This window comes from Aristolochia californica, unplaced genomic scaffold (assembly GCF_029961685.1).
Source record: "Aristolochia californica isolate CCGP_79_NKW_82.1479 unplaced genomic scaffold, dmAriCali1.0.hap1 SCAF_10, whole genome shotgun sequence".
NCBI lineage: Eukaryota > Viridiplantae > Streptophyta > Magnoliopsida > Piperales > Aristolochiaceae > Aristolochia > Aristolochia californica.
In genome coordinates, this window is record NW_027181771.1 from 32,781,204 (window position 1) to 33,054,893 (window position 273,690).

General features: G+C 37.7%; 36 protein-coding genes, 2 long non-coding RNA genes, 1 other non-coding gene and 4 pseudogenes across 55 annotated transcripts in view; 21 read left to right on the forward strand and 22 right to left on the reverse strand.

The window, feature by feature from the left end:
* The first annotated feature begins 6,899 nt into the window (after positions 1-6,899).
* LOC137942511 (glutathione S-transferase L3-like) lies at positions 6,900-9,347 on the forward strand. The gene is made up of 8 exons (XM_068788197.1): positions 6,900-7,014; positions 7,147-7,221; positions 7,395-7,455; positions 7,608-7,793; positions 7,899-8,007; positions 8,079-8,155; positions 8,829-8,936; positions 9,032-9,347. Exons 1-8 carry the CDS (start codon positions 7,004-7,006, stop codon positions 9,083-9,085), a joined length of 681 nt encoding a protein of 226 aa, XP_068644298.1. The 5' UTR covers positions 6,900-7,003; the 3' UTR covers positions 9,086-9,347.
* A 912-nt stretch (positions 9,348-10,259) lies between these two features.
* On the reverse strand, positions 10,260-10,662 carry LOC137938807 (uncharacterized). Its single transcript, XR_011109907.1, has 3 exons — positions 10,622-10,662; positions 10,447-10,554; positions 10,260-10,320 (listed from the first exon to the last, which is right to left on the reverse strand). It is a non-coding gene; the product is annotated as an uncharacterized lncRNA (long non-coding RNA).
* A 4,547-nt stretch (positions 10,663-15,209) lies between these two features.
* TRNAF-AAA (transfer RNA phenylalanine (anticodon AAA)) lies at positions 15,210-15,282 on the reverse strand. The gene has a single exon. It is a non-coding gene; the product is annotated as a tRNA-Phe (tRNA).
* A 114-nt stretch (positions 15,283-15,396) lies between these two features.
* Positions 15,397-19,445, forward strand: LOC137942513 (protein IN2-1 homolog B-like). Of its 2 annotated transcripts, XM_068788200.1 has the most exons (12): positions 15,397-15,453; positions 15,682-15,793; positions 15,949-16,069; positions 16,220-16,294; positions 16,696-16,756; positions 16,910-16,996; positions 17,404-17,502; positions 17,586-17,694; positions 17,816-17,892; positions 18,392-18,499; positions 18,947-19,027; positions 19,123-19,445. In XM_068788200.1, exons 3-12 carry the CDS (start codon positions 15,960-15,962, stop codon positions 19,129-19,131), a joined length of 816 nt encoding a protein of 271 aa, XP_068644301.1. In that variant the 5' UTR covers positions 15,397-15,453; positions 15,682-15,793; positions 15,949-15,959; the 3' UTR covers positions 19,132-19,445. The 2 variants fall into 2 exon arrangements, with proteins under 2 accessions (XP_068644301.1, XP_068644302.1); XM_068788201.1 differs by lacking the exons at positions 15,397-15,453; positions 15,682-15,793 and having other exon boundaries at positions 15,899-16,069.
* A 554-nt stretch (positions 19,446-19,999) lies between these two features.
* Positions 20,000-21,804, forward strand: LOC137942650 (uncharacterized). Its single transcript, XM_068788378.1, has 3 exons — positions 20,000-20,904; positions 21,019-21,561; positions 21,642-21,804. Exons 1-3 carry the CDS (start codon positions 20,074-20,076, stop codon positions 21,741-21,743), a joined length of 1,476 nt encoding a protein of 491 aa, XP_068644479.1. The 5' UTR covers positions 20,000-20,073; the 3' UTR covers positions 21,744-21,804.
* Positions 21,805-21,877: 73 nt separating this feature from the next.
* Positions 21,878-27,060, reverse strand: LOC137942514 (thylakoid membrane protein TERC, chloroplastic-like). Its single transcript, XM_068788202.1, has 14 exons — positions 26,899-27,060; positions 26,718-26,798; positions 25,759-25,877; positions 25,421-25,497; positions 25,194-25,281; positions 24,996-25,076; positions 24,874-24,930; positions 24,642-24,723; positions 24,486-24,535; positions 24,095-24,151; positions 23,931-24,009; positions 23,313-23,371; positions 22,339-22,396; positions 21,878-22,208 (listed from the first exon to the last, which is right to left on the reverse strand). The coding sequence occupies exons 1-14, from the start codon at positions 27,017-27,019 to the stop codon at positions 22,117-22,119; spliced, it is 1,101 nt and encodes a 366-aa protein (XP_068644303.1). The 5' UTR covers positions 27,020-27,060; the 3' UTR covers positions 21,878-22,116.
* A 1,662-nt stretch (positions 27,061-28,722) lies between these two features.
* On the forward strand, positions 28,723-30,360 carry LOC137943117 (uncharacterized; annotated as a pseudogene).
* A 501-nt stretch (positions 30,361-30,861) lies between these two features.
* On the reverse strand, positions 30,862-39,088 carry LOC137936857 (probable serine/threonine-protein kinase PBL7). 3 transcript variants are annotated; one of them, XM_068781795.1, is made up of 7 exons: positions 39,013-39,088; positions 38,102-38,468; positions 35,790-35,890; positions 34,559-34,749; positions 33,795-33,984; positions 33,319-33,710; positions 31,967-32,699 (listed from the first exon to the last, which is right to left on the reverse strand). In XM_068781795.1, exons 3-7 carry the CDS (start codon positions 35,872-35,874, stop codon positions 32,376-32,378), a joined length of 1,182 nt encoding a protein of 393 aa, XP_068637896.1. In that variant the 5' UTR covers positions 35,875-35,890; positions 38,102-38,468; positions 39,013-39,088; the 3' UTR covers positions 31,967-32,375. The 3 variants fall into 3 exon arrangements, 2 of the variants coding, with proteins under 2 accessions (XP_068637896.1, XP_068637887.1); XR_011109585.1 differs by lacking the exons at positions 38,102-38,468; positions 39,013-39,088 and adding an exon at positions 30,862-31,120 and having other exon boundaries at positions 32,169-32,699; positions 35,790-35,984; XM_068781786.1 differs by lacking the exons at positions 38,102-38,468; positions 39,013-39,088 and having other exon boundaries at positions 35,790-35,984.
* A 277-nt stretch (positions 39,089-39,365) lies between these two features.
* Positions 39,366-44,263, reverse strand: LOC137942515 (WRKY transcription factor 44-like). Of its 2 annotated transcripts, none has more exons than XM_068788203.1 (6): positions 43,920-44,263; positions 42,173-42,409; positions 41,935-42,060; positions 41,106-41,842; positions 40,127-40,276; positions 39,366-39,923 (listed from the first exon to the last, which is right to left on the reverse strand). In XM_068788203.1, exons 2-6 carry the CDS (start codon positions 42,383-42,385, stop codon positions 39,737-39,739), a joined length of 1,413 nt encoding a protein of 470 aa, XP_068644304.1. In that variant the 5' UTR covers positions 42,386-42,409; positions 43,920-44,263; the 3' UTR covers positions 39,366-39,736. The 2 variants fall into 2 exon arrangements, with proteins under 2 accessions (XP_068644304.1, XP_068644305.1); XM_068788204.1 differs by having other exon boundaries at positions 43,897-44,263.
* Positions 44,264-45,252: 989 nt separating this feature from the next.
* Positions 45,253-49,661, reverse strand: LOC137942517 (elongator complex protein 6). Of its 2 annotated transcripts, XM_068788205.1 has the most exons (8): positions 49,636-49,661; positions 49,270-49,495; positions 49,024-49,099; positions 48,700-48,917; positions 47,552-47,624; positions 46,578-46,783; positions 46,161-46,307; positions 45,253-45,696 (listed from the first exon to the last, which is right to left on the reverse strand). In XM_068788205.1, exons 4-8 carry the CDS (start codon positions 48,913-48,915, stop codon positions 45,577-45,579), a joined length of 762 nt encoding a protein of 253 aa, XP_068644306.1. In that variant the 5' UTR covers positions 48,916-48,917; positions 49,024-49,099; positions 49,270-49,495; positions 49,636-49,661; the 3' UTR covers positions 45,253-45,576. The 2 variants fall into 2 exon arrangements, with proteins under 2 accessions (XP_068644306.1, XP_068644307.1); XM_068788206.1 differs by lacking the exon at positions 49,636-49,661 and having other exon boundaries at positions 49,270-49,505.
* Positions 49,662-50,275: 614 nt separating this feature from the next.
* On the reverse strand, positions 50,276-67,684 carry LOC137936870 (two-component response regulator-like PRR73). The gene is given in 11 exon segments (XM_068781812.1): positions 50,276-50,428; positions 50,430-50,506; positions 50,953-51,452; positions 51,528-51,751; positions 51,831-52,269; positions 52,431-52,533; positions 60,617-60,778; positions 61,018-61,151; positions 61,274-61,435; positions 66,445-66,967; positions 67,536-67,684. Coding segments are annotated over 10 exon segments (2,187 nt in total). The 5' UTR covers positions 66,803-66,967; positions 67,536-67,684; the 3' UTR covers positions 50,276-50,400.
* Positions 67,685-71,294: 3,610 nt separating this feature from the next.
* On the reverse strand, positions 71,295-79,764 carry LOC137942519 (protein TONNEAU 1a-like). Its single transcript, XM_068788209.1, has 8 exons — positions 79,491-79,764; positions 78,652-78,784; positions 77,603-77,691; positions 77,365-77,487; positions 72,274-72,407; positions 72,164-72,189; positions 71,921-72,077; positions 71,295-71,460 (listed from the first exon to the last, which is right to left on the reverse strand). Exons 1-8 carry the CDS (start codon positions 79,575-79,577, stop codon positions 71,403-71,405), a joined length of 807 nt encoding a protein of 268 aa, XP_068644310.1. The 5' UTR covers positions 79,578-79,764; the 3' UTR covers positions 71,295-71,402.
* A 2,681-nt stretch (positions 79,765-82,445) lies between these two features.
* Positions 82,446-88,464, forward strand: LOC137942520 (CDP-diacylglycerol--glycerol-3-phosphate 3-phosphatidyltransferase 2-like). The gene is made up of 7 exons (XM_068788210.1): positions 82,446-83,131; positions 86,508-86,605; positions 86,691-86,741; positions 86,913-87,026; positions 87,632-87,688; positions 87,814-87,899; positions 88,010-88,464. The coding sequence occupies exons 1-7, from the start codon at positions 82,756-82,758 to the stop codon at positions 88,128-88,130; spliced, it is 903 nt and encodes a 300-aa protein (XP_068644311.1). The 5' UTR covers positions 82,446-82,755; the 3' UTR covers positions 88,131-88,464.
* Positions 88,465-88,905: 441 nt separating this feature from the next.
* On the reverse strand, positions 88,906-89,751 carry LOC137943118 (E3 ubiquitin-protein ligase SGR9, amyloplastic-like). The gene has a single exon (XM_068788814.1). It carries the CDS (start codon positions 89,749-89,751, stop codon positions 88,906-88,908), a length of 846 nt encoding a protein of 281 aa, XP_068644915.1.
* A 1,044-nt stretch (positions 89,752-90,795) lies between these two features.
* On the forward strand, positions 90,796-101,189 carry LOC137936894 (protein MODIFIER OF SNC1 11-like). Its single transcript, XM_068781850.1, has 7 exons — positions 90,796-90,831; positions 91,468-91,946; positions 95,025-95,105; positions 95,248-95,373; positions 100,557-100,617; positions 100,705-100,776; positions 100,911-101,189. The coding sequence occupies exons 1-6, from the start codon at positions 90,811-90,813 to the stop codon at positions 100,738-100,740; spliced, it is 804 nt and encodes a 267-aa protein (XP_068637951.1). The 5' UTR covers positions 90,796-90,810; the 3' UTR covers positions 100,741-100,776; positions 100,911-101,189.
* A 468-nt stretch (positions 101,190-101,657) lies between these two features.
* Positions 101,658-105,961, reverse strand: LOC137936877 (probable protein phosphatase 2C 38). Of its 3 annotated transcripts, none has more exons than XM_068781828.1 (5): positions 105,437-105,961; positions 104,230-105,326; positions 103,571-103,938; positions 102,801-103,037; positions 101,658-102,333 (listed from the first exon to the last, which is right to left on the reverse strand). In XM_068781828.1, exons 2-5 carry the CDS (start codon positions 104,549-104,551, stop codon positions 102,100-102,102), a joined length of 1,161 nt encoding a protein of 386 aa, XP_068637929.1. In that variant the 5' UTR covers positions 104,552-105,326; positions 105,437-105,961; the 3' UTR covers positions 101,658-102,099. The 3 variants fall into 3 exon arrangements, with proteins under 3 accessions (XP_068637929.1, XP_068637938.1, XP_068637920.1); XM_068781837.1 differs by having other exon boundaries at positions 104,230-105,336; XM_068781819.1 differs by having other exon boundaries at positions 104,230-105,961.
* A 410-nt stretch (positions 105,962-106,371) lies between these two features.
* On the reverse strand, positions 106,372-117,519 carry LOC137936900 (uncharacterized). The gene is made up of 18 exons (XM_068781863.1): positions 117,265-117,519; positions 116,433-116,502; positions 115,772-116,326; positions 115,480-115,665; positions 114,938-115,051; positions 113,599-113,657; positions 113,373-113,439; positions 113,160-113,211; positions 112,759-112,851; positions 112,554-112,637; positions 111,527-111,948; positions 111,352-111,413; positions 110,660-110,729; positions 109,131-109,211; positions 108,608-108,709; positions 108,234-108,370; positions 108,010-108,112; positions 106,372-106,835 (listed from the first exon to the last, which is right to left on the reverse strand). The coding sequence occupies exons 1-18, from the start codon at positions 117,309-117,311 to the stop codon at positions 106,701-106,703; spliced, it is 2,439 nt and encodes an 812-aa protein (XP_068637964.1). The 5' UTR covers positions 117,312-117,519; the 3' UTR covers positions 106,372-106,700.
* A 2,820-nt stretch (positions 117,520-120,339) lies between these two features.
* On the forward strand, positions 120,340-120,807 carry LOC137943119 (uncharacterized). Its single transcript, XM_068788815.1, has one exon. It carries the CDS (start codon positions 120,340-120,342, stop codon positions 120,805-120,807), a length of 468 nt encoding a protein of 155 aa, XP_068644916.1.
* A 918-nt stretch (positions 120,808-121,725) lies between these two features.
* LOC137943120 (large ribosomal subunit protein uL10c-like) lies at positions 121,726-123,048 on the forward strand (the record flags this gene model as incomplete). The annotated part of the gene is made up of 2 exons (XM_068788816.1): positions 121,726-122,391; positions 122,795-123,048. A coding segment is annotated over one exon (657 nt), but the record flags the coding sequence as incomplete, so codon positions are not given.
* A 1,867-nt stretch (positions 123,049-124,915) lies between these two features.
* On the forward strand, positions 124,916-127,325 carry LOC137943121 (cation/H(+) antiporter 28-like). Its single transcript, XM_068788817.1, has 3 exons — positions 124,916-125,905; positions 125,993-126,586; positions 126,696-127,325. Exons 1-3 carry the CDS (start codon positions 124,916-124,918, stop codon positions 127,323-127,325), a joined length of 2,214 nt encoding a protein of 737 aa, XP_068644918.1.
* Positions 127,326-129,817: 2,492 nt separating this feature from the next.
* On the forward strand, positions 129,818-131,801 carry LOC137936907 (uncharacterized). Its single transcript, XM_068781876.1, has 5 exons — positions 129,818-129,869; positions 129,953-130,051; positions 130,130-130,229; positions 130,361-130,734; positions 131,301-131,801. Coding segments are annotated over exons 1-5 (876 nt in total). The 5' UTR covers positions 129,818-129,867; the 3' UTR covers positions 131,602-131,801.
* A 1,470-nt stretch (positions 131,802-133,271) lies between these two features.
* LOC137936916 (deaminated glutathione amidase, chloroplastic/cytosolic-like) lies at positions 133,272-134,804 on the reverse strand. The gene is made up of 4 exons (XM_068781887.1): positions 134,642-134,804; positions 134,282-134,367; positions 134,019-134,152; positions 133,272-133,519 (listed from the first exon to the last, which is right to left on the reverse strand). Exons 1-4 carry the CDS (start codon positions 134,696-134,698, stop codon positions 133,401-133,403), a joined length of 396 nt encoding a protein of 131 aa, XP_068637988.1. The 5' UTR covers positions 134,699-134,804; the 3' UTR covers positions 133,272-133,400.
* Positions 134,805-136,147: 1,343 nt separating this feature from the next.
* Positions 136,148-140,179, forward strand: LOC137943122 (enoyl-[acyl-carrier-protein] reductase, mitochondrial-like; annotated as a pseudogene).
* Positions 140,180-141,177: 998 nt separating this feature from the next.
* On the forward strand, positions 141,178-145,237 carry LOC137942722 (thioredoxin-like protein AAED1, chloroplastic). Of its 3 annotated transcripts, none has more exons than XM_068788459.1 (10): positions 141,178-141,512; positions 141,944-142,085; positions 142,200-142,245; positions 142,779-142,838; positions 143,200-143,236; positions 143,727-143,806; positions 143,984-144,075; positions 144,762-144,822; positions 144,973-145,046; positions 145,123-145,237. In XM_068788459.1, the coding sequence occupies exons 1-9, from the start codon at positions 141,326-141,328 to the stop codon at positions 145,036-145,038; spliced, it is 771 nt and encodes a 256-aa protein (XP_068644560.1). In that variant the 5' UTR covers positions 141,178-141,325; the 3' UTR covers positions 145,039-145,046; positions 145,123-145,237. The 3 variants fall into 3 exon arrangements, with proteins under 3 accessions (XP_068644560.1, XP_068644559.1, XP_068644558.1); XM_068788458.1 differs by having other exon boundaries at positions 145,127-145,237; XM_068788457.1 differs by having other exon boundaries at positions 144,973-145,237.
* Positions 145,238-145,368: 131 nt separating this feature from the next.
* Positions 145,369-147,681, reverse strand: LOC137942521 (ataxin-3 homolog). Its single transcript, XM_068788211.1, has 2 exons — positions 147,288-147,681; positions 145,369-146,312 (listed from the first exon to the last, which is right to left on the reverse strand). The coding sequence occupies exons 1-2, from the start codon at positions 147,675-147,677 to the stop codon at positions 145,674-145,676; spliced, it is 1,029 nt and encodes a 342-aa protein (XP_068644312.1). The 5' UTR covers positions 147,678-147,681; the 3' UTR covers positions 145,369-145,673.
* A 308-nt stretch (positions 147,682-147,989) lies between these two features.
* LOC137942522 (protein GRAVITROPIC IN THE LIGHT 1-like) lies at positions 147,990-150,892 on the reverse strand. The gene is made up of 4 exons (XM_068788212.1): positions 150,517-150,892; positions 150,211-150,342; positions 149,141-149,787; positions 147,990-148,861 (listed from the first exon to the last, which is right to left on the reverse strand). Exons 1-4 carry the CDS (start codon positions 150,576-150,578, stop codon positions 148,089-148,091), a joined length of 1,614 nt encoding a protein of 537 aa, XP_068644313.1. The 5' UTR covers positions 150,579-150,892; the 3' UTR covers positions 147,990-148,088.
* Positions 150,893-165,297: 14,405 nt separating this feature from the next.
* LOC137936925 (acetyl-coenzyme A carboxylase carboxyl transferase subunit alpha, chloroplastic-like) lies at positions 165,298-172,681 on the forward strand. Of its 2 annotated transcripts, XM_068781901.1 has the most exons (12): positions 165,298-165,559; positions 165,899-166,277; positions 166,761-166,835; positions 167,262-167,369; positions 167,477-167,637; positions 168,741-168,855; positions 168,961-169,115; positions 169,922-169,973; positions 170,062-170,130; positions 170,704-170,781; positions 170,866-172,067; positions 172,295-172,681. In XM_068781901.1, the coding sequence occupies exons 2-11, from the start codon at positions 165,951-165,953 to the stop codon at positions 172,063-172,065; spliced, it is 2,340 nt and encodes a 779-aa protein (XP_068638002.1). In that variant the 5' UTR covers positions 165,298-165,559; positions 165,899-165,950; the 3' UTR covers positions 172,066-172,067; positions 172,295-172,681. The 2 variants fall into 2 exon arrangements, with proteins under 2 accessions (XP_068638002.1, XP_068638010.1); XM_068781909.1 differs by having other exon boundaries at positions 165,298-166,277.
* An 863-nt stretch (positions 172,682-173,544) lies between these two features.
* On the forward strand, positions 173,545-174,865 carry LOC137942671 (uncharacterized). The gene is made up of 4 exons (XM_068788400.1): positions 173,545-173,891; positions 174,152-174,244; positions 174,329-174,466; positions 174,562-174,865. Exons 1-4 carry the CDS (start codon positions 173,679-173,681, stop codon positions 174,601-174,603), a joined length of 486 nt encoding a protein of 161 aa, XP_068644501.1. The 5' UTR covers positions 173,545-173,678; the 3' UTR covers positions 174,604-174,865.
* Positions 174,866-176,227: 1,362 nt separating this feature from the next.
* Positions 176,228-184,184, forward strand: LOC137943124 (uncharacterized; annotated as a pseudogene).
* On the forward strand, positions 181,104-181,220 carry LOC137943274 (U2 spliceosomal RNA; annotated as a pseudogene).
* A 594-nt stretch (positions 184,185-184,778) lies between the features above and the next one.
* Positions 184,779-192,709, reverse strand: LOC137936940 (eukaryotic translation initiation factor 3 subunit A-like). Of its 4 annotated transcripts, none has more exons than XM_068781944.1 (15): positions 192,540-192,709; positions 191,898-191,944; positions 191,728-191,796; positions 190,453-190,934; positions 190,045-190,260; positions 189,591-189,959; positions 189,466-189,495; positions 188,558-188,785; positions 188,320-188,481; positions 187,523-187,744; positions 187,212-187,418; positions 186,276-186,482; positions 186,099-186,179; positions 185,721-185,922; positions 184,779-185,426 (listed from the first exon to the last, which is right to left on the reverse strand). In XM_068781944.1, exons 3-15 carry the CDS (start codon positions 191,771-191,773, stop codon positions 185,005-185,007), a joined length of 2,874 nt encoding a protein of 957 aa, XP_068638045.1. In that variant the 5' UTR covers positions 191,774-191,796; positions 191,898-191,944; positions 192,540-192,709; the 3' UTR covers positions 184,779-185,004. The 4 variants fall into 4 exon arrangements, with proteins under 4 accessions (XP_068638045.1, XP_068638021.1, XP_068638029.1 ...); XM_068781920.1 differs by having other exon boundaries at positions 191,728-191,802; XM_068781928.1 differs by having other exon boundaries at positions 191,728-191,831.
* Positions 192,710-193,162: 453 nt separating this feature from the next.
* On the reverse strand, positions 193,163-197,075 carry LOC137936965 (uncharacterized protein At2g39920-like). Of its 2 annotated transcripts, none has more exons than XM_068781963.1 (5): positions 196,904-197,075; positions 195,820-195,947; positions 194,981-195,431; positions 193,991-194,191; positions 193,163-193,678 (listed from the first exon to the last, which is right to left on the reverse strand). In XM_068781963.1, the coding sequence occupies exons 2-5, from the start codon at positions 195,887-195,889 to the stop codon at positions 193,435-193,437; spliced, it is 966 nt and encodes a 321-aa protein (XP_068638064.1). In that variant the 5' UTR covers positions 195,890-195,947; positions 196,904-197,075; the 3' UTR covers positions 193,163-193,434. The 2 variants fall into 2 exon arrangements, with proteins under 2 accessions (XP_068638064.1, XP_068638056.1); XM_068781955.1 differs by having other exon boundaries at positions 195,820-195,906; positions 196,904-197,074.
* A 291-nt stretch (positions 197,076-197,366) lies between these two features.
* Positions 197,367-213,228, reverse strand: LOC137936980 (DExH-box ATP-dependent RNA helicase DExH11). Its single transcript, XM_068781973.1, has 23 exons — positions 212,980-213,228; positions 212,490-212,747; positions 211,313-211,573; positions 211,135-211,203; positions 210,801-210,879; positions 210,165-210,346; positions 209,624-209,731; positions 209,039-209,140; positions 208,732-208,932; positions 208,470-208,580; positions 207,870-207,937; positions 206,914-207,274; positions 205,826-205,981; positions 205,634-205,744; positions 201,904-201,957; positions 201,243-201,500; positions 200,840-200,949; positions 200,144-200,297; positions 199,390-199,858; positions 198,857-199,071; positions 198,058-198,296; positions 197,714-197,840; positions 197,367-197,617 (listed from the first exon to the last, which is right to left on the reverse strand). The coding sequence occupies exons 1-23, from the start codon at positions 213,112-213,114 to the stop codon at positions 197,405-197,407; spliced, it is 4,041 nt and encodes a 1,346-aa protein (XP_068638074.1). The 5' UTR covers positions 213,115-213,228; the 3' UTR covers positions 197,367-197,404.
* A 1,052-nt stretch (positions 213,229-214,280) lies between these two features.
* LOC137942523 (probable LRR receptor-like serine/threonine-protein kinase At3g47570) lies at positions 214,281-217,681 on the reverse strand. The gene is made up of 2 exons (XM_068788213.1): positions 214,971-217,681; positions 214,281-214,837 (listed from the first exon to the last, which is right to left on the reverse strand). Exons 1-2 carry the CDS (start codon positions 217,675-217,677, stop codon positions 214,437-214,439), a joined length of 3,108 nt encoding a protein of 1,035 aa, XP_068644314.1. The 5' UTR covers positions 217,678-217,681; the 3' UTR covers positions 214,281-214,436.
* Positions 217,682-228,451: 10,770 nt separating this feature from the next.
* On the reverse strand, positions 228,452-231,833 carry LOC137942704 (uncharacterized). Its single transcript, XR_011110581.1, has 4 exons — positions 231,616-231,833; positions 231,226-231,303; positions 230,415-230,999; positions 228,452-228,560 (listed from the first exon to the last, which is right to left on the reverse strand). It is a non-coding gene; the product is annotated as an uncharacterized lncRNA (long non-coding RNA).
* A 257-nt stretch (positions 231,834-232,090) lies between these two features.
* Positions 232,091-238,961, forward strand: LOC137936987 (protein DEFECTIVE IN EXINE FORMATION 1). The gene is made up of 13 exons (XM_068781985.1): positions 232,091-232,409; positions 233,913-234,023; positions 234,548-234,630; positions 234,848-234,965; positions 235,089-235,252; positions 235,421-235,926; positions 236,015-236,085; positions 236,513-236,769; positions 236,969-237,150; positions 237,311-237,594; positions 237,719-237,836; positions 237,920-238,102; positions 238,193-238,961. Exons 1-13 carry the CDS (start codon positions 232,264-232,266, stop codon positions 238,508-238,510), a joined length of 2,541 nt encoding a protein of 846 aa, XP_068638086.1. The 5' UTR covers positions 232,091-232,263; the 3' UTR covers positions 238,511-238,961.
* Positions 238,962-239,584: 623 nt separating this feature from the next.
* Positions 239,585-240,874, reverse strand: LOC137942659 (uncharacterized). Its single transcript, XM_068788388.1, has one exon. It carries the CDS (start codon positions 240,129-240,131, stop codon positions 239,793-239,795), a length of 339 nt encoding a protein of 112 aa, XP_068644489.1. The 5' UTR covers positions 240,132-240,874; the 3' UTR covers positions 239,585-239,792.
* A 343-nt stretch (positions 240,875-241,217) lies between these two features.
* Positions 241,218-249,865, reverse strand: LOC137936994 (alpha-glucan phosphorylase, H isozyme). Its single transcript, XM_068781999.1, has 16 exons — positions 249,408-249,865; positions 247,825-248,055; positions 247,481-247,660; positions 246,833-247,009; positions 246,660-246,745; positions 246,339-246,528; positions 246,063-246,156; positions 245,328-245,511; positions 245,123-245,240; positions 244,911-245,042; positions 243,506-243,724; positions 243,077-243,280; positions 242,746-242,904; positions 242,084-242,347; positions 241,722-241,912; positions 241,218-241,578 (listed from the first exon to the last, which is right to left on the reverse strand). Exons 2-16 carry the CDS (start codon positions 248,032-248,034, stop codon positions 241,452-241,454), a joined length of 2,535 nt encoding a protein of 844 aa, XP_068638100.1. The 5' UTR covers positions 248,035-248,055; positions 249,408-249,865; the 3' UTR covers positions 241,218-241,451.
* A 661-nt stretch (positions 249,866-250,526) lies between these two features.
* Positions 250,527-254,411, reverse strand: LOC137942525 (probable anion transporter 4, chloroplastic). Of its 2 annotated transcripts, none has more exons than XM_068788215.1 (8): positions 253,931-254,411; positions 253,119-253,345; positions 252,652-253,024; positions 252,524-252,568; positions 252,274-252,420; positions 250,970-251,107; positions 250,843-250,876; positions 250,527-250,724 (listed from the first exon to the last, which is right to left on the reverse strand). In XM_068788215.1, the coding sequence occupies exons 1-8, from the start codon at positions 254,369-254,371 to the stop codon at positions 250,528-250,530; spliced, it is 1,602 nt and encodes a 533-aa protein (XP_068644316.1). In that variant the 5' UTR covers positions 254,372-254,411; the 3' UTR covers position 250,527. The 2 variants fall into 2 exon arrangements, with proteins under 2 accessions (XP_068644316.1, XP_068644317.1); XM_068788216.1 differs by having other exon boundaries at positions 253,119-253,308; positions 253,931-254,019.
* A 594-nt stretch (positions 254,412-255,005) lies between these two features.
* Positions 255,006-265,739, forward strand: LOC137943125 (uncharacterized). The gene is given in 20 exon segments (XM_068788818.1): positions 255,006-255,069; positions 255,265-255,486; positions 256,178-256,286; positions 257,130-257,152; positions 257,155-257,506; positions 257,579-257,634; positions 259,036-259,246; positions 259,336-259,391; positions 259,782-260,058; positions 260,431-260,594; positions 260,962-261,104; positions 261,206-261,307; positions 262,117-262,258; positions 262,337-262,585; positions 262,791-263,069; positions 263,288-263,442; positions 263,537-263,646; positions 263,914-264,044; positions 264,625-264,837; positions 265,101-265,739. Coding segments are annotated over 20 exon segments (3,504 nt in total). The 5' UTR covers positions 255,006-255,030; the 3' UTR covers positions 265,572-265,739.
* Positions 265,740-266,530: 791 nt separating this feature from the next.
* LOC137942644 (uncharacterized) lies at positions 266,531-269,153 on the forward strand. Its single transcript, XM_068788368.1, has 3 exons — positions 266,531-266,831; positions 268,469-268,609; positions 268,736-269,153. The coding sequence occupies exons 1-3, from the start codon at positions 266,619-266,621 to the stop codon at positions 268,877-268,879; spliced, it is 498 nt and encodes a 165-aa protein (XP_068644469.1). The 5' UTR covers positions 266,531-266,618; the 3' UTR covers positions 268,880-269,153.
* A 406-nt stretch (positions 269,154-269,559) lies between these two features.
* LOC137942527 (sedoheptulose-1,7-bisphosphatase, chloroplastic-like) lies at positions 269,560-272,396 on the forward strand. The gene is made up of 8 exons (XM_068788217.1): positions 269,560-269,847; positions 270,103-270,225; positions 270,459-270,644; positions 270,757-270,838; positions 270,950-271,171; positions 271,659-271,759; positions 271,834-271,905; positions 272,005-272,396. Exons 1-8 carry the CDS (start codon positions 269,734-269,736, stop codon positions 272,284-272,286), a joined length of 1,182 nt encoding a protein of 393 aa, XP_068644318.1. The 5' UTR covers positions 269,560-269,733; the 3' UTR covers positions 272,287-272,396.
* Positions 272,397-273,302: 906 nt separating this feature from the next.
* Positions 273,303-273,690, forward strand: part of LOC137942929 (uncharacterized) — a 1,207-nt gene continuing 819 nt past the window's right edge. For both annotated transcript variants that reach the window (XM_068788648.1, XM_068788649.1), the window contains exon 1: positions 273,303-273,581. In XM_068788648.1, coding sequence (XP_068644749.1) covers positions 273,378-273,581 — 204 coding nt within the window. In that variant the 5' untranslated portion in view covers positions 273,303-273,377. The remainder of the gene's footprint in view (positions 273,582-273,690) is intronic.

Below are 273,690 nucleotides of genomic sequence, written 5' to 3' on the forward strand. Positions count from 1 at the left end.
ACAGATGACAAGCAAGTTGGTCATGGACCAATTCCGCCCAATATTATATATTTTTTCTATATGGCTTAATCTGTTCCTCACTGCCACTTCAACCTTCCTGCATGAAGTGGATCCAAAGAACTTTTAGTGAAAAAGGAAAGTAGAAGCCAAACATATGAAATCCCTATCCACACACCCACAACTTAGTTCCAAGAATCCAACTCGCAATGATTTACACTTGTCGTCCATGTGCAGCCATGAAAGAGGCCCAGCTCAAGAGAAAGTGTTACATTCATGAAAATATGTTAATCTATGGACGAGATGGAGATGACATCTCACCCTATGGCAGCCATGTCGTTCTGATAGCGGTTAAACTGCTAAATACAGAGGTTAAATTATTACGGGTCAGATTAGCGTTAATCTTTTAGATTACTTTTTGAGTATAATATTAGGTGATAACAAGACAAACTTAAGGAACTCGAAGATCCTGACAAATCTCCGTTCTCCTCTTCTCGTTTGCCATTTTGATATAGGAGATCAAAATCTGAAATCCGCGACCTTGTTCTTCTCACAGCCACATAATTCCACCAAACTTTATGAAATTTGAGGCCGCGAGCAACTGATTCGTGTAGACAGCTAACTTTGGATTTTAACTGAAAAGAAAAAAATGCAGAGCCTCCGAAGTCCCAACCATATAACGATTCCCCTAACTAAACTAAAAAGGAAGACGGACAGAAAGTAGATCAAAAGTAGTCCTGAAGTAGAAAACGAGCCAAAAGTGTAGTTGAACAAAATTTTCGTTGTGAGCAGAGTTCACTGGAGCAATGTGATTATAAACGAGAAGAGACGAACTCTGACTGACATGCAGACGCAGAGAAAGAAGAATCAAAAGTTGAGTTCTCAACAAAATTGATATGAGAAAAAGGACTCAAAATTTGGTCTCGAGCAGAATCGAGTGGAGCGGCGACTTGATTCTAAACAAGTAAGATCAGCTCTGGAACTGAGACACTGAAGCTAAAACTGAAGGCTTACGGAAAAGATGTGGTAAGAAATAACAAGCAGAGGAAAAAGAATTCAAGATTTCTGAAGTCTACTTAATTCATAGGAGTAAAACTGCATCTATCTCCGATTCTGCAAATCTGAACTGCGAAAAAAGCAACGACAGAGGAAGAGTGCTTTACTGTACCTGTGAATTGAGTTGAAACTGGTTGCGCAAGCTGTGAAGAAAGATCGTCAGCACAGGATGAGATTCCGAGTTTCTTAGCTCTGATTTGTAGAGCAAAGGCAGAATATCCTGGAATTTATAAGGAATGATTGGAGATGGGAGGAGAAGAAGCAGCACATGGCTCTGCACGTACAACGAAAAAGGGTCATGAGGATCTGCGCAGGATTTCTGTCACTTGCGTCAATTTTCTTAGTTTCTGACGATCGAAGATTTTGGGTCTCCCACTGACACTTCTCACTCCCTCTGTTTCAGTTTCCTCGCTCACGCTTGTATATTTGAGACTAGGGAGGGAGTGGGACAGAGACGGCCGGGCTGAGTTTGGACCAGAAAAATTCACGACCGGGTTCGATCGATACGGACGACAAGGAACAAGATGCCTTCCTGTCCGTGGGCCCCGTTTGATCTATGCTTTCTCAAAGTTGCATGGGACTTCGGAGAATAGAATTCTTAGAGGAAAGAGGATGACAGGACACATTGTCGTGACATAAAAGTTCTGCCTCTCTTCATTTCTCAATGCATACCATACTATGCAAAAGCCTTACCATGAGAAGCTAGATAAATTCATTTTATTAAATAAAATTACGCTAAACAAATATGATATGGAGACTTTGTTAGCAGTTCATGCTTCTCAGGAATAATCCGAGTTAGTAGTTCTTGACGCATAGACCCATGCACCTTGTTGTTTCCGCATGAAACTGATTTTTTTTTCAATTTTTTAATTATGAACATCCAATAAAAAAGGGTCCACAAAGATATTGCCAGGTGTAAGGATTTCAACCCCATATTGCTCAGTGCCCAAGCGTGGCATACACATGTTCTCATGTGTCACAAGCCAAATATATGAGACACAGCAAAGTCAGGTCCAGCAAGAGGCCCCCCAAAGGCGAAAAGAAGTGGGTCTGGAGGCCACGTGAAGGCCTTGTGGGTACGGTCGGCACTCGCCACTCATGCTGGGTATTTTTTCTTTGTTTGATGTCCGCCAAAAGTGTCAAATAATACGTACATTATTTGAATCATTAAAAAAATACGGCCCTGGTTGGGGGCGACGACAATCTGCTGCATCTTGAAGTGCGAAAGGCAGATGAGCAGTCCAGACATTTAAGTCTTAGTGCATGGATAAAGAAGGTGTCTGGGTAACCTGATTCCTTTCAAATTGTGAACAATAATGCACCCATATCAGAACTGGTGAAGGGTTTTCACCCAATTCTGTCAAATCTAGACACAGGCAACTTATCTTTGCGTCGGATCCTTCTTTGTCTCATTAAAAGGGTTGATGTCACAGTTCAGTGGGGAGTGTACCTACATGAGAAGTCCTATTCCTTTGAAGACGACACCAAATGTTGAGTGGTTAAGGAGCTCGTTTTCATAAGTCCAAACTGATAAGAAAACTATTTGAATAATTTTATCTTATTACCCATTTATTGTTTATTAAGGGTATATCTTAGGGTTTTTTTAACTCGATTTTTATAGTATTTTTTCAACTTATACGTGAAAATTGATCTTTAAATCTAAAATCATTATTGATCGAAATAAATTATCCGAATTTGAACCCAATCGCCCAACCAAGCTTGGGTTTGAACGCACCATTGGGTGTTTCTAAGGGTTTGTTTGGAACCCCTGAAAAGAAAAGAAATTTTTTTTTTGTTTTCTTGTTTGGATGTCCATGGAAAATAAGGGATAAACGTGGTTTCTCATGTTTGGATGCACAAGGAAAATAGAAAAAAAAATTAAGTTTTTGTGATAATTAAAAATATATACAAGCCTAAGAACTAAAATATATGTAATTATTAAGATATTATTGAAAACATTATATTTATCAATTAAGATCAATATTATCTGTCAAATGTTATTTATAATTTTATTATAATAGTAATAATAATTATTATTCTAAAATAATATTTAGAGGTTCTAATTATAAAATACATCAAAGTAACCTAAGAAAATAGTTGTTGAACATAAAAATGTTGCAAGTTGAAAGCTCGAGTCTACTTGGCATGGGTCAAGTTTCTCAAAACCTGAACACGACCTCGATCCTTGATTCAAAAATCCAAACTCAAAATGTCAAACCCGATCACCATCCAAGATCCCAAATCATCCCCGATAAAATTTTATTTACCAGATGCAACCCGTTTTTCTCCGATATTTATTATAGAAAAATTAAATATAAACTTGTGCATATAAGTGCACCCTTTTTCATAAGTTTATAGACTTGAGTCCATAAAATTAACCATGCTATAGTGAGCTATGAGACCCCTCCATCATATAGGCCAAGTGTTGTGAATATTTTAAGATTTTGATGATTGAGATTTTCTCTTAAGTTCCTATTGTTGAAGATCAACCCCAGCCCATTACAAAGCCCAACCTATTTGAGCCCAAGGTAAATAAAAGCCCAATCCAAACCCAACACAATGGAAGCTTCTCAACAAATGTGGAAGGAAGATTTTGATGTTTTTTTTTGAAAATCATAGAAGTGTGTAGAAAGTGGAGGGGCGAGTCTATCAGATCTCAAGAGAGAGGAGCAAAGAAATAAAAGGGAGAAGAGAAGAACGACAAGTGGCACTATGTGGAGAGGAGCAATGGCAAGTTCCTGAGGCGATTCCGACCGCTAAAGAATGCGAAAGTGGATCAAGTGAAGGCGGCCATAGAGAACGGTGTGTTGACGGTCACCGTCCCCAAGCAGGAAGTCAAGAAACATCTTCGGCTAAAGGAGGTCCTTTCTCTTCCAAGTTCTAATTCAAGTATTTTGTTTTGTGAGGGTGTGCGTTTGCTCATTGTGATGGTGTGTCTTCAATGTTTGGATTTAATAGATAAGTAAGTTTATAGTTGTGTACTTTAAATTTTATTCAACACCTATTTCTTTTCTTTCCTCCCCAAATCACTTTAATTTGTGAAAAGAAAATATTAACTAAGAGAGAAAGTGATTTTCTCTTTTATTTTCTGTTATCTCAATGATTCTCTGCTCCCTAACAATAAAAAATAATATTCTTTTTCCTTTACTTTTTTTTTTCTCCCAAAATTCCATTATTTTGTGAGAGAAAAATTATTAACTAAGAGAGAAAGTGATTTTCTCTTGTATCTTCTTTTATCTCAATAATTCCCTGCTGCCAAACAATACAAAATAATTTTTTCTCCCTTTTTTTTTTCTTTGGGTTCCGAACATGCCCTAAGACTACGTTTGGAATCCAATCACCGCCACAAATCAATGATTGAACTATATTCGGTGCAAGGAAGAACGATATGAGTTTATTACTTTACCACCAACACTAAAGATAGACTCTAAGACTACCTGTTATCTTAGATAATATCCAATATTTCAAATTATTCACTTTCCACCATTTTAAAACATCAAAATTATATTGTGAAGTTTTTTCACAAATATACATACCTTCTTCAAGATAATTTTCCAATTTTGACTTTAGTGAATTCTCTACTTCCACTTGTTTCACATAAGTCATTATTTTGATTTTTTGTATTTTTGTTATATCTATCCATTTTTACTGATACATAGACATCATGACATTATTTTAAATATGATGAAGTAATAACATTGTAACAAATAGTATAAAAATTTTAAATAAAAAACTTGGAAGCAATCCAAGTTGGCTGAATTCAACTCAAAATTAAATAAAAAGACACAAATATAGAATTTTTAGAGTATATAATCGAAATAATTATAAGTTTATGCATCTTTGCTGCTAGTGAAGGAATTTTTTTTTTACGAAGCACCAAGAGAAATTTTTATAAATGTTAATATCTTAAAAAGTTTTAAATGCCTTATTTTGTTATTATTTTCTGCAAATATCATTCTAAGGATGTGTTTGATGCCCATGGAAAATGACAGAGAAAATGGAAGAGAAATCTAGTTTCTCTTGTTTGGATACACATGGAAAAACAAAAAACAAAATAAAGTTAGTAATATTTTAAAATTTTGATGATTGAGATTTTCTCTTAAGTTCCTATTTTTTTCTTTGCTCCCCAAATCACTTCATTTTGTGAAAAAAAAAAAAAACTAAGAGAGAAAGTGATTTTCTCTCGTATTTTCTTTTCTCTCAATGATTCTCTGCTGCCAAACAATAGAAAATAACTTTGTCTCCCTTTTTCTTTTCTTTTATTTTCTTTTCTATGGGTTCCAAATAGGCTCTAAGACTATGTTTGGAATCCAATCACCGTCACAAATCAATTATTGAATTGTATTTGGTGTCAAAGAAGAACGATATGGGTCTATTACTTTAACACTAGCACCAAAGGTAAACTCTGAGGCTACAGTAGATATGAAAATTGGAAGGATGTCTCCTACCATCTTAGATAATATCCAATATTTCAAATTAATCACTTTCCACCATTCTAAAACATCAAAATCATATTGTAATGTTTTCTCACAAATATACACACCTCTTCAAGATAATTTTCCAATTTTGACTTTGGTGAATTTTCTACTTCCACTTGTTTCACATAAGTCATTAACTTTGACCAACTAAACTTTATGAAAAATGTGACTTACAACTTATGGAAACACCCATAGAGCTAATACTTGAAACAAACTTTTTTTTACTAATTTCCACATTACACATGGCTATATAATCATCATAGAGATCAAATAAGGTTTGTCGAACTAATTTTATATTCATTTTAGTTTCCACCTCAGAATATATATATATGGAAAACACATTTCAAACAATCTTAATTTTGACCCTTGGATCCAAATTTGAAGCAACAAGCCATCAACAAATTGCATTTACCCCAGTACTTCTCAAATCTCTATATCATTTTACCAACCGTCATCCTAATGAAAATATTTGTATTTGTAGAATAAAAATTCAAAACTTCTTTTACCCTATATACCTCACTAAGGTATAAATTAGAAGTATGATAGTCATTCCCAGAAAGGATATTAGTGACTGCATTAAATACTTCTAAAATCTTACACACCATTTCAACTTTTTTCCCATTTATCAAGACTCGTAAAACAATTATAAGTTGTTTACTATCTTGAAATCTATGAAATTCATATTTGAATTTTAATGCAGAAGACAAACATATCATAAGTAGAGTTCCAACGAGTTGGCAATCAATAACTGACCTTTTTGCCTCTAGTTGTAGTTGTTGCACAATTTAAAAAAAATGTGAAGTCTAGCCTTAGTCTGATTAATGAATTTGACACTCCCACGCACATTTTCAATGATATCCTTCATTTCAACATGACCATCTTGGACTAATAAGTTTAGAATATGAGCACAACAACACACATAAAATAACTTCAAACCACAAAATGATTTCCTATTTCTTGAAAATTCATCTTTCAAAACTCTCAGACAAACACCATTATATGCAGCATTATCGAATGAGATACGAAACACTTTACTTTTTATTTCTCAATTTTTGTATCGTTCATAAATAACATATGCTATGTCAGCACTACAACGAAGAGTAGAATATTCACTCCAATTACTATCAATAAAATGCCCTGTAATAATCATGTATTGGATTTTTTATTTTGAGACTTCAAATATAACATTTTGTGTGTGGATGGGACAAAGATTTTCGGAGAGAACAAGTTTGCTCGGAGAATGAACCAAAGTTTATCCCAAAAAAATATTAGAGTGAGACCCAGATATGTCTTTTGAATCACTATTCTTTATCCACGTTTCTCTATTTTATTTCCAGTGATTTCGTCTTCACAAATGAAGCTATCTTTTCTTGCTTTATAAAGGAGCACTCACAGTCACCGACAGATCGTCACTCTCTCCATTGAAGGCCATCTCCCGTCCCTCAGCATCAGGTTTTCGGTTTGTTTCAACAATGGCGGAAGCGTAATTCTCCAGACTTGTCTCTGCAGTGAACTTCCCTGTTTTTTTCTTTTCAGCTGCAATGACTGCTCCTCTTTTAATAATTCACGACTTAACGCTTATTCCTACCTCTGTTTGTTCTTCCATTTCCATCAGAAAAACCGCGGTCATCTACCCTCCGATTTATGGTCCTGATTCTGATCCTCCGGCTATTTTCGACGGAACGACGAGGTCAGGCTACGATTGCTTCTGTTTATATCTATCACTTTTACACTTACCAATTTATACGAGTACCTTTTGCGAGTTTAGCAGTCAATTTTATTTTATTTTATTTTATGATAGAGGATCATCTTCAGTTTCTTTTCTGAAATTTCCTGTTGAAATATTTATTTTGCATTTCGAAGGTTGTATCTGTCCTATGTATGCCCCTATGCACGACGCGCTTGGATCACTGTAAACTACAAGGTTCTCTTCCATTCACTTCATTCTTCACCATATTTTTCTGAAATTGATGTTCTGTTTTCATGTAAAGCGAATCAAATTCAACTTTTAAACCGCCCTTGCTCTTCTTTGTTCTCTGTGTCTCTAATTCATGTTTATTGTTTGTCTGGAAGCAGGGTTTGCACGGTCAAGTTCAATTTGTGCCATTTGATCTGAAAAACAGACCTGCCTGGTACAAGGAGAAGGTGTACCCTCTCAACAAGGTGCCTTCACTCGAGCATGACAACAAAATTATCGGAGAAAGTTTGGAAGTTGTTAAGTATATTGATACACAGTTTGAGGGGCCGAAACTTATCCCTCAAGTAAGAGTCTGAAGATCGGTGTCCTCTGGTTCCAAATTCGAATCAAATTCTTTCTCTGTTTTCTTGATTTTAACAGTATTTCTGAAGAATAAATAAAAACTGCAGGATCCTGCTCGGAAAGAGTTTGCGGAAGAGATGGCTGCATACAGTGACACATTCGTCAAAAATATGTGGACTACGTTTAGATCCGAGGGAGATGCTGCAACAGAAATGGGTGAGCAGTAAAGCATAGATTGATCCTGCTTCTTGATACGTTCATAACTTAATTTCTTGTACCTTCTGCAGGTTCCACGTTGGATCATCTTGAGAACTGCCTCTACAAATTCGAGGACGGGCCTTTCTTTGTTGGCCATTTCAGCTTTGTGAGCAACTCCATTGTGAAGACAGTATTATTTTTGTCAATATATTGCTTTCTCTTTGTTAGTTGGAACAATCTCGTTAAGAGACACCCATGTGTGTAGAGGTGGCCTGACTAGTAAATAATTTTGAAATATATAGCACTAAGGGCATTGTAGTTATTGTAAACACCTTCCATACAGCTATAAATACAGCCCAAGTCATGAGGTAGAGAATTCAAACCTATTCCTCTTGGCTCAAATTCGTTCATACACCCCTCTTTTTTCCTATTCCTTCTCTCCCTTGGTTTCTTCTCTCTTCTCTCCCGAGAGTTAGAATTCCTCTCTTCTCTCCTTTTCCTTAGATCTATTGTGTTTATGTCTTAACCGTAGAAATCAATAAATCTCAGTTAATGAAAGAAAAAATATGTGAGTATATGTTTAGAACAAAGTATTTTAGTATGAAACTGTCCCAAATTTAGCGTATTATCAGAGTTCAAATTTTGATATGTTCGGCTTAGTTTTTGCCCAATTTAGTTTCTAGGACTTCTGTTTATTTGTTTAGGCCTTACATTTTATGCACAATGGAAGGAAATAATTTCATATAGGCTAATGTAAGAAAATCCTGATTATTAGTTCTTTTAATTTTTTTTCTTGCTTAACCATTTACCGATCTTATGATCGAATATGTAACATTCAGGCAGATATTGCATTTGTGACATTTATTGAAGAGGCTCATGATGTCCTTATGAAGAAGAAGAACTATGACATAACAACTGGAAGGCCTAAACTTGGGACATGGATTGAGGTATTGACTGTATCAATCAATTTCCATTTCATTTGCTTGTTTTCCATTTCCAATGGCTGATACATTGAAACTGTACTGGGGACATTCAACTGCAGGAGATGCACAAGATTGACTCCTATACTGTGACCAAAGTTCCTCCTCATGTCTAACGGGAAGGGATGAAGCAGAATTCAAAACCTTCCTCCATGGTGGGAATCAGATGGAGTGCCAGAACTGTTTGATGTCGGATGTTTTAAATAAGTCTCTTGGACTAAATAGATGTATCTAAAACTGAATCATGCTTTGACTCTTCGTTAAAATTGTCCGTTTTGCATAATGTTGTTACCAGAGGTTGTTATGGCAAAAGAAAAAATAACAAAAAGTAGTCGGAAGGGAACTCTAGGAGTTGTAACCCTTCCTCTCATCTCACTATGCCAGAGTTGTTGTAGGGAAGATTCCTCGTTTAGGGTTTGTTTGGAAGCCTTAGAAAAGAAAACGAGAATTTGACATTTATTATTCCCAAAAAATAGTTATTGAAAATAAGATCATGATCAAGTTCTCCGTTTCACTAACTATTTTTTGGAATAATAATGGTCAAATTATTATTTTCTTCTCTTTTATTTTCCATAGGCTCCAAACAGACCCTTAGAGACTGATAATGATGATCGAGAATTGTGATAAAGACTTGAAACTAGACCCAATAGAGAGTACATTTATTTTGGTCAAAAGCCTTATTTAAAACAAGTTATTGCAGGGAAGATTCCTCATTTAGGGTATGTTTGGAACCCCTATAAAAGAAAATAAAAGAAAAGAAAACGAGAATTTGACATTTATTATTCCCAAGAAATAGTTAGTGAAAATAAGATCACGATCAAATTCTCCGTTTCACTAACTATTTTTGGGAATAATAATGGTCAAATTATTATTTTCTTCTCTTTTATTTTTCATGGGGTTGCAAACAGACCCTTAGACACTGATAATGATGATCGAGAATTCTAACAAAGACTTGAAACTAGACCCAATAGAGAGTACAATTATTTTGGTCAAAAGCCTTATTTAAAACATGAAACACCAAGATCTTAACTTTATGATCACACCCTTTATGATTCTAATTAAAACGATAGAAGCTTCAATATAGTTCTTCAGTTCATCTGCAAAACAAAATTCAACAACAATTACAGGAGGTCAATGATGACGTTGCTAGTTGATTGAGTATTTTGACGAATAAATTTAAAAGATGGGTATTTAAAAAAAATAAAATTCCCGAAACTCTACTTCATCTATCTGTGCTTCTTCTTTTTCACTTTTATACCTCAAAGATTCATCAATGGAGAAGAGCATCATCACCTTACACCACACAAGGGGGGACTTTGGTCTCGGTGTACGCATCAACATGGTTCATCGCCTGCAATCGAATTTCCGAAGACATCCCCAAGTTATTAACCAATCAAATACCAAAACAAGAGATCAAGAAATCGGAAACTGATTGATGTTGCAGTGATTTGAGAATGGTTTCGTTTATGATCAATACCTCAATCCATATCTTCAGGTGACGCCTTCCAGCTGTTATGTCGTACTTCTTCTTCTCCAGAAGGACTGCCTGAGCTATTTCAACGAACGTCACATACGCAACATCGGCCTGGAAGTCGCATATTTAGTTAGGAAATTGGATAAAGCTCGAAAGGCACAACCAGCGAGTAACTTACGATGCTGAAGTGACCGACGAAGAAAGGGCCGTCTTGGAATTTGGCGAGGCATTTGTCAAGGTGATCGAAAGTAGGACCTATTTCAGGTACGAAGATTCAACTAGTTATGATATTTTTCTTCCCCAGATTTTGAGAAACCAGAATGGGATGAAGATCGTTCCCAAGCTTCGAGGCTTACCGACTTCAGTTGCAGCATCTCCCTGGGAAGAAAACGAATCCCAGGTAACTTTGATGAAGGTGTCGCTGTAAGCAACCATCTCATCTGCAAACTTTTCCCTGGCTGGGTCCTGTATTTTTACATGAGAAACACTGTTGACACAGTCATGGAGGACAGAGTAAAGGAAGAGAATGGATTTTCAGGGATCTTACTGTAGGGATAAGTTTGTGGCCTTTGAAGTGAGTATCGATATATTTAACCACTTCCAAACTTTCTCCAATGATTTTTTTATCGTGCTCGAACGATGGAACCTGTGTCGATACCAAAGAAACAGCGGGGAAACCGTCAATTGGGTTTTCGCTTAAACAAATTCGTATACAAGTGGAGGAGCATCACCTTGTCGGGAGGATAAACCATCTCCTTGTACCAAGCAGGTCTGTTTTTCAGATCAAACGGAATGAATTGCACCTGGTCGTGCAATCTCTGCTTCAAGACAAACAATCAATGAGAAAAATGAACTTGGAAAATTTAGACAAAAAATAATCGATTCAATTACATCTGTGAAGAGTTGAAGTGAATGAAGAGAACCTTGTAATTCACAGTGATCCATGCACGTCGAGCATAGGGACATACGTATGATAAGTACAACCTTCGCAATGAAAGAACTTGTCAGGTAATGGGAGACAAGGTTAAAGGCTGAAACTGCTTCTGATCATCTGTCTGCAATCTCGACTCACCATGCCCAGATCCTGAAAGGTGATCAAATGAAACAAAATGAAAGCAACCATGGCAGTACCTTGTAGTTCCGTCAAAGACTGCGGGAGGTTCAGAGTCCGGGCCGTAGTTAGGAGGGTAGACAACCGAGCACCGACTGAAACACAGAAGAAGGAAGATCAGAGTTCGCATTAACCCATAAAAAAGAGAGAATGAAATAAAATCTGGAGACGAGATTGTACCCTTGCTCCATGGGTGATAGAAACTCAAAAACCGAGTCTGAGGGAAGAGAGAAGATCGAGTTAGTTTGGATGCTCTTCAGCACTGATGAGTTCTCCGTTTATAGCAGAACCGAAAAAGTAAAAGTTGGGATGCTCCGGTAGGAATGGAATATACGAATCCATTGAACAAGAAGATAAGGTTGTATTCGAAAAGGATATCTTTGTTACTAACCATTGGGCCAAAAGATCAACATCTAGGCAACTAACATATTAAAGACAGGCCCATTCTAACACACGGGGACGGCCAAAGACAAAATCCCACCTATGCGGGGACAGAACAAACAGGGGGAGCGGGACACGAACTCGAGACCAACCTGCTTTGATACCATATTACTAATCATTGCGCCAAAAGATTGACCTCTTAGCGAAGGCGCCACTAGCATATTAAAGACATGCCCATTCCAATAATTTCATCAAAGAAAGGGATAATCCATCAAACATCGAGTATATATACACCTCAACAAAATGGAGTTACTAAAAAGAAAAATAAATACCTTTATGAAGTTGTTGGGACCCTACTATATTCTATGAATGGTTCACAGTTTTATTGGTCTTATGCTGTTTTGACCGTTTGTTATCTTGTATGTATTCTAGTGTCCTTGTAAAAAAAAACAAAATGATTTCATCACTTTGTTTAGTTTCTTATATTTTTGTTTCTTCAATACTCTCCCTCGGGCTAGAGTTACTAACTTTAGCTTGCGCAAAACAAATCAATAATCTTCATATGACATTGCCACTTTAAAAATTCAACTTGGAATAAAAGACAACTTACAACAAAAAAAATAATTCAGATTTTGGTAACTTCAAAATTTTCTTTGAACTTTTGTGTCGATTGAGTTTGGTTTTGTTTGCAATGGGACAACTTTACATCTTCACTTGCCCCCTTCGAGCATTAATTATTTTGATCAACACCACCACCTTTGGTTCATAAGAAGATTCAACCAACACCACTGCATTCTTCTATTTTTCAACTTCAAGTAAGGGATAAAAACACACAAAGACCCATCATGGATTAAAGAAGTACAAAACATGCATATACCATTCAAACAATAGACTATCCCAAGTGAGACAAGTGAAGAAAATAACTTAAAGATATTCACTTAAAGGGTACAAACAAATATGGGCGACAAATAACAATAAAGTAAGGACAAAGACTTTGAACATAAAATAACTTAAAAGAGATTCACTTAAAAGGGTACAAACAAATATGGGCGACAAATAACAATAAAGTAAGCACAAAGACTTCGAACATAAAATAACTTGAATAGGCTAGGGTACCACTTGCAGTCTCATAAATACCCTTCAAGTAAGAAAATATTGCATATGTCGAAGAGTACAAACAAATTATAATAGATAAACATATCAAGTAAAAAGTCAATCACCCTCGTACATACTATGACCAATTAATACGACATATGAAAGTAATATTTGTGTTGTCAAAGAAGAGCACCACTCCAATAAGATAAAGCTAATAATTGACAATAAATAACAAGAAGGCTTAGATAAAAAAAAAAAGCCTCAAATAGACAATCTAATATATGTAGGAAACTACTAGAATTGTATGGACTAGTGTTCATAACAACAAAATAGACTTTTGCCAACGATTTGTTTGCTAGCAGAACTCAATTTTCAGTTGGCAGAACCTTTAGCCATTGAAAATTTTGTTGGCTAATTTCCGTTGATAGAGGATTTTGTTGACCATACTCCTTTCTTAATTTTGATGATAACAAAACTTAATAGAGCTGAAAATCGTAAATCTAGTATTTAAGATATTTTTCCCTCAAGAAACATTTATTTCAAGGTCTAAAGCATCAAAATTAATCAAGTTTCTCAAAGACCTCAAGCATCGGAAGTAAAAAAATCTTGAAGAAGCACCCTTGAATGATGAAGCTAATTGAAGATTAGAGTTTTAGGAATTACTCAGAAACGTCAAAACTCAGTCCATGTAAAATAGAGTTGTCCAACTCCAAATTTGAGGTACAATGAAAACTTCAGGTTTTAGGACATAACATGCACATTTCAAACATTTTAAAAGCACTAAAGATAATCTATTCTCATGCTTTAATATTAGTAAAATTGATGATTGATTAACATCTACTAATAATCGATCATCTAGAGTGCCCAAGGCAAAAATATAAAGCATGATCGATCATCTAGAACATGCCAAATTGTGTTATAAAGCACGATCGATCATCCCATTTGGACTGATCAATCAATGCTATCCAGGCAAGGGAATTTCATCCTGGTTGATCGATCAACCTATAAGACTGATTGATCATACAACACTTTGCCAGTCAGGGACATAAAGCATTACCGATCATGGGAAGTTCATTAATCAATTATATTTGTAATGCACGACCAGAGGAAATTCCGATTGACCGATTATACCTTGGTATTGATCAATCAACTTAAAATGTCAAAAACCAATGAGAAGATATTGATTGATCAATAAGACACATTGACAAAAAAATAATTGTTATACTCAATTGATGGATCAATCATTTACAATAATCGATTAATGTAAACACTAACTTTTGTAAATGGGAACTTATAAATACCCTACCAAACCTCTCATTGAGAAGTTAATGAGTATTTATTAGTAAATTCATAAGACTTAACTCTCAATTCTTTGAAAATCCTCCCAAAGTATTTATGTGAGAAAGTGTGAGTCTACACTCTAAAAAATTTCATATTTTTTCCTCAAATCCTCTCCATTGCATCTACATTAGACAAACTCCTTTTTCATTGTGCTACATAGCCGGAGGCTTGGATTTCTCAAGGAGAAGATTCTCTCCAAGTAATAAATGGTGTAAGTTTTTTTTCTTTTCTTTTGTATTCTTCTTTTGAGAAAAGGTCATCTAAAACCTATTGAAATCTAAATAAAAGAGGTCTTGTTTGAGCTAGAATCTAGCCAATCTCTTGGGGAGATTGTTTGTAAAAACGTGTATTTGAGTTACACGTGACTTAAAGAGTATCGAAATATCTTTTATGTAAATTCCAACTAATAGAGCTAAATTAGTAGAATCCCAAGTACGACTTCTTCGGTGGTGAATACCAATAAGGGAATATCGATAACAAAATACTTTGTATCATCTTTGTGATGTATGAATGTTTTATATTTGAATTTGCATGTTTTTTATCTCCACGCCTTAAGAAGAAGACCCTATCTCCGTGGGTCACTTTCTTCACCAATGTAAGTGATTTGAGGTATTTTCCTCTTTGCCATTTATTTGATCAGTTGTTCAAGCGGCAAAAGATTAGCCGTCTTGAACAAGCGTTTCGGCCTAAAACGGATTATGTAGGCAGAAAAATTGAATTCAGTTTCAAGTCTTTGGAAAGGATTCTCTTACTATCAACAATTGGTTATTCTCTTATTTGCAAGAAGACTGAAACTAATGAAACATTAGTTACCAAAAAAATATAAATAATTAAATAATGCGGTGAACGTGGATCGAACACGTGACCTTCAGATCTTTAGTCTGACGCTCTCCCAACTGAGCTATCCCCGCTTGTGCCATGAATGACTTAAATATAAAATATTAATCAACATACTGTTTAAAGTAACGGAGACTACCCATGAAGCATGAAGGATCTTCGACCAGCCGGCGTCTGTCTTTGCGGGTTCGGCGCCGGTTATAGAAAATTCAATTCCGCGGCTGCGCTCCGTATTTTTCGTCCCTGTATGAACTGATTCCTTATCCGATGAACTGATTATTTGATTATATATATAAGAGTAATTCGATAATTTTTTATTCGAGCGAATGTGTCTGTTTTACTGAGGATTCTGTAATAATCTTTCCAGAGTTTTTTTATAATATTAGAATGCTATTATTTTTAGGTTTTATTATATAAAAATATATTTTTTATACTTGATATAATTTTGTAATATTTACTATGTTTTTCGTCAGCTTTTCATCCTTGGAAGTCTGCACAGCGGTTGGATTCGTGGAAAAAAATTACACAAACAGTCATGGGTGTCTGGCGCGGCCGCGAGAGTAATGAATCTGGTTGTCTTACGGGGTGGGTACCTGATTTCTCTGCCCACTTTAGTTTTACCGTGAATCTATATTTGAATCCTATCTCTGTATTGTCCACCTTTTTCAAGTTCTTATAAATAATTTTATTTTAAATAATTTTAGTATGTCTGCCATTCGTCATCCCTGACATCTCCCTAGGTCTTCGCTGAATGCAATATAATTACCCCCTTGGTGGGAGCTGGGAACCCATAAAATCTCTTCTTCGGATTTCCGTGTCGCAGAAACCCCAGAAATCGATTGTGTTGGCCATGGCTACTGGGTACTCTTCCGTCTCAAATCAACTTCCCTAATTCCCTTTATCCATATCGTTTCCCTTCATGGGTTTCGTCTGTTTTAAAGAGATTTTATTTTCTTCTTTCGACTATTAAATCAACTTGTGCTGATGTTGCTTTTCTTCCTGAATGTGTAGAAAATTTCAAGAGGTTCTTCCCCCTGTTCTGGATGCTACTTCCGAACCACCACCTCTTTTTGATGGAACAACGAGGTCCTTTACGCCGTTGCTTTTACTTTTTTATTATGGGATCTTTCTGTTTTTGCTTGCTGGAGTTGTCTAACAGTAGAATTGCTCATTTTATGGGTAGACTTGGAGTTACTCTATCATCTTTATCGGGACCTGGAAGCATGAGAGATAAAATTTGTCTTCCATGTATCCGGTTTTAACTTGTACTTGTTCTGATGATCATACTACTGCTGTTTATTTTACCTTTTTTGTTTTTTAGAACTCCAGATATCGGTCCGACTGTAAAGCTTTTTAGATCTAGATATGGTTATAGTAGTTATGCTTTTGTTCTCTCTACTTACTGTTTAAGACCTGGAAAGAACAACGATGGCTGTTTTACTCGTCTTCTCTTGCATTATCTCATTTTCTTCCCTCACCTTTTGAAGGTTGTATATCAATTATTCTTGCCCCTTTGCCCAGCGTCCATGGGTCACAAGGAATTATAAGGTGTTTGTTCACTTCTCTTCCTCAACTTAATTGTACGGTTTTATGCTTTCTTTGGAACTTCTTCTGTAGTCCAGCTCTAGATCTTGTTTGATTTTAGGGTGTAGTAATTCTCTAAGCAGTAATAACTGGTTGTCCCTGTTATATGATGATCAGGGTTTGCAGGATACGATAAAGTTGGTACCCATTGATTTGCAGAATAGGCCTTCTTGGTATAAGGAGAAAGTCTATCCTGAAAATAAGGTATTTTCTAAAATAACTTGTTGCTTGCACCGATTTATTGACTTCTTCTGTCTTATTTTTCTTTCTGAAAAATGAAAATCTACATACTGACATATTGTTTTTGCTATTTATCAGAGAGTTTGATTGTTTGAAGTTTGTTTATTTTTCCTGTTCTCTTCTTTAATTCTTGTCAATCACTTTTGTTTTGGATAGTCAAGACAACCACTGAGACTATCAATCACTTTCATAAAATTTAGTATCCAGAGGTTGATGAACTTTAGGTTTTAAAATCTGTAAAAGTTGAAAATTTACATTGCATGATTTTATTGCTAGAAAAGATGAGGGACATGTCTTTTAGAGGCCTCAAAGACATTTTTTGTTTATAAAGGGAATGACATATGCTTTGTAATGCAATTGGCCTTGTTTAGGTGCCTGCCTTAGAGCACAATAATGAAGTCAGAGGAGAGAGCTTGGATTTGGTTAAATATATCAATGAGAACTTTGAAGGCCCACGGCTGCTACCAGATGTAAGACGTGGATTCCAACTTTGACCTTCTTTTTTAGTGATTTGTCTTCGAATTTCTCATAATACTGAATTTAGCTACTGCAGGACCCGGCTAAAGTGGAGTTTGCGGAAGAGTTGATTTCATATTCTGATAAGTTTAATGCAGCTTTCCGGAATGCATTCATTTCAAAGAAAGACATAGAAAATCACATTCGTGAGTGACACTGAAATTTGTGTTCTTAATGCACTCCTTAGAGAGGGACAGGGGAAAGGGGGGATAAAAAAAAGGAGAAATATTCTATAATTAGCTGACAATCATATTAATTTGCCCTCAGGTGATACTCTTGATCATTTAGAGCATGCTCTTTCAAAATTTGATGATGGGCCCTTTTTCCTCGGTCAGTTTAGTGTGGTATGTGTTCATATCTCTACCGCTAGATGCAAATGATAATCAAGATTATGGTTCTAAATTCATTCATTTGTGTGGATCACTTTAATTTGCTCTTTAAATTTCATTTGCTACAATGCACTTCTCAGTCTCCTGTGCTCTGCTACTTCAACCCCTCCTGGTGGGGGTTCTCATGTTAGATCACAAATCCAAAAAACCAGAGATCCTCAGCATTATGACTTGTTTAATTAGAAACAGTTCTGGTACCACAAACCCTTTGATTACTGTTTTTGACTAGTTTGGAACTCCAGTTCTTCCCTAGCTAATTGGCAAATTTAGATTACTAGTGTTATACTTTTGAAAGACACTATTGAAATGTAGTTGCAGTATCTTATTGTCAATTTAACTTTCCCATCCCTTTTATTTCTTTGATCCTCAATATTGTTATTATTTTTCTTTCAAATGTATGTAAGTTCCTGTTCCTTCATATTTATATCTGATGCTTTCTGCTACTCACTGTCAGGTTGACGTTGTATATGCTCCTTTTATTGAAAGATATGGACCATTGATCTTGGAAGTATGGAAGTATGACATTTTTGCAGGCAGGCCTAAGCTAGCATCTTGGTCTGAGGTGTGTGTATGGCAGAAAATGTTGTATCTATTTCTTGATCTTTATCTGTTGATTTTTCCTTAATGTGAGTGATTTGAGAGAGCTCATTTCTGATTTCTAAAGGTGCTTGGAAGCCTTACCCTCCTATTAAGCATGTAAATATACTTTGCAAAAAAGAAAAAGAAAATCTCTGGATATTGACCAGTCAGTGAGGCAAACTGATGCTGCCGCTGTGTGAGATATTAGCTGGATCTCTGTTCATATATGACTATGGAGAACAAAAGCTCCAGTTGCAGGCCCTTTTGCCTTCAACTCAAGAAAGTCCTCAATACCAACAAAAAGGGAAACGAGTATCACTAAAACATATTCTTCGAGCATGCTTGCTGCTGTCGAAGTTTTCTTCCTGTACTTGTTTGTCAATATCTAGATTTGGGTTCTCATTAACGTGTATCCATTCATGGGGTGCAGGAGTTGAACAAGATTGAAGCCTACACACAGACCAAGTACGATTCCAAGGCGCTGGTTGAGATTTACAAGAAGATGTTTGGGGTAATACCTCTTTACCTTTACTGGCTTTTGCAGGAAACAGTAAAATGAAAAGTAAGAAAGAAGGCTGTCAATTGATTATCTCTTTCTCATTGCAGCTCAACTGAAGACGTCTCTTCCTTGAGCCACTTTCAAATCGGATTAAACTACCGCAGTTTGTCACTTGAATAAGGAGTCTTCAAAATCTCACTTTTGAGTTGTTACTAGCTAGTATGGTCGTAAGAAGGTATAATCAGACGATAAGCTGAATGGATTTGTATTATTTATGTTCAGTGGTTCTCATTCTGTGCGTTTCCCTGATACATAGTAGGAAACCAGAGGGAAGAAGACGTTGTCCATGTATGTAAAATAAAAATAAAAATTGTGTACAGCTTATACATGACTCAGGTTTGATAAATGGAGATGATGAGATTACTAGTTAGATTGATAAATGTCTTAGAAATTCATCTGGTGAGATAAAATGTCTTCCAATTTTAGATGATAGGAGGCTGATCCAATACCAATAACCATTTGATGCAAAACATGTGAAATGGTTTTCTCAGTTATCCGATTAATGGATTAATGGCGATCTCAACCGTGGTTTAACATATCAGATTTTAATCATATTTTAGAGGTTATACTAATAATTAATTATATGATAATAAATCTTAAAATATTTGAACAAGTTTCTTTGTGATGGCAATTTCGTTGCTGATTTCCAGAATTAAACGTTAAACAAATGCCCAATTTTTAATCTATAATGGTTTTAGCAAATGAGTTCAAGTTTGCCTGAATAATAAGGGATTACACCTTTTTAATATTATGATTCACCTGGACTAAGCACAGCAGTCACTGAGAATTTAAGAACCCATGTTACCACCACCTGTTTCTTCCCGGCAAGAATGGAGCAAAAATCGCTTTCAACTTAGACCCGTTCATAACAGATGTGTTTTGCCATTCTCTCAGATCGCATTCGTCTGAACTTTGACAAACGAAGTCATCGACAGGCATTCTTTCCTCAAAATTTTCGTTTGTACAAGAAGAAAATCATTCAGGATAGATAACATGTGATGGAAATGCAGAAGCACAGTTTGGGTTTATGTCATGGGAACTTCATGAATTTCTCTTTTCTGATCGTCTCTCTTATTTTCATTTTCCTCTCGTCCAGTCTCCTTCTAACCAACGATGTCTTCTTCTGTTCCTCCACTCTCTCCACCGATCCCCACACCGTCCCAGACGCTGAGATCAACCACAAATCCGTGGAACAAAACCCATCAATCCCTCAACCAAGAACGCGTCGTTTCGACACCCAACTGAAGCACGTTGTGTTCGGCATCGCCGCTTCTTCTAGCCTATGGCCGCAGAGGAAGCACTACATCAAACAATGGTGGAGACCCAGAGTTGCCAGAGCGGTGGTGTGGTTGGACAAACCGGTGAGGACATCCAGAAACGAGCGGCTGCCTCCGATTCGGATCTCCCGTGACACATCGAGGCTTCATTACTCAAACCCATCTGGAGAGAGATCAGCATTGAGGCTGTCCAGGATCGTTGCGGAGACAGTAAAACTGAAATGGAGGGATGTCCGGTGGTTTGTGATGGGAGACGATGACACGATTTTTATACTGGAGAATCTGGTGAATGTTTTGGCTAAATATGATCATACCCAATTCTATTACATCGGGAGCTCTTCAGAGAGCCACGTGAGGAATATCAGATTCTCATACCAGATGGCCTACGGCGGGGGAGGATTTGCCATAAGCTACCCCTTGGCCGTCGAGCTGGAGAAGATGCAGGATCGATGTCTGCAACGATATTCGGCACTGTATGGCAGTGATGATAGGGTACAAGCTTGCTTGGCTGAAATAGGTGTGCCTCTCACTAGAGAACCTGGGTTTCATCAGGTAAAGCTCTCCCTCTCTTCCAGTATATGACTCTGCAACGCTTTTCCTCTGAGCATTTGAAGCAGACACTTCCACGTCTTGATTAAGCATCATTCTGTCCTCAATTCTATGCAGTATGATGTATACGGAAACCTTCTGGGATTGCTGGCAGCTCACCCGGTCACTCCTCTGATCTCTCTGCATCATCTCGACTATGTGGAACCCATATTCCCAGGCATGTCAAGGTTTCAGGCGATCCAGCGCCTCTTCCAATCCGTCACAGTGGACGCTTCCAGTGTCCTGCAGCAATCCATCTGCTACGACAAGGAACGCCATTGGACCATCTCCATCTCCTGGGGCTATGTTGTGCAAATTATAAGAGGCATGATCTCGCCACGAGAACTCGAAATGCCGTCGAGAACCTTCCTTAATTGGTATAAAAAAGCGGATTACAAGAGTTACGCCTTCAATACCAGACCTGTAGCTAAGCATCCATGCCAGACTCCTTTCATCTTCTACCTTAGAACCGCTCGATACGATAAATCAAAGAAGCGTACAGTCAGTGTTTACTTGCGCCAGCGAGTAAGACACCCGGCTTGCGCATGGAAAATGAACTCTCCTCTCAGCATTGACACCATAGTCGTCTTCAAGAAGCAGGATCCACTTCGGTGGCGAAAAGTAAGGTTGAAACTCGCCTCCGGCGTGAAGCGTAGTGTTTCTTTCTTCTTTGATACTAATTATCTGTTTGCTTGTTGCAGTCGCCAAGGAGAGATTGCTGCACAGTTTTGCCTTCGAAGAGGAAAACGGTTATTTACATGTCCGTGGACAAATGTCAGGATGATCTGGTACTCGTTGTATAAAAACCCAGAAAGAGTTTCATTTCTAATTATTGTTTTGGATCTTATTTCTCTGCTTTGCATCCATTAGCTGTTCAAATGAAGTTTTCTACTCGCTTATCTTGGCCCTGTCAGCTGCAATTTGAATGAAGCTTCATTAATCCTGACGATGGATTTCAATCGTTGATCAAATTCAGACAAGTATCTACTTATCTGAAAGTAGAAATATGCAGAACAAAGAATCTAAATCACTCAATATGTTACATTCTGATTCTACAGTTCAGTTAAAAAAGAAAAAAGAAAAGAGAAGCCCTTTACAGTTCGCACGAAAGAATTGAAGGGAAAACTGCAGTTTAAAGCTCTGCCTCCTGCAATGAGGACATTATCCTTTCTCCTTTCAGTCGGACTTCCTCATGAGACTCAGCAGCACTCCAGCACCGAGAGTGGTGGCCACAAAGCCTAAAGAAGCCTCCGTAGATACATGGTAGCCTGCATGCGACTTTTCAGTGAAGGAAAAAAGAAGAAATAGAAAAAGGAGTATGCCATTCTTGACTCTTCACAGAGCAGCAGAAGAGCAACCAGGAAATAACAGAAATAGTTATGGGATTATAATACTCACCAGCAAAATCCGAGATCATTTTACACCCAATGAAACCCAGAACGACACCTATTGCTGGCTGCAATAGAAACGGCACAGCAAAGTAACAAGAAAAGTAAGCACCGGTACTTAAATTGATCTCTACAAAGCTAACAATTGGGCTATAAAGCACCGTACTGTATTGAAAAAATACACTTATGGCAGCTGACTGCCTTCTCTACTAGCAGAATTAGATTAGGTGAACCGATCTGGAACACCAACTACTAGATATGACATGAGTTGCAATTGACTGTTTTTTCCTTTTTAATAATGGCAACAGGAGAGATTTTATTGAGAGAGAGCTCCCAGAGGAGAAATCATACAAACAAAAAACCAAAACCAATCTGCAAAATGTCACAATAGGCCCTCATGAAGAGAAGAAAGAAGAAGATAGAGAAGAGCACAATCGTTATAAAAAAAGAAAGATGTAAAATCACTGCAAAAAAGAAAGTTGTTTGACTGCTCAACAATCAATACGAATGATGCATGATTCCCATCGATGAAAATGGTCCACCTCCTGTTAAGCACTAAATCCTTATCTTCATTAAGCCGCTTATAAAACGAAAAAGATATGTTCAGGCTACATTGTACAAAAACATGATAAACTCTGGTAATTAGTGCTTTAGAAAATATAATTTGACAGAGTTTTAGTCAAGCATACGTGGAAAAATCAAAAGACAATTATCAGAAGATTTACTTTCTCCATGAGACAGATTTACTTTTTCTTGCCCTTGTTGTTTTTCCTGAAATGAAAGCATCTAAAGCTACAGAATACCACTTTATTTTCCACACCAGCCTTGTTTAAAAGCTGAAGCCCCACAAAATTATGATGTAGTAACAATCGTAAAAAAATCCACTTCTCAATAGCTCCTTCACAAAATAACATCCACTAGACAGAGAAATTTAAAAATACCACAAAATAAAAAAAATTTAAAAATAATAATTCAGCAGATCACCTGTAAGTACTCCAGTTCTGACAGGCTTCCATTGATCAGTGTATACAGAGATCTTAGACCTGCAACAGGGAGTGCAACTCATAGTTCAAGAAGCAACCAAAAACTGAAACTCAAGAGGCGACGTAAAGGTAATTTTTTTTCCCTTATCAGGTAGAAAAAACTAAAATAATTAAATAAATGTGAAGATAGATAATTATATTGATGGATCAAACAGGTATAGTCAGCACAAAATTAAGAGAACAGATAAACTTTACAAGTAACATTACTAACATAGAAAAAGAAGCATGGAAAATCTGTAAAGGGGCACAAGTGAGCAAAACATTACACTTTTGAGAACAATCTCTCTAGCAAGGATACTTATAATCTCCTTAGCTTCAGAGAGATAATAACTGTGACAACATACACCTACATATTTGGACTAAAACAAAACTATTTTCAATTTTAATACTTCTAAACAGAAACTTGGGGCTTTACCAAGATGATTGAACTATAAGAGCATGTTGGACTTCAAACCACAATCTCAATTTTTGCAGAATTATAAAGCATCCAACTTATGTAGTTATTTATCTAAAGTGGCAATTCAAACTCCCTAAATCAGAAAATGGAACAGAGATTTACTTAAGATAGCAAAAATGTTTGATGAAAATACAACAAATGGGTCCCGTGTAACTCCAAAAACTGCAGGTATAGAATCCACCTACAAAAATCAAATATTCTAGTCAAACAAAACAATGTACAGAAAGTTTTTCAGATTAGACCCAAGGAAAAGTAGAAGAACCTACAGCAAATGCAATATCACTGAGCTCCACAACAGCCAACGTGAGAAGCAGAGGAGTAGCCTGAACACAATATAACAGAACACAGAAGATATCAATGTAGTATTTCTCTTTTTTATTTTTGGGAGAAGAGAAATTGATTAAAAGGCCAAAAGGCCAGTAGCAAGCAACCGAGTAAGGAGAGTGTTGGTAATGAAGAAATATAATATACACTAAAAAAATGAGCTCACTTGTCAAAGAAGCTTGTAACAAGACGATGAATCCAATTTTCAGTGTTATTTATACTAAATTCAGTACAAATGTACAAGGATAAAAATAGATAAACAGAGATTGTTTCTCAAAAAACACAAAAGGTAACATAAGGAAGGGAAACAACAGATTTCAAGAAGACACATACTTTCCTTGCACCGTCACGCAATGTTATGAATTTATCACCATCATACTCCGCTGTTGGATTAAGAAGATGCGAGCATAAAAACTCGGGACAAAGCGAGAGAGAAGATGAAGAAGAAGAAGAAGAAGAAGAAGAAGAATACCATAAAGAAAATATTACCTGTGATAGGTATGTATTTCTGACAAGTCTTTACGACAAAGTTATTAGATAGGTCAGACTCTTCTTCATCTCGAGCAAAAAGCTGATAGAAATGTGAACAGAGAAGTCAATTGGCTTAAAAGGAAACGCTTGATATAAATGAAATTCTAGAAGCAGCATAATTCATTGATCAGGACCATGCACCAGATGGTGATTCTGTAAAAGAAAGAGCATATAGGAAAAGAAAGGGCACCTTATATGATGAATAGAGAAGAATTGAAGCCAGAAGTAGGTTCACTGCTTCAAACCTCTAAGAACAAGATAAAATATCAGCAAACAATAAGAATATAAGAAAAGATAAGTGGATAAACCAACCTGAAGTGTTGCTGTCCCAAGCAATATCATAAATGCACGAAAGAATATTGCACCAGCAATACCATATGTAAGCACCCGACTCTACAGAATTTTGCCAAAATTTTCATCACCGTGACAAAATTGAAAATAACTATTTTGAAAAAGAAACCCGATGTCCTTTGACTTAATTTATAGGCAATAAAGGTGAAAGAACAGTACCTGATAACCAACTGGCACTTTGAAATACTTAAAAATCAAAACAAAGACAAACAGATTATCCACTGATAAACTTTGTTCTAGCAAATACCTGAAAAAATTGCACAACAGTCAACCAAAGGTTTATGCTATACGAAAGCTTTACAATATCTCTTAAGCATTCAGAAAGAAAATAATCAGTCCTGTACGTTCATTACTTTTATAGGAGATGCACACTGAAAAAGGCATACCCTGCAAAGAATTCAGAGGCCTTGCTCACTCCTTCCTTCATGCCCACACCTATACCAAAGATAGCAGCAGCACTCACCTGCAAAAAGAAATGGTCACAAGAGCAGCCACTCAGTGATCTACAAGGAATAATGCATAAAAAAACTTAAATCTTTGCAACAATATAATTCGATTGAGTCATCAATCACCATCTTGAGTCAAGATTATTCATTGACCTAGATAAGCTGTCACTGGTTACTTGTGATGTTAGAACTTTTGATTAGACCATACTTGTAAACAGAGAAGCAGTGTATGGCAATATTTCATGGAATCATTAACACCATTACGGAAGACGACTTACCCAAAATGTAACAGTCTTAACAGATGAAAGATAATCACTCCCTTCCTCTTCAGTAGTTTCATTGTCAACACTTTTTTTGTCATCAGATGATTGAGGAGTGGCCCATCCCTTTGAATCTTCTGCAGATCCATTTCACCATATTATTTTCAAACACATTACAGAGGAATCTGCAGGATTCTGAAATGTTTCGAGGATCTGACAAATATGGAGTAACTAAAATTAGACAAGAGAAATGTAGGCAACAAGCGGCAATATATAGGGGTATGTCTTCATTTAGAAAAGCAAAAACTTACATGAGGGGATAAATAAAGAGAGTATATACATTAACCCTGCAAGAAAAGTCTAGAAGGCATTATACATACAGTAATCTGCATAATATTTTTGGGTGCATAAAAAAGGTTGTTTAAATATAAAATTGTACAAAAAAGGTTGTTAAAAAATAAAAATAAAAATTGACACATGCTGCCACAAATTGAGAGAAACGAAACACATATGAAGAAAGTTTAGAAATGAGATTTTTTAACTCTTAATTCATCAGCCAGTAACAAAATCAACACATCCATTCTTTTTCCTGTGTTTTGCTCTGGACAATTAGCTCAAATTATGCCGCCAGGATATTCAATCACATGCAAGATAGCTTACTCTGATGCTACCGAGTTGTCACTAGATAAACTTGTTGAGCTTATTCTTTTAAAATATAATTCATTTACAACGGGTTTTTATTGGGTAAAACTTGCAAAGGTCATTCTACTACAACATACTTTATCTATTTCTTTAAATTAAAGAGTCTGATAATGCCAAATGGGATTTACTTACCAACAACATGATAACAAAAATAGAGCAAAAATCACCTCGCTTGCCAAAAATATACTCCAAAAGCATTCCAGTGGAGAAGAAGGCACAGGAAAAAAAAAGTACCAAAAGGCAGCAGGAACTGAGAACAGCATTTGCATGTTTACCTGAAGCAGAAAACTCTTCCTTTTCCGTCGACCGAGCATGGAAAACTGGCAGCGAAAGACGCCGCATGCAGTAGTGTTTAACTAAAACAAGAAGATTTAAACATTTTAAGACCAAAACGAAGAGTAACACTGCAGACAAACAACAGAAGATAGAAGCAATAATTCAAGGAACAAAGAGTACCTGGACAAGAGCCATGACGTTGAGTAAATCGAAGTGGAGGGAGAGAAGAAATCCCAAGAAGCCCTTGATCGAACTTTATTGGGATTTGCACTCCATGGTGAAGGATTGAAGAGATTCCCATGCTTAAATGCAAAGCGAAAGAGAGGTGGGCAAAGTGCAAAAGAAAACACGAAATGTAAAGTAGCAGGACTTTCCAGCGCTGGGTCTCTTATCCTTTCAATCGGATGGTCGAATCCCTGCAGAGCTAGCTCTTGGATCAATCGAACGTGGTGCAGCTGACTGGAGTCGCTGGCCCATCTGCCTCGTGGCCACCATTACGATCTCGAAAGGGACCAATTAATTTGTATCTTTTGTGAGAGAAAGCCAACTAGTCAAGAGCAATAGAACCACGAAGATTTTAATGCATCAAGGACTATTTTCTCTCAAAGAGCATAATTTGCTCGTAGAAATTGAACAACTGATGTCAATATATTACAATTGCTCACATAAACTAGATGAGTTTAGATTGGTTTTTTGTACCGAGTAGGCAACTTTGATTTACTTAAATGATAGGATCTTGCAAACAATATTGTTGGCCCAAGTGGCGTATCAAGAGAGGGTGAATTGAAAACAAAATTAAGATTTCAAGTGCTCAAAGTACAATTAAAAACAAGTAAGCAAAAATCTAAGCACATGCACACAATCTTTCTCAAAGAAATTTCCTTACAATTATATTTCGGCTTTAATAGGAACTTTCACTCTAGAATTAAGGCTCTAGAAAAAAAAGTGAAAAATACAAAAAAGAAAAAGAAAAGAAGTAAAACACACATATTCTTTTGGTGAGAAAGCTACTCCTAGAGAGATTTCAAGCTTTTAATCACTTAGGCACGATCAAAGAAGTATGTGGAACTTTGGAAGAACTAAGTTGGCAAGAAATGCAAAGATATTCAACAAAATTGGGCAAAAATAGACTTTTTCTTGGTTGGCCGAAAAAGGTATGCGAGAATAAAAAAAAGAAGGTAGGAGAAAGGTAACCGATAAAAAGGGGTATGTGGGGAATGCAACGTAGGAAAAATAACCACCTCGATAATAAGAAGGAGACTGTAATGATAAAAAAAAAAAAAATTGAACAAGTATCACCTAAAGATAATTTCATGAGGGTGAGAAATTTTTTTGGAGTTGACATAGTTTAGAAAAAAAATGGTTTGTTGATAAAGAAACTAAACTCGAATAGATTTAATTTGATACCTAATTTGTCACAAAAATATTCATTCTTGAATCTTTTATGACCTTTTGATTCTCTTTATTATGTAGGTTGACCCTAGCCGACATCAATGCGAATATCTCCTTAAATATAGATCAGATTGACATAAATTTTTCTCCTTATGAAACTAGACTTCAGTAAATTTCATAAAATTATAATTTCTCTTCATAAAATATAATCATTTTTAGATAAAGAATCTAATAGATTTTAGACTATGTAATCTAGTCGAACTTAGTACACTTTCTTCTTTGGCCAGCATGATCATTGACTCTTCCAAGATCTATATATCCTTCTAGAAAACTCAAATTGAGAAGTAGTTAAATAGGTAATAAAATAGTCTTACAAATATTTATTTTGATATATAATTCTCCATATAAAGTCTCGTTATTGATGGCAGAAAATAGTTCAAAAGTTGAAGCTTTTTACTGTTGTTGGAACCTCTCTTGTAGTATAACCTTTAGTGCTTCAAATATCAATTGCTATTTTTTTAAAAACTTCGATTTCCAAAATTATTTTTTCGTTGGAAAATAGACTCGATGATCTTTCCATCAATATATAATTTGTAATATGAAAAACTCAGTATGCGGGTACGAACACTAAGAAAACAATAGGTACTAGGACTGGAAAGAGAAAAAAAAGATAGAATACAAACTTAAAATACTAGAGATGGTAAATAAAAAAATGATCACATTATATATGTGGGTTGACGAAGTCAACTGACATAACCTGCTCTAATACCATGTTGAATTTCTTGAAAAGTGAAAAACTTCACTAACAAGAGCCCCTATTTATAATAGAAGTAACAAGTAGAATCCATTTACAATTAAACTACCCTTATCCCAATTACACCCAAAGTTAAACACTGAAAGATAAGTCCGAGAACAATTGAACGCAAATAGAAGACTAACATAAACAAAACAACATTAAACTAAAACTCTTCTGTGAGACCTTCTCTTGTGAGACTCATGTAAGGCTCCACCATAAGAATTATGGTTCTATAAGATTTCTTGTTGTGAGATAAGAAGGGAGAGTGTTATGAGGTGCACTGTCAACACTTTTTTTGTCATCAGATGATTGAGGTGTGGTCCATCCCTTTCAATCTTCTGCAGATCCATTTCACCATATTATTTTCAAACACATTACAAAGGAATCTGCAGGATTCTAAAATGTTTCATGGATTTGACAAATTTGGAGTAACTAAAATTAGACAAGCAACAAGCGGCAATATAGAAGGGTATGTCTTCATTTAGAAAAGCAAAAATTTACAGGAGGGGATAAATAAAGAGAGGATATACATTAACCCTGCAAGAAAAGTCTAAAAGGCATTAGACATACAGTATTCTGCATAATAGTTTTGGGCGCATAAAAAACGTTGTTGAAATATAAAATTGTACCAGATTCTTACTTCAGACAACCTTCACAGAAGAGGCTTCACTGACTCCGATCTTTCTTGTCCCCTTTGCGGTGAGTGTGAAGATTTCTTCCCCTTTGCGATGAGTGTATTTATCTTGTTCATGTTTGTGATACATTTGGATTGACCTTGAAGGGGGATATAAAAGAGTTCTCTCAAATCATAATCTCAGCATAAAAGATGTTCAAAGTTAGGGATACAATGGAGCTAATTATATGTGTGGTGAATGGATTGACCTTTAGGATTTATTTTTACAAGATTGTCCATATGCATACTTTATGCATTGTTTAGCTCATTGCCTCCAACTAGCACTTGTTGCAGCATCAAGAGAAGTTATCCTCATCCATCCATTTTTTTCAAATTTAACTTTTATTATTAATGTAGTTGGAGCATCTAGCAAAAGACATGATGAATTACAGGCTTTATCATGCTACATAAATTGCACTATTAGTTGAATATCAACAAATTGAGTCTAGTAGAGGACTTGATCAAATGACTACTCTAAAGAAAGCTGGGGATACTTCTTGGGTTCCCACTTAAATTATATCTCCAGCTTGATAAGGATGTTCAATTTTGCACTTTAGTTCTTGATAACATTATTATTGAAGGGTCAACATATGCTCAACAAGCAGATGCAGATGCTACACATAACATGGTTATTTCATTTGATTTTATTTTTAATTTACATCTCTTAAAAAAAAAATTAGATGCCACTGACCATCTATGTCAAGCATTGTAGCGCAAATCACATGATATTTTAAATTGAATGAGTTTGGTTTCAACAACAAAAAGACTTCTTCGAAAATGAGAAAAGATTGGTGGAATTCTTCTTTTTGAGAAAGTTTCAGATTTTTGCATAAACCATGACATATTTATTCCTAATATGATGTTTCATATTTTGAAAATCAAGGTTGATCTCACCAGAAAAGGGAGCCTATTACAATAGAACACCAATATTGAATCGATGCATTTATTACTTGTCTACATTCTCAATTACAAGAGCTAAATACTTGGTTCATTTAGCTTAAAATGGATCTACTTATTCTCATGTTGCTTTGGATCTTCAAGATGGATAAAAATCATTTAACATTGATAATATTTGTAAACTGGTTGATAAATTTTATCCTAAAGAGTTCATAGAGGAAGAGAAGATGAGATTGCACCTCACCACCCTTTTTTCTTTGTAGAGGTAGTAGAGGGAGTATCAATGGATGGAGTCTCCCCATCCACTCTCCTTTTAACAGCAAGAAAGGATAGGTGGAAGAGGGACGAAGTGGTCCATGGTTGAAGTAATCAATGGTGTCCCATATAAAAAATAAAAATAAATCAAATCCGAAAAGCCAAGGACCCTCCACAGAAGATATCATGAGCACGTCTCTTCAGACTTGTTTTTTGCAGATATATATACTAAAGAGAAAGGAATCAACACGCAGAGCACTTAGTAGTATAAAGAAAGTGCCGCATTCTCTGGTAATCCCAATAGAACATTCTCCATTTCACCTTATCTTTTTCTTTCTCTTTCTCCCCAGAAAACAAGAAAAAGAAGATCCGTCTTCCATCTGCAGTGTCTGACCAGAGACCCAAAAAGAAAAAGCAATTAGGCACCAAACATGTGGATATCTCCATTAACTGCATGTGGGTAAGGTTCATCTCATTCACTTTTTTATATACAGAAACTCATCTCTTCAAATAAATCCACCAAGAATTCTATAACGTTATGTAGCAGCAGTTACCAGTCACCAACTCAGGGAATAAAATAGACAAAGAGGGGAGAGCTCAACCTAAGCAGAGGTTTGATTAGGTGAGCAACTGTGGCCAGACGGCTTGGGTTATGCCCGGTCAATGGGGCTTCCTGAAGCTTTCATGCAAATAATGCTGTCCCAATCAATATCTGCTGCGAACAACCAGACATTCTACACATGTACATTATTGAACATAATTTGATTGTGACACATATATTATTATAGCCTGCTATTCTCATAGAAGCCAACAAGACTCCATTTTACCCACTAAGTTATGAATATAACAATTATAACGAAAAAGTGGAGGAGGAAGGGGCTGATTTGAATAGCTCAGTTCTGATTCCCTCTGCAGCAGGTAATAGCCCATGACACATGATGTGTTTTTTGAAAGAAAAAAAAAAAAAAAACTTTACTAAACAGAATAAAGATGTAGAAACGATTTATGCCTTCTCTCAGTGAGAGGTCGAGAAGGAGCTATAGGTGCTTGTAATTCTTTTGATGACTTCATGTCCTGCTTTTCTTTTCAGTGAAGTTAACCTAAGGTAGGCACTTAAAACAATGATGAATTGAATTTAGTGAGAAAGGGAAATTCAGGTGCTTGAAGTCCCTGTAAAGATTGCAGAACTGATATTTGAACACAATGATGCTGCAATGCATATATAATTGCTCACTTAGTAATAAAACCATGAAGGAAACAATAATGACAATAAAATATTGATTGTATCTAAAAACAAGGAACTGGAATTTATAACAGTAACATATGGTGGTCTGATGAATTGGGAATTTTAGATACAAGGACCCGATCTTACATGTACACGAGAAGTAAAGGAAAAAAAAGAGCAAATTTCAGGAAGAGAGGAAGGGCAAGCCGCACCTGTCATCATCTGGGGGTATTACAAAATTTGATAACCAGGCGCAATAAAAAAAAGAGGTCCTGCCGAGCTCTGGCCCATGTAAACACGTACAGAACACTCTCCTGATGAAACCATCTACATGAAGCCCACTTTCGAAGCAAGGGAATTCTACATAAGGATCAAAGAAGTGGGTGGACTGATGAAACCTCAACCAAAAAACAGAGTGTTCAGTTTTGTCCTCTGGCTTGATCCCGTTCAAACCCACTGTTTTGTTTCCTATCATTGTCATCCCTTCTTGAGCGAGGAGGAGTACCTGGAGCCAAACGTGAACTTTGCACTGGTGGCTGCATATCAGGGTCGTATGTTTGTGAAGCAAGGTATGTGAGAGCTGTGACAACATCGGCTATGAGAGGTCTCATAGTGGGTTGCTCTTGAACGCACATGGCGGCAACAGCAAGTGCCTGATAAAGGCCTCTCATCGGATATTGACCTTGAAGCATTGGATCAGCCATTTGTGGAAACTTTCTCCTATCTTTGAACAGAGGGCGTGCCTGCAAGCATCCCAGGGGAAGGAACATTGACAAGGATCCATGGAAATAATATCATAAAATTATTCATTTGCATTTGACCATTTATATTTTTAAAGCGATTATTTATAAATAATTCAAATTCATTCTCAAGGAACAGAAAACATAGTCATCGAAGATTCGGGAAATATTGAGCTTTGATGAACATATTCCATTCTTTCTTTTTCTTCCCTACTTCATGAAAAGAGTAGTTTAATTAGAAGAAGGAAGCTCAGTAGAAGAGAAAGAATTTTATAGCACAAGCAACACGAAATGAAACTAAAGAAAACCTCAATAACTTGTTAGAAGGTTCCACATTATTATTTGGATAAAATTTCTTAAACTTGCAACTGGGACAAAGAACAAATAAGAGCCCTTCAAAAGACACTAGAATAGATTCAACCATAAAGACTTCATGCCTGCCCTCTATCCCCTACAAGAGAGATGAGCATTCCTCTCATAAAATATGAGAAGCAACAAATGAACACATGATCAAGCATAGCAGGAGAAATTTTATAAAAATGTAAAGAAAAACTAAAATTTTTGGTAAAGAATCATCAAAGAACAAGAATGAAAGAACAATAGCATAAACTGCACAACTTACCCATGCAACTAGATTGTGCTCCCCAGCACCTTTAGAATTGTCTATTGCTTTTCTGCCAGTAATGATCTCCAAAAGGACAACCCCGAAACTATAGACATCTGATTTCAAAGTTAGTTGTCCTGTCATTGCATACTCAGGTGCACAATACCCGTAAGTACCCATCACTCTTGTTGACACATGTGTCTTATCCCCAACGGGTCCCAGTTTTGCAAGACCAAAATCAGAGAGTTTAGGATGATAACCCTCTCCAAGTAAAATGTTTGAGCACTTAAGATCACGATATATGACAGGGGGGTTTGCTTTATCATGTAAATATTCCAGACCCTTTGCAGCACCAGCTGCTATTTTCATCCTTGTGTTCCAATCAAGAAGCTTTTTGTCAGATGGAAGGTCTGCACACTCAAATGGAGAAGAAAATAAATGATGAGAGAATGCCACACATAAAACGATGCTACTTTTATAGGTTGCCTATATACCATGCAGATGATCTTCTAAAGAGCCCAAAGGCATGTACTCATAAACCAGAAGCCTCTGATCACCATCAGCACAATATCCGATGAGATTAACAAGATTTGGGTGATGCAGAAGGCTAAGCATCAGCACTTCAACAAGAAACTCCCGGTTTCCTTGTAACCCATTCCGATCAAGTTGCTTGATAGCCACAACCTGTTCTGACACGATGTAACACTTAGGCAAAATATGACTTCGATTCACATTGATCAACTATAGGAAAGGCACAATGAAAGTATCACAACTTGGTCCAAGAGATATATATTCCTTCACTAGTTGCAATTAAGATTGAAATGGAAAATACAGGAAGTTTTCTGAAATCTAAGATCTAAGGATGTCAAATGAAATATTTCTCCATGTAGAAAGAGAGGATCATATATTATCATCTCAATAAAAGCTTAATAGGGGATTGGAATGGAAAAAAACTCAAATATATGGTAGATGTGAATCTTGCATAGAGGTTTGGAAACAATGAAAGAGTAAGGAAACAAGACAAATTGCTCTCTGGGTGTTTAAGTGTCAAACAAAATGGGCACTTCATCAGTTTAGAAAAATCGTGCCAGAAAGGTAATCCATCACAAATAGTGGAAATGTTTTTGTCTACCATCATGTTATCTTATTTTCCCCACAGAAGAAATGCTTTCAATATCAATTCTTTTGCTTGAGTGACATTATTAAAGTGAAATCTTAATGAAAAAGAAGAAACCAGGAAAAATTGCTCTGAATTTACCTGATTTGTGCTCTCCAATCTCCCTTTGTAAACTCGACCAAATCCTCCCTCTCCGAGAAGACAATCGGCCTTGAAATTCCTGGTTGCAGCAGCCAACTCACGAAATGTAAAAGTCTGAGCAGCAATATGCTCCGATTCATTCTTGGATATGTCCTTCTTCGAATCCAATGAGGGACTAACCTTTAATTTTTCTGAAAAATCAAAGTGAATTAATGCAATTCACATAGCAAACAAAATCATCACGTTAAACACATGCACCAGCCGCAGCTTGACTTCCATTTGGGAGAAAGTGATTTCCACCTGATAAAGAACAGACAAAGTAACATACACAAAAATCCAAGGAACCACTAAATTCACATAGGCAAAACAAAACACAGAATGATGCAAAACAACAAAACCTCTACGCGAATAGCTCAATACCCCCGCATCGACATCATCATATATTGTCTGGAATGGCGACTACCTGTCCTCCACAGAGGACAACAGTGACAGAAGGGTGCTAAGCTTGGAAAACAGAACATGGCTTTGCACCAGCTAGCATCCTTATGGGAGGAAATTAAAAAAAATGATAAAAAAACACTGAAAAGGCAGCTTTATTCGCTCGAAACATCTACGAATAAGACTATTAAACAAAGATACAAACAAGTCTAATGAACCTCTCCAAAACTAGCTTCCATCAAAAAGAGGATTTTTCCTCTAATTACAGACTGAGTTCAATGAACATGTAACTAATAGGGAACACTAATTCGTCACAAAGAATCAAATTTCACCATACGGAAATGAACAAAAAAGAAACCTATTTCAAGCCGATTAAAAAAAACCCAGTTGCAATTTAAAAAAAAAAAATCAAAGAAAGACTGAAGAAGTGAGCTTCTCATACTGATTCTATGTACCCCCATTATAGAATTCAACTGATTAGCCAAAACTAAACGAAACCTAGGTGAAAAACCGCACCCCACAATCGAAACAACAAAACTCATCACCAAAAAAGCCTCCAATTGTCCACTCGAAGCTTATTAGATTCACATTGAAAAACGCCAACAAGCCAACAGCGAAAACGATCTAAACCCGCCCGTCCCCAATCCACCCCAACAAACCCCGATGATCAAATGGTAGACCCACAAAAGCGCTCCCCCCGAAAGGCACTTGTTGAACCAACAAAGAAGAAGCCCTGCAAGAGCAAATGCAGAAAAACAACAGATTTCCAGTTTAGAACAAGGCTCGAACCTACCGGAAGCCGCAGCGATTTGAGGATCTGACTTATTCTTCTTCTTCGCCTTCCTGTTCGATTTTCCGGAGCATGGAAACCACCCCATGTCGAAATTCCCCGACCTGTGACCGAGAGAAGAGCGAGTCGATGTAGGGAGAGGAGAGTAGTAAAGGAAGAATAAAGGGAGAAAGACAGAGAGAGCAGAGGAAAGATGCAATGTTGTAAACTTTGCAATAATAATGTATGCGAGTAACGTGTATTATGTTTTGGCCATGCCTCTGCCGTTTCCAAAACATCCTTCAGAGGTCTTGTCAAAGACAACATCTCCTAAAAAATAAAAATAAAAATTCTATGGATATTTTATTTCTCAAAATAATGTGTTTATATTTTTATTTATTAAAATCATATTTTATTTCTCACCCCTTTTGTCTCTGTCCCCTTGATCTCAACCCTCTTTTAAATTAATCCATTAATTTAATATTTTATTTTTCTCCTTGATTATACAAAGGATTTAGCTATTTGAAATTTGGAATATTTATTTATTAAACCTTATTTAATGGCTCAGAATTCAATTTTTTTTTTAAATGGATTGCATGGGACATTATTTTTTAAAAATAAATAGTTTTTTTTTTCCATTTCAGGGCTGGGTTGCCAACAAATCAAACCAGGAAATGTGAAGTAGGAATTAGTAAATTAATCATATTCTGAACCTTTTATTGTTCTAAAATTTTGGTTTGGGCTACTTGTGAGAATTGAAACATAAGATGTGACAACATGAAATATGACAAAATACATATTTGCATATTGTACATGACACATGGTTATCTTTCTAGGATTAGAACATCAAAATATCCCCTATATTTTGACTTGTAATTTTGTGAAATACTCAATTTATTCAAGATCTACATAAGTGATTTGGAGACCAGTTGTAACTAATACATATTTTTAGATAAGCTTCGTTTGTGCCGCCATAAGAAAACAAAAACAAATCGATGGAAACTTGTTTTCTCATTGAAATTTTTTCTTTGACTAGTTTTCTTACTTTTGTATAGGCATAGGAAACAATGAAAAAATAATTTAGAGATTTCGTATTTATACTAGGAATAAATTTCTTTGTCATATATAATACAAAATTCAAAGTTCAAAGGAACATGATGTAAGTGGTGAAGAACCACTTTCGTCTTTCTTGGTTTATTTTTTTCCTATAATTTCCTATTAGAGCAATAGAAAACTCACTTTTCTATCATTTTTAACAGTAAGATAAATAAAACCAAAAATGACACGTCTTTTTTTCTTACATTTTTCCATTAGCACAAACACACCCTTAAATAGAACCCTAAATAAATAATACCTAAAATTAATAGTATATAGACGACAAGGATTTGTGAGCATTTTTTTATAGAGATAGAGATAAACATAGTGATAGACATAAAGATAATGATAGAGATAAAGATAACTAGTGTTTGAATTAGAGATACACTCAGATTGTAAAATCCTGATCACCTACAATCTCTCTGTGTAATTCTATAAATAGTTTACACCTAATCAATAATAATCATAACAATATTATTCATCATTCCTATATTTTATATTTTTATCATTTCATTAAGGCATAAAGATTTCAATTTGAAACTTAAGGGCACATTGATATTGTTGTAATATTTTTTTGTCACATATATTAAATTATAATAAACTTAATTAAATTAGAAGCAAAACACAAGCAAGATATGTCAAAAACTGTGTAACACTCCACAAACACTACATCCTAATCATAATGTCTGATGCTATATTGCATTGTATAAAAGCTTATAATATGTATTGGCCGATATGGACAATATGTGTGTTAATCAACTAGATATCATATCTGCCTTCAGATCCTTGACTTGTGACAATGAAATTAATGATTTAAATTGCACAATCATATCCTTGAATGATCAGCATCAGGCCATGGGATATTTTGTACCATTTGGGGTTGAATTTTCAAACCTGTCCCTTTGGCCACCTCCGGTTCTCACCCCATTTAAGTTTTCAGAGAGAAACCTATCCTCCATCCCACCTCAACAAAGTTGGGACAAATTCTCGGTTTAACCAACCTCATTTCCTAATTTATTAGCGCATTTTGATATACTAAGGCTTATAATCTGGAAACGAATTCCTCAAGATCTGACACATACCAGGCAATACCGATATCACGGATTGACATGCACCCGCATGAAACAAAATTCAAATCTAAACAAAAACGTTTCTCAATTTGATAAGAAACCACGTATCACGCTTTGATTAAATAAATGACCCAGTGGGAGCAAACAGAGAGTATTAGTTGGGAATTTAACCTGGATCAGATGGCCACGGTCGCTGATTAATTACTTGTTGGAAGAAACTTTGGCTGTCTGATGGTTGTAGCTTGTCTTGATCAAATTCAAACCAGGGATAGCGTCAGCATTTGTGTCCTCGTTCAAAATTGAAGATATTAAAATTCAGACGCCGAAGCAGCAGATTCCAGTTCACTGAGAAGCTCTTATCCTGCACGTAGAAAAAGAGAGAAGGGGGTAATCTAACTTTGATAATTTTCCAGTTTTTGCTTATCGCCAGAACACAAGTCACTCATTTCAATTTCCCAAGTGACAGAAAATTCTCCTTGCTTATCTCTTGTTGCATTTCCTTTTTCTTCTGTAACAGGGAGAGCAGAGTGAAGATAACCTGTGGAAGAATGTGGAGTACATAAACAAAATTCTGTTAGTATAATTTAAATGTTTTACAATTATAACAGAAGAATTACTATTTTAATTTAGTATTTAGAAATATGATAGTAAAAAAGGTAGATGAGGCCAAAGGATTAAAGCCAAGAGATTAAAAAAAAATCTTTTAAATATGTTTACCAAACAATACAGAAATTTAAAATATTAAATAAAAATTATGAAGTGGGTTGCTGCTTAATTCAGGATCAAATTTCATTTCTCTATGCATGCATTTTATCTACCACTGGTTTCAACAATAGGCTACTTAATGGAGATTCAGGTTTCTGTCATAACAAAATATTGAAACTCCAATTTCATTAAACATATTCGGAAAGTAAAACGAAATATTTATATTGTCATTTAACAATAATATACGAGGACCGCATAGAAATATAATACTAAAAAGCATCAACATGATTCAAAGGGTATCGCATCATGTAGAACAGTATATAACATGAATGATACTCTCCATTGGGTTGAACAAGTGTCCCTGCTACTCGTAATACCTTATTGAATCAGTGATGAATTACTGGAGCAGGAAATAAGAGTCCTACTTCAGGTTGCCGTTATCTGCAATAGTCCTGCAAAACGTTAATTAGAAGCTTAAAGCTTGGAAAGTGGATCATTCCTCCAGTACTTTGGATCAAAAAATTAAAAATTAAAAATTAAAAATAAAATCCTCCAAAATGGGACGGTGCATGTACCTCACGGTCTCTCCTGCCAGCACCCATGTTTGCCATCTACCAGAACAAAGATTTAGAGGTAGAGTAGACGAGCTATAGAAGTCATTCATATGCAAACATGCATTATAGTTCTGGAAAAATAATCTACAGAGCAATGCCAAGGAAGAGAACAAGACTCCCACTAAACATGGGTCGTCCAATTAAATGAGCCAATGGAAGAGAACTCGCACATAAGGTAGCCTTACAGCAGCAGTTTCATTCACACGGTAGTGAAAGGGGAACTACAAATACTTAAAAGTGAACAAATAAAGCAAATTACAGACAGCAGCAGTATGTTGCGTAACAAGTAAAAGTGATACATGAAATGTCTATGTTTAATGTCTGCAGGCATGAAACCAGAGGAAGAATACCATGGTTTTGGAAACATGGAATTTTTTAACATTCAGATGCCTTCTCCACGAATTTGATAACCAAAATTCTTCCATAAACCAGCTTAGCATTTGCATTGATCTGGGAATAATAACTTCTTCTGTAGTAAAGTATAAAATCATGGCTTCGATTTACTGGGAGTTCGTGAATCAGGGTCTGAAGCTGCTGGATTTAACCTTTTGGAACGGGGCATTTCATGATTGTGCTTTCCCTCATAGGTCGTGATGAGATCTTTTGGGTCATCAGATGCCCTCTCTACATGCTTCCGCACATTGCACTTGAGACTGGTACACCTGTAATAGCTTCTGCAAATAGCCGTGTGACAGAAAGATGGAGCTTCATTTACAGTAAAATAGAAAATCTTAATGGTGTCAATGAACGGAAAACTGACAAAGATTCAAATTGAAGCAAAGGTAGCACAGCTGAAAGAATCACTCTTCTCTTTGCTTCTCATAACAAAATGACAGAGAAAGAAGTACCCTTTTCAGCACTTGAAACATTTACCAACCTGGGATATGGATTTCCCTTCACAATCTTTTGCCCATATTTTCGCCAGCGGAAGCCATCACCAATAATCTCAGGTTCCAATGAGGTTTGCAACACAACTTGAGTTTGCTGAACACCTTGCACTGCTTCAGTGACTAGATCTTCACTTTTCCTGAGAGAGGAGACAGAAGTGAATAAGCATGGAAAGCAATGTTTTTTATCAATACGTTTTTTTTTTTAAATTTAAACAGCAGTAACACCAACTTACTAGCCATCCATAGAGTAGAATAATCATGTTATTGTCATAAATATCTTTTCTTCTAGTGAGAAGATTGTGAACGAATAGTATCATGCTTTAAAAAATGAAAGAAATTTCCTAGGAATAAATCAGCCTCCTTTCCAAATAAGTAGCAAAAGACACTTCTAGTTTTCATGCTAATATCTTCCTATCACAATCCAATCAAGGCACAAAACCCACAATAAAAAACCACCATACTCTCTGAATGAACAGCCACAGATATTAAAGAATGCAATGCACCCACAGTTTTTTTAGCAAAAGTAACTTCTTTGTACTGGAAAGAATTTTTGCAGCCATACAGGGTGCTTGTCTGAATTACTTTTCACTTCATAAATGGGGAAAAGCACTTCCTCAAAAGAGCCAAAAGAGAGCTCTTTAAAGGGAGTTAATTCCTACAATTGCAAGAGGAATATTTCTTTTTGGCTTTTGAAAGGTTTTATTTCCTTTTTTTTTATTGGACGATATATGCTCTATAAGTAAAAATGTTTCCACGAAGTGAAAATATAATGAATTTTTTAACGAATTTAACTATACAAGGAAGGCCTTCTCAGGGCATCTCTGAAGAAAGGAGTAGAAAGCACCTGCATCAACTTAACTGAAATTGACCAAAGAAGTACCTATTAATAAAGGTTACCTCCTAAGACAACAAAAAATTACAAAATCCTGCGGCAATGATGCTGTAATATTCAGATTAAGTTACTACCTTTTCTTGCAATTGGGTTCATCTTCATTTTCATCTACTCTGCTTACTTCCTCACAATCAGCATTAATCTCACAAGAATTATCTGGAGTTGCCCCACCACTACCACTGACCCCTGCATTGACAATTGAATCATGCAGAAAAAGTGTTTTCCCTGAGTAATTGGCATTTGTCGAGAAGCCCGGATCACTTTGACTATCGATTCTACTATCAGATCCTTCATTCATCCCCGGAAATGAATTACTCCATAATAGAGTCCCATTATCTTTCTCCCTTTTATCAGATGGAAAAGCTTGACTCTGAGCTCCAGAAGAGAATCTTTTAGGAGGGTTTGGCTTTGGATGGTTGTGCTCACCCTTGTATACAATCTCTGCAATCTGCCCATCATGAGATCTCTCAACCTTTTTCTTAACAGGGCAGTTTGGGTTTGTACATTTGTAGTAACTTCTTGGGTACTCACTACCTTTAACTTGCTTTTGCCCATACTTTCTCCAGTTGTACCCATCATAAGATGATCTATCTCCACTTGTTGATGGTAGCAGAAGTCTCTGATTAGATTCTATGTTGTGTGATGAAGATTTTGAGTGAGTAACTATTTGGTGAATATCTTCTTGGGATGTGATCCTTTGGTTAGGATTTGAACAAGCATGTACTTGGATATGGTTGACTAATTTCTCTGAAGTTTGAAATTGAGACTGCACATGTGCTACTTCTTGGTGATGACTACCATCGAAATCTCCCTGCATTCAAATAAATAGCATTAAGAAGAAAATGCAACATATGTCCATTGTAACTATAGTAAGAGAAGAAGAGTGAAAGAGAAAATCCTGACCAAGTTTGATAAAAGGGATACAGTGGTCTTAGAAACAAGTTTTGCCGAAGGTTTGTATACCAAAGTGGAATTCCTGTCTGGTTGTGGATTCTTTTCAGACGAAGAAGAGACTGAAGTTCCAGATACCTGCAATGAAGATTTCCACAGACCAGTAGAAGGAAGAGTAGTCAAATTCTGATGTACTAAACAAGCAGTGACTAACACACAAAAGGCTCAAAGACACAACATCAGAATTCACCTGTGGTGAAGCCAATGTTGCAGTAGTTTGTGCTAAGTTGGGGTTGAACCGTACAGTCTTGGGTCTAATTGGTAGTGTTGTTTCGGTAAAACTAGGAGGAGAGGTATTAATGGCTCCTGCAAGAAGCTCTGTAAAGGACTTGAAACTGGAACTAGAAGGTCTTGATGCCACAGGTTTGGCAATAACCGGCCTCTCTGCTTCGCTAACTTCCATTTGTAGTTAACCATCAACGCTCATCTGTTTGTGAAACTAGATCAAAATTTCATAAATTTGGGAAATACTGAAGGTAGATCACTGTAGCAAATGTTAAATGTAGGTTATGCTGGGACAAATATGACTGCAATGTTCAAATCCTGGACTCCCTCCTTCAGACCCATGACCATCTGCTTTTAATATTCATGTTTCCTTTGAAAGGCATAAACAACAGCTAATATCACAAGCCTGAGCCAATATGAATGATTAAGAATAATCACACCCTGACAAGGTTAAAATTTCCAAATTCTGAACAGTAAAGATAACCCCATACACTCACAAAATAAGGTATGTGCATTAAATTGCTTGTCATTACACAAAAAAAAAAAAAAAAAAAAAAAAGAATGACCATCCCCACAAGTATTGCTTGCTGATTTCACTGTTTTTTTACTATAATGAGAAGACCGTACATGGACAACAGTTGCAGCAGATACCTATTGTTTAATCTGAAAGTCCAGATGAAACTAAATTTGCACATCCAAGCTACATAGAGCAGAAATGTGCTTGCCTTCATCAAATCTTAAAAACAGAGAAAAATGCATAAAGACCACTTGTTCTGTACGGTAGTGTCTGAAAAATTATAACGGACATTAAGATGGGAGGAATTCAGTAAAGATCAAACTAATACTTGCAAGAACAAGCTGAAGAATAATCAGGCTTAAAGGCTGTGCCGACTGAGACTCAGTAGACGGGAACAGTTATTCAAGAAGAAATAGTCCCTAACCATCAAACCTGTGACGTTTTAAGATAAATAAATATCAACAGGAAAGCCAGATTTTTCCAGTTGGTTGACTTTTGAAGCATTTGGTTTTCCATGGTTGGGCCTCTCCGTTGGCTGGTGCAGTTATCCCACGTAAAATGCTGCATTTGTGGAGACAAATGCGTTGATTGTCCCCCTCTTAGGTTTTCAGAGGAGGGAGTCCACAACAGTGTGTCAGCCACAGAAAAAAAAACTAGGTTCATAAAAGATTATGTTTGAAATGGTTTGCATTAAGACCGGATCCCCATCCTTTTGACACATGCTAACTAATGAAAAAAGTTACAAAACGGACAAAGAAAACCAAGATTACACACAAGTACTCAGCTCGCACCATGTCAAGCATTAAGATTAGGTTTGAAATGGTTTGCATTAAGACCGGATCCCCATCCTTTTGACACATGCTAACTGATGAAAAAAATTACAGAACGGACAAAGAAAACCAAGATTACACACAAGTAGTCAGCTCGCACCATGTCAAGCATTAATTTTGGAGCAAATTAAGTCCATATATACCAAGCAAGACCTTAAGCGTCATAAGAACAATAAAAGGAGATGCAGAAACTACACTTAAAATATGAAGCAGCTTCAGATATACCGCACAAAAATAAAATAAGAAGCCACATTAAACAAGAAACTTCAACCATGATCTATGAAAAACAGATAAGAGAGAGAGAGAGAGAGAGATTAGATGAAGCAAGAGAGATGAACTAACCAGAAATTACTTGATAAGCTTACCGTTCAAAATAATGTCTGCACTTTGACAAGAGGTACTGTAGCAAAAAGCCTGCCAGAACGGAGAGAAAACAAGACCAAAGAAAATGCTCAACTACGGTAAAGTACTCCGAACGTGGCGGAGGTTGCCAGTTGAGAGTAACCTTCTGCGACGAGGAAGAAGAAGCAGAAACGAAAGAGTCGATTATACAAGTCAGTAGCGGTTGAATGGAGGATCAAAAAGGGCGAAGAACAAAAGTAAAGTCGGATGAGATCAGTTGGAAGAACAAATGCGGTCTCTTTCTCGAGAAAGAGTGAAATCGAAGATAAAGCAGCTGAAAAAGCTGCTTTTCTTCTGCAGTTCTCCGTACAGCAAGCTCGAACAGACTAGTACAAGAAACATTCCAGGTTCCGTTTTCCTCGCTTTTCTTATTTCTCGTATTTATGAATTAACTATTTTATACCTGAAACTATATATTGTTTTCTCGTGCTTTATCTAACTGAATTTACGAAGCTGCCCCCTAATCAACAAAGAGTATATAACTGTATAATTTTAAAAGATTAATTAGCTGGATTTTTTTATAAAAATATTTAATTAAACTAACTCTATGTTTTAAATTAAATTTTAAATATAAATTAATTATCTAAGTACTTTTTTACCAAATTTGTTATCCAAATAAGAGGGGGTAAAATGGGAAAATAAAGAAATTGGAATTAGGTGGGGGTGGGGCAAAGAAAGTTTGGTAGGAGACGTTAGCACGTGGGATGTTACGTACCACTTTCTCCCTCAGCTATTTCATCTTCTTCCGCCGCACCCCGCTCAGGTGCAAACTGACTTTCAACGGTTGGACTGGTAGTTGATGCTCCCCCTCTTCTGCCACTTTTCCAGGTAACGGACCGAACACTGTCAGCCGTTCGATTGGGATCGGTTAGGATAAGGAGACAGCCCGGTGCTCGATAGCGATCGGCATCAAATAATACAGACGAAGAGAAGAGGCCGCCGTTGCGCCGCAAACTGGCTTGAAAGACCTGTGAGGTGATTCTCTCGTTCTCTGCGTCCATTTCGCGGGGCCCATCCTGTCCCACCAACTTCGTTACCTTCATTGAGCCTGTAGATAATCGAATCCAAAATGTTAAGATTGAATACACTGGGAGTTGGGGATGATCGATGGAGATCACCTTATAATTACAGTACTTTGGAATTTAATATGAATTAAATCTCCAAATTTTGCTGGGTTGAGATTGCCATTTTTCGAACTGTTAATACTGATTCATTCTTACATATCTATTAATTGATTTCCTTAGTAATATTGACATGGGAAAACGCAACTAAAGAAAAACACATAAATCTGGTTGCTAAGGAGAGAAGAGGAAGCAAATTAGGCTTGAAATTATGTATGAGAAGCGTTCAGCTGGAAATATTTCTTCAGAAAGTTATCCAGACACACAAGACAATCTCTCCGTCATTCCCCAGTCAACTAATGCTGTGAAGTCCTCAGTTGGCAAATAATAGTGGCAATAAAGACAAGGTACAACGGCCACAGTAATCTGAAAGGTTCCCTGCACCAAGAACACTGTAACAAGTACCATGTTCCTTGAAGGCCCAAAATTTTTTGAGGAACGACCAAACTGGGCGATAAACTGCAACTGCATTTTCAGCTATATCTCAATCTTCAAGCTGTCATATGAGAGTCCCAGGAAAGAAGTATTCAACGCTATTTTCCTTCACTCTGAAGTGGAACGAGCGTATCTTGTTAACTGCATGATCCTGTTCGGTGTTCCCCTTGTTTACAACTGTCAACTGCAGTGATTGAAAATTTTGAGAGAAATATCTCCAGATGAGGAAAATAACAAAGTGATAAAAGAAAGAAAGATTCCTACAAGAAAAGGCAAAAGTGACGCTATGCATTAGGTAATGTTCTTAATCACTAAAGAATTTTTTTGGTGTTGATCAAACCCACAACCTCATTTCAATAACCAATCATTGTAGCCATTTGGACAACAGCTGAACCTATGAAGTGAATGCATATAGTACCCAATCTGCCAAGAATGATGTCTGGTTAAGGTTTCACTCGGATGACCTAAAGACCACGAGAAAGTTTGTTTCTTAAAGGAGGATTTGGCTCACTCATTGACTGCACCGTGTTGACAAAAGTTATGAACCAACAAAAAGCACTGGTTGGGACATGACAACCACCCAAGGTGCAGCAAGATTTTGCTAAAATTCTCTCTCTGAATACAAGACACTAACTGGAATTATAATACCTGTCCATGTACATCAGCAGCCACACCGGTTGATAAAGGTTCAGCCTTTATGAGAACATCTGCAAGGTGTTCCAACTGTAAATTGAATCTTGTGTCTGCCATGCTTGAATATATATCTTCATGATTCAGCATAACCACCGAGCAGTTCTGAAAGGAAACTCCATGAACAGGCCCTTTGGGAGCTAACGAGACAATAAAAGATACAAGAACAGAAAAACATGAAAGATATCAAAGGGTACAATCGATTGACGGGAGGGTTCTCTCCTAGTCAAATAATCAACAAGTAAGAAATATCTTTCTCATTATGATAAAAAAATTAAAAACCGATGAGAAAGCCATGCAAATCTATCTATAAGAACACAATTGTTTAAGTTGTTGGCCAGATAAAAGAAAATATAAAGTGTAGGATTATCCCACCAGTTCTGATGTTAAGGTGCGACAATAATGCAGAAAGTCCAAGACATGAGCTGTCGAGCCATGACAAGCTACATCCAGAAGAGAAACATCATCAATTATGACACTGATGCACCCCTTGCTGGATTCAGCAGTGGCGGTCTCAATGGCTCTTTCAATTTTCCTATACAAGTCAACCAGTCCACTTTTTTTCATTCCTCCGTCATCACCTAATATCCAAGACGATCAATGAATTTCCATATCATGTTCAAATCAACTGAGCATGATGTAGCTTAAGCTGTGTTTCAAGTATGATTTATGTTCAGATGGCATGCAAAACATAAGTAAACCAAACAAAAATAGAACAAAGAAAAATCAAATAGGAAAAAAAAAATTTTGGATGTTGATTACACACACTTGCTACACCCTTTAATCCCAGTGAGACTCCCCCCTCCCCCATCTCTTTGAGGCCATTGAGCCAAAGGCCCAGTGCACTTGGAAACTATACATAACAGTAAAAAGTTATTCTGATCACCAGTTCTACATCTGAGATGTTCAGATAGCTAGGTACAGAGCATATAAACTTTCTAAAATAAAACCTATAAACAACACCAGCTGATGCATTGCCCCATGGATGAGATGGTCTAGAATTTCATAATTACTCAAAAACCTAATTATACAAGTAGAAGATCTCAACTTCAGGATAGAAACAAAAATGAAGAAGTATGATCGTTTTCAAGGAAAAAAACTCAACTATCTTAATCATTCATTGAAAGACCTCTCAATAGAAAGCATTGCACTCAGCATTATTCTTGGACCATAGCCTATCCCCACTCTCTTTTAATGACCAATTGGTGAACACAGGATTGCTCCAAAAAGAGTTTCTTGAAGACCGAGAATTTTTTCTTCTGAATTATATGTTTTTTGAAAGACTATACCAATTCCATATACATCCATTTGTAAAATGAGAAAGAAGCTTCTTTACCTGATCTGCTCACCTGGACAATCCAATTTAAGCATATCAAAGAAAACAAAGCTCTTGTTCTCCATCTGGGTCATTAAATTGCATCCCTGTTTTATATAATGTACATCACAACAGTTTTTATGGAACAAAGGATGTACCAGAAATATGATCTCAACAACAGACAAATAGCAACAATGAGGATGTACCCAAACTTAATGTATGAAAAATCCTAAGATGAACATAGAACTGGGATCCAAGAACAAAACTCCATGGAAAGTAAGAATGCCTTTTTTAAACAACAAATTGATGAAACTCTTGCATAAGAATTTAAATTATCATTCTTCCGAATGGAAAAAAAAAAGTATCTTTTCTGACACATTTTCTTAAGAGTAGGAAATCAGTAATTGTACAAGACTACAAAATCTCTCAAATATCTCCAAGCATAATAATGAAGCCAAAACCAAAACGCAGAAATATTAAGAAAAAATAATTTTGAATCATCTAAAAGTTGCAAATAGCAAAAAAAGCAGATAAGCCTCAAACTTATAAAAAAAAAAACTACCAAATACCACATATTTGGGCTCTCATTTTCTAGCACTTTTGACAGAACCTAGGTATTACATTACCCTAAGCTAGAAGACCTCTAATAGAATCTAGAAACATCAATTGAAGTAGATTAAGTAGGTCTGGAAGTAAAAAGTAGGTTTTGTGGATGTCTGAATGAAATTCGACTTGGTGGCCAAGACATGAAATAAGGGATAGCCCCAGGATAAAAGTGTTTTTCACTCTTCTGTCAATTTATACACAACAGAACTTAAATATAGCTGACATCAATTTATGCAGCTTCACTTTAGTAAAATTTCAACTTTATCAAAATGACAGTTACAGTTCCCCTACTTTTGGTGTCTTAATTTCTTATCACAAAGAAGCAAATAATAATAAATAACAACTGCTATCTTGTAGCATATAAGAGCTTCTTTGTTAGGATGCCAGCTCTACACATACTCTTTAATCATTATTTAGTTTAAATGATTATGAAGACTGCAGACACTTGACAATTATGTTCAAATCCCTAAAGTGTCAATTCAAATCATAGGGTTGTAGACAGTAACAGGAAAACATAAAAAGCACTCAAGAAAGAAAATCGATAAGTAAAACGCAAAGAAAAGGAGAGAAGATTACAAGTTTTCTTAAGATGCGCTCATAATGGGAGAAAGGCTGAGCAAGGGCAACAAACAGGACCATCCCAGGTGCACCATTACTGATGGCAAATGCACGTTTCACAATGTGGTGCAGTATAAATGCACCATTTGCCTCCACGCAATCTTCGACGAGAATGATTCGGCCATTTGAAGGCCCCAAGGCTTCCTCGAGAAGATTAACCGCAGCGTTGTTCATCACTGTTTGAAGAATTATATTAAAAAAAAAAGCTAGAGATTCAACTGCTGAAACAAGGAGAAAGTGGAACAAGATATAAACTTCTGTTAGTGTCCAAGGAAAAAGAACCTAGTTATAAGCTTGGAGCTGTGGATTCCGTAAACAGCCGCAGGGACCCGTTGTTTGAGATTTCTGATGTTGATTGCTGAATAAAACATAGTTGATTAATTTAAGCGGAACTACCCGATTCCAAAACAAATATATCAGTAACGAATAACAGCAATAAAAATGATAATCATGACAATAATATCACCATCGTGTATGGAATCATATTCGAGCTTTTATTTATTAAGAAATGGCACCGAGAATCCATACCTTCGACGCTTCGACAGTTTTTGTGGTATGAAAGTCTGTCCAGATGGAATTCGTTACTCTGAACCCCTCGCACAAAGAAGCGGCTTCTGAAATACGAATCGAGGGCTTTATGATATGAAGCTGCCTACAGACTGTTGAGAGTTAATGGAACTCACGATACAGCAGAAGCGAGAGGAGGGCACCGTATAGGGTTTTACGGGGAACCCGACCCGACGACGATGTTTTTCTATCCTCAAACATAAGATGATAAAAGTTTTAAATTCAAAATCTGTTTGAATTTGAATATATCAATAAGGCCCGTAACAGGCTTGAGCAGTGGACAAGGCTTGTGCATAATGAAAACGTTTTTTCCATTCGGAACTTTACCTTCTTTATGCAAAATCTCCGATTTCTTTGACATTTGAATCTCTAACGAGTTTGTTTTTTGGAAGAACAACGTTCTTCATGAAGTGTTTTTATTTTTTTCTTGAAACGATGATTGTCATTCCAGGGGTAGAAAGTTGCAGACGAATATGCAGAATACTTGAAGATATGAAATTGATCTTCCGAATCCTACATTCTGTCGCACAGCCGACACTGTCTTCCTTCTTTCCATTGAGCAGGAGACTGAATTGCTAACAAGGTTGCGCTTTCTCCTCGTTTACAAAATGCATGTAGATAGATAACAGCGGCTTCATTGAACTAGGCCGATTTCAGGATATGAAGGTTGTAGAACCTGAAACAATCAGTCGCACTGAAGAGTCTTTTTCAAGTTTCACTGATAATTATTTTTATCTTTTTGAAGTGGAATCCGAATTGCTGAGAATCACCCTAATAGAGTCCAGCTTTGCTGCAGACATATTTCAGGTACACGCGTTTTCTCTATTTTTTTCTAGACTAATTCCAAGGATAGAATCCGACAAGCTCAGACCTCACCTAAAGCTTTATCATGAGGGAGCTTAGGCTACCCTTTTGAAAGGTTGAACACCATGTCATGTAGTAGCCTTCTGGTCCCAACACACAACAGTGCCTCAACAAATTTGTCCTCAAATTACCTGCCCAACACAATTAATTTCCTTAAATAACAATTTCTATCTCCCTATAGCTAATACCCCCATGTACATGAACTCACGAGAACGTAAACCCATAATGTCAGCTATCGGAATCTCGGCTTGTGTTCATTTGCAATTTGTCGAACAAATTGCCCGCGCACTCGTGGCCGCTGCTCTGCTAACCTCTTACGGCTCTGGTACCTGACCTGCAAAAGCAGAAAAAAAAAAACAGAAAAAGCACAATTCTATCCATCCAACATTCCATTAAATGGAATAGAACAAGAAAAATACATTATGGGAACCACAAAAACCTAGTTTTCTCCCTGAAGTGGTTGAAAAGAAAGTTATAGCAGCATAGCCTGTCAAGCTAACTAGATCTCCTACCATGCTAAATATCTTAAGCATCTCACTAAACAGAAGGAAATTTTCCTGTGATTCATGAGGGCTGTACTATTCTCCATGAATCCTGTGAACTTTGCATGTATATGATGCTTGAACTGTTATCATTTTCTTACGGTTAATTCATTTCCCTTCAGAGATACCACCTCTGTTGATACTAGCACAAGGTTTGACATGCAAGTCTTTTCCTGGATTATAATGCATATAGAACTGATATTCAAAATTATCTTTGCCTTCTGAAGTCAAAACTAACCTTTTTATCAAAGCATCTCTCTTTCCTCTTTTGCCGGAATTTTGTCAAAGCAGCCTCCCTTTGGGCAAACCTATCTTGATCCGCCCCACTCCCACTCCCACTCCCACTCCCACCAACCCCACTTTTTCCAGCTGCTCCATTGTCACTCTCCATGTTCATTCCACCATAGTTCACACCTGTGCTACTACCATTCTGTGCATTACTCCCATGATTGCTATCTGAGGCACTCCCGTTAACACTATAGTTACCATTAGCTTCCAAGGTCACGCCAAATATGTTAGATGAACCACATTGTGGGGAAATGGCTGCCATGTTTTTTAGTGCCAAGTCATCATCTGGTGGTGATTCAAGTGGTTGCTGCATGTTGTGAACATGATGGCGGTGGTGATGATAATGATAATGATGATGTTGTACTTGAACCTGATGAGAAGCCCCTATTGGCTGGCCCACTGCTCCAGCCTGCGCAATGTCATCAACCTTCTCCTCCATGACTTGCTGAGCTGAACAAGTGTGACAATGCTTTACTGGATGAAGAGTTGAGTGGTGCAAAGTACATGTAGTTGTTGAAGTGGAACCTGAGTCCTTGTGAGCCACAGGCTTGGTGAAAACATTCTTGGTAATGAATCCATTAATGGTACTGCCACTAGAACCCTGATTGGGAGGAGTTGCATTTGGATTAGATGCGACAGTGTAGATAAACTCCCTCTTCACAGAGTCGGACCTCACACGGTCAGGTGGTACAGAACAGCTTTCTCCACATCCTGTGGAAACCGGAGTTGCAGAAGGAGCAGTGCTGTACCTGAAATCAAAATAGTTTTATAAACAATGCAGCAGAAATAGTTATCTAAATGGCTAAACACGTGCTGTTTTCAACAAACCTTGAGAAAGCTGATTGATCTGAAGGTCTCAAAACATTCCGCTCATCATGAGGAGCATTACCTCCATCTGGGGTTCTCAGCCTCTTTAAACTAAGATCGAGGGAAGGAATTTCTTTGGCAGTGGCCACTACCTTATACTTGACTTCAGATACCTTGGAGGAGCCAACTGGAGCTACTGCTGGATTCATTTCCATCTGAGGGATATTGCCGCTATTGGCTATTGAACCAATCAAATCAGCAGCCTCCGGCTGCGATTCACTGTAGAAGTTGTTGAGTTCAGTAGGCTTCTTCTTGCCTTTGTTGAGCCCCTGTTTAGGAACTTTATCTTGTTCTGAGCCCACTAGCTTTGCAGTGACTTTTTCTGTTAGAGAGGACTCAAACTGCACATGTGAGTTTCTAGGCAATCCAATCGCCAGGTCTTTTCCCATTTCAGCATCATCTGCAGAAGAATTATGAGCCACAAATTGGAGCAAACTGCACTGGTAATCTAACAATAGAATAATGCTTAGAGACCAAAATTTTCTTTTGCTGCTTTGCATTCCCGTGATACAGTAACTGCAATCTGCTCATTCCCATGGATTTCTGGCTTAGGATGAATACCTTGAACGACTTGGGCACATTTACTATCATGAGGGTCAGCCTGATCCCATACAGACATTGGTTGGGGGCTATCAACTTCAAGTGCTTTTTTTGTCCAGGAGTTCTTCAGAAAAAAAAGTACAGAAAATTCAAATATGTAAAGAATCAAACTACATGTTCTTCTCAAGTTTCAGAAGACAAAAAATACCAGATCAATTATGGGCAAAATTGAAATATTAAGTACCCTGCTACAGTATTTTGATTGGGATAAAAAATTATGTCAGAATGTGATCAAAGGAAAAGCCTAAAATAATTATATGTCAAACTGGTTTATTGTTCAGATATTCATGGATCTGCAAAAATAATGGTACAGAAAATGGTAAGTTATCTAATTAAGCCGTCAGTGCAAGTTGCCAATTTCCCTTACAACTATAGTAGATGTCCCAAGTTTAAATAATGTTGGTGCTTAAATTTATGAAAGGAAAAAAATAGACTCTCATCATCATAGCCTGTCCAACTGTGTTGGGGTTGGTTACAGACCCTCCTCCATTTTGCTCCATTTTCTATTTGTATTTTTTGAAAACTCTCTTAGTTGTTTCTCACCTCTTTCATCCAATTAAGCCTAGAGGTGTGCTCAACTTCTTGCAGGTCCCTAACCTAGTTTTTTCGTAATAGTGGGAAATTTTGTCAAAAGGAACTGTTGGAGCAAAAACACCTCTTCAGCAAAGCTAATCAGATAAACCGTTGGCTGGTCTAGAAACTTTTTGTTTTTAAAGAAAGAAAAATAGCTTTATTGCTTAGAGAGAGAACAATACAAGATTAAAGCTTAAGGCTTAAAAATAAAATTACAGTGCACAGCCCAAAGATTAAAGTTGAGAAGAGTTCCTGGTCACTAAAATGGGGACAACAGAAACCCTCTTTTGCCAAAAGGTCAACATATGAGTTTGCTGATCTTAATGCATGCTGCCAAATAATCTCTCTAACAGAACAAAGAAAGTTTCATCATATATGTGTCTCAACTTCCCTGGAGGGCGGCTTTTTCTAAGCAAACCAAGGGATCACCACAAATGAATCCCCTCCAATAATTATCGGAGTTGAAATCTTGAGTGAGGAGAATTCCCTCCCTGAGGCCTAGAAGTTCTGCATCTATCAAGGTAGAGAAACCTATTGGACCAGAATACTTAAGGAGGACAGTCCTTGTGTAAAGATGGCAGCAGGGTGAGTTTCACAATGAACCTGCCCCACCCCAACGCGCTAAATGTGGGGCAGGGACAAGGATAATCCTAAATCCCCAAGCAAGCTCAGGGCTGGAATAGGTTTTTTCATCCCTGCGTAAATATGTATTACATTTTACACTTTTTTAACTAATACATTTTTTAACCTTTTTAGTGCTCAAAATGGTAACAGGATAAAGAATTAGACACCTTTTTTTAACAAGCAACGAAGGGGTCATCAAGATGAAAAATCAACTCCGTCATAGGGCGGTGCTGATCATCCCCTCCTGCTTGAAACTGAACGTTGATGTTAGTTCAAAAGGTAATCCGGGGTCTGCCAGCATTAGAAGTATATCTGTCTTATGGCCTATTCTGGTCCTATTGGGCAGTGTAATCAGCAAAAGCAGAAATAAAAGGAACTGTTAGCGGGAGTCGAACTATATTCTCATCATTTCAGCAATCCAATGATAATAGAAAGAAATTCAGTGCTCATAATAAAGTGGTTCCAAGAAGATTCCCTCCCTTTCCCCCGTGGCCTGCCCACCCGTCCTAGACACATATTTTCAGCATTCTTTGTGTGCTGTAAATACCTCTGTCAATGTGTTTGCTAAGAGAGATGTCTCCCAGCCTGAACTTTTATTTGGTGTTCCCATGCCCCCGAGGACTGATATCTTATCCCTCTTTCTACTCTATTTTTTTTTTTTTTATAAAGATGTATTTATATATATATATATAAACAAGAAAAATTACAAAGGAAGAGGGAGCAGATCCCTTCTTTCTACTTTATTATTATCTACATTAATAAAAACTTCATGAGTTAAAAATAATAATTGAGTAGATATCTCTTGTTTATCTCATACCAATGTAGTAAAACTGAACTGTTGACTAACCTGGAAAGGTGACCAGCTTTGGTTGACCTGGGTCAACTGGGTTTGAGGGCCAGTTGACCCATTGTTGATGTCATCATGCATCATTTTAAATGATTTAAAAAAAAACAAAAAAAGGACGGGAGAGGCCAAGCTTCTCCTCTCCCCAACCTCTCTGCTACAAGGAAACTAGAGAGGGGGGTTCTGTGCCCTCCCCTTTTTCAGAGACAAGGGAATGCTAGGGCTCCTTGCCAATAGAGACAATAACAGTATGGACCCGTTTCTTGAGCTAACCCAACCAGGTCATCCAGGTAACCAGAAAAAACCCATAGGTCAATTGGGTCTTCATCAGGCTCAACTGACTCGTCCTGTCCAATTGAACCTGGCCCGATCGTCTGGTCGGGTCTGGTACTGATAACAATGTTTTATACAGAAATCCTGACATGATATTATGGTTAGAAACATGTTCTGAATTCTGGGGATCTCACACCTATCTCCAAATTCAGAAACAGTTTAAAAATAGACAAGATTTATCAAACAAATTTAGACTTCACATTGCTCCAAAAATTCTCATCAGCAATAAGATTCCATGTCGGAAATGGCCGATGGCTTAAATTTTGGGATGATTTATGGATAGGGCAAGAGCCTTTGCGGAGCTCCTTCAAGAATATATTGCTCCTCTCTACATAGAGGGAGATGTCAGTTGCTGATGCGTTTGAGGGGGGAAGGGGGAGTCTGAATCTACACCCTCGAAGGGGCCTGTCAGACTCAGAAGCTTTGGAAGCAATTCGTTTATTGGACTCTTTGAAATCTCTCAGAATGAGACCTTCTGATGAGGACAAGCTTATATGGTGGCCTGACAAAAGTGGCAAAAATTCAGTGTCATCTGCATACAGTTTTATTAATGGCTGGGATTCGATGCTAAGGGAGCATGATATTCACTATGTATGGCGTCTCTGTGTACCTCCAAAGATAAAATTCTTCATGTGGAGCGCTTGCCAAAGTAAGATCCTCACGAGTGATGCACTTAGTAGAAGGGGCTACCAAGCTATTTACCCACTCTGTCCTCTATACAGCATTGAAGCGAAAATTGTCAGTCAGATTCTCGTATATTGCCCCTTTGCATGGTATGTGTGGACCTCTGTTCTAGGCAAAATGGGGCTGCAATTCTGCATATCAACTGATCTGATCTCTTTCAGCAAGTCGATAGTTGGCCTACCCCTCCCGGGTCTTGGAAAAATGATGTTATCTGTCTGTGCCAGTTTCATACCATGGGGGCTATGGAATGAACGCAACCGAAGGAGGTTCGAGGCTAAAAGTGAATCGGAGGTAAGAGTAGCAGATAGGGTATCGGGGCAAATATCTTCTTGGCTCATAACTAAGAAGGTTTTTTCTTCCTTCAAAGGAACCTCTATTCGGGAAAATTGGAATATCTTGGCTAGGATACACTTTGGGATCAAGGCTCCAGTAATGCAGGAATGGACCCCCCCCCCCCGGAAGTTGGATACCTCAAGCTGAACTTTGATGGCTCTTCTCTCTGCAACCCGGGGATTGCTGGTTTCGGGGGAATTATTTCGGATCCATTTGGCAATCAATCAATGTTTTTCTTATGCTGGTCCGTTAGGCATTTCTGATTCTACAACGGGTGAGTTTTATGGCCTACTCAATGGGCTCCGCATTTTCAGAGACAACTGCAGTGGTCCCATTCACATTGAAGGAAACTCAAAGGTGGTCATTGGATGGTGGGAACGTGTTTCCCCTCCTTCGTGGCACCATTGGGATATTTTTCGGGAAATTTTAGACTTTACCTCACTCCACACTTGTATTTGGTCTCACATTCCGAGATCTGCAAATTCGGCTGCAAATGTGTTAGCCAAGCAGGGAGCGTCCCTGCAATCTCTGGTTGTGAGGGAGTTGCTCCCTCTTCCTTTGTAAATTTTATTGTTTATATATAAATATATCTTTATAAAAAAAATCAGACAAATTTAGACTGATTTAACTGTCTTGTTCATCTGTTGAACCTATCAGACTAGGTAATCAGTGTCAAGGCTCAACTACTAGTTTATTTAGGTGGTTGTTGAAAATAGGGTTAGTGGAAAAGGTTGATGATGGAATCATAAACATTTGATGGCAATTCAAGGTGTTATGCACCAAATGGAGGTGATCTTGACAGTTTTTTTCTTGTTTGTTGGGCTTGGGAGCTCATCTTCCGCAAATTCTCTCAAAATGTCAATTATATGCCATGAGGTTTTTCTATTCTTATTTGCAAATGACTAGTTATAACTGAATTAGACAAAAAATTTGGGAAACCTTAAACTGGCCACAGGATATTTGAACTCAAGTTAATTTTTGTTAAGCTTCCTTGGGTTAATTTGGCCTTTACTAGAGTTAAGATGCAATTAACTAAGATATGAGTAACCATAGTTTCCCCTCTCGCAAAATCATAAGTTTCAAAAAACCTTAAATAATCTACACTTTCTTCAAGTCAGACCAACTTGACTTAGACAACATGGACCAAGTCATTAAAAACCATGGAAGAGGCTCGTGAACTGTGTAAAATCTGATCCAATTGAACCTCACTCAGATTTTCCATATATCATTTGTATTGGTGAAGAATTTTCCCTATCTGGAACCTAGGTAGCCCAATCTTGAACTCACTACCCCATTAAAAAGTTATCATTCAGTGTTTTTGCTGTTGTTTCCACTAACTTTGATCCGACCCACCAACTATGAATAGAGTTAGACAATTCAAGTTATCTTGGATCATTGTACTCTACCCAAAGACAGGCTTTAATTGAATTCTTTCAATTGAAACACATGCACAGGCATGGTTTAGTGACAAAACCTTGATGGCAATTGAATTAAAATGATGGAGCAGGATGGAGAAGGTAATGCTGGCCCCAAATAGTTGCAAGGAGCATATGATCTAGGACATGTCTTAGCCATCATTCTCATTGCTACCAAACTCATGTCCGCAGCTGCGGGATGTTCACTATCTAGCGTTCTGCTCAACTTATAATTGGTCTAAAAACTATCTTGTAGACTTATGGCTTCATCCTTGTTGACAGTGTCCATGGCATTGCACCACAAACTCTAGGCTCCACATTTGTCAATGAACTAATATCTGGCTAAACCTCCCCACTTTGTGCAAGATAGAGCCTAATGAAGAAAACGTTTTTTTAGTGCATCACCTGCCCTTCAATTTGCTTGAGGCTCTAAATTCTCTTGAAGATCCACTGAAGTTACAACATATATTTGATCTTAGATCAAATTCTGACCTTTGTTTTCTAGTTTTTAGTTCATGTAATATATGTAGACTTGTCAAATAACTCCATAACAAAGGCAAAGAAAACGCATCAAGGGACTCTCATGTATATGTTGAACTTTGGTCTCATCATTAAAGGTTATGCTTTAATATGTTGTACCCTTGAGAGCAAGTAAGTACAACCAAAATGATATAAAAGTAAGGTGGATGGATCAAAGTCTGGCCTTTCTTCTCAAGAAGACAGCTCAACCTTCTGACCTTTGATCCACTTTCACTGTTTCTCTCCTTCTTTCCCTTCTTAATACTTTTTTATCTTGGAGATTGTGCATGGCAGAGCAAAGTAGAATTGGTTCTAGCGTCTCGCTGTCATGCACTTCTTTCTGTTATCTATTTTATTCATAATTTTATAATCAAACTTCAACCTGTATTGGTCTATGGCAGCTCTTACCTCGTTTTTTTTCTTCTTTTCCTTTGTACACACCCAATGTTCCAGGTTATGGTTTATTGGCTGGGATTAATATTTCCGTGAATCAGAAAACCTGGGAATAGTTAACTTGCACCATGTGATCAGCCCCTAATTCCTCATACAATTCCTGACATCCTGAAACAAATTCAGCATAAAAATAGAAAATTGCTTCATATGCCAGCACCTGGCAATGAGGTAACCTTTGTTTCATGATGTGAAGGAAACACCCAGGAGATAGGACCTTCAACAATGAGGGGATCCTAGAAGCAACTGGTGTCGGCCCTCAACCACTCAAGGAGGGTCCTCAGTTCCACCTCTGTGGAGCACAGTACAAGAGCAAAGAAGGCAAGATGAGCACAGCAAGAGATCACCAATCTCTAATTGTCACAGATAATGGACCCGGAAGGTGCGCAAGGTCCGAGATCCTACTATCCCAAAAGATTAAGTGGTGACTATTTTTTCTATGGTCCCACAAATGAATCCAGAATGATTCTCGAACATTGTTATGTTTATCTTTCTAAACCTTCAACAAACAGGGCCACATATAGTAACAGAAAAAGAGTGAACTTTAGGGTTTTGGACAAGGAGAGGAAAAAAAAAAAAAAGAGAGAAATCAGAGTTCTAGAATGTCTCTGTGTTAAGGTCGAGTCAGGGCTTTTATAGAGTCCTAAAAATAATTACAAAAATGCCCCTAGTCACTTAAAAGCACTTAAACCCTTATATCTTCTTACATATTTATTCAAATTACTTGAAATTTGAACTAGAGGTAAAACTAAACACATAGAATAGGATATTTTAGCAGCTGGACTTTTTGGGAAGTGTAAAATGACGGAATTACCCTTCAGTACATTTTCTAAGAGTAACCATATTTTTTTTCTCAAAAATAAAACCATATTTTTTAATGACTAAACCCGTTAAAAAAAAAAAGCTGTCCTAGGAATTGGGAAAGAGCTGGAAGGATTTGAACCCCAAACTTGCATAGATGTAGCTCCCAATGCAAGAGTATGAGATGATGATCGTTTATTATTTGTACCTTTCATGGTGCACCAAAGCATCAGGGTTACTATGGTGGAACCAAATTTTCCAGGTGAGAAAGGCCAAGTGCAGAGCAAGGTGGTTAAGGCCAATAAGCTGATTATATAAATGATACAATGGGTTATAAATGTTATGATTAGGTCCTGCATAAATTATTTCAGTGGTGAAGTCATCTTTTATAAGATAATTGTTATTGTTCTCCTTAGTTTACCTTTTGACATGATGCCTTCTCAAATTCCTCTTAGTAGACATCAAACGGTCAGTGAATCTTTGAAAAAAATTATTACAAGAGTTTTTTTCTCTTAATCCTTCGTTTTGATCAAGAACAGTGCATTTTTAGAAATAAATAATCCAAATGGAAAGATAAATATTGTAGTACTGATGACAATTGCATCTCTACTCCATTCTAGGTTCCAAGATTCTCAAAACTGAATGAAGGGTCCAATCTTAGAAGAACCATCAGTCAAAGGCAGTAGAATGATAGGAGAAAGAACAATGAAAAAATAAGAATAGAAAAGGTTGGCATTCTCGAACATGTCTCTTTCTCTCTCACTCTCTTTTTCGATCCACATCTGCAGCACTTTGACTGACGGCAGGAATCTCCTGATAGCCGGCTGGATGGAAGGAGGGAAGCACCTCCACACTCTTCTGCCTCCCTCCTCCGCTTTGCAATAATTGTAAAAAATCCAAAATTTTAGGTACTTACAATTTATTTGTTGATGAATAGATAGAAATTGGTTGATGCAGAAGGTTTTGACCTTTTGGGAGGGACGAGAAAGAATTACGAACAAAAAAAGAGGATAAGACTAAAAACAAGAAAAGGCAAGAAAGTAGGTTTTACACAAAACATTACTGATTCAATATAGTGAAGGGACTTACACATATGCTACCACATCACACGTAAAAAAAATTACCAGTGACATAGCAAGTGTAGTTAGTAGAGCTCAACGAATAATTAGGGAACATTTCTATGAACGCCTTGGCTTGAATAACGAAGTGTGTTTTTGAAATACATGCACCTACTTGTAGGGGAACATCCAATTTTACTTATAATTTGTTACATTGTAGATGTTGTCTTGTAACTCATGGTTATGTTTGGTATGTTTGTTTTGTTGCAGCCTTGAGGATGAGTCGATAATTCTTGTAACTATAAATGAAATGATAGTAAAGAACAGGTGAAGATCAACCAAACCTATTACACATTCAGAATATGGTCTGAGTTGAGTAAAGCTATTCTGGTGAAGCTTCAAATTATCCCCATGGTTGATCGACATTAAATACTAAACTATTATTGCATAATCTCTACTTTGTGTTTGGAACTAACCAAAAAACCCCCAAAAACAACAAATAACAAAGCATACCTGTGTGCCACTTCCATTATCGCTTCCATCCCTAAGGTTTAATTCAGTACTTGCATTATCATCCTCATTATTGGTGCCAATATTATTGTCAGAGTCATCTACACTTTTTGACTTAAGAGACTTCAGAGCTTGTACACCACTTTCACTCCCACTGCTGCTAGACTGAGAAAAAATTGAGAATCAATTAGAGAGCGCAGGAAGCATAGGAGATGGCTTTCAAATGAAAGTCATAAGTTATGTCCCAATAGGTAAACACATTTGTACAATAAAGAATGTAGAACTGCATCTCTGGCTCTAATAATGTCCAAGTAGATCTGGACCACCAAATTTGTCCAATATTTAAAATAATAACAAAAGGTGAAAATGGAAATGAAGTGTGATAAAAATGTTATCCAACTTACGCTGTGGCATCTCTTCCAAACATGTTGCCAGAGATTTTTAAGCTCATTCTTTCGAATGGGCTTTACTAAGAAATCCACTGCACCCTTTGATAAACATGTGAAGACTAGACCCATAGAATCATGAGTTGACATCACTGGATTCAAAATTCATTAGGTGTAGTAACTAAAAAATCAACTTTAATGGCATCAAGTAAACCAAGTAATGAAAAAGATTAGAAATTAACTTTTAAAAAAAGACATAAATATATATACTCACTGATCACTGGAATGTTCTTGCAAGTTCTATGGCTCATAATCTTGCATAAAAGACCAATGCCATTTAAACACGGCATAACGACCTCGGTCAAAACAATGTCGATGTGATTTCTCAAATCTTCCAAGATTCTCCAAGCTTGTAGACCATTTGTAGCTGTGGTAACTGCTAAGAAAACCAAAATGTCAAAGAGAGAAGGCAAAGATGCCTAACGGAGTATTGCAGTATTTGTTAAGGATTAAAAAAATGATTGAGTGCAAGAATGCCTTGCAATTATATTAATATTTTCCTGATGTCCACAATCATCTATCAATATTATAATATTTTAATGTGTAGCACAAAAGCATCCAACATGAATACTAAAAAGAATGTTTGGGGGCACATGGTTACCAAAACATGTTTTGCACCATCCTATAGTAAAGGCCAACATGGGCATCAGGCGCTTACCTTCTTTGCAAGATAGCCTGACATTACGTAGAGTTAAAATTGAGTTCATAGACATTTAAGGCATTGAGGAAACAAAAGAGCTACTAATAGTTATTTGTCAAGCAGTTAACAAATTTACCTACATAATAGGAAAAGGTACTGAATATGGCCTTAGGTTCAGTCAACTAGTGGCTGCACCAAATTCTTGACTGCTCTGAGGAGACTCAAATACACATAATTGTCATAATTTCCATTGTGAAAATATCAGTACAGGGGTATTTTGGTCATTTCATTCACCCTAATTATTCTCTACTTAGCTCTACTAGATAGATATCTTAATTAAGATCTTATATTTCAAATTTCAGCTCATTCTGAATTTTATTTTATGTTTTATAGACTTTTTTGTAACTAGGGGCTTTTTTGTCTTTTTGTAAATTTTCACTTAAGTCATTAATTAAAGAGGGGAACTTGTGCTTTTTTAGCACAGAACTCCAATGCAGTAAAGCTTTTTTTCCCCTTCTCTTCTTTCTCTATTTTTTTCTCTTATGTCTCTCTCAAATCTTTTCTATTCTCTTAATCTTCATGGTATCAGAGCATTAGATGATCATCTAGGGGATCTGTTCCATTGATCTGACTTCTCTTTTCAATCCCTTTGGAGACTGATCAAGAAATTTCTGGACTGGTAGGTTCAAAGTCAAATTTTTTCTTCTTTTTCTTCCTGCCATAACCTCCTTGGTTGATGGTTTGTTCTACTATTAAGTAGTGCTGATGCTCCAATCCCCAAAAAAGGATCCTACCTGCTGCCCTAATAGGGTTTCTACCTGCGCAACCCTTCCAAGGATTGCCACATCCAACCTTTTGGTGCATCATCATTGATTTTGAATTGGAATTGACTTCTCTTAAAGTGATTTGTTGATTTGGATGTCAATTACAAAGAAGTGATTGTTGTGTGTGCTGGAAGAGAAGTTGATGGCCTAATTTCAGATTTGTGGGCCCACTTGACCTGCGTAGGGTAAATTAGGTTGGGGGAAGTGTTATTTAGGCTAATTACAGCCTTATTTGCAATGATGTGTTAGTATTGGAAATTTTTCATGGCAGAGTCTAGCAAACAAGTTGCTACCCTCAAATTTATTGAGGATTCAGATATGAAAAATTCTAAGCCTGTTCAAATTACAACTATTAGACTCAATGGATCCAATTATGTGAATTAGTCAAGGTCAATACTAAGTATTTCAGAGATGATCCCCCAGTTCCGTGGATGATGATTAGAAGGCTGAAGAAAACCAAATCAAGTCTTGGTTGGCAAACGGTATGGAGTCATGATTCAGTGACCAGATTTTGAGTTGTGGGAAAGCCAAACAGCTATGGAGCACATTGACATCTATTTTATCTCAGGAGAGTAACCCATCTTGTATCTATGAATAATATGTACGGTATTTTGATACGGAGAGAGGTGATAGATCGATCATGGATTATTTTACAGATTTGAGAGGTGTGCTTTAGAAGATTAGTACTTTTCACCCTTTCACTACCAATGCAAATGAGACAAGAAAGAAAGAAAAAATCAGATTCAGGTAGCAAGGTTTCTAGACATACTAGGGCCTGAGTATTATGCTATTAGGGGCCAATTATTAACCAATGATGACGTGGCTACATTGGAACAAGCTTTTAATAGAGTTGTTCAAGCAAAGGGAACAGTGGCTGGGAAGTCTGGGAAGTCTGGGAAGGATATCAAAATGTCTGATGCTATTGCCCTTAATCTTCAATCATCAATTGGTAAGACCTGAGATGAGAAGCAGAGATTCCAATGGTAGAGGTTAAGGGAGAGGTTCCTCCACTCTAGCCGTGATCAAGGAGAGCGGAGATAGGAAGAGCATTCATTGTGGTTGCACAAACCACTTTTCTGACAAGTGTTAGAAAAAATTCGGTAAGCCTACATGGGCAAACTCTATAGTGACCGACCGGGAGTCCACCCCCTCTTTTGGTCCACATGATGAACTCTTGTAGCATTTACTTCAAAGACTTGGTCAACTGGCCACTACATCTGCCACCTCTCCTACTGTCAATTGGCAACTACATTTGCCACCACTCCTACTATCAATTGGCCACTACATCTGCCACCCTCTCCTAAATGTGACTGTTATAGATGCACCAGTCACAAGTCCCTTGCCACCATTTCAGATGTACCGCCAGCGTTCTCGTCGTTTGTTGTCTGCACCGATGTCTAATGATGTTCCAGCTCATGAGCCACTACTCATGACCAGCAGTCTTCCTCTTTGCCTTACAGGTCCAGTTTCTTCTAATTTGGATTTACCCATTAGTCTTCGGAAAGGTAAAAGATCATGAATTTCTCATCCCATATCATAATATGTTTCTTTTGATCTTTTTGTCCCCATCCTACAAATCCTTTCCTATATAATTATCTATGTCCACTATACCTCATTCAGTGCAGGATGCTATGGCTTTACCTAAGTGACAATGAGTTGTGGATGAAAGAGATGGATGTCTTGGTTGTAGGGGGACATGGAGCCTCTGTGACCTACCTTCAAGGGCAACTGTTGTGAGATGTCGTTGGGTGTACACAATAAAGTACAAATCCAATGGGGCTATTGATATAAGGCCAGATTAGTTACCAAGGATTATATACAGACATTCGGCATTAGTGTGTTTGAAACTTTTTCACTAGTTGCTAGACTAACTTCAATTATTATTTTGATTTATGTGGTCATTAACAAAGGAAGGCCACTATTTCAAGTGGATGTCAAAACTACGTTCATAAATGGTGACTTAAAAGAAGAGGTATATATGAAGCTACCTCTTGGGTATGTTGCTCAGGGGGGAGACAGGGAAATGCGCCAATTAAAGAAAACTATCTATGGACTTAAACAAAACTCTAGAGCGCAATTTGAAAAATTCAGTATTGTGGTGATGAAGTTTGGTTTTTATAGAATTCACTCTGCTCATTCTATGTTTTTCCTTAAAAGAAAGATCATTCTTGTTATTTTGGTGGTATATGTTGAATATATTGCCTTATCTCGGAGTGACCAGGTAAAAACATATTTGGCTACACACTTTCAAACAAATGATTTGGAACAGTTGAAATATTTTTTTGACATAGAAGTGATTCAAAGTAAAAAAGGGTTCTTCTCAAAGACAGCACATTGTAGATATATTGGAAGAATGTGGTTTCTTAGATGCAAAACCAATAGACACTCCCATGGAAGTTAACGCTAGTCTTCATAACTCTCATAGTCTTGTACTCAAGGACAAGACACAATATAGACGCCTAGTAGGAAAATTAATTTATGCTACGGCCACTAGGCTTGATATATCATTTGCAGTGGGAGTAGTGAGCCAATTCAAGGAAAACCCACAAATGATACACTAAAAAGCTACTCAAAAGATTTTGAAGTATTTGAAAGGTGCTCCTGGAAGAGGTCTGCTATACATTTGAAATGAAAAAAAAATTGATGTGTTGGGTTATTCTGCTGCAGACTATGTTGGATGTAAAATGGATAGGAGGTCCACCACTTATTATTGTTGTTTTATTGGGGGTAACTTGGTGAGTTGGAAGAGTAAGAAACAAGTTGTAGTGGCTAAATCAAACGCCAAGGTAGAGTATAGGGAGATGACTCAAATAGTTAGTGAGCTTATATGAGTAAAATTAGTCCTTGCTGAATTTGGATTTCCTATTCTAAAAAGCCCAAGGTTATGAAGTGTAACAATCAAGTTGTCATATTTATAGCAACCTAGTGTTTCATAAAAGGACAAAACACAAACGTCAACTGCCATTTCATTAGATGTGGTTACCCCCTATGTGAAGTCCTCTGTAGATGTTCTCTTGTAAACTTCATCTTCATAGTGGATTACTGCAGCGGCGAAAATAAGACATAGTCTCACCTTGAGGCGAACTTGTATAAATCTTATTGTTTTCCGTATTTGATTTTCCTTCTTTCACGCTTATTATTATTGCTCTTGATAGTTTGGAATTTTTTTATTTTTTTATTTTTTATAAAAAGTGTAAATATATTAATAAGAAGTCTGAATTAAGACGTCTAATTCCTAACATGAACAACGTGGAGATGCGTTTAAAAAATCTCTTGGACGGTATGAACATCTGATGTTTTGTGACAACTTGGGACTATTTGACATTTACTCTCAAGCTTGAGGCAAAGTATTAAAATACTAGTTCAGGGGCATTTTGGTCATTTTATCATAATTTAATGTTTCCAGTTACACAATTCTGATATGTATTCATTGAGTTATGAGCATTTTTGTACTAAGGGGCATAATTTTCCTTTAATGTAAAAACCCACTTGAGTGAATTATTAAAGGGCAGAGCTCCATCTCTTTGTAGATGTAACCAAAGCAGCACTTCAATGCTGCTTTCTCAACTCTTCTCGTCTCTAATTTTCTCCCTTCTCCTGTTCTATTCTTCCCAATTTTACAACTTTACAAACATAATGCAGGAGATTATGCCAAATATTTAATCCAAGAAAAAACATCAAGCTGAAGGTGAGTCAAAGACAGTAGAGAATGTTCTAATGATTGGAAGAATCAAGAACCTTGGAAATAAAGTTTCATCCAAAGAATAGGAATAAGAAAGACTGTAAGGAAGACGATGTAGCAGTACTTTATAATCAAAATAGTTCATACAGGCTAAAAGGCTATTGAACAGAACATGAGAACTGATTAACATCAGCAATCATCCAGTATGAAAGTCCTTAGCTGAAGATATAAGCACTCACCTTCATAACTGCAATTACGGAGTAAAGCACTGACAACCTGACGGGTTGAGTCATCATTCTCCACTAGCAGAACTCTCAAAGAACCAAGGGGAAGAAACCTTTCCCATCGAACTACTGGCCCAGGGGGCAGCTCCTGGAGCTTGTGCGCACCAGCTTGTTCCTGGGCCAGCACAGCCTTTCGTCGTTTATTATTTACATCTCCTACTATAAGTTTTGACTCGTCTTCTTCGGACAGTTCCTGCCTCTCACCCACTGCACCGTTTTCTCTAACATCCCTGGTTTCGTCCTGCTTGAATCGGTTAGCATCCACCAAATCTTCCTTCAAAGCACCTTCGGTGCCACCTTGAGCACTACCCATCAGCCAGATTCAAAAATATTATAAGAAAATGCCCCTGCAACAAAAATCTTCACACATCCTTCTTCCTCACGGAAAGTCCTCTCTAGTTACTAAAGCTCCTCAACAGAGTAACCCTCATATGAGATTATTTTCCAGTCAGACCCATGTCGTGGAACATTCAAAGCCCTGATACCAACTCTTACTTGTTAGAGGTAGTGATGAAAGCACAAATTAAGAAATTGATAGAAGACAGGAAATAGTCCAGGAATTAAATCCATGAGCAACGATCTACCCAAAAAAAAAAAAAGAAAAAAAGATAATAGAACGGGAAGTTTACATAGAACAGAAAAGTATTAAATTATGAGGAAAAGAAGAACGTAGAAACAACAGAACGAACAACTACTTTTCAAAATTACAGCAAGCGTACTTTGAGAACACTAGTAAAAAGGTGAAAACTTTGAGAATTCAACAAAGGAAATGAACAAGAACGAGAAATAACCACCGAAGTTATCACCATAATCCCGAAAGCAGGCCAAATAATACAAAAACTTAAACAACAGAAACAGAGAACCCGCAGCACCAATACCAAATAAACTTTCTAGCTTATCGTGGATTCAAAACGCATTAAAAATCGAAAGAAAAAAAAAAAAAAAACGCTTGCATAAAACTAAAGATTCTAAGCTTGCTACATACTCCCAAAGTAAATATTTCAAAAATAATAATAAAGTAGAACCAGTAATCCATATTAAAATACCTGAGACCAAAATAAAAAAAATAACGGCAAAATCTCCCGGATCGAGCACAAACCCGACTGAAATCGAACTCTCCGTCTTCCTCCAAACAGGCGAACTCGACTGGTTGACCAAACCGGGGGCCTGAGAGAGTAGCCAGATAAGTTAACCACGACTTCGCGGGGAGCAGATATAGGGAGACGTACCCGTCCAACGGATCGGCTGTCGTGGCCGAAGGGGCGGTCAACCAGCCATCAGATCACAATACCAACCACGTCATCTTCCACATGGACAGAATCGTTGGTGACGTGGACGCAATCAAAAGCAGGTATGGGATGAGATGGGAGCGCATCCAAAACGATCTGCCCGTAACGCGGCGATGCCACGTTGGCCGCCGCGGTTTCCTGGAAACAATTTGATCAATCGCCACGTGGGCAGCCGCGGTTTTCTGGAAACAATTTGATCCGCGCGGGACGCGTGTCCGAATCCTACTTAACGGACCTTACGAATATCATAATGAGTCATTTCGCCGTCGCCGTCTGTGAGAGATATTTTCATTAAATTACGAGATTTTAATGCCCCACTCGTGGGTGAGGTGACTCGTGACTCGAGTGAGTAGTGGGTATCGAGCCGAGCCGAGCCCGAGTATATTTTTGAGCTGATTTAAATATTTTGAGCCGAGCCGAGTATATCTTCGAGCCGAGTTTGATTTAAATATTTTGAGCCGAGCTTAGAGCCAAGTCTTATCTCGAGCCCAAAATTGTTATTGAGCTCGAGCCCACCGAGTTCGAGTCGAGCTTCGAGCCGAACTCGAGCCTCAACATACATTTAAAACTTTTCAAAAAATATATACCAAATAAAATATATATAAAATTATGCATACATTTTACATAAAATTGGACATAACCTATATATATAATACATGTATAAGATTGGACATACTTAAAATTAAACATAATCTATATATATAATACCTATATAAAATTCGACATGATCTCTATATAAAATTGGGCATAATCAACATACATAATACCTGCATAAATACTCCATAAAATTGTTTATACATTCCATAAACACTCGAATAAATATATATAAAATTATGCATATATTTTACATAAAATTGGACATAACCTATATATATAATACATGTATAAGATTGGACATACTTAAAATTAAGCATAATCTATATATATAATACCTATATAAAATTCGACATGATCTCTATATAAAATTGGGCATAATCAACATACATAATACCTGCATAAATACTCCATAAAATTGTTTATACATTTCATAAACACTCCAATAAATTATTTATACATTCCATAAACTAGTCTAAACACTTCATACATTACATAATATTATAAATAAATTCCATACAATAATCAAACACAACAAAATTAAATGAAATATCACTATCAATTTACAATCACCCAAATAAAAATTATAAATCCATTTATAAATTTACAAATTATAGTTATTTCTCTTTATGCTAGAAAATAATATACGTCCTTGCTTGAGCAAAATCTCCACCTATGACAAAAAAAAAAATTAGTTATTGTCAGATAAAAAAATACTCTTCCACTAGTAGTTACTTAATGTCATTAAAAATATTAAAATTAACATGATGAGAAAAACATAAAAAATCATGTAGCTGGTAGCATTATCTCTACACTCTTCTTCTCAAACTGTAATCATAAAACAAAATTTTAATAAATAAAACTAAAAAATATCATAATAAATAATTAATCAAAGAAATTCACCTTTTGACTTTTCTTTATACCGTGAAGAGTCCGAACCCAACCAGTGCCACAAATCAAAGTTTGAAATGTATTTGGTACCAAGGAAGAACTATACGAGTCTATTACTCTACCACTAGCACTAAATAATTACTCTGAAGCTACTGTATATATGAGAATTATAAGGGGGGTTAGTCAACAAACTTAAAATTTGAAGTTCATCTTCATCTCCTGCTTCAAATTCATTTAATTCTTTTACATGAAATTCAATTTCAGACTTGGTGTTAGTGTGGACAAGTTCATATACAATATAATAGTATACTTAATTAAAATATAATATTTAAACCCCAAATTAGGTAAAACAAACATGATTACAATACAAATAAGTAATTTAATGTATAATTAATATATTAATTAATTATACAAGATATTATATTATTTATTGATTACTGTTTATTATACATTAATACAATAATTAGGTGAGCCAATTAATTGTGTACATGATTAATTATAAAAAATAAAAAAAAACAAAAAAATTTGATCAAATGCTAATTTTAACACATTATATTTTACATATTATTACATCGTCTATAAGAAAAACAGGCTAAGAATAGGATTTGCAAGTTTTTTTTTTTTTTATAAAAACCACAAGTGCGAAACTCGCATGTGCGAGTTCGCACGCTGTGCGGGACGAAGCATCGAGGGGGGAAAATAATCTTCCCCCCTTTCTTCGAACTTTAGGTATCCGAGGGTTCCGTTCCGACGAGAGCGGTGGCCGACTGATTTGACGGCGGCAGCAGGCGATGGTAGGGGTGTGACAACGACGGGAGAGGTCCAGAGCAGCCGCTCTAGTTGGGGTACGACGAGGTGAGAGCGATGTTACGGGAGTCGACGGCAACGACGATGAGAGGCAGAGAAGGCGATGAACAAGGGGAAAGATTAGGTGCGGCGGCGGCGGAAGGGGCACTGGCGGCGAGAGGGAGAAGGGAGATGGAGGCCGAGAGAGGGAATTTCGGAGGAAAAAGAGAGAAAGGAAGGAGGAGACAAAGAGGGCGAGAGCAGTAGAGAGACCGAAAAAATTTCGAGAGAGGAGAGCGAGGGCGAGAGAAAGATCGAAAAAAAAATTCAAGAGATGAGAGCGAGGACGAGAGAGAGACCAAAAAAAAATTTCGGGAGAGAAGAGAGCGAGGGCGAGAGAGAGACCCTCGATCCCACCGCTCGTTAAATTAACGAGTCGGCTCGCGAGCCGACAAGCCGAACCTAACTCTGTTCGAGCTCGGCTTGTTAACCTAAACGAGCCCATTTCTGAGTTCGAGTTCGGCTCAAGCTCAAAATATAATAAGTCGGATCAAATTGAAACCATACTGAATATGAGCCACTCGCAAACCGGCTCAGTTCCAAGCCACCCCTACTAGTAGGGATGTTTTTAAAATTTTGAGGCTCAACTGCTGCCTTGTGGTAGATGCCAACTAGTGAAAAAGGGAGAAACCTCGGAGTTGGAGTTATGTACTTGAAGGACATTTAAAATATTAAAGAGTGACCGACAGATATGAAGGCAACTTTCTGCTTTGGGAGTGGACAGCGCCACGTTAGGGTTTATCCAATATAAAAAACTATTTAAATTATTTAATACAAAACATACAATATTATATAAAAAATAAAACTTGGAGCTAAAACCTGACTTGATCTCAAACTCATACTCGGTTAAAATATTAGGGCTCATATTCGATTCCCATTTTAGGCTCGAAGTTAAACTCAAACTTAAGTTCAAATTCAAAGTAATCAGATCAAACCAAGCTCAAACAAACATATAAAAGTTTGAACTTGGCTCAGCTCGATACGACCCCCAAGGAGAGAGGTGGCTGTTATCGATTCTTTAGTTTTCAAGGATTTAACCCGTTTGAAATACTTGCATCAACATTCATGATAATGGTTAGCTAAAGATACTTCAGTGAATGATCAACATCTGTTAATTCAAATGGTAAGCTTTCTGATAGTCGGTAGAATGAAAGCCAAAGCGAATCAAACGAACACGGCACGATATCGCAAAACCAGGTTTCACATTTTGATGATCATGCACCATTTGAAGTGGACAAACGAAAAAAAAAAAAAACACTGAAAACAATTACAAGTACAGGAAAACAAATGCCACTACCTATGCGAATCTGCTTTGCCATCATCATCATTGACTCCTCCATCTCCAGAATGCCTGATCTCAGAAAGAAAAAAAAAATTCAATTATTCTTCTAAAAGCGTAGCAATGTAGGACCAAAAAATGATATTCACAGAAAACTCGACCAGTTAAAGAAAATGAGATGAGCAAAGTTTACACAAGAAACACTCGGATTCTTTAAAAAACACATTCTGATCCACTTGAGCAAAAGATGCCCTCACTAGCTCCAAGATAATAACATGATCCCTGTATTTTTTGTTTTTGTTTTTTCTCTTCCTCTCATTGCTTATGGATAATTAAATGTGGTATCCGATTATATCAGGAATGCTAAGATCGAGCTCATTTTCATTCAATGAACATGGAGATCACACTACATGAACAGTATGTCTGAAACTTCCAAAATGGTCAGACACTTAACCCTAAACACTATTGAATTCATTGCCTAACATGATAACTTGCTTAAATGAGACCAAAAGAAATGAAACCACAAAATTACCGCCATGATGTGGTTAGACTTCGTGCTTTTCTGTCCAAGTGGATGTTTTCTAAAGCATTTGAAGCTCTTAGTACATCTTCTGAAAGCTCGTCCGAATCACCTCTCCAACTATATTCATCCTTCCTATAGCCTGGTATAGATGAACCAGCCCTCCTATCTGAAACAAATGAAAGCTTTAGTACGAGAGAGAGAAAGAGAGATAGAGAAAGAGAAAAAGAGAGAGAGAGAGAGAGTATAACTTACCTGATGATTGAGAAACGGGGACTGGCCTGACATAAGAGAAGAAAAGATGTATGAATAACATGACACTAACATGGCAAGAATGTTCATTGGGTCACGATGACACCACTAACCTTCCTAATGGAGGTAAGCCTCCAGCAACTGATGATGATGAGGGCCTTCGAATGTTTCTAGACTCTGTACTTGATAAAGTTTCAGTTTCTGGGTTGGTCACTCTCCTTCCACCGCCCCTTCCTTGAGATAAGTTCTGCAACATAAAGGTTCCGAAAGGAATCATCTAACAAGATTCCTGATGAACGAAGCTGCCTCCAACAAGATGAAAGCTTCATTCTTATTTAGGGACATAACTATAGTATTGAAGAGGCATGAACCTAGTTGATAACAAAAGAATTACAACTGATTCTTCAGTTAGGCTTTTGTGCATATTGTATGTCTTTTGCAGTCAATCTGGTTTTAATTCATGGGACCAGGGCGTGGTCATGCAATCCAGCCCAGTTTTATCATTTTTGAAATAAATGGTTCAACCATGACCAATTTCACGAGGATTCACTGCAATTTTTGGCAAGAAACTATAAAATTATCACAAACTTTACTTTTATACTTTTTCCCCTCTTTGTTTTAGTCCTTTTAAAAGTGGATATAAACTGTTTTCCCTGCCCCAAGAAACAAGTAATTTGAAATAAATACCACAAATGCTGATTGTTGTATGAGCAACGGGAGATTACTCACATATTTTCATTAACTGCACATGCTCATGGTTACCAGTAAATACTCCACTAAAGATGTTGAGAGGGAGACAAAAGAAGAAAGGAGAGTGGGCAAACAGAATTCACCGAGAAGACGAAGGTAGTGGGTGAGAGAGTCAACAAGAAGGAGCAGCATTTGTGTTTCGAGGGCAATAGGAGGCTCAGCTCAATATCGTATCAGAGAGAGGAGGACGATTGGACCATCATGACAAGGAGGAAGAAAACAGTGCTGCTAGTGTGCATCAGCCAGATCAAAACATTTCCTATACGAGAACCCAATGTTGAAGATCAACAAATTTCAGGATAACTCCATCAAGATTACTGTCACCAAAGGCGAAAAGTCCTTTTTTTGTCAAGATGCCTGCTTCTATCAGAAGAATCTTCCAGTCTCAGCTACAATCTGTTCTCAACCCTAATGACAATTGTATTCGATCCAAGGAGATATGGGAAGGGAACTGGCAATATATCTTTTTTCCACTACAAGAGGACAAGGTTCTTGCCGAATCTAGATCACAAAATTCACAACGGATGGCTTTGATTGGCACACCATCATCAGCACCTTAGAATCACTCATGGGAGTCAACTCTGCCCCCCCTACCAGGCAGATTCACACATCACTGCCTCCATGTCCTGCTCCAATGACTTAGAACACACTTATTCTGACCACCTTTGAGCGAATGAAACCAAAGTCAATCATTCCTCTTCCCCCCATCGAGATGGTTGCGCCACTCTTGTGAACAGTGTCATTGTCTCCATCAGCAGGAGTCTACATAAACACAAGGACCTTTGGGACAGGATTGAGGCTTTCTGAGCCTTGACCTGTAAACCAGAGATCACCATCGGCAATGGTCACTGGCTGACTCGCCAGGAAAAGCCGGAAGATCACGCACTGCTCATTGACTCATAGTAGATTGGCTACCCTATTCCATGCGGTCATGGCGCTTGGGAAACTTCCCCAACTAATGGACCCTTCAGACAATGGCTGTGAATCTTCGATCTCCCACTTGTACTCTGGTTTATTGAGACCCTCATAGAAATCGGTGCTTGCTTTGGCAAGGTACTAGAGATTCACGAGATTACACGTGATAAACACCATATGGTTTTCACAAGAATTCTCATCGGCTCATGCCATCATCTTATTGATGATGCTTGAGTGAACCTTAAGGTGGGTTTTGACATCTTCGCCATCTACATACATCCGAAGAATCTCATCGGACCAGGCAAGAAGAATAGAAGGAAGAAGTGAGTTCAGCTCGCCACCAACTCAGTTTGGTGAGAGACAATTCCCATCTTTGGCGCACCTTGCCCATCATCACAAGTCCCCCACCCACAACTCATTCAAACTTTGAATTTCAAAAAGTAATTACTACCAATACACCTGCAAATGTTGCAGCTTCCAACCAATTTGTCAATAGCCTGACCAACAACTCACTGAATTATGGCACAGGAACTCATCACCTAAAGATCACCTCAGTTAACACGAGTTACAATCTGGCCAACATCACTCGTGCTGATTGTCCCCCCAAATTCCAACCAAACCACCAAAACCAAGCATCCGACAAACATAAACCACACCCCCACACCTAAACCAACCATAATCACACCCATAGACCAACCATAGCCCAAAGTCCCAACCCAGAGACAAGCTTCATTAACCCTACCAAACATGATTGTGCAATCAAACTGGAGCCCATTTCACCAACAATCACAACCTTCGCTAAGGTTGGAGAGAACAACACTCCTCAAACAAATAAACCTCCCCACCACATCCCTTCCATAGTCTTTACGTCTTCTAACACACCATTGAAAGAAAACAAACCATCCCACACCTAGAACCCTATTCTCGACAGCCAATCACAGGCTGTCCACTTCATTGGCCAAATTAGAGCAACCAGCCCATCTAGAAGACACAAATCCTGATCCCAACCTAACCCTACTCTAAAGGGAAGCACCAGCCAAAAGGCCCGACTCAAAACTTTATCCTTCAAAAGCCAGATGAATGGTGAATTTCGTGAAACCAAAGCTGACAGCTTTAAGACAGCTCAGTGATTCAAGCATTCATAGAGAAAAAGGATTTTTTTTTACCGCGGAGGCAAGGCCAAGGGAAAAAGCACCGTATTTGTATCCATCCGAAGCCAAAAAAACAAGTATGACAAGGAAATATTGAGCAAGATGATGGACCTAGCTGACCACTCCAAAAGAAAATGAGCCAAGATGAAGGAAACCAAGGAATCAAAAAGAGCAAGAAATCTAAAAAATGATTACTCTATCCAGGGACACTAGGGGAGTGGCAAACCAAAGAAGCAATCAACAATCCATGCTCTACTTGAAGCAAAAAATGCCAACTAATCATTCTCCAAGAGACCAAAATTCAATAAATGTCTAATTCCATATTCCAAGACATTCGCACCATTCCCCATCCCATGTAGCTAGCTCTTTCCTCCCGTGGATCCATTGAGAGCATTCTCATCATTTGGGACAAAAATTTCTTAATCTACATCAAATTCAGGGATCGAGAAGCTAAGGTATTCTAGTGTCTTAGCGGGATCTCTGTCCCTTCCACCTTTAGGAGGGAACCTGAACTTTAGGACAAACTCTCCTTCTCAATTGACAATTGGACTAATCCATGGTTTCTAGCCAACGACTTCATCACAATCAGATTCTGTAGTGCGAAGCCTCCCCCTTCCTAAAGATTTCCTCCTCCATGCCAAGCTTTTGCGACTTTATTGGAGCTTTGAAGTTGGAGGAAATCCCAACCTCTGAGAAACGATATACTTGGAGCAATGGTCAATGCAGCCCAGTTCTCTGACACCTGGATTGATTCCTCTTCACCAACAGCTAGCTACAAATCTATAACAATGTCAAAATATTAATTCTAGGGAAGGTAGTCTTTGACCATTGGCTAATCCAGCTTGATACCAAAACCAGTATTTAGGGGCAAAAACTTATGACTTTAAAAATTACTGGCCCGAGGATAAGAACGTTTTTGCCTGATGGAATCTTGGTGGAATGAGGCCAAAATCAATGGGCTTGTTGGGGGTATTCTGGCCATGAAACTCAAGTGCCTAAAGAGCAAACTTCAAGATTGGTCTAAAATCAATCGCACCTGCTCATCCACCCAAAAAGATGCCTTGTGGCTGCAAATTGAGGCTCTCAACCTGCTGGAAGAAGGTAGAAATCTCACCCCATCTGACTTCTCAGATAAAATTGCAACCTCATCCATGCTGCAGAATTTAAGTACCCGAGAAAAAATATTTTATAAGCAGCATGCCTGATACAAGTGGCTAAGAGAAGGGGATGCCAACACCTTATTCTTTCAGTCAATTGCCTCATCCCGCCGGCAGTCTAACAAAATCAGCTCCCTCCTCGTCTATTTCACAGAAAACAAAGAATTCCAAGCAGTATGCATGGCGAGAGTTTCACAGAGGAGCAAAGACTCGAGAACAAAGCAGCTGCTCTAAAAAGAAGAAAGACATGCCTAGTTCCTCAAAAGTGCAGATTCAAGAATGTAATGAAGCAAGATAGAGGACAACGTAAAGCATGCAGGTCTCAATTTCCATAAGTTCTGCCAGTACATAACAGGGCCATACTCTAGGACGCAAGGAAATAAAAAAAAAAGACTTAACATTAAAAAATAAAAAGGAAAAGAAACTAGAGACGCCAGAATAAAGAAAACATTGTCTCTATGGGTTGACCACGTCAACTCATATAACCTGCTCCAATACCATGTTGAGATTTTAGGAGAGGAAAATAATTCGTTGATGGTGTGCAAATTGAGTAGATTGGTTCTCTATATATAATAAAGAGAATACATAAAATCAAAATTAAAATAGAATTAAAAGAACTAAAACGCCTTTGAACTTAAACACCTCTGTAAAACTTCGACATTCCTGTAAAACTCAACTATATTGATTCTTCTTTTGTAAGACTTCTCTCTATGAAAGTTATGTAAGACTCTTCCATAATTATTCTTCAACATGCATATTCAATATGATACCAATATTATAAAAGCCGACCCGATCACTGACCCAATGAAGTGATCGAGTCCAATTCAACCAAGTTTAACGCTGATTGAACTTGTGTGACATCATAATGATGTTATTTAAACAATATACGTTAATCAGAGGAAAATTTCCCCAATCATCAATTTGTAGAGGGGGAGGAAGTGATGGATTCTTCAGTAGGCGGGAGAAGGGACCTCGCCTTATAGAAACCGACCCCATCCCCTTTTGTTTAGTGATAGGGGCATTGGGAATATAAATATAAATAAAATTAACCAGCCACTTCTTCCATTTCTCATGGCATTGGAATATCAATAAAAAGTAAAATTAACCAACCATTTTTTCATTTTTTTTTTGTGAGACATAATTAACTGATTTTTACTAGGAAAGTCTAGTGCGTGTCATCAAACCTATCACTTGCAATGGGCAATTCAAATGACAAAAGAGAGTTCCAAACCTCAAACTTCAGATATCCTTCAAGAACATCCAGAAGCAAGGGTCCACTATCAGCATTTCTATTCAAGTCATGCCTATTCTTGCTACTAAAATCTCTCAATTCAGTTTTCCAAAAATCCTTTTGCTGCAGGGGACAAACAAAATCAAAAACCAAGAATAAGAAAGAAGGTCAAAGATAACATCCATTCAGGATTCTTAAAAACAGTCCAAGGTCCGAAGAGAATAAATTTAACAGTTACCAAATTACACTCAGGCAAATAAACTTTTAGGGTGTGACTAAGCTGTGCCCAATCAAGATATTCGCCTATTAATGCCGTCAGTAGCCTTCCTGCAGAAGTACCAGCAAAACCAACAAAGGCAATGTCACGGAAGAAAGCTACCATTACTTAAAGCAACATAGACTTCCAGAACAAATAATAAAATGAACATATAAACATGCTTAAAATGATACATGACTCCAAAGGAAAGCTAACAGACAAAAACTAATTAAAAATAATGAAAATTTAAAAGTCCATGAAGCTAATCAACTCTATGATAGACTGTATTGTTAGTAATGTTGTAGAAATACCAAACTTCTTTCATTTTTTCCTTTTATTTCCGGTCAGTCTGTTGAATTGCAGAACATGCAGCTTTTAAATGAATCATAGACTTCTTGAAGGTTAAAATCACATTGCTAAAAAGTTTATGGCCAGATGGTACTGGCATCTGTATGCAACTTAGAGAAATAGGGAACATCAATGATAGCTTAAGAAGATCCAGCTTTAATCAAAAGCAGAATCATCTTCTTTCCTTAAACAAGGAGTAGGCTGAAACAACATGGCAATAATCAGCTCTACTAAAAATTCACTGATCTATTGAAAACCTATTTCTTACTGGCTTACCAGTTCCCTAGAGTCCAGAAATCTTGCCTGCAGGAAACAAGAAATAAGCCATTTTTTTTTAGAAACAAACTTCCACAAATGAAAAATACATTGATTTATTGTGGTCGAATTGCTTAAATGGGTTCAGGAAGGATGGTAACACCATCTAGAAAATTATGACAACCATAAGACCAACAATGTGTTAAGCTAGCAGTTTCTAGTATTTCAAACAACATGCAATTTAAACTAGCTCCATCTAGCTATTTCAGCAATTCCATTTCAAAGAGTTATTTGGATGTTATCTTCATTCAGTTCCTAATTAAACCTTCTGATAAAGACAAATAAAAAGGCAGAAGAGCAAAAATTGAGATATGTCAAAACTTTTCTAATTAAAGTGATCAATCTTTAAGGGAGACATCAAGAGGAACCTGATGGAGAAGCATGAAGTTGCCTAGCACGGTCATTGCAGCTGCCAAGTAATGCAGGTGGAACACCATCCTCATTTTCAACTGCTCGGTCCTCCTCCTCAATAGCCTCAAACACACTGGCCCTCAGCTCGGCCTACAAAAACCACAGAGATATAAACCTTGAATTCAGATCCATTTATTGTTAAACCTAATGAGCCCCTAGACCCCACCCCCACCCCAAAAAAAAAGAAAGAAAGAAAAGAATAATGAAAAGCATCAGCCAACAAGGTTCTCATTTGCTATCATTTCTGCAGAGTACCAATGGTTTAACAAAATCATCTACCAAATGAATGACTCCCACCAATATCTTGTTTGGGAAGATTCCATTACTTTACAAATTTTTTATTGCATCATGTTAATGCTCTTTGTATTTTCTTCCTTTCATCAGAAAAATTCTCTTAATTCAACAAAAAATTTAAGCACCCTTGTCGTCCTTTTTGGGGCTAGAAAAGTCCCAACCATCCCTGAAGTGAGCTATAATTCAGGACAACTGGAAGATGGTTGCCAGTTTCTCTGATATGTGGATTTGGGAGCACAGCAGCCTAGCCAAGTTAAGCTCCTCCACAACAAAAGAAAAAAAAGGAAGAGAGACAGACAAAGGGGGCTTAAAGAGCTATTCTAACATGTTGAGAAGAATTAAAGCTTAATATACTATTTCAACATGGTGAAAAATACGAAACGGAAGCAGGTAACGAATCAACCCTTACGCTTCAAAAGTGAACCACGTTTTAAACATTCGTATAAAAAACGAAATAGCAATCTACGGAGCTGACAGAAAAGAGCAGATCGAACGAACTTACTCTGATTTTGGCGAGGACGCCCTTCTTTTCGAGGGTACGAGTAACTAGGGTTTTAAGGTCCATCATTTCTCTGGTATAGTCGTCCATCTCGACCGGATCTACTCCTTGTCGCCCTGAGAGGTTTTACTCGACCAAAACCTCAGAAGACTGCTACTGCCACTCCAACCAAAAGACCTGTTTCACTTTCTTTCCCTCGCCAACCGAAATGTGCCTTCGTTCTCACCGATCCAGTCGTGTGCCTTTTGGATAACAAACAAAACTTTACCGAGATTGATTTGATATTCTTATTCCATACTTTACCCCTGGTTGTTTAGGCCCCCGTTAGTGACATTGAGTTGTGCCAAAACCCGTTAGTGTCCCGGGTACAATAAATTACAAATGTAATATATTTTTCCCGTTTTAAGCTTAACGGAGGGAAAGTGAATTTAAAGGAGAGGAGCTCTGAATTCATCTTTCCTCTATCAATTACATCAGACTATTAGGAGGCCTGTCAAACGAAAGGTTTTTGTGAGAAAAAATTTATGCTCCTCTCTCGCTTGCAACCTTCTGCAATTTCAATCGCCCCTCTATAACCTCTCCCCAGTGCTCGCTGACTCTCTCCCTCTCGCCATCCCTAGCACCGACGACCTTTGGCGACTTCTTTTCCCCTTTTGCAACCTCTCTGGCTCGATTCGAAAGAAAATAGGGTAAACCCTTCTTCCTGAAAATCGAATGTTAGTCTTCTTTTTGTTTTATAATTGTTCATTTGACTCTCAGTGTTTTGCTATTTGAAATTCCATGATTTTTTTATTTGGGAATTTTTTCCCAAATACATTTCCTAAAAATCTTTCCTTTTTTCTCCTTTCCATGCTATTTAGTTCATGTTTTCCATGCTATTCAATTTGTGTTTTCCATGCTTTTTCTTTTGTTGTTTATGCGTTTGAGGCTTTAGAGTGGACTAATGTTGGTTTGGTTTTGTTTTCGATTTTTTTGGGTGAAAAATAAAGTTATTGAAGTGGTATACTTTGTAAATTATGTTTTTTTTTCTCCACCAAATTCTTTGATGCTTTCTAGTTTTTTTCTTCCAGTTTTCATCATATTCTCTTTCGATCCAATAAAATTAACGATACTGCAATAAGCTCTATCAAATTATTAAATTTTACAACTTCCTTGGGAAGATCAACCTTGTATATTGTACCCCACTTGGTTCAATTGATTCTACTGAGGTGGAAATCCATGTCCTCTGTCATAGCTTAAGGCTTTGTCGTGGTTCCTTCTCTGCCTCCCCATTGTTGAGGGTGACTTAGTGGCTATTATCAACTTGGTTGTTGATCATGCTGCCTCTCTGTGGATTTGCAAATTGGATCATGTGCAATTTGTAAATTAACATCTAAGTGGGGACTAAGCCTATTAAGTAGGAACTTGACTAGATTTGTCTTCTGTTTAATTGCACTGTCCTTTTATGGTCCACGATACTTCCATATTCAGTTGGCAAGACCAATAAGGTCCAACCATGAGATGTTGTAGATACAGTCAAGATCACAACCTCATCTGTATCAAAGGTGATCAATGGAGAAACAAAAGAATGCTAAATTATTAAGTGCATTTCAGCATCTCCAAATGACTATGTCCCACCACATACCAAAAACCATGTTGCATTATTTCGATTACAAACCACAAACCAAAAACCTTTCCTTCCTCTCCTTTTATTTTCCGGCACTTACAAATTATTATTGATTTATTGTTTACTTGTTATGAGTTTTAGACGGTTGAAGAAGGAAAGGTAAAGACAATGATAGTGGTGATGATGTTGAGGATAGTGTAGACACTCAAATGAGTACTCAGAAGGAGTTTGTAGTACAATCTACAAGAGCATCATATTTTTTATATGTATTAGCAATTCATATGTGGTAAAATTATTGACTATTATGTTTTAATGATATTAATATATTTGTTGTATTTTGTATGTACATTTATAGTTTTTTTTATATTAAATAGGTGATTGAGTTATATTTGTATTATTTTTATTTATATTATTACAATATTTGTGTAGTATGTTGGGTAATGAATTTAAACAAATATAACTACATATATACGTTAGTTTAAGAGTGAAAATTTAAACAATTTGAATATAACAATTGCATTAAATTTTTGGATATTATAAAAGTAAGTGTTTGTGTAAATATTTCACTTTTTATAAATTAAGTTAATAAATTAATATTATTTTGATATTACTAATATGTATTGAGTTAATAATTATTTTATAATATCCATTTTTATATAATTATTTCATATTTAGATATTAAAAAATTATAATTTGATTACAGTTTTAATAATATAAAAATAAGCATTTGTTTAGTTGTTATACTTAATATATTTTATTTATTAACTAATATTAATTTATTTTTTTGAAATATAGATATATCAAAAAAAATATTTAATAAATAATTTATCTGCATTTTATACCGCATTTCCGTTGTACACACTAACATAAATAAGTATTTTACACTACACTTTACATTGGGTACACTAACATAAACAAGTACTTTACACTGCACTTTCCATTATACGCACTAACACAGACAAGTACTTCACTTTCTCTCTCACTTTCCCCCGCACTTACAAAGTACACTAACCCCCCCTTAAATCGAATAAAAGAGTTGAATAATTTAATTTAATTTTTATTCTAACTCTTTTTATTTTTTTCATATTCCATCATGTATTCTAAAACGGCCATCATGTATTCTAAAACGGAGATGGTCATAGACACTCTGGTGGGCTGGGTTTCTGCGTGCCTAGGAAAGGGGCAACTGCAAAGAGAAGCGGGGCTGAATTTAGTTTTCGAAGGCCTGTGCCCTGGGCCGAGGATCGAGCCGGCTTCTACGCGTCAGCCAGAGACGGTCTTCAGGTGTTCCGTTCCTCTTTTCAGGAAATCGATAATTGGGTCCTGTTTTTACTCCGGATAGCCTGCTGAGAAGAAAAGCGATCACTGGTCGGAAGTTGAACTTGGACTTTGGAAATTGGAAAACGGCCAAAAATGTTGCTGCTGTCGACAACGGGCTGATTTGGGAGCAGTCGTGAAAGAAAAGGCTGGGAAACTGTAATGATTGGAAGCTCTCAAGTAGACGGGCTTGGAAGCCCTTTATCGTTATCCCAACACTTAAAGCGGGTGTTGGAATTGTAATTTCATCGTCGTCCATCTATGGTAATAAATTGGTGCGTAGGATCAGCGGTTTCAGTCCTACTTCAAGTAGGACTCAAAAGTCCCAATTTTGGTTGAGGGGGAATGGCGAAGGCGAGGCCATTGATATCGAGTTCGGCTTTCTGGGGTATAAGGAAGGCCACAAAGGAGAGAATTTTGGAGGGTTGGAGGTTGATTTCGTTTGCGGGAATTTCTGCGCCTGCCACCGCCGAAGGGAGAGCCAGCAGGAGAAGGATCGCCACTTTCGGGACAGTTTCCGGGGGCGGTGAAGTGGGGTCCTCGCACCACGGAAGAGGAGTTCTGATGGGGTCTGAGAAGATCAAGGACGACCAGGAAGAAGAGAAGCGGCATCGTTCTCATAATCCTCCACAACATGCGATTCCTTCCTCTACGCGAGTTCTCACTTTGCCAACAATCCTCACCTTTGGTCGCGTTGCAGCCATTCCCCTTCTCATTATCAGTATGTTTCTCTTAACTTCACAATGCTCACTCGAGAGATCTGTCCTGCTTATATTTGTTGCAGTTGGGTTGTTTTTTCTTCTCCGTTCTTGGTCATGGGCCGAGTCGGATTCTTGGGATTGAATTTGGGAAAGGGGATTGTTCTGGTCTTGGCGAACTTGGTCTCAAGTTTTGCTTTTTCTTTTGTTGGCCCGTGTATATTGCATCGCATGGTGTCCGAGGGTGCTGATGAGGCTGGGATTGTATACATGCATTGGACCTTTTGCGAAATTGCTGCATGGATATTAGGGCATTTTTATTCTCTGTCCTTAAGGTGATGTTGATATTTGTTAGTTGGATTGTGGTGGTTTAGGTTTGACAGTTTTGAGTTCTTCTTTATCTTTGTGGATAGGATATTTTATTTTTTGGTTGCACCTTTATTATTTTATTTCAATAATCAATTTGGAGATAATGTTGAAAGAATGGAGTTGATCATTCGAGTTTTTAGCCAAATTGTCAATGGCGTATCTTCTGAAATGTTGGGATTTAATTTGGTTGATTTGCTTGTCAATACGAAGAGCCGGTGAGAGTGGAATTTTCATGTCCTATTCACTTTTTTTTCCCTTCCACACATTGACCACTTAGCTATTTACAAAACAAGGTATCTTATGTGGTTTGCTAGTTGGCACAGTTGGTATTACTGGGTCGTAAATCTTGTGATTTATCAATAGTTTCCTGTCAAATTCAGATTGAACCAAAGTGTCTGTGCAATTTTCTTGCTCTATATTCAGAGAAGAATCTTGCCTCATTGCTATCTTTCTTGCTGTAAGTGTCATGGTTTTGATCTTTATACTTTTCATCTTGTGTGACCAGATAAAAGCTTTATACATTTATTTGAATAATTTTATTAAAAAACAGACAAGCACCAAGCGGACAAAAGTTATAGTAAATTTGTATTGGATTGTTTTTATTTATTCTTCTCTTCTCATTTCATAAATATATTTTTTCTCACTGTTTGTGGAGAAGGAAGGAGTTCCAAGCTAAAATGGAAAGACACATATTTTCTATTGAGTGATGAAATTTAGGACTTCTGAGAATGTATTCATCAAGTTGAAACTGATAGACATTCAGAAATAACTAGTGGAACTTGATCATAGAATAGAGAAAGGTAGGTTGGAGGAGATGCGTGTTATCATGTTGAAAGATGATGGATGGATCAGGCCCTTTTCCTCTTTTCAAGCATCGTCTCTTCTCTTACTCATTTTCTAGTTTATCTGATCATGACTGCTTTTTTGCTCTTCTTTACATTTTTTTTTTTATTTCAATTTTTCTTAATAGCAAGGGAAGCTGATTTCTGAACAGAAAATGAAATTATTTGGCAAACATGCAAATTTTATTCTGTAGGTTTGTCATCAATCTTCCTTCTTTTCCTATCCAGTAGAGAACGTTGCCATTCCACTGTGTTGCTTAATCAAATTCGTCTTCTATGTCCTAAAGTTTTGCCCAAGGCTATTTTTGTAGTTAGCATATCCTATTTCACGTAATTTTTCTACTTTTTCTATGTTTTTGCATTTCTGGCAGGTAACTTTCATGGTTATTTAAGATTAATTTACCGATTTCTGGTGTATTTCTTATCACATACCCAGAGTCAGAGTTGCTAAGCCGTGTTTACATGCAAGACAAAAAACACAGCGCAGAACTTGGTTAAACCCAAGAAGGGGTTTATCTATTCCTCATTTGTCAGCTTAGCTGCCATTTTTGGGAAATTATGAGTCTCTTGTGTGCTTCCCTAAACAGATACTATGCCTCATGGTGAACTTGACCAAGTAGTGGAGATTTGTGATCCTGCAAGTCTGGCTCCAAATACAAGTCTTGACTCTGTGGGTTACTGGCCTTCAATATCAACTGTATATCCACTTATAGATTCGGTGTTTGTCATGTATGGAAAGCATTGGCCTGTCATGCAGGACTAGATTTAGTCCTCAAATTTTATAGTGAGAGATGAGCAAACAGATAGCAAAAGCATGCTCCTTTCTTTGTATCTTTACAGTTTTTTTCTCTTGGCATTAAGCATATTAGGTAAGACTAGAGTTTACCTTCAGCTTGGCCTGATAAGGCGCTTTCATAGTGTATAGAACTAGATGTGCTCAGAAAAACAGTCTGCAATTCCATAGTAACAAAAAAATTTCTTTGCCATGTGTAAATTTTAACACCGAGTTAAAACGATTTTAGGGATGGTATTGTGATGGTTAAGAGATCCTGCCTTGATCCACTATGCTAAAGTGGGGTTAGTGATGCTATCCCACCTTATGGGCTACGGACAGGGTTGGTCGGAAAACCCCACTGGTTTTTGGGGTGGGGATGAGGTTGTGGGTTGGCTCCCTGTGTCAAAATGGGCGAAGGGCATTGGCCAACTCACCCTGCTGGATGGCTCACTGTGTCAAAGTGGATTTAGGGCTTTCCCTCCCTTTTCCTACAACATAGAGAGACGAGCAAGGACCCCTCCCCCGCTGCCCCCCCCTCTCATTTTTGTCTCATCTCTGTGGGAGAGGTGAGACAGTCTCATTTGAGGCAGGGTCAGGGCTCTGAGGGTGCAACGTGGGGCAAGGACAGCCCCATCATGTGGGGGACCAGGACGAGGAACAGGGTGGAGAGGTGGGGTGGGGTCCCAAGAAAGTGGAATCCCAACCCTGACCTGACCTGCTGCACATCCCTTCTCTCCACAAGTATTGATTCTTTCTGAAGAGCCATTCATGAGGGCTGGGTCTTTAGTTTGAGAAGACCACAAAACAAACAATATATGCAGAAAATTTTTCAGGGTTTTCAACTGATTTTATCTTGACTGCTAAAAAACGATTATATTTTGAACATGATCATAGATCCAAGTAATAAATCTCTCAGACCGATGCATAAAGTATAAATTTGTGGCAAAGGCAGAGAAAATGAAATATAAGGTGCACAGTGAAGATTTTGTTCCTGTCTGTGATTTATGAAAGGTACAGAGTAAGGTGATATTAGGGTAGATTCTAGGGGGTTTTGCCAAAAATGAACTAAAAATTTGGTTCGATGGCCGCCTAGGAGGGCTTTTGGTGTTAGGTAGTGGGTTTGAGTTTGACTGAGAGTAAAAGATCTAGCATGTATAGTGCAATTAACAGTAAAAAAAAAAAAACTGAAAGTACCCTTTTTGGTCCAGCTAGTGCACAGTAAAGACAAATATAAAGGCATCACAGATCACCTCGTGCATGTCTTTGTTATTCTCGGCTAGGCTTTTTAGTCTTCTCATGGTCAACTTTCTTTTTCACAGTTGCTTACCTGAAATGAATATGCTACGTGCCTGAAATAAGCTCTTAATTTGCAATGTGTTAATGGATGAAACTAATGTCTAAGATTCACTGTAGCTTTTTACCTAGAGGGTTGGTGGGCAACAACAGCAACAACAAGTATCTTTATTGCAGCAGCAGTTACAGATTGGCTTGATGGTTATCTTGCACGAAAGGTAGGAGTGCTCAAGGGGCATATTTCCATGTATTTTTTTATTTCAATTGTATGTATGTTTCGCCTAATTAGCTCCATTATGTCAGATGCGGTTAGGCACACAGTTTGGTGCTTTTCTGGATCCTGTAGCTGACAAGGTTTGATTTATGTCTTGTACATAGTTAATTTTTTTGAGTTAATTTATGGTAGAGACCTCCAGTTTTTAGGACCACTCTGCAAAGAAGTGAGTGGGGCAATGATTTGTTAGTATGTAAATTCTTGGGGTCTGAAAGTTTCTTGTGCTTGTTTTCTATGATTACTGAAATCAGCTTATGGTTGCTGCTACATTGGTGTTATTGTGCACAAAACCTCCAGAAGTCCCAACACTCGGACAAGTGCCATGGCTATTGACTGTACCTGCCATTACTATTATTGCCAGAGAGGTGATTTTACAAACTTGTAGCATTTGTTTCATATAGTCGTTGTAATTTGCTCATTTAGATGCAGAGTATTTGGCATGATTCTTGACATAATAAGTTCACTTTGTAGATAGAGAACTTTGATTCTATAAGTTGTGACCAAAATGAATATAAGCTCGACATGTTGTGTGAATGATCAAATTGCGTGTGTCATTAAAAATAAATAAAATAATTTTTTCGTTTTAATTAGAAATTTCCCCACAAGGGGAATGGACTGAAGTTACAGCAAAAAAATTGGGCTATGAGTAAAAGCACTGAAAAGAACTACCTCCTTGTGAGATCTGCTATTAGATATGAATCAGATGATCGATGAGAGACAAAACTGCTTGTGTCAGATACACCTTCTATATGCCTTCTTGAGATTGTCAACGTTGGCAAGTTTCTTAAGAAGCCTTATGTTCTCTTATAAGGCAGTTTTTCTTTTGAAGATCAATAGTTATCTGGAAGAAGTGTCATCGATCTTGTTTGGCTCTTGTTTGTTTTTGTTTTTCTTGAGTTCGCCTTTATCTTATGTTTATCTATTGGTTTATTTATTGGTTGCTTTTTTTTGGGTGCATGGCTATCTGCAGATAACAATGTCGGCAGTTAGGGAGTGGGCAGCATCCCAGAATGGCAAACTTCTTGAGGTTTTTTCTCTCTCCCCCCCCCTCCTCACACACACTTCCCATGTTCCAAAATCTCTTCTTTGTTGGTTTCGTGTTCATCTTGTTTGATTTCCTTGAAAATGTAACCCAGTGAGAATTCTTGGCAGGCTGTTGCTGTGAACAGTTTGGGCAAGTGGAAAACAGCAATGCAAATGACTTCTCTTACCATCCTTCTAGCAACTAGAGACAATAGGTATTTTATCCTATTCTGAATAGCTCAAATATTTAATCTGCTACAGTCATTTAGTTCATTAATTGTAACCATTTTGCTCAGTAGTTTTCCTTCTTGGTTGAAAAATACAGTTTAGCAGGTTCCAGTGTTCTAGTTACTTCCGGTGTGGTTTTGCTCTATATTTCTGCTGGACTAGCTGTTTGTTCTCTGGCTGTATACATAAAGAAGATATGGAGAGTTCTGCTGAAATAGTTCAAATTCGACCTTGAGTAGGTCCTGCTAATTTTAGATAGGTCTGGACATTTTAGGGATCAAGTCCGTCTTGACCAGAGATTTAATTGTCTAATAGGAGGGAAGTTTTCACTTTTTTGGCCTGTGCATCAGATTAGTTGCCGGGAGAAAATCCAACAACTGGGGGGGGGTTCTTGTATTATTTTAGCTGGGGGGAGAGTTGGTAATTCTTTGTTGTTGTTTTAGTTAAAAGGTTGGGTTCAGTGTGAACTTCCCATCAGTGATGGCCTTAACAAGTGGAAAATCCTCCATTTCAGACTTGACAAGAGTTCAATGCTACAAAGTTATTTTTCTATACTTCAGGAACAGCTAATGTTTGGCTTCCCCGTGCAGTAGGGGTTGCATTGCAGGGTTCAACAAATTTGAGAGGAAATCCTAATATCTTGTGATTCTTCTGCTCTGATTGATTACTTGTATATGGGAATTTATGTTTGTCGGAAATTCCTCCTTTAATCAGGTCCATTGCAAACGTTGAGAGCTCAACATATTTTAGTAGAAATACGTTTTCAGAATTATTAATGTCTCATACATGGCCTTTTCTGAGAACACTGCATGGAAAGAGATTCAAGCCTTCTCTATCTGATATGGATTTGACTCTGATGTATTCGTTTCGAATGCTTTGATCACATTTTATGCTCGGGTTAGTGAGCTCTGTTTAAAATCTCTTTAGGATTTTTCAAAAGAATGCAGATCTTTTCATTGCAAAGAAGGAAATCCTTAAAGGGCCTTCGTCGAATTAAATCCTCTTAGAAATGCAATCTCCGCGTAGATCTAATCTACTCCGGGCAACAATGAGCTTCCACAGCCGTTGGATCTCGCAGAAAACATCATCCGTAGGCAGTTCAAGCCTACAATAAGGACACGTGTTATTCTTCGTCAGCCAACGCGCGATACAGACCCTGTGAAACACGTGCGAGCACGGCAGCTCGCACGCTTCTCTCAGCTCCTCCTTGCATATCACACACTCCCGCCAGCCAGTGCTGCCGCCACTCACCACCGCTGCACCAATCGACACCACAACCGACGCCGCAGCTCTCCCCTCCCCCTTCTCCCTCCAACATCCTGCCGCCTCGATAAACCGCCGGCATTTCATGGCCGCATCGACGTGCGGGCTCAGCACCGCCCAACCAACGGACCCGAGGCCTGAAAATCTCAGCGCCTCCCTGGCTACGTGGTCCGCTACCGTGGCCCACCAGTCTGAGGATTCTGCGAGTCTCAGTCGTTCGGAGTCGGATAACTGGCAGAGAGTGTAAAGCAGCAGTCCGGCGTCGTAGTCCTGGAAACCGCCGAGAGTTCCCCCCAGGAGAGCGTCACTAGTGTGATCATCGGATAAGTGGTGGGTGATTCTTTGGAGGGATCTCAAGAGGAGGCGAGCAATGAGGTGGGTTTTTTGGGGGAGGGAGAGGGAGTCAATATAACGGAGAGTACGAAGAAAGCGAAGAGGAGACAGGAGGAGAGCGCGGAGGCGTTGGAGTTGGAAGAGGGAATCGGAGGCGAGAGTGCGTAAGAGGTTAGAGAACCGGGTGGAATTCAGCGACAGGAGAGCTGCGAGTATGGCTTCGCTGCAGTTTTCTTCTTCCATGGCGGGGGGAGTAGCAGACGACGTGCTGGTATGAGTGAGACGGATGAAATTATTCACTACTTGCTTTATAAAATGCTATGATGGGATGAAAATTATTCTGCCATTGATTTGCTCACACGCAAAGACAACACTACCCCTACCCCTCCCATCGGTGTTATCTGATTGTTTATTTTAATTAACCTAGTTATAATTTTCGTTGGAATAATATCTCTTTTGTTAATGTAGGATGTATGGTATTAGTTTCTGGTTATTTTCATTATCATATTAAATACATGTAAATACAATAATATTCATAATTATCATTCCTTGGATACACTGCTGATTTAATACGAAACAACTATCATAATTAGACAATTGAAATAGTGTTTCCCATGTTGATCGGACAATTATGATAAACGTTGATCGGACGGTTGTGAGATGGTTAAGATAGTCGTTGATCATTATCGGATGGTTGAGATAGTGTTTCCCATGTTTCGCACCAAATAACTTTTCGTATTGGATTAACGCTCTCATCATATATCCTCAGAAAACTTCTAATATTCTTAATTATCATTTTTGGTATACATGATTGATCTAATATGAAAAATCATAACCGTTGATCGAATGGTTAAGATAGCCGTTAATCATGATAAGATGGTTGAGATAGAGTTTCGAGTAAATGACTTTTTCGTATTAGATTAATGGGAAAAATCTAAGAAATGTGATTGTCGTTTATTAAAAAGCGAAGGAGAAAAATAGAATATTGTTTTCATAAAAGAAAAACGCGGTGGACGGGATGGGAAAGGAACCAGGCGGCGTGGATACAAACGGTGTGGTTTTGGCCGCATGCACGTGTTTGCTTCCTGCACAATCCTCCGTTGCTTGGGCTTGGGCACTAGGATGGACTCATTTGTCGTCTTCGCTTTTTTTCCCTTTTCTCCGCAATAATACAGACCCTCTGCCTCTGCTTCCTCGTGGTCTTCTCAGCCCGAATCCCAGCACAGAGTTAGACACCCTATTTTAACCGAGTTTCACTGAGAGAATCGACGTGAGCGTCGAGGACGTGACTGTAATGTGGAAATGCATGCAGCAGCAGAGTCAGTGGTGTTCCCTGTTCCCTTTTTCTCGGTTTGGTGGAGTTGCAGGGTTGCAAGTCCCGGCCACTGGTTAGATTTGTGGAGTAATGTGGTGAAATGATTAGAGGCTCGGGATGACGAAGAATATTGTGGAAAATTAGTCTTGGGATCTGATGTATTGAGATTGGAAGAGCTGCTTTTTATCTCCGGATGTCCGCCTGGTTTTTCCGAAGCGTGCTCGGGATTAGGGTTCAGAAGGCCACCTGAACCCTAATTATTTCCACCAATCCTGCGAAACTTTTTTTTTCTTGTGGAATTTTTTTTTGTCAATAATTATTTTCTCCACAGATTTTTATTTTTAAATCACATTTTTCATCAGAATCTTTTATTCCAATAAATAATCATTAGTTTTTTATTCTATTTATTATTTTGTTTAAATAATAATTATTTTGAAGATAAATTTTATTTTAAAAATTACAATGGCTGAGATTGTTATTTCATATATTTCATACCAAATAGTTTTTTATATTGGATGTGTATGATCGGATGGCTAAGATTGTTAGAAAAAATATAGTTTAGATTAAAGTGAAATATTTTAAATTAGAGAAAACTGAATGAACAAAAAATTCGTTAATCGGTTTTACGAATTTACCTCTCTTAGGTGCTTCTTACTCTCTTATCGTCTCATGGAAGTCGTAGCGGCGTTCTTTTGCAGACGCCTGTGAACCGTGACTGCTTTTACCGCCTCCCAAAAGATTACACACTCTTCTTGCTTCAGAATACTCTACAGAACAGAGTTTTCGACTCTCGCGTTTTGCACATGGCCATGGAATTGCAGAAACCAAAAGTGACCGAACTCCCGAAGAAAACCCTAGAGACATCCCCGCAAAGTCCTTCTCTAGCACAACGTCTCGACAGCTCTGCGGCTTCCACGCTGCGTCTCTCGTCTGAGAATGCTTCGGCGGTTGAAGAACCTCGGAAAGATGGCGTGGAAGGCAAGGAAAATAAAGAAATCGCTTTGAGCTCTCCTACCTCCTCCATACCTATTTCGGATCTTCAGAAGAAGTTCCGCCGCGCTGAGCGTTTTGGAGTGCCCGTGCAGCTTTCCGAAGCAGAAAAGAGAAATTCTCGAGCGGAAAGGTGCGACGAATCTTAACTTTGGTTTTATACAAAAGTTCTCTGCTTCAGTTTTTTCTCCGTTATGGTTGTTGTAAAGGTTAGAATGTGGTAAATGGAGAGAAGGGACTTTAGGGTTGAGTTAGTCGTTGGTGTGACGTACCTTGGTCCAAATTTATCTTGAAAGGTCCATGAAGCTTATTTGTTATTTCGTTCGCCTCTGGGACAAGGGATTTAAAAATCCCTCCATACGTATAAGTTGATTTACTTGCTGGATGGAATAGGAAGATCGACTGTATAGGACAACGCAGCTTAGTTTTTTTTTTTTTTTTTTTAATTTTTTGGTAATGGGTCGTATGAAAAGACTTTAAGAGCTGATGTATCTTGGACATTTATGTTTCCTCCATCAAGTTTTAGAGAGAAGCTTTTTCATGGCATGGAGCTAATTTTGGGGATTGATGCTGCATCTTACTTTGGTGACGTTTTTCATGGAATTCTAGTATGGAATTATAGTCTATACTAAGGAACAAGTTGATTGAAAGCAGATGTACGGAAATATATGACAGCCAAAGAACAAGTTGGTATAGGACCATCATACCTTTGATAATAAAGATAAGTGATTCTGTTAAATAGATGAAGAAACATTTGTTGAACGTGGAGGAGGGCTGTATAAACTTCTTGCCTGTAGCTTGCAGCTCTACTTGGCAAAGTCTGCTCAAATTTTATTTGGCTTAACGAAAATTTCCAGGTTCCACCTTCCTCACTTTGTACTTTAACACACACCCAATACATTTCCTGCTCCACCATGGATTCATCATCCATGGCATGTTTGTCATCAATTATCTTATTAATGCAGCATCTCTCATTTTTTCTGGTCTTTGTATCTCTGTATGCCAAAAGTAGTCTTTGCTTCTCCTTTGCAACATGGTGGAAGCTCAACCTAAACTGATGAATTTGAAGCTGGAACCAGGACACCTTGCTGGTAGACATAAGTAAATACATAAGCGGAGTAAAAAAAAAAGTTTCTAAAAACCAACAATCAGAAGTCCTAAATTTTTTCTGTCTGCAGTTGAGGAAATGATGTTGATTTGATTGTTTATGAGAGATCACAAAAAGGAAGGAAACTAAAGAAATGTGGGTCCTATAACTTTAACACAATCTACAAATAGTTCAGAGTAGTTATAAAAGAGGAAAATGAAATTCTAAACAGTTTGTTGTGACCCATTCTATCACTGTCTTTCCACATACCACTTTCATATCAGACAATCTTCGTTCTTATTTGTGTAATGTTAAAAAGTTTCCCTTTTTCTTCTCAATTTTTATTTTCTTTTCTTATCTGCTAACTTATGGTTTTAGCCGCTCTATTGATTGGAAGAGCATCTTAGAGTTGATTATTTAGCAAAAGGTGGAGCATTTTGTATAGTTATTTTGAAATCATATAACGTGTTTTTTTCTTTTGTTTGCTTGTGCTTTTATTAATCAACTGAAATGGTTGCAAGATAGAGGGAGAGGGAATTCTCAGGCCTTGGAAGCTCCTTGATACAACCTCCCCCCTCCTCCCCCCCCCCCTCCCCCTTCTAATCCACAAGTAGTCCGAGATATTGTTGGCAAATTTCATTGAAAACATGGGAGAGCCTCCATGGTAGTGAGGAGGACTTCTTTTCATCCATCCAATTACACACACACACTAATCCACAAGTAATCCGAGATATTGTTGGCAAATTTCATTGAAAACATGGGAGAGCCTCCATGGTAGTGAGGAGGACTTCTTTTCATCCATCCAATAACATTGGCTGAGCCCCCCCTCTAATATAACATTAGAGCTGAATTGTTGAGCGGAAAGTTTGATTCCCTGCAATTGAGCACAGCAGTCGGCTTCAGCGGAGCTGGAGAGGGCATAAACAGACCAGTAATATTCTGCTAGAGTGATCACTGTTAACCCTCCCATTCCCTATGGGTCTGGGTTGCTCAAAGAATTTCCATCGAAGTTGAGCTTCAACATCCAATCTCGGGAAGTGACCATGATGAAATTCTGGTGGGAGAATGGGGGCTGAAAAAGTAGAGATAATTACATAGATACTAATGTTCTTGCACATTTATATTTATGAATAACTACCATTATTGATGTGGGAAGTTCTAATTAAGAAGAAGAAGAAGAAGACGAAGATGAAGAAGAAGAAGAAGAAGAAGAAGGGGGAGTAAAACCTGAGAATGTGTTTGCCTGCAGATAACATTCAAAATATAGTGTCGTCTCCAGAATAAAATTATTAAATGAGAAGTAAATCCCACCTTTCCCCCCAAAGAAAACAATTAAAGGGGTTTTACTGTCATATGAATTAAGATCTCAAGGTGTGCCCTTTTGTCTGATTGAACATGAAAACTAGCATAATCTTGAATTAACTTACACTGTTGGCTTTGCCTCTATCATTTATGAACCTGACCTACCATATGACGTAAATGAATGTTGTGCAATTTGAGAAAGAAAAAAATGTTCCATGTATTTAAGATTCTGATTATCTTCAATTGGAATGGATTTTTTAAAGACATCTTCAAATTTTTAGCTTAATCTTTTTCCTCCCTGTGTTTTCATGAGTATCGTTGTGGTTGTAATAGGCAACAAGTTGGTAAGTAACTGTATTATCCCTTTATTTCTGTTTGTCTTTTTCTGCTTCCATCTCTTCACTTAAAGGTTATGCCATTAATACTTATTTACCATATTATATGTCTGCTATCAGGTCTTTTCCAGCTAATTGTTAGCTAAAAGCTTTATTGTAAAAATATATCAATAATTTTTTTTTTATGAAACAATTGAACCAAAGGAAACTCTACAACTTTGAAAAAAAATCCAAAAAGAGGATTACCAGGTAATAATCAGGAATTATTGTCTGAAATTTAAAATAAAACTTAAAATAATGCATAAAGCATGAAAGTTTTATAGAATAATGTAAAGAAGAAGACGTAAAAACATAGACAACTTAAAAAGAGGAATAATTCCCTCCAGGTTTCCAAAAAAAAATTCTTGCTAGATGTCTCACCATTTTGTAGTGGTTGAAAGCAACCATTTGTACTTGTCTGATATGTGGCATTCAATCTTATGGGCAGGTTTGGCACTGCAACCACAATATGCGGCTCGATGGAATTGAAAAAATTAGAAGAGCAAAAAAGGAAGGCTAGAGCTGAAAGGTTTCTCTTTTTTCCTCACTTATATAACTATTAGCCAGTTTTGACAAGCAACAACTGCGACAATAACATAGAACACAATAGATTGTTAATGTATGGCTAATATTTCATTCTTTTGATTGTGTTTTTATTATTTTATTGTCAGATTTGGGTTCACATCACAACCCACAGTTGATGAAGAGGCAAAAAAGAAAGCTCGCTTTGAAAGATTTGCACAAGGGCCTAAGCTTGATCCTCTAGAAGACGACAAACGGAAGGCAAGGGCAGCCAGGTTAGGGAAGCATTTTTGTTTCATTGGGTTATGTGAAATTGTAAGTAAAAGAGAGTTGAGAGGGTGGAGAAGAGCAAAAAGAGAGACTTTGAGAGAAGAGCATAACTAATTTGGATTTGGGAGGCTGGCGATCCCCTTCAGTGTTTTATCCACTTTAGTGATTACAGATGAAATTCCATCTCTACCCCTCGTACACATAAACCCCAATATCTTCACAATTACATGTCCAAATTTAATGAGAATTTGACCATAGTCTAATATAGACATACTAACTCTATGGGTGTCCTCATTGATACATACACAATGTGGAAAATGACCAAAATACCTCTTACTTCATATTAAGCACTCCCCCTCAGTGCAAACTAAAAGATACAATGTTAATATAATACCAGCCTTACTTCTGGCAATCTCTATCCCAAGGAAGTACTTTAAAGTCCCCAAGTCTTTAGTCTAAAAGTGTTTAGCTAGATGATGCTTAGCATCTTCAATACCTGGTATATCACTGCTTGATAGAATAATATCATTAACATACACAAGAAAAATCACCATTTTAGAGGACCTATTTATGACAAATAAAGAATAATTACAGTGGCTCCATGAGAAACTAAAGGACCTCACCACTTGGCTGAACTTCTCAAACCATGTCCTAGGACTCTGTTTAAGCCTATAACTTACCTTCTTTAGTTTACATACCTTTCCCATCTCCCCTTGAGCAATGATCCAGGAGGTTGTTCTATATAAACCTCCTCTACTAAATCACCATAAAGGAAAACATTTTTAATATCTAGCTAGAATAGTGGCGATCTTTGGTTAATTGCAATAGAGACTAGTATACGAACAGATGTGAATTGTGCTACTGGGGAAAAAGTCTCAAACACATCAATGTTGTACATTTGAGCATTCCTTTTAGCAATTAATCAAGCTTTATAGCGTTCAATAGATCCATCTGGTTTGTATTTAACTATGTATACCCAATGACAACCGATAATAGTAGCATCGGGAGCATCACACAGGGTCCACGTACCTCAATAGTCAATGCTTCCATTTCAACATCTATAACTTGTTTCCACCGAAATGACTTAAGAACATCCTGTATAGAAGAAGGAATTGTACATGAGGACATTGACAATGCAAATTGCTTATACATGGTAGATAAAGAGTCAAAGGAGACCATAATGGGATAATGGATGACAAGTAAACACACGAACTCCTTTATGAAAAGTGATAGGAAGATGTAAATCAGTTACTTCAGGATTTGATAGCGAAGGGATGCTGGAACCTGCGAGAGAGAGGAATTGTGTTGTCTTGCTGACCATGTTTACATTGTTGATACACCTGTAAGGGTTTCTCTGCAACAATGGATTGTGGTGGACAAGGCATATCCTCTACTTACCTGGAATTGGGATTGTTGGAGGATACATTGAAGTGGAGTTATACAAGAAAGGAACATCCTCGAAACGTCACATCTGTAGATGCAAATGTTTTCCTTAGAGAAGTAGTAACATTTGTATCCCTTTTATGTCCGAAAATATTCCCAAAAAACACATTTAACTACATGTGGGGACAATTTATCTGAAGATGTTCCAAAAACATAGGCAAAACAGACACACCCAAAAGTACGAGGAGACTGGAAACAATGTATCTAACGGATTCAACAACTGAAGAGGAATATTACCCCCAAGTATTGACATTGTTATCCTATTGATGAGAAGATAGGCAGTAAGAGCTGCATCACCCCAATATGACTTAGTGACGTGCATATGGATAAACATTGTTCTTGCTATCTAACATATGTCTATTCTTACGTTCAACTACTCTATTTTGTTGTGGAGCCAAATCACACGATGAATTATGTCATGAACTTGATAAAATGCACTAAATTTATGATTCATGAATTCCAATTCATTATCAGTGCATAAAATCTGAAGAGACACACCAAATTGAGTTTTTATTTCATTATAAAAGTTCAAAAACACATCATACACTTCAGATTTCACCCTCAAGAAGTATACCCAACAAGTGTGACTAAAATCATAAATTAATGAAACAAAAACCAAAAATACTAGAAACTAGACAAGGTCATACATCAGAGTAAACAATTCCAAATGTCTTACTACTCCTTGTCTGACTCAACAGAAAACTGTTCCGATGGTGTTTGCCCAGCTGACATGACTCTCACACTAAAAACATAGGCTTGAAGGTAATGTAGGAAATAACTCAACTAACTTCTTTGGAGGGAGATGATCAAGTTCTAGATGCCACTAGAAGGGTAAAATTGTAGCACGAAGAGCAGGTGAAGGTATCTATGATGTGCCTTCCAAGTTGTGTAGTCCTCTCTCATGCACATAACCAATCATCTTCTTCATTGTGAGATCCTGAACAACACATAGAACAATTTATGGACTTTGTGATTTAACTAACAGATAACAGATTAAGAGGAAATTTCGGAACAAACAACATAGATTTAAGAGACATGAATGGGTAGGTGTGATATTACCCACACCCTTGAAACAAGACATTGAGCCATCAACAAGAGTAACATGCTTTACCAAAGAAGACTCCCCAAGATCAATAAATGAGGAGTGATATATGTGTAGAAGCTCCTGAGTCAATTACCTAGGAGGACACAAGATGCACATGTATAGCAGACACTCCTGAACTGATGAGAGGAGATGTAGGAAGTGGAGGTTGGGCAACAGATGCTGAAGTAGAAGACCTTGATGTACAGGCCAGCTGAGCCATTTGTTGAGCAAGTTGCTGCATTTCATCTGGGGATTCTGGTAAAATACCCACCATGTGTTTGGTCTCAGGCTTAATGCTGTTATGAGTTAACGAGTTTGCTCAAGTGGGCTTTCCAAACTTAATCCTGTACTTATCAGAAAAATGATTAGTGCGCCCACAATGAATACGCTTTCTGTCACTCTACTGTCATTCTGGCTTTGTCCTCTACTGGACCCCTCTCTACCTTTGCCTCTAACATTGCCACCACGACCTTCGATTAGAATGTGACTGACCAGGGATGTTGAATGCATTACCAGTTTTAATCTCCTTAGTACCTTTGAAAAAAATTGCTGTCTCTGCCCGCATTGCCCTGTCAAAGGCTGTAGAGAGTGAAGGAATATCATTTGAAGCTAGCAGCCGAGCTCTAACTCCGTCAAACTCTGGTCCCAGTCCATCTAGAAACTTTGCATTTAGAAACTGTCCTTGTTGTTTGTTAAGTTCCCTTTCATTTGTAGTAAGGGGGTGAAACATGCTAATTTCTTGAGATACCTCGTAGTTCACTGTAGTAATCAGGGATTGACCTTTCTCCTCGCTTAAGACTAAATAGTCTAGCATATAACTCAGAGGCATGAAATAAGTTACTCTCCTGAGCATATAATGATTCCAAATACACCCACATTTCCGTGGCTGTCTCACAGTTTATGATCTGGAGTCCATACTGTTAAGCAACCAAGTTGACTGTCTTCAGCTTCCCAATCATTTGTTACAGGTACTGGAGGATCATTTCTGATAAACTTTGATTTCCTCTTGAGCTTAAGATAGATACCGACAGACTTAGTCCAATTAAAATCATTGTCCATTCAGTTGCTTTGAGGTAATGAATGCAGTATCCTTTCCATCTGAAACTGCAAAATCCCTTGTGGGAGTAATAACCTCTCTGAAATCAGCCATTAAAAAACAACAATAGTTACTATAATCACAAAAGCACTTCAAAGTTCAAAGATACATGCGCAAGGTATGCGGCGCCACAGTGAACCAAAAAGTTTAGATTAGGGCAGAAAAAGTGATTTGAGCCAGCCAATCATGAGTATAAGAACTGAAATTCGATATAATGAAGCTAAGGAAAAGGCTAGAATACCAAATTAGGGTTGATGTCAGCTTCCCAGAGGATGACGCTGTAAAAAATCCCAGTATTAGGCCGTGTACTGTTCAATTGGATTAGATCCAAGTCAAAAGAAACCTCTGAGGGCAGTAATCACTTATCAAAACTGCTCAATTGGCAGTAGTGGACATCAACACTTGGGTTATGGTAGAAAAGAAAATAAAAAAAAAACTAATTTTTGTCAACCAGAGAAGCACAACCTTGAAATTCCCCTTTTCTATGAAAACGTGGACTTCAATGGAGAAGAAGGGAGCTTAACAAGCTTGTATCTCTGATCTATTGTTTTGATACTGTGTGAATGCAGTACCCTTCATACACATAAACCCCAATATCTCTACAATTACCTGTCCTAATTCAATGATAATTAGACCATGGACCAATACAGACATACTGACGTCCTCACTGATACATACACACTGTGGGAAATGACCAAGATATCCCGTACATCATATTTAACAGGCTACTACATACTTACGACTAATTTCTGTTTTTTTCTTCCCGTTTCCGAATATTGATTACACATGTATACACCCCTTATTACCTGGTGAGACTCGAACCCAATTTTTCATACTAGATGCTGCCCATGTGGCCTGTGTCAAGGTCCAAGTAGCAATTTGCAAGTAAGTTCTTTTAATCAGATAGACAACGATTTGATTGAGCTGTAATCCAAGACTGATAGAATGTGCAGAAGGTATGACAGGTTGCATAGCTAAGATGATTCTCAAATGTGTAGAATTAAGGCAGGCAATCGCATTGATAAGAAGAAACTTGGTTGGTATGTGTGGAAGTTGGTTTGAGCCATTGATGGACTATGATGATAGAGTCTAGAGTGGAATCTACATTTAGGAGTTCCATAGTCTTGATAATGGTGTCGAGTATAATTCAAATGTTTTATTCCTGCAATTCTCTCGAGATATAAAACAATTTGTGCGGCGAGCTGGTTCTGATTTCTGACTGATGGGAAAAGAATATTATCTCTGTCCATCCTGCTATGCAGTTATAGTGCCTGTGTTCTCTCTGTAAAATGCAAAAAAACCAAGAGCCAGTGATCCAGTGTAGGAAAATACTCTGTATATCCCAAGAATTCCATGGAAGAAGTTAAAGTTCAACAATTAAGTGCATTTTTAGGCATGTAGAGGTGAAGGATCCTTGTGAATGCGTGTGCTGTTTGTCAACCTACAGTCAGCGACTTATATTCGAATTTGAGTTTGTATGGGTTTTGAGTAGCAAGTCATGGATTCCATGTTTTACAGCTGGGAGAATATATTACTTTCCAAGCTCATATTTAATTATCTGTCAGGTTTGGAGAAGCATCAACTGGCAATTCTTCAGAAGCAAATGGCAAGGCAAATCCTGAACTGGTAATTCCGTGCCTTTGACCTATTATGCGAGATAGTTCAGCTCTCTGTTTTCTTATTTTATAATTTTTCTGCATTTGAATTTTTCAGAAGACGGATGCTCCACAAAACACTGGGGGGGCCTGAGTGCAACAGCTATGAAAAGATGTAGAGACATGAATTGTAAGGGAATTGCCTTATTTCTTTGTGCTTTTGTATTTCAAGGATATCTGTTTCCTTGCATCTCCGTTTAGTAGTTTTCTATTCGCTTTCCCGAGTGCTTTTGGATTAAATTACTGTGTGCAATTGCTTTGCAGTTCCTCCTTTGGTGCGGGTGCAAGTGACTGAAGCAACATTTTTGAGATGTTTTGGTGACCATGGGAGGGATTTGGTCATGCCAGGCTACCAGCTTGCAATAGAGGCAGACACAAACTTGACTTATTTACAAAGATGTGATCAGTTCTTGTCTACTGTATGGAGAACTTGCATATTCTGAAATTTCTATGTTGTAGAAGAGTTGCAGAGTATATGTTTTTTGTTTTGAAGTTCTATAGAAATTCAAAACACTTGGCAAGGGCTTTGGTTGTTGCCTTGAATGCAGACGGGTCTAACATTCAAATAAGTTAAAATTTAAAAAACAGTGAACCAATATATCCTTCTCTGCCTATAAATCATACCAATTTTCAAACAGGATTTAGCATGAAATGTTAGCTATCAGGCAAACATAAATTTCTGCAAGACTGGAAGCGTGAAAAGTACTTAACCGTTTACATCTATTGAACTTGCAGAACTAGTACGACTACACATTAACTGTTTCTTTTTCCTTTTTGGTAACTGCCGTGACCCTTTTCTTGCATTTCCTGATTCTATTTCCAGTTCCAGCTATGATTCCAGCTGAACACAAATCAGGCAGTTAATTTGAACGATTGTTCTAATTTATTAAACATAATTAATGGCAGATTGTTTTTCTGCCTCGCAATCCATCATCTGGTTGAGATTATCCAACATGGAAGGGTCTTGAGGGAAATGGATTCCAGTTTACCAATTGCTGAACCAGAGAACAATTGTGAAAGTGTGCAGTTTCCATTTTTACAATCAAACATCAAGACAGAATGAACATCGGAAACTCTATGGCTCGTCCAAGCACAGATGCTAAAAACTTGGGAAGCAAAAAATAATAAGTCATAAAAAATCTCCATGGTCATAATTAGCCTTTCGGATGAAAACTTGCGGAAAGAGTTGCAGTCACCTGTACTTCTAACTTGAAAGATGCATATGGAACTGCCAACATCTGAATCGTTCCACTGATTTTAACGGAATCTATATCATGCTTCAGTTCCAACTAATCAAGTAATTTTTGACGAATTTACATGGCTTTTCTTGTTAAGACTGCAAGGCCTAATATGGTTGGTCATGGCCAGAAGTCTTTTGGGAGCCAAAGTTAGTGTACAGAAAGAATTTTTAGTGGGAAACAGGGATGGGATACTTAGGACCGAGGGCGTTGTACTATGACTTGCAGTCAGCTTGCACAGGGCCCCCGCCTCCTTTCATTGAAATAGTAGGGCCACGAAAGGAGCTCTTACTAATTAAATGCGGGTCTAAAAACAATACCACTACAGTGATGTCATCATGAAAATGTCTTCTTACTCCTCGATCAATCTTCTTGAGGTCTGAGTACCGCATTTCTCGTTTCTTTGCAGCTTCCTGCAATGCAGCTTTGATCAGTCTCCTTGCAATTCCCTGCACATGTGCGAAACAGTCGGTTATTACTGAGAAGTGAAAATCCAAACAAATGCCATCCAGGCATCATATCATATATGGTTGATACTTGCCCAACTTGGGCTCAGACTTGGGCAATCTATCTTTGCACCAAGTCTGTATGCCTTGGGGAGAGTTGAACAAAATATGCCAGTTCTTAAAGTTATCACCAATGATAAGGAAGCAAATCCAACATAAAAGAAAACTGCAGCCATTCAATTGGACACCTTCAACTAGAAGAAATTTGACAAAAATTTCATAAGTTCAGGTATCTATCTGAATGGGGATTCACTAATGCATGGAACATTCTTCTGGTGATTATAGCCACTCAAGATAGGGATCTATAGTATTGATCCATATGCACACTAAGCTGCCCCCAACACAGTATAAATGGCAAACGGCATTTCCAAGTAACGTTTATAAATCTAAAATAGGAAATGAATTCTCACATGATGTGGGTACTGGTGAATGATGTCAACTGCCTCCTGATTGCTAAGGTGCTCCCACAGACCGTCTGATGCAAATATAAGGAATAGATCATTAGGTTGGAGTTTATGTACTACTATTGATGGCTCAGCACTGAGAATGGGCTTTGCGAAGGGCTCAGGCAATCGGAACCTTGAAAGGAGAGGCTCACGGTTGAACTCAGCGTTTTTCAAGTAAGCATCACCGATAGACCTCGAGACCTGCATCACGATATGAGGATCAGAGCATGAACTACCATAGTAGAACTGACTGCTTAATGTTGACTCAGTTGAATAATTCACTTTTAAAGCACCAATAACAATGTTCATGATACAAAAAGTACTGTACTTAAAACACATAACAAGTCACTCGCTAACTCACTCATACACACACAAAAACACTCTCCATCTGTTTGTGAACAATAATCTTAGCAATTTGTATATATTTCCTTTCTCACCAGTTTTTATGTATTTTATCACTAGAAAAAAAAACACAACACCAACAAATCCATTAAATTCATTTTTATATATTAATAGCATGCATATGTGAAATCTTTCCACCACTAGATTTACTTCTTCTACTGCTTAAAAAATGAAAAGCGAAGCCAATACAAAATCAAACAAGCTATTTGAGACCATAATGGATAATCATTTGGTAGCAATTGCCAATAGCATTATAAGAAGAAAAAGAGTTTTACTTAGTTCAACATCCATACTTTTCACAAAAAAAAAATAAAGAAAAAAATCTACCTTACCTGTATAATGCCCTTAACACGCCAAACTTTATGTTTCAGAACTACAATTCGTGAGTCATCCGGATGTAATTGGCAGAGCTCTTGTCTTATAGATTCATGTCCTGCATTGTGCTCTGCTGACAATTGAATAGGTGTAACTTCTCTTGGAGCTTTTTCTAGTCTCCCTAAAACTACACGGGAATCTCCAAGATTTGCAGTATATAGGTTTCCACTGCATATAATTCCAACCAAAACACATGATCCAACAGATGCTATCTGGGGCTTCTCTTGCCATTGTTTTCGTACTAGAGATATGAAACCTTCTTCAGTAGCTAAAAATGCTTTCTGTATGACATCAGGTGTCATCCCTTGCTGCTCTGATGCAAATTCTGCACAAACATCATTGTTGTTTAAATTTTACTAAAGATAAAGAACTGAAGCACTGGATGTCTCAACTAAAAGTTCATCTTTAATTTCATTTTTAAAATTATAGTTAAAAACACTGCTTTGTTTTTTGAGATCCTTGTAAACAAAGTTACTAAAAGATCCATTCATAAATTTATTCAATCATACTAACAGAAGCCAGTTTCTGTAAAATAAATAATTAATGCAAAAACAAATAAAATAAAAATTAAAATGACATGAAAACTTGCAGAATCATAGAAAAAGAAAGCACATACTCTTCAGATGCTTGAACAGATGCTCATTTATGTAACGTGCGGTCTCAGGACCTCCATGGCCATCATAGATTCCCACATATGTTCCACATGGACCTGAATCGAGCCAGCTCAATGGACCTGATTCAATCTGGCTTTGATCTTCCACTAAACTATTTGCCTGGATGACTGCCATTGAGAATTCTCCACTAGCATGCTGGCCCAAATCTTTATACCAAAGGAGACCATCAGACCTCCCGCTAGTGTCACTGCTTGAACTATCATCTTCAGTTGCAGGTCGCCAACAAGGACTTACAATCCTCATTATACCAGAAGAATATACCATTACTCACATCTTCTTCTAAAGAATTTGGGTAACAAAACTTTGTGCAAACACGAATATTAAGCACTCAACGATCAATACTTATCAACTTCAATCCCAAACAAAAAACAAAAGTTAGAACTCAAATGTCATCACAGTTCCAATTTCCACTCCTATATTACTCTTCTACCTAGACCAAATCTAGCAGAATGAAAAGATTAGCTGATATTCAGAACCAGGCATCAATTTGCAAAGTGATCTGAAGCTCACAGGCACAAACACATTCCCATTGAAACCTTATGTGATCCAAAATTGAATCGAAACTCGCTTCCGTTCCAGTGTCTGCTTCACGGCATCACCGAAACATCCATCTATGGAATTATTGGAATGCACATTCGAAGCGCATACCCAATCAGGTGGTGAAACCACTTCCAGTGCCTGCCTCCCACTAGAACTGAATCCAGGTAATTTATTCCCGTATATTAAAAGGCTCGCAGGAGAAACCATGAATCTGTAGAGAACTCCAAAACAAGGTATGGGCAGACGCAGGAGTGCACGGGATCTGATAAAAGGGCAAAGAATGATTTTTTTTTTAAAGAAGAGATAATTTTGCATGAATCGCAGGTCTGAATGTTTTCCCTACATAAACTTGATTTTTTTGTCTTCTCGTTGTCAAAGGTCTGTGCGAATAGCAAAGATGTTGCAGGGAGGAGAAATAAGAAGAATCAGGAAATGGGTTATGCGCACGAAAGAGAGGATTTAGAATTGACTTGTGTGCCTAAAAAATTGGTATGCGGACCTGCATCAACCTTAAAGTAATTCAGAAAAAAAACCTAAGAGCGACAAAAATAAAACATTCACATCCGACGAGGCGTGCTAAAGTGAAATTCCGATCTTTGCATCACATACCTTGAATCTGGTTTATGGGTATTTGCCAGCCACGTTAGCTTGGAAATCTCATTACGACTCTTGAGCAGAGTCTGCTCAGAGAGAGGAGAAACAGATAAAGAGGACGTTGAAGATTGTTAGAAGAAGATCTTGAGATGGGGTGTCAGAAGAGATCTGAATGTGAAGGTATAATAAAGGATGAATAGAATAGAAACAAGCCCCCTTCTCCCCTTCCTTCCGCTTTGGTTTTTAGTCTTCGCGCACTCTTTTCGCCTTTGTTACAATTTCTTTGTCGCGTTTTCAGACTGCTAAAAGGAATTCAATGGAGGAGATTAAGGGAGGTGCGAAGAGCAACAAACCCACGTTTTTAGGCAGCTTTCGCTCGTCTCTTTCTCTCCTAATTCTTGATTTTCTGGTTTTGATTGATCTATCCTCCAAATTCGCCGCAGATTTAGAGAGACCCAGACAAAATCAACTCTTGCCCTCTCTACCCCTGCTTTTCTTCTGTTTTCTTTTTCTTATTTTATTCCCTTTCCCCCCCTCTAAACCAACTCCACCCCCTCAGACATTTCATTTCTCGTCTGCCATCTTTTCTTTTGTTAAGATTCTGAATCCAAAATATTTGATGCAAGAACACATTTAATCCATAAAACCTAACTTGCAAGCCTTACATTAAAATAGATGGGTTACTTTTCCTCGTTGTTCCTCTCTCAATGCAAAGTCACTTCTTGAGGAACTCAATTCCCATTAGTCCTATTTTGAAAGGTTTAGACAATAATTTATCAAGCATCGTTATTTTGGGTTTAATAATAGATTGCCCATTCTCGATTTAAAAGAGGCATTCTCTTCTTTTATTAAAAAAATGTTCCCAAACTTTAAGATACTTTCTTCTATGTTTTGTAACTAGTATAGACGGTGTATTTGACGGACAATTTAGATATAATTACTCACCCACTTAGAATGTTTATTGCTTTTTCTCCTTCGTTTGCAGTCAATGAATAACTGATGATAACATACACTTTCTTTTCCTTATATATCGATGCTATCGAACGAAAGAATTACAAACACATAATACCTATTCTAAATTTCAAGACCCTACTCTCAACTGAATTTGGTACAGTAAAAAGGGGTACCTAAATATACCCCAAGGCCCGAGTAACTGCAATTGGCCCTGAGCAATTTCTCGCCATCTGAACATTGTACACGGGATAGCTAAAACCGGGCAGAAGGCTGAACTATATGGCACAATTTGGCCCTGATTTCCATTCACAATGCATCCTCTTCCTCATGACTTGTCTTCCTCCTTGTGACCATTTATGCCTACCTCTAATGCTTCATGAATCTGTTGGTCTTCACTAGTAGGCTTGCTCTCACCTATGACCTTACCCTCCAGGAGCTCCTCAGCATTGCTCGGCTTCCCCTGGATCAGATAATCCATAGATCAAATAAAATAAAATAAAATTATGGAAAGATTTTCACTAGCTAACCACATATATAAAACCAATTAACACCACCATCATAGCCTATGCTAACTATTACCGAGTTGGCTATGCAAATTGGTCTTCTTGTTCTTCCCTACGATGAACATAGAAAAATTTGGTAATCTCTAAGCATAAAGCACTGATCCAGTCAAATTCAAATACTGTCACTTGTCTTAGTTCCAACGTTAGCCATATAATTTAATCTAGTGGATAAACACAGTCAGTTGTTAGTGTGCTCTGAAAATATATATGTTAAAAGGTCATGAAAGGACTTCATTGCTCCTACATATGTTTAGAAAATAAAAGAAATTTAAAGAAATAAAACTATATTTGGGTGGAAATCCCCCGCCCTTTCTCTTTCCAACTCTATGCACAGAAACATTTTAGGAGAGAGGCCCTCTTCCCATTCCACTCTTTTCCCATATAAATAATTCTGTTAAGGTTTCAATAGTGAACATTAGGCCAGAGTTTAGAGCTAACTTCATGAATTGCCCACATAAATGTTGAAGGCAGAATAGGTTAGACAACATGTGTTTGATCACTAAAGACTTCAACGATTTGAGTTATTAAGAAGTAACATAAAAAAATATGACTCGCTAAGAGGATGGTTGTAATTCAAGGTTTTACGCACAGAGCCTACCTGCAAGCAGAAGCTGTTATGATGCATTAAGAAACCCTACCCACTGATGTGAACTCAACTCAAGCCTTAACAGCATAAGCATTTGTCATCTTCAGACAATTTAGTAAAACAGAGAAGTTCAATTCTGCGTTAATCGGAAATGCAGGTGGGAATTGGCAAATGAAAATCTTACAGATCCTTCTTGGAAACACATGACAGGTTATTATAAAATGCTTAAGAGACTCATCACCATTCAGAAAAAAATTACATTAATAATAAATTAAAATAGAAAAGAAAGAAGAGAAAAGCTTGAAGATGTATCAAATGCAAAGTAACTAGCGGAGCAACCATGCACAACTTGAAAACAGAGATTACACCAAAATCTGACTGAAAAACTAGTCACACAAGACGTGATATTATTCCCACTGTAAGTCGTAAAAGAAAAACACTCCAAAGCAGTCCAACACAATATAGTTGATGTGCAAAAAAGCTACCTTATTCTTGTCACGCCAGCCAAGTCCAAATGGCCTAGAGAGCAACCCAATCTTTCTTGTAGGCTGCTCTTGCGCAGAATCAAGCTTTGGTGAGGACCCAGCCCTGAAAACAAGGATATCTTTAGTATGTTAATACAGGTACACAAACCTGAGGATCATCAGGAAAACTGATGCCATACTGACACATAAGAAAACTAATGATGCCAGATTGTATATTTAAATACCTTGGAGATTGAATGTGACCATGTTGTGCTTTACCCTGGCTATTTTGGTATTGCAACGTAGCCTCCAGCATAGTTTCTGCCATGACCATTCTTTTCTCCATTTGTGCAAGTGAGGCCATGCCCTCTTCATATTTTTCCTATAGAAAACAAGGAAGAATTGATAAAGCTAAAGGACTGAAAATAGAATGACAGAGAAACCAATATCAGGTTATTAGCTCAAATTAGAGGTAGGAAATAGGTCATGCCGTACAAGCCAAAATGGGTCATAAATCTAACAGCAATGTACAGATCCCAAACTATAATAACACAGTGGGCAAATATCAAGGAACTTGGAAAAGCTCCACCAGCCAAGAAAAATAATCAAGCAAGAGAACCTGCAGCACATGAGTAGCATATCTTTGAGCAGCAGCATCTTGTTCTGCCAGTATGCGCGCATCTTCTGTTGCCCTCTGTTCTTGCTCCACCCTCATCAAGACCTACACAAATTACCTTCATTATACAGTGTGGGCAATAAATTGCAGCTGATAAAGCGAGATAACAATAGAGACAGACAATTTATTCAGTTCTACAGAACTTTATGTATTTATTTTTTTTCCAGCAAGCTGCTCTTCTTTATTTTTTCCTGTTAATATGAATACCTCAACAACTAAGACACACAAAAACAAAGGGAAAATAATTAAAAATATATTAAAAAAAACACAGAAATAGAATTTCAAAACCAACAGATTCCTCCAGGAACTAGACATGTATACACACAAACAAAGACACAATATCCCATTTTCACTTAGTCTCTAGTTGATATTACATTTTTTTTACTAATATTAATGAGTCAAATACGCAAACTACCACATGTCACTGCACTAAAGCAATACAACAGCAAGCACCAAAATAGTACACCTGGAGCATTGCATTTTCTTGTTCCTGCTTGTCTGCTAGTGCTTGCTTTAGCTCAGCTACCTCCGGCTCCAACTGCTCAACCTGTACCAAAATATTTACAAAGTTAGCCCCTTTACAATTTCATAAGACACTGACATGTCAACACCGATTGAAGAGAACAAAGAATCTCCAGAAATGCAGCAGTTTGTTGGCCCAAAACACCATTGGCAATTCAACAATGCAAAAGCTGGAAATGCCACCCTTAATCCAAATTGCCGCATTGATCTCTTTCCATTAACTTATTATGAGCGTTTAAAAATTAAATAAATAAATAACGTTTTTAAGAAATTTGCATTGAGACCAATATCAAAGAATATTTTTTAATTGTAGTGAATAATATATTAAACGAGGTTTAAGCAAGGTTTGGTGAACAAGATTTAAGCAATTCTAAAGCAAAACGTATGATGTTTCACCATCAAAATAATTTGTAAATCAAACAGTTAATATCCATACCATTCACCCTCAAAAAAATTATTTCATCATCTACTCCACCCTTTGATTTCTCCAGTATATATATGAAAATAACAGAAGATAAGCAAAGTTGGACTCAAGAATATCTCTCTTTTTAAACCTTACATCTAGTCAGCTTCCTCCAATGGTTCAATACATGTATGTTTTCACGTGTGTCAAATCTTCTTCTAGTACTTAAATCATTAAACACAGGCAAAAAGATGTTGCATTGTGGAGGTGTATTCTCATATCATGGATTCTATTTTCTCTCCTACTTCACGTCTCCTTCTTTCATCTTTCCCCGAATTAAAGTTTCTAAGACATGAACTGTCTTACCCTACAATTTTCAATATTTTCCTTCAAGATATAGTTCATTCTCCAACCGTACAATGTACAAAAGAAATCTAGAGCCAGCAATATAAAAAATGGTTCCTCACATGGAAAAGAAGATAAAAGAGATGAATGGACGAGCCAAAGGATATCATTTAACTGTCAAGATGGTTAATAGATCCAACAGTGCACAGAGCCAAAAAGGGAAATATATTTTGAACAGAGCAGACAAAAACACAGTTTCTGCAGAAATATGTCTAAAATAGTTTCATTTTTTAATGAAAATATAGTTTCATTTTTAAGGATATAGTTTCATTTCAAGACAATCATCCAAGACAATTTTCTTTTTCTTTCCCACTATGTATTTCCAAGGGAGTTTTGCTACTCGAGATCAAAGATCTCTGGTAGTCAGTGACAGAATCAAAACTTTGTGCAAGCAGAGCAGCCAAATATATGGTTCCGGCAGTTGGGGCACACCAAAAAACTGAGAACCCACAACCATATAAAACTTCATCCAAATTTCATGTTTGAGACAAGGTTTTGATGAAATTCCAAAATTCAACCGCAAGGCCACTACAGGACCCCCAACTGCCACATATTTTTGAAAACAATAGAGAAAATAACTCAATTTTAGTCTTTTGAACAGTGGTTTTGAGCAGAAGACAACATAGGTAGGTAGCAATGTGAGAGCAGTCACTTTTCATGTATACCCTTGCACTCAAAAGCCGTCTGTTATCTTGTTTTACCATCTCCATCAGTGCCATCTCCAACTCTTCAGCCCTGTCAAAAGAACAGGAAACGCCAAACATTTCTGGAGTTAAGAAATGAAGCGAATTTCTAGAGTTAGGAAATGGAAATTTCTCTCATTCTAAGGTTTTACCAATAACTTTTTTTTTTTTTTTGAATAAGTATTTGTTTTACAAGTCAACCATTGAATCTCTGATATACAACAGCAAATAAATGAGATCCATCCTTGTTGCTTTAGGGTGTTAGAAAACCCAATCACAACAGAAATGGACAGATACATAAAAATACAAGGAGGGCTCCAACAGAAAAATAACAATATTAGAATGACAAGGGTGATCGGATCACAGCAGAAGTTGTAAAACCCACATGCTTGATGAGCTCACGAGGCTCCTATAAACTAAACCTTCATTTTATTAAAAGCATGCAAGGAGGCTAATGTTCATTGACGGTTCCAAGATCATCTCTTCTTAGAGCTTCAGAATAAGAGATCAATTTGGCTGCATTTCAACTTTACTAAAAAGATAAATAATAAATGAGAGAGAAGGAGAGAGAGAGAGAGAGAGAGAGAGAGAGAGAGAGAGAGTCTGATTAAGTGAGTGAGAAAAGTAAAGACCACGAGAGAGACAAACCAAAATGGATGCATGAACAAAAATACCTGAGGATTGCTGATCTTTTCTCCTCCAGCAACTTGCATAACTCGACCTTCAACCACACAATCTGGATAAATTTGTGATATTTGTTATTTTGGAAAGGAAAGATGGAGTAATAGAGCTAAGCTTCGGAAATGGGTCTTATGGGGGAAAAGGAAAAAAAGAAGAAAATAAATGGACCTGTTCTTGAAGATCCCGAACAGAATCTGCATCAGATTCGCCTGCTAAATTATCTAGAAAATCATCAAGGTTTGTAGACTGCGTCTCTGAAAGGGAAAGATCATCATTCCCTTGCATGTCACCCAAGCCATCATTTCTTGAACCCTGTATAATTGCTCCAGGATCATGCTTGAAACTGTATAACTTTGATGCAAGACCCTGAGAATCCCTATAGACACGAAGTCCTTTGGCTCTCTCTTCAATGATGGCAATGACGGCCGGTCGGTGTTTTTTCCTCAACTCCTGCAGTCTTTCTTCCTTCACCGCCTGATAACCCATGCATGCAGTCAATACAAGTTGGCTGCTATCAAAAGTTGAACCAGCAAGAGACTGCAATAAAGTGACCGCATCTCCAGCATCCTTTGTTGTAACTAATGTGGGGCCTACAAAATCATAGAAAAAGTATAACAAGGAAAACTTAAACAATTGGGTACAATGAGCATCTGTTCTAAGGGATGACAAGAAACGTCTAGTTGTAGGGAATCAATTGTCACAGCAGTAAGGGCATATAATGTCCCACATCAAAATGATGAGGGGTTTTTAGTACTTAGAAAGCAGAAGTACGGTTACTTAGATTGGCTAGGCACTTGGAAGGTACCTGTCCCAATAGTAGTGAATTAGAGCTTGCCATGCCGATATCTCGGACAGGGTCACTGTATCATGGGGCCCACACAAGGAGCGTGTTCCCCAAGGAAGGCATCATGGCTCAGTTGGAGGAGCTATCACGGTTGCAAAGCTGGGCAGTGTTCCACATTAAGTAAGGGGATGGGTTTGAGGCCTTAATAGCAGTAGGAGGCATTTGATACACCAACCATTTTGAGCCCACCCACCCCCATGACATCGCTCCCTTCAACTTTTTATTTTGGATTCTTTACAAATTCTTGCCTTATAGTCCTATTTTCTGTTTTCTAAATATATTATCCATTCAATGATGAGAAAAGGAAAAATGAAGAAAAGTTGTCATAACCAAATATGAATTACCCAGTACCATATAACTCCATCACTGCAAGAGCAGTTCGAAAGAGCATCACACGATTCCCTTCAAACAGCAGTACATCCCAAACCCTAAGAACTGTAGATCAGAAGAGTCACCAGAAACAAATACTTCAGAGACAGAAGATATTATAGTTAGCCAACACTATACAGTGTGCATAGTCAATGATAATGTCACAATAACAACAATAAAACCTGACCACTTTCCCAGGGCAGCATGTTCACAAAGATTGAAAGAAACCAAGGTCCAGTGACCCAAGCCACTTGTACTCCAAGAAAATCAAGATGATTAACTGCATTCAATTCATGATTAAAAACAAGTATTAAAAATTTACACATGAATTATACTTATTAAAGCACTGGCAACAACAAAAATAGGCCATACCGCCATTGAACCCTCTCAAGTGAAAGATCCCCTTGAGATGCCAATATCTCATAAGATTTGTATATCAAAGCTAACAGGTTTAAATAGAATAACATTGGTCTCATTTGGTTGACTTGACACAAATGCCACTGACCCAATTCAAGTATTGGATACTCAAGGGGCCTTTCAGCTTGAGAGGTATCTTTAACTGTATTATAGTAGTAAGAGGGGACGTACCCAATTTCGGAAATTTCTCACGCATAATCTCCTCAAAGACAAGCTGGTCCACCTGGATGAGGAAAGCGGCAACTGTCTTAAAACATCTTCATCAGCTAGACAAGATCTTGAGTTTGAACAGAGAAAATAGGTATATAAACATTACTTTTTATCTCATAAATAAACATTATTCAATAAAATGTAGTAAAAAAATAGTGACATACAGACAGTGACCTGAGATTCAGTCATTTCCTCTGTGTAATATCCATCAAAGTAGTCATCTATGATTCCCATCAAAGTCCTGAAAGATGTTGATCAATAGTTGCTAAATGCACAGCACTAATAATATTTTATGAACCATCAAAGCACTATTAACCATGCCACTAAATGCTTGCTTCAAAAGTTCTAAAAAATTCGAATAAGTAAACCTTTTATTTCCTCTGCAAGGTCAGGAACCTACCAAAAAGCATTTTCCTCAGGCATCAGCAACAGTAATAAGCCAGCGAAGAAATTCATGGCCTGGATGTGAATCCAAGAACAGGACAAACAGAAGCAATCAGTATAGAGTGATGCACATAAAGAAAATGGACATGATTAATAGAAGTAGGCCTGATGTAAATCCTAGCAGTGAATCTCATTTGTATGCCTCTGTATATGTGAGTATACATGTATAAATATATAAATACGCACATATAAAGTCATGTTTATGCTTATATATAGTATAAATCATGTATATTCTGGAACTATCTTAAGATACCCCTCATACGACCAAAGCAATCAGTGAAAAAAATGACATTTGTAATCACAAATATGACTCCCCAATAAGCTATTCCAGAGGCAGTACAAAAAGGCCCAATATGACAACTGTTCATCCTTGTAATAAAGAGTTATCTTCAAACTGCATAGCACTTCCAAGAGAAAAGGAAAAGGGTCAATCATTAGTAATATGAAGAGTGATGGGAAGTTCTTTAAGTGATTTGGTTTTAAATCTCATTTCAGATTATAGTTAACTTCCCCACCTCATCTTTTGGTTTGGCCTCTTTGTGGTCTTTTATATTTTTTATTTTTAGCAAAATTTCTGCCTTTTTTGAAAAAACGAGTCGTTCTGTTGATTCCAGAAAAAAAGGGAGAAATAAGAGGCCAAGTGCATGAAATTGGAGCAAAGTACTCGTATATCTGAACCAAAATATTATCTCACATCGAACAAAAATATATCCTACATTTATAAACTAAATTCAACTGCAAGCGCCATTCACACCGTCACTCAACAGATGTTCCAAAACATCATAGGAAGTAGTATTCTCTTAGTTTTTAATAGCAATGAGAAAGAAAGCACTAGAGAAAGCTCAAATAAAAGCAGGAAATACAGGGGGAAGTTAAAGAAGAGCGAGATACAAAACATAAAAATAAGATACTAGGTCAACTAGAAATACTAGACTCTCCGCATACTTTTTCTTTCTCTCTCCCCTCCACAAAGTTCCTTCTCTTCGGCTATACTCTTCCCCCTCCATCTCAGCAGGTAAGATCAAGCCAGCTTTCCACACAAGTATAGTTAGCAATCATTTTTTTTAGAAAAAGTCATCTTTACGTATATTAATTAATATAATAAATTCTACAACAAAGTAATTCATTTCATGCACGTTATTTTATGAATATGAGACAAGAAGCGCAACATAACAATTGAAAAAGTCAACAAGACTGCCCAGTTAATTAAGAGTGTTAACTATTCACCATGAAATCTCCATATTCCAGTAACCTTCATCTACAACATAAAAGAGACTAAAAATGTCTAGATGTACCTGACAATAACCAACTGACGGATTGTGTCGAGCGTAAGCTGTAAGTAATCGCCTCAAGGCATTTCTACCATTCTCATCCAAAGCAGGATGCCCTGGGAAAGTTCGAGGCAGATCCTGCCATATTTGCCAATAAAAGAGAAGTTACATACCTACAAACAAGTTTTTTTCTTTTTTGAGAATGATAGCTACAAAGAGAAGGGTTCAACATTAAAATAAAGTAAAAAAACTATAAAAAAGAAAGCAGCCGCTGTCCTTGTTATTAGTTTCTTTGCAGGTTTTAGGTCTTTATTTTCATTCCAGTTGTATTTTGATATTTTCTGTGAGCCGATGAGTTTGCTGGCTTTTTGGTGGCCTGCTTCTCTGGCAGTTTTGATTGTATCTGTTTTTTTTTTTTTTTTTTTTTTTTCAGTTCTCCTTTTCTTAAATGATATTTTCATCATTCTTGAAAAAAAAAAGGAATGAAAGCTACAAACAAGTTAACTAACATAACGTGAGTTAATGGCATTTTCTTATACAAATTCAAAAGTTCAGAACTTAATTACCTTCTCGATTTGCACTTTCCATTTCTCTGATGCACAGTCACTTTTTTTGTTTGCCGCTTTATCTGTCACATTAGAAAGTGTACCATCGCTCTGCTTGCAGTCATCAGAATTCATCCCCACTGCCAGAAGATCTTGGTAGTAGTTCTCCACTCTGCGTGCTCTCACACCGACAAAAGCTTGCCAAAGCTGTAATTAACAATTAGAAACATGAAATATGGAACTTCATACTTCTCAAGTTGCCAGGCAAAAGCAAACAAACATGAATCACAGAGCTGAAAGGTACTCGTTATACCTCTCCCCTAAGGGCCATAGGAACTCCTCCTTGGACAAGGCACTCCAACTCTTCTTTCCATGTGTACAATGATTCAGGAGAGAACCCATCAGAAGAAGTATTGGTGTTTTCACTAGAAGTTACATCTTGAACTGGATCTGACCTCTCAACATCATAAAATTCTTCCTCAGAATCATCTTCTGAAGCTCCTCTCCCATGTTTTGCCTCCTCGATTGTGGGAAGATGTGACCCACTACCAACTTCTTCTTGCTCTCCTTTTATAACAGGTTTTCTCTTTTTTACTCGAAAACTCATCATATGTTCAACAGCACTAAGAGATGGTCTAATTCGGGCCCATATTTGAACTTTATGTAATCTTTCTTCTTTAGCTTCATCTGAAGCTGATTTTGTTAGACCCTCACATTCTTTGCTATCCAAACATTCCTGCAGTTCTCCAGTTTCATGGAATTCTGTGCCTCCTTGCTCCAATGACGACTCTTTGAGGGGTACTTCAGCTGCCTCTGCCTGCCTTTCGAGAAAATTATTCCATCTTTCTGACCTCTCCTCCTCTTCTTCCTGTTAGTACAATAAAACAATCTTCAGCAAGTATGACTAGCAAAATTTTCTTTGCACAACATAACCGAAACAAAAGTAATAATAAGAAGAATAAATCTTAGTACACCTTGTAGATATTAGCATACTCTCGATACCGATGCAAGTGTTGAGGCCGCACAGCGAATCCATATGCATCCCTGTTAAAAACAACACTAATCAACTTTAAGAAAAAAAAAAAAAAGTCTTCTCAATCTGCAAGTGCATTCCGATACTTAGTGAAAATAAATGAATTTCACTCTACCAGCTTTGGACCAAAAAAGAAGAATGTTACAATCTCCACCGCTTTTGATTACCGCAAGACTAGAACAGGGAAAATTCCAAACATGTTGAATTCTCTTCTAGAAACTTAAGATATACGAAACGGATTCACGAACACGGTACAGTGGGAAAAGCGGGCATCATTTTACCTACACTCAACTGCCATAGAAAGCTCATTCGATTATAAACGCCTCCGAATTCTAATTCTACTGTCCATATGGGCCAGATCGCAATATGAATCACAAGGACCACCCGTAAGCCCTGATTCGCAAAAGGCACTACAGCTGTCGCTACTGACTTTTCAAAATCCCGAGCCGAAACAGAGCGTAGACAGTAGACTCTTCCCCATTGCAGTCAAGAGAATTGAAATAAAAAAAAACAGTTAAAACTATTCAAACATGAGAACACCGTCGTTGCCCTTCTACCGACAGACCGACGTCGATCGACGCAAAAACACGCGCTGCATTACGTTCATTACCCGAAAACAGCATTTCGTGAAGACGAACAGAAAAGGAGCAGGATAGGCAAGCCTAAAATCAAATCGGGCGTAGACGCGTAGCTCTTACAGCGGATACAAATTAGCGAGAATAACGGAGCGTAGGCGGACACGTGGTCAGATCGGAAGGCCGTGGGGATCTTACCTCTTATATTCGAAAGTGATGACCGGCAAACTGTTGGCTGCCTTCATTTTCTGGTTTGAGCTCGGGCAAATCAGCCGATATCAGCTTCTTGATTTCTGCAACCGAATTCTCTTAACACCCTCTCGTCCAGAGCCGTACTTGTTTTCAATCTAGTAGTATCTGAAATGGCTGCTGCGCTAACGGAGATCTCCCTCTCGCGCGCGCATCCCACATGCTCAAGTGGCTTCGTTGCACGGAGACCCGCGCACGGGGTTCTTGGCGGCAGAGAAGGGGATGGGCCGACGGAGGTGAGTGGAGTATACCACTCCCGCCGAGAAGCCGCATTGGTCGGCACGTGCTTACTGCGTGGGACCAGCTAGCGTGCGGGACCTGATCACATGGGCTTCAAAACGCACTATTATCCCAAAAGCATCCTTCCTTTTCGAATAAAAAGCAACAAATCAGTCCCCATTTTCGCGCGTGGGCGAGTCAATTAACCGCGCTCTGGCTTTAAAAATCACGACGATGGATGAGCGCTGGCACCAATTCGTCTAAGTGGCCCCACCATACGAGTCGAATGGGTCCCACCGCATAGTCGTGCAGCCTCTGTGATTAAAGTTTCATGTTATAATGTTATTCATTCCCTTTCCCTTGTTTTTTTAAAATATAAAAAATATGAAAGTAAGGTTTTTATTATTTTAAAATGTATTACAAAACCCGACCTGATCCGGCCGGTTTAACGGGTTTCAATTGGACTTTATGAATCAGCCGGGTTAAACGGTTAAACCGATGAACCGTGCCGCCAGGCGGGTCAGCCTGAACCGGTACCAGAGAGGAGAATGAAAATCCGGGGTCTCCTTGAGTTTGCCGTTCTCTTCTCTGCTCAGTGGAGAACGAAAAACCTAAGCCGAAGAGAGGGCTGGAGATTTTCCGCTACGGCTGCTTGAAGACGGCTCGAAACAGTGACGCTTGTAGCCCGCGATCAGCACCTTTTTTCTGGTCAGTGATTTTCCAGTTTTTTTAATTGGAAAATGATGGATTTTTCATGAGTTTTTCGTTGAGCTCGTCTACTCTTGCGGTTGGCTGTCGTGGAAGGGCTTCAAAGTTGATTGAAAGGTCGAAGGGAAGTCCAAAAGGCGTCGGCAACTGGTGAGGGCTGGCGGCCTAAGGAACATTGAACTGTTTATTATTTTCCGTAAGTTTGTAACTTTCTTCCTTTTTTTAGTGTAAGTTGTATGACTGTCGATGCGAAGGAAAATGCTTTCTCTGGAAAAAAATGTCTTCTCTGCTGCAGGTTTTATGTTGAGTTTGAAGTGTGAACTTTGAATGTTTAGTTTGATTTGGAAATTCATGAAATATATAAGAAAAGTAGTGAAGTTTGAACTTTGAACTTTGAATATATGCTTTGATTTGGAATTTTTATGAATTATATAATAAAAAAATGATAGCCAGCCTGGTCTAATGTATACGTCTTTAATTGGAAGTCATTTTCAATTTTTTTAGCTTTTCTTAAATGTTTTTATATTATTCAGTTTTTTATAATTTTTAGTTTTCAAATATTATTTTTTAAATTTACAATCATCTTATGACATCATATGGTTCAACCTGTGGTCAAACATGGTTGAAGGTCAAACCTGGTTGAACTGGGTTGGATTGAACATGGTCACTTCATTGGGTTATGACAGATTGGTGACGTAATGGGGTTCTATATGGTCCTTCTAACTTAATTGTATTAACCTCTTTAAATTTTTTATAAAATTAGTCTCACCATAAATAACAGTACTTTACACCACTTCTATTTTAGAAATTTAATTTTATTCAATTTCTTTCCATTTTTAAATGGGGTTCAAACCAATGTTATAAAAATCAACTTGGCACCGATCTGGTCAAATTTGGTTCAATTGGGTTTGACCACCAGATGTGCCTTATTGCAAACAAAACTACAAAAAGAAAAATTGTTCTCCCTTGATACCGGGGGGAGCAGAGGTCAGTATGCCGGTGGGGAGGACGGGAGCCCCACTCTGCTGGCTTAAAGCCAGGGGACAGAGAGATTGGGGGAGGGCCACCAATCATAGGATTGAAATAATGGTTATTTGAAAATAATGATGTCTCCTAGTTCAGCTCTTTTAATGGCCATTAATTATGATCTGATGATTGGAACATTTCTCTTTTCATGCTAAGTTTAATGTTGTCCAGTATGTAGAATGTGTCCAGATGTTTATGTTTGATGTTTTGATTATGAATAACTTCAAGCTAGTATTCACTTGCTGTCCAGCAGGAATTGGATTATCATTCATATTCTTAAAGTGTGTAAAGAGAACAAATACCGGTAGTTAGTTTCTATGATATTCTTTACATGTTAGTTAATTTAATATTACTTTTGGCAACTTAATGATTAATAGTTCTCGCCTTATGATTTCCAATTTCAGTTTTAGTGACTAACTAATGTGATATTTTTAGTAAATTAATAATGTGATCGTGTATAATGTGTGGGATTTATTGATTGATTTGATGGCTCACTTGTCTTTCTAGCTTCTTGTGAGTTGTGATGCTCTTGTTGTTAGCTAATGGGAAGTGATTTATTACCTTAAATTTTTTAGTCTCTCCAACATTTGTGTTTTACAGTCAAACTGTAATAAAATTGTTGCCATTATTAGATTTTGCACTCTAAGGTACACACAAAGCAGAATGTTTCAACTGCTTAGATTTATCCATTGTAGAAAACCCAAGATGGATTTATTTGTTAGTTTATGGGTTATCGTAAATTGGTATCTGATATGGATGTAGTCTTTCATTCATTGTAGTTTCCCTCAAAGTATTAGCTTTCACCAATGGTGTTTTTAAAGATTCTATAAACATTTATTTGTGGAAGTAGGGTGTATGCGAATGCATATAAGTTCCAATATAACGTATATTCTTTTTTTAGCGATGATATTGCATGTTCTCAACTACATGCATTTCCTGTAATAATCAAACAGTCAGATTGTCATTCGTTGATACAAGGAGATTCTAAGTTCAAGGTGAAAGTTACTAATGGGAAAATTTCCTTTCAGGTGTCACTTTCAGAGTTGTCATATTCTTTGGGCACTTTTGACCATGAAATCATTGAGCACGGCAGTCATCTCATCCGAGCCAATCTCTGTCAAAGCAGCTTCTCGTATCCTTTCTCGTTTTGTTTCCAAAGAAAATGGTGCCTCCAAGGCTGCTTCATCCTATTTAAAACGCACATGTGTCTCCATCAATGAACTTATCCTGTTTCACCGAGAACTAAAATCTTATAAATCTAATCGAAGACATGAAAAATCTGCTGTGGAGAATGTGAATGATGGAAACCTAACAGGAGGAGGAATAATGCCTCTCAAACAAAAAGAATCTACAACTGATACTGAGGTTGTTTCTGTGGGAAGAAAGAAGAGAAGAAAGGAATTTAAGGATGAGATAGAATATGGGGAAAGCAAGAAGAAAAAGAAGGTGGTGGAAGTGGCTGAGATTGGGGAAGCCGATGAGAATGAGGAGCATCAAAAGAAGCAGAAAAAGAGAAAAAGAAGCCATGAAGAGGATTAGGATGTTGTAATTGATTTGTGCGTAGCCGTTGAGTCTGTAGCCATGGCTTTCATCTCCTTTTTCTTATTTTATTTTTTGTTTGGAAAGAAATTGATGAGGAGTATTGTCACTTGAAATTGGAACTGAGTGAAGCTAAGTGTTTATTTACCCTGAATCTGGTTCATACAAATTCTTAATTTTGTTGCCTTTTAGAGAACAGAGAATACTCGGGGTTTTTGTTTATTTTCCTCATTGTTATGTTATCAGAGAGAGGTTTGATATTCTTGCATGGCAGACAGGAAAATGTGACGTAGACGTGCATAGTAAATTAATTGGAGGTTATCTGACTTTATTGTTCATTTGTTCTTTTGGAATTATGTAGCACCATCAAAATGGAGGTTCATGGTTTTTACAGCTTAATGTGAATGATGGGGTAGTCACAGTTATAAGGTCTTTGTGGATGCTAGATATGAAGCATATACTCTACCCCGGTTCACCAATAGACGTTACTCAAAGGAAAATATGGTTTTTAATCTGTTCATACATCTCTGGATCATTTTGCTCTGTTTAGAAACTGTGAAACTGATGGGGTTTATACATTTCATCATTCAGTAATATGCTCTCTAATCTTTTTCCTTTCCTCTGTAAAGGCTTCTTCCAAGGTTTGACAAAATGTATAAATTGGATAAGATTAGTGGAATTCTCTGTTATTGACTTCCCAGCTCTGGAAACTGGGATGATGCTCCTATTTCCCAAAATCGTGTTCCTTCTACAACGTACAAGCATTCTATCCATAGTAGCGCACTCAAAAGACCAGAGACATCATGGAGAACTGGCTATTGTGCACTCAGTTTAGCGAAGAACTGTGCGTAATGGACAAAAATACCCTCGTCTCCTGAACCAGAAGAAGATAAGATGCTGTCTTGCCGCTGGTGAACTTTCTGCTCCAATCTCTCTCTCCCGACATGGAGACTGCTCTGTGCAGTTTCTGCTACTCTAACCTTTCCCCCCGCCCTTCAAAACCCATTTCTCAGAAACCCTTCAATCCGCTGCGCCATCAGCCGCACCAAGAAGCAAGAAACTGTCGAGACCGTCAAGCAGCAGCTCGAAAACTGTCACCTCGTCGCGGGAATCAGATACAAAGGTTTTACAGTCAAGCAGTTCCAAGAGCTTTGTAAGTCCCTTCCTGACTCTGTAAAGCTCGTCGTCGCCAAAAACACTCTGGTTGGGAAGGCCATTGAAGGCACCCCATGGGAGGCTCTCAAGCCCTGCATGAAGGGAATGAATGCTTGGCTTTTTGTGCATACAGAAGAGATCCCGACCGCTTTGAAACCATACAGAAGTTTCCAGAAGGAGAAGAAACTGGAGGATAATGATTTTACCGGTGCAGTTTTGGAAGGGAAGTTCTACGCGCCTAACGAGTTTAAGGCGCATGAGACAATGCCCACAAGAGCAGAAATCTATGCAAAGCTTTTAGGGTCGTTGCAGGGTCCTGCTGTGTCGCTGATTAGTACCTCGCAAGCACCGGCAAGGGATTTGGTGTTGGTTCTGAAGGCGTATGTAAAGAAGATGGAAGAGGAGAGTGGGGCAAACTAGTTGATAATTGTAAGTTTTTACTTCAGTATTTCTTCTTTTTTGTTCCATAGTTTTGGATTTTTTCTAATGGTCGCCCTATTGTTAGGGAATTGTTCAATTCATCTATGAATCTTGTATACAACTTGAGAACCATTGTTGCACTAGTAAGTATGGGAAGTAATTTGTGGACGGTTGAATACCATTAGATTGAGTAAAAAATTACTCCTATTACCTCAAAGTGCAGCCTAATTTACTCTAGACGAAAAATAGCTTTGTCAGTCCTCCTGAACAAAAAGAAATAAGAAACTCTTTTGCACGAATATGAAATAGTTTACTAGAGTTCACAAAGCATTTTTATAGGCCATAACTTGTGTACACTTCCATGTCTGCACCTCTATGCTTGGGCTTCATCTGCACACTCGTGTTTGTACAGTTGCTGCTGCACCCGTGTTCGTGCTGTTTTGCCCCATGAAGACTTCTGAAGCTGCTGCTAACTCTGGGTGGTCACCTACATGACTTCGGGTTGTTATAGGATAGCTGTAAACTCGTATCGCATCCGTCTCTGCTACAACTACTCGTGCATCACCGGTGCTCTGATTTCGACTTGCAGATGCACATGGGAGAGGGTAGCTATATTTCGGAAAAGATCTGCAGCTCTATTCATGAGCTTTGCCAGAGATAGTAAGCCTTTCTGAACTTGTCTTTTAGGGTGCTCTTTATTTTTTATACTGAACCCATGGTGAGATCAGAACTGCTACGATCAATGCGAAGCATTTCGAGGGAAGTTAATGAGCATATCAGTGCGAACCCATTGATGAAAAGGATAAGTTGATGAAAAAAAAACAATAAGGCATATGAGTGCATGAGCAGCATTACAGCCATTTGATAATGCTGGAAAAGTCTCTTCAGCGTTTATGCCCATTTCATATATTTGTCAATGTGTTCTTCAAAACGATCGTTCAACAGGATTTGAGAAAATAGAACAGGTAATTGCAGGCTACAAGATGCTTAAGTTAGATCCAAGTTCTTAAAATGGCATCAACACTTCGATGGGAGAAGCTACAGGTGCTTGGAGAGGATGGACTCCACGACACCCTGAGCTATGGGATGATAGCAGTCCTGGCCCTCTGCAAACACTCTCTTCGCAAGCATTTTGGCTTCTTCACTTCCTTTGCTCAGAGCTGTGTATAATGGGCGTCGGTACTTCATCCTTCCTACTTCCTTCAGAGTTTTCTCCACCTCACCAAAGTACTCCCTGCACCCAGATGATATTGCTAGTTGTAGAAATGCTACTTTCACCTTAGTCTCCGCTCTCTGCCAGTCTGTATCGCTCGTCTAAAGCTACAATCTGCCATGTCGAAAAACATTGCATTAATACAAGTTTTCATTGGAACAATCAAACATAGTGTGAACATAGCGTGCATCATATCTTCTCTGTCAGGTCCATCTGAGATGCTATCATCATAAAGCTTGACAGCTCCCCCTTCCATTGGCCATGAAAAGCAAAAGAGGAACAGCAGATATGAGCTGATATCCTAACAGAAGCAAACTACCCATAAACATCCTCTTAACATTGCTTGCAAAATGCAGAAACCGAGGTCACCATTGATGTATCATGAAACGAATCTGGCGTTCATGTTGCCATTTAACTTAGTGCCTACCTTCCATTGATGTATCATGAAACGAATCTGGCGTTCATGTTGCCATTTTTGTCACAGTTATATATGGATCCTTCGTTGCATCTAATTCATCCAATTGTTGTTGGAATGGAGCTGTTGTAGGGTTAAAATGAACAAGTAATCTCCTGAAATTTATGGTTATGATGTTGTGAGAACATTACCTTAACATGGTAACTTCACTGAAAACTTAAATTTCAAAGCCTAACTTCCGTTGTCTGTAAATAGAGAATTCCAAGCATCTAGCATCCCTGCACCTCGGAAAACTGTTTGGTCCTAAAACAAGCTGATAAGAGCATAAGAAACCTCTCGTTTACAATGAGATCAGCACAAATAGCCAGTGAAGGAAACATTTTTTGGTTGGAGTCGCGTCAATAACAGATGGGAACGAAAGGGGAAGACGCATTTATGAGGAAAACAACAGAAAGGCGAAAAAAGAGAAGAAAGGGAGGAGAGAGATAAAGAAGAGAGAGAAAGAGAAGGAAATTAACTCGAGTTTTGTCAAACCATGGCGCCTGCATTCACGTCGCTTTCAACGGACAAATGTGATGAAGCTTACGCTGTAGGCTTGGGCAACTTCTTTATGGGTCTTTCCGCCTCTCTCCTCAGCTCCAGATTCCTGCATTTTTTCCTCAAGCACATCGGTCAACCTCGTGTCCTCTCGGAAATAATCGTACGTTTTCACATAATTTCTTTCTCTTTTTATCTGGAATCTGAATCGATTATCAGTTTTTAGCAAATGGGTAAGAAAAATTCTTCGTAAATCTGTCTTCAGCCATGGATTGAAATTAAGAAAACAGAGGTAAGATATAGGAGAAAGAACAGAATCAGCCATGTGTGGTTACAGAGCTTTCTAACGAAGAGAAACACAGGTAGGGATGGTGATAAGGAACACCGAGCTGATTGAGCTGGTTGACCCAAGCTTGCCTCGGCTTATTCGTATCGTTTCTGAGTATGGGATAATGAGCTATTTCTTCGTGTTGGGCCTGGAGATGGAGCTCAAGAATATTTTCCGCCGCCGGCGGCCGACACGGGAAGCTGTGATGGCCTACAGCGGCATCGCCGCCACCTATGTTTTACTCGCCTGCCTGCAGCCCGTCATCGTGAAAGGATTAGCCCCCGGTGACCGTGCCAATTATATCATCTCCCTCGGCCTCAGTCTCTCCAACACCTCTTCCACCGTCCTCACCCGCCTCATCACTGACCTCAAGATCGGCAAATCCGAGATCGGCCGGCTCGTCGTCAATGCCGGTGTCCACAACGACATGACCACCATGCTCCTCATGGCCCTCTTTTTTGCCTTACACGCTAAGATCATCGGCCGGAAAATGGATTTCATCTTCTCTCGCACCTTCTTCATCGTCCTCTTCCTCGTCTTCCAGACGTGGTTCATCCGCAAGGTGGGAAGGCGCGGTATCAACTGGATCAACGACAAGAACCCGGAGGGGAAGCCCATAAGTGGGTGGCATGTCTTTGTAAGCATGATCGTCGTCGCCATCTTGTGCGCCATCGCCAACATGATGGGCTACAATGGCAACATGAACGCCTTCCTCATCGGGCTAACGCTTCCGAGGGAAGGCCGAGTCTCGAGAGCGTTTATCAGGAAGATCAACATCTGGCTCGCGGAAATGATCTTCCCTCTTTATTATACCTTCATGGGAACACTGCTCAGGCTTGACAGTTGGAAAGGCTGGACGTCGTTCAAGGAATTTTCCGTCCTCGTTCTGCTTGGGATGGTGGGGAAGGTCATCGGAAGTGTCCCGACCGCCATTTCTATGGGATTCAGCATCTCGGAGGCTGTCTGCGTCGGTTTGCTTCTCAATGTCAAGGGCCACTATCACATCTTGGCTGTTATGAATGCGTTTGAGGTAAGCGTTTTCTTTCCTTTCGATCGTCGTTCCTTTTTTTTCTGCTTGATCGATCTATTCATCAGCTTATCTGAAACTTTTACGCAGATCGGAGTGGTGAACAGCACCGGCCTCCTGATAAATATAATGGCGGTGCTGGTAACCATCCTGTACATCCCGCTTGTGGCGGAGATCATCGTGTGGCAAGCACGGAAGAGGCACGCCAAGCTGCAGATGGGCCTCCAGTGGCATAATCCAGACTCTGAGCTCCGGATAATGACGTGCCTTCACAGCCCCAAGAACGTACCCTCCGCCATCAAGATGATCGAGGTGACGAGGGGCAGACCTCCCTCCCCAGGGGTCACCGTCTTCGCGGCGGATCTCGTGCAGCTGACCTCTCGAACGGCGGCCACGCTCACGCACGGCCAAGGCATGGACGTGGTGGATGTTAAGGATGAGGCGATCGTGGAAATGCGGGAAGAGATTACCATGGCCTTCAACAACTACTTGGATGGATGCGGGGAAGGTGTCGACATTAACCGTCTCCTTATCGTTTCTGCCTACAACACCATGCATCACGACATCTGCAATGCTGCGCAGGACGCCCTTGCCGTTCTCATCATCTTGCCCTTCCATAAGAAACAAAGGGTCGATGGCACCATGGACAACGGCCAAAACGAACTCAGAGCTGTCAATAGGAAGGTAACTAGTTAAACGAACAATCTTTTTTTTCCATTCATTTTCCAAGGAAAGATAAAGAAGACGAAGAAGAAGAAGAAGAAGTGTGAACTGAAATTGTCTGCCTTTACAGGTGCTTCGGCATGCGCCATGCTCGGTAGGGATACTGGTGGACCGTGGGCTCGTTGGCTCAAGCATAATTGCATCCTCTCTCGAGTCTTTCCAGGTAGTGGTGGTATTCATCGGCGGGCCGGACGATCGGGAGGCATTATGCTACGCCAGCCGTGTGGCTTATTACCCAGGAGTGAAGCTGACGGCCATCCGCTTCCTCCTGGAATCCGAACATGACAATATCTCCATAGCCAGTAGTCTCTACGGCTCCAAAAATGCATCTGAACGGAGGCTGATCATGGACACGAGGGAGGACATGCACGTAGACGACGAGTACTTCGCCGACTTCTACGAGCGCCATGTAACCAACGGGTCCGTCTCGTACGTGGAGAAGCACGTCTACAACGGCGCGGAGACCATCGCCGCTCTTCGGGCGCTGGAGAGAGAGTACAAGCTCTTCATCATCGGCAACGGCAGCTCGCATTTGACAACAGGGAAGGCCGAGTGGGAAGAATGTCCGGAGCTGGGACCGCTTGGGGATAACCTTGCTTCCTCTGATTTCTCTGCAACTGCCTCCCTATTAATTATTCGACAACACAACCCAAAAAGACAAGAGGAGGATGTCATCGAAGAGGAGTTCTCCCTCAGGTGAAAGAAAGGTGTTTTCTGCAACCCTTCTGCACCATTCTTCTCACGTCACCTCTTTGATTCCCTCTTCCTGCGTTAATGAACAAAAGAAGGTGGTTGTTCTTAGTGATCCACCTGGTCAAAAACACTCAGTTTGATTTATCAGCTTAATTGACACCCCAAATTAAATTGAAATTTTAGAGCAAAATCGATTTGTTCATAGCCTGAAAATCAAAATTTATTTGATCAATGTATATTAGCATCAATTATTGTACAAGATTCCATTTAAACCAAAGATGTTTATCCTGGACTGCATCTCAGCAAAAATACTTAACATGAATAAAATCATAATGCCAAAAAGGATAAAAGATAAAATAGTAGAAGAAGAAAAGTGGAGGAAGGAGGTAAAAAATAGTTTTGATCCAAGAAAAGCAAATTGAGAGTTCTTTGGTATCCAACTTGGAAGAATCATTAACCAAATCTTCAAACTAGAGTGGTTCACATTGGGTAAGAATCAAGAGTGAGAGAAAATATTTGGACTCAAAGAGCTCATTCTTGAACTAAAGGAAGTGAACATAAAATGTGTTATTGAGATAGAGATCATGCAAGAGAGCAAGAGAGAAAGGGATAGAAAAAGGGGGAAGGAGAAGGTGAGAGGGAGACAAGAAGAAACAAAGATAAGCAATAAGGAAGTATTCGAATTGTTGCAGGTTTTGGCACTACTAAGACCCTATTAGTGTGCATGGAAGTTAAGTGTGAAAGTGACTTAGAAATCCATAAGTGCACCGGGAAAGTTGAGATCGAAAGTGAAATTCCTCTCCACGACCAATGAATTCAATTTCACTTTCACTCCCTCGCTTGCTCGCTTACCCTGTGCTTGCTTCTCTTCTCTCAGGTCTCCCTATGGTACACTTAGTCTCCCTGTTCCTCCTCTCCTTTTCACCCTCTTTCCATTGAGCACACTAACACAATTTATATATATCGATGACTCAAATAAATGCCAATAATTATAACAAAATCGAAAACATTATAAGAAGAAAAATTATTTTGGGAAGTAAAAGAAGAGAGAAAGTGGGCATTTAAGGGTCAAGTGGGGATGCAGTTGGAAATCCAACCTTATCATAGGACATAAAAACATGGCAATAAGGAATTTATGGTGCAAGTCTAGTTCTCCCCAACTTGCTTCCATCCCTTATTCTAGCCCTTCATACTTATTAATGAAAATACCTTCACTTTTGTTATGCTTGATTTATTTCTTTGGTTTTAAAATGTAGATAATTCTTTTTTTATTACATTCAGTTAAATATATGTAATATTTTTCATAGCTCAAATTATTTCCAATGTTATTATTATCGGTTTGCCAGATTGAATTAGTAAGTAGTAACCAAGTAAGATAACGTAGTAGAATAACCTTTTCGAAAAAAAATCTTCGTCTGTGCGAATATTTCGAACAATGAAATTAACTTCTTAAAGACGAAATATATATTTTTTCTTCCCCCTCACCTGATTTCTCTCTAAGTTAAGGGCGGGACGTATTTGTGCATCGTTATCATCATCATCATTATTATTGTTATGAAATGTTAAAAAATGAAAAATATAATTTTATTTCTTCAATTAAAGGTTACATTGCACTATCTAATAGGACATATTTGAAAATACAACATCTAAGAGCTCTAAAATTACTTATAATTAGATACAATTACAGTTCAATTAAACAAAAAACCTCAACCAACCCAATTTCGAAGGGCATAGGTTTGACCCCCACAAAAAACCAGACATGGTTCAATCCCTACCCACAAAAACTAGACCAGTTATGGTTGCAAGGTTACCATTTATATTCACCAGTATATTACACCATTTGAACAAAGCAGATCGCCGGTGATGAAATTTCATCTTTGTCATTCTTGATAGACTGTTGATAACCTTCTTCTTCACGTCTGTCTCACAATTATTTCTCCCAACAAACTGAATGAGAGCTCATTCAATCCACGTACCCACAAAAAAACCAGCAGAGGCTCCTCTAAAAAGAACAAGAACCAGGCCAACGCTCTCCCCCCCCCCCCCCCCCCTGTAACTTGAGAAGAAGATAAATTTCAATTGCAGCAGAATATAACCCAAATCGCCAAAAGGTTTCGAATTCTCACCTGCATTTCTAACATATTTGTTAGATTAAAATAAGTCAGGTAACTTACTGCTACTTTGAGCCTTTCTGAGAATTTTCGAGACAGATTCCTCAAAATGAACGTTATCTTTTGTATTAAATTCGCCCTCAACTGGGACAAGAGCGGACGAACTGAGGAGTCACGTGAGCATGACAGTGTCCGGCGTTTCAAGATTCAAGAATTGAATTTCGAAAAACGGAAGAAGAAATTCAGAGATGATGGTAAAACAGCAAGACAGTTGTGACTCGTAAGGGGAGTTACTGCGGGGAGAATGATGTCTGAAAAGTGCGGAAAGTAAGAGATTCATGAGTATAAAAAAGGGGTACCAGCGGCATTGTTCCGAACTAAAGCTGTAGTAGCTGTTTCTCTTTTCTCTGGCAAACTTTTTCTCTCTGGCGAGAAAAAATGTGAGTGAGAATAGAAGCATCTCTATGGGTTTCTATCGACATTTTCTGTTTCGGATGAATTGATGGGTTTGGTTATGGAGCAGGTCGCAGGGGACGCTTGAATGGGTCTCAGACTCGGAAGGCCAGATGAAGGTGGAGAAGCCGAGAATCATCAATGGAGATGCTGAAGCTAAAAAATGGAGGTGGGTATTTGTCGGTTTTTATGGATTTTGATGTCATGTGTCTGGTTAACAGATTCTCTGTTTTGGTGACTTTCTCAGTGAGAAGATGATGACTGTTGATTGTTTGAGGAAACGATTGGCGTCTGAAAGAACAGCATCCAAGGCTGCGAAAGAAAATGCACAAGTCATGGAGGAAAAGGTACCTGGTTCTTGTATGATCCTCATTCGTCTTCTTTGTGAAACCAACCCTTCATTCAGTTTAATGGGTCTATATACTGGACTTTAAATTAATATAATCGAGTTCGACTTTGACGGATTTCTTCTTCCCAGTTGACAGAGTTAGAAAAGCTGCTAAAGATGGAGATTGAAGCCAAGGAGAGAGCTGAAAAGAAGCTAAAATTAGCTATGAAAAAGCTGAAAAACCTGAAGCTCACTCCCTGTCTAAGCCAATCCGATACAACAGAAGATCGGGATAGTTCTCCCCCACCCAGAACTGGCATGACAGAAGAGAGGGGGGAGGTTACAGATCTATCGACCTCACAAGATTCGGAAGCAAACATTTCAGAAAACTCTCATAATATTTTCGTTAATCAAGTAACTTCTCAAGAAGGACGTTCAAGTTCAGTAGAAACCAGACCTTTTGATAATACTGAAGGCCCTTCGAAGGATGACGGAGGAAAGGTTACGGCATCCGATGTTCCCAGGTAAGCTTACACTGGATTACAGATACACGATTTCTAACCTTACTGTTCAGATTCCAGACTCTATCGACGCTTTTACTCAAACGAAGATGCTTAATTGTAATCACTGAACAATAAATAGTACATGGCTTTCTCTCTCCACTGCTTCTTTCCAGCTTCTCTGTTATGCCAAAATTTGAAATGCAGCAACGACAGTACCATGTGAGAGGCGTCCTGCAGATTTTGTAGCTTTCTCTCTCCTCTGTGTCTGAAACTAACCTCTTTGAAGAAGACAAAATTGCTCCGGGAGAATGAATATATCGGCAGATAGCCCGTGAGGTGAAAGGTGAAAACCGTGAGGATAAAATTGAAAGGGTCGGTTCCGTCGTACGAGTGATGAAGAGTATTTAAGGTGGATCTGTGTTCGACGATTGACATTGGATCAACCCCGAGACACCAAATATTCTGTTTTTACTCGAAAAACAGAGTGAATTTTACTCGACTTGATTGTCTGCTGCTTTTTTCTCATAATATTACGAGGAGTTACAGGGGAAACGTTTGATTTCTGCTGAATCGTGATCAACCTGCAGGTTGTGCCCAACAGGTGGAGAGAACGATCTTGATCGAAGAGAAGAGACGGAGGAAGTTGATAATTCTCTAGCTTTAGTTCTAGTTCCGGAGCTGAAGAAATGCTTGGAACATTCACCAGCCCTGGTGGTGCAACAAGGCGTGCCGCCTTTTTGTCAGAATTGTGGAGACTCAGCCCCGAGAACTAAAGACATTTATGAAGTTCTTGTTGCTCTACAACGTGCTAAGGCTCACCTGCAAAGTTCGATCGAGACAAGAGCTGCTGTTTACAGCTCTCACTCGTTTGAGTTGTGTGGTATCTAAAAGACCAATTTCCAGCACCTGGCTATGTTTTTTTTCATGAGTGAGGGTCAGTATAATGAATCTTGAGGAGTTCTGTAAAAAATACAATAATATGCTCCACTAGATGGATAAAGATTTTTTTCTTCTTCTTCCGGTTGCTGTTGTTGTGATGCAAGTATCAAACACCAAATGGAACTTGTTTCTGTTTTCCCTGTTTTACTTCAGACCTGGAAGATATTGCTTGATAACAAATTGTTACCAGAAATTTTTTTTATCAAATCTAAACTCTCTTGAATGCTGTACTTACAAATTAAGAGAGCATAGAGCAATGCCCCATAAAGAAAACGCAGCTAAATCCATGACCGGTTGCAGAATTCATAAGGCAGCCGGCTTCAAGTAACCAGGCAAACAAACAAAAAATGAGTTATTTTGTACTCTCTAAATAGATAAACTTCATAAATATAAGAGCAAACACCAGAGGGTTGAGATGAAGTTACCTGTTATAAGGGCATCGTTGTGCACACTGAATCGATTAAAGAGAAACCAATATCTGCCACACAAATGTCTGTCGATAGTCGATCTGGAGTACAATATCTGGAATCATATGTTCCTCTTAAGTTAGTATTCACCAGGAAGTCGACCAATTACAGTTCCCCAAGGATCGATAATCAACGTGTCACCATAGCTTTCTCTTTTGTCATTGTACTTTCCAGCTTGTGCTGCAGCAATTAGCTTCAAATCCATCAGTGTTTTTCTTGATTAGCTGATTTTAGACACAGATGAACTGCAGAAATGACGAAAGAGGGTTCAGATTAGGGAAAATTAGGCCACATATATCCAATCCTGTAGTATACTCTCATTGAAATCATCCAGGTACAAAGAATAAACAAGTTTACCACGCAACATATTACGCTAAAACATGGCGGTGCTCCAATATTTTTGCATTAGCTACCTTGTACATCACAGTGGCCCTAACCCAACATAATTGGGATGACCAACCATCAAAAGATCTTGAATGCAGTCCTCTCAAGGCAACCAACAGGTAAGAGTAAATACTCTTAAATTTCAAAATATCTACATCAGGGCCCATTAATCAAGGTTTCATCAAATGGAGTGGCTTCAACAATCTGACCAGCTGGATTAATTAAACCATAAAAAATCATGGATAAAAGAAGGCACCACCAAGCTGGAGACCAAGGAAAGTGACTATTCTCTTTGAAGGTACGTTTTGGAAAACAAGACATATGGTGCAGATTAGAAATTTTCAGAAACAAAAAAGAAAAGGATATATAAAGAGTTTGGTGAACGAAGATAAGAAGGAATAACATTCAGACTTGATCTCTCATACATAGCACTGTGTCTCAATGGCAAGGAGAAAAATCTCCCAGTGAGCCTCTTAAGTTATCATTGTAAAAGCTGCAGGAACCAACATGACCTGTGCAAAAATTTGAATGAATAAGATGATGAAGTGTTGAAAAACATGGAAACTAAGATGTGACAAAATAATGAGGGACATCTGAAGAAGCAGGAAATTGAAGAACACATAATGGAAAAGCAACCACAGTTACCTGTGCATGATGTTGAAACCTCCACTCTTGGTAAAGTTCAGGGAATCTTAATTCGTAACAAACTGTGATACCCAGATGAGCAAAGGGGTCCTATATATACACCATTTTGCATTGTTGGTACAATATGGCTAAACCAAGAAGCTCACTTATTCTTGAAATATCAATTTACCACAGCATGAGGAACATAAGATTCAAATGAAATCTTTATGAAACAATGATAGCAGAATGTTTGAGTATTTTACTTAAGACTCATTAATCAAAAACAAAGAAAAGATAGGAAAAGAAATGTGCTTCCATATATGCAAATATGTCACAGAAGATAAAACACTGCTCAACTGGAACTGTAAAATGGCTCTCCTCGTATACCATGCCTGCAGGAATATCCACATCAAGCCTTCAAATAGGACACGGCAATCTTGTTTACGACTAAAGTGGATTTCAACATTAGCAGTGAAATGACAATAGAACATCTTTAATATCATCTACATAATGATGTTTTCCGGCTTTACTTGGCATAACATTAACAGTGGTTTAGTGGATGATTTTAATTGGTTGAGATGTGTTTTGCACATGAAAGGAAACAGATACAAAGATATCACACAGAAATTAGATGGCCGAAGAAACATCAAATTGGTAGGTCAACATGAAGAATGGAAAAGGGAAAGGTGACGCAGAAAATCTTATTGAATTCAACATTCTATTACAATAACCAATAAAATCCGAATAGATAAACTAAAATTAGAATTGAAATTTAAAATTCAAAATAGATAAGATCATCAAATCGAGGAAAATTAGGAAAGATAAAATAAAAATAATTTTAACTATAATTGGTGGGTCAACTGGGTTCAATGGGCATACAGGCATCCTCACCACGTACAAGTACATCTTCCTGTATGCGTTTACTAATCCCTGCATTATCAACTAGAACATGAGTGGTGCACAAGTGTTCTTCATCTGGTCCTTTCTGTTGGAAGCCTCCAAGGGACAACCAAATGTTAGACTTCCTGGAAAAGGAACAAAATGTCCCAATATTAAGCTGTCATCCAAGAAAGATATTCACAACAAGGAGAATGATATATTGAACTGATGGTATATCAAGAAGGGTCATAAAAACAGAGTAAATTCAAGAATACTCATGTTCAAACTGCGATTGCATCACTTTCTCGAGGTTTAAGACCCACGGAAAACATAATAATTCTGCGCCTGAAGCGGCAGCTTCCTGAGGAAAAACCGCTCAAAGAATCAACATTCACGCAAGCAAAACGAACTAGAGGCAATTTGTATCAGATATTAACAGAGAAACAATCCCTTGACGTGACAAGCCCAGAAAGGAAAAGAGGTCTCATAGTCAGATGCACAAAACCCTCGCCAGAGAATACCCATGATAAAAGTGATTGTAAAACCAAGCAATGTCTCAGAGAAATCCGAGGAGATAAAAAAAGAAACAAACAAAACACTCGAAAGTAAAGTTTTGAGATATAGCCTCTGATTACCTTGACAAGCCAGGGGGAGGTACTGAACTTATCGTTTAGATAGTTCGTGGGGGTCATTGGTTCGGCCGCTACCCTCACCCTACGGCTATTAGCTTCTGCGGCAGCCGCGACGGAGACGTAGTTGATTGATAGTAGACTGGAGGAGTCTGGCCCGGATGGGAGACGGAACGGGCAGGAGAAATGGAAGGAATCTTGGGTGTGTAGAAAGTAGGCGAGGTCATATTATAATCACTAATTAAATTTAACGGTAATTTTTATTTGTAACACTCCCTTCAAGTAAGAAGTTTGTGTTTATAAAACTTCTAAGAATTCGCATTCATCATATGCTCCAAAAACGTTAGTGTAGTGTGTAAAGGGAGAATAAAAGTGAATTACATAGGTAGTTTACTTGCACTTGTTGTGGTGAAAAAACGAGTGAAAGTGAATTTACTCGATAGGAGTTTGTATTTATAAAACCTCTAAGAATTCACATTCATCAGAGATAGTGACTCCAAAAACATTAGTGCACTGTGTAAGTGGAGAATAAAAGTAAATTACACAGGTAATTTACTTTCACTTGTTTAAAGTGAAAAAATTAGCGAAAGTGAATTTACTCGATAAGACTAGTAAATTCACTTGTTGTTTTACTCAATGTTGAGACTAAACTAATTCAGTTGGATTTTAATGAAAATGTTTATATTGTTGTATTAATAAAATAATTTATTTATTATATTTATATTTTGAATATTATATTAAATTACTAATTTAATAGAAGTTGATTAAGTATCTAGACATTATAAAAGTAATCAAGTTTGTTTAGGTATATTAAAATTTATATTTAATCAATTTTATATTTTATTTAAAAAATTAAATAATTTTATCTTAATAAAGTTAAATTTATCAAAATATTTTATTAATAAACTCATTCTCCACTTTCTACTAAATTTTCCATTGTGCATACTAACGTAAGAAAAATACATTACACTACTCTTTCTCTTGAGTATATTTACCAAAAAAAAGCAATTCACTTTCACTTTCCACTACACTTTCATAACACACTAGTGTAGTCTTGGCTACTTCATTTCTCTATATTCTTCTCAATTTCTTCCCTCTCTTCCTCTCAAATCTTCTCAAGTTTCTTATTTTTCAAAGGGCAAAACTAAAACTAAACACAACCCAGAGCTCATATATCGGTGCTTGCAACCCCGTTCCCATCTCTCTCTGAAAGGGCTTTAGTAAAACGAAATACTGACTTATGTCAGACCTCGTGGAGCTCTGCATCCTATGCTTCCTGTCTTCTGCTCCATGCTTTATTCTTTCTAAATGTTGATTTTTCTAATGAGTTTTTTCTCTTTTTATGTCATTGTTGTCTTCCTACAATGTAGGCATTATTGTTTTCCTAATGTTACTTTTTTTATTAGCTTTTGATGAAAAGCTAGTCGCTCTTTTGTTTTTTACCTTTTCGTCTGTTTCTATCAATAAAATTCTCATGTATGCACATTCCACTGCAAAAACCTTTTAGCAGTAATGGGCATTCCTGGAGTCGATGGAAGTAGGACAGAGAGTACGCTTGGAATTGAAGCTGCAAGGTGTATCGCTGATGAAATACATTACACCATTGGAATGCAGATACCGCTTACATTGTTAACAAAAACGTCGTAAAGCCTTCTTCTGACACTCAATTGCTCGAGTTATTTTTACGTCCAGAATTCAGAGCGGGACGTGAATCTGAGAAAAATCACAAAAAAGAGAACGGAAAAGGAATGGCCTCTCTGAGGACGGCCTTGAGGGCTATTTCTTCCTCGGTGTTCCGTCGTGGCTTCCCGCGCAATCCAAGTGGCAGGATTCGCACTTTCTCCTCTGTTCTCTCTCTACACTCCAAAGCCGTCGTCTATGAACAGCATGGCTCACCAGACCAGGTTACCAGGTTCAAACGTCTCCCTCTCTGGGTTTCCTCTAATTTTCTGCACCATTTTTCATTATCATCAGTGGCACTTGTCTGGACATGATGCTATTTCAGAGGTCGGACAAGAGCTTAGCTGAGTATGTGGTGGGAATTTTTTTTCTCCAGTCTGTGGAAGACTTGACTAGCTCTTCTCTTGTCCAGTAAATTACACCAGAAAAAAAAGAGAGGCTAAACGCGACATTACACAAAAAGGCAACCAGTGTTTAATGGTGGTTACCCAAACTGGACGCTGGACGAGTTGGACTGCATGATGGCAAATCATGTAGAGGGCAGATGCCCTCACAATTGAATAATGATTCACTTGCTGAAAAATCAGGGAAATAAAGGAAAACATCTTTATTACGAATTTCCATGGAGGAACAGGAACGTTTGTGGGTTCCTTTGGATATATTTTGATATTAATAACTGTTCCTGGGAGGCACGTTGTCTGCGTCTGTGTTTGCTGATCTCTCCTTTTTGGACACATTTGCTTTAATTTTTCTACTGATAGCCGTCTCTGCCTCTTTGAAAGATTTACCCACCTTAGATACTTAGTATTGCTCCCGGTTTCAAGTTCTTTCAACAGGGCACCAATTTCAACGATTGCATGTCCTGGGAAGAGCTAGATATTTTCTGCTTGACATTTTGTTCCTACCGAATAAGGGCAGATAAATTCTATACACAGAGAAACAATGATGCTTTGCTTTTGAGATTTTCAGAGAACTTTGTGGCATCTGGAAAAAAAGAATTATTTAGTTGATGCAGTGACATTCTTTGCTTGTGAATCTGTGATTTGGGAATTTTATTCCCTTTCATTTCAATATAAATTCAAATCCAAGAAGAAATCCTAGTACTAGCACTGATGTAAATTGAAACTTTATTGCCTTTACAGGGTGATTAATCTTCCTCCCGTTGAACTTAAGGAGCATGATGTACCCGTCAAAATGCTTGCAGCACCCATCAATCCTTCATATATCAATAGGATAGAAGGTTGTCATGGCTCAGACAGGCTCTGATTTTATAGGCTGCTGTATGTTACCTGGTGTGTCTCTTTGTATATGATCTGCTTAGAGGTAGGGTGCTAAATAGAACAGCATTTCTTCTTTCAAGTTTAGAGTGGGCATGAGTATCATTGAAATTAACATGAAGTGAAATCTTTCCTACGTTGCTGGACATAGGAGATTGGATAGAGAGGGTCACTATAGTAACATCACATTATATATGTACATCAATGCAGCTGATGTCTGTTTTTCTGTGAATCTGCCTTTGGGGAAGTACATGCCGGAGGCTCTGCTGTGAGGAATCTCTCAGTTGGAGATTGGATTATATCATCTCCCCCTCCTCCCCCCCCCCCCCCAATACACACACACCCATCTTTTGGTATTTTGACTACCTAAAAATCTCCTCCATTTTAGTTGAATATGATTGAAAGTGTAAAATTTACCCACACTTGTAATGATGAAATATGTTCCATTCAGGGACTTGGCATAGTTATAGTGTAAAAGAAGAGAGTGTGTGGCACAAAATTTTCAAAGATGTTCCCATCGAGTATGCTGCTTCAGTAACTGTTTGACTTCTCTCAGAATGTTGGAAGATTTTGTTAAATTGAATCCTGGATTACTGATCTTGCTTCATCGTCTCTTTTTATATATTCTTACTAGAGAAAAAGATCTGTCTTCATGTGTTCTCTTCTTGACTTTTGAGTCAATTCATCAGGAGATGCAGTAGTGCAAAATGGTGCTACTAGTATAGTGGACCAATCATTATTCAGCTGGCAAAAGTTCAAGGCAATCATGCTATAAATATTATCAGAGACAAGTGCTTAATGGCATGCAGTGAGCTGTTATCCTTGACCTAAGCCTATTGAAGAAGAAAATCTCATTTTATATCTTTTGATAAGCGCAAGCACTTCAATAATTAGAACTGAGGATCGCTTATTTCTATTTTACCATAATGCATCTGCAACAACAAAATTTTGCCAATTCTTTTGTTGTAGATTATTGTCTTCCTCATCGTCATTATTGTTATTGTTGTTGTTGTTGTTGGTTATTATTATTATTATTTGAAAGTGTTACTATTATTGTTATTATTTTGGTGAACATTGTGCATGTCTAGAATGCTAAATTATTGTTATAGTTTCTTTTTAGGATTACTTTCAGGTCCTTGAAGTGCATCTCTGTGTTACTTTCTATATTGTGTTACTGCTTTCTTTGGTCATTGAAATCCTTTTTCCTAGTCTTGTAATTTATTCTGTTATTTATTTTTATATATATATATATATATATATATATATATATATATATATATATATTTTACATGTTGGGAATGGTATTTCTTATTGCTGAAGAATTGGGTTAGAAGATGTAAAAGAAAAACTCAAGAGCCTAGGGTGGGCAGATTTGGTCATTACTGAGAGCCAACTGTAAGTCAAGAATTTGAAGGGTTTACTGGTACCTTGGTACTTACTGTTTGGCTGGAGGAAATTTTGTTTAAATTAATTCACTAATATTTTATTGATTTATGTGTTTTGTCTCTTTTAACAATTGGTTGAAAATCATCAGGATGACATTCCAGAACCAGTGCTTGGTTTCAACTGCGTTGGTGGTGATGCTGCATCTGTAGTCCTCAAATTTTTAAGGTTGCTTCCCTGGAATTTCAGAAATGCAATTCTAGTAACCCTTCTTCCTTGAATGAATTTCTTATATGTGTGATTTTCTGAGCTACTGGCAGGGAGGGACCATGGTAACTTATGTTGGTATGTCCAAGAAACCAGTCACAGTGTCTACCTCATCTCCCATATTTAAGGTATAGAATTCTTGGTCCTAGTGGTTCTGTCATTTTGATGAGGTGTGTGGATGTAATGACTTATTTGGCTCAAGCCTGTCAGACCAGACTTTGGCTATAATTTTTAATCTTGTTTGTCCTTCACTGCTCTGGCATAGCAGCCTGGAGGCCTCGCATCTCAGGATGAGTACAGATTTAATACCATCCAAGGAGGCCAAGGTTTCAAGTGAAGGCACGGGTATGAGAGACTAGGCAGACCTAAAAATTTTCCCAATTTGGTTTTGTTAGATGAGCAAGCTTGGCATGGAAATAGACCCACGTAGCCAGTTGGAACATCTAGTACCAACTGACCTTGTTATGCAACATGAAACTAGAGCGCTCATAGCCCTGGCTGATTAGGGTATGCAACCCTTGTCCCTAGATGTTACTTATTTCATAAAAGGTGACAAGGGTGGTGTATTTGGTGGACATTTAAGTTTCTTAAAAGGAATCAAGAGTGGTTTTTTTGGTGAAAGCAGGCAGTTCCATGAAAGGTGCAGGTTTGGTTGCCATCTCATCTTGTGTACATCGGTAAGGTCATAGCATTGACCTACTTTTGGTTAGTACTGCTTGCTGTCCGTCCTGTTATCCCTACTTTTACAAACCTTTTGTGCCATTTTAGTGAAAGCTATGCATGATAGACACGATAATTGCTTCAATGCAATACTGTGCATTGGTCTTTTTATTCCAGGGAGAAAAAATGCTTGTGAAAGAATTATCCTATGTAATAGTTAATGCAGGATCTAGCTTTGCATGGTTTTCAGCTTCAAAAGTGGATCGAGTTCAGATAAAGCACAAGAATGAGAGCAATGATAGACTTTCTCTTGGTCTAATGCATGATGAGAAACTCAAATATAAGTATGTTTTCTTCTCTATGAATATGTAGCTTTGAAAATTCTTATTAGGTGGATTACTAGCCTAGTTCCTTGATCATTTACCTCTGTGCATATCTAGCTTTTTTTTTAGTCAATAAATGGTTGCATGGTGTCTACCTTTTGTACCTTTGGATGAATTTGGTCTGAAACTTGGCATAGCACTTGGAAAACTAGGAAGCCATCCTAAACAGATTCTCAAGTTCTGGTTTCGGATTTGCCTTTTCGAAATAGACTAAGTTGTGGCAATTTTAAAGATGATCCCCTGACTTTAAAACAAAATAATTGTATCGATGACTTCATCTATGTGTGTGGGTAGATTCTCTTCTGTATATCACTGAAGAAAGAAATTCTTGTCATAGAACTGATGAAATTTACCATGAAAGTCCTTGATCTACAGTTTCAAGGATGGGTGTTCCAGTTGAGTTATAGGTCTGCTAAAGGATCCTAGAAGTGTATCAACCACTTGTGTAATATTTAGGTCAATCGCCTCCCTGAACTTATGGAAGCCTCTATATTTAACTTTTTGCCTTGATTGATGTAATTAGGAAGCCTAATTGATTGAGGAGTTTTCTTAAATATGTAATGAAAAAAGTATAAATAGGAGTCTTGGTTGAGAAGATAAAACCTTGACGAGGATCTTATCATAGATATTCTGCTATAAAATCACACTACCCTTGAGATTAGGGGGAGATGTGGGTTATGAGAAATATTGGAAAATTGAATGCTTACCCTGGAATATTAGAGTTTTTTTTTTCTCAAAAAGCTTTATTTAAATAGGTTTATCCCAATGAACTCAAATTCTTGGTTTTTATTTGGTTTTTGGAGGCTAAAACCGATTAATTAAATAACTCTAATGTAAATGTGTTATTCCACATAAATCGGGTTAAGCGGATTTCTGACGCTACGAACTTAGGCCTCCTGCGGAGCTAAATTACATGAACACGTGTGTCTGCCTAAACCCCACGATTCTCTTTTTCCCCGCTACCATGAAACTTTTATATTAACGAACAAAACAGAAAGTACCTGAAAGGACTTTCATCACCTCCGGCGAGAATTTCTACCATGGCGAGACCACTCCAGACACTGTCAATCCCGACTAGTTTTCGGTCGAGTACGATGATGCCCCGTCTCCCTGTCGCCCCTGTCTCTGACAGGCGATTTGATGTGCTTCCCTGTATGACCAATGGGCGGTCCGGGTTTATCCTGCGGCGAGCCCGCGTATCCATTTTCGCTATCTCAGGCTCGCCGGGTAAGTAAACGGCATGGCCAATTTCATACACTCTTGCCTTTAAACGCTTTCTGGAATGAGGAGGCGGGATTTGTTAAGCCGATATGTGCACTAAAAAGTCCTGAAGCCGCGTTTCTATGAAAGTAAATTTATCGATTGAATCTGGTTGTTCTTCTCTTGATTGAGATACTCCAGTTAATGAATCCGCAGACTAAACTGTGCAGATGTATGTTTCGCATGAGTTGATAGAGGAATTTTTCTTGACTTCTGTTTATGTAAATTTTGCACTTCCATTGGTTTCTCCATCGACAGTGTTAAAAGACCATTTAATAACTAAAGCTCGGTTTAAATTTACCACTGTGGAAAATGTGCTATGTGATTTTCTTTTCGTTGATATCATTTTTGTTTATTTGCATCTGTTTTATATTTGTTCAAATCTGTCATTCTTTCAGGAATTTCACCCACTGAAATGTTCGAGGATGCTGTAAGTTCGTTGGAAGAAGTTGAATTATTGGACTTGTCTGGAAAAGCCATTCCAATAAGCCACTTGTGGAAAGACCGGAAAGCTGTAGTTGCTTTTGCTCGCCATTTTGGGTAATTTAAAACTCTTATTCTCAGTGCCTATTCTGCGGTATTACAATGTTTATCTTTTGTCAATGCTGCGGCCTTTTTCATTCTTGATTCTTTTTCCATTTTGATATACTGCAGATGTGTTTTATGTCGTAAACGAGCTGATTTTCTTGCATCTGTAAAGGTGAGTTTAAATGTTTATTCAAGTCATTGGATCAACACTAACAATTTCACTTGCATTATGAAGTGTCAAAAGTAATTGTAAGACTTCATGAAGAGACAACACAAGGAAGTAAGAATGCCATGTCATGTAAGTCAAATTGATGACAGAAATAGCTAATTGTGTTCTACTTATTCTTCAATCAACTTCTTAATTATGAAAAGCCAATTTTCTGGCTCTGAAGTTGCATCATGAGAAACAACTTTGTCAACTGAATAAACGCCCTGTATAAATAAGATAAGGATGGATATACTTACTGAAGGATTTGCTACTTCCGAGACTCTCATCTCTGCTGTATTACAAGTTCACAATATTCATCTGGCAAAGTATGCGTAGAGCACCTCATTGGTAGCTATTTTGCAGTTAAAATCTACCTTTTCCTCCTATAAATGAGTATACTTCCTAAGTTCGTTCAATTTTAGAGATTAGTTTTAGTGAATTATTTTCATATTTGAGCATCGATATCATATGCATATTTTACCTTACCATTTTTACAGGACAAGCTGGATACTTTTGGTGTTGCACTTGTTTTAATTGGACCTGGAACTGTTGATCAGGTACATCATATTTGGCATTTAGTTTACACTATATCAGTTGTTGAAGTGGATATTGCAGGAACCCTTATAATAGCAAAGAGTGAACATTTCAGGAAGATCCAGACAAGATCTTGGATAATATTTCTGTCTAATATTTTGTTAAATTCTGGTAATTTAAATCTGACCAGACAAAAGAGTCAAGATGATAATATTTTTCATTTTCCTTCTCGTGAAATTTTTTTTTCTTTCTGGCTTTCATCTTTCTTTTTATGGCTTGCATATTCCAAAGTGGGATGGGTAATTATCATGCCCTTTTCTTTAGCACATGAGCAGGCTGGTAAAACCAGTACGTTCTCTGATACTATCGTCATGCTTTTTTTAGGCAAAAGTATTCTATGAGCAAACAAAATTTAGCGGAGGTATGCTTTTGAGCGACTGAATTTCCTTCTTTTCCTACATCATAATCTCTTGAATCATTTTTTTAATTAGTACAATAAAGTTTACAATTGAATTGTAAAGTTCAGAAGAAAAGAATTCTTCTGCCTGTGAATCTACAAATTAATCCTGATTCTTTACGTCTGTTTTTGTATATTCATCATCTAGAAAGAATCTCCTTTGTTAGATTTCAAGTAAGATGCTTCTTGGTCCTTGAAGACTTCTCTAAATCTAACCAAGTTATCTGGCATGGTTACAGTGAAAACAAAACTTGTTCCTCTAGACAGCCTTTTAAAGGTTAAAAAATATGATGATGGCTGTGTATATGTTTCACTAGCAAAAAGGATTCAACACATTATTAATTGAATTCACTATATAAAATTCATATAGCTTCTGGTTATTATTGCTTTGACTATTTTGTTTTAAGTATATGCACATAATACTTTATTGATGCATTTATTTACTCTTATGCAGAAGTGTATGCTGACCCCAACCATTCATCATATGATGCCCTAAATTTTGTTTCTGGGATTGCAACAACATTTACGCCATCGGTATCAATACAGTAATTTTGTGTAGACAGCATTTATTTTGTATTTCTTCTTTTAGATTTCTAACTAAATAATTCATAATAGGAGTATTTAGTATGCCTACCTTTTTTTTGGATTCCCTTTTTTTAGGTGCACAGTGCACAAAAATTGATCTAAGTGATATTTGTTGACACTTTTTAGGCAGGTATAAAGATCATTCAGTGTTATATGGAAGGCTACAGACAAGACTGGGGACTGTCCTTCCAAAATAATACAGTTTCAAAGGGTGGCTGGTATGTGAAATTACTCCTTATATAAAAAAAGATACACTGGTGGTTCTTCAACATTTTTTTTTTTTTGGCTTTAAAGCTTTCTATGCACAGCTGTTAATGAGTAAGACAAATCTGATGTTTTCATTTGAGTTTAATCTTAAAGCAGAGTCAAGGTATTGCTTCAAGAAAATTTACTATTTCATCAATTCATCCTCGTATATTCAGAGGCAATTAGTTCTTAACGAGCTAAAAACTGGAATGGATGTTCAAGAAAAAATAGAAAGGATGATACATGTTCCAATTACACGTTAATATGCTAGAAATATTTGAGTTATTTGTTTAATTCAAATTTAATTTGAAAAAACAAAAAGGATTTGCCATGTCTATTATTGTGAGAAAGCATTTTTAGCTTCAATGAAGAAATATCTAGTCCATCACTAGTCTGCCTTAATCTTCAATCTTTTTTGAATGATGATGTAATTCATTAAGAAAAAGGCAAGAGTTGCAAAAATTCACAAATTAGTCTGCCTTATTAGCATCAGATTTATGGTTATTATCCAGAAACGGGATTTAGAGCGAAATAATCTTCTCGCAATTTCAGATTATCCAAGTAAAGTTAGATCTAGAATAATTTGGGTTTGACCTGCTTATACTATTTCACAACAAATTTGCTCGACTATAAAAGCAGAGTTTCACCTTGTTTACAGGCAACAAGGGGGAATAATTGTTGCAGGCCCTGGTATTAGGAACATCTCATACATCCACAAGGTGAGTTCTTTCTTGTTGTATTGGGATCTAGTTTCTTCATTATCATGTTTCAGGGAAGAACAGATGAAAGATAAACGATGGTTTATTTCCATAGAACTTCCTTTATAAAAAAAAATTTGGGTCTAAAGGGAATGAATGTTTTATCAATAGGACAAAGAGGCTGGAGATGAACCAGATATTCAGGATATCTTGAAAGCATGTGCTCACAAGGATTAAAAGAAACGGTATGCATTCCATTCCTTCTCTTAATCAATGTAGATCCACAATTAGATGTCCTCCTGATTCCTTGCTTATAATTAGACAGATGGAATGAGATGCTGAGTTTGATATCTAATGTAATGGGATGAGTTTGAAGGGATGTTATGATACTATTTCTACCCTTTTAAAGTTGTTTCTGATTAGAATACACATAATATTCAAAACACCGTAGATATTTCTTGTTACAGGTTCATTATAGGTAGTAAAAATGAGATAATGATCAAATTCTTCTTAATACTAATAGAATAATAATGATCAAATTCTCAATTTATTTTCTTTTTCGGTGATTCGACCATTACCCATCCGATATTTGAAAAGGCTTTGAGTTTAAACTGCGAGTGAAAACCAACCTGGCTTGGGATGACACTCAACTCAAACTTCATCTGAGAATCTGACTCAACAAAAGGCTTTTTAAGGTTTCCATGTGACCTTTTCCTATAAACCCCAAAAACTTTCTCAAAGTACATAGACCGTCCCTGACAATAGAGGAGCTGGGCACATTCTCTCATTTCTGATATTCTCATAAAACAGCCCTCTTGGATATAAGAACTGCCTACAAACACACGTTGGAAGATGAGCTCAAAAGTCTCTCATCAACAGTTGCCCGACTTCTCACGAATAGAAATTTCAGGTTCGTCAGCTTGAGAAGCTTCAGCTTTGCTCTCGGGAGCCTTCTTGTCTTCCTGAGCCACTTCATTACTGGTGACATTCGCTGGTGTGTGTGAATCCATCAAACTGGCAGCAATTGCTTCGTTTAGTTCCTTCTCCTCCATTTCTGACAGAGCTTCAGCTTCAATTCCCCCAACCTCTGAAGCGTTAACGACAGTCGCTGAACCAGCTCTCTTTGGGGACGCACGAGTCGTGTTGCAGGACTTAATGATCCTCTGAGCATCTTCCGGTGAGAGCCATTGCCCGAAGCCGTTAGAAGCTTCGGAGAACGAGGTCGGACACTCCCTTGGAAAATTACCCCTTACGATGAAGATGCTCCACCCGAATCCTTTCAGGGTGTCAAGATAAGCCGAGAGGTAGAACTTGGAGAGATGCTCTGGAGCTGCGTAGAGGCTATCGAAGTTGTACCACTCTCCGTCCACTTTTCTGATGCAAAACCAGTGATCCTGCAAGTGACAGATGAAGGCGTTTTCCGATTGGGGATCGTATTGAGCCGGCTCCGCAGCGGGGCAATCAAGTGGGATAACTTGCAAGTCCCAAACTTCCAGTGCCTTCTCTAATACCTGCAACCCACATTGTGAGGTCAAACTGTGTTCTAACCTTACCAATTGCCACCAACAAAGGCTCCATTAGCAAATTAGTTTCATCCATTTTTATCAATTGTTCAGAGTCTTGGACAACACGAATCCAGATCATCTGGTTAAGCACAGAAGGGAAATTCCGAAGGTAATCTAAGAGAGAAGAGTTTCAGTTTTACGGGAGGAAAAACAATTGGCTTCTCGTTGGACCTTTTGCCCCTTCAGAATTCAGTAGGCCAGATAAAATGGAAGGAAGGGTCCCCCGAAGACCGTAAAGGCTTAGAAAAGCAAGACAAAAGAAAAAAAAGAAAGAATATTATGATGATCATGTCACACAGAAGATGATAAAGAAGAAAATTCATCAAAGGGCTGAATGCTGTCTCAATGGAGAATAATTGAAGCATATAAAAACCCAAAGTCGCAAACAGAGCAGTTCATCGAAAGACAAAAACAAATCTGTTTAAATTTTTTTTCAAAAAAAAATTTGATATACAGTTCTCGTATCCAACATAAAGCACTTTTACAATCTCAACAGTTGGCAGATCTTTGAGACATGTTTTCCCATTAGATATGGATAAACGAATTTCCTGGTCGCCTGAGTGGATGTCAACAAAAAATTGTTCACTCTATCGAAATTCTGATGTGAGGAGATCTTTTCAGAATAGATAGATTTTGAGGAGGAAGAAAAATAAGAATAGAAGATAACTGAACGAAGAAGACAGATAGACAAAAGATAAAACACAGAACGTGCAAAAATGTTTGGGAAGGGAAGAGAACAAGATCAGTTTGTTCGAATCAAGAATTAATAACGTCCAGAACGACAATTTCAAAACAAAGAAGACTGGATTGAGGGTCATAAGCTTTTGAAGACGATTTTTTCAACTTAAAAACTCCAATTTATTCTCTCTTCTTCACCCAACCAGAGCTTTGTCTCCCAAAAAGAAGAACCCCATAACTCACCTGGATACTGAAATCTCCGTCCATGGACACGTTATGCGACCCCTCTGCATCGAACTGTAAAAAATCCCCGGACACCCCGCCGCCGCCCTCGAGCATCATCTGCCGCTCCTTACGATCAAGATCCGAGGCAAGCGCGGCCAAATCGAATTCGGAGAAAAAGGGGCCCTGCAAAACCGTATTGACACAATGCACAGCACAGAGTTTAGATTCCTGGACCTCGTGGTACAGCATTCCGCCATTGCAAGGACCTTCCATCTCCTCCGAAAGAGATAAGGGAAAAAAAAAACAAAAGAAAGAAACCCTAGCACTCCTCCACAAACCAACAAAATCACTGAGACGAAGGAATGGGATATTTGATATTCCGTCAGCGATGTGTTCTCTCTTTCGCATCGGAGACGCTAGACCGAAGAAAACGAAAGCTAAGAAGAAGAGAGAGGGTGAAGCGCAGATGACGTGGACGCTGTTACAGCACGTGCGTGAACGTGGAAGAGAATGACTAGTGTCTCCCCAACCAGTTGCCGTATCTGAGATTCTGAGTGCCACGTTGGCCAGAAGGGGATGAGGATATTTTCGCCATTTTAAGTAAAAACTAATTAACTTTAATTACACTCTGATTAAAGACTTAATTAGTAAAAACAAATAGTTTAATTGAGTCTTGACTAGGCCCTTTCATTGGTCTGCAGTAATTTCCCCTTCAGGAAATTTAAAAATGGACAAGAGCCAATTTATTTTTAATCCTTCCTGTAAACACGCTACAACCTTGCACACAGTCACTCACTGAGTCGAGGAAACACTCCAACCTCACACTCTGGAGACGAGATAAACTCTCGCCTTGATGACCGACCCATTTCCAAGCTTAAACCCTGGAGTCACCGGGAACCCCACGATCTGGCCGGCGGGTACACGACCGCCGGGATACCTGACGACGCTCTCCATGTACTCGGGATGAAATTCAGCTCCTCTGCTCGCCTGGAAATGACTGGGAGCCGGATCCAGTGCGAAGGCCAACAGATGCAGCAGCCACACCGCTTTCGCCACACCCAGAAACATCCCGTAGAACTCGCTCCTTGGGTGACTCCCCGCCAAAACCACCCTCCTCTGCTCCAAGTTCCCGAACAAGGACTCCTCCATCTTCGGGTGTATGATCGCCATGAACTTCCTGCAGCAGAATTTGCCGAAATGGCACGACGGCAAGATCCCTAGAATCTCGGCGGGGTCCATGGCCTTCATGTCCCGGTACTGCGCGAAACAGTCCTGACGGAACTTCTGCGGGTGGAGGAGGGAGGAGAGGCTGCCATCGATGTAGAACGTCTCGTTCTCGAATCCCTGGAAGATCTTGAGACTGACGTAGGACTCCAGGGCGTGCTTGGCGTGGCGGGGGGACGGACCCACGCCGGAGCAGGCGTCGTCGCCGAGGGCCGAACCTTCTATCGAGCGGACGGCGGCGGCGATGTCCCAGCGGGCGGAGCGCATCAGGGTCAGGAGGAGGCCCGTGAAGCTCTTGAGCGTCTGCTTTACTTGGTGCATGCCGGACTCGAAGAGCTCCGTCGTCGGACTGCTCGCAATCGATGGCGCTGATCACAGGACGATGACAAAATTCAAAAGGAGATTTCAGTCAACCGTGAAGTCTAACTCAAATAAAAAAGTAAAAATCATTCATTTCTTTATTTTATCCAAAAAAAGCCGGACATCATCAAATTCTGCGCATTCATGTTAGTAAAAAGCGGCTCTTTCCGATCAACGTGACCGCGCGATATTACAGTAACGCCACCCATAAATGACGAAACAGATCGGAGGAAATGAAGGGCATAATGGTAAAATTATCTCAAAAGAGAGAGGGCCGGAAGACTGACCTTGGCTGCAGCTGACTTTCCTGTGAGATCTGCCCTTCTTCCCCGAGGGCTGAAAGCTCTTGATCTTCTCCCTCAAGTTCTCTACTTCAGCCTCCCTGGCCTTCACCTCCCTCTTCAGCTCTTCCACCGCCGCCTCGTAGGGCCCCACGATACCCTCCCTTGCGAGCCCCAGCCGCCCCCCCTTCCCTTCTCCACCACCCCTCCTGAACCTCTCCCGAAGCCTCCCCAGCCGCCGCAGCTCCGCCACCACCCCCACGTCCGCCACTCTCATCTTCTCCGGGTCCCACGGGCAGTGCGCCTCCTGAAGACTCACGTACGACCTCTTCATTGACAAGATAGACTCAAACACCTCCGTCATCAAGCTCTCCATCTCCTTCACCCTCTCCGTCATCCCGTTCCGCTTCTCTTCCTCTTCCCAAATTTTGAAACTTTCCTCCTCGTCATCTTCTTCTCCTTCTTCCACGTCTCTGTAGTCCTCGAAGTCGTCGTCCTCTTCCTCTCCTCCTTCTTTCCTAACCTCCGATTTCTCGCTGCCCCGGGAGAGTGGATGCAGAAGGCAGGATGCGGTGACGCGCTGAATCAGATCACTCAAGTTGGAGACCTTGCTCGTCATTTCCCGTTTCTTCTTTGCTTTGATCTCTTCGTTTCTGCAGAGAAATCCCACAAAAGAGGGGAAAAAAGACCCAGAAGAAGACCCGTAAAAAAGATGACTGTGGCCACTACACTCTACACTTCCACACCTTGCGCTGCTCACTGCCAGAATGGGGAAGAGTGCATAAAGATAATAACTAAAAGCAGGCAGAGAGAGAGAGAGAGAGAGAGAGACCGAGAAAGAGAGAGGACCACCAAACTTTGTGATCCACTCTAATGTGGGCCATTTTTATGTATGAAGTAACACGTCCACTCGTAAGGAAGTTCACGGCCACATGACAAACGTAGAGAAAATAGAATGCGGGCCAGTGTAAATTAATGCGGATTAGAATAATTCAGATTTTCAGATAAGAGGCAATTAATGGAAAGCAGCAGGAGCAGCAGCAGAAGCAGCTATTGATAATCCATAGAAGCCTCACCTGCTCTTGGAGTCGGAGCGCAGGCAGAATTTTGTCTGCTCTTCGCCGGATTTTCTGTCAAGAGGCACAGAATACAGCATGTGACGGTGTTTCATCTCAGTCTCCGACGTCCACCTCTCTGCCTTCTTCCGCCTGCAAACATGGAAAACCACCGCTATCACCACTGAAACCAACCAGAAGAAACCATTGAAGCAGGAACAATCCCGGTAGCAAAGTTTACGAACAAAAACGAGTTAAAGAAATACTAAAACGTAATCCATAGTAGGAATACAGGCAAGCATGACCGGCGAAGTTGAAGAAACCCACCTCGACCGATCCGACAGAAGCTTATCAACGCATAAGAAGTAAGGGAACATATTCGAAGGCATTTCGCAATCTGTTTCTGCGTGCGCAGAGCCTGTAAAATCTTAAAATTATAAAACCCTCAGGAATCCTCCCAAGTTGCGAAACTTCTTACCGAAGAACATGCACCAGTATCTGACCCCGGGGCCCCGAAATATACTCCTTTGATCGGCCTCGCTGTCAAGTTGGAATCCAAACATGAAGGCCATTTCTGTGAAATTGGAAGGTTTCTGGTGTTTTTTAGCAGAGGGGAGGGGAAGGGTGGTCATCATCATTGAAAAAGGCACTGCCAGGTGCGAAGAACTGACAGGAAGAAATCGTAGGATCGAGAAGTCGCTTGTTTTTTGGCAAGGGCAGATGGAGGAAGCCAAGGAGAAGAAGTGTCGAGAGTTGAGGGATCGGAGTGACGGCTTTTCCCTACGTAGTTGTAACTGTTCCAGTTTTTGGGAACAGAAAATCAAATTTTAGGTATCCCTCCTCCTTGGTGGGGTTGACGCCACGGCGGAAAATATCTTGCACTCGTAGAGCGTGCTAATTTGCGCTTAGGTGGTGTGCGGTGAACCGCTGGCACTTGACCCTCCGGTCATAGGGCAGAGGAAGTGAGGGAGACATGTAATGGATCCCGCCACACACTAGACGTTAGACGTTACTGAAGCTGTTTCTATGGCACGTTATTCATTTGGACTGCATGCATGGAATGTCGGCTACAACTCGGTTAGGGAAGTGTCATATTTACCTAAATCATATCTAAACTTTAACCTGATTTTTATTTTTAAAATAATTTTTAATTGAATTATTTAGATTTTTTATTTTAAATTTTTTGTTAATTGAATTGAATTATTTAAATTCATTTGGACGATATTTTTTATTTTTAATGTTTAATTAAATTTAATTAAAACCGCAATGTCTAAATTAGATTATTGAATAAATTATTAATGTTAAATATAATGAAATGAAAGACGTGACAACAACAACAATAACAATAACAACAACAACAACAATAACAATAATAATAATAATAATAAAAGAATGGGAAAGTTAGAGTCAAGAAAGTTACAACCTCTCTAGTATCGAGGTCGACCATTATAACAAATTGACTAGTAGATTGGACCTGATTTGACCAACCTAATTTGTCGATTTTTTATCGAATTTCAAAATGCAAAATCAAAAGTATACATATTGTATGTTCAAAGGGGCTAGATTTCTCACCTTTTGTATAAAAGTAACGTTGAATAGTATTACGATTGAGATATCTCATATTTTGACACGAACAAGACATCTAAGAAAATCGAGACACCCGTCCCTATCCAAAAAATTTAGATCGTAACAAATTAAAAAGGGAAATTTTTTTTTAATATATCAAATCAAACCTTAACCCTCCTTATCATTTGAGTGCTAAAACTGGTATCAGGGTAGTATAGATCAAGTCAACTTGATATCTCATATGGAAACATCACAAGTTAAGCCAAGAACAATAACACATTTTAGCATTCAAATACTATAACATATACAAAAGCTTATTTAAAAAAAAATCAACCTAAATATGTAAATAGAAAGTGAATTTTTGATACTAGATGAGGTAGCACATGTGGTATGCATGGCATTTAGGTAACATGCCCTAGTCACATAGTGCCACATAAATTTGTTGTTTTACAAGGTTTTCTATTCTTTCCTATCCCTTTTAGTAAACTAGTATTTGTTGAATTTTTTTGTCGAAGTAACAATCAGTCTTTATTATAATCATTTAGTTATAAACTTTACTTAAAGTTAGATTAGACCTTTGAACTTGTTCAACTAAACTATCCAATTGAATCGGGTATTTGGGTGCCCAAAAAAGTTGAGGAAGGGTTTTCCATCATCTTTGTGACTAATATCGGAGGACTAGGGTTCCTTCACTTACATGGAAGAGGGAGGGAAGTATCCAAGACAAGGATTTAGGGTTTAGGGTTTAGAAACGTGTCATTTCTCTTTGAATATATATTTTAATCTCGACATTTATTATAAATTTTTATTAGAAAATTTTAAATTTTAGTATATTTAAATAATGCATTTAAGTAGCCATAACAATGGAACTATTTATACTAATAAATGGATCTCAATTGTGTGTTGTATCTTGTAAGAGAAACTCAAAGAATACAAAAATAATTTAAAAAAAAAAAAAAAACTTCAATCGTTAATGAATGAATGATGGATGTGTAGCCTCGGGAACAAAGAGTTTGATCTTAGTAACAAGGAATGTGGAGTTCATTCGACAATCCTTTTTTCGATCTTAGGCTTCAATCTCTTCCAGGGGTGACTTTCATTCGAGTATCAAAGACTGGAGAAAACGAATTAATGATACAGTGGAAGGGAGGAATGAGGAGAGTCGGAGAAACTTACGTCGTTTGGTCGCGTTGCTGCATTGTCACGAGACAAAACCAAGGCAACATGTTTCGCTGAAACTGAGACAACACCACGGTTAACTCAGTCGGCGAATCGCTGCTTGCTAAAAATTAGTTCAGAAGGATTTGAATGCCTTGGAGAGGAAGAGGATGGGTACTTTATAGCTACAAAGGGGAGAAGGACAAATTGGCTAAAACCAAATGAAGCTGCCTGTAGCTCTATCAACGGATCAATTGGGCCGGCAGGCAGAGGTTACCCGACAGGCCATTTCTGTGAATTCGTTTGTTTGTTGATTGTTTGTTGCAGAAGAAGAAGATAAAGAGGACCAGGGGATCGTCGTCTGGTGGTTGCTATTTTATTCATTTCCGTCTGTGTAGCAGAGTGAGTACCCACTTAGTAGTTTTTGATAAACCTCTTTTGATTTCTTTTGATTCCGAAACTAAAGATATTTTTTCCAGTTCTCTTTGAGTGATTGTCTCATTTTGCTCCTATCCATGTTCTGTATGATCTTCCTGTTTTTATAGTACCCATTTTTAATGGACTTCATACATTTCTGTATCTATCTTGAACATTCTACCAGATAATCACTTTTTGAATTATAAGTTGTTTGCTACTGAAATATTCAAAACAAGCAGAAGAGTAAACAACCAGAGGTAAATGCCCTAAATTATATGACTTAGACGATCCAGTTGTAATAAGTTTGGCAATCAATCAAAATAATCTCCTCATGGGTATTCTTATTATGTGGAAAACACTAGTGGTTCTGGATACCTTCATGTAAAAACAAGATGTTTTTGTCTATCATATCCAGTACTCTGATTATTTGACCTGATGCTGACTTCCGTCACTAAGAACTTCATAATTTCTGCATATCACGGTGGTCTTTGATTTGAAAACTCGAATCTGTTTTGCTATGGAAGGTAGCAGTTAGCTATTTGGGTTGATAAGATTCTTGATTTGCTACTGCTTGACACATATTTTATTCATGCCTGTGGTCCATGCTCCACTATCTGAATTTACATGGACTTAAAAGTGAGAAAAGCAAGCTCCAAGCAGGAAAAAGGTAACTCATATAAATAGCCAGCATAATGAAAGGAATGTGCAAGTGAAGTCTATAAGATCATTATTAATAGAAACGTGACATTGTTTTGATGACATTCGGATGCTTCTAGGAGAATTTATATCATGATTCATTGCATCCATCCAGTGGACATGTGATTACATATGAACAAAGAATTATTACATTTGATTAATGCTGATAGACTCCAATGACTTCCTCTACAGTTGTAGAACTTGCACCTTTTTCCCTTTTTTTTCTATGATTTCTTAAGAGCTCAGTAAACATTCTGGAAATTTAAACTAGTCATTCAACTCCCTTGACTAAACACAGTTTCAAGCAAATAAGTTCTTGTTCATGGTTCATATGCAACAAATGGAGTTCTATCCACACAGACAAACAAAGTCTAGGACATGATATTAAATCCCAACTATTTTTTCAACAGTGGCTTCAAGTAATTGTATTGCTGTATCCTAAAAGAAGTCATCCACTTGTTTCGAATTTCTGGCCTGAAAGGGAACTGTGAATACTAGAAGACGGTAGAGATGGTCATATTCAAATTTTGTCCTGAAGATTTAAACACCACATATTACCATTCAACTTTTGGTCTGTTCATTCTTTCCTCTTCCAGATCCTGTAAGAATCATCAACTGTATAGATGATTTAAAATAATAATCCAGGAGGATTTGAGGTCATGTAGTCACTCTGTCGGCAAGACAAAAAAAAGTTGGATGCAATGTTATGCAACCTGTGATATAACAGCATTCTAAATGTCTACGAGCAAACACTGTTTATCCTCACATCATGCCGAATCATTTCATTTCAGTTCTTCTAACACAGGGCAAATCCCCTCGTTCATTTCTGAAGCCCCTGATTGCTACCACCAAACTGAGCTAGACAATATAGCCTCATTGCATAAACTGCCTTTCATTCTTTTTCTTAATTGTAGTCCATAGATGGTTTAAGAAAGAAAAAAAACTAAAACTCATCTACATGTCACATGAAGTCTAACTCATATTTGGAGCTATATCTCTGAGGTACTTCACTTGGCGTGTCCTTTTCACTTCAATTTTTCATTTGTCTTTGGAAAAAAAGATGATGTTTAGGAGTATGATAATGTTAAGAAACTTGGGAGTGCAACTTGGAACAAATTCCAAGTTTACCTAACACAAAGATGTTTCTATTAAGCTTAGGTTTTCAAAAATCTATGTTTAGTTGAGGCCTCGGGAAACTATACCCACTTTTATATTTTCTTCATAAGTTAAGTTTAAGCACTGAAGCATTCAATTACTTGTTTAATGCATACAATCTTCCTACTTGAAAAAGAACTATGATTGGATTCCCTGCTCAAGTTCCTTTCTGCAGAGTCAAATGTGGATATCTCATGGCTTCTGACTTATCTCTGTGTCAGCTAACTAGAGGATAAGATTCTTGATCCTCTTTCTGTGCTTTACGAAATTGATTGCAACTATACTCCATTCATCTCATTCTTGAGCCAATCTGGTGGAAACAGAAACTATTAGAGTTTTTGGAACAGTGCAGATAAGTCCATTGATGCTGAAGGTAGGCTGCTTATAGAGCTTATTCCATGTTAGTTACGAACAACTTGGCTTCAAATGGAACCCATTAAGGGTCTGTTTAGAACCCCATGGAAAAGAAAAGAAAATGAGAATTTGACCATTATTATTCACCAAAATATTTAGGGAAAACGAGAATTTGATAATTACCTCATTTTTACTAACTATTTTTAGGAATAATAACGGGCAAATTCTCATTACCATCAGTTATTCAGAAAGTAAAAATCCTTGTCAGTACTCATTTGAAAGAGGGCTGGATCTTTATTGATAGTGCATTCTGAAAACAAGAACTTCGATGGAAAAAATGTAGTGTACAGAAAGCACTGGTAAGGTCATCTCAGAGCTTCACTAGGAAACATACATGTCAAAGGAACAAAAATTGGTAGGCCTCTGGCCTGCCTACTCCCATTTGGTTCCTAAGAATGTCTCATCAGTCATCCAATGAAAACATTATATGCTGTGAAGGGTCAAATGATAGGGCCCCCTACTGTGCTTGCTTTTGTAATCCTTTCCAAGGTTTTTTCCCTTTTCACATCCCATCGTTCTCCCTTTTGCATGAGCATTCTTCTGAGCCTCACGTCTGTTAATATAGGGTCTTTTCAACAGCCACATGAACTCCTTTGTTTTTTCTTCGTAATAGTTTCTGGTGTGATATTGTAGCATGCATTCATGCAGTGGGAGCAGTTTGGAAGGTTTAACCTTGTGGAGAATGATATGGACTCTGTCTCTGTGCTCAATATTTCTCTCTCTTTGTCCCCTGGAAGCGTGCTTTCTGTAGCTTGGGATATGGGAAAACAAAGTTAATTTGATGTCCTTAGTAACAGTACAAGCCACATGAGAATACAGAAAGACCTTTGGCTCAAAGTTCACACAGGGTCAAGGGTGAGGTCTTAAATTTAATTCTAACTAGAGTAGAAGGGGTGTTTACGTTTAGGACCAACATTAGAAAAAAAAAACAAGAAAAATAAAAGAGACCTCTCTTGGTTAGGGGTGGGCATGGGGAATCCGACCCGAAAAACCTCGGGATGGGTTCTAGTTTCTACCCTGCGGGTCGGGGATGGGGTTCGAAAAAACCCCCCCGCCGGGTGTCGGGTTTCATCAAACCCAATCCATGGGGTTTTAGGTATATAGTTCGGGTTTGAGTTTAAGGTATATAGTTTGAATTCGGGTTTTAGGTTTAAAGTTCAGGTTCGGGTATTAGGTTTAAAGTTCAGATTCGGGTTTTAGGTTTAAAGTTCGGGTTTGGGTTTTAGGTTTATAGTTTGGGTTTGGGTTTGGGTTTTAGGTTTATAGGTTTAAAGTTTGGGTTTGGGTTTTAGGTTTATAGTTTGGGTTTGGGTGTTAGGGTTAAAGTTCGGATTTGGGTTTTAGGTTTAAAGTTCGGGTTTGGGTTTTTGGTTTAAAGTTCGGGTTTGGGTTTTAGGTTTAAAGTTCGGATTCGGGTTTTAGGTTTAAAGTTGGGGTTTGGGTTTTAGGTTTATAGTTTGGGTTCGGGTTTTAGGTTCTTTTTGGAGTTTTAGGTTTATAGTTTGGGTTCGGGTTTTAGGTTTATAGTTCAGGTTCGGATTTAAGGTTTATAGTTTGGGTTGGAGTTTTAGGTTTATAATTTGAGTTCGGGTTTTAGGTATGTAGTTCAAGTGCGGGTTTTAGGTTTATAGTTCGGGTTCAGTTTTTAGGATTATAGTTCAGGTTTGGGTTTTAGGTTTATAATTCGGGTTTTTTACCTATTCTCCCGTTTTATTGTTTTCGTGGTGGAGACCAACCACTGGGGGGGAAAGCTTTCCGTAGTCACCTGGCATTTTTTTCTTTCCCCAACAATTACTTCCTCCTTTATGAATTAAAAGAAACCCACTCGGACCACTGATATGCATAAAATTTTCCACCTTCGTCCCATTGTGGTTTTTCCCGTGTGATGCCTCTGGTCTCTGTTCTTGAGACATTTCTTGAAGAGGTGAAAGAAGGATATAACGGAGGAGACTATTTATTTGACACGAAGGCATCGGAAATCGAATCAAGCCAGTTTCTTTTTCAGTATTTCCTATGAGAGCCAAGTGAAGTATTACATGGGAATGTAGCTATTCTAAAATCGTCTTTAAGGCTTATGTTAATGTGTTTCGACCTTGTCTTGCTCTCAATGAAAAAAAATGAGTTACAAGCAAAGGCACACCTCTTCTCTTCTCATGGAGAAAATTAAAAAAAAAATTATATTAGTAATCATAAGATAGATCTTATATAAGGAATTATTTGTCAAAATGTGACAGATGAATTTAGGGACAGCAATGGGCACATAGTAAAGCTGCAATGCTATCAAGAACCTCATTTGTAGTTATGGTTGTGCCATACTCTCATTCAATTTGAGTAGTTAGAGGTTATTTGTTCAGTTCAGAATTTTTGAACGCAGATTCTCTGGATAAATGAAAGAATAGAAAGAATATACGTTACTGCATCAGGGAAAGAATAAAAATCTTAGAACTATTTGATCTAATAAATCTAATTGATCTTCTTCAACGGATGATGTTCACTGAACTGAACACTCCTTTGAATCCTGCATCGGTTAAGAGACTGATAACTGATTTCCTCATAACACCAACATCAGAAATACAACTACAAAAAGCAAATTTCCTCTGTTTATCCTGACGCAGCTACATTGCCTCCGGTGCTCTTTTTACTTACATGCAGACAGACTTGGAGAAGATTAACCGATGTATCCTCTAAGGAGAGGTACATCCCTTAAGAAGAGATACATCCCTTAAGAAGAGATACATCCCCTCAAGAGAGATACATCTCCTTATGCCCAAGGGATGTGTCCCGTCAATGCACTCAATGAATCTACCTCTACAGGGGGAAATACTGGCCATTATTCCCTGTACTGAACATCCAATAACAAAGTATCTAGAAGTGGGCCCATGCCACTAAAATCATGGTAATTTTATTTTATAAATAATATCTTTGAAACCATAATTCCAACAAACTCCCACTTGGTTTCAAATCCATTTCAAATTCCGATTTAAAAAAAAACACTTGAAAAATCAATTTTGACACATAAAACCATACCATGACCATAGGCATTACCTTAAACACTTTAATATACAGGTGTAGTTAACCCGGGCCTACACATTATATATCTTAGATATCCAAGACTGGGGAATAAACTAAATCCATACTTGTCAAATTTGCTAGTTCAGCAGTCTCCATTCATAGCATACTCAGACCTAAACTCAGGGAAAACTCTATACCAGTTCGAGTATTAGCCACTAAGGTAATTGTGTCTAATCAGTATCATAGGCCTGAATAATTTAGACATCTAACCCTACCTTCCTATTGAGACCATTTCGTATATACATATAAGTATATACCTAATAGAAAAGCTGGACATCAAGGCATCTCACCATCCATAGCATACTTAGTACCTGAGGAGCTCAGGGTAAAACTCTATACCAGCATGAGTATTAGAAGGAAAGGAAATTGTGCCTATGCAGTCCCATTGGCCTAGACAATTTAGAGACTCAAACATCATTCCCTATTGAGACCCTCACATATACACGTACAAGTGCATACCTAATTGGGAAACTGAATCTCAAGGCATACACTGAGTACTCATATTATCACACAAAAGCATATGCATTCTTTCAAAATCATTCCATGGAATATAAATTACAATGTCATGACATACATAGTATTACAAATCATTGAGACCACAATGCATACAAAACAATGTTCTCCCACTTGGTCTCATCAATTATAAACAAATCAAACCCATGTTCCCCACATGGAAAGTGAAACTGGTCACGGGAAGACACTTGATTAGTGGATCAGCTAAGTTATCCGGAGAAGATATCTTATAAATAACAACTTCCTCCTTCCTCAGCATGTCTCGTATGTAGTGGTATTTCCCTTTGATATGTTTAGCCTTGGAGTGACACTTCAGATATTTCGTTATAGCAATAGCAGATACATTATCACAAAAGAAAGGAATAGGTCGCTCCACACAGTCTACTACTAGAAGACTGTGCAAGAATTTGCGAAGATAGACAACCTCCCTTGTAGCTAAGTTCATAGCCACATATTTTGCCTCCATGGTAGATTGCGCGACACAGTCTTTCTTCTTGCTTTTCCAAGAAATGACACCTCCGCCAAACATAAAGATAAAACTAGAAGTAGACTTTCGGGTATCAATACATCCTTGATAATTTGAGTCGGAATAACCAACCAATTCTAACTTGTCCGCTTGATAAGTCAAAGCATATGACTTTGTTCGTTGTAGATAGCGCATTACCCATTTTACCCCTTCCCAGTGAGTGAAACCTGGATTAGCCTGAAATTGGCTAAGAATCCCAACAACATAAGCAAAATCAGGTCTTGTACATATAAGAGCATACATAAAACTCCCTACAGCAGAAGCGTATCGATATTTAAATTTGTCCAACTTATCTTTGAGGCGAGAAGGACAATCCATCTGGCTCATCTTTTTAGTGCTATCATAATGTACTTTACCTCGTATACAATTAGACATGTGAAACCGATCCAAAAGAGTGTCGATATACTTCTCTTGAGACAAACTCAATTTTCGTAAAGATCTATCCAGTAGAATTTTAATGCCAAGAATATAAGAAGCTTCCCCAAGGTCTTTCATATCAAATGTCTGAAACAACCTTGTCTTTATACCTTAGAGTAACTGAATATCATTCCCGACTAATAAAATATCATCTATGTATAAAGTAAGAATAACAACGCGATCTCCCACTGTTTTGATATAAATATAGTGATCTTTTGAATTCTGAGTAAAACCATACGCTGTAATTGCTTCATTGAACTTGATATTCCATAATCTTGAGGCTTGTTTCAAACCGTAAATAGACTTGTCCAACTTACACACCTTTGCTTCAGTTCCAGGTCTAACAAATCCATGTGGTTGTTCCATATAAATCTCCGCATCCAAATTTCTATTTAGAAAAGCGGTTTTAACATCCATTTGAAACAATTCATAGTCATAATATGCAACCAATGCCAGGAGAGCTCGAATAGACCGTATTCGTGCAGCAGGAGAGAATGTTTCATCATAATCAATCCCGTATTGTTGAGTAGAACCCTTGGCAATAAGACGAGCTTTGAACCTTTCAACTTTACCTTCAATATTTTTCTTCATTGTAAAAATCCACTTGCACTTAATGGGCTTAACCGATGTAGGAGGATCAACAAGTTTCCAAACTTTATTTTTATACATAGAGTCCATCTCCTCTTCCATTGCCGACTTCCACATCAAGGAGTGCTTCCTCCTAAGTGTCAGGATCAGTAACATCTTCATTCAACCTTGTTCTTTCATAAGTTTCTCTAGCATAGGTATAAAAATCTGCAGATGATAGGAGTTGACTAGGTTTTCTTTCTCTAGTCCCTCTTCGAATATCTGTTTGGGTGGAATTCTCTATATTAGAAGGAGATTAATAAGAAGACATTTCAACATATTCTTCCAAGTGAGACTTCGTACCTAAATCTTCATCACAATCAAATCTATCCTCACTGAATTTTACATGTTTATTTTCAATAATTACCTTCTCCTTGGGATCATATAAGCTATATCTATTCGAATGTTCAGAGTACCCAACGAATAAACATCTTCGAGTCTTAGCCTTCAATTTGTCCTTAGGATCAAGTTTTAAAACATGAGCAACACATCCTCATACTTTAAAATGGTTAAGACTAGGAGTTTTACTTGACCATACCTCATAAGGTGTTTTCTCAACTGACTTTGAAGGCACTCTATTTAAGATATAGGTAGTTGTCAATAGTGCTTCGCCCCAAATAGATGTTGGAAAATTTGCAAGTACCATCATAGATCTTACCATCTCTAGTAAGGTTCAATTTCTCTAGCATGCCAAAAGGATATTGGCAAATTTGCAAGTGCCATCATAGATCTTACCATTTCTAGTAAGGTTCGATTTCTTTAACATGCCAAAAGGATATTGGCATATTTGCAAGTGCCATCAGAGATTTTACCATCTCTAGTAAGGTTCAATTTCTCTATTTGAGATATAGGTAGTTGTCAATAGTGTTTTGCCCCAAAAGGATATTGGCAAATTTGCAATTGCCATCATAGATCTTACCATCTCTAGTAAGGTTCGATTTCTCTAGCATGCCAAAAGGATATTGGCAAATTTGCAAGTGCCATCATAGATCTTACCATCTCTAGTAAGGTTCAATTTCTCTAGCAATACCGTTCTGTTCATGTGTATAAGGCATGCTAAACATATGGATAATCCCGTTTGACTTGCAAAATTTAGAGAATAACTCTGAACAATACTCTCCACCTCTATCGGTGTGCAATATTTTGAACTTCCTTCCTGTGGCATTTTCTACCTCCAATTTGAAGGTTTTGAAATAATCTAAGGCCTCATTTTTTCTATGCAGTAAATATACTCTTCCATACATGAGAAATTATTTATAAATGTGATAAAATACGAATGACTATTACGAGTATTCACATTCATAGGTCCACATATATCATAATGAATAATATCCAAAACATGAGAACTTCTTGAGCCTTTGGATGGAAAGGGTATTTTGTCATTTTCCCATATATACAACACTCACAAATAGGAAAATCATTATGTGAAAGATTTTTCAATAATCCTTGTGTCACAAGTCTTGTAATTCTATCCTTGTTTATATGCCCTAGTCGTAAATGCCACAAATACAATTCATTTTCTTTAATATTCGAAGAAGTAGAAACATTGAACACCATATTTCCACTAAGTTGCAATTGATATAGACCAAAATTTCAAAAACCTCTCAAAATGACTTTATCATCTTGTAACATAGGAAACTTTCCACTTCTAAAGTCAAATGTAAATCCAAGTTTCTTAAGACAAGATACAGATAATAGACTTCTTCTCATAGAAGGAGCATAAAGACAATATTCTAAATCAAAAAAACTTATTATCATCAAGCTTTAGCCGGTAAGTTCACATGCCTTCCACAACGGCCTTTTCGTTATTTCCCATATAAATAAAGCTTGTTCTGTCCTCAATCTTTCTTAGCTCCTTTAAGCCCTACAACTCATTCGATACATGAACAGTTGCACCAGAATCAACTCACCAACTAAAAGGTTTGATATAAATAGTACAAGTTTCAAGAGATAAGGACTCACTAGTGTTCTCCTGTTGCCCTTCTTGCATGGTTTTCAAAGCCCTACAATACTTCTTTATATGTCCTGGCTTATTACAGAAGAAGCAAACACGTTGATTTGTATATACTTCAACCCTTTGTTGATTTACCTTTTTGTCCTTGAAGTTTTATCCCTTCTTCGGCTTCAAAACTACGTTAGCGCTAGGTGAAGGTTTATCTAACTCAATACTTAGATTGAGTCTATCGTACTAGTGGTCGATCATATTAACCAAATCAAATATAGTCCACTTTGTTTTGGACAAAGAATAAAAATCTTTAATATATTTGAGAGATTTGGGTAAAGAGTTAATAATGGTGGCCACTTTAGTTTCTTCATCCATTGGTCTACCATGATATTGTAACTCATCTGCCATGACAAGCATGTCATTTACATGTTTTCTCTCATCAACATTTTTTGCACATTTGGCACGAGTGAACTTTTGCCATAAGTTATTGATGTGAGTAGACGACTTTTTACCATATTTAGCCTCAATCTGGTTGAGAATCTCTTTTGTAGTACGGACATGAAAATAAGTCATCAAGAGAATCTCACTTAGAGCCCCAAGAATATGTGACCTAGAAATTTCATTAGCATTATCCCATTCCTTGAATTTTCTAAGGTCTTTCTTATACTGTTTCAGAGGTAGTTTAATCGGGAAGGTCTTTGAGGAAGAGTAGCAAATAGCATTAAGTCAACCCGTTGTGACCAGTTCACATAATTAGTCCCATCAAGTACATTTTTCTTTAGGGACTCAGCAAAATTATGTCCACTACTGGATATTCCTGTTATCCAGAAAATATTTCAATATATATGGGAGAACATACGTAATTATACAATCATCTCAGTCATCTAGTACTCCCACTTACCCTTTGGGGATTCATGAGAGTTACTAAGCAAATCATTCCACACATAATACACAAACAACAATATCAATTAATTCATACTTACCCTTTGGGGATTCGTATAAATTAATTTATAATATACTAATCTAATTATACAACTCGCATTACCCTTTGGGAATTTTGTAAATTATATAATTAAATTAATTTTCACATAAAATACATAAATATATAACAAGGCAAGTAATAAGACAAATTATAAATACTTCAAGAAATTATAGCAAAGAAATAATTAAACAACAACTAAACCAATTAGATATGAACTATTTATAAAAATATCAACATATAAATCTTCATACCTATAGTCTTTGATCTCAAGTAGCCAAATAAATTCCAAATAACATGGAAATTCCATTAAAAATAAAATTCGGGATTAAAAATATTCTTAAAACACATTCTGGCTCATTATATTAGCAAAACCTGGTTTGGTTCATGGTTCTGGGTCATTATCGACCTGGACCGCACAAGCCTGCACATTGGCAAGCCCGCACCAGTAGGCCTACGCATAACTGTCCGCACATTGGCATGCCCGCACCAGCAAGCCCGCCTACGGCGCCAGAACCCAATAAACCTAAACTAAGCTTATTTTCATTCACAAATAAATAGCCAAAAAATAAGGAAAAATATAGAAAATTAGAATCTAAGCAAAGGCATTAATCACTTGTATTTGTTAGACTTGATGTCTAATAATAATAAAATAAATATCATAGAAATAGATATTAAATCCTCCATAATTCTATTATCATGAAAGTCATACATATATCATAGAATTGAAATAAGAAGAATAAAGAGATCATCCCTTTCATATTGAAAAATATAAATAGAACTTGAAGTGCACAAGATAACCTTTGATAATTCGTTTACAAGTGATAAGTTTGCTCCCGTTCAGCCAGACTAGGTGTGCAAATAGCTTTAGCCTCACTTGTAAGACCACGGAGGAATTTATAGATTTCCAAAGGGTGTGACACTAATGACTATTTAGAAAGATACATCCCCTTAGGAGAGATACATCCCCTCAAGAGAGATACATCTCCTTATGCAATGGATGTGTCCAGTCAATGCACCCAATGAGTCTACCTCTACAGGAGGATGTGTTAGTCATCCAATGACAAAGTATCTAGAAGTGGACCCCATATTACTAAAATCATGATAATTTTATTTCATAAATAATATCTTTGAAACAATAATTCCAACAGGATGCTTAAGCAAATGCAAACTCATCGCACAAAGTAAATCCACTTCACACACCACAATTCCTTCAAGATCTTGATCAATGAACCTTTAATTAATCCAAAAGTTACCAAAAATGCTAGCAATGATTGTCGACTGCAAGCTCTGATTGATTAAAATCCAATGTGATCGTCGATTAAAAAGAGTTGTTGAGGTAGGTTACCCCCGAGTCTAGGGTTCCGACTGTTATAAACGTACCGAAAAAGGCCAGAGAATGAGAGAGCTGTCGAGACTCGAGATGGAGTGCAGAAGAAACGCGTTTTAGCCCTACACGTGTCCGATGAGCTTGGAACACGTGCGAAGCTGCCCGATGACACGCAAGCACCCTGCTTAGAGTTCAACGGCCAAACCGAAATAGCTGGCCCATCAAAGCCCAAATATAAATTTCAAAGAGGCGTAATTTTCCTTTTTATTTTTCGTTTTCGTCAATGTCTCTGTCTGTCTCCGTCGCTGTGTCTCGCATAAGAAGTATCGAAAGGTTATTTGGCTCGCTTGCGAGCTCATTACAGATACTGAGCGTTTTGACGATCTCCTCGATGCTGCGAGCAGTTGATATTCACGTTTCCTCCATTATTTCTTGCATTCTGTCCTACGGTCCTCAGGTTTAGGTTCCTTCTCCTCTTCCTTCGCTCTTTTCATTGCTGATCCGGTCTCTGATCTTCGGCGCCGGAGTCTTCGGAGGGATCTTCGAACTAGTTTGGTAATTTTCTGTGGCTTTTCTGTGTTAATTAGTCGATATTTCTCGTTTTTGTTGTTGGCTGTGGTCAAATGGATATCTCTCTAGCTTATTGTGCAGTCATCTGAAGCTCTTTGGTGAAATTTTTCAAGGATTTGAATTTTGATTTGATTTTTGTGAAATCGGTGGTTCTTTTCGGCGCAATGCGTTTGCAACGTAGAGGTGCTTAGTATTTTGAATTTTTAATATCTCGTGATCCGGTTAGAGTTTAGCAATCGTTCTTTTCCAGAGCTTCATTCGTAGGATTACTGATGGATTTTTCATTATACGACACTCTGTTTTGTGATGTTTCAATCGCATTAGGCGCCAAGTGTCATTTAGTGTCCTTGCCGGTGAATTAACCGGGAGCGCGGAAATGGCATCTCTACCTCACCCTTCTACTGCTCTTTCATCTACTTCTGCCTCGGATTTGCTGCGAAGCTTTTGTAATGGCGTCAGTGGCGTTCCTTTGAAGGCCCTAGGCAGGGCTCAGTTAGGAGCAAGAAGGGCTGATTTTACTATTGCTGCGAAGATTAAGAAGTGGAAGAAGCACGATTATCCTTGGCCTAATGAGATCGATCCTGATGTTAAAGGTGGATGTCTCAGCTATCTCTCGCACTTCAAGCCTTTGAAGGAAAAGCCTAAGCTAGTCACTCTAGAGTTTGAGAAACCGCTGCGAGATCTGGAGAGGAAGATTATTGATGTGAGTGCTTTGTTCAAGTCCAATTTCTCTCTTTGTATCCTCTGATCTTCTTGCAGCTTGTAATTATTTCATATCATTTCCCTACTGCATGTTTATGAATGATTCTGAGCTAATCAAGAGGATATACACAGCCGTGAGACTACCATTTTCCCATTTTTCTGCGGCATCAATATTGTTTAACTACTCTTTTATCTTTCATGCGATTCATTTATCTTTGGATATTGGTTGTCAATGCGTTACTTTTTAATTTGTGTGAGGTTACCTTTAGAGAAGTTCCAATTTCATCCCATGATTGGCTTTACTTTTTCTTCACTCTGGTATGCATGTGGAAATTGCTTTAGAACCGTAAGTCAGGAGGGTACTGTTGGATTTGCCTTATTTTATATTATTAGGTTGAGGATATGGGGTGCTTAAAGTATTAAAACTCTCTGAATTTCTAAAATTTGTTGTTGTGGAGGATAAGTTGTTCCTCTTTTGCTGCAGGTACGAAAGATGGCTGATGAAACTGGGTTAGACTTCAGCGACCAGATAATTTCTTTGGAAACTAAGTATCAACAGGTCGTTCCTATATCTTAAGATGCAAATAGTTACCTTATGTTACTTATGAGCTTGAAATACGAGTTAATTTTATTTGGGTCAGGTGGAGTCAGATGTCTTCACAGGATGTTGTACAATAACAAGCGCTTATTTGTTTCACCACATTAGATTATAATTGCGTTTACATCTTTGAAACACATAAAGTGCTAGGGAAGGATTCTTGTCCCTAGCAAAGCCCTCTCAGTAACTATATGGTTTAATTACTTAGACTGTATTTTTCAGGTCTCCTATTATAATCTAAAATTGGTTAATGGTAATGAAACATACAGCTCTTTAACTTTGAGTAGGTGGGTTTACGTCAACTTTGGTAAGAAGATGCATCAACAATCTAGGTTGCTAACTGAGGCTATATTTGGTTTTCACATCATGTTTAGTGTTCATTTTCAGGCTTTGAAAGATCTGTATACCCATGTGACTCCCATACAACGTTTGAGTATTGCCCGTCATCCCAACAGGCCAACTTTTCTTGACCATGTATTAAACATTACTGACAAGGTCGGGAAAACTCTCTAACTTGCAAAAATTTTGATTCATATCTCTTCTGATCTCATTTTGGGGTCAGTAAACATAAAGCATCTCAAACAATTCCTTTTTCTTTTCAGTGGGTAGAACTTCATGGTGATCGTGCTGGTTATGATGATCCTGCAATAGTTACTGGCATTGGGAGCATAGATGGCAGAAGCTACTTGTTCATAGGTCATCAAAAAGGCAGAAATACAAAAGAGAACATTGCACGGAACTTTGGGATGCCTACACCTCATGGGTATGTTTTTGTAGGAAGGAAAGAAACACATTTAGAATGCCAATTTGGTCAAGGGTGCATCAAATTTCTTTTAGTTTTTTTTTTTTTTTTTGTTGCATTAATTGATCACATTTTAATAGCAGAGTTTAGGGAAAAAAGGGGCAAGCATTGCTGTCATATTCACCCACAGAACCTGAGAATGGAGGCATGGAAAGCTTTGTTTGTCAGTCCTGACAGTGTTGAGGCATACAAAACCACATCCATATGCCAAAAAAAGTTGAGCTCTGTTTCCCAAAGTTATGAAAAGAAATTTGGAATTTTAAATCTAAAAACAGTTAAATAAAATGCATGCATGGGCACCTGATGCTTCTTTCTGCTTCCCAACCATGTAGCTGCCTAACAACCTATTCAAAATTGCCCCTCACTTTCAGGCCATTCAAAATTGGTTGAATTATGTTCTAGTAGTTCAATTTAGGTCCTCGAAGAGAAGGTATCTTGTGTACTATGTAATAACCTGCAGATGAAGCAATCATTTAAAACCTGCTGTTATGGTTTTTATAATTTTCTTTGCTTCAGAAAAAGCTCCTATTTGTTGTTAAAGAACAAAAGAAAATAAAAGGCATCTGTTTTACTCTTCTACATCTTAGAGTTGCCTTTCCTGGTATCAGCCTCATTGGATATTCTCAGAGGTGTACATTAGCGAGATGGGTACCCCTAGGACCTATTCTATTCTACAAGAACTGTCTGAGTTGTCCTTGCTGCGTCTTTACCTTATTAATTTGATGCATTCCTAATCCTCTGTAGAGAAGTAAGGTGTGAGGCTCTGACTTTTTCTCAATTACTATGTGCATTGCCACATGTGTTTATGAATTAGGAATCTACCTTTTATCTCCAATTATGTATGGCAACAACTACTTATAGTGAGCAAGACTCCATACAGTGCAATAGAAAATGTTCTTCCATGCATTAAAGTTTTGAAGGAAAGTATTTAAAGTTTGGGACCTAACTTATATCAAAATTCCTGCTTACTACTTATTTTGAACTTCCTATTTTCTGGAGGTACAAGCTAAGCACAGATACTGTTGAATGAATATTGATATCTCAGTGATGGTTTATGTGGGCAGTTATAGAAAGGCTCTGCGCATGATGTACTATGCTGATCATCATAAACTTCCAATCATTACTTTTATCGACACACCTGGAGCTTTTGCAGATCTTAAATCTGAAGAGTTAGGTCAAGTACGTCTCGGGTACCTTTGAGCATGGGTGCTTATGTTTGGTGAAAAGAAGAGAATCAGCTTAGTTTGATTTGCTAATTTCTCTTTGTGTCACAATTGCCTGCAGGGAGAAGCCATAGCCCACAATCTGAGGACCATGTATGGTTTGAAAGTACCCATTGTTACAGTTGTCATTGGGGAAGGTGGTTCTGGTGGTGCACTGGCCATTGGATGTGCTAATAAGCTACTTATGTTAGAAAATGCAGTATTCTTTGTTGCCAGGTGACTTTGCTATCCTTATTCCATTTTTACCTAGTTGCATTTCTTTATTAACCTAAATTGCTTGTTGAATTGGGGAACTTTCCCTCACTTTTTTTCTGGGATGCAATATAGACAATACATGCATGTTTCTTGATTTATTGTGTACTATTTGTTCACAGCTGATCAGTGGTAAGACAAAAAATTGGAACTGAAGCTGATAATGGAGAACAAGTAAATTTTATTTATTTATTTATTTTTTGAAATGATGCTGAACAAGTAAAGATGGACAAATCCGTTATATGATCTTTGATTGTGACCCTGTTGGTTACCTTTTTCTTTGCCTGAAAATATTGAACACAAGAAAGATCTTTTTTTTTTCTCTCTTTAATAAGAAGAGGACCTTGTCAGCTATGATCATCTTTATTGATTGAACTAGCTTTTAGCCAGTTGATTTCATTAAAAGAACTGCATATTTATTTTGGCAAAACAGAAACTTCAAGTATGTTACATCTGTTCTTGACTGTGGATACAGAGAAGTGCATACACAACTTCTTATGCAACTTTTTAGTGGTGTCATGACGTTCTACTATGCGAAAACCTTATTGGCCTAGCGTAGGCTTAGTCCCAACTGTTTGGTGTAGCATATTTGTGTGTTAACTAATAACTGTAAACATAAAAAGTAGTGAAGTCCACAAATATAACTTTGTTAAATTTCTAATCATAGAAGCCAATTTTCAGAAGAAATTAATAATAGGCCAATAAAGATTACCCTGAATGTATACATCTCTAGTCTTATATTGTTGTCTTTCCATTTTTTGTGCAAACAGCCCAGAAGCATGTGCTGCTATCTTGTGGAAGAGTTCCAAAGCAGCTCCAAAGGTATAAATCATGCCATTTATCCAAGTATTTTTCTTATATGTTTTTTTATTTCTTCCTAGTATTTGAAACTCTTTAAAAACCTATGCAGGCTGCTGAGAAGTTGAAAATTACTGCTACAGAGTTATGCAAGCTGAAAATAGCAGATGGCATAATTCCTGTAATATTCTTCTTTACTCGAACCTTTACTCTCTCTTACTAGGGTGTTACTTTTGCATGGATTTACTTGTGTTGGAGTGGTTCAAGAAATAGCCGAAAGAGTAAACCTTTATTCAAAAGCCTGAAAATGTAAAGAGGAAAGAGTGGTCGTTAGGTGGGATCATTTCTAGAGAATGAACCCAAAACAAATAAAGCAAGATAATACAGTTTACAAAATTTTCGGAGCCAAAGTTCTATTAATTCATTAAGTGGAATTAGGTTGCCTAGCATAAAGTTTGCCTCAACTGGATCTTTTTAGTTTCAATGAGCTGCTCCTGAGGAATGAGGGGATCAGTTCCATGTTGAATCAGGGCATCTGGTTTGAAAGTGGTACTTGATCTAAAGACGAACTTAAAGCTAGTTAGTCACCTGTACTCTTTTCTGTGCTATTGTTTGTGTGTTGCTCCAATTGCTGTTTGATGGAAATTTCTTTGATGTTGGTCTCTTTGTTATAAAAAGTATAATCAGTGTCTTAAGGCATATATTTCATATTAGGTTATCTTGCCTTCTTGTGATATTTTACTCTTTTCAACAGGAACCACTTGGTGGTGCTCATACTGATGCAAAGTGGACCTCACAACAAATAAAGATGGCAGTTGTTGGCGCTATGGATGTAGGCTGGCTTGACAATAACAGCTTATATTATATAGAGAATTCATTTGGAATTAACACTGACTTTTATCTGCTGCATATACAGGAACTCTTGGAAATGGATACACCGCAGCTGCTCAAACATCGCATGCTTAAGTTCCGACGTCTTGGTGGATTTGAGGAAGGAACTCCACAAGACCCTACGAAGAAGGCCAACATGAAGAAGAAAGAGGAGCCAATTATTGCAAAAGAAGAAATCAGCACCACGTCAGATCTTGAGTGGGCAGATGAAATTGAAAAGCTGAAACAGCAAATTCTAAAAGCTAAGGAAAACTCATCATCTCATCGTCCTGATCTGGGTTTGGATGAAATGATCCAGAAACTCAAAAAGGAAGTTGATCAGGAATTTGCAGATGCTGTTAAGTCTTTGGGCTTGCAGAACAATTTCGAGATCCTGCGAAAGGAGGTTACAAAGGCAAGATCTTCAGGGGCTGTTGATTCAGGTCTTAAAGATAAAATTGATAAACTAAAGGAGGAGTTCAACAAGGGTCTCTCAGAGGTCCCCAATTTCAGTAGCTTGAGTTACAAACGTGATATGTTGAAAGAATTAACCAAAGCCAAGAAACAGTCGGAGCAGGAAGAGAAAGCTGTGTCACTTAAGCAGGAAATCAATAAGAGGCTCAAGGATGTCATGGACCAGTCCAATATTAAGCAGAAAATTGAAATGTTGAGGTCGGAAATGTCAAATGGTGGAGTGTCTACTGAAGGGGATCTTGATGTTGAGCTAAAAGAGAAAATCACTGAAGTGAAGAAGGAGATAGGATTAGAGTTGGTAAACGTGCTAAAATCATTGCAATTAGATTTACAGAGCGTCACATCAGGACGAGAAAGCACCAGTGACTCAAGTGCAGAGCCGTTTTTCAATGATATAAAGATCAGAATTGACGAATTGAATAAAGAAATAGCTGATAAGATTAAAGATACAGTGAATTCATCAGACTTGAAAAACAAAATTGAGCTTCTGAAGATAGAGGTCGCCAGGGCAGGGCGATCACTTGACCCAGAGTCAAAAAACAAGATTGAAGAATTAAAACAGCAGATAAAAGAGAGCCTGGTGGCTGCGGTGAGTATCCCGGCTTTATCAGATAAACATAAACAGCTGAAGAATGAAATTGCAAAGGCCACAGGATCTCCTGCTGAGGATGAAAGGTTGAGTCAGGACTCTCTTGCTGTTGGAGAAGATGATTCAAAACCTGACGTGACCAGAGTGGAGATCAATGTGGGCGCCACACGTGGACGTGCTTAACGGTATGTATCATCATCATTCCTTTATGATTTTATTTTTTGAAAATGCTGGGGATGTATGTGAATTGTGCACTAATCATGTAGATCAGCATAGAGGTTTGATCATCTTGCCCTTACAGGGAAAAAAACAAAAAAAGCCTGGACCTCTCTTCCTGTCTACCTGTTTTTTATTTTATTTTCTTTTTCCAAGACCCGTTGCTGCTTTTGATTCATTGCATTGTGCAATCCAGGTGTTTACTGCTGGACGAAGTGCACAGTTACACACTTACACGCCCCTTGAAATGGATATTTTCTCTTTCGGGGCACCTATGCGCTATTCAATGCCAGTGTCTTGGACTCTCCAACACCTCTCTTCCAGTGTCTGAACAGAGCCACTAGGACGCAGTAAGCTTGGTAGGCAGTTCAACTGCTGAATTTTCCAGTCTAGGTCTATTTATTCTGTTTCTTTTGTTTATCGGATTTGCTTATCCCTTGGGTGGAGGGATTCTTAAATCATTTGTAGACACAGCCACTCTTATATATAGGCTTGAAATTTGTAGATTTCCGAGCAACTAAGGAGGTTGGGCGTCAAACCTTCCACAAGGTCTTGTTATATCACAAAAATAAGGTTCGGATGATCTCCTAGCTTGATTATTTAGCCATGCTTTGAATTCTGACAACGTAGAGAGAACAACACACGTGACTGAGCCACTGGTTTAAGTAGGCTCAACCTAATGAGACAGAGAAACTCGGTCTGCCCGCCTCTACCAGGGGATCTAATCCAACAAGGGCTTGACCAAAAGCCCTGGGTGGCGCAGCCCTACTCATCTATTCATCCATATGTGCATAAAAGAAATTTTGCAATGTTTTATGTTACCAATAATTCAAAAGAGCAATCCAGTCCTTCAATACTTTTCCCCTTCATGATCTCTGAGTCCAGAGACAGCTACAAGTTCAGCAAATGAGGGCCTCCTCGACACAAAATCAACTATTTGAGCAGGGTTCAATCAAACTAGGAGAGACGGAAAAGCGCTTGAGTCAACTGGTTTTTGCAACTTAACCAGTGAACAGAAAAAACACCTAATCCGAGTCCCCCTCCCCTTCCCGTCTTGGACTGTGTAGATAGCATTTGCAGGTTCTGCCTATGATAATGTTAATTATATTATTGTTAAAAAGTGAATTAAAATAATCATGAATGCGTAATTTAAATTTAATTAATTAATAAAAGTATTTAAAAATAGATTATTCTAATTTCTAAGTAGTATTATAAAACTTGGATCGAACTCGTTAGTTAAATTAGGTTTATACGAAGGGGGCAAACCCAAATCAGGGGTATTTTCGTCAAAAGCTAACAATAATAAAATTTGCATCTATTAATCTATGATCAAAGAAATTTCCAAAAATAAATTTCGATCGCCGACGGCGTTCCGCCCAACTACCCGGTTGTACGGTCATTACAGCTTCGGATAAGGTTGGCCAGATATTTTCTGCAATTCTTGCAAATGTTGATGGAGAAAGAGAAAAGAAGAAACGAAAATATCATCTGGCTGTCTATAAATGCCTGTTTTCAGTCCGTATCCGCATCTGAAGAATCTGTAAAGAGGAACAGAAAGGTTGAAGGGGGGGAGTTGCAGAATGGAGCGGCCGAATCGGAGCGACGTGCATCTCTCCTCGGAGGAAGAAGCCAAAAGAGCAGATGAAACTCGAGAGTATTTCGACGAAATCGCTCCCAAACGACATTCGAAGCCGATGAGAAGCGAATACTCTGCACGATATGAAGACTCGCTTCAGAGCTCCGATGCGATCCCGGAGCTCGCCAAATTTCAAGATTTGGAGAGCCATTCCGAGGTTAAATTCGCTTCTCCTGCTTTTCTTCTGGTTCAAATCGTCTCGCGCTAACAACGCGAGTTCTTTTTTTATTTTCTTGACTTCTTCCTTCCGGCGTTGCTCTGTGTTCAAATGACGGAAACGCTTATCTATTTTACCTGTTCGTCTGGTCCTCGTTTTTGTTTTCTTTCTTTACTGATTTTTCTCTTCTTGCGCTTTGTGAATTTATATCTTCTGTTTCAGCTACTAAAACCTTTACTTTTTCTTTTCTAATTCCGAAGAAAGTAATCTGCAACGGAAGCGAAGCGGTAGAAGAATACGTGGAGACGGAATACTACAAAGATCTGAATGGCGTGAACAAGCAACACCACACGGTACGCTTGGATCATTACCGTCTGAAAATTTACAATTCTCCTCCAAAGGCTTTACCTGCTGGTTACATTTTGTGCTTTAAACAGACAGGAACAGGGTTCATCAAGATGGAGAATTCGAGCGGGAATCAGTTCCATTTGGATCCGGACACTGACCTCTCCGATCACCGGGCTCCGTGCAAAGGAAACCCTGCGACAAACGAATGGATCCCGGCAGCAGAAACTGTAAGACGCAAATGAATCTCACAGTCAGTTGGATGTGGTTCTACTTATTGTGTTTCATCTAGGGGAGGGGGGTTCTGATCTCATCCATGTAACAGGTGACCACAATTTCTGACAAACCAAATAGAAGCGATAACTAAAGAAGGGATGATTTCCATCTCTCTTGCTTTCCAGCCTGCGGGAGACCTCCAAAAGTCGGACTTCTCATTCTAGTTGTGGCTTTCTACTTGTATCTGTAATTGAATAGAATAAGCTCGAATGCAGTTTTACGTGTTGATTGTTGTAGGTTCATCAATGGGGGTTTACAATGTCTGCAATTGTTTTTGGGCAACAAAATTTCTTGATTGTACTCTGGCAACTCTTTTCCATTAATTGACCAACACTCAATAAAATAAATTCAAATGCAACCCAAGCAGCTGATACTCATCATTGATCTTCTAAATAGAGCAATTCTGTAGTTTTTATGTAGACTTGAATTCATCTATTATTACCGAATTTAACTTTTAATCTAATCTCATATAACTTTTAACCCCAAGTATCGCTTCTCTGGGACTTTTTCTTTGTGCGATAGAGATAAAGAGTTCCTTCAAATTGTAAATCAGACTGTTCTGACTTGGTTTCATATTGTCTTTTAAATCATATAATTTTAAACGGGTTTCATATCTAATTGTTCAGACACATCGTTATTTTGTTCTTATTAAAGATTGAATCCCACCCAAAGGAAAAAAGAGATCGATTCAAGATCCATAAAAAACATCACATAAAAACTGAAGTAAATAACTAAAAGATACTATTAAATTGATCTAAAAACAAGAAAACGAAACCAAGATCATCAGATTCCTATAAAAAACCAGAAGCAGAAATAATAAATATAAGAAATTACATTCGATAACTCTCAACAGTCATGACCAAAAACATGGTAAAACAATCTAAAAATCTTTGCAGTGACGCTCGAAAGAATCCATGCGGTCCCAGATATCAGGCGCATAAACGTCATCACCGTAAAGAGCTGCCCAGTCGTTGGGTAGAGGAGGGTATATGGGCATGAACAGATTTTGATGAGCTATGCTATTTGAATGTGAATCAATATGTTGGTGGTCATATAAAAAGCCATTCATCGGAGGAAAAATAGCCAGGTCGGTTTGCACGGGATTCAAAGGCTGCTGATCAGTTGTAGAAATAACTTATAGGATTTAATTCAAAGGGTACCGTTTAGTTTCTGGGCTTCCTGGTCTCTCTCCTTGTTTCAATTTCAACCGTGGCTGATCTCTTTCGGCGAGGTTTTGGAGACTGATCAACTTTTTTCGCTTTCTGGTAAATCTTGCAAAGAACCCATTCATCCAACTGCATACAGAAATAGATGTATGGATTCTGTATCCCAAAATTCCAAATAAACTAAAAAATTAAAAACAAATCTTACCCTCATTGAATCGTTATTGTTTGCTTGTTTCCTATAGTTTTTAGACTCGATTCTGTACTGCATGATCCAGTCAGTTTTGTTTCCTCTAGAAGGTTTTCCTTCGTAATAAACCAGAGCTTTCCGAAGTCCCACCGGTTTATTCTCAAATTCGACTGTTCTATCCGAGCTTGTTGCTTTCCAGTAGCCGTTCAGTAGCCGTTCCCAGCATCTCGACTCGGGCGAGTCCCTTTTGGATACTTGCGATATTCAAACGTGATAAAATATGTTGAAAGAGAAATGAAAAGAAATAGTATGATATTCAAACGTTATAAAATATGTTGAAAGAGAAACGAAAAGAAAGAGAAATGAAAAATGGAACCAGCGAAGAGGTCTGGACAGTGGTTATAGAAATCGACTTCGTTTATTTGATTCACGGGGAGAGGGAGATTCAACGACTTATTCTTCAGGTAATACAAAATAAGTTCGTAATCGTAATGGCAGAACCTATATCCCGTAATGTTGGTTTTGTGAATCTCATCTCCGTTTCTATTTGCTTCATCCTCGTCTTCCTGGTTCTTTGGCCATTTCGGGCTTGCGTCTGCAACTATGCCTATTTCCGTAGGGTTGAAATCTTCAGAAGGAGTTTGACCTTCCATGGCTTTCTCCACAGAATTCCCCTGTGCGTAATTTCCTCTTTAAGATATCATTATATGTTTATCTTCAAACCCATTTTTCAAAAAACCGGGAAGATATCGTTTCTCTGAACGTAATTTCCAAAGACGGCTGTGAATTGTGATGCATTCTAATTTCCAGGTTTGAATACTTTATCCGAGTTATTTCCAGGAAGATAATCGTTTCAAAAAAACCATAATACTATCCTCCCGGTTTTTTGAAAAATCGGTTTAGGGTTATGGTTTTTAGAAAAATCGGTTTTTAGGTTTATGGCTCTTATCTGCAAAATAACCTTCAGAGCAACGCTTCTCAGCCGTCTTTGGAGCAGCAATGGCTCCAGAGGGAACGACGGCTCGGTTCTTCGGCGGGAGAGGTTTATCGGGCTGAAGATTAAAAAAAAATGGTTTGAAGATAAATATATAAAAATATTTTGAAGAGGAAATTGGGGAATTCAGTAGAGAAAACATGGAACGTCAAACTTCAGGGAAGACGAGGAAGAAGCGAAATTGCACACAAGGAGGAAGCAAATAGAAACGGAGTATAGGTTCTGCCCTTAAGATTACGAGCTTGTTTTGTATTAACTGAAGTATAAGTTGTTGAATCTCCCTCCCGAGAATCAAATAAATGAAGTCGATCTCTATGGTCACTGTCCAGACTTCTTTTCTGGTTCGTTTCTTTCTTTTCATTTCTCTTTCAATATATTTTATCACGTTTGAATATCATACTACTTCGATTAACTTGCAGGTAACAAGGCATGGGGGAGAGACAATGGTATTTTTTCACGCCTTGATATCGCAAGTATCCAAAGGGACTCGCCCGAGTCGAGAGGCCGGGAACGGCTACTGGAAAGCAACAGGCTCGGATAGAACAGTCGAATTTGAGAATAAACCGGTGGGACTTCGGAAAGCTCTGGTTTATTACGAAGGAAAACCTTCTAGAGGAAACAATACTGACTGGATAATGCACGAGTACAGAATCGAGTCCAAAAACTATAGGAAACAAGCAAACAATAACGATTCTATGAGGGTAAGATTTGTTTTTTTTTTTTTAATTTTTTTTTTGGTTTATTTGGAATTTGGGATACAGAACCCATACATCTATTTCTGTATGCAGTTGGATGAATGGATTATGTGCAAGATTTACCAGAAAGCGAAAAAAGTTGATTAGTCTCCAAAACCTCGCCGAAAGAGATCAGCCACGGTTGAAATTGAAACAAGGAGAGAGACCAGGAAGCCCAGAAACAAAACGGTACCCTTTGAATTAAAGCCTATAGCACAAGTTATTTCTACTACTAATCAACAGTCTTTGAATCCCGTGCAAACCGACCTGGGTATTTTTCCTCCAATGAATGGTTTTGTATATGACCAACATATTGATTCACAATCATATAGCATAGCTCATCAAAATCTCTTCATGCCGATATACCCTCTACCCAACGACTGGGCAACTCTTTACGGCGATGACGTTTATGCATCTTTGTTGCAAGATAGTTACAATTATCCTCCTGATTTCTGGGACCGCATGGATTCTTTCACGTCACTGCAAAGATTTTTAGGTTGTTTTAGCATGTTTTAGGTTAATCATGACTGTTGAAAGTTATCGAATGTAATTTCTTATTTATTATTTCTACTTCTGGTTTGTTATAGGCATCTAATCTTGGTTTCCTTTTGTTGTTTTTAGATCAATTTAATAGTATATTTTAGTTATATAGTTCAGTTTTATGTGATGTATTTGATGGATCTTGAATTGATGTGTAGGTTAGTGCAGATTGAATCCACCTGTGGACCTTTTTCTCTTTTTTCCTTTGGGTGGGATTCAATCTTTAATAAGAACAAAATAACGATGTGTCAGAAGAATTAACAAACCGAGTCAATATGAAACCCATTTAAAACTAACCATTCAGATTATATGATTTAAAAGACAATATGAAACCAAGTCAGACTTGAACAGTCTGATTTACAAAAGCATGATAAGATGAAGGTTTGGAGGAACTCTTATCAATTTTCTGACACCCACTACCAGACTGAGGTAGAATCTCCTTTCACTTGGGGTTCATGGAGTTGCATGGAGAATTTTACTTCCTTCTCTGATTATTGTTTTGTAGCATGATCCACAATTCTCAGTTTCATTGTTTGGCACCATTTTGTGCTTGACCACAGCTTTTGCTGTCCAACAAGAAGATTTATGTATTCATTTCTAACGATTACTTATCAAAAAAATGAAAATGTTAGGCATTAATCTGATGTTTAACTTATCCGCAAATGTTGTAAATTAATCTGAAAGCTAGCAAAGTTACAAGAGATTGAAGGGTTATGTAAGCACTACATAATAGGAAATTCTTTATCCTCAGCCTCTGCTCTCGCTAGATGGAGTGGAAAACAATATCATGTAGAATGTCTTCCTTTCTAATGCTATATTTTTACCCTATTCTAGTGTTGGCTGTGGGTCTGTCTCTAAACCTTAAGCAGATTGTGTCTTTTCCTTAAATTTATGATTTTTTTTTATCTCTGTTGTGGTTAGTGATCTGACATGCTCTTTTCATCAGTTTGACACGTAGCTTGTATGTAATATAATTCATGGTGGTTGAGCGAACAACATAACGAATATATCAAGTTCTCTTGGTATGGGGCTTGGGTTTAAGTTGCACCACAAATCATTGGTAGTGTGACATAAAAGAAAAGGAGGACACACATAATTGGAAGGTCGAAAGAAGAATTATTGCAAATTTCATATGTGATGTCAATCTGAATGATTGAATTCATCATAGTCTTTTAGGCTGCATGCCTAAAATACAATAGGCCTTGGGGTTGTAAGAGGTAATCGCACTATGTGGTTAAAAAAAACGAGATTTTACTGCATCAGAGGTCACTATGCAGTCCTATCAACGAGTATTTTAAATTGTTTTGGGAGATTTGCATATAATGAATATGGTTACACAAAGATTATTTGCCTTGTGGCTTGGGCCTTTGGATCAGTGGTCACATAGGGAGCTCTTGAGTTCCTCACATGGTGAGGGGGAAGATGATTGTTTGCCTTCTATAGGAAATAGGATACTGATGCAAACTTCTCCTATGGATAAAATCATGATTTTTTCAATCTTTCTATGTCAATACAATTGGGGAAGAGAGAAGATTAGTTACATATTATATTTACATATTTATCAATTTTAAATCAAAGAGAACAAGTTGTGGGGAAGGAAGCTCAATGTTCTCTTTTGGTTTTCAATAGTGATCACAAACAACCACAGGCACACGGCAGAATCGTCTGTTTTGTTCTCCTTTATATTCTGTTTCAATGCATTTCTGGCCACCAATCTCTGCCACTTGTCATGGGTGCTTTGCTTGCATAAGAGCTAGTTATCACTATCAAATAAGTTGCTTAAAAAATGGAAAAGACTTAAAAAACTAGCCCAAATGGGCTTCCCCAAGTAACACGTGTTATATCCTATGCATGCATTCTAGCTTGGTACTCGAAGTAATAACTCGATAAAATCATCTAACCATTTTGAGGCAAAAAAACCCTGTTTAAGCCCCAAGTTAATAAAGGAAAAGTAGCTAATTTTTGCGGATTTTTGTTGTTTCTAGCATAGAACTAATATCTAATGATCATCTTTTTTCCAGTTCTGTGAGGTTGATAACATCATATACTATAGTCAGCAAAGCTTAAAAAGGATATGTTCAATGGTTTGCTTTTCTGAAATATAATTACTATTTTTGGTAAGAAAAATAATATTTGCTTTTCTAAAATGAGGATGACGCGTTATGATGATTGACATGTTGACAAACTACTTCCTGTAACAATGGTGCTTTTATAACAAGTATCCCACATGCAGTCATTGGGGAGGTCGCCTTTGATGTTAAAGGAGAGTAAGGAAGACTATGATTTAAAAGGTACCCTAGAACTCTTCAAAACAAGTCCTGGACTTCTTATGTGAGAAGTATCAACCTGAAAGATATGATGAAAGATTCTAGGTTTGTGTGCCAGAATTTTATTGTTAAGGTTATATGCCTAAAATCACATATTTGCAATTGTGTTACTTTATTTTTGAATCTTGTAATGGAAAGCTGAAGATCGTGTTTTAGTAATGCCTGTGTATCAGTTGAGTCATTACTTGCTAGTATCAGTAATTCATGGATGAGTTGTGCTGGTTGTCTAAAGCTTTTAAAAAAATTGTGAATTTTTAACAGTAGGCAACTTGGAGGCATGCAAACTACTGTTTAGTGGCAATTGCTGCATGTATTATGGGGTAGACAACTTACTCATTAATTATGATCTGTTTATCTTTGTTTTCAGATTCCTTATAATTGAAAGACCCTGTCTGCCAAATCTGAATTACTAGGTTTTAATTTGAGTTTGTTTTTCTTTCTTGTTGTTTGCCTATTAATGTGAATGAGACTATAACTAAATTTGGTATTGAGTAACAATTTTTTTCTTCTTATGCAATTTCCTTTTAGCAAACAGGGTTTAAAAACGAATTTATAACAGCATAAATTAAAGGCTCCTTTACCACACACGGTGTGTAAAAAAGCGCTTTCCTTGAAATTGGAATGTTTTTGTTTAATGGTTATGATACCTTTCTCAGCCTTTTGACTAAGATCTAGTGTTGTAGTATCTGTTGTTATAAGTTTAATATCTGATACATGGTCCAATCGGCTAAATGATATTAAATTAATTTGTTTAATGCTTATGGTTGAGCATTATATTGGTGAACTTGTAGAAGGCATAGGGTTTCTATTAAACATTTTTTAAATTTCATTCTGCAGAGAATAAGACTACAATGTTTTTTTATATTTCTGGAAATGGATGATAAAATTTACTTTTTTATGGTTGATGTTTTGTTTAGGATGTAACTGCTACAAAAGGAGATGAGTTTGAAGTTTACTTTCTTGAGCGGGAGCTGCTCATGGGCATATACGAGAAAGGTTTTGAAAGACCTTCTCCAATTCAGGAGGAAAGCATTCCAATAGCTAGAGCAAAAAATGGAACAGGAAAAACTGCTGCATTCTGCATCCCTGCACTGGAAAAGATTGATCATAATAAGAATTTCATCCAAGGTACTGTTGATAAATCTGGTAACCAAAGTTTTGTGCACTCTCTGATCATTTTGGCTATTGGAGGATTTATATATTTTCTCTATATGTGGTTCAATGTAAAAGTCATCTTATATATATTTATATATTTATATATATATATATATATATATATATATATCAATGTAAAAGCTATCTTTTTGGATGCTGTTTACTGTTACAAAGATATACTTTATATTTCATCTGTTTGACTTATTATTTGGTGTCTTTTCTGATAGCTTTGTTGTGAGTAGGACCTAACAACTCTGCTACGGACATTATTATGTATGAACATCAATGCTCTATTTCCTATGAGAACATGGAATTGTTTGTCTGGTGAATGTGATTCGTGCTAACTTTTGGTGCTGACTTTATCATTTCATGGCTTCTGTTTCATTCCTTCACTTATTCATGTGTGTTGACCATTTAAATGTCCCAATTTTGAAGGGATTCTACCTGATGGTGTACTGACTCGTTCAAAACATTACATAAACAGTTTTTGCTGGCTTCTCATATGGTAGTGTGTGCTACTGTCTTGAGTATAAAGTATATCTTGATATTTGTAACTGCAACTGTGAATATGAAGAATATCAGCTAATTTGCTTTTTTAGTGACATTATTTGTTATTTTTGGTGGTGGTAAAAAATAATTATACTGACAATTCTACACATCGATGCTAGGTGTTGAAAAGCATTGTGTGTCAAAGAATTTATTCACATGTGCCTGTGGCTGAACAATTACATGTCTGTGTACATATCGTTCTGAATGATGTCAGCAAATATTTTGCAGTTATTATAGTGGTTCCAACCCGAGAGCTGGCACTTCAAACATCACAAGTCTGCAAAGAGCTTGGAAAACATCTGAAGATTCAAGTGATGGTCACTACTGGAGGGACTAGCTTAAAAGATGACATCAGGCGTTTATATCAGCCAGTTCATCTACTTGTGGGGACCCCGGGTAGAATCCTTGACCTGCTAGGAAAGGAGTTTGTGTGTTGAAAGACTGTTCCATGCTTGTCATGGATGAGGTATCTTTTAGGTGTCTGCTGCTTTATTAGAATCTTTTTAAACTTTTTGTATTCTTAGGTACATATATGCTGTATTGTTGTCTCTTTCAGGCTGACAAGCTTTTATCCCAAGAGCTCCAACTGATGGTGGAGCAGCTGATCAATCACCTTCCTGTGAATCACCAAATTTTATTATTTTCCTCAACATTTCCGGTTACTGTGAACGCTGTTAAAGAAAAATATTTGCAAAAACCATACGTTATCAATCTCATGGATGTGCTGACACTGAAGGGCATTACTCAATATTATGCTTTCGTAGAAGAAAGACAGAAAGTTCATTGCCTGAAACACTCTTTTCTCCAAGGTCTGTCTGTCTCTCTCTCTAAATAATTTGATCAATTTTCTGGCTGTAATGAGGAAAACTTCTGACTTGGTGGACTTCTTTGCTCACAGCTTCAAATAAATCAATCTATAATATTCTGCAACTCAGTAAACCGTGTTGAACTGTTGGCTAAAGAAATCACAGAGTTGGGCTATTCATACTTCTATATTCATGCTAAAATGCTTCAATCACATCGGAATCGAGTCTTTCATGACTTTCGCGATGGTGCTTGCAGAAACCTTGTTTGTTCAGGTAAGTGTGTGTTATTTGCAGCTATCGTCTCTTTTGCCTGAATTTCTCCCTTGGTTTTGTTCTATAAACGTGGCATGCATGTTTGCAGGCAAGTCCTTCCCCTGCTAATCAACCAAATGATTGAGATCCTTGGTTGTCCAACCAGTTACATAATTCAACAATTGTTGTGCTTGTATTCCAATCCCTTAAAGTGATGTGTTCACCTGTCCCTTGTTTTTACTATTCTTTTTTGGGCAGATCTGTTCACAAGGCGTATTGACATCGAGGCAGTGAATGTTGTTATTAACTTTGACTTTCCAAAGAACTCTGAGACTTACTTGCATAGGGTATGTTTGTGATTCTCTTCCGGTTTCTAATAGATGTCTATTTTCTGACTGGAGGGCTCTGAATGCAGGTGGGTCGATCAGGAAGGTTTGGTCACCTTGGATTAGCCTTGAACTTAATTACATATGAAGATCGTTTTAACTTGTAAGTGAGATGCTTACAGATAAGATTGGATCCATACATTTTTTTACTCCCATTGAATTCAGTCAAGAAATGTGGGAAATATGTTTATCCTATAAAAAGCTCGTGTTTCAAAAATGAGCTCCTCTAGGATCAAGTTCATTGACCATGGTTGTTGGTGCTTTTCAGATACAAGATTGAGCAAGAACTTGGCACTGAAATCAAGCAAATCCCACCTCAAGTAGATCAGGCTATATATTGCAGGTGATTTGGGCTAGTGGAGTTTGGGTTTTACTACTCAAGGGGAAGAAGACTAGATGAAAAGAGTCAAAAGCACATGGGACTTCCTCTATTATTATATGTAGACCTGACCTAGTGGCAACCATTTCCTCAACAAAACTTCCTCTAGTTTTAGCTATCAAAGGATATTCTTAATCTAAGTGAATGATTTTGAAATTCCTAAACTTCTGAATGTATTCAAACTGAGCCATAATTTATCAACATGTTTAAAGTTTTATTTTTAATGTATAAAAGCTTTGGTGCACCTAATTCTTATTCTCATCATCAAATTTGAATTGAATGGCTTAAAAGTTGATCTCTTCTTATTTTATACTTATTTACTATACAATGCATTAATGACGATTTTATTATAATATTTCCTATTTTTTTAATCAATTTTAGATATAAAATTACAAAAATGGCATTATTGTAAATATGAAATAGATAGTATTCATATCAAAGAGTAGCATTTTCAATAACCAGGAGAAATAATTATGCACTGATTTAATAATTTTTAGTTCTCTTATTTTTTTGCCTTTTATTACTATTTTAGCTGTAACTTAACTATCGTAGAGATACAAATGCAAAAATTCTTTCAATGCTAAAATTAGTCAAAAAGAACAAAAAAAGGGGGTCTTTATTGCCTTGAGATGAACAGAACAGAACAATTTTTTTTAGCAGATTCATCATGTTCTTAAGAGGCCAAACAGAAATTTTATACGGCCTTCGGAGACATAAAGAAGCTTAGTAACGCAAGCAAGGCTGGTTATATCAATAGCAAGACAGTTTGAAACTTTTTTAAGGTTGCGGGGAGAAGCAAAAAATCTTTGAGCCATAAATTTAAAGTAGACAATGACACACAATGATCTGTTCCCGCAAATAAAACAAATATTATTGTTACCTCTCTCAGCTTGTAATGACAAAATCTATATTGCTGAACGTAACTCAAGAGTGGGTTCTTAAAAATACTAACAGTCCGAAACTTCACCTCCACAGAAGTTTTGCCGTCTCCTAGACCTGTAAGCATCACACAAGGCTTTAGCGTTCGGAACCACGGGTTGTTCTTGATGAGGTCCATGATGATGATGATCTTGGTCCGGTAAATGCCGATGGTCTACGATCTTCACTACGCCATTTATCAGAGGCCGGAGGTGGACGTTCATCCTGGCGGCCCCATCTTTCTGCTTCTGGAGGTGGAGCTGCACCCGGGCCCTCTGTCTTTTCTCGTCGGAATTTGGGCACATATTTTCCAGAAATAGGAGCAGCAGAAGCCTCCACAGGTCGTGCCACAGAGGGAAGTTCAGCATGTCGTGCAGGTGGTTCAACGGTTCTCCCCAAAAGGGCTTCTCTCCTAGCTTTCTCTTTCTCTTCTGCTTCCCTCTCGCGCTGTCTTTGTTTTTCTGCAATCTCATCTAGCTTTGCCATCCGCTCAGCTTCTTCTTTCTTCCTCCTTTCAGCCTCTGCAAGGCAACAAACAAGAAGATTGTCAATCTTACAACCTTGTAAATGGGTACTTTTCGCTCTTCAACCACGATTTCTTAGAACGAACCATATTGCACAATATACTAAATAACAACTCATCATAAACGGGCACTGGCTATGAGGGGAACTGAATTACAGGACCCAGCTGGGATTGAAATTATCCCCAGGAGTTATTTGTTCCTACTCCCTGTTTTGGGAGGAGGACTACTTTCTTTTCTATTCTTTGCTAAAAAAATTCATCATTTAAAAAGAATAAAAGAAATGGAAGCTACCTTCATGTTTCCGGGCTTCCTCCTCCTCATGTAACTTGGTTAGTCTCTCCTCCTCTGTTTTAAGATAGAATATCAGCTTCCTTTTTCTCTCTCTCTCCTGCCTACGAGCCTCCGACAGCCTGCTAAGCCGTTCTTCTCTCTCATTCACCAATCTGTTATGCTCAGCCTCACGCTGTCTGACTATTTTATCCTGGAAGGTATCCTGGAAAAGGAAAGAGTTTTGCTTCAATTATAGGCGAAACCTTGCAAAATATAGACTAGAAGCTCAACTCTTGTGACAGATCAGAGTTCATGAACCAACCAGCACCATGTGAGTAAAGGCATAATCACACTTCATTCTTGCTGAAGGCACACTTCATGAAAACAAAGAAATATTACCTTGTACACCATCATACGGACCAATCTGTTTTTCTCTTGAAGATCTCCAGCATGATGTTGCCTACTGAGCTCAATCTCTTGCTGCATTGTAGAAGAGATCACCAGGTTAGATTCAAGAGAAGTTTTAAGAACGCAGCATATAAAAAGTTTTAACCATGGAAGGATGTAAAGCAAAACCAGTTGGTCTCGTTCATGGAGACTTCGCTCCTCCTCCAACCGCTTCTGGTAGGCTGCTTCTATCAGAGGAGCCTCCTCTTCTCTTTTTGCCCTCTCCATATAATCCATTGTCTTAGCAAGCTTTTGCAGTTTCTTCTCCATTTCCTGACGTTCTCTAAGTTGCTCAGTCAAAGCCAACTCAATTAGTGTCTGCTTAGTAACTTTGTCCTGTGGGAATGATTTAAAGGATAAAAAACTAGTATTAGAAAATTCATCATTCTTCTGTATTTATCAGTCCTAGAATATAAATATGGAGTAGAGAGAAGAAAAAAAGGGACCAGTTATGCTGTCATAGAAAAAACAAAATAACAAGAAAATCCTTTTCTGTTTGTTCTCTAGCTTTGGCTTCGAACAAAATGTACCTCTATCAAAAAAAAAAAAAAAAAAAAAAAAACTATCAGAAAAAATTCTTATCAAAAATAACTTTTATTTGATAAATTTTCTTGCATTTATGCCACTATAGGAAACAATTGGACACTAATAACAGCACTCATCTTTCCCATCGATTCCAATTTATGCGACTATAGAAAACAATTCGACACTAATAACAGCACTGTTTTTCTCATCGTTTCCAATTTATGCCACTACAGAAAACAAGTGGATACTAATAACGGCACATTTTTCCCAACGTTTTCAATTTATGCACTGTAGGAAATATTTAGACACTAATAACAGCACTCATTTTTTCCCATTGTTTCCAATTTGAGCAATAGAAAACTCATGTTTCCCATTCTCATCAGCTTTTGTCCAGGAGGAATAGGAGTGAAATTTTTTTCCATCACCTACAACTGGCACAAAAGATGGAACATTTTGATAAAAATGAAAATTCTTCACTTGCACTTTTTTTCCTATGGTTTACTAGTGACACAAATACACCATAAGCAAGACAGAATTTACCCCCTCAATAACAGGCTTCTTTCCTTTCTTTTTGCTGCGCTTTTCAGCTTCCAAGAGCAGAGCTTTGGCTTCTTCACGCTCCCTTTCCTCAATTTCTCTCCGAATCCTTTGCTCTTCTCTTCGGGTGTACTCAGAAGCAAGTCTCTTCTGTTCAGCCTCCTCCACGATTTTTTGGAGCTTGAGTCTCTTGGATTCCTCTTCACGTTCCTATAGAAAAACATTAACATAAAGTAACTACACAAAGCTAACATTTGATAGGGATATTACTTTTCAGGTATTTCATAACTTTCAATAAAATTGACCGTGATTACCATTTCTAACATCTGCCTTTCCTGTTCTTCCTTGCGTTTCTCAATGATTGATTTCCGAGCAAGAAGTCTTTTGTGCTCCTTGTCTACAATCTCAGCTAAACCAGGTAAACTATCACCTAACTTTGATGCTTTTTTCACTGGAGCAAAAATCATACTTCTCACACTGTTTAAATTTTCTGCAAGAGTGGCAAGGTGGTCTCGTAGCCTATCTGATTCCAGATCCTGTCAAAAAATTTAGTGTTAGTTTTGGAAGCTTCCAGAGCAGGAATGAAAAATTAAATTTAAATCTAGAGCACTTAATTTAATCCACCACCAATCATTCTTTTTTTTGGAGCACATACAGGGCATGTTTAAGTCAACATGTTCCACATTCAAAAGAAACCTAATCAAACAGGCAAAGGCAAAGGCAAAGGCAAAAGGCAAAATAAAAAAAAAAAATATATATATATATATATATATATCTCAATAGTTTTTTTCTCTTTATAGAAAGAAACTAAGGAAAAGACTAATGGTACATGACTATTGAGGAATTCGATATGAACAGAAAAGAATATTAATCAGACTTGCTCTTAAATAGTTTCTCTTGTACTGGAAGATAAAGCAATAGACCTAAAACATATTTGATACTTTAAAATTTTAAAAAATCTGTAAGAAATATAATGCTACTGTTATTTTGAAGATATTAGCTATATTTTTAAAAGCTTCCACACCAAGGAGGCAAGCTTTCATAGAACACCCGTTGATTTCCCATGCATTCGCAACAAATGATTTTTGCATTCTTAAGCATGTGCACATACCATATCGCAAAAAAGAACTGCACCCTTCACATGATCCACCTTCATAGCAATGAAATTACATTTTACTGCCTCAACAGCAACTTTCTCAACATCTGAGATGGTGCAAAAGGGAATCATGTCTGAAAGCACTTCAATTTTCATGGTTTGATACACTTGAGAAACCTGAAATATTGAAGGAAACTAGCTTCAGTCGCAGAGAGAAAAAGAGAGAGAGGGAGAGAGAGAGAGAGTAGATGACCTGCTGTAGAACCCTCAAGGTAGCTAGTTTTTCCAACGCAGGAACATACTGTGATAACTGTACTTCTGGAACTGAAGAAGCAAAAGCAAGCTTGCCCCCAAGTTTAGATATCTTAGCTAAGAGAGGCTGAACTTTTGATGCAAGATCTAAAGGTAGAAATTCATGTTCTAGAAGATGATATAGATCTTTCACTTCCTGTGCCACACAAGTCATGATACCTTTGGAGGTCTGCAGACAGTACGAGAAAGACATAAATTAGAATAAAATGTAATTCCAGCAAAAGACTTCAAAAACAGTGATTTGACATCTAAGGTCCCAGATAATGTAAACAAATGCATGATAAATGAATATTGAAAATATTTAAAAAGAATTAGAAACAACCTACATCTAATAAAACAAAAATGCAAGTGATATTACATCATAATCATTAGTTTCTTTATAATTTGATCGAATATAAAATCCAAAAGCATTTAAACAAAGATTACAAATTTGAATAAATAAGAAAGAAAGCAAAAAAATATATAAAATACAATTCATTTACGTTGTAAAATTTATGTTTAAGATAATCTATTACAACAATTGCATGTCTAATATTCTTATAGACCCTATCCTTATATGTTTTGATAGCAGCTAATCTTTCCATCGTATATATTTGTCCGAGGAAGAAACAAACCACTAAAAGAAATTCAAATTCACTAGGACGGGATTAACTTCCTAAACAAAACTAAGCCTGTGCTTGATGCTAATAAATGAAAATAAATGAATCAACACAATTAAAAAAAAAACAAGAACTCCATAAATTTCCATGAATCAGATCTCAAACGCCATGTGTCATGTATATGCAAAGCGATCTTTAAACATGCAAGGTTTGATGAATAGCCATAAAACCACTATATTCAAGATCTTACCAATTCAACCAGCAGGGATGAGCGTGAGAGCTGACAATGAAATTTTAAAAAAAAATGGAAAAAAGTGAGTCAGAGTCAATCAAAAACAACTAAAAAAAACAGCTATAAAACTGACAAGTACTCACCACTTCCCTATTGTCTCGTTTTGGATCAAGGCTAAAACCTATAAGATTGGCCATCTTGAAATTGCGCTCCTTCTCATTTTCAAGCTCCATATGGGAAGCCCCATGCTTGTGATCATAAGGAGCAACTGAAAGTGCAGCTAATAGCACAGAAGACGCAATAAGTTGCAAATCTTTTTGAGTCAGATTCTTATTATATGTTTTCTGAAGAGTGAAAAGCTTAAACCATGCAAAAGCATGGTAGAGATGACTTTCTGAGACCCAGAATATTTCTGTCAGTTTGGCATAATAGATAACCATAAGAGAAGACTTTGGTGTTTTCTTAACCATGCACATCAACCCATGAATATCTTCAACAGAACGAAAAGCTTCCTGGAACAAAGCAGAGGAGAACCATAATGAGTAATTGCCTACAGACTGTGTAAAGTAATTGCTCTTATTAAGGAACTTCACAAACCTGCCAGAGCTCAAGCTCTGTAGCAATTTTGAGCTGCTCAAACCTTGTATCTACATAAAGTTGCAAGCTCTCAGGTGACGACAGGTCTGGACGGTCCCTCTGATCTTTATATTTGTTGAGATTAATCAGATGATTTCGAATTATTTCACACAGCCTACGGAACTCTGTTGTCCTCTTATATTGCTTACAGAACTGGAAAGCTCTGTGGGCAGTCATCTGCAAATAGGAAACAGAAAGAGAGAGCAGAAGTAAATCAGTGATGCTTTATATTTCGTCCCTTTATGAATATCATCGTATTCGCTTCATTAAGAATGAGCACAATAGCTTGAAACAGACAGGGAAGCTTCACAAAGATTGAGACCTGTTCCAGTCAAGATAGAGAATATGTCTGTATAAAGTGTTCATTACCGCATATAAAGCCTCTAGCTTGGAATTATTTCTTAGGATTTCAAGCACAGTTCTGTAGGTTTCCCACAAAAACTTAAACCATGGTGTCACAAGCTCCCTGTCTGATCTGTCCTTTCCTTTCTCCCCGCTTACATAACTAAGCATCAGATCTTCTGGCCTTTTATCTGCCTCCAGGTCATCAACATCAAGGGCATCTTCAAGAGCCTGAGCTTTGCTCCGAGCTTGCTCAGCTCTTTCAGTTGAGAGATGGATGAAGTATTTGATCACTTCTTCTAAGGAAGAAACATTCACAAGCTGACAGACAATCCGGTACTGAATAAGACCATCTTTAGCAAACCTCCCCTTCCGCATGTCAACGCAGAGTTCAACATACTTGAACATTATGCGCTCAAGTGTCTTCTGCCAAGCTCTATATCTTTTAGAAGTAATTAAGTCATGAAGCGCTTGCAGGGCCGCTTGTTTCTGCCCTACATTAATCAACTCTGCATGAAAGAAGAAAACAATGTGATTTGATCCAAAAGAAGTAGACACAAGGTCATATATTCAAGCAACGTAAGCAGCATTATAGTCTTGTTCATTAAGGCACGATAAAGTAACACTATTGATTGAATAACTGATTTATAAGTACTGGAAGACCCTTGAATCAAATACTGAAAAACAAATTTTATTCCACCATACTGACAGACCACTTCAAATTCTGAATGGGATACACATTAGAGAAAGCAACTCCCACCAGTTTTTTGCTCAAAGGTCGAAAATCAAGCAACTTAGTTCAAAAGAAGAAAGATCTGAGAAATACACAAATAATTAATAAGTTTTTTTTTCTTTTCCATAAGGTGGGAATTGATATTAACAGCATTGGTATATGTTTCTTTTTTTTAGCGAAGCAAGCATAAAGGGCATTAGGATTTAAAAGGAGATGGCATAAATCATTGACAAATTTCAATGTAAGTAGAGTATGCTCTTTCAGTTAAAAATGCCCAACAATTAAATCATCTTTAGAAAGGGTATCTGATATCCCAACTATCATGGACAAATAACAACAATAGTACTGTCTCCTCTGGTTCGGAGAGAATAAAGTAACTTGTTTTCATCGAGTTATACTTAGTTTCATCAACAGAAGCAAACGGAGCAGGACAAAGTCAAAGCAATGCTAACAAGGACAGAAGCAAGCCAATTCAACTAATAGTTCTCTGTGCAAAAACCTAACACCAGAAAAAAAAAAATTAACAAGGTTAAGGAACAAATGTGGACAAACTAGTTCAAGCTCACTACCTTCAGCTCTTTTTAGAGCATTTTCAGGTTTCTGAAAGGTTGCCATGATTGCAGCTTAATGGCTCTTGCCTGCCCCTGGAAACACACGCAGTGAGACAAAATACCTAAATCACAGAAACCAGCAGTCAGCTTTTTCAAAACAATACCGGGAATTGAAGCTGTCCACCTACCAGGTGAGTTCAATCCCGTTCAAGCGGGCGGGTGAGACCCACTCCTCCTGCCAACAGTCACATTGAAAGAAGGACAATGTGCAAACACAAAACAGTCAAGGCAGCTAATAGAAACAGTAAAGCTACCACAAAAAAAACCGGCTATATAACAGAAAAAAAACTCAATGATTCATCAAAAACAAGTAAAATAATATGAAATAGTACCATTCAAGGTAACTTCTAAGTCTCGGACATAAAACAAGAGAAATGAAGCATATACTCAAAACTAAACAACAGTAACAATTCGGTCTTATATTTAATCGACATCGAGTCTCGGTAGCTAATATCAACACAATTCCTATCGTCTTATCAACAAAACCACTAACAAGCGAGAAAGACCCCATGTTCACAAAGAAGATTAAAAAAAACCAAAGCAGTTAAAAACATCGGTAAGAACCCCAAAAACCAACTATTCTACGAACAAGCTGTAAGAATCGATCGCATATGAAGGAGAAAAAAAGGGAAAAAAAAAACAAGGATGATGAACCCAATACCCTGTTAAGTTGGGGATATAAGATAAAAACTAAAGATTAAAAAACTCGAACTCCGTCCATTAAGTAGAAAGAACAAAAAACCTAAAATACTTTAAAGCTAAAAAGATACCTTCTCCTTCCGACGTCTAATCGAAGAACTCGTAGAATGTAGGAATGAAAATGAAGGATACAGAACACTCGTCTGGATTTAAGAGCATGTGAGCTACCTGGAAATCCAGTGGAGAGGCGGTTTTACACTTCAGCAGAAGCACGAACGACAGACCCGGCAAAATATGAAAAAACCCTACCTCGCAAACGGATTTTGGAGAGAAAGTTACAAATTTTGGGTTACCCAAACCGGACCGGGTTAGGAGGCCTGAGTGAAAGCGGTTCGACCGGGGAAAAAAACACAAAAACCAAACCATCAAATCAGGGGTGTGTCTCTTTGGATCGATATGGTATCCGATGATACATATCAACAAAATAGAAATACCAAAACTCGCAATCGGGTCAAGGATTCGATCAACCAACTTAACAACAGGTTTAGATTGACTAAACTAGATCTACCCATTGCTACCCTAGTTGAATATGGCGTTTCAGTTTTCATTTTCATCCATCAAGGGTCTATTTTGAAACCTGAGTGTCAAGGAGAGAAGATTTTCTTCCCAGGACTATGCGGCTGTCTCACAAAAAGAGTTCGAAAAGCAATTCAGTTCAGTCCTACATAGAGTATCAGGTGGAATTGCAGTGGCATTCGACAAAAAATCTAATGTAATATTGAATGAAGATCACTTCTACGTTTGCATATTTTACATTCAACAGTCGAAAACAGAATCAACTGCTGGGCAAGCAGGAGTAGATAAAATGGATCCTGTATTCGTGAAAAGGTATCAAGCTTTGGTCTTCTACACAAACAAAATACTTTTTGGCCTTCAAAAAAGGAAAAAAAAAAAAAAAAGTAAAAGGCAAAATCCTTTTGTACATTCACAATCAAAATCTTTCTTGCTAATACTTTTAATTGAAGATTACTTTTCAACCATTAAGTTGTTAGTCATTATCATGTTCTGGGGAGACAGTTCTGAAGTGTGCTCCTCTTTTTGAGAGTATATTAGATTTGGGAGCTTGAAATTATGATTTCCTAAGAATGGGCCGGTAAGGGCGTATAGATGGCTGCTAATGACACTGTTGATACGGAGACCTCGTTTACCCAATTCTGCTCTTCTTGTAGACAAGTATTCCCAGCTTTCTATTCCGAGTTCATCATCGGACCTGCACAGGAAATCATATGAAAACCATTTAGTAAAAACATTAGCATAGAAGTAACTGGCAACAGCCTTCCCAACCCCCCAACCCCATTAAAAACAAAGCATCAAATAAAATTAATTAACAGCCACATGTATCTAGCTAATCTTCATGTATTTAGAATGAACTCTCTAATCAAGGACAACTTGTAGTCTTACTCTGAATTGTCATCATCATATTCAATACTCGATAACACAGTTTAGAATCCAAGATGTAGAAAACAAACTCGAATCATCAACTTAACTCTTACACTCAAGTGTGTGTGGAGAGACATGATACCTCATTATCAAGGATGACCAGCCTCCATATCCTGCAGATGACAGAGTACAAACTGTGTCTTCCCTCTCCTCCTCAGACTTCAAAGTGAAAAAGACCACTGACCAGCCATCAGCTTGGAGTGTCATGTACAATGCCAACAGAGCTCTATGCAGTGGATGTTTCACTGCATCAGCTTGTTGATCTTGTGGACCAAGACTAAATCTGAAGAAAACATGGAAAAAACAATGTTTAGTAAAACTGCCGCTTTGTGTGGATATAGAAAGTAATCATTACATCTTGAATGTGCAGCAGAAGGATCTGAAACCATTAACATTAATGCCAAAAAAATTAGTTTTTATTTTTTGAGGATTCTAGAAGACACCTAATCAAAATATAAAAAAAGAAGTTAGGTATGATAACACTTAACATGAATAGATTTAGCAGATTATTTGGCACTCAGTCAATGACCACCTCATTTATCTAAAATAAGATTGTCCTATAGTATGGGTTTTTTTTTTTGTTTTTTGTTTGAAAAGTAAGATTGTCCTCTGGTATCCACCATCATCTATATGAATTTTATATATTTGAGCTTTTTCAGCTAGTAATTACTGAATCAAGGAGACCCGTTCTTCTGATTAGAACTGTAACAAGCCTAATATAATAAATACAGAATTGGAAACATAAAAACATAACGCTCAATAATCCTGCTCACAAATACAATTATGCTATTCTCATCATGTAATTGAAGTTTTACCAAGTAAATCTGCTCAAACTTACAAATCAAATTATTTGGAATATTCAGAAGCTCTAAACTTTATTGATGTGAAAAATTTCCATATAGAAGTAATAGACAAGAATGAATTCATACTATGAACAACACATCAGATCATTTCAGGAAAGAACACCTCAGATCATTACGGGGAGAAAATCCACAAGGCAGCAGATAAATAAAACAAAAGTGTTTGGCATATGCAATCATGTAGCTGGATCAGGTTAATTACTGAGAATTACCGGTCCTGATACCCATAGTTGTGATGAACAAGAATTGAGATGAAGATATCATCTATATCCATCAGTATCACATCCAAACCATCAACCTTTGGCTTGATATTACTGAAGTAACTGGTAGCCATTTCGATAGTCAAATTCAATTCAAGAAGATATTGACCTTCTTCAATGTATTGAATGGCATGTGCCTTACAACTTTCAGGAAACTGATATGCTCCCAAGCCATTGATTTCCGCATGTAAAACAAAGACCTTGCAATAATTATAATCTCTACTTGCCCTTTCAAGCTGAATGAGTCCAGAACTCTTATTTTGACAAGACTGCAACATAACTGTTAATGCAATCATTACTGTGATTAGCAACACGCCAACTGTTATAAGTGCTGCAAGGAAGACTGTTGCAGTGAAGGATGTGATATAGAAGCCAGATTCCATCACATAGCCACTTGCCGTGGCTGCAAAAAAATCAGGAAAGTGCCAAGTTATTTCCGAGGTTATAGAAGACAATCAATAAAAACCATTAGTTCTCTTAAACACTCACAAGGATGGTATTTTGGTCAGAGATCAAATCAAATGGATTAAGATTACAATTTGCATGAAAAATGTTGTGGATTGGTTGTTAAGTGGAGTTGAAGAGTAGTATGGGAATTAACAATCATTATGCTTCCATCACAAAAAAGAGAAAAAAAAGGAAAAATAAGAAGTTTATTTCTCCACTTTCCACAGGCATGCACATGGATGCAGACCAATACAAAACAAGAACCATCAAACCACAGTGCGGGAAGAAAACTCGCAAACCAAAACCTCTTGCAAGAAAGAAAAATGTAAAAAAAGTTGACATACCAGAACCTTCTCTGCTTGAAATACTATGTGTGGAGTTTCCATGTTCCATTTGATTGGCATAGAACGACATTGAAGCAATCCAGCAAACTGCCACAGGAGCACATTACACGGTCAACAAACTCTGTGATCTAATAACAGCAGACAAAAAAAGCCCCCCACCAATCAATTGGACGCATTCAAAGATTTTCTTTCAATTCATTGAAGCCTCTATTCAAACAAAGAAAGAAAAGAAAAGAAAAGAAAAGCTTTTTTGAGTATAAAATTTAATTAAAACTAAATGGGCTGCTGTAAAGTTTTCAGCAGAGGCTGGTAATGTATCTGCTCAATAGTGGCAAACTCTTTACTTCTCCAAAATTGTTTTAGCTGACCTTCTTTTCATACCACGGGTCATGATATACAATCCACCAGAATACTCACCTCTTTTAAGGGGTTCTTGAAACAGTGAGAAATCAGATTTCATTCAGATACGAAAAAGGTTTATAGGTCTCCCGAAGGAAATGAAAAAAAAGAAGAAAACTTTCAACATGATAATGGAGTTTTCTACACCATAACGGTCTAAAAAGACCCCATTTCTGACAAGAGAATCAGCTGAAGCTATTGGCAGTTCAAGGATATGAACAGAAGAAATGTTCAAGTGCCTAAAGAACGAAAAGCCAAGAGGCCTCCCATTCCCAGAGATCCAGCCGGTAACAACAGTAGACCCACCTTGCATAAGAAAGGGATTCCCTGAAATACCAATCTTCAAGAAGTGCCCACGTTTCTCGTCAGTATACATGATAAATCTGAAGTGAAACTTCATTTTCAAATCAAAAGTTTCTAATCCATTTTAAAGGATCAATAGAAGTTGATATGCCACCTGCCATTTCCATTCAGGTTTTTCATTTCACAGGTATACAACCCATTATTCCACTAGAAAACCTTCAAACTTCCGATTCAACTAAAACAATTCCATATTCATTAACCCATAAAAAAGCTTTCAAGAGATCAATCTTAGACAATTAGACCTTCAAGGAACCCAACAAGTCTACAAAAATCAAAATAAATGAATGGATACAACAAACCAAAATTCGCGAAAAGGAATTACTTCAAAGCCTGATCGGGGGGCCTATAATCAGAAACCCAGATGACAGAAGCGATCGCTGCGGGGGATAGGAGGAAGGAACGGGGAAAACTTTCCATCAACTCCGACAACTCCAAGCTAGATTTTTTTTTTGGGGGGGGCCCTCCAATAATGTAGGAAGTGTGGAAAGCGAGATTTTCTGGCCCGACCGTAGCATCTTTGGCCACCTGCTAGTTTTGAAAGATGATATTACAGAACTACCCCTGAACGAAGAATCGCGGTTCAAGACTCAGGCCACAGTGCCCGGAAACTCCAACTGAACCAGAAAAAAATTGTAAAACAAAAATTCAACTTAAATTTTCTAACTTTTTGTTGATTTTAGGGGATGAAAAACTTTCACTGAGTGGCTACAAATGCCAAAAATGGGCGAAATTTTCATTTAAAAATGATTTTTGTTTGTTATTTTGATACGATGACACAAAAGACACAAATTAGTCCCTCACTTGCATTAATTTTTGTATACAATTATACACCAGTAACATACAAACTGGCTGCGAAAACAATGTCACGTTTTATAGCATTTGAAGCTGCCTCCATTTTCTTATGGAGGGCAGAGTTACCCATTATGGATGCCGCGTTCTTGAATTCGCGGCAAGTTTCATCCAGTCGAACAATGGTCCTCACAATAAGCCCTTCGGGTACATCAGTGAGCTCGCATATATCAGCAAAAGGTGTTCCCTGCAAAAACAGAGTATGAACAACTGAAGGGAAAAAAAAATGGAAATTTAAACTTCAATTTTGTTCATGAAAGATTCAGTGTCACAGAGAGGAAACCTTTGCCCATTCATAAACCACTTCAACGAGCCCAAACTTGAGATTGTCTTGCACATAGTCGTCAGGATTTACAGCTACATTGAAGTGAGCCTGCAGTTTTGCAAGTCTCGTTGCAGTTTCACACAACCTGAACAAAAATCAGGAATAATATCAGCTCCTTGTTATCCACTTAAAAATGGATAACCTGCCTATAGAATCACAAATAACAAATAATCAAATCACAGATAAATGGCCGGTAGTTATCTACAGATCACCAGCCTAATGTATATTTCAAAGAATTGAATTTGCAGTTAACATAGCCAACTCTACATCCACACGTAAAAGCAGAAGCATAAAACACAAACCTCTGTTTTGCATGAGCCAGCTTGTCAGTCAGAGATGGTTCAGATGTATTCCTCTGCTGAAATACAAGGGCAGACATAATAGCTACAGCCTCAGCTGGTTCCAAATCCTCCATTTGGTTCTCAAACAAGCATTCTGTGCATATCAACTCCTCCCCGGAATTCATTTCACATGCTACCCTGCCCTTGATTTGAACAACAAGATCAGCATCAATACAGCCAATTTCCTTCAAGACATCGATCTGCAAACCAAACAAGAAATGTTAAAAGAATATTTTAATCAACAATGACGAAAATCAAACAGAACAACTAATATAATTCTCTACACCATTGTTGAGGGAAAAAGAAAATAAAATAAAGAATGAGATCACTTAAATATAAATTCTTGGAGGAGAAGACCATCTGGCATGATAATCATCGTCCTTTCACATGCAATGTTTCTGTCAACAGGAAAAGATCCAACCATTTTATTTTTACTCTTTAGTACTTATCATCCCCCTCCACCCCATTCCATGAAATACCCCTGCAATTTAAGATTATCAGCCTAAATTAACCCTTAGGCCCCACACAGCTATGATGGATCGCTCAATCATGAGGGCAAATGGTTGCTTGCACATGCAGAAGGTCAAGATTCTTTTATGTCCTGTCAAGAGGATTACACAGATGCCCTACCAATTGCCCCTAGTTTGTCAAAATCTACACACCCAACTAGCAGAGTTGTGTTGTCAGTGCCTTAGTACATGTATGTGTATGAGTATGTGGACTCCAATGAAAACAACAGAGAGCTCTGAAGCAAACATACACGGCCCTGAAAATCTGGCATCTGCTGAAGTGCTTCATCTGACATTTGAAACTTTAGAGCATTAACTTCCTCTTTGTGCCTGTTTCTTTCTTTAACCAACATCATGTGCTCCTGCAATTTTATGCACCCATGGCACTTGTTCTGAGACATCCTCTGTAAAAGACTGTTCCATGTATGGTACATCTGTACTAGGTCCATGTCTTTCAGTTTGAGATCTGAAATAACCAGCATCATAAAGGTTAGCCTGCAATCTGAATCATATACCCACAAAAAGACCTGACTATCAGAGATCAAAAAAGCACCATGGCATCATGTGAAGTAATTAGAAGAACAAGTCCAACAGTCATTGGTGAATAGGAGAATGATAATAGTTGAAAGGCAATAATTGATATTTTTAGCATCAATAATTGATATTCTTTTGAGCTTTTGTCTTAATAAAAATCAGCATCATTTCAAAAAATATAATAATAATTGATATTTTTAGAAACGTTAAGATACATGTAAAGAATTTCATTGTGGTATTCAGTACGCACCTGTTTTTGGATCTAGAGCAGGAGGATATTTTTCTCCTTTAGGTTTCAGATCTAGCATCAGCTGCACGGTTTTGGAGTATGTAGCATTACTGGGTTCCTCAAGAAGCCGAACTTGATCAATTTTTATCTTGTCGTTGCAAATACTTAGGAACTCTTTATTTTCTATTCCTACTACCTCATAACTGACTCCCGCAGCATTCCCACTGTATGGCAATTTTATATTGATGGCCCCAGATCCCTTGCGAGAACTAACAGATGAGAAGTACTCTTCATCCTGACCTCTCTTCCCTTTAGGGGCAATAAAATAACCTTGGGGAAAATCACTACCTTCTTTCTCATTTGGTTTGCCAAAGGCACCTGAGGAATTTGCCATGGGAGGTGGTGCATCAGGCTTCAGTAAGAGAACAATATATTGTTTATTGTTTGCAGAAGGTGTTTTCAGGACGACTCCTAGCAAATGATCTTCCAACTGTCAAAGCAAAAATGAGAAGCCAGCAATAATGAACGATATCCTTAAAAGTACACAATAAACTTAAAGATCACATAACCAAAGAACACTCTAGTGAATGTTTGAATTTTTTTATGGTGGAAAACAAAATTTCCAGTAGGAACCACATAAACAAGAAACAGAAAAATACTAAAAATAAAACTGATGTTATGAAAAGAATATCATATCAGAGCATTCTTATTTAATTATACATAGACAAATAACTGAGCATTCTTATTTGGTTATAAATAGACAAAAATAACTCACCATTCTTGATTTGACGATTACCAATCTGCCAGGTGTCAAAAAATGCTGAGCTGTATTGGACTGCATGACTTTTTCTGATATATAGTTTATATGCTTCTCGGCCTCCATGGCCATCTCGTAATATTCCTCTATAGCAGGTTCACCTTTGATACATCTGACATGCAATCAAAGTGGTAAAATAGGCATATCCAGCATCATGTAAAAGAAACTCATTTGTTATTAAAAATGAACTTCTCTGGAAACTTATCACAGATTATGGGCCATAGAGATGGCAACCATATTATGGAGAATGAACAAAACAATATATTGTTAGATCATATATTGTAAGTTACCATGTTTGACCTATTCAGGGCTTATTTCCTTCAGATTTTATCAAACATTTCAAAACATTCTTTCTGATTCAACATTTGCAATATTGCAGAAGTAGCATCATGTCAAGTAGAAATGGAAACCCCAATACCTATTTGATATAGCAATCGGAACTGCAGCATCAGGACACAGATTGTATTACCTTACTTAAAAGTATTTCTTTATCTATAACTTTCAAAAATCAATGACATGTTAATCCCTATGAACCTCCTAGGTGTTTTTTTACCAAAGTCTCACACCTCCATTCTGCTCCTAATGTGTTCCATTTTAGACATAAATATAACAATAAACAAGCACTGGTGCCAAGTGTTGTATGAAAAGACTCACTCTATAGTTTTGGTAGGTTGAGCAAGCTTTAACATAAGAAGTTGCTGTTTTTCTGGGAGTTTTTTCTGTGCATGAAATTCAGCAAAACTTCTCTTTAACATGTCCTCTACCTGCAATGATTCCTCACAGATATTTACCAGTTCAATGATTTTGTCAACAGAAACTTACATTAGTGAAGTTTAACTTTGACAAATAAGTACTAAAAGTACATATGCAATTTGAGTTCTATATAAACAAAAGAAAACAGTTATAGCACATCACTCATACAAGCAATCTAGAGGACCTGTTGGGAAAAAATCCATCAATAGCAACACAATTAAACTATACAAACGCCTTATATTTTTAACAAGGTTCCTATCATTTAAAAAAAAAAAAACAAGGTTAGGCCTGCATTCAAAAATACCTTTAATTCTTCTACACGAAGCAAGTGTAGGATCATAGTGTAGGTAAGCCGAAATTGTGATTCAAGTTTTGTTAGATTTCCAACCATCACACGTTTCAGATCACTTTCCTCAGGGATCTCATCACGACACATTACAAGAACTGTGCCAATCTTATCCAAACCCCTCCTGCCAGCGCGACCCGCCATCTGAGTGTACTCTCCAGCAAGTAACTGCCTGAATTCCTTGCCATCAAACTTCCTCAAAGTGTCAAAGACTACCTGAATGTGCAGGAAAGGTTCAGTATTATTTCCTTCGAGAAGATTGATCATAGAGAGAAAGAGAGAGAGAAACCAAGCACTAAAAGAATCAAATTTATGGAAGTTATTTCAATTTGAAGGCTCTATATCTTAAATCAGGTACGTTGAACAATATGCAAATCATCAATTGTATACTTTGATGATCAGAGAATAATATGTAAACAGAAGCAAAATGAGTAGCACAGTCCCAGTAAAGGATCAAGAGCAGCTTCAATAATGCCGAAGGAAAAAAAAAAAAAAGAATCATTTTCAACTCCTAAGAACCAATACAACAGTCTTATAGAATATCATAAATGACTACCCAACACCACTCAAAAAGAACTCAAACCACAAGAGATCTGCCAAATAAGCGCAAAAAACTTACAGTTCTAGCAGGGGCATTAACTCCCATAGCAAATGTCTCTGTTGAGAATAACACCTAAATCAAGTTGAACCATAGAAGGAAAAAGTTATCATTCTGAAAAATATATAGCACATTAATTAAATGGGATGCAACAACAAAAAAAGGTAAAAGTCAGCATTTTCTTGGTAAGGTAATCCATGCCACATTTTCTTTACCAGTTACAATAAAACAACAGCTAATTTGAGGTATAATAGCAGTTTCAAAACACTTGCAGCACCACAGAGTCGAGGTGTCATTGGCCATGACAGAACAGGCAAATAACATGGATCCAGGGTTTTCTGTCCCGCAATCAGGAACAGATCCAGGTTCTTCAAAAGCACCTGGGTAAGGTCGACCAAGATGGATCAAGTTACCTCGAGTTCAGCGCTGGACACAGGGGTGAGTCCCATGAGTCGAGGGGGACTTGCCCTTTGGATCAAGTTACCCCGAGTTCAGCGCTGGACTCAGGAGTGAGTCCCATGAGTCGCAGGGCACTCACCCCAAAATTGAAGGTGGGAGTCCAATCCTCCGACCTGATGGGGGCCCTTGAATAACCGAGTTGATCTGGCTTAGTCACATGTCCACTCACGCAGTCGGAACCATGCATTGATCATCTAGCTCTAATGGAACACACTTCAATCCAGTATCAATGGTTCTGAACTCAGAGAAGAAGGACATTGTTGGATCCCAAACCTTAATCAGATCCCAATCAAATCCTAACATCTGTCATTCCGTACATCATGTGAATGCATTGAAAAATAATTATGTGCATGAAGAGATAATATATGTATATATGTGTGTGTGTGTGTGTGTGTGTGTGTAATTTATACTGGCAGATCATTAGAGAATATGAGTTGCATTATATGAAATTTCAACAATACTTAGCTTTTGGGTTCAGATCAGGTCTACTATGCTTGGACAAAATCAGAGCTTAACCCTATCCCTCATCTACCTCAGAGATCTTTTCTGCTAAGCAGTCGAACCAAGAGTTAATTGTGATCCGTTCTTCAGATGTTTGAATAAGCCAACCATCAAAAGTAAGGAACCATTAAGCTTCCTAATGTTTTTTTTTTAAAAAAAAAGCATATATTAATAGAGAGAAATACAAAGAATCGAGGAGCAAATCCCTAACAACAAGAGATTGAAAGGTTGCTCCCAACTTGGAGAACACATCTATTGCCGAGTTGGCAGATCTTGGAATGTGAGACCAAATACAAGAAAATTGAGAGGCAATTTCAAGAATCTCCCAAAAAGAGTCCCAATGGCGCCATGGGGGGGAGGATGCATATTCGCACCAACCAATTACCACCTTTGAGTCCCCCTCAATGTGAAGATGACCATTACAATTGTCTCTGAAAACGCGGAACCCATTGAGAAGACCTTGGAGTTCAGCCATCGTTGAGTAAGCAATGCCTAACGGGCCAACATACGAGAAGTACTTATTGCCGGAGGGATCCAAGATAACTCCCCCAAAGCCAGCAATTCCGGGATTGCCGAGATAAGAACCATCAAAATTTAACTTTAGGAAACCATTAAGCTTCCTAATGTTATCATAATTAAATACAAGCAAAAAGGAAGAGTCTCAAGTGCCTGAGAGATACTATGGGGGGGTTAGTCCACAATGAACTTGAAATGAAGTGAAGAATTCAATTCATCTTAAATGAATTGATTCAACTTCAACTCATCCTTGGGTGTTAGTGTAGACGAGTTTAAGTGCACTGGAAAACAGATTCCAATGTTAGTGCCCCCAAATGAAAAGTATAATATAAACAAAAGAATGAGTAACCTTTTATAATATACTTAAATAGAACATATACCTAAACAGATAATTAACCAAAATAAACATGGTTATTACACTTATAAGTGATTTAACGTGTAGTATTAAAATATATTAATATCCTAATTAATGAAAAACTATATTATATTACTTAATGATTATAATTTATTATAAAATTAATACAATAATTACGTGTGACTAGAATAAATTATTAAAAATAAATAAATAAAAATAAAAAAAAGATAAGCGAATATAATTAATAAATAAAATATTTTTTAATTACATAAGATATATTTTAATATTTAAAACCACTAATTTAATACAATAATAAATAAATATATATACTTATCAATAACATAATATATATTTTTATGTATTATTAATTAATAATATATTGTCACAAAATTTAAAACCATTGGTTTAATTAATTATAGCAATGGGATAATTAAACCAAAACAATTTATCAAATATTTATTTTAACAATATTTTAATTATGACTATTAAATAACTAATTTAATACAGTAATTATAAAATGAATATATTGAGCAAATAAAAATAATTATTTTATAAATAAAAATATATAAATTATTATTTTTATGACGCTGGTTTAATTTTTCCTTACTTAGGAAAAATTAAACTTCGTCTTCCTCACGGCGCACGTCGTCTTCCTCAACAGCGGGAGACTACGGCAAGCCAATGGGCAGCGACGGAGGTAGCGCTCCGACGATACACCAAGAGGGAGAAGAGAGGCTGGGAGGCTCTGCGACAGAGGCTCGGCCTCCCGCGCTCTGCAACGGAGGTCGAGAGGGAGGCCGAGAGGGAGAAGAGAAAAAAAAAATTGGGGGAGGAAGATCGAGCAGGAGAAATTTTCCTTGGGGGGGAAGAAACGCTTGTCCCGCGCTTCATGTGAATGATTCGGAAAAAAGGTCTGAATCAGCTTTCCCCGTTTTTTGCCCGAGTCAATGAACTAACATGATTCAAAAGAAGTGTAATTCATTCTACACTAACAGCTTAATCTAATGAACTAAGTAATGCGGGAGTAATTCATTTTGGTTCATTTTGGACTAACCCCCCTATATGTCACATTGTCAACAAATATATTGAAGCTTGCCCTTGAAGAAAGGCATCCAACTAAAAAACTCAAGCTTCAAGAAGTGAAACCCAACCCATGTTCTCAACTAGGTTGCAGATCACTTTGTAACGGAACGGGGGTTATTTCCCACAGCCTTCATTTGAAGTTTCAACAAGGCCAAGTAGTTCAGATCTATTTCCAAAAGAGTTTCAGTTTTCCTGAAGGAAAAGACTGAAATTATTCTACTTCTAGTTACTCTTACAGCTCCCATATCTAGGAAAATGTTGTATTGGTTCTTTACTAACTGTACATCCATATTCTTTTGTGAATAAGTGAATCCATGTAATAATAAAAACGAGAAAACTGATGCACTTGAGAGTTCTTCGTAAATGAAGTATCTGAGGCCCTATAAATTACTCCAGTAAAGAACTTTGGATCTTTGTGAAGCAGATGGAGAACAACTAATGATAATTAAAAGGATCAGCCGTGCCATCTGCAGAAGTTAAAGTGGCAGAAGGCAGACCATACTGGGGAACAAGAGAAGAGAAGGGGAGGGCTCACCCAGCTCCCCCTGACAAATCAGATCCTTCTTCCCATTGAGAAAATAAATACGCTAAAACTTTGACAAGCTTCTTGTAAATCTGAAAGTCAAAGTGTAACAAGCTAGAGATTGCCGGTTACAACCTCACATCATTCTGTGAACTAATAGCAGTTCATAAATAAAAAATTGACTCAGAAGCATACAACTAAAGATCAGGCACCAGAGAGAAGTCATCCAAAAAAGAGGTGCTTGAGAGGCATCAGAAACAGCATAACACAACTTTATTACAAAAAGAAAAGAGAAGTGAGAGAGAGTGAGAAACCTTTATCAGTCCACGACAAAAGAGCATCTCAACCACTTCTTTAACAAGTGGCAGAAGTCCAGCATGGTGCACAGCAACCCCTCTGCGTAGCAGGCTTTGGACTCTGATCACCTATGGGAAATGTCAATGTGGTATTTCTATCAATAGATATTTCAATTAGATAAGGCCTACGAGAACAAAGGATATACAGACCTGTGGAAGATTTCTATCAGAACCCTTCAAGCGTGAAAATGCCTTGTCACAGAAAAGACGAATTTCACTTTTCTCAGAGCTGGTAGTAAGATCAGTCCCAGGCAGATTATCGGCTGATTTATCACAGCGGTTCTTAGAAAAAGAGAAAATGACCACCTGAAAACATCAACTGCTTGTTAATCCACTGATCTTTAGAGATACATGTCGAATTCATGGAATAAATGATACGTCTAGGTGCCTTTGCAGAAGATTCTGAAAATTGTAAGTCAAAAGAAGTATTTCAGGGCTGCATTGGGCCCATAGACATATTAGACCATAGTCTCTAATCAGGGAAGGGTTGGGGATGAGCTATATATTTACCGGTGAACACATGATTTTCAGAAAGTCAAAACTATCCCAGGAGAAAGAAAGACATATATCAGGTTGTGTTAGCTTTCTTCCCAAAACGGAAGTGCTGAAGATGAAAGTCACCATTTATAGTTCTCCATTCAATCTATATGTCCTCAATATTCACATTTCACCTTGCACATACCATAAAAGTGGGGGATACTTCACCTCTGAATGTTTCCTGCATTTTGATAGTCCACCAAATAAATCAACTTATGTCACCATTTTCTTTATTTCCTTCATATTTTATAAACTCATTCATAATAGAATGGCTACAACTGTTTCCAACTATAGCATCCCTACTCTCCTAAAGAGAGGCAAACTAGAAATGAGAAAACTGAGCTGGCTCATTTTGATCCAGGCAGTGGTTCAAATGCAAATTGCCATTTTTTACACTATTGCAAAAGTTTACATAATTTAACTATTAAAAAGAAAAACCTAAACGTAAAAGGAAGTTCTAATCAAACAATAAATAACAAAGAATTTTGAATTTTTTTTAACACCATCAGGTTCAAAAGACTAGCCTGTTCACTAGTTCAAAAAATTGTTATCACGAAACAGGCCAATCCATCCAGTTTTCAGCATGTTTCTATTTCTTTTAGTATAACAGTCAAGAAATTACGCTGGTTTTCGTTTAATCCACAATTAAAAACACTAGAAGGGGTAGAATCACAGAATTCACGAAAAGGTTCTTCACATACAGGTAAAAGAGACTTCTTTAATAGCTTATTGATAAGCAACAGCCATAGAGAAGCCTCTGATCTCCTCAAACCCCAATTGTTCTGATGAGCCCCACCAGCTGATGAAGAATATCCTGCACCTTGAGAACCAGTGTGCTTCTGCACTTTGCCACGATTGTGAATTTCACGTTGGCGAGCTTGGGCTGCAGTGTTGGATATTGCAGAACCTGAAAATCCCCCAACAGTATTTGAATTCTTTTTCTTGAATGCTTCTTTAGCACCACGTAGTCTCTGAGGCAAAAAGGTTTCGCTTTCACATACTTTATACATTTCTCCTGAATAGAAGAGGCAATGCTCCAGAGGAACAGGTCTTTCTGTGGTCCTGATAGTCATCAAATTCCAAAGGTAAGAAAATAACATGCAAATCAAAATCAGTTAACGCAAATAATTGGAACCCCACACCAGGGTAATGGAGCACAATGAAGAGGAAAAGTTGGATGTGGCAGAACGAAAAATATTGAGATGAAAGTGCAGCAAAACAAGGAACAAAAAAGTTGAAATGAAAATATTAAAGAACACCAAGTAGGATCGGTAGATAAAAAGATATGAAGAGATGTTTGAACAAATTAAACATAGATCTCAAGTGCACCTTAGCCTAGGGTTTGGTCCACATCGATAGATGACCAGCAGAAAGTAGAGGATGACCAAAAAACTATATGGCTGGAAGTGGTGAAAAGATGATTGAAAAAAGGCTAACTTAATAATAGAGCTCAAAAATGATAATTTGCAGTGAGCAAAAGAAAAGGATTTGATAGTGGGACAAGGCCCAAATGATGATGAGACAATGATATTGATGACCAGAAATGATCTTTCCTTTTTATGCCATTCATTAGATTGCAAAGGGGAAGGAGGAATAAATAACAAACAGTAAACATCCAAGGAAATTTTTTATCCCATCTAACTAATTTGATACTTACCCAGTCACTCGTATTTTCTTTTGCTTCGTCCTCCCAATCCAATCAGCAAATTCCATTGTGTTTGGTACCTAAAGAAAATTTAGTCATGTACCTTAATTCAAGAATGAAGAAAATTCAAAAATGGTATGTCTCATGAAGAATGACCGTTAAATACTAACTTTGATAGAAACAAGAACCTAACTAGAAAAAAGCTCAATTAAACTGCATCTAGAACGAAGATAGGATAACTCAACAGAGAACCAAAGCTTTTTTTTTTTTTTTGGACTGTTAAATAACCCCACCCCCCACCTAAAACCCCTGTTGACATTTGAACCTCAAACCTTACACTAGAAACCCCCCATGTGACCATTTAGCTAAAGGCCCAAGTCACAAGAACCAACGCTTTTGAAAAGCAGTATAATTAGATGGCTACTGAAACAATGAACTTTGGCATGTTTGGTGCAATCTTAAAAACATAAAGAAGCAATTAGGGGATATTCCAGTAAGAGATAGCATTTGTGTGTCAATAACAGAAGAAGATCACACTTGAGATATCAAAATGCAAATAAAATAATAATTAATTTTTTTTTGGGAAAAGCAATGATGCTAACAGAAACTCACTGTTGCTGAAAGAAGGACAACATTAACATGCCTAGGAAGCATGATAATCACTTCCTCCCAAACAACTCCCCTTTCAACATCATTGACATAATGTACTTCATCAAATATGACCTGTTTGTCCAGATACAAAGAAACCAAAATAAAAGCTCAAGTACCATAACCTGAAAAGATCATGCACTGAACAGTAATAAGACAGTAAAAAAATGACCATGTAAGAATGATTTCACAGAACAGGATGCAAATCAAAAGAAATTCCCCTTACCCACTCAATGTCGCGAATAATATCAGCACCTCGATAGAGCATTGACCTCAATATTTCAGTGGTCATGATGAGGCAGGAAGCCTCGGGCCTCAAGCTAACATCCCCAGTGAGAAGACCCACATCAAACTTTCCACAGAAATCCCTATATTTCTGATTACTGATTGTTTTAATAGGAGCAGTATATACTGCACGAGTGCAATGCTGCATAAACATAAAAATTGCATTTAAAAGATGTGACATGGAGTAGAGAAATATGATATTCATGCCAAGAAAGGTACATAAATAGAGAGAAGAAAGAAAGCCACACCTTTGTTGCTAATGCAAATGCATATTCAGCAACAACAGTCTTTCCTGCTGACGTATGAGCAGCCACAAAGACAGACTCACCTTGTTCAAGGTAATAAATAGCCTGCATAGGAAACCAAGCAAAGTGAGGTAGAGGAAGTCAGTCAGGGGAAAATTCCACAAATTACTGAATAGAAAATATGATGGATAAAGTGGAGTCTACAATTATAAATACAGTTCTCAAACAACAAGTCAAGTAGCCATGCTGTGTTGAAGCACTCACAAACAGCTCTGATTATGTTGGAAAGCTAATGTTGCAGGAGAACAGCAGGGTCATACTTGAACAAAAGGAAGTTCCTTTAAAAAAATACTTGAAAGAATGTGAAAAACGCATAGCATAGGAAAGGGTCATTAGCTTGGCAAACTAAACCAACCACAAATATTTGCCTCGATTTGACTGTCTTATATGAAGTCATAGCAACAAGCTACAGAGTTCAACTCAGAAAAATTATCCAAATATTTCATTGTATAGGTGTTACAGAAGCTATGAGGTCAAGCAGTAAGCAAGAAACTAATTCCTATCAAGCCAGAGAAAGTAAACCAGTACCTCCTTCTGGAAATTATCCAGTTCAAAAGGAAATTCAAGAGCCATGTCAGGAACAAGCTCATAAAATTTATCCGCAATCCCTTCACTCCCTACAGTTAATGCCCATGCCTGCAGACATCAAACGCACTACATAATCAAATGATTGATGACAAAACAAAAAAGTTAAAAAGTACCAGATGCAAAATGAAGAAAAAAAAACTTTCAACCTAAATGACTACTTCTCTATAAATGTTGGTTACAAATGTGATATCCTAAGCACTGGTGAGACTTGAAACTAGGTGTCACTCTAAGAAACCCTGGCCATTGAACTAAAGACCCAATTCTCAAATCTAAATCACTCAACTTGGTCCATAGTAGGGAACTAACTTGCAAGAAGAAGGAAAAGAGAAGAATGCAAAGATGAAACCACCAAATCCAAAGGATAAGAAGGAGAAGATGATACCACCAAAATAGAAGTATCCAGTCATAAGTTGATGCAAGAGCACCCTTAATCAATCCTCATAAATTGTATGTCCTTGGTTTGCATCTAATGATCACCTACCTCTTTAGTTTTTTGTCCTCCACTGTCTGTCGTTTCCTCTATCTTCAATGTAGAATCCCCTGGTCCATCCAACAGTGTCTCAAATAACAGAGAGGAATCAGCATCAGGAAATATATTGGTTTCATGATCTTCTCTTTCAATTTCTCCTTCCACTATTGTGGATTCGGTTTCTGATGAATCAACTGGAAAATGAAAAGAGGCTAGTAAGAGATATGACATCAATAAGAGGATCCATTAACTGAACCATAGAAGATCTCTAAATTTCCACTTCCCCCTTAGTGCATCCTGATTCCGATGAATCAGCTAGAGACTTGGTGTAAAGGATATGACCTATATATGGATTCTTCAACTAAAATGCACAGGACGACAGAATTATTTATTCCAAATAGCAGCAGACTGAAGTGCAAGTAATTTTTTGAGAAATTCAGTCACCTAAAGAATGAATTGCTACTACTCTAAAAAGAGGAGGACTTTCTTGGGCATATCCCTCAAGATATCAAAACTCCAGGCATATACAACTAATCATTAAGTTCTCAAAGACACAACCCAAGAAGTATCAGTCGCTAGTACAGTGATACAGCTAGACCATCTGCAGTTACAACCTAATGGTCTTTCAGACAAAAAAAATCAACTTACTATTGTTATCAGGTTCTTCAACGGCCCCTTCTTCCCAAGCTTTCTTGAATAAATCATCGAATTGCAGAGATAAGCTACTCTGCAAATAAATGGTATAATAAATCAGCAGCAATCTGACAACATATGGCAGATATTTCAATGGACTCCTACTTCAATTTAGTTCACAAAACTGAGAATACAAGAGTAAGTGCATAGAAGAAGGTCAAGTCCCAGCATATATAGGCATGTGAAACTAGGATTAGGCATTCATAGGCTTCTTGCTAGACATACATATACAGAAGGTGAAAAATATCTACAAATCCAAAGAAAGTAACTCAATTAAGGATCAACCTACCTGATCTTCCTTCGAGGAATTTGAAGGCAAACTCTTTTCCTCAACACATTTCCATTCACTTGGATACACCTTCAGAAATGGAAGTTAAAATTTATGCCGTCAGTGTGGGATATTATTTTTTTTTTCATTAGAAAGGTTCACAGAGACAAATTAAAAGCACTTTCTCACAACATCATACTTTCAGAGCACCAAAGTCTAATCCCTGCTTTAAACTTGGAGGAATGGCCTGGGCAGGACCACCACTGAGCACTTCACGAACCCAATCTCCGTTCTGGACACCCGCAGGGAGAGCCCTTTCTGAAGACTGAGTACCATCGAGACCTCCTGGACGAAAGGGTCGGTTATTAATGCTGCCCCTTACAAAATCCTTGGCTGGCCCAGGCATGCGAGGCAAAGGCCCCGAGTCTTGCGCTCCTTCCATCAGCTTTGTCACCTCTACCTGAGAATGGTAGGAAGACATATTTTCAAGATTCAACCCAAGACAAATAAATTAGAAGATAGTAAACCACAGCTAGCTAAAGTTTTCCGACTGCACACCTGCATGCATCGTTACAGATAATACTGACATTTAAGAAAGACATATAATTCAAGTGACATAAGCATTACTAAAACCCTACCTTTTCCAGTTGATATTACAATCTGGACTTCTCTGGAAGTAAATTTGTAAAACCCAAACTAATAAGGATGAATATAAAATATGTTTCAGGCCTTTTTAGCAAATGTCAACTTCAAAATCAAACAAGTACGTAAAATTCATTTAAAGAAAAGAATTAGCAATTTAATTATGTGCCTTCACTTTTACTCCCTGCCCCCCCCCCTATTTATCACCAAGGTTTACCTTTAACAATATTAAGTACCATATCAGCCATCCAAAGATCCACTATCTACAAAGGTGATTCTCACTGTAGTATTGCTATAAACTGCCTTCTATGATTAGTACATAATGGTGTCATACACACCCCAGCTCTTATGCTGATATGCGATACCTCTTGCTTATTTGGTAAATGCAACTTACCACTCGACGGTCTTACTACATCAGCATTAAAAAACAAAAGAACACAACAAGAACTTATAATAGGATGAAAGAGAATTTTACGGGATACAATAAGTTCATTGTTGAGTATCACATGTAGAAGACAATATGACCGTGCATATCACATATTTCACTTATTTCATTAACCAACTCAAGTGTCGTTGAATCAAAAGAGTGATACACTTTTCGAATTTAAGGACATACAAAATAGTGCTACGTGTGACGTTTTTGAAAGTGCTGTATCAAGACCGGAGGGAACATTTTCATTTGTAGTCAGACTGACGCTAAAAGCCATATAAACAATTACAAACGCAAGCATCACCTGGACTGAACTAGGAATCCATTTTCCTGGAACGTTTTCCGTGTCCCTACGCCTAAATGGCAATTCCCATGACGGAACAACAACACATCGTGGCACTGACGGTTCCAAATGTACTTTCGCCATGTCGAACCAATCAAAATCCCACTGCCGACCAGACTTCTCGGCGGAGAACTCATCCTTGTCCAACTGTGGCACAAGGTATTCATCTTCCAAACGCCTCTTCACTGTTTCAGGTGTCTCTGGCTCAAACGCGGGTGGCTGAAAACCACAACCAGTTAAGAGTGAATGTTAAAGTAAAGGTAGAGGAAAAAATAATCTACTAGAAAGGGATAAACATTGAATACAGGGCTGTGAAAACAAGGAACACAATACACTTTCTTCCCCGTATGCAAAAAGTGAAGAAGTTCGCATAACGAGAATTCAATAGCAGAAATGAGACAAACAAGAAAGAGATGGAATTCCAAAAGAGAGCGTTGACGGGAACACTAACAAGGACTAAATCGGGAATCGAATCGAGAGGATTGGTGCATTCGACGGCCGGTTGCGGCTCGAGCCTGAGATGGCCGCTGTAACCGGAAAAACCGATCCGGAAAGCCAATTCATTTGCTGCGACGACGCGATCCATGGCAGCAGCACCTAAGCACGACTGACTGGATAGTGGAAGTTCATCACGGCATTCTGCTTCTGCTGCATTCTGCTTCTGCTGCTTTCAAAGGACCTGCTTTCGCGGGTTCTGGGAGTGATTTGGGGAAAGTTCGTGACGCGCCTTATATTTTTTCTTGTTTTTTCTCCTCTCTCTTGGCAATGGCGCGAGAAGGGTCGCTAAAATATGTAAAATCTACGAGAATTAATTACCGCAGGACAGGTAAAGTGGTAATTTTACTGGATTAATCGATGTAATCAAAATAGTAAATTATCTTTGAAGAATTCTCAGTTATTTTTTATTTAATTATATATTCTAATGTATTTTAAAATATTTTAATTCAAGTAACCCCATAGAAAAAAATAAAAAATAAAAATTTGATCATTATTATTTCCAAAAATATTTAGTGAAAATAAAATTTTAGTTATTATCTTATTTTCACTAACTATTTTTATAAATAATAATGATCAAATTCTCATTTTTTTATTTTCTTTTGTAGAGTTCCAATCTGACCCTTAATCTCTAATAAATAAATCGTGTTATTTTTTATTTATTTATTGATAATAAAAAAATTACTATGATTAGAACAACACAGGTGTGACCCATGTGTGTGCCATAGGAGACCCTCCTAGCTTGCTCCCTTCTAGCTTATGAAAGTGAAGGGGAGAGGGAGCTCTAGTGAGTACCCCTCCCCATCACGGGAAGGGTCTTTAGGCACAAACTGATAAACAAGTGATCAAAGACAAGTGATTTTGCTTATGGATTTGAGATTAAAAAAAAAAAAAATTGATCTCTGTGTTAATTGTTTATTATGAGAAACGGTTTTCTCATAATCGTGGTCTCAATTTTTGGTAGTTTCAACTCCCTCGGTAACACGAAGTCATAAACAACCTTGATGGGAGGTTGCTTCAGATGGTGTTTTCGGTCCCCTATCTTGTCACTCAAACCCCTTCAGTTGAACCATCGTCGAGAGTGTTTAGAGATCGGAAGCGTTGAACATAGAACAGAGATAAAGAATCTGAAACGTATGGAAGGAGGTATGATTTAGCATCTGTTTAAAATTATATGATGAATTTCATATCGTTAGAAATTCATGTTTAGGCTTACACTCTGATCTTGTATCAACAACTGTACTAGATGAACTTGAATTGATTAAATTGTTTGAGTGGCATGAAACCGTTGTTCGAACCTCTAGTTATAGTTCTATCAAACACAAAAATCTTACAAACAATTCGATCAAAACGACACTAGAATAATATTTACAGAAGGTAACAGAAAATTTTCTTTTCTTGACATGGTGCCGTTCAAGGAGATCTCTCTCCAAAAATTTCCTTGATTTTTAGCAATTCCACGATGACTTTCTCCATCTCCGGTCGTTCCTTTGGTGATTCTGCAGAACATAACACCCCCAGATCAAGCACTCGAACCAAGCATTCTTCTGTCTTCCTTCTTAAATTTCCGTGTTGTGTATCGTTGTCATCTAACTGGAGCAGGTGTTGTGAATCATCGTCATCTTCCTGGAGTAGTTGCCTGTCAGCCATCTCCCAAACTCGTTCAAGCGGAGCCTGCTTAACAAATTGGTGGACGTTCGCACCATCCTTGAATATTTCATCAATGGGTGCCTTCCCTGTGAACATCTCCAGCACAAGGATTCCATAGCTGTAGACATCCCCTTTTGTAGAAGGTTTTACGCTCATTCCATATTCTGCCATTTGAAAATCACTTCAATTACTTGATCAAGATCACCAAATATATGGCGCTCGCGTAACTATTAAGTTTTGGATTAACAATCTCTTTTCCCGAATCGTGATACAGAGCTTTTAATGTAAATCTCATACCTGGAGCGACATACCCAATTGTTCCTCGAATCCCAGTTGTACTATTTAAGCTTCTGGAAAGGCTAGTGTTGGTTTCAGCAAAAATCCTGGCCAACCCGAAATCGCTTACACGGGCTTTCAGCTCGTCGTCAAGAAGAATATTGCTTGGTTTGAGATCACAGTGAACAATGGTAGTATGACAGTGTTGATGGAGATAATCCATTGCATAAGCTACGTCAATGGCTATGTTCAGCCTCTGTAAAAGCGTCAGGCTTCTCCCCTCGTGTGTTTTCTCGTCTCTCGGTCCATGCAGCCATTTTTCTAAACTTCCATTTGACATGAATTCGTAGACCAAAGCTTTGAAATCGTTACCGTTAAAGTCCAAGCTCGAGCAAGCAGTAACGATCTTAACGAGGTTTCGATGTCGAATGTTTCTGAGAGCTTCACATTCAGTCAAGAAACTTCTGAGAGCTCCTCTTTGTTGGAGATTCAGTACTTTAATGGCAAAAGCTGTCTGATAGTGTTCCAAAGTCCCTTTATATACAGAACCATAACTTCCCACACCAATCAGATTAGCTGTAGAGAAGCCCTCAGTTGCTCTGAAAAGCTCAACATAAGAAACAGGGAGGGAGGCATCCCCCAAGGCGTCCACAGTCACATCAGCAGTTCTCCTCCTCTTTCCTTTCCAATGGAGAACACCAAGGATAGCGGCTACAGAAGTTAAGAGTAAGACTGCAACAGAACATGAAACGATAACTACTTTGAGAAGAAGGGACCTCCTTCCTTTCCCGCGAGCTTCTCTATGGCAAGGCGGCAGCTTCAACGCCGAATTGCCGCCACAGAGCCTACTATTTCCCACAACTCCAATTCCAGTTGCGTTTCTGAAAACACCCTCGGTTGGAACTTCTCCCTCGAGATTATTGAAAGACAGATTGAGGTACCGGAGAGCAGTAAAGTCCTGTAAATATTTTGGGATCACTCCTGACAAGTTGTTGCTGGAAAGATCTATTCCCAGAACAGCTTTTAGCTCTGTCAGGGATGAAGGGATCGGTCCGTGAAAGAGATTTCGTGCCATGTAAAGATATTCCAACCCGATGCAAGAACCTAAGGTGCTGGGGACTTCACCAGACAATAGATTGTTTGAAACAGAAAATACCCCAAGATTTACCAACTGTCCAACTTCCAGAGGCAACGAGCCGGTGAAGAAGTTAGAGGACATGTCGAGTTTCTTTGAGAGGGAAACAAGGCTAACAATCTCTTTGGGAATGGTGTCATTGAGGTTATTTTCTGAAAGATCCAATTCCGCTAAGCTTTTGCAATTTCCCAGACTCGGTGGAATGCTTCCTTCCAGATTGTTTTTGAACAGCAGGAGCTTGCTCAATCTTGTCATATTTCCAAGAGAGTAAAGAATTCGTCCAGATAACCTATTTTCTGACATGTCGAGCTCCTCCAACTTGTTAAGCTTTCCAATGCCCGAGGGAATATCACCTGTGAAACGGTTCTGTTGCAGAGCCAGTTCAGTCATGCCCACCAAATTCTCAATCTCTCTCGGTATACTTCCTCCAATTTGGTTCACTCCTAAATTCAGATATTTAAACCGAGTTGAGAAATTGCCGATGGATTTAGGCACTTCCCCTCCGAAATGATTGTTACCAAGAGGCAATGTTTCCAGATTACTGCAATTTGTCAAATCACTCAGAAAACCCAGGTCATCAACTTCGCCCCAGCTTCCGAGCTGGTTATAAGCAAAACTTAGGAAGGTCAAACCCTTCAAAACGCCCAGATTCTTGGGCACTGAACCAGTAAAATTATTGTAACCAAAATCAGCTTGCAGTAATCCGGAAGCATTGGACAAGGAAACTGGAATCGGCCCTGTAAATTGGTTCATCCCAGCAGCAAAGATTTGAAGTTTAGGAAACCTGAGACCGAGATCAGATGGCATACTCCCTTCAAATTCATTATCCACGACACCGATAAGATAGATGGAAGAGAGATTATAAAACGACTCAGGTAGTTTGCCAGACAAAACATTGGCACCAACATAAAACTGCTGTAACTTGGAAAGCCGGCCTATCTCGTCTGGAATTCTTCCTTGTAAACTATTGATGGCAAGAAGAAAATGTGTTAGAGACGAAAGGTTCCCTAGTGAAGCTGGAATGCTGCCAGAGAGTTTATTATTTTTCATGCTGAGTATGGCAAGCTTCGATAAAGAACCAAACCCATCAGGAATATTTCCAGAAATTTGGTTGCGATCAACGTCGAACACCTTCAGCTCCGAACAGTTAGATAGAGTATCAGGTAACTTTCCCGACAGAAAATTGTAGCTAAGATTGAGATTCTGCAGACGAGCCAGACGCCCAAACTCTTCTGGTATACCTCCATTGAAGTCGTTGACAGAGAGATCCATTCTCTCGAGGAAGGAAAGATTGGCTATATAGGGAGACACGGAACCTTTCAAGCTCCAACCCGTCAGATTTAAGCTGGTTACTCTTTGATCCCGGCGATTGCAAGCGACTCCCGGCCACTGGCAGAATTGAACCGTATGATTCCAGGAATAGTTTAATAAGCCGAGAGGATCAACTGATACACTCCTTTTGATTGCGAGCAGAGCGAGATAATCGGATTCATTTCCGGCCAAGGACTCGGCAGGGGAGAAAGCGAGTATGAAGTGTAGAAGGGTCGGGAGCAAAACAGCAAGAGGAATCTCCATGAGCTCACAAGGGATCATCTTCCCCCAGGTGCCGGCTCAACATCTGGTAACAACAGAGCAGGTTATTTTATAGAAGTGCATGACATCATCCATGACATCATCATGTGAATGATGATCGAGGTTTTAAAAAAATTCTATGAAATCTATTAAACGTAACATGAGTAAATAATGAATAAATGCTCCCTTTAATTCTATCTAATTATCTATTTATTTATTCTTAAATAGCAAAAGAGTAAAAGTTATTCAATATCTGAATAAATATAAAATAATTTGATAATTTTTATTTCGATAAAATATGATTCAAGTGGCTTTTTTATGGATTTTATAATATTATTTATGACTGTATTTTTAATATTTAACTTTTTTTTATTATTTTGTATAAGTAAATAAACATTATAAAAAAATTAATTCTATAAATCGATAATAAATGGTATCATATGTAAATAAAATAGATTATTTTATTATATTAAAATATTTTAAATAAATTTTATACGAATATTGTTTTTGCCAATACCGAAAAAACAAAGATGACATACGTGCCTCAAGCCTATGGGAGAATTCATGTTAAGGTTAAAGGGCAGCCTTCTGCCCATTATTTAATGCTCTAATTTTATTATTTTACATTTTTTATATTGTATAAAATAATATTTGTACATTTTATTATTTGATTTTTAGAAACAAATCTTAAGGTTTTGATAGGGTTAAAAAATAAGACAAGGAAGCTTGGACAAGGTTTATTACTATTTTTATTAAATAACCTATTCACAACACTTTTTTTAACTGGTCATCACATCTAAAGTGGTTTTTGTGTTATGACCTGATTAGTTTTGGATCACCAGAGTCCTTTTAGAGGTTCCATTCTTCCTAATTACTTGTCTCTTATAACCAACCGGGTTTCCAACACAAAACCATCAACACATGCAAATATTATGTTAAGGGTCTGTTTGGAACCCCTGAAAAAGAAAAGAAAATAAGAATTTGATTATTATTATTGTAAAAATAGTTAGTGAAAATGAGATAATGATCAAAATTTCTTTTTCACTAACTAGTTTTTGGAACAGTAAATATTATTTAACTTAGTCTAAAATTAACTATTTTCACTTGCTTATGATTTCGCACGAGCGAAATTCGCACATGCGACCTCTTATCTGGTTGAATTGATGCCTCATTTTATGAATATTTATGATTGTAGAAAGCACTAAAATACATATCTCATTTTAAAAATGTAAATGTGCCTTCCTTTTTATGTGATTCAAGTAGACTAGTACTCTTTAAAATTTTAAATTGGGTAATATCTCATGAATTTAATAAAAAGGAGGGTTTAAAAAAATAAAAAAAGGGCACCCAGTTTCAAATAATTACAGGTTTTTGTTGTATTTAGAAAAAGGGTTTAAGTAGAATCTAACAACAATAACATTTATAAATAATCTAATGTCATATTTGTCATGGACGTATTTGGAAATATGACAAAAAAATGCAATCATAATTAGTGTGCTTTTGATTCCTGGAAGTTATTCCTCTGTGGGTTATCAACTTGATAGAAGATGGACGGGAAAGTTTGGCAGAAGGTAGCTAGTCAACGACGGTGTTGTACCTTTAACGTGTTTGTTGATTTTTCTGAGAGAGATTTTTTTTGTTTCAGTTTGTTTTTTGTTGCAAATTCCACATCCTTTGCTTGTGTTCCCACTTTGCAATAGGCAGGAAACCAAGGACTGATGCATCCATAATTGACTTCAGAATAGAATCATTCCTTTTTTCGTTCATGAATTCCTGCTAAAGCAAAGTAGGCCATGTTTACTTAATTCCGTGTGCTTTCTTCAAACTATCTTATTGGAATGGGGACATGAATCGTTTTAAGATTGGAATTGGGACAAGATACTGATAACCGTTTTTATGAGAAACTGGTGTTTTCATTAACATGGTCTCAAACTTCTAGCAGTTGAAACTTCCGGAAGTTGCAACTCCCTCGGTAACACGAAGCCATGAATAACCTTTGATGGGAGGTTGACTTCAAATGTTTTTGGGTCCCCAGTCTTGTCACTCATGCCCTTCAGTTGAGCCATCGCCGTGAGTGCTTAGAGATCGGAAGTGTCGAACTGAGAACGGAATTTGAAGTGTATGAAAGGAAGTGTGATTTAGCTTCCGTTTAATTTATATAATGAATTTCATGTTGTTATTAGAAATTCATGTTTAAGGCTTACAGTTGGTATCAAAGCAGACATCTGATCCAGCGTTTCGGTTCTATTTGAACTTAAATTTAAAAGCTCTGTTTTCAACTCTGTTTTTGTTTTTTAAACAAATTCGGTGCGGTCTCTGTATGCTCCCCGTTTGCGGGAGCCGAGGCTTTGGCATCGGCGACAACCAGTGTTGAGCATGACGCTGGTGCTGGCGACCATTCCGCACGGTTTGCTGGCACCGACAACTTACAAAATGCTGAAGGAGGCTGTCGCTGTATGCTCTCTGTGACCTCACCGCGGCGACTCTCTCATGACGCCTTAGAGTGTCGGAGCCGCAGCGCCGACGCCGGCGACAATTCCGACATGTTTTCCGTCGTCGACAACTTGAAAGAATGCCAGCGGAACACCGATGAACTTTCCTTCTACGCGCGGCTGGAGGTTGAAGATGACCTCCAGCACGCAGAATCATGTTAATTAAATTCATAAGGTATTTTTATAAATACCATCGAGCTGGCTCGGGACGAGTCTTCTGCGACTTGCCGTTCCAACTCGGCAAATGCGACTCAGGTCCGGTTGACTCGGGAAAAAAAAAAACGTCGAGTCAACTCGAACAAGTTGAGCTGGCTCGCCGTTCCTGGACCAAGCCGACTCGGTACTTAAAATTGGTTTTTTTCCAGAGGGATTCGAACCCGCACGCTGGGAAAATAAATTGCGCCAGTAACCATTAGGCCACTAGCCATCAACTGTTATCTATATAGGAAATTTTGAATTTATTTCCTGTTATAGTTTTTATGCATTTTTTGGCATATATTTAAATGCATGAAATTAAAGTTATGCATAATATTATAGTTTTTAATTATGCATATCTTATGAGAATATTTTGTGCATAATGATAACATGTTAGTGTGAGTTAAAATTATGCAATTCATGCTATTCTCATACATTTGTGAGATTTAATGTTTAGTGATCCATATAATTTTTATTAATTAGAGAGTAGCCACGACATCTTTAATTTAATAAAAATTATATATTATGATTAGGATCACATAAAGAATATTAGACATTTATTGTAACTAATTTTACTTGATATAATAAATTTTATCCCACAAGAATTTTTATTATATTTGAGTTTATTAGTTAGGATAAAATATCAAGTTATTCATAATTTACCCATAGAGATTATGAATTCATAAATAATTTGATAGTTTTATCATAAAGAACAAGTAGAAATTAATTGTAATTAATTACACAATATAATAAATTTTATCCCACAAGATTTTTTATTATATTTGAGTATATTAATTAGGATAAAATATCAAATTATTCATAATTTACCCACAAGAATTACGAATTCATAAATAATTTGATAGTTTTGTCATCAAGTTTACTCATAAAGAATATTGAATCTGCTTAAATTAAAAAATATTTAGCCCACAGGCAATTTTTTTATGTCAATTGATTTGATTTTTAAGCATGATTTACATTGGTAAAACATGATATTTTATTTAGGCCTCATTTTTAACATCAGCATGTAATTTATAATTTTATGCAGTTGTACAACTTGCACATTTCTCTGATATTCGTTGTGATATCCCTAATCTTAAGGGAGATAACTATAAGGTCTAGAATGAAAGAATACTTCTTCATTTAGGGTGGATGGACATAGATTATGCTATTAGGAAAGACGAACTACCAGTAATTACTGATACCAGCACTGCAGCTGAAATTACACTTTATGAACGATGGGAGCGATCTAATCGCCTTAGTGTAATGTTCATTAAGACTAAAATTGCTGTTGGTCTTCGTGGTTCTGTCGAGCAGTATGAAAATGTCAAAGATTTGCTGAAAGCCATTGATGCTCAATTTGTCACTTCAGATAAAGCATTAGCAAGCACCCTAATCATGAAGTTCTCATCCCTAAAGCACACTAGTATGAGAGGTGTGCGTGAGCACATCATGCAAATGAGGGATATTGCGGCTCAATTAAAAACTCTCGAGGTTGATATGTCAGAATCTTTCGTGTGTATTACATCTTGAATTCCCTTCCGCACCAATATGGACCCTTCAAAATCTCGTACAACACACATAAAGATAAATGGTCAATTAATGAACTTTTGACCATGTGTGTTCAAGAGGAACGGAGACTGGTGATGGAACAAGGAGAAAGTGTCATGCTGGCAACACATGGAAAGGGCAAGTATCAAGCCAAACAAAAAGGGAGGGGTAAAATACCCACCCAAGCTGGTATTAAGAAAGATTCCAAGTGTTTCTTCTATAAAAAGAAGGGACACAAGAAGAAGGAATGCGCAAAGTTTCAGAAATGGCTTGCTGACAAAGATACACCAACCTCATTTGTTTGTTATGAATCTAATATGGTTAATGTCAATAATTACACTTGGTGGATTGATTCTGGATCAACAATCCACATCTCGAATTCCTTGCAGCGTTTGCAAAACCTAAGGAAACCAGTGGGAAGTGAGCCTCACATTTTCTCAGGAGATTAGATGAGCTCACATGTGGAAGCTATAAGAACTTGCTATTTAACTTTAAGTAGTGGTTTTGTTTTAAAATTAGAAAAGACCTTTTATGTTCCAAGTTTTTCCAGAAACTTGATTTCAGTTTCAAGGTACCTTATGGATATTCTTTTAACTATTCAGACTCATCTTTCAGTTTGCATTATAAGTCTGATTGTGTTGGGATTGGTACATTGTCTGATGGTCTTTATAGCATTAATTTACAAAATAATGCCACTTACGGTTCAATGCATGTTCACACTGGTCATAAAATAGGTGTTATTAATGAGGATTCCTCTACATTATGGCATCGGAGATTGGGTCATATCTTCATAGATAGAATTAAAAGGTTAGTGAATGAAGGGGTACTTAATACTCTGGATTTGACTGATTTTAAGACTTGTGTAGACTGCATTAAGGGTAAGCAGACTAACAAGTCAAAGAAAGGTGCCAATAGGAGTTCAACCATATTAGAGATCATACATACTGATATATGTAGTCTAGACATAGACTCACATGGTCAGAAATACTTAATCTCTTTTATAGATGATTCCTCACGATACATGTATCTCTACATGCTTTATAACAAGAATGAAGCCTTAGATGCCTTTAAGATCTTTAAGGCTGAAGTAAAGACACTATGTGGTAAGCAAATTAAGATCGTGAAATCAGATAGACGTGGAGAATACTATAGTAGATACACAGATAATGGACAAGCACTTAGCCCATTTGCAAAGTTTCTTCAAGAACATGGGATTGTTGCCCAATATACTATGCCTGGTTTTTCGGACCAAAATGGTGTAGCAGAAAGAAGAAACCGAACATTATTAGGCATGGTGCGGAGTATACTTAGCAACTCCAATCTTCCTAAATCCTTGTGGCTTGAAACACTTAAGATGACAGTGTATATATTAAACCGAGTTCCAACCAAGGCTGTTCCAAAAACGCCATTTGAATTATGGAAAGGTTGGAAACCGAGTTTGCGACATATGAGCGTGTGGGGATGCCCGTTTGAAGTGAGAATTTATAATCCACAAGAGAAGAAGTTGGACCCAAGGACCATTAATAGGTATTTCATTGGATATGCTGAAAGGTCTAAAGGTTACAGATTTTATTGTCCATCTCACAACACAAGGATTGTGGAATCAAGAAATGCAAAATTTCTTGAAAATGACTTGATCAGTGGGAGGAATCCAACTCGAAACATAGTTTTTGAGAAGGATTATTCAGAATCTCAGCCTTCCACCTCAAGTGATAGATTGGTTATTGTTCACAGCACCCCTCAGTACAAACTGGTGTTGAACAACCAATCATTGAAGTTCCACAAATTGCTGATAACATTCCAGTAGATCAGGTTCTTCAAGAGTTGCCAATCACTTTTGAACAACTAGTTGAACCACTTACTTTTCAGGAAAATGATGGTTCTATATTAAGAAGATCTACTAGACTCAGGAGATCAATAATTCCTGATGATTATATTGTGTATTTGCAAGAATTTGACATTGGAACCGCAAATGATCCCATGTATTTTTCAGAAGACATGAGTTGCAAAGAATCAAAATTATGGTACAATGTCATGAAGGAAGAGATGAATTCTATGAAGAGTAATGGAGTTTGGGATCTTGTTGAGTTACCTAGTGGATTTAAAACCATTGGGTGTAAATGGGTCTTTAAAACAAAGAAAGACTCATTAGGCAACATTGAGCGATATAAGGCAAAACTCGTTGCTAAGGGATTCACTTAGAGAGAAGGAATCGATTACAAGGAAAATTTTTCTCCTGTATCTAAGAAAGATTCCTTGCGCGTAATTTTGGCATTAGTATCCCATTTTGACTTAGAGCTGCAACAAATGGATGTGAAACCTACATTTCTCAATGGAGATCTAGAGGAGGAGGTTTACATGAAACAACTTGAAGGATTTCCCTCTAGTGATGGTGACCAATTGGTTTGCAAGTTAAAAAAGTCAATATATGGATTAAAACAAGCATCCCGCCAATGGTATTTGAAATTCCATAATGTAATTTCTTCATTCGGGTTTGTAGAAAATATTATGGATCAATGTATATACCAGAAGGTCAGTGGGAGTAAAATCTATTTTCTTGTTTTATATATGGATGACATTTGGTAGCAACCAATGAAAAAGGTTTTCTACATGAGGTGAAACAATTTCTCTCTAACAATTTCGATATGAAGGATATGGTTAAGGCATCTTATGTCATTGGCATTAAGATTCATAGAGACAGATTTTGAGGTATCTTAGGTCTGTCTCAGGAAACCTGTATTAATACAGTGTTAGAGAGATTTCAGATGAAGAGTTGTTCACCAAGTGTAGCTCCCATTGTGAAGGGTGATAGGTTCAATTTGAACCAATGCCCGAAGAACGACCTTGAAAGGGAACAAATGAATGACATTCCATATGTTTCTGCTGTCGTAAGCCTAATGTATGTTCAAGTTTGCACAAAACCTGATATTGCATTTGTTGTTGGAATGTTAGGGCGATATCAGAGTAATCCCGGGTTAGACCATTGGAGAGCTGCAAAGAAAGTAATGAGGTACCTTCAAGGAACCAAAAACTACATGCTAATGTATAGACGGACAGACAATCTAGAAGTCATTGCTTACTCAGATTCTGACTTTGCTGGCTGTATCGATTCCTGCAAATCAACATCAGGATACATTTTCTTGATGATCAGTGGAGCAATATCATGGAGGAGTGCCAAACAGACTTTGACCGCCACGTCGAATATGGAAGCCGAGTTAGTTTCCTGTTTTGAGGCTACTTCACATGGTGTATGGCTTAAGAGTTTCATTTCTGGGCTTAGAATTATGAATTTTATCTCTAGGCCATTAAGAATATATTGCGATAATTCAGCTGCTGTTTTTATGGCAAAAAACAACAAAAGTGGGCTTACAGATACCCGAGATGGCTGCCTCTGGAGCCTACTATCATTTTTTATATCTGCGCTACTACTACCTGCAATTTAAAAGATACTAGTTGCAGAGGTGCAAGACCCAGATTCCCAACTTATTGAAAGTCAATGCATGGATTCAATTTGTTTTCTTTTCCCTTTGACCATCTATAGCTGGAGAGCTTAGTGGATGATAATATCAATTATCGGTCAAAATTGATGGGTTGCACCGAGTTTTAGCATGGTCTACTTAGTACATATAATTTGATCTGGTTTCTTATCTGTTCACATACCATTTGCTTGTTCAACCCTTCATATTAGTGTATACTAATGAAAATAGTTTTGGTGTTCTCTTTATCTGTAATATCTTATATATTGTTTTTCATGTCTTGATAGGCAGAAGAAGATAAACCCCACTGGTTTCTTGGACTTCTTGTAGAATTTTAAGCAGTTTGTTTGTAAGAAGCAACGAGGTCAAGGACAACTTATCCAGTTTCAATATGGGAGCTTTGTTGGACACGTTTGGACTCAATGGCTAATGGAGGTGATTCCTTGAACACACCTGTGTTTTAAAAACAAAAGTCTATTAGTAGTTACCCAAAAGATACAATACAGTCAAGCAGAATTTTCAGTTTGGTGAAGATTTCAGAGGAATTGAAGATAGTAAATTGTGAAAAACATGGTTGCTTATAAACATCATTGTAATTATTGAGAATGACTTACAGAGACTTCAAGAAACTAGAGCAGATAAAGGTAGATCGATGACAAGCATCCATGAAGCCTCCAAGCAACTGCCCAGAACAATAATGGAGTCAACATAGTTTCGTTACAGTTTCATGCGTGAAAACCATTTATCTATATCTTGTTGAAACATGTAATCAAAATTTAAAAACCTGAACTAAAACAAACTGTTGGAATTCACCATCACAGTCTATGGTGGTTGGCAATATCAAGCAACTGGTCCACTGACTTGTTTGGTGGCTTCTTGGATTTCTTTTCACTTCGAAGATGGTGGATGGCATCCTTGCAAGAAATGTACTGTGGAAAAGTCCTTGAATATGACATCATTGGATTTGTCCTCATGAAAGACAGGTACCTAGTATTGGAGGTAATTTAAGTGGTAAGGAGGACTAAACTATTGGTCATTCATTTGAAATTTCTTGTTGCAAATGGTGAATATCTTCTTAATTTTTTTTTGTGCTATTACACTTCTCATCACTACTCAAATATTATGTGGGTAGATGTATTGAAAGCCACTATAGACACTTGAAACTGAAAGAACTGTGGAAAGCAATAAGGTGAAGAAAATAATCTATTGATTTCTAGGGCCAACACATAAACACAAGATGTCTCAATGGAAGGAAAAAAAAGAGGAACTCTTAGCTCTTTGGAGAAATGAGAGAAGAAACTAAGGGAGAGAAATAAGAAGAAAAGAGAGAGAGGTTTAAAGAAGAATTTGAGCAAAGAGGAGAGGCTTGAATGCCCTATCCTATGCTTTGAGGTTATATTTTATAGTTGTGTGAAAATGTTTACAATGATTATAATACCCTTAGGACTACATGTTTCAAAAAGAAAAGGACATAAAATGATATACACCAACTTGCATAATTATAATTATATGTCATCTCTATGAAAATTCTTTTTATTTATTAGTCATGTTATCCCTACACACATGGGTGTCTTTTAACATAATCACTATAAAGACATGCCAGTAAACTATCTTCCATTACTTCTAGAAGGATTGTTTTAGGAGCGGCATATGTTCTTACCTTGGAGCTACTCTATTATTCTTGATATATATTTTTTAAATATTTCTTGAAGAAAATTTCTTAAAGAAAAATCCAAAATTCTTTGAAACTAATTTGCTAATTAAATATGAATTAGTCATTGAGCCGCTTCCAAAATTTAATTAAATATCATGACTTATGCACCTTGAAATTGAACCTCCAAACTTATAACAAACATAATTTGAAGTGGATCTAATCTTACCCTTGATTGATGCGACATTCAGAGATGGCTCTAGGAGGTTCCAAGATCGTGAGGGTGGCATGGATCAAAGGCATTGCATGAGTAAAGGAGAAAGGGAAGAGGAAGATATGGCAATGATGCAATCCATTACTTCCGATTACTCAACTTGAATTGTTGGAGGTGCACGAAAGCTCAGGCGGTGCGAGTTTCCATCGAAGAGGGCCTAAACTTTTGGGGAAAAGGATGGAGTGTGCATGTGGAATCAATACTAAAGGATATGAATTATTGTTCCTAGGTCAATTGATTCTATTTTATACAGGTGCCTAAGAGTACTTCAAAGGAATACATCCCCAAGTGATTTTTTTCTTCTTGAAATATGACAAAGGTTTCAAATTCCTAGTTAAGAACCCGTTATAGGAATATTGCTTCTAGGGGTGGCTTCGAACCGAGTCGGCTCGGTTCGATTCGGTATCCCTGGATTTCGAGCAGAGTTCGAGATCTGGGATCGACTCGTTTAAATTAACGAGCCGAGCTCGACCGAATCCAGGTTCGGCTCGACGGCTTGCGAGCCGGCTCGTTAACGTGCCAAGTCAAAACCGGGAGCGGGGGAGCATGAGCAGGAGTGAGGGGGAAAAAACTCTTCCTCCCCTTGTCATCACCGAGCCCCTCCCGTCCGCTGTTGTCGTCGTCGACAGCTGCTCGCCAGCCGCCTCTGTAGCCGTCCGTTCGATTTCTTCCTCCCCTCGCCTTTGCCTCTGTTTCCGTCGTAGCCATCATCCCCGATGACAGGTCCTCTCCAGCGTCGTAACCCCCTTCCCTCCACGTTGTCTCGGCGAAAAACCAAAACTAGGGGAGACATTTCTCCCCTAAGTTCAGGGGCCAAAAAAACTTATTTTCCCTCTCTACTGGCATATAACACAAAGACATGCTTACTTGGCACAACAAAAACAAGTTTAAATAAAAGAACGAACAGAAAAAATTAACCAGCTGAGATAGATCAAAGAAGAGCTCAAACAGTTGCAATGCTGGTAGAGAAAACACTCAAAAATTAAGGACGAAATTAGAGCATTCATGTCAAAGAACCAAATGAATGAACAAACAGATAGTAGAAGTCGGAAAACAAAACAAACAGATAATTGCTACAACTGAAAGACTAAATGACCTCTTGCAACTCTGAGGCTCCAGGTCCACATGAACTACCAAATCAAGTTGAACTTACATGACTTGCTAGCATGTACCAAAGCAGATAGTATGTTGCACCAGCCCAAGCAGTTTCAGCGAAGACACCAGCAATCCGTTTGAGCTCTGACGTTAAAGGTATAATCCGGAAAAATCTGGGAACAAATTGGAGGAAGATTTGATAGCATTCTTTGTAGCTAATGTATCTGAAGCTTTTGATCTTTCGAGGAACCTCTAAACAACTATCTGTTCAAGGTAACAAATTTAGAGAATCATACTCCTTGATGCTTGCAGATATCCATAAAAGATTGAAAGAGTGAATTTCTACAATAAAAATCTGAAAAGCTGTCATCACGTGGGAAAAAAAGTCCATTCGCAAAATAAGAATAAAGCCACGGTTTCTCTCAAACTTACAACAAACTTACAAATGAAGGTAACAGAAATCAGACGGAGAAACAGAAATCTGAGAGAAGGAGAAGATGCTTCAACCTTTATCACATATTTATAATGTTTTTTTACATCAAATTATTTCATCTCCTAGTTTTAGTGGATTCAACAAAATTATATAGAATTCAATCTCCCGTCACACATACACAACTTCACTTGTTCTCAAGTTCCCATATTACATTAGGACTCTTACTAGTCAGCAACACCATAATATACTCCAATGCTTCCCTCCACACCAACACATATAAATCATAGATGCCCAGCTTGACACATTTGGTTGCACAGGGTGTTATAGATAGATGACAATAGAGCTGATGCTAGTGAGTTTTGGTAATACATCTGCAAGCAAACTCAGATAAAATGTTATTTTATTTTATTTTAAAAAAGGGAGTTGTCCCACACCTTGGAGTAACAAGAGTTGTACCACAAGAAGTTCCACACCTTGTCTAACAAGAAGTTCTTTATAAAGATTCTCAACTGCATGTGGCCGTCTAATTGCCACAATAGAATATTATGGCTTGATCAATTTCATTAACCTTGTTATGGTAACTCCTCCTCAAAAGGGAGTCCCAGCTTGAACCAAAAATTTTGAAAGAAATATAATGTGAAGCTTTAAATTACTCTCGGTATTTAAATGCTTTCATCACTACTTGAAAAGCAACACCATCTCAAAAAGTGCACTTGGAATCTAAGACAGATTGAAAGATCCATGGTTTTAATCACACTGTATATCAAAACTCCAGAGAATAAAAAGACCCACAACCACCACTTTATTCCTCATCAATGTAGTTAATAAAACATGGGAGGAAAGAAAAACAAAAAAACTGATTAACATCATAACGTGACCAGCAAGATGAAACATCCAATGGTTGCTGCACTATAATAATGGAAATTAGAAAGGGGCTGTGCTTTAACAGCTGCAACTCATCAATCTGGTCACACAACTTTCATAGTAAAATGACAAAAAAGGGTAAAACCAACTGATTTAAAACACAATAAATTGGATGTTAACTGGTCTTAGCAAGAATACTTTTAAAAATAATAAATGCAACATCCCATTATCACATGAAATAAAAAAATTTATTCCTTCCTTCACAGATTTTCACACCATGCTTTTGGCTGATTTAATCAACCAGAAAGCAACAGAAACAAAAAGATACAAATTTAAAGAACCTAACACAAAAACAAAATAAAATGCAAGTTCCTTCAAACAAAGCTCTTGACACAAACGGTTTCCCTTAACTAGATTCTACAAGAAATGCCTTATCAGACAAGACTGATATTCAAACAAACAGTATCGAAAAACAGAGGCAACTTCAATTCCCAATTGATAAAAGTGCAAGATTAAATGGACAGATAAAGAGCTTGAGGCAACATGCTGTCTAATAGTATAACCTTCAAGTTTAATGGGCATTTAGCACTTTCAAAACAGCTTTCTTTTCGGGTAACGATTCAGTAAGTAATGTTCTAAAGAAAAGATTCAGTAAATAACATTTATTCATGATCAGTTGAAAACAGAGTTGTTTATTGCTAAGTGAATGAAGTAAGATCAGAGTTAAAACCTGAGGAACAGGCAGAACAGCTAAGAAGTCTACAATGAAGAGTCTTCTCAGGTAACTCTGCACTATCTGTGCAGGATCAATCACTAGTTCACCTCTACCAAAAACTCAGGAAGATGGAGGAATATAAGCGGTACAAAATTGGAGGAAGATGAGGATAGCATAAAAAGCATCAATTACTGTCCGGAGAGTCGTAGATGTGACTGCAAATTTCCAATCTATCCCGAGGCAATTTGAATCGTTATCAACCATTGGGAGAAAAAAAAACACAATGTGTCTACTGATACAGCAAGGATACAAGATATAACAAAAAATCTATTCCATATTTAAAGGAATTTATCTTGAGGCTTGAATATCTTCTTTTTGGACACCTTGAGATCTTCTGCAAAAACTGCCCTAGAAACCCCAAACCGAAGAGAGCTGCCAATCGACTTTAGCTATTCTGAGCCTTTCCCCATCCCTCTTCTAAATGACTTAGATGGTTTGGAGGATTTGGGTACACGGCCCAATCCCTCTATACCGAATCCACATCTATTCAAACCAACTACATCAGATCAAAAGGACGCCGTGGAGTCCAAATCATCCAACCTAATGAAAAAAAAAAAAAAAAGAATCTCAACATCAGCAATGACGATTTTTATTAAAGAAGCAACTTTTAAAAATGCACCAGACAGGAAGGAAGAGGGCAGATCTAAACAACAAACCCCTGTATGCAGTGAAAACTCCACCCATGATTATTCGACCATGGAGAAATGGGTAAACACTATCAGTTTCCTGTATACAAACTTAAATCGAGTAATAAGAATCAAGATACCTCACAAATCTCTTTGTGGCCCTTCATATACTGTGATTTATACCCACCACAATTGAACATTTTGTACAACCATGTAAGCTGCAGAGGAGATAACAAGCCATATATCATTTCCACAATGGCATAAACAGCAGATTAAGATTCTAGTTCAAAGTTGTAGTACTGATCTGTCTGATATCAGAAATATTAAACCTCCTGCATCAACAATGACCAAAAGGTGAAAGGAAGCATGCTGTGATCCCAAACTAACAAATAGATAATGGCGCATACAAGGGTTTTTTTTTTTTTTTTTTTAATGATTAGTATGTTTCTCAAATGAGTGGTGGAAATCTGAAAAAACTTACGCAGAATCAAGGGGCCTTCGATTGTGTCTGGAAAAATTAAGGGCCTTACCTTGGATTAAAAAGTCAAGTCCCTTGAGATGTGCCGAAACGGGACTCTCAGGGGCGAAGCAGGAAGGAATGAATGCGAGGCTGAAATCTGTAAAAATGGCACATCTGTAACAGAGAATTCGTGATCATAAGAAAATAAAAAATCTATCACCACAAAATAATTTCAGATGCTAAAATTTAAATTTGGTGCAGCTAAATTAAATCTGGCGGATCTAGATTCATAATACTCTCCGCAATATCCTTTTTTATATGACAAACTTTTATTAGTTGTCTAAATATTGCGCTCTCATGCCATTATCACAATAGTCCAATATTGGTTAAGTACCTAATATTAGTATCCGAATAGGCTTTCTTATTTGATTTCTTTTAAGAAACAGCTGACACTGGTCATCTAAATCGGACGGCGTGGATCCAAAATTGTCACACTCGGTTGGATGGTAATTAGATCCAATAGGACTCGAGCTGAAAGACAGTACTCTGGTTAAGTCGTCTCGTTGCGCATAAGGCGACCTCCGACCTCCATTGTCTCCGTAGCTAGATCTTCGTCGTGCCAACATCCTGTGATATCAGATAACATTACTAGGGTTTTTCGTGTCCGTTTTTCTGCAGATACTGCTCGAATCCTGGAATCTTCTTGGTCACCAATCTAATGAAATTTCAGGCGCCACTCTTTCTGCTGTTGATTGTTTTCTCGTTGAATCATGTTCAATGCGCCCCTGGTACGCAGGGAGATGGGGAAAAGAACAAATTCCGAGAACGAGAAGCCACGGACGATTCTCTGGGATATCCGAACGTGTGAGTTTCATTCCTCGTTGAAATCGTTCCCCCCTCCCTCTTATTTTGCTAGCAATTCATCCATTTCATCTTCACTGCGGTACTTAGATACTTCAGTTTCGTTTAAGACGCTTTGCCGAAGTTGAAATGTCTTGTCATATACTGAAATCGGTTTAAGCTTTTGTAAAACAATTAACTTGTTCCTGAAGTCCATCAGCCCTGTCGTGTACTTTCTATCATATGAATGCCCTTAAATGGCTCTGATATCATCTGACCTAAGGAAATCGTGGAACAGTTGTAGTCACTTCTTGTCTGTAATGTCGTTTGATTCTTGCAAAATGTTCCTAGAAGCCTCAATGATTCTAAATTTACGATTAGCAATAAAAATATGTTGTTTTTGTCATTATTACTGTTCCTGTTAAAATTATCAATAATAAGAATTATAGGTGTTATTATTATTATTATAAATATTTCTGGTCATCCAGTCGTCAGTCTGCATGTCCGTTGTTCTGTAATGAAAATGTAAACTAAGATATCTGCATAGACATCCCTCCCAAAACTGCTACTTTATTGGGAAAAAAGTAAATAATTTCATAGAAGTGTGTTAAGAGCAAGATGGTTTGGTTACTATGTTTAAAGTTGACAAGGTAATAACATAAGTGGTGGACTAATTGGTTCAGTTGGAATATTACAGCAAGTGTTGTTAGGGAAAATTTGTATCTTTTTATCATCTTGAGGTATAGAAATCCCATGAGTGTCCTTTGCACGAACTCTTAGGTATTTTCTGAAAAAAAGGAAAAACTCTTTAGGTGGATTGGTTACACTGATTTGGTGGCTTTTGAATTTGCTAGTGCTAGACGGTTGTATTTGTTGTTTGGAGGAGCCATAAGTTGGATTGGTCACATTGATTTGGCGGTTTCGCATTCCTAGAGGTCTAGCAAGCATAAAAAAATTTCTGGGGAAGTTCAGGTGTATTAGTGCGTGTTTATGCAGTTCTTTTGGAAGGAAAAACTGACCAAGTTTCCTACACTTTTAGCTTGGCACAAACACGAGTTTGAATTGAAATAATCTGGTGCATATGTCAGAAATGTAGCTGCTGTGTATTGTTCCCTATCAGCAAATTGGTCATTCTGGTTGCATCACCTCCTTCAACCTGGTTTAGCATTAGCCAGTAAACGATTGTAATGCCTAAACCATATGTCAAATCAAGAGACTGAATTTGTCAATGTGATGCATGCAGGAAATTTGCTTTATTAGGAAAGCAGATTTATTCTATTTACCTGCACTTTTTGTTTTTCTTATACAAACACTGTTTCATCTTCACCCTGTCACTTCACTAGAGCTAACATTACTACTATTGTTATTTACTATTAATATATTTTTTTACCAGAAACAGTAAACACTAGTTTTATGTTATTCTGGAATTGCTTTTGAGAAGAGAAACAGTTTTTGTTCTTTATTCAATTACAAAGACGTTCTTGTTATGGGTGAAGCATTTATAATTCTCTTTCATTTCCTTGGTAGAGATGAGGATTCCTTGTTGAATACAGAATGCCCTCGTAATGTGGAATTAAGATGGCAGACAGAAGTGAGCTCAAGCATATATGCATCTCCATTGGTTGCTGATATTAACAGGTAAAAGCGTATTTAATCTCATGTCTCTATGTCCCGGATTGTAGTCCTTAAACTCATATGGCAAACCTATCCTGAAATTTCTTAGTTTTACTCCTTGCTGTTATTGGAGCAAAAGACTCCTCTTTTCCCATCTTCCCTAATTTTCATTAGTACCCTTGAGTCTAACAAAATTTAGAAACATGTTATGCTATTTCTTGCTTTTCTACATTAAATAATAAACATAGCAGTACATGGTGCATTGCAGAAACTGCGAAATTTGCTGCCTTCTTTGTCACAGAAGAACCTTAATGGGTCCTTCTATTTCATTTGATGAGCTATAGGTTATTTGGAACTCTATTTCGGAGTTAGGTACTTAATGAATCTATTCCCTCCAAAAACAATCCTCCCTCCCCCCCCAATCCCCATACACACATAAAAAAAAAAATCCAACTCTTCTTAGGAGGAGAGCACCTTTTTGTCAGATCGAGTGGTTTGGTCATGATATATAGAACTGATAGAAGGTCCATTTGGTTGAAACTTTTCAGTGATGGGAAGCTTGATGTTGTGGTTCCATCTTTTGTCCACTACTTGGAGGTGCTGGAAGGCTCTGATGGGGACAAAATGCCAGGTGCTCAGTATTCTTACAGCCTGTTGTTTTACAGAATTCACCTTTATTCTCTTTATACATCATATGTGAGATGTAAGAGTAACCAATCAAACTGGTCTTTAGCGATTTGGCGAATGTTCTTTCCTCTTTTTTTACCGTACAAACAAATTTAACCACAACTTTTCATTTGAAGCTGCTCATGAACAGTTCTTTTCTGGATGTTGCTTCTTTTCTGCAGGCTGGCCTGCTTTCCATAAGTCGACAGTGCATTCTAGTCCCCTCCTTTTTGATATTGATAATGATGGTGTTAGGGAAATAGCTTTAGCAACTTACAATGGGGAAGTGCTCTTTTTCAGGTTTGGATCACCAGTAGTAGTAGGAAACTTACATGAAAAGTTTATTTTATATATCATTTTCAGAAAAAAAATCTTATCGACAATGTATGCCACATTCACCTGCTTTCCTTTGTGACATTTTAGGGTATCAGGATACTTGATGGTGGACAAATTGGAAGTTCCTCGGAGGAAAGTTCGTAAGGATTGGTATGTGGGTTTGGATCCAGATCCTGTGGATCGTTCACACCCTGACGTCCATGATGAGTCTCTTACTCAGGGAGCTGCTGCGGGCATGAATCCAAACTATGGTGAGTATGTTGTTCCTATGTTTTTTTGTGTTCATTCGTGGGTCTTCACCATACTATTTTATCACTGCCTGCTCACTTCGGCCATTTATCTGTCTCAGGCAAGCGAGTTCTAAATATCTGGATCGTAAATTGCTTGATGTAGCTAATTATTTATCCTTCTTTCTGTAGAAGCAAATGGAACTCGGCCTTTGTCAAATTCTTCATCGACATCAACAGAATCAAACCATGAAACCTCTACTAATACATCTAAGGCTGAACCTGTAGTGAGACTGAATGGTACTGAAGGAGGACAGAGCATTGAGTTGCCTATTCATAAGGATAATACAACTACGGTTGCAGGTTCAGCTGGAAACTCGACAAACACTCAAAGGCGGCTTTTAGAAGATTTCAGTTCAAAAGACACACAAGAGGATGGGGCTCGGTCCTCTGTTGATGGCAATGAAAATACTAAACAATCGCATGTTGCATCTGCCGAGAATGATGAAAGTTTAGAAGATGAAGCTGATACATCTTTTGATTTATTCAGAGAAGGAGATGAACTGGCTGATGAGTACAACTATGACTATGACGATTATGTTGATGAATCTATGTGGGGAGATGAAGAGTGGAGAGAAGAGAAACATGAATCAGTTGAGGATTATGTGAACATTGACTCGCACTTCCTCAGTACTCCTGTAAGTTGTATGACTGGAGGCATGCTTCTTTTTTGTGATGGTTGACCAATGTCTGCTTGTTTATAGACAACTACCTCTTTTTTCACAGGTAATAGCAGACATTGACGGAGATGGCATATCAGAGATGGTTATTGCTGTGTCCTACTTCTTTGATCACGAGTAAGCTCTACGCTATGGTTTTTGTTCTTGCATCTTTCTTTTCCATTTTGGTTAGATTTAGCAATATTTTATAAACCTTTCCAAGAAAGGGCTACTCAGTACTCACCAGCATCTGGTAGTGCTGTCCCCTTCATGGCCTTGTACTTTTGCTTATATATTATGACATTTCAAACAATATTTTAAAAGCGTTTCTCTTACTGAAATGAAAATGATTCATTGGCTGATAAGTTGACTGGTACTATGACAATTCAAACAATATTTTATAAACCTTTCCAAGAAGGGGCTACTCAGTACTCACCAGCATCTGGTTGTATTGTCCCCTTCATGGCCTTGTACTTTTGCTTATATATTATGACATTTCAAACAATATTTTAAAAGCCTTTCTCTTACTGAAATGAAAATGATTCATTGGCTGATAAGTTGACAGGTACTATGACAATTCAGATCATTTAGCTGAATTGGGTGGCATTGATATTGAGAAGTACGTTGCTGGAGCTATTGTCGTTTTCAATCTTGAGACAAAACAAGTGAAGTGGACAACACCTCTGGACCAGAGTACAACCTCAGGATCTTATCGTGCTTATATTTATTCCTCTCCTACAGTGGCTGATTTAGATGGAGATGGATATCTTGATATTCTTGTGGGAACTTCATATGGCTTGTTTTATGTTCTTGATCACCATGGTAAAATTTCTGGAACAGTCACATTTTTTCATTTGATTTTACTCTTAGAATCAGAGAGAGAGAGAGAGCAGTATATGTGTTTGCGCATAAATGTACTGTTTTTAAGAAATACATTGGATGCCAAAGGTTATTGCATATTGTTTCAGTGTCAATGATGGTCTCACCGTGATATAAAATAAATATTTGGATGCTTTTATAGGCAAGGTGAGAGAAAACTTTCCTCTTCAGATGGCTGAGATTCAATCATCAGTGGTAGCAGCAGATATTAACGATGATGGAAAAATAGAGCTTGTGACTACTGATATCCACGGAAATGTTGCGGCATGGACCACAAGGGGACAGGAAATTTGGGAAGTCCATGTAAAGAGTCTCATCCCACAGGCAAGTAATTTTTAGCTCAATTTATTTGGATGAACCAACTAGTTCACTCCTAACTAGCAAATTTTGAAATATTTGCTAGGCATACATGATTCTTGGAAGTAGCTGAGCCTTATACTTATATTAATGTACTAATGTCTACTCATCAACAAATGCTGGTCAGGGTCCGACAATTGGTGATGTTGATGGGGATGGCCGTACTGATGTTGTGGTCCCTACCATATCTGGAAACATATATGTTCTCAGTGGCAAGGATGGTTCATATGTCCGCCCCTTTCCATATCGGACTCATGGACGAGTAATGAATAAAATTCTTCTGCTTGATTTGAGTAAGCGAGGGGAAAATCGGAAAGGTTTGACAATTATCACCACATCATTTGATGGCTACTTGTATCTCATTGATGGAGCAACAGCATGTGCAGATGTTGTTGATATTGGCGAGACTTCGTATGTCACATCTATTTTAAAATATACTAGTTTGTATTTGTTATCTGTTTTCTTTTGTCTTTGAATGAATTATTTGAGCTAGTACATTTGAAAATAAATATGTGATAGCGGTTCTCTTTGACAGATATAGCATGGTCTTGGCAGAAAATATTGATGGTGGAGATGATCTGGATCTCATTGTTTCAACTATGAATGGAAATGTCTTTTGCTTTTCAACTCCTGCCCCCCATCACCCTCTGAAAGTAAGGATGGTAAAAAATTATAGCAATTTTTTCCCCTTTTGCTCTTACATGGTTTTACTGGGATATTTTATTTTCCTATTCAGGCATGGAGGTCAGACAACCAAGGTAGAAACAACTATGCAAGTCGCTACAATCGTGAAGGAATATATGTTTCCCCTTCATCTAGAGCTTTCCGAGATGAGGAGGGTAAACACTTCTGGGTGGAGATAGAGATAGTTGATAGATACAGGATTCCCTCTGGGTCTCAGGGTCCTTACAATACCACGGTAAGCCATTTTACTTGTGCAGCAAGCTATTCTTCCAGGCAGAGCAATGCAATTTTTTTGCTAATATTTTCTTCATTTGGAAAACGACAGACAACTCTGCTGGTGCCTGGAAATTACCAGGGAGATAGACGAATTGTGCACAACCAGATCTTTCATAATCCTGGGAAGTACAGGATAAAGCTGCCTACTGTTTCAGTCCGGACCACAGGAACTGTATTGGTGGAGATGGTTGACAAGAATGGTCTTTACTTCTCAGATGAGTTCTCACTTACTTTCCATATGTATTATTATAAGCTACTCAAGTGGCTTCTGGTACTGCCTATGCTCGGGATGTTTGGTGTGCTTGTAGTTCTTCGTCCACAAGAAAGGGCACCACTGCCATCGTTCTCCAGAAATACAGATCTATGAACCTTGTTGTTATGCTATACTTGGTGAGACTGAGGTAGCTGCTTTAGTCTCAAAAACTTCTTGTGCTGTGGATCCAAAGAGATACCAAGAGTTCCATGCAAAGGTATTTCTCCTACTGTATCAGGCTTTATGTCCAAGTAAAAGTTGTGCTTTTCTTCTCCTAGGTATTGAGTTGAGGAAATGGGATCAATCCCAGACACTACAGAACATGAGAAATCGTGAATTTGGAGTGTTGACTGTTGAGGTGATACGTTCACTTGCCATCATTTTCATTCTGTTTGCTAACCTCACGGCAGAATAGAGGAAGCGATTCTTACTTTGATCTTGACATTATTTTTTTTGCATTTCCAGAGATTAAATTAGCTGTTTGTAAATTAGTAAGAACTGCCCTGACTGTAATAAGAAGATCCATCATATTGCGCAAGTGTTAGTCTCCTTAAATTTGTTTCCAGTATTGTAGTCTTTCTATGTCAAAGGGTTCTTTCCACACAAGCATACGCAAGGCTCGAACAAAATCCACAAAACACAGTGAAAGAACCATGCGAAATTTTTAGGCAAATATAATCCACTTAATCTTGCAGTCTCAGATGGTGGAAGAGCACGGACAGACATTATTTGGAGTGCGAACCAAAAGAACTACGCATTTGTTACTCCCAAATGGAGCACAGGGCGATTCTGCCCATTTTCTTGGAATGCGAGACGTCTGAGAAGAAAACCAGTTTAGATGTGCCGAGGTTCTCCTTTCACTCAGGGTTGGCCCCCTTGATTTTCTGAGACGTCTTAGGTGGTCAAAATCCCAGACGTCTCAAGACGCCTCCTGTAACATCTGTATTGTCTCACCACCCAGAAACCTGCTCTGAGTCACTTGGGGAGCCTTGAATGAGAACCATTTTTACACGAAGAAGATGGTTCCTCTCTGTGACTAGAGAGAGCCAGCAATTTATGTGGAGGATGAATTACCAGGGACAAGAAAAGAGTTCGCAACCATTAACCCCATAAAAACTTTTTGCAGATTTCGCAACCAGGTAACATTAAATGAAATGAAAAGCTTCAGAATTAGAACCAGAAGAAATAGTCATGGAAGAGCGAACTTCAGAAATTCACATTCATGTGAGCCATATGTAAGCCAAGCACATTCATGTACAATCACAAATTCAAGATATAATGAAGAGAATACTAAAATTACCGAACAGGTGAACTTTACACGTCTAATTGAATGGAAACAGGAAAATACTAAATTACAATAACTCCCTTCACAAGCAAGATAACAACAATGAAGCAACTAAAAGGCCTGTAAGACTGGCCTCTTTCCAAGCCTCTTTATCTCCTTATCCATTTGACCAGTGAGCATTAACCCAAACATTTTGCAGTCACAGAGGAAGGACCAGAATGGATGACCAAAAGTCGCTGGAACGTTCCTTTCGACGAAGAAGTGGCTGTACCAAGCAAACCCATAACCGAAGAAAGGAGCGAGGAGTACGAACCACCATTTGACGATCACAGAGTTAATCAACAAAAGAATGGCGGCGAGGGTGCCAAAGAAATGCCAACGACGAGTCAAGGACTTCGAGTGTTGGCTGACGTAGAAGGGCCAGAACTCTTCCAAGCTTCTGAAGTTCATGTCTTTGCGAGAGAATCCTAATCTCGAGTTCAAAAGGTGAGATTACCTTTTGTTCTGGGATCTAGTGATGGGTTCCGGAAAAGCCCTAACCAGTATGAATCTGAATTAGGGGAATTTTCGTTCTAGGACGGGTTCAGACAACTTTGGGCGTTTACTGGCTTTCTCCTTCAAAACCAAAAATTCAGAAGCAACCGAGTTGGTTCTCTTTCTGGAGTTCGCAAACAAATCGGGTACAAGGAAAAACCTGATCAGAATAGTCGTCCTCTACTCCGTTTTCCGATTCTTTCACTGATTGATCTTTCCGCCGGCTGATCTTAATATCCGATTCCTTTCGACGATTCTGCCAAGATTATGAAAAATCAACCACAAGGAGGTGATACCCTTGCGAAATGTTCTCGTCGGAGGGTCAGGGTGAAACGTTACAGTCGGCGAAGCATTCAAGGAAGGCAGACGTGAATCCTGAGAGAACCACACTACTTATGCGCGAGAGAAACTGAGGCCAGAGGCAAGTGGAGACGACTTACTTGTTTCGGGTTAATCATAGCCAAATTTCTTCCGGAACTTCGATTCTCTTTGGAGAGAAGAAGTCTTAAGAGCCAAGTTGCAGAAGACGAAGTTAGACTGGTCTTTTGAGTGTTGGCTATTGAAGGGTCATTTGCACATCTTCCCTGAAAATTAATGTTTTCTTAGGTTCAGTAACCTGTCGGTGTGATAAACTAGTAGTAATTAGATGCTGTCTAATTAGAATTAGTTAAATTATACCGTATGGAAGAAAAAATAAAGATGGATTTTTATTTTATTTTATTTTATTTAACTATAAAAAATAGAAAAATATTATGATATTTTTATTAGTTCGCATTATATGTATGAAAAATAAAAAATGTACATTTGAAACATTTTTACATCACAAATTGGAAATATGAAGGTATTAATATATTAATAAAATAGAAAAAATTGAAATCATTTTATACCTAATGCTGCCATCACAGTTGGATCGCATCAGGTGGGTTTCTTCAGAACTGAAAAAACTACTCTCATCCACGAGAGGAAAGAAGATAAAATTAACATGATATGGATCACTGAACCTTTCCAATACGAGTGGAGTTCGTGGTTTATTTTACATACTAATCATATCATCAAACATAAGGTGGTGGAGAAGACAGAAAATAAAGACCACCGAGTGTCATGGACAGTTTTTTTTTTTTTTTTTTTTTTTAGTGGTTACTGAATCTGAGTGCAGACTTACCTCCTAAATGGCATTTTCAACATATAATTTTACCAGGCAGACTGAACTTTCTGTCAGGCAATGATCAGTACTTCTTATGGTACACGGCATTCTCCAATCTTCCATATTTCTTTGGCGTACTGATCAATGGTCCTGTCGCTGCTAAATTTGCCAGAGCCAGCCGTACTCAAGATTGACATCTTGAGCCATCTTCTTCGATCTCTGCTCAAACAAAATGGAAACGTTATGACCTTAGATGTTTCTGAGGATAGTAGACATCCTGGAGGGTGTTCAGAGGAAGCTCAATTTTACCCTTGTCAACAGGAAAGGGGAACAGGCAAAAGGAAAAAGGAGCTATTTCTTACTTGTAAGCTTCATCCACCCTGTCTTGTGCGTGAATGTAGCCAGGGAAGTCATGACCGACCAGAAAATAATCACCACGTCCATAACCGGAATCACCTTCCAGGGAATCCAGAAGTGGATTATAATCATAGGAACCGAACACACCGCTTCGTATGAATTGCTTGGCCTCATCAAACCGTGGATCTGGTTTGAACTGCATATTAACATGAGCAGAAGTTTCAAGATGAAATGCTCACTGAAGTAGTCAGCAAGATTTGAGCCTAGCAAATAGCTCACCGAAAAGAAATATGGCATTATGAGGCATTGTCCTGAACTTATGAAATTTGGTGGCAGAGTAAAAACAGTAAGTCATGCAGTTTCATACCTGTCCTGCCTCCCTCTCCTTCCTTAACCTGGGGACGTCATCAGCTTCGGCACCGAAGAGAAAGAAATTCTCTTCCCCAATTTCTTCCCTGATTTCAACATTTGCACCATCTAGTGTTCCAATTATGATACAACCATTCAGTGCAAATTTCATATTACTAGTGCCACTTGCTTCCATTCCTGCTGTGCTTATATGCTGAGAAAGCTCACTCCCAGGAATCAGCATTTCCGCAACAGACACATTGTAATTTGGAATAAAGACTACCTGAAAACATAATGGTGTTAAAGTAGCAGGATCATATCAATTAGGGACTAAAGAATGGGAATGGCAAATTGGAAATATAATGAAATAGAAAATATCATGAGGATTTCAAACACTGATAGTAAATATCAAGCTAATACTTACCTCTCTTGAAATGAGCTATTTAAATTAGTGCAACACCATTTAAAAAGCAACTCCAAAGCTTCATTCAACCATCAAATGATGACATATTACATAAAATTGTTGTTCTGGCTCATTGTTAATTTCTCAGTAGTTTCATGAAATTATCCACTGCTCAGCTCTAATTCAATAGATGGTCTATACTGAAAAAAACTTATCTATTTGAATAGGCTCGGCACAACAACAAAGTTAATAATGAATATAGGACTGTGCTGCTTTACCTTCAGATACTTATTAACCTCAGTATCATTGTTGACTACAGCACCGACATCATTAACCAGCTTGACTATCCTTTTAGCATTGGTATATGTTGCGAATGCTTTGCCACCAAACATGATGGTCCGTGGGGTAATTTGTTTTTGTTCTTCAGGGCTCATCTCCTGCAAAGGTCAATCCTGAGAGTCAGTTCCATAGAGCAACTGGAGAACAAATGAGAAACTAAGTTTTGTGCAGCCACTAAAGATTCCTTCCATTTATGAATAACTTCAAATCAACCTACGGAAGAAATTTTTTAACTGATTATTCCATATGACTTCAGAGAAATCTCTCTACCTTCAGTTTCTTGTATCTGTAAACTGCACCAAGAATGTTGAGCAGTTGTCTCTTATATTCATGTATGCGCTTAACTTGTATATCAAAAAGGGTGTCTGGGTCAATGCTCACGCCAGTAGCTTGCAGAACATAGTGTGACAGGCGGCGTTTGTTTGCCATCTTGGCTGATGCCCACTCAGCATGTAATTCCTCATTGTCAGCAAACTATCAGCAATGAGGTTAGTAGCTTTTAAGATGTGAAGGCTTTATAACATAGTGAAAATTTTGAGAGCCCTTCCATAAAGAGTAGTTGTTTGAAACAATTAAGCCTTACGAGGCCACAAAAGGACCGCATGAACAACCAATAACTCATCCAGAAATCCAATATAAGAAAGTCTGCACCAATAGGTTAGAAATATCTAAAAGCAACCTCATAGACGAAGTCCTTACTTGGCCAAGACCAGAGAGAAGATCAAGGTTAGTGATCCATTCATTAGTGTTCAGCCATTTTGTGATTATGCTGCTCAACTCAGGGTTGCAAAACTGGAGCCATCGGCGAGGAGTAATCCCGTTTGTCTTATTCTGAAATTTAGTAGGCCATATAGAAACATAATCTGCAAATAGCTCTTTCTTCAAGATGTTACTATGTAACTCTGCAACTCCATTAACCTGCAGTTGGATATTTGAACAAGCCACTGCTTAAAATGTTTTTAAGTCCAAATAATGACAGAAAAGGCTAAAGGCCAGTGAGACATTTTAACTTAGTGATGAATAAAACATGAATAAGATCACAATGGTTTTATGTAAGTAGATCAACTTCCGGTGGACTTGATCTTCCTAGGAAGCATTATAACATTTCAGGTATTCAAAACAGAGTCGCAAAACGGTATTGAAAGGACACAGCTATTAACTTTCCCAGATGGTCAAAAGCTTACAAAGAGTAAGGAGTCAAAGAGAGGACATTAATGTATATGGCTAGAATTGGGTAATAGAAGTCTCGAACACTGCTAAATCCATCCCATGAACCAACTCCTTCACTAGTGCCAAAAGAACTTTGCTATCCCATCTTGTGGGACCATTCCTTTTCTACATTATGCATCAAATATTTTGAAGAAAACATAGGAAAGGAATAATCCAATAGGCATCATTGTCAATGATGACCTGTACACCCACTGCTGCCTGCCCGACATGGCTACTGATATTAACTCTTGCAGTGACAGAACTGAGATTCTGCTAGCCTTTGAAAGCTCCCTGTTTTGCGTCCACTAGGTCTCCCAATTGAATTATGCTATGAGAATGATCAAGAAATTCTAGACTCTCTAGTGGCGGAAGGATTCAACCTAATCTTTGCTCCTCATCTGAAACGAATCATATATTCTGACTTCTTAATTTGAGTAGTTTGTAAAAACTTGTAGATCAAGAAGTATACACATTTAACTTTTAAGGTAAGTAGATAGATATCAGCTTTCTCTCTTTCTCAGTTAGGCAATTTTTTTACTATTGGTCATACATACAAGATATTCCCTCCCACTATACTACTTGAAGACTTCCATTAAAGATCTTGCCAATGTGGCCATTGAGATAAAGGCTCTATCCAGAAATTAGTAAGACTTAAAGTTGATGTACTTGCTGCCATTTCCTTGTATATATGTTTTAGTTTCTTCCCTTGTTCTTCGTCAATTTCCTTTGTTATGTTTTCTGAACATTGGGGTTTTGGGGAAAATAAGATGTGCTGCTTTGGTTGGAGTGTGAAAGTTCAAGACAGACGAGTTCTTTCAAAATGGTTGAGCTGTTTTTTCAATTCCACCCGTATTTCATAAAACATTCATATTATTCACGGGAAGTGATTGCTTACTGTATGTGAAGAAACTACGCACAAATTTGCCATGCGTACAACTGTCTTTTGGGGATTTGAGCTATCCAAGATACGCATGCCCGGAATTTTACTTGCCATGTCACTCCGAGTAGACAGAATCGTTTCCATAAACTGCAAACATCATAGCATTTGAATGAGATGGTACACAATATTATGTTCAAAGAAGAATAATTACAGCTTTACAAACTTACCCTTTTATCAATTTCTTCAATGATTTCAAAATGGCGAGGAAGAAGTTTCTTCATGACAGCTTGTGACCATTTCTCTAGTGCTTCAGGAAGGACAGTATGATTGGTATAAGCAACAGCCCTGGTAAATAAGAAATCAATGTCATCAAATCTCACATCCATGTACATATTTCCTATCTAAAAATATGAAATAAAAATAGATGGAAACCTTGTTGTGACATCCCAAGCTTCATCCCATCCAAGCCCTTCATCATCCATAAGTAACCGCATCAGTTCTGGGATTGCAAGGGTGGGATGTGTATCATTGAGTTGAACAGCAACCTTGCTTGGAAATTCGGACCACTGCCATGAACCCTTCCCATCTTTTCTCTCCTTGAATCTAAAAATAATATCTTGTAACAAATATCTGGGATTAGGAATTGGAAACAGGATAAAAATCATGATGAGAAGACCAAACAGATTTTTTTGAAATGCACAGATGTACTGTAAGATTAACTTGAAATATGACATCTGCTTAAAATAAGGTAAAGCCCATCTGTTAATATAACAAAAGAAATTGCATTGAACAAAATGCTAACTCAAGATACATGCTCGAGATATATAATTATTTCCCATGCCAGCAATCCAGCAATTAATACAGGATAGCCTGGCTTGTTAAGTATTACTTGCTTGTTTCACTACATCAATTTAGGAATTGTCAGAATGTCAATAGAAATATGTTACAGAAAGGTCCATAAGTCGAGTAAAATGATCTATATCAGAAATGAAGCTGACGTCTCTCATAGGGAAAGTGAGTTAAGCAATATGCCTCAGTGCCTTCTTCAACATGTGGAAGCCAAAGTAGGTAGCAGTAGGATTCATTCCCCATGATAACACTCATGATATATATTAAAAAAGACATAAACACCAGAATACACCAGAGTCATCTTTAATAAGTAAAATACCTGCAGTGAGGCACTGCAAAGAAAAAACTGTTGTTTCAGTCTTAGAATCTTCCCGTCCTCTGTAGCATCTCCTGGATATAGAACTGCACAAATCTGCAATGATACAATGTGATAATACCTCTCAGACAGAAGACATTAAAGTAACGACAAAAATAATATATTTCTCACATTAATCAGCAAAGTCTTCGACTATTTTCAGAAACATAAAATAGCTTGTCAAGTTCAAAAAATAATTTAAAAAAAAGACCTCATTGGCAGATAAAAAGATAATAAACCTGCTGCGCTTTAGAGTGAAGCTGTGCTGCAGATTCATATTGTCCATCATTGAATTGAAACAAGTTGAAATTTTCAGCACTGGCTTTTGCTTCCCAAAGACGAAGACTGATAGTATTCTTGGTCTTGTACCCTGGAATGGGTACATCATAAGCCAGTGCTAGTAAAACCTCGCCTCCAACCCATTTTCGACTGCCAAAGTTTCAGAAGAAAAAGATTCAAACAGAATGAAGCTAAGCTCAAATACAGCAAAAAAAACAAAAAATCAGCAGATACAAAGTCAAGCATGAATTCCTTCTAAGTTTTGAATATGAGAGACTCACGATCCATTAGGAAGGAACTCAACATGCCCAAAAAATCTGATAGGATATACAACATCATGCCTGACAATTTCCCATGGACTGAACATCTGCATCACACCAATCATATCATGGAGTTAGACACAAGTCCTATGGAACAACATATGCATCTAGAAGAACAAGCATGCAAGTGGAACCTCAAGCCAATCTTCAGCAACTTCTTCTTGGCCTTCCTTGGTAATCCGCTGTTTAAACAATCCATATCTGTATCGTAGACCATAACCCCATGCTGGCAAATTGAGTGTTGCCATAGAATCTAGAAAGCAAGACGCTAGCCTGCCCAAACCACCATTTCCAAGTGCTGCATCTTTTTCCTAAAGACAATAAACCATTATACTCATAAAGGCTACAATTACATCTTTGGATCTCCAAGATAAATTTGAAACACTAGAATATATTTTCAACATATACCAAGAGGTCTCCACTAATAATCAACAAAGTCATGGAGTTTTTTCATTAAAAAAAAAATCAAATTCAGTTGTTCTCCAGCTACAGGATGAAGCAGAAAACAGTGGGAAATCCTAAATAAGAACAAAGTCAATATTCTTACAGGATGAGACACCTAACTTGTCGCATAAAGAATATAAAAACTTGTTACACAAAATAAAACTTTAATCCACAGAGAAACATAATTTTGAAAGTACCACTATCAAGTTACTGGTAAAACTTAGCTTATGGATCTCTAATAGCATATGAGTCAGTAAAACCTCCATGTAACCAAGAAGAGGACAAGAAGCATTTACTGATTATAGTAGTTAATATGGGGACTCTGCAGAATACTGCACCTGCTCTGTTATGTCTTCGAGTTCATGTCCTAGTTTATTTAAAGCATCGGCATATGCATCTTGAATGTTGAGATTTCCTATGGCATTGGTCAAGGCTCGACCTTGAAGATACTCCATTGACAAGTAATATGTTTGTTTTGGATCAACTTTGTGAAAATGTAGGTATGTCTCATTCCACCGCTGCAAGATTTGGTAATCAAGAAAGATGGTCACCAACATAAGCACATACTTCTACAAGAGGACACTAAAAAGCCAGGAATCAGAAAGCAGTGATGAAAATGAAACTTGGAAGTAGCTCACTGCAAACCTATTCCCTCAAAGGACAATGGGATTTAAAGACTTACCTGAATTAAGTAATCACGAACACTTTCTGCGGTGGCATAATAAGCTTGCTCAGGATCAAATTTCAGTGGAGAAAAATGAGGGTTGTACTGCGCATGATATCTAATGTTTGATGCAATTTCTGATGGAACTTCTGCTGTTGGATGTGCCACAGCTGGTACTTTTGTAAAACTCTTGGAAGTGGATCCATTTGCTTCGACGACAGAAGCCATAACCAGTAAGCTTTATGAGAACTGAAAAAAATAGCTAGTCAAAGTCTAAAACTGACTAATTCAGTTTCATAACCGGATATCTTCAAAATTATGTAGCATTAAGTAAAAAATCCCAAGTGCAAATCAACCTGACCACTATAATGAGGGTTTGTGAAATCAACCCGACCACTATAATCAAATAATCTAACCAAAAATTTTCTAAAACGCTAATGATTATAAGAGGGTAAGAAGAATAAGAAATCAATAAATGCATAGATGAGAAACTAATGTAGAACAAGAAGAAATTAATTTTTAAGGCATTCAACTCAAAAAAATAAAATACAATGTGATGGTTAAATAAAAAATGGATGCACCTAACTCAGATAGACCAAGGTCCATACTCTTTTTCTCCTGATGATAATGATACAAAAAACAAAAAATGATAGTAGCAACAATACTAGCTGCAACAACAAGAAGGAGAAGCAGAAGAGAAGAAATTTATTTCGATCCGAAAAATTAAACTTCAAATGGGAGGAGAGGAAAGGAAATGGGAATATGATGGTTACCCAAAACACAATCCACATATAGAAAAAAGTGAACTAACTTGAATAAAATGCTCGGGTTGTCAGTTGTAAGCAGGGAAGAATCCATAATTTTACATAACCACAATAAAAGATACTCAATAGCCAACAAGCACTAAAATAAATAACAAAAGATAGTACTTGTAAGAAATTTTAATCATATGAGCTAGATGTGGCAACATAGAAATGCAGGGTCAATTATTAAGATAATGTAAGTAAAAGGGCGGTCTCTGTCACCAGTTTTTTTTATTTGAAGGAAAAAAAAGTTGACTCTACATAAAATTCACCACAAAAAAGACAGAAATAACGGTTAATGAAACATACTGCATCAAGCCAGTAAGAACTATCACAAACGCAGTTCACCATGCGGCAACTCTAAATTATAGAAATTAGAAGCCACTAATTTACGTTTGAAATCAATAGTTATAGTAAAAAGAAATAGGATAATGCAGTCTCCAAGCTTACTCAATGGGACAGCTACATAAAAATATGATTAGATCACAAAAATATAGTAGAACGAAATTCAGTAAGATAATCCACCATAGAGATTTTAATAATAACAAATGAGATAACCATCTGTGAAACGCGCAGGTAGTTACAGCAGTTGCAACATATAGCTGGGAGTTTTACCTAAAAAAGAAATCAGAAACAAGGTGTCTTATAAAATCATTTTTAAGGCAAAATAGTAATTCAGAAATAAGGAACAGAAAAGTGGGAAAAAAGCATCCGACTGAGCAAAAAGATGAAAAAATTGAAATCAATTCCATTGCCACCATTTCAATAATTCAACAAAGAAAACATTAATTCACTCACAGAGTCTCCCTATCAATTTCAGACAATCGCCTGCGCTCAGCACCAGTACACTCCCTGGATCCGATCACCACTCCTTTCTTTGAAACTCATCCAACTCTACAAAATATATAAAAACCTCAAACCCGAGAAAATCACGAGAGACAAGGAACTATCCCGTGACCTGAAACTGAAAAGGCGGGATCTAAAGGTCAATGCAAGTAACACTAAGGCGCAAGCGTGAAAACGAAAAAAAGCAGAAACAGATATTTCCACCGCAAATCAACCAAATACCGGCGCGACTCGTGCTGTCACTACGATAAAGCGAAGCCAAGCTTAACAAGATGAGCAGTGAAAGTGTATAGAGTACTGAAGGAGATATTTGTAGCAAGATACTAGTGGAGAAGGCGAGGATGCAAATCGTTTTGTTTTCAGTGGAAGAACAGACAAAAGAGTGATGGCGCTGGTGCAGAAATATCAGAGACCTGATTTTTGGTGAAGAAAGTGTCGAATTGACGATCGTAGTTGGCCTTAGCGGCGAGCTCCTCAGAGCTGGAAGACGACACGTGCGTCGTGCAAAATGGCGCGAATATCCACGCAGTACAGGTAACAAACTCTCAACTCTCAAACAATCACTAGCCGGATTGCCTCGTGGCGGGCTGACTTAGGCGAACTCAGCTCTGACTCGGAAGATCGGACCATTCTAACCGATTCGCTCATTTCAAACCCGAGTTGACCCAAGGGATCCCGGGAGGAGAGGCGACCACAAGGGGATTCGAACAAAATAACCAAAGTACCCCTGCATGGTATTTAAACTACGAATGCACTCGAGGGTTACTCCGTGCGGTCTACATTAGATTTGTTGTTACCAAACAAAATAATTAGAACTGCTCGAAAATATATATTAGATTAGGATTCTTAATATTTAAATATTTAAGAAATATTGGCTCCATTCTCTCACACTGAGATCTAAGCCTTTTATCACATTTTTGGCCACCAACATCGAGCGTTTGTTTGCAAAATGAGTATAATGACGTTATTATATACGGATCCTGCCCAACTGCAACTGCATATGAAACCTGTTGATATTTTCTTATAACTTTTAAGAGCATGTCACGGTTCATCATAGTCAGTCACAATAGATTTATGATGGTAATGGATGTGTTCTATCGAAGTAAACTCGCTCTCCTGTAGCAACCATGTCCCAGAACAGGGCACTCACAAAATACAGACAAGATGTGAGGATGATGAAACCGCGGAAAGAACCCATTTTCTCCACAAAAAAACCTGCGCCAATGGTTCCCACAATCGCAGCCAATGTCCCAGCAGTATTTGCTATCCCTGTTATCCAGACAAATTAATCAGCTTAATAGCTTTGTTTCTCATAAAATTGTATTCAAAGCAAGTCCGAGTTTGAGCATCATTGATCGGTTCAAAGAGACTAGTAAACATAACTTACCATGAATAACACCGGCATATTCAGGGGCATACTCCTAATGAATGCAGACAAGAACAACTTTGGAGTTAAAAAAACCTACAAAGGTCAGTTTGAAAAACAAAAACTTCATGTTCAAACACTTGCACACCTGAAAATTTACAAGGAATCCACAGTGGCTGAAAGACTTCAAAGCAACAGCTGCTGTAAGCCAAGCAGATGCAACTGACGGGCTTTTTGCCGCATTTAGTCCTAAAAGAGCAATCCCAGGACCTATAAATCCGATAGACTGCATAGAATACATGCATTGAATAATAAGTACTCACAAATCCTATAGTCTGGATAGAATACATGCCTGAACAATAAAATACTCGAAAATTATTCAAACCAACAAAACAAAACAAAACAAAACTCATGCCCATAATGACACATTCCAAGCTTCACACATCCAGCAAAGATGTCTCAATTGCAAGAAAATCCTTGACCTTGAGCATGCTTCCAAGTCTAAGCTTATAAAATCACCTTGGAAAAATAGAACATATGTCCCATCCCAAGTATTTGAGCCTTTCACAAGTCTATTTATGAATGGACATCCCATAATAGTTTAAAAGTATATTTTGTATTCTACAAAAAGTGAGGAAGAGGGAGGTACTATTTATGAATCGCATCTCGTACTAGTATAAGTCTCTTCGTCTTATATTCTACACGTGATCAGGAAGCACCTCTATCATCCACATTAGCCCCCCTATTTGTTCTCTCTCATCATTCTTTCTGCCTTCCATATTAGTAAATTGTCTTTATGGTAAGGATGCGAATGAAGAAACAAGAGGCATAGATGGCTTATTATTTGCTAATGACTTAAGAGAAAAATATATTCCATAATAGGTTCAATGCTCAGACATTTTAGCTAAACAACAGCTTCTGCTGTATACTGTTAAACCCATTAATCTTAAGATTCGTTTTGTTGATTACTTGGAAAAGAACATGGCCTCTAATGTAGTTTTTATGGGTGCTTATTTGGTCAATGATTGACAAGACAGGTATCAAAATCAAGCCAGACTTTCACAAAGATGTTGCTGAGTACTAGAATAATGTATCAAGAACTGAGACTGATTGTTTAAGAGTTTTAATTGAAAGAAGCCACTAAGATCCACTTTGATCAATGGGAAAATAAGGTCAGCTTATAGACACCTGTTGCCTGCAAACAGATTTTCTCTTTTTGTTTTCATCTTCTGAAATTATACATAACATTATTTAAACTATATGTATATAAGAAACACATAGTCTCAGCACAAATTGAATTAACATTTTTATAAGACAGCAAAGTTCAGAGCGCAAACTGGTTGTGAGCAAATGTAAATGTTTTTTCTTGAAAATGAGGAAAAGTAGATGTGATTAACATACTTTCATGAGTTTACCAGAAATTCAAGATCAGAAGCCTCATAGTAAACTTACCTGCATGAGTTTGCGAGTATATGTTATGCTTAAACCACTCTGTATTAACAAATCAGAGCATGCACCTGCAATATATCCTACAACTGCCATTGTTGCCCACGGAATAGCACTAAACCATGCTGCCTGTCTGAGGTCAACATGATAAATCTGTTCAAGCCAATTAACAAGCTTAAGATACACATTTGAAAGACCATCCAAAGATATATACATTAGCATCAGAAATGAAAGTAGAAAGGCGCTCAAGCTTTACCATGTTGAAGTAAATGGGCATCCATGAAAGAACGACAAAGTAACCCTGCATTTGAATTAAAATGAGAAACAGGTTGAGTCATTAGAAATGATGTACACTCGAGAAAAGGAGAAGCAGATAAGACTTACCCAGCTGTGCATAGCATTTGCAGACATTAACGCCCAAGTAGGTAACTTAGAAAGCAGAAGTCTGAAAGGTGGCAGTTTTCTGGTCTTCCCAGAGCTTTTTCTTGGAGTAGGCCTTAAAAGTTTCTCCTTCTCATGTAATATATAATCCAACTCATCTTTAGATATTTGAGGATGAAGTTGAGGTGCTCTATATATTGCAAAGAGCCATACAAGAACCCAGAGGAAACCAGAGAGTCCAAATATAACAAATGGGCCAAATATTCCAGCTTGTGACATGATTATAGGAGAGAGTGTCAGTCCAATTGCACTTCCGAGCTGAAACCCAGCCATTGCTATTCCTACTGCTCTGGATCGTTCTGTTTGAGGAAACCATCTATAAGAAAAACCCGTTTAAACATCTAGAAAGTCAATATTATAAATCTAGCAAAGCTATATAAACCTTGAAGCAGAAAATATTTGAACAATACCTTGAAATCATGTTATTCATGCAAGGAAGTGCCACTCCTTCCGCAATGCCTACAAGAACTCTCATTCCTAGTAGAGTCCACAAAGAGGTTTCGGCAGCCCAAGGCGTAAGATAAGTACCAACTGACCAAAGCGCTACACCCCATGCCATGACCAGCTTGCCCCCATAAATATCTACAAGCGCCCCTCCAACTATGGGAGACACCAAATATCCCCAGAGGAAAGATGACTGCGATTAGTAATTTCCAGTAAATCAGGACAAACAGCAACAATGCGCATTGCAGCATCTAATTGCCGTGATAACGGAGAAGAGAGTTCCCAGCATAAGAAAACTGCTCTAAATCCAAACAAACTTGTACATCTCCCTTATGAATTGAAAGGCAGTCCGACGAAAAATCTCTGTGGTAAACTTATATTACAGTAACTGGAAATTATAATTCAAATAATACCATAAAGTCACCCAAGATTATCAATTTTGAATAAGGAATAAGCATTGCCATGGCCAAGAACATATCGGAATTGATTCAGGGAAACAGTGTACATGTCTTATCTTCAATACACTCACGAGCCCCTCAAATCCCACTCACTAGCAAGTCGCTTTTAGGTACTCCAAGTCGCCAACATGTACTATTCCTAAACCCAAAAACTTCCATTCTTGGGAAGAACAAACGAAGGGGAAATGACGCACCAACGAGTACTTTACACACAAAAAAAAAAAAAAAAAAAGCTTAACAAAGCAGCATAAGACAGCAATTCGGAAGCAGACTGCTACAGGGTTAGTCGAATTCCATACTAGTGAAAATTTTATGTTTACCTGAACAACACCAGAAAATGACTTGCTCCACCCGTGAGCAGCAGATAACGGAACAATCGCAACAGACATCACTACCCTATCTGCAGTACACAAGGCCAGCGCAAGAGCAAGCATCGAAACCACCTTTACCCTCTCCGAAGTGATAAACTCCAGGAAGTTATGCGCCTGAGAGGACGACTCATTCTCGAAAGATTGAGCATCTTTAGACACCTTGGCTGGGGAGACAACAAAACGGAAGAGTACTTCATGAGCGCCGCTTCCAAAGTGACTCCGATGATAATACCAGGAACGAAATTTCTCAGAGCTTTTCCGGATTGAAGTCTGTGAGAAAACAGTAGCAGAAGTTCTAATTGCGGAAGAATAATTTCTTTTGCCATAGTTTTCGAAGCATGAAGCGGGAGAAGCAGGTATTGCTCGATCGAGAGGGAGACGAAAATTCATTTCGGAGCGAAGCGGAAGCGAGCCAACGCAGGAGCTCGCCTTGGACAAGAGTGACGATACGAGCTGAGTCAAAGAAATCTAAAGCTACTTATCTTAAAGAAATAAGCAAAATGTTCGATAAAATTACTTACTGCCATCCATTCGTTACTCAGTAAGGGTACTTTGGTGATTTATAAAAAAGATGAGAAATAAAGATGCGTGCCATTTAAGCGTTATGCTACTACGGTTGTTGGAACGAAAGTGAAGTTCCCACGAGGGTACAAAAAATATATATATTTATAATATTAAACTAAAATAGATAATATTAACAATATATTATATATACTAATTTAATCATAATTTTACAATATAAATTAAAGCGACAAGAAAGGTCAATTAAATAATTTTGTAATAAAAAATTTCCTGGGGTCCGCTATTTTAGGAGCTGAGTCAGCTGACCACTTCACCAATGAAAGCGTACCGCTGTACCTTTCCATCGACGCCGTTCTCCTGTATCGGGCTCGTCCAATTACGCTATTCAAACCCTTCCGCGGGAACGTGAAATCCGCCATTAACATCTCCGTTTCAAAATTTCTGCAAGGTTTCCCCATTCCTCTCTCTTCTTGTCATTCTTTCATGTTGAGGCTTTAAGCGGAGCGAAACCACTAATCGAAGCGAAAATGAAGCCTAAAGCTAAAAAATCAGATTCAGCTCCAAAGGTGCGTGCGCACTTGTTGAGGAACACACTTTTCTTGTCTCTTCGCGAAAAAATAAAAGTTTAAGAATTCTATTAGCTTGTTTTTCGTGACTGCATTAAATGTGATAAGGGCAGTTTTTTCTGCAGTTAGTTTTGCTCTGTGCTCACGAGTTCATTAGTACATTAATACTTTATTTTTTATTTTTTTATCGTGAAGCTCATTTTAGAGAAAATCATTGGCCTGACGACAAAAAATGCAAGCGGGTTGGGTTCCAACATCTACACAGGGAATTGCGTTTATGTGGCTGGTTGTGTTGCCGTGGTCTACGATCTTGATTCCAACGCTCAGTCGTACCTTATGGTGTCTTCTCGACCTCCTAAACCCTTGAGCTGTGTGGCCATCTCACGACGAGGTGCAACCTGCATTGCTGCAGGAGAGGTGATGATAGTCTCGTTTGTTAGGCTACTGAGTTTCGATTGTTATCAAAATTTGAGTTATTTTCACTGTCTCACTCATGAAGCTAAGTGAGGCGATTGTTTCTGTCTTGTTTGCTTGCTTCTTTACTTGGTTGACCTAAAGATATGACCTACCGAGTTTATTTAATGTAGAGATTTGGATGGATTACAAACTTGGTCACTGTCGAATTGTTTTGGACTAAGTGAGGCTCTCATTCAAGATGCCAGCAATGAATTGTTTGACGAATATGTTCTTAATGCGCTTTCCGGCCTTGAGTAATCGAGTACAGCATTTGAGAATTGTGATTCTTGCACTCTTAGTCTGCTCGAGGAAGCAAAAGACCAAATTATTGACTGTTAGTGATTCATTGACCATTTCCTTAAAGAGCTATCTAGATTTCCACTAGGAGGTTTGCTTTTAAGTGAGACAAATGTTCCAACAGCGTAGATAGTCCATTTAAGAAATATAATGACACGGACATTGGATGTTTACTTTACATGTATCCATCTTATCAATATTACGAGATTGCTATCTGGCCATTATACTGTTGTCTGTCATTCATTTGTAAAATAAAGCTGGAACTTAAAAAATGTTCTGCAGTGAAAATATTTTTTTGTTATGAACTTGATTATTTGAACTAAATATTGCCAAAACGTTCAATATGTTTTTGCAGTCAGGAACTCAACCAGCAGTGCTAGTTTGGGATTATCCAACTCAAACTCTTTTGGCTGAATTGAAGGGTCATCGATTTGGGATTGCATGCATAGATTTTTCTCCTGATGGTTGGTCAATAATTGATTCTGTATGTTTGTGTTAAATTTGTTTATATGCTCATTGTGCTTCTGGAAATAAAAAATTACACCTGGTATTTCATTATTTCGTAGATATTTGGTAACTGGGTATCATGATGACCAATTCATGAGGGCTCCATGATTTCTGAACCAGTGTCATTTGCACAGATGATTGCCATGGATGGATCAGTTTTCAAATTGTTAAAGTTAGGTCCAGGTTAATCCTAAAAAGAGTAAGCTGAAGTTAAGATGTTTTTTTTTCCCAGCTAACAACCGCATGATTTCTTTTAAACATAATCTATGTGGAGTCCCACTAACCTCACATCCAGGCTTAACTACAAGGCAATGGGCTTGTGGTGTGAATATTACAAATGTGATACAAGATAAACGGGGCACGAACTAAGCCGAATAGAACAATGTCCTATTTTGGTACTACGACAAAGTTGGGTACAAGTTCATCCCAAAATGACTAGCTCAAATTCAGGAGATTGTTTTCCCAATTAAAACCTGTGAGATTTTTCTTGACAATAAACTATATGAGATTATTCTCACTAATGCAAATATTTCAACTTTTACCTCAATATCATGTAGTAAACTTGTGTGAAACCAGAGCCTTTTTTAAAAAAAATTTGAGCACTATGGAACCACATGGTTTGTTAAAACAGTATCTCTACCTTGGTCCATCTTTGGTTGTATCTTCAGTTCTATCTATTTTCTGTGGGATGCCATCGTTGTAGAGTAAAGCTGTTGGGCTCTTCCTGTTATTAATCCTACCGAGGGGAGCATACTAGACTCTTTCACTCTTTGACATTTGATCTATTGGTATATTCTCAGGAAAACACCTGGTTTCTGTTGGATATCCTCATGATGGTACCTATGCCTGTGGGATTGGGTGAGTCGAAGAATGGTTACAAAGCTTAAAGTGAGCGTATCTTGGTCTGCCATTTCATCTGTTACATTTTCATCAGATGGTACCTACTTACTAACTGCTGGAAGAAAGCACCTGAAATATTGGGCCCTTGGATCTTCGACAAGGACTCGTGTGAATGCTGGCACAGGTTTACTGACAACTGAAGGAAAGCCTCCTAACCTTGGTAGTAGAAAAGGAGACTCATTCGTATCTGTTGCTTTTGCTGCCTCATCAGCCTCTAACCCCGAGTGGAGTGATCGGACCACTGATAATTGTTCTATATATGCATTGACAGATGGAGGTAGGCTATAGCACTTTCAATGCTTTGTCTATAACTCTTTGAAGGTCTAACATCATGCTTTTCAACACACAGGTATTTTATGTGTTCTTAATTCTGGGTTTTCATTGAGAAGATGCGTGGATCTGAAGGTACTTTATGAATTTCAAATCTCTGATTTGCTAATAATAGTCTGTATCTTCTGTCCAAAGAAAAAATGCTTTTGGAAGAGTAAATAAGGGGGGAAGCTCCATTCTTAGTGCTTCAATTGTAAAGTTTAGCAGTGGTGCTTGCACTTGAGGCAGATTTCACTTCAATAGATTGGGAGTAAAATTCTCATTACTTAGACAAGTATTGTTTTTTTATCTTCATCCTTAACTGCAAGTCTGTAATGAATTATTAGTTAAAATCGTTTGGTTTGTTGGAGTTATAAAAAAATTGAAAAAGGTATAGAAATGAGGGTTATAGACTCTGAGGCAAGACTCTGCTAAAGGCTGTAGATAAAGACTGTACATCCTCTGAGGCTAATAGCTGTGCCCTAGCAGCATCAAACTCTAGCCCCAAGCCATCCGAAATTTTGCAATATGCACCTGTCCATGCAGTTTTGTAGATTCCCTCTCATTAACAGTAAAAGGATGGAAAATGCTTATTTCCTGTTGTATACCAACAAGTTCACTGTAATATTCTGTAAGGGTTCTCTAATCTTTCTTGAGGCTAAGCAGTTTATATAGCTCATAAACTTGTGACAAATTACTCTCCTGAACATAAATAGATTCGAAGGATATCCACATCTCCTTAGCAGCCCTATGTTAGCAATTTCAGGATGATGCAGGTATAGGATCCAATATTGGGGTGCACATAGTGCAAAGAGGATAGATTTCAACTGAGTAAACTTTTATGAGGCAGTAATCAGTTTCAAACTTACTCAAACAATAGTAGAAACCATTAACCCTAGAAGTTCAGATTTTTACCAAGCAGTCAAGACAAATTTTGAAGAATCCCCTTTCTAGGAAGTCGCACGCTTCAATGGAGGGAACTAAAGAAGAACGAAGACCTCCAACAAAGATCTACTGCTTTGATGCCATGAAAAAGTATATAATTGAGGGTTATAGAGAGAGAAATTGAGAAGGAGGAGAAGGAGAAGGAGAGTTTTGGAATGCATGACCCCCAATCTCTTTTATTATATGAGTTGAAGTCAATTTACAAAAATACCCTTATACACTTAAAATCACTTAAAACTCTTATATCTTGCACTATATATTACTCAAATTACATGAAAATAAAACCAGAGACATATCTGAACATGTAGAATAAGATGATGTAACCTCTACATGTCACAGAAAATGTAAAAAGATGAAACTACCCTTCAGTAGATTTTTGTAACAAAAATGAAAAGCATATTTTGGCCAAGGTTGCTGAAAGCCCTTTCTTTGGTGGTCCTAGGTAGTCTTGGGCTTCTCCACCTGTATGATACGCGTCTTTTTGTTCAAGGGGTGTTCTGTCTCTCTCACTGATGTTGATGTTTTCACTATGGCACACCATTGAATTTTCAGGTTGACAAAGGCTTTGCTCTTTCCGTGTCCAGTAAGGTTGTCGCTTGTTGCTGCAGTAGTGGAATTGTTCAAGTCGTTGGCATTGATACTCTTAAAGTAACAGGAAGTTTGCAATATTCTGAATTGGTAACAAATAATTCCTTCAGGCAAAACACTTCTATTACAATCCCGGATGCAATTGCTTGTCAATTTTCAACCTCTGAGAGACTAGGTGAGGATGTTTATATCTGAGCCCCTGCATTATGGTTGCTTCTTTGTTCTTTGAACTCATTTAAATTACCAAATGTACATATTTTGCAGTTGTAGTGTATGGAGATCACAGTCTCTACATATGGGATATATCAGATACACCAAAGGTGAAGCTTAAACATGAATTTTCAACAAATTAGATTAATTTTTTATTCTTAAATTTTTTGAAAATAATTTTCTGCTTTATTCTTTTTTCTGTTCTTCCTTTTTTTTTTATTCAATTTTCTAATAATATCCATCCAAAACCTGTGGAGGTTTTCCCGGACATTCCCAATTTTTCTTGAAGTATCAGTGGGAGGTTGGGCTGGTCCAAATCAATCCATTTAGGGTTCTCTAATTCAATTATCCAGACATCCCTATGATCAGTAGTTTTTGGATGGGATCATGCTATTTCTGCCTATTTATTACAACTTCCATTATGTTTTGTTTACTTTCCATGTCTTAAGTTTTTGAATCTGAAATCCACTGAATTGATTGAATCTATGGTGCACTTTTAGGTTGTTCAATCTTGTTTAGTCATTGCCCATAGTGATTGCATATGGGATATTACAAATCTTCCTTGCAAATATATGCATGACCCAGCTCTTCTATGTGCGGCTAGAGGGTCTTGTGCAGAAGTTTCTTTTGCAACCTGTTCTGAAGATGGCACTATTAGGGTATGGGACTTTGAGCTGCAATCAGACGCAAAGAAAGATAACTCTAAATCAGAAGCATCTTTGGGCAATCCATCAGATATTTTGTCAAATGCTGAGCAAAATGTGCAATTACAGTTAGGTAATGCAAAATCTTTTTGAGCAACACAAGTGACAATGATCTGTACATGTTTGCAAAAATCTTTTTAGAGCATCACAAGTCACAGCTATCTGTCAATATTTGATACTCCTGTCTTCGATTAGTTTTCTTCTTAAGTGGATTTACCAGGCAGCTGACTTTGGTCTATTTTAAGATCTACATTTGCCATTTGATAATAGATCTTACCAACAAGTAATAAACTTGATAATAGATCTAACCAGTAATATTTTTCTGTTTTTTTCTAGAAATTCAGTCACTATTTTGAAACTTTTATCAAGTTTTCTTCTGTTTGGGATTTCACAGTTTCCTTCATTATTATTAAAAAAAATTTAATGCTTAATTGCTTCTCTGCAGTGAGCAGTGCAGTCTTTGATGCAGAGGTTGTTGAGTCCAGTTTAGAAACTCAAAGTATCCGTGCACTGGCAGCTAGTTTAGAAGGGAAGTATTTGGCTGCTGGAGACTGCCAAGGAAACGTCCATGTATATAATCTAAATACCCACAAGTATACGTGCTTTCAGGTAATATGTATGTTTAACTTTGATCTTTGTTGCAGAAGTCTTAGGATGATTATATGTATTTCTAGGGTCTCTTACGGATATGGTGGAGAACATTTTACAGTCAACATTTTTTTTACAAATTTTATTAGTGTGATGTACTTGACAACACACAAGAATGTCGAGGAGAATTGCTTAATGCAGCCCAAGAGCTACAGTGTTATTATCTGCATCTAATTTTAAAATTTTGTGAGACTTCATCTGATTAAGTGGAGACATTTCTCCATGTCCTATTTTTCTAAGATTATTTACATGAATAGAGCCTTTCAGGTTCTTGATTTTATTGTTTTTAATGTTTCATCCTTTTAAATGATTTCATTGCCCCTGACAGGAGGCTCATGCTTCAGAGGTCCTCTCATTAAGTTTCAGTTTGAAGAGCCAGAAAATTGATGTGGCTACTCAGGAACTGAAAAATCTATATTTTCTGGCTTCAGGAGGAAGAGACCATATAATCCATGTTTATGATATCAAAAGGTTGGACCATGTAATCTGTTCATTTTACCTAGTATGAAATTTGAAGTTTGAATGCGTTTCTTATCTCTTTCTCTACTGTTCAATTTTATTTTGCTTTGCAGGGATTGTAGTCCCATTGGAAGTTTTGAGGATCATTCCGGGGCTGTGACATCAGTGGAATTTACAAATAATGGTTGTAAAGTTCTCAGTTGCAGTGTTGATAGGTGAGCTATTTAAGAATGTTCAACTTTTTATCTATTATTTATTTATTTGATAAAACACACCCCACAAGGTAGTTATTAACTCTTACACTTCCATCAATATTATTGGTTATTTCTGCTCTTCAGAACAGGTAGTTCTTTACAAATACTGGATGATGAGTTTAAGGTGATTTTAGGATCACATTCACTTGAGCTAATAGAACTCGATGAGGTAGTCTTGCAGCCACATTTGTTGTAACCAAAAAAATAGTTGTGACAAGTGAGCGGACACCAACAAACCCACCATTCTAAAGGTGCCATGAGGGGTACACCTCTGAAAAAAATTCACTCAATGGGTTCATTTGGGATTCACCTCTGAAATCAGGCAGTTGGTCTTCTTAGTTTTTTAATAAACCTAACTTGACTGTAAGTCATCTGAGGATCACCTTATTGTAAAATTGAAAAGTAAGAAGTAGAGGAGAAAAGAGAAGAAAAGATAGAAGTGAAGAAGTTGAGAAGGCTGTGTTGAATAAAGCAGCAACATCTGGAAAATGACCCTAAAATCACTTATATACTCACGTAAGAAAAAGTACAAAATAACATATATGCCCATCTAAACCCTTGTATCTCCCTAATTACATATCAGAATAAAACAAACATTTAATCATATAATTCTAGCATAAAGTAAACTAACTGTTATCCTATGACGGATATATAACCATAGTAAATGAACAAAATACCTTTTTATAGATATTTAAAACTTATGATCCCTGTGTTTGTGAGGTTTGCATACATTTTTACAGCAAAATATAATAATATATGAATAAAAACAGGTCTGTTCTATTGCGTGATGTGGAAATGACAAATGATCAGCTTAAGATTTTGTGTCACCATTCTCATCAAATTCTGTCACATGGTGCAATTTATGACATGGCCATAGAACCTATATCCCAGACTGCTGTGACTGTTGGGCAGGTAATTTCCAACCACCAGGAATTAGTACCTGTTTTGCTTTTGTGCATTATCCTAATATTTAGTTTTGTATATTTCTAGGATAAGAAGGTAAATTTCTTTGACATCAGCACTGGGAAGTTCATCAAAGCGTTTAAACAGGATCCAGATTGTGGGGAGCCCATAAAGGTTTCTATAGATCCAAGTGGTAGCTATTTAGTGTGCTCCTACTCTAACAAGTCCTTGGGAATCTATGACATTAACACAGGAGAGTTGATCACTCAATGGATGGGGCATGCTGAAGTTATTACTGGTGTCATTTTCCTGCCAAATTGCAAGCACATAATTTCTGTATGTTCTTTGGGGCAAATAATTTTCTCAATTGATTGAGCAAAATGTTGTGAAACAGTTCTCTTCTACTCTTGCCATATTACTGTAGAAAAAACTATAGTAAACCATTGATCATGTCTGTAGTGCAAGATTATGTGTGTTGAAGAGGTTACATCTTGTGCAGTCTTATATTTTCCTATTCCTTTTGATTGTCTTATGTGCTCAGGTAGGTGGTGACAGCTGCATTTTCATATGGAAGATGCCTCCTCTCTTGACGTCAAAAATGATGCAAAGAGCTGTGGAACGAGCAGTTTCTCTCACACCAAGCTCAAGTGAGACAGTGGTAATGTCTGAAGAAGCCAATAACCAAGAAATGCTTGTAAATGAGAAGGCCAGTGGAGAGACTCCATTCAAATTCAGTGTCTCAAAGCTTCCAAAGTGGGCCCAAAACAGACTAAATAGTGAAGTGATTGTTAATGGAGAAGATGACACCGTGTTGCCTGAGGTAACTTTTGGTATATCATTGTGTCTCTATACTCTTAACAAATGCATTTAAAGTTTTCATGTAGGTGTGTGTGACTTTTGCTTTCTTTTAGTATACTCTTACTAATATATTCTTCTCTTCTAAAGTATTTCAATTAGTATGGGAAAATTTGGCAAAAGTGCAGAGAATTTTGATTCTGATCAGCTTCACTGCTAAATTGGTTTACACTTCATTTTCAGGATACTGATGATACTTCTGTTTCCACGAGTCCAAGTGAGTATGATACCCCGTCTTACCTCAAGTGGAAAAGCACTGATGTTTGTCAAAGCAACACCGCAAACAGTTCAGTGTCAGACGCTGGTGAGGTATCTCATATGGATGACGAGATCCCAAGGTGATAATAATTCTGCATCTGTATGTTATGCAGTTACTGTATGGTATTGCAGACTCCAACTCATTGTTTCTCTTGCTTGCATGAACTCTAATAGACATGATATCGAAAGGCGTTGGAACACCATTTACAACGTCAACCTTGATCTATTCGACTCCCCTGATGTGAGAGATATGAAGGACTTATCAGTTGCAGCACCTACTTTCTGTAAGTCTAAGATCTGATTTTTACTGAAACATCATATGAAAGTTATTGTATGCAACCTTCTGTAGAAACCATCCATTTAAAAGCACTTGAGTGGGAGATTGAAAATTGGATAAATAGCCAAGGCATATTTCTGTTGGTGAAATAGATTGTATTTAACTTTATTTCTTATAATAAAAACCTTCTCTCATTTACAATTATTAAGCAAATTGGTTTGAAATATTAGGACACAGAGACTGATTACACTATTTTTGCAATTATATTCTGTAGTAGAAGCGCCTCCAGACCAGCCGTTACATGGTGATCATAATTGTAAAAGCATGGAAAGTGGACGAAATGATCAATACCAGGGTGAAGATCTCTTTAGCCAGCATTTCTGCAATCTGTCAACAATACAAAAGGTGGGTCTACCATTATATGCTTCATTAACTTTGACAGCAAAGTTGCACTTATTACTCATCTGAAGATCTCTTGATCTGTATATCTAAAGCATTAGAGCTATCATCCTAAAAAGTTGTGCTTAACTTCAATTTCAAGTGGTGTTCATTGTTTTTTATGAGTATCATTTATTGGTAGCTAAGGCCAGAAAGGAGAGTTCACAGCTTCAGTGGCTTGTGTGGAGTGGTTGAAACACATCTGATATATCCTGAAGCATATTTTAGTGGCCTACTGGACACTTCAAATAGTATCTTGTGCACACTTCTTGAAGAAGTATGCATAACATGCAAGAGATGCAAGCATACCTTCCACTTGGTTCTGATGCTTACCTGATCTACCCATCCATCAAATGTTGGCTCAGTGAAGTTGCTGAATCTGGTTTAACAGGTTCTACTTGTTGACTCGTTGGTTCAAATGATCTTGTATATCTGGTATATCCTTAAATGATGTCTGAAGAGTGTAGGTGCAGTTGCATACTGACTTTCTTTTCTTCTGTCATTACCCTTCTTCAGTTCACTGTGACTAGTAAATTTTCGTCTTCAGGTTCGGAGTTCATCCAAAAAAAGAAGTTTCTCTGGACACTTTGTCATGCGCCCTGACTGCCTTGTGGGCTCCAGGAGACTTTCTGAAATGAAAATTGCTAAATCAGGTAGTGAGTCCTTCTATTGCCCTGATGAAAATGCCTCTAACAGTTCACCAGGAGATCTGTCAACACTCTTTGCAAAAGAGTCAGAACTTTCTGACATCTGTGATGAGGTATGTTGGTAATTCATTCAGAAATCTCAGATAAATAATGCAAAGACCAGCAATATAATAGTTTTGGTCATGATGGTTCTGACTTCAAGCATTTTGAGCTCGTTTTCACAAATCATGATTCATGTCATTTGGTTGACATGTTTAATTTGAGAGCAATAAGGGCATCAGATTCAGTGGGAAGCCACAACTGATGCTGTTTATTGACCAGCTTTGTCGAAAATTCAAGCTTCACGTAACTAAAATATGTGTGCTGTTGCCTCCAGCAGGGTGATAAAAACTTCAATAGAAGCTTGTTAATTCCCACTGCCCCTCCCGTTCAGAGTGATTTGGCTGTTGCAGATGAAAGCATCGTTAAAGAGGGAGATGAAAGTCATGGTATTCTTGAAGAAATCAATGTGCAAGAGAAAATAGATGAATGTAAGGCAGCATTACTGAGTTTGGATGCTGCTGCAGAGAAGACATTACAATTGTTCACGGAATTAGAAATCCTGAAGGGTGTGGGAGAGGGATCAAGCTCAGCTGGGACTGGATTATCCGATTTAGCTTCAAATACTGTTCCTGTGATAGTGACCAGAATCCATAAATTAAGTGATCTCTTGCATCCAAGAAAGACAAATTCAAGGTGCATAACGATTGCTGATACTCCTGGTTTTCAATCATTGGTTGAGAGCTCTGCAAAGAGTCCGAGTCAAGAGATTCTTGATCCACTTGGGAGGACTTCTTCACACAATTAACATCTTTAATTTTCTTTCCCTAGCAGGTTTATAGCTTCTATCTTTTATTCAATTACCTTGTATGTGAAGGTGAATTCTTGTCATCAGAATTCAACAAGGGCAGCATTCTTTTAAATCCCCATTACCTCTTTTCTATTAGAAAAAATTCCCTTTGCTAGGACATGAAGGATGGAGATCAGTTGTCTATAAACAGAATTGAGATTGTGGACACAAAAAAGTTAATATTTTTTCCTCACCCAGGAAGAGAAAGGTTGGGTGGGTAACAGTTAAAAGAGATAGGAAGCGATTACCGATTTAAGGACATTTATTTTCATAAAATTATTCATTCAAGTAATTGCAATATATAGGATTTTATATTTTTTATAGGCAAAAAATTATTATATTTGGAAGAGGGAGTTTGCAAATAATTTCCCACTAGTCTTTTTCTCAATAGGGATGGGAAGTTGAAGAGGTGGGAACTATCCTTTTAAATAAATAAAAATATTTTAATAAATTAATTAAGTATATTTTACAGTTTTAACTCATATTTAAGATTATTTAATTATATATACAAATTTTACCTAAATGAAATTACTATATTTAAATGCAATTTTATGAAGCCTATTAATATCAATTTTTAGGAAAATTATTCTATTTATAAGAATATTATTTATTTTATTCTATTTATAGTAATACATCATATATTTTAATCATTAAAAAATAATAAAATCTAAAAATTTCAAATAAATATGAGTTGTAATTTTAAATAAACATAAAAATAAATTAAAACAACAATAAATTAGAATTAAAATGATTTAAATTAAATTAAAAATTAAGTACACTAAAGGTTATATGGACTTGAGTTGTATTTAATAGTCCTTTATTGCATTTTCTTATTTTATTTTCACTTTGTATTTGTTGCTTTTCTCCATCTTACACTGACCCAGTCAACGCCGACACTGCCAAAGGAAGTCACGAAACCTTTTGCTCCCGTTGAGGTAAGATCGAGTGGGGCTGCTTCTAATTGTTTTCAGAATTATAGAAGCAGAGAAGCTTAAGAGGTTGCCGATGGAGGTGGTGGAAAAGGGGAAGGCGAGGGTGGAAGCGGCTTTAGCTTTGACCAAGGAAGACTCGAAGAGGGTGTCAGAATTCACAATTGTGCCTCACCGATTCGCCGAAAATCAGAGTTTCTACGAAGCTTTTAGTCTAGGCGGCCTTCTGATTAACCAAATCCAACCTGGTTTTCTCGTATGCACTTTCAGAGTCCCTTCACGGCTCATGGTAATATTTTTCTTCCTCTTCATTTATCAAATGGAAATTAGCGGCAAGATTTTAAATTTGAAGGAGAATTCTTCGTGTTTCTTAATTGAAATTCTTGGCTTACCACTTTATCTTCTGTTGTGGAAATGCGAAGTAATGCCTGTAAGAGACCCTTTTACTTTTTTAATATGAGAGATGATTATGGATTTTTTTGAATCTAACTCTTTACATGGTAACTATGTTCGAAGCATTTAACACAATATCCAAGCTATGGAGGCTTGTCTTTTTTGAATGAAGACACTTATATATGATGTCTGAGCTTTAATTGTTTGCTTCCCTTTATCAGATGCCAAATTTGAATCTGAGGAAATTGTCTTCTGGTAATTTAATATGTTCATTTGTCAAGCTAAGTCGCTGAATTCCCATTATATGGAATCTCCATAACTCCTTTTCCTGTCTAGGCTTTAGCCTCTACATTCTAATCAACTTTGGAGGCTGGAGAATGATTGAGTGCTTATTACTGTCGCCCAATGGTTGTTTGAGTGGGTTGCTTTTGTAGCGCCATGGAATTCTTTTGCTCAATGCACATTATGGCGGAAGACATCTCCTTTTGAGGTAGATAGAGTCATCCTCAGGATGAAATAGCACTGTGGTTTTAATTTTCTTAACTTTGTGCCCGATGGGTTGTTTGGGGAATGATCACCTAGTTTATTCAAAGAGAGAGGAATACAACATACCACGCAGGGCCCTCCTCCACAACAAGGTCTTGGAGGGAAGAACCCCGTTTAGCTTGAAAGCCCGCTAAGTGATTGGCAGATCTGGGAGTATGGATCCATATAGAAGGAATGATAACCTAGTTTTTTTTTTTTTTTTTATAAAGATGTATTTATATTAACAAAAGAAAAAATTACAAAGGAGGAGGGAGCAGATCCCTAACAACAAATGAATGATCACCTAGTTGATACTTATCTATGTGTATTTTTATATTCAACTCAAATTTCTGATTTGCCACATCTTTCGCCAGTTCTGTAGACGATCAAAAGAGAAATTGTAGTACTTTATGTCATAAAAAACTCTACACTGTTTATACCTAGTCCTTAGCTGCATGCTTCTTATAGCTAAATCGCAATATTTTTAATATCTAAAGAAATCCATCAGTTTCTTCTGATAAGGGGAAAGTGGCAAATGCACAGAAGTGTTGACACATTTAAGTACAGTTGGTAATTGGTGCATTTGGAATCAGAACTTATGATAAGTGACAAAATAGTTGATCTTAATGGGACTCAACCATATGACAAGTGATATGTGATTAATATCTTTCCTCGTATGTAAAAAAAATAGACGTTTGATATGAACTTGACCTTTAAGATTTGCTAACTGTAACTCACTGCAATCCTCCTTTTATGTTTCTAAAAGAATCTGAACTGTTGGACTTGAAAATAATAAGGATTGAAATTTTTTCCTTTTAGCTGGTTTATGAGTTGTGCTCCTGCAGCTCTTGGTACAACCTTATTTGAAAAAAAAGAATCTTTGCATGCTGTGGCACGTATATCATCATCTCCTTCACCAGATTCTTTTATCCTCCTTTATCTGAGGGAGTTTCCATAATCTTATAATCCATTTTATCTTGGAAGTTGTGATTTCAAAGTATTGTACAGGATGCAAATGGAAACTTTTCTAATGGTGCCATAGCCAACCTAGTTGATGAAATAGGGTCAGCTGCACTGGTTTCTGAAGGTCTGCCTACAAAAGTTTCAGTTGACATGTCAATTTCATACTTGTCTGCTGCCAAGATGGATGTAAGAATCTCCAAATTCTGCATTCTGTTCTTATGTTCTGATAAAAATTCTGCATCCTCCACTTGCTCAAGTTTTAATTTCTCTTTTGACCTATTACTTGTAATTTGTGTTCGATAATGGTGGCAGGACGAATTGGAGATCGTCTCAAAGACTTTGGGACACAAGGGTGGCTACTCAGGGACTAGTGTTCTAGTGAGAAACAAAGTAACTGGGGAGCTTATTGCAGAAGGTCGGCATTCATTGTTTGGTAAGCTGACCAGCAAAATATGATCCTTGTTAGATATACACAAGGGTGGTTTACTCAGGGACTGGTGTTCTAAAGCGAAACAAAGCAAAAGCAACTGGGGAGCTTATTGCAGAAGGCCGGCATTCATTCTGATCCTCCATAGATATACTAACCTTAAACATTTTCTAGTTACCTGTTAAATGTCCAAAGCAGTCAACTGGATTTGTTCATCCTTAGCTTAGTGCTTGAAAGTCTGTAAATCACTCTTCTCGTCCCATACTGCTCTCATGGAGGATGTGAAATGTGGTCTGTTTTCTTCGTCTGCTCTCATCTAAGCCTTAGTCCTTTTAGCCACTATCCCACTGTAGAATTGTAAGTAATTACCACATATAAAATAATTAATTATAACAAATCTTAATTATTTTCAGTGAAAAATAGAAAATCTAAATGATTAAATAATGCATTTGGATCACATACATTGAGATTATCATTTAGCAATACGTTTTTAAATAATATGATTATATAAAAAATTAAAAAGTAAATAAAAAAATAAATAATCCCATTCAATTATGAAATATCTAGATCAAAATGGTTTTTCAAATTGGGTGGAACTGTTTGTTATTGGTCGCTTGCATCGAGGAGAATCATCTTCATGGGTTGGCCTCACACTCGTCTATCTCTCAGAAATGGGCAGACAGCCACATACTCAATTAACGGCTGCAGGTCAATTCAGCCTCTTTCGAATCCTATCCAGACCACTTGGCACCTACGAGTGCAGCTGCTTATCTGCTGTGATCACCCTCTGGCGTTCTCCTTCCTCGCTTGTTGCCGTTCTTCCTACTGCGACCAGGGAAGAAGACTTTCTGCATTTCCTCTGTTCCTAGGGTGTCTCTCTAACATGGAGACTGGTATCACTTGTTACTCTCATGGGGCGGTGCTGCCCAGCGTCGCCTCCCAGCGCGCCACGGCCATGGCTTCCACGCCTTCCCTTTCTGGGTTTCTTACCTGTCGGGTACCTTACAGCATTGTACTTGGTTTGGAATTCATGAACAAATACTAATAAAGATCTTGCTTGAACTCGTCGGGTTCTCTATTTAGTTAGTGGGAGTCCAGTGACCAACTTCACTCTTGCAATTTAATTGGTTTGTAATGTGATTTAGCAAAAGATCGAGTAAGGATTTTATATGAGTAGCCTTTTCCTGATAAAACAATCCGAAGAATATCGATTTTTCCTGATTGTTTTGATTTATCTGAACTGGTACTGCAGAACTTGAAATCGAGCTCGCTTTTCGGGGAATCGTTGCGGGTAGTCTCGAAATCCTTGCCCAAAGTTTCGAAGACGAGAAATTATTCTTCGCTTGTCACTAAATGCGAAATTGGCGAAAGCTTGGTAAGCTGCGGGCTTCATTTATACCCACAAGTAGTTTGCGAATTTGCTAGCTTCTAATCTAGTAAGCTTATTTCTGCTTTCTAAACGAGGACGATTCGTCGCTCGCCTTAAATCGTGTCATGTTTAGAGTTTGAATTTGTTGGTTTGGCTTCGTCTTTCATTGATTGAATCTGCTACATACTTTGGTTTGTTTCCGCAACAGAGTTAAAATCTGGGAATCATTTATGTGATAGGAAGAGTTCCTGGCAAAGGCTACTCCAGACAAGAATCTTATTAGGCTCCTTATGTGCATGGGGGAAGCTCTCAGGACTATTGCCTTCAAAGTGAGGACTGCCTCATGTGGAGGAACGGCCTGTGTAAATTCGTTCGGAGATGAACAACTTGCAGTTGACATGCTTGCGGACAAGCTCCTTTTTGAGGTCTGAGAAAACCAAATACCTCCTGCATCCTCAGTTAAGCTTTCGATTGCAAAGAACAAGCTTCATGATCGATTCAATTTGATTCTCATAGCACTCTGTAATACCCTTTCAGGCCTTGACTTACTCGCATGTTTGCAAGTTTGCTTGCTCAGAGGAAGTGCCTGAGCTCCAGGACATGGGAGGCCCAACTGAAGGTACAGAGATTGAACAAGCTCTGAAGCTCAGTTCTTCAAGAAAACAAAAGTAATCAGTAAGTTGAAAAGTGGGGAAATGTTAAGAGGCCTCTTCTGTTTGTTGTAAGACAGGTGGATTCAGTGTTGCCTTTGATCCTCTTGATGGTTCCAGCATAGTTGACACAAATTTCACTGTTGGTACCATCTTTGGTGTTTGGCCTGGGGATAAATTAACAGGAGTAACCGGAAAAGATCAAGTTGCTGCTGCTATGGGTATCTATGGCCCTCGCACAACATACATTATCGCTCTGAAAGATGCTCCAGGAACCCATGAATTCCTGCTTTTGGATGAAGGTTTATCCCTTTGCTTCTTATGATTGATAAGAGATAAGCATAATCCTTCAGTTATCGGATAAAATCCTGATTTATCCCATGTTGTATTTATCTAATCATGTAAAACTTATATTTTATATTCTCAATTGTATAAATACCACCCTTACTCAATTGTAAAAGTGTGGTTCAATTCAACATCCAACATACAGAATTGCAGAGAACACAACGGGGGTGAAGAGGCAGTGGAAGCGGAAAAAAAAATTGGGAGGACGACAGATGCAGAGGGATCGTTCTGCTCTGATACTGTGTTGGGTGTTGAACTGAACCGCCTTTACAATTGAGTAAGGGTTGTATATATATAATTTAAAATAGATAAGATAAGCTTTACATGATAAGATAAATACAATATGCAATGGGATCTTATCCGATAACTGAAGGGAGTATACTTATCCCTTATTAATGATATCATGTGTTTTCTTTACTGTAACTTGTTTGCTCCTCTTATCAGGGAAGTGGCAACATGTTAAGGATACCTATGAGATCGGAGAGGGCAAGATGTTTTCTCCAGGGAACTTAAGGGCTACATTTGACAATCCAGACTATGATAAGGTAATTGAACTACTAATTGAACTACATTTGTCACCTCATAACTTCCTTAACTCTGTGAAATACATTTCCAACAGCTGATCAACTACTATGTAAAGGAAAAGTACACACTTAGGTACACTGGAGGAATGGTGCCTGATGTCCACCAGGTCTTCCCCATTTCCTAAAAATTCATATAGCCTTTTGGCTTTCTAGCTCTGCTTCTCTTTTCTATGGGCATGCAGTGATTGAGATATCTGGTTTTGCAGATCATAGTAAAGGAAAAGGGTATATTCACAAATGTGACTTCTCCAACATCTAAGGCCAAGCTAAGATTGTTATTTGAGGTGGCTCCCTTGGGGTTCTTGATTGAGAAAGCTGGAGGTTACAGCAGTGATGGGAAGCAGTCTGTGCTAGACAAGGAGATTATCAATCTCGACGATCGAACACAAGTGGCTTATGGATCCAAGAATGAGATAATCCGGTTTGAAGAAACTCTATATGGTTCCTCCAGACTCAAAGCTGGTGCACCCATTGGAGCTGCTGCTTAATAAGACACTACCTGTTTCAGCTTCCCACAGAAACATTTCTGACAGAAAATGGCTTTCATTGATAAATATTTTCTTGCTACTATCCGGTAAACGTATATCTTTGATGGAAAGTAATTTTTTGTAGGAAAAAAAAAATACCCCACAAATACGGGAATTTTCGGCCGAAAAATTAGAATTTTGCCACCGAGTATTTTTATTTGGATAAATATAATTAAAAATATTTGTTGAAATAGTCAATATTAGGGACAAAAAATATTTTACAACTCTCACATACAGGGAAAAAAGATATTTGGCTGTAAAACTTGATTTTTGGTATCGAATATTTTTATTTGGATAAGTACAGTTATAAATATTTGGCAGAAGAGGGTTGATCCAATATAAAAAAATTATTTGGTACGAAACATGCAAAACGTTATCTTAGTCGTCCGATCATAATCAACGGCCCATCTCAACTGTTTTGCATATTCCGCACCAAATAACTTTTAGACAAGGTCAACTCCTTCCCATGTAATCAACTCCTAGGAAAAAGATATTTGCTAGTAAATTTTATTCGGATAAGATAATTATAAATATTTGATGACATAAAAATTTTTTATTTTTTATTATATCTCACTCTAATGGGGTCAATTCTGCCTACATAGACATAGAGATAAACATAGTAATAAATACTAGTCTCTATCATTAGCTTTATATCTATTACTATGTTTATCTTTATATCTCTATCAGTCAACTCCTCAGCCATAACGAAAAAAAAATTATTTTACAATAAAATTTGAATTTTTCCATTGAATATTATTATTCAAATTAATATAATTATAAATATCCAACCTAAAAACATATTTTTTGCTGCCAATAATCAATATTAAGGGTTAAAATTATTTTTACCAATAAATACTTTATATTATTTCACCTCATAAAAAATGTTGCAATCACTATCAGCCTTTTTAGAAATTATAACTAACAGGAGAAAAACTCAAGGAGGGGAAGAAGAAGAAGAAAGAGGAAGAAGAAGGAGAAGAAGGAGAGGAGAAGAAGAAGAAGAATTTGTTTTTGTTTCAGTTTGACGCGACTGAGGAGAGAAAAGTCAAGGAATGGATAAAGGAGCAACGGAGAAGGTGAGGCAGGTTTTGACTTTGGGAAAAGAAGAAACTGATCTTGTATCGGAACTCGCTGCTCTGCCTCCTCGACATAAATTCCCGACCTTATTCGAAGGTTTCTTCCTTCGAGGCGTCAAAGTTGATCGAATCCGGCCAGGTGCTGTCATTTGCTCTTTCAAGGTTCCTCCTCGTCTCACGGTAGGTGAATTTCTGTTTCGGGTGAACCTTCCTCGGTCTTTCCCCATTTTCGACGCCTCATTCTTCTGGCTATGAAAATGAGGCTCTCTGCTTCCCGTTTTGTTCGATT

Excerpts from the sequence above, each read along its gene's own strand:
- LOC137942511 (XM_068788197.1), top strand. Across the intron at positions 7,794-7,898 it reads GGCCGAAACTTATCCCTCAA|GATCCTGCTCGGAAAGAGTT; the intron begins GTAAGAGTCTGA and ends TAAAAACTGCAG. Across the intron at positions 8,937-9,031 it reads AACTTGGGACATGGATTGAG|GAGATGCACAAGATTGACTC; the intron begins GTATTGACTGTA and ends ATTCAACTGCAG.
- LOC137942513 (XM_068788200.1), top strand. The coding sequence starts at position 15,960 with ATGCAATATAATTACCCCCTTGGTGGGAGCTGGGAACCCATAAAATCT. Across the intron at positions 17,695-17,815 it reads AGACATAGAAAATCACATTC|GTGATACTCTTGATCATTTA; the intron begins GTGAGTGACACT and ends ATTTGCCCTCAG. Across the intron at positions 17,893-18,391 it reads TCCTCGGTCAGTTTAGTGTG|GTTGACGTTGTATATGCTCC; the intron begins GTATGTGTTCAT and ends ACTCACTGTCAG.
- LOC137942650 (XM_068788378.1), top strand. The coding sequence starts at position 20,074 with ATGGAAATGCAGAAGCACAGTTTGGGTTTATGTCATGGGAACTTCATG. Across the intron at positions 20,905-21,018 it reads GAGAACCTGGGTTTCATCAG|TATGATGTATACGGAAACCT; the intron begins GTAAAGCTCTCC and ends AATTCTATGCAG. Across the intron at positions 21,562-21,641 it reads ATCCACTTCGGTGGCGAAAA|TCGCCAAGGAGAGATTGCTG; the intron begins GTAAGGTTGAAA and ends TGCTTGTTGCAG.
- LOC137942514 (XM_068788202.1), bottom strand. The coding sequence starts at position 27,019 with ATGGGAATCTCTTCAATCCTTCACCATGGAGTGCAAATCCCAATAAAG. Across the intron at positions 25,878-26,717 it reads GGAAGAGTTTTCTGCTTCAG|AAGATTCAAAGGGATGGGCC; the intron begins GTAAACATGCAA and ends ATGGATCTGCAG. Across the intron at positions 24,931-24,995 it reads TTGGGACAGCAACACTTCAG|AGGTTTGAAGCAGTGAACCT; the intron begins GTTGGTTTATCC and ends TCTTGTTCTTAG.
- LOC137936857 (XM_068781795.1), bottom strand. The coding sequence starts at position 35,874 with ATGGGGTGGTTTCCATGCTCCGGAAAATCGAACAGGAAGGCGAAGAAG. Across the intron at positions 33,985-34,558 it reads GATTGGAGAGCACAAATCAG|GTTGTGGCTATCAAGCAACT; the intron begins GTAAATTCAGAG and ends GTGTCAGAACAG. Across the intron at positions 33,711-33,794 it reads TTTAGAAGATCATCTGCATG|ACCTTCCATCTGACAAAAAG; the intron begins GTATATAGGCAA and ends TTGAGTGTGCAG.
- LOC137942515 (XM_068788203.1), bottom strand. The coding sequence starts at position 42,385 with ATGGAAGTTAGCGAAGCAGAGAGGCCGGTTATTGCCAAACCTGTGGCA. Across the intron at positions 42,061-42,172 it reads CAACATTGGCTTCACCACAG|GTATCTGGAACTTCAGTCTC; the intron begins GTGAATTCTGAT and ends TCTTCATTGCAG. Across the intron at positions 40,277-41,105 it reads GAACCCAATTGCAAGAAAAG|GAAAAGTGAAGATCTAGTCA; the intron begins GTAGTAACTTAA and ends CTCCTCTCTCAG.
- LOC137942517 (XM_068788205.1), bottom strand. The coding sequence starts at position 48,915 with ATGAACAACGCTGCGGTTAATCTTCTCGAGGAAGCCTTGGGGCCTTCA. Across the intron at positions 46,784-47,551 it reads GCTTAAATTGGATTGTCCAG|GTGATGACGGAGGAATGAAA; the intron begins GTGAGCAGATCA and ends CTTGGATATTAG. Across the intron at positions 46,308-46,577 it reads GCACCTTAACATCAGAACTG|AACTGCTCGGTGGTTATGCT; the intron begins GTGGGATAATCC and ends GTTTCCTTTCAG.
- LOC137942519 (XM_068788209.1), bottom strand. The coding sequence starts at position 79,577 with ATGGACGACTATACCAGAGAAATGATGGACCTTAAAACCCTAGTTACT. Across the intron at positions 78,785-79,490 it reads GCGTCCTCGCCAAAATCAGA|GCCGAGCTGAGGGCCAGTGT; the intron begins GTAAGTTCGTTC and ends TGGTTTTTGTAG. Across the intron at positions 71,461-71,920 it reads AGTCTAACCACATCATGGCG|GCATTCTGGAGATGGAGGAG; the intron begins GTAATTTTGTGG and ends TTCTGAGATCAG.
- LOC137942520 (XM_068788210.1), top strand. The coding sequence starts at position 82,756 with ATGGCGAAGGCGAGGCCATTGATATCGAGTTCGGCTTTCTGGGGTATA. Across the intron at positions 86,742-86,912 it reads TGGATCCTGTAGCTGACAAG|CTTATGGTTGCTGCTACATT; the intron begins GTTTGATTTATG and ends TACTGAAATCAG. Across the intron at positions 87,027-87,631 it reads TTACTATTATTGCCAGAGAG|ATAACAATGTCGGCAGTTAG; the intron begins GTGATTTTACAA and ends GGCTATCTGCAG.
- LOC137943118 (XM_068788814.1), bottom strand. The coding sequence starts at position 89,751 with ATGGAAGAAGAAAACTGCAGCGAAGCCATACTCGCAGCTCTCCTGTCG.
- LOC137936894 (XM_068781850.1), top strand. The coding sequence starts at position 90,811 with ATGCATGCAGCAGCAGAGTCA. Across the intron at positions 95,374-100,556 it reads CGGAAGGCAAGGGCAGCCAG|GTTTGGAGAAGCATCAACTG; the intron begins GTTAGGGAAGCA and ends ATTATCTGTCAG. Across the intron at positions 100,618-100,704 it reads GCAAGGCAAATCCTGAACTG|AAGACGGATGCTCCACAAAA; the intron begins GTAATTCCGTGC and ends TGAATTTTTCAG.
- LOC137936877 (XM_068781828.1), bottom strand. The coding sequence starts at position 104,551 with ATGGTATATTCTTCTGGTATAATGAGGATTGTAAGTCCTTGTTGGCGA. Across the intron at positions 103,038-103,570 it reads GTGTTAAGGGCATTATACAG|GTCTCGAGGTCTATCGGTGA; the intron begins GTAAGGTAGATT and ends ATCGTGATGCAG. Across the intron at positions 102,334-102,800 it reads TTCACCAGTACCCACATCAT|GGAATTGCAAGGAGACTGAT; the intron begins GTGAGAATTCAT and ends GCACATGTGCAG.
- LOC137936900 (XM_068781863.1), bottom strand. The coding sequence starts at position 117,311 with ATGAAGGCAGCCAACAGTTTGCCGGTCATCACTTTCGAATATAAGAG. Across the intron at positions 111,949-112,553 it reads TGCAGTGATGGAGTTATATG|GCCCCACATTAGTTACAACA; the intron begins GTACTGGGTAAT and ends ATGATTTTGTAG. Across the intron at positions 108,710-109,130 it reads AAGAAAATGCAATGCTCCAG|GTCTTGATGAGGGTGGAGCA; the intron begins GTGTACTATTTT and ends TAATTTGTGTAG.
- LOC137943119 (XM_068788815.1), top strand. The coding sequence starts at position 120,340 with ATGAAATCATTGAGCACGGCAGTCATCTCATCCGAGCCAATCTCTGTC.
- LOC137943121 (XM_068788817.1), top strand. The coding sequence starts at position 124,916 with ATGGTGATAAGGAACACCGAGCTGATTGAGCTGGTTGACCCAAGCTTG. Across the intron at positions 125,906-125,992 it reads CTGTTATGAATGCGTTTGAG|ATCGGAGTGGTGAACAGCAC; the intron begins GTAAGCGTTTTC and ends ACTTTTACGCAG. Across the intron at positions 126,587-126,695 it reads TCAGAGCTGTCAATAGGAAG|GTGCTTCGGCATGCGCCATG; the intron begins GTAACTAGTTAA and ends CTGCCTTTACAG.
- LOC137936907 (XM_068781876.1), top strand. Across the intron at positions 130,230-130,360 it reads CACAAGTCATGGAGGAAAAG|TTGACAGAGTTAGAAAAGCT; the intron begins GTACCTGGTTCT and ends TCTTCTTCCCAG. Across the intron at positions 130,735-131,300 it reads ACGGCATCCGATGTTCCCAG|GTTGTGCCCAACAGGTGGAG; the intron begins GTAAGCTTACAC and ends ATCAACCTGCAG.
- LOC137936916 (XM_068781887.1), bottom strand. The coding sequence starts at position 134,698 with ATGACCCCCACGAACTATCTAAACGATAAGTTCAGTACCTCCCCCTGG. Across the intron at positions 134,153-134,281 it reads CAATCGCAGTTTGAACATGA|GAAGTCTAACATTTGGTTGT; the intron begins GTATTCTTGAAT and ends TTCCTTTTCCAG. Across the intron at positions 133,520-134,018 it reads GGAAGATGTACTTGTACGTG|GCATGGTATACGAGGAGAGC; the intron begins GTGAGGATGCCT and ends ATATTCCTGCAG.
- LOC137942722 (XM_068788457.1), top strand. The coding sequence starts at position 141,326 with ATGGCGAGACCACTCCAGACACTGTCAATCCCGACTAGTTTTCGGTCG. Across the intron at positions 141,513-141,943 it reads CGCTATCTCAGGCTCGCCGG|GAATTTCACCCACTGAAATG; the intron begins GTAAGTAAACGG and ends TCATTCTTTCAG. Across the intron at positions 142,086-142,199 it reads GCTTTTGCTCGCCATTTTGG|ATGTGTTTTATGTCGTAAAC; the intron begins GTAATTTAAAAC and ends GATATACTGCAG.
- LOC137942521 (XM_068788211.1), bottom strand. The coding sequence starts at position 147,677 with ATGCGAAAGAGAGAACACATCGCTGACGGAATATCAAATATCCCATTC. Across the intron at positions 146,313-147,287 it reads ACGGAGATTTCAGTATCCAG|GTATTAGAGAAGGCACTGGA; the intron begins GTGAGTTATGGG and ends TGTGGGTTGCAG.
- LOC137942522 (XM_068788212.1), bottom strand. The coding sequence starts at position 150,578 with ATGCCTTCGAATATGTTCCCTTACTTCTTATGCGTTGATAAGCTTCTG. Across the intron at positions 149,788-150,210 it reads CGCTCCGACTCCAAGAGCAG|AAACGAAGAGATCAAAGCAA; the intron begins GTGAGGCTTCTA and ends ATTTCTCTGCAG. Across the intron at positions 148,862-149,140 it reads GAAAGTCAGCTGCAGCCAAG|CGCCATCGATTGCGAGCAGT; the intron begins GTCAGTCTTCCG and ends TCCTGTGATCAG.
- LOC137936925 (XM_068781909.1), top strand. The coding sequence starts at position 165,951 with ATGGCATCTCTACCTCACCCTTCTACTGCTCTTTCATCTACTTCTGCC. Across the intron at positions 169,116-169,921 it reads GCAGTATTCTTTGTTGCCAG|CCCAGAAGCATGTGCTGCTA; the intron begins GTGACTTTGCTA and ends TTGTGCAAACAG. Across the intron at positions 170,131-170,703 it reads TAGCAGATGGCATAATTCCT|GAACCACTTGGTGGTGCTCA; the intron begins GTAATATTCTTC and ends TCTTTTCAACAG.
- LOC137942671 (XM_068788400.1), top strand. The coding sequence starts at position 173,679 with ATGGAGCGGCCGAATCGGAGCGACGTGCATCTCTCCTCGGAGGAAGAA. Across the intron at positions 174,245-174,328 it reads TGAACAAGCAACACCACACG|ACAGGAACAGGGTTCATCAA; the intron begins GTACGCTTGGAT and ends TGCTTTAAACAG. Across the intron at positions 174,467-174,561 it reads GGATCCCGGCAGCAGAAACT|GTGACCACAATTTCTGACAA; the intron begins GTAAGACGCAAA and ends TCCATGTAACAG.
- LOC137936940 (XM_068781936.1), bottom strand. The coding sequence starts at position 191,773 with ATGGCAACCTTTCAGAAACCTGAAAATGCTCTAAAAAGAGCTGAAG. Across the intron at positions 189,496-189,590 it reads AACGAGACAATAGGGAAGTG|CTCTCACGCTCATCCCTGCT; the intron begins GTGAGTACTTGT and ends TTTCATTGTCAG. Across the intron at positions 185,923-186,098 it reads TCCGTATGATGGTGTACAAG|GATACCTTCCAGGATAAAAT; the intron begins GTAATATTTCTT and ends TTCCTTTTCCAG.
- LOC137936965 (XM_068781963.1), bottom strand. The coding sequence starts at position 195,889 with ATGTCGTTCTATGCCAATCAAATGGAACATGGAAACTCCACACATAGT. Across the intron at positions 195,432-195,819 it reads TTCAAGCAGAGAAGGTTCTG|CCACGGCAAGTGGCTATGTG; the intron begins GTATGTCAACTT and ends ATTTTTTTGCAG. Across the intron at positions 194,192-194,980 it reads AACTATGGGTATCAGGACCG|ATTTAGTCTTGGTCCACAAG; the intron begins GTAATTCTCAGT and ends TGTTTTCTTCAG.
- LOC137936980 (XM_068781973.1), bottom strand. The coding sequence starts at position 213,114 with ATGGATCGCGTCGTCGCAGCAAATGAATTGGCTTTCCGGATCGGTTTT. Across the intron at positions 209,732-210,164 it reads GAGGACAAAAAACTAAAGAG|GCATGGGCATTAACTGTAGG; the intron begins GTAGGTGATCAT and ends TGATGTCTGCAG. Across the intron at positions 205,982-206,913 it reads TAAAGAAGTCTCTTTTACCT|GTGGTCATTTTCTCTTTTTC; the intron begins GTATGTGAAGAA and ends TGATGTTTTCAG.
- LOC137942523 (XM_068788213.1), bottom strand. The coding sequence starts at position 217,677 with ATGATCCCTTGTGAGCTCATGGAGATTCCTCTTGCTGTTTTGCTCCCG. Across the intron at positions 214,838-214,970 it reads AATTGGGTATGTCGCTCCAG|AATATGGAATGAGCGTAAAA; the intron begins GTATGAGATTTA and ends TTCAAATGGCAG.
- LOC137936987 (XM_068781985.1), top strand. The coding sequence starts at position 232,264 with ATGAAATTTCAGGCGCCACTCTTTCTGCTGTTGATTGTTTTCTCGTTG. Across the intron at positions 235,253-235,420 it reads GGGCATGAATCCAAACTATG|AAGCAAATGGAACTCGGCCT; the intron begins GTGAGTATGTTG and ends TTCTTTCTGTAG. Across the intron at positions 237,151-237,310 it reads TAAAGAGTCTCATCCCACAG|GGTCCGACAATTGGTGATGT; the intron begins GCAAGTAATTTT and ends AATGCTGGTCAG.
- LOC137942659 (XM_068788388.1), bottom strand. The coding sequence starts at position 240,131 with ATGAACTTCAGAAGCTTGGAAGAGTTCTGGCCCTTCTACGTCAGCCAA.
- LOC137936994 (XM_068781999.1), bottom strand. The coding sequence starts at position 248,034 with ATGGCTTCTGTCGTCGAAGCAAATGGATCCACTTCCAAGAGTTTTACA. Across the intron at positions 247,010-247,480 it reads TCGAAGACATAACAGAGCAG|GAAAAAGATGCAGCACTTGG; the intron begins GTGCAGTATTCT and ends TATTGTCTTTAG. Across the intron at positions 243,281-243,505 it reads TTCTCTCTGGTCTTGGCCAA|TTTGCTGACAATGAGGAATT; the intron begins GTAAGGACTTCG and ends CATTGCTGATAG.
- LOC137942525 (XM_068788215.1), bottom strand. The coding sequence starts at position 254,371 with ATGAATTTTCGTCTCCCTCTCGATCGAGCAATACCTGCTTCTCCCGCT. Across the intron at positions 253,346-253,930 it reads CATTTTCTGGTGTTGTTCAG|TCATCTTTCCTCTGGGGATA; the intron begins GTAAACATAAAA and ends TACTAATCGCAG. Across the intron at positions 250,877-250,969 it reads GATTCCTTGTAAATTTTCAG|GAGTATGCCCCTGAATATGC; the intron begins GTGTGCAAGTGT and ends TGCATTCATTAG.
- LOC137942644 (XM_068788368.1), top strand. The coding sequence starts at position 266,619 with ATGGAGGTGGTGGAAAAGGGGAAGGCGAGGGTGGAAGCGGCTTTAGCT. Across the intron at positions 266,832-268,468 it reads GAGTCCCTTCACGGCTCATG|GATGCAAATGGAAACTTTTC; the intron begins GTAATATTTTTC and ends AGTATTGTACAG. Across the intron at positions 268,610-268,735 it reads TGTCTGCTGCCAAGATGGAT|GACGAATTGGAGATCGTCTC; the intron begins GTAAGAATCTCC and ends TAATGGTGGCAG.
- LOC137942527 (XM_068788217.1), top strand. The coding sequence starts at position 269,734 with ATGGAGACTGGTATCACTTGTTACTCTCATGGGGCGGTGCTGCCCAGC. Across the intron at positions 270,839-270,949 it reads CATGGGAGGCCCAACTGAAG|GTGGATTCAGTGTTGCCTTT; the intron begins GTACAGAGATTG and ends GTTGTAAGACAG. Across the intron at positions 271,760-271,833 it reads ACAATCCAGACTATGATAAG|CTGATCAACTACTATGTAAA; the intron begins GTAATTGAACTA and ends CATTTCCAACAG.